This window comes from Cervus canadensis, chromosome 2 (genome assembly GCF_019320065.1).
Source record: "Cervus canadensis isolate Bull #8, Minnesota chromosome 2, ASM1932006v1, whole genome shotgun sequence".
NCBI lineage: Eukaryota > Metazoa > Chordata > Mammalia > Artiodactyla > Cervidae > Cervus > Cervus canadensis.
Window position 1 is genome coordinate 81,165,052 of NC_057387.1, and position 288,358 is coordinate 81,453,409.

Genomic DNA, 288,358 nt, shown 5'->3' on the forward strand with positions numbered 1-288,358 from the left:
TCTAAAAGTTTAGGCAATGAGGACAAATAATTGTTCCTCCCTGGAGAAAGTACTTGGGAAGGATATCTGGGGAACACATTAAAGGGCCATCAGATTCATCCTCAACAGCATTTAACCAGGTGAAAGCATAAGCGAGGATTCTAGATAGAGCAAAGGGCATGTTCGCCTTCACTCTGTGGAGGAAGCCAAGAGATGTTCCCTAAGGCAGAATCCATGGTAAATGATTGGCCAGAGACAAGATCCTTATCTAAAAATATAAAACAAGCAGTCAACATATGATGAAGGTCTACCTTTTCAAGAAATTTTATCTTTTTCTCTACAACGATTGGTGCACACATCTGCAAAAACAGAAAGAAGCTGAGCTGCTTCTTTTGCTTTTTGGTATCCAAAAATTCTTGAATGGGTCTCAACCCATCCAATGCCTTATGGGAAATCTAGCTTCACAGCCTGATTAAATCACTCACCAGTCACATGTCTTTGGGCAAGTCATTTAACACCGAGGCCTCAGTTTCCCCATTACCCAATGTTGACAGTCCTCAATCAATTCACTCTTCTTTTCAAACACTCACATGAAACCAGCACTTTAATGAGAAAGTGTATTTTGATGTCACCCCTGCCCAATGATTTTATGTGTTTATCATAAAGCCTGATTTTATCATCAGCTGGTTACTGCTTACTTTTTAAAAAATGGAAACATCCCTATATAATAAGACTCTTGTGGAAATGGCAAGGGAATTGGAACTCACTTATAAAAATCACGTAGCAAAATGTTTTAGCTGTTGGTTCATTCCAGCCTAGTCTGTGCTTTGCATGAAAAATGAGCTCATCTTTGAATGTAGCAAATTCTGCTTGTTTGGGTAGTGCTTCTGATCGAGACATATATATTTTCCCTCAATCACAGGAAAACAAATTGTCAGTGGCATATTGCTTTGCTATTTCAACCATTTGCTGGATTTCCAACCTCCAAAATGTCTTAAACAGAAGCATGAAGCATGAACAGGCCAAACTAGAGAACCCAGTATTTATGAGCCTATTCGAACCTTGTAAAGATCTGATCAGCAAATATGCCAATTGATACACCATAATGTTTTACAACTGCAGTTGTCTTGGTCTATAAAACTTATAATTCTGAAGGGATTTCTGCTTTCTTTGCAGACATTTCTGTTTTACTGCCACCTAGTGGTGTGTATTAGATCCAGCAGTATTCCTGCTAGAATTTTAGAAGGCAGGCCATTAAAAAAAAAAAAAGACACAAATGATCCTAGCACGCATCTTTCTCTCCTGTCTCACTCATCCCACCTTCTCCATCCAATAATCCCCTCCACTTACACATATAACCACAATATTCCAGGCAATATCTGTTAGGCTGTAGTATGGATTATGACCTAGGAGGTAGAAACAGCCCCAAATCTATCTTTTCCAAAGAGCCCTGACCTTTCTGATCTTTAATATCTACCAGACCATAAACAAAGCTGACATTTTCACCCCCACTTGGCTCCTCTTTCAAATATGCCTGCCGACTTCTGACAACAGACACCAAGAAGGTGGTGGTGTTGAAGGGCCAGAATTGGTTTCTCAGGGGCATACCAGGCTGGCCTTGGCAGACTCATTGCTCAGGACCAGAACATCCCCATGAGAATGTCAAGCAGAGTTCTTTTCTAAGAAATTCCTAGGGCACCAGCCAAACGAAGCAAAAGAACCCCAATCACAATGTATACTAAGCATACAGAGAAAAGAAAGGCCCCACGTTACAGAAGCTGTCAGGCTTCCCACAGAAATATTGGTTCTATGCCTGCATAGCAACGGTGAGCCCCATCAGACCAATGATTTTCAACGTGAGGAAGTAGAACCCCCACAGTAAGCATCTGAAGTAGGGGTGGCCTATATTTTGATTGCCACGATGAATGGAACACGTCCCTGGGAACTAGTGCTCCTGAGTTGCACAAATGCAGGCTGTTTCTTCAGTCGTGTCTGACTCTGTGACCCCATGGACTGTGGCCTGCCAGTCTTCTCTGTCCATGGGATTCTCCAGGCGAGAATATGGGAGTAGGTTGCCATGCCTTCATCCAGGGGATCTTCTCAATCCAGGGATGGAACTTTTGTCTCCTGCGGTTCCCGCGTTATCAGGCAGATTCTTTACCACTGAGCCACTGGGGGGATGTGGGGGGAGGTTTCTAAATGTCCTTCAATGGTCTAGACAGTCCTGCACAATGAAGAATGTTCTGTCCAGAATGCCAATACTATCTCCCACAGAGAAACAGCATTCACTCAAGGATGGGGTTGATTCCTCACTTGTTTTATTCTTTAATAAAGACTTTTCTGAGCTCCTTCATGTCAGGCCTTGGGTTAGAATCTGTGGATCTGGTACTAAAGACACAAGCTTCCATAAATTTCGAAGGACCCCAGTGAGTATTCCATTCATTCTCACCCACACTGTTCTTTTGTTGATTTTCATTTTCTCCCTTGGGGATATGGTAACTAGCCAGGAAGCTGCGTGAAGACAGTGCACCCTTGTCACTGTCACAGATGAGAAGGCTTACCAGGAAGATGCTGATTATGTTTCAAGCATGCTATGGTCCAGCACACTCTAAATATCACAACCCTTAAGAGACTCTAGCAGTGCTGCATTCTGATTCTCATTGAGTTCATACTAAAGTGGAAGGAAATACTCTTCTTTTCTCTCTTGTATTACTCTTTGTCACTTGCTTGCCAAACAAGTGCTGCTTCTGTCTCTGTGTCTCAGAGTCTCCCCACGTCATCTCCTTACCATCTACTTCTAGCTATGTATAGACTTGAGTACATGGATGGGACACCTACTTTTCAAACAGCATTATGTCCATCCTATTTCAGGCTAATTCCTAGGTATCCACTTGGAAACACTTTATTATTTTCCTTCAGCAACCTCTGGAAAAAATCCCTCATGCAAACCCACCTGAGGCCGTATTCACCAGGTTAGTTCATCAGATACATTAAATCCCAGTTTAGACTCAATCTGGAATACCCCTTCCCCTCGCATAAGAGCTAATCAGTGTCCTTGTGTTGATGAGAAAGAGAGAGATGGATAGAGGATAGATACGATGTGATAAAATACCACATGTAAAATGCTTGACACAGACTAGGCGCTTAATTAAATGTAGCTGTCATCCTTAAAACATTTTTGCTCAATCCTGCTATTATCAATGCCATTTTAAAGATGAGAAACTGAAGCTCATAGTCAAAGAGCAATTAGTTCGTAAAGTCAGGATTCTGGCTTATTACTCTCTGACTCAGGCACTTTTGACAAAACCATATTAGGTCTACATTCTGTTCTACATAAGAGAAAGATATTTTAAGAGCATGTAACATGTTAATATCACATTCAGGCAACTGAATATATACACATTATGTTAGTGTTCTTCTTCCCTTAAATGTGGCTTTCTTTCTCATCACATTCTGATGAGGAGACATCCTTTGGAAGCTGTGGTCTATACTGGTTACATTGAAACTTGCAGCCGAAGCCAACTTATGTCCCACACAATGTACACCAATTTATGTTGCTCTAGAGATAATAAAGGTTATGGAAATAAGTAGGTATCTGTCTTTCATTATGTGTGGTGGGTGGATAAACCATAAACAATATTTCCTTCATTTGAAAGTGATAAATGCAACAGATGGGGAAATTTCTGTTAATAGTATATTAGAAACTTTCATATCTCTATTTTGTTTGTAAATACAATCTTGCTCTGAATCACAGTGATTTTCTGCAAGTGTGGGTGTGGTAGACATTACTTGGGCTCCTCGGTATCCATGTCCTCCTCATTTCCTGACGCACAGAGACCATACTTTCCAGGCCCTGTTTGCATTAGGGAGAGCCATGGTACTCATCTGGCCAATAGGCTGTAAGCAGAAGCAGTGTACACACGGTTTCCAAAGCAGAGTACCTTAGCTCCAGATGGGTAACCTTTCAGAACTTTCTTCTTGCAACAGCCATCACAGAAACATGTGTTGAAATGGAGGTGCCATAGGGTTCACAGAGATCAGATTACTGAGCCAACAAACACACAGGATAATTGTCCTAGAGAATTGCCCAAGTCCACAGCAGAATTTAGATAAATAAAAATAAACTTTTGACTTTTGTTTTCTTAAACCTCTGAGACTTAAGTGTTGTCCCTTAACAACATAAGAGACATGACTTAGACTTGCCTGACTAACCCTGTGGGTGAGGTCAATTTCATACCATAAAATAGCATACACATCCTTCTGTCCTAAACCAGAAAAATAGATGTATTTTAATCTCATACTCAAGGTCTTCTACAAACTGGCCCAAACCTACCTTCCAAAATTAACTTCTATCACCTCCAAATGAAACTAGACACCATTTTTTTTTTTTTTTTTTTTACCACATCTCACAATTTCTTACGGCTTCCCAGGTGATGCTAGTGATAAAGAACCTGCCTGCCAATGCAGGAGACATAAGAGATGCAGGTTCAGTTCCTGGGTTGGAAAGATCCCCTTGAGGAGGGCATGGCAACCCATTCCAGTATTCTTGCCTGGACAACCCCATGGACAGAGGAGCCTGGCTGGCTATATAGTCCATAGGGTCACACAGTCAAACACCACTGAAGCGACTTGGCACACAAACGCACACAATTTCTTCCTCTTTTAAAAAATCTGTTATTCCCTTGCATAGCATATTCTCTTTCTTTCACGCATACCAAATTAATTCCTATCTTTAAAAAGGCGCAACTCATATGCCAACTCTTTCCATGAAATCTCCCCTAATCCCACTATTCTGAAGTAATATCTCTTTTCTTTAGATTTTCATACTTCTGTTGCTCCTTCTAACTGCATATATTGTGTTATGATTATTTTACATATAACTATGTTAGTCTCAGGTGTGCGGCATAAAGATTTGAAATATGTATTTATAGTGAAATGATTACCCCAGTTTACTCAATATCCATCACCACACACGGTGAAATTTTTTTCTTGTGATGAGAACTTTTAAGATCTACTCTCTTAGCAACTTTCAAATATACAACACAGTATTATTAACTACAGTCACCATTTCGTACTTCGTATCCCCATGACTTAATTTGTAACTGGAAGTTTGTATCTTTTGACCCTCCACACCAACTTTACCACCCCCTACCTCCCAACCTCTGGCAACCACCAACCTGTTTTCCATATCTATGAGTTAAGGGTTTGGGTTTTTTTTTAATTTTTGTTTGTATTTTTAGATTCCACAAATAAGTGAGATCATACAATACTTGTCTTTCTTTGCACTTAACATCCTCAAGGTCCAACCATGCTATAGTGAATGATAAGATTTTCTTCCTTTTTATGGCTGAGTAATATTCTTATATATGTCAAAACCTTTGCCTATTTTTTAATTGAATTAATTATAATTTTATTGTTGAGTTATATACCATAAAGTTTTAATTTGTCTTGCTAGAACTTTTTTCTATTACTATAGTATATTTTTACTGTGTTTTTAAGTGAGATCTATGACATACAATTTTGTAACTTGCTTTTCAAATTTAATATATTGTGATTATCTTTCCATGTGTATATCTAATTACACCACTTCTAATGGTGTAGAAGTGGTTTGTGGTTCATTAGATGAATCTTCTATAATCTGAAATCTAATACTTTTAATACAGGATTTATTTAAAAGAAAAAAAAATGGTCATACTGCATCTACATCTTTGAACACTTGTACAATCATTTTTAATTGGGGTATAATTGACACATAACATTAGTTTCAAGTGTACAATATAATGATTTGATGTTTGCATGCATTGATAAATGGTCAACGCAAGTCTAGTTAACATCTATCACCACACATAGTACAGTTTTTTTTTCCCTTGGTATGAGAACTTTTAAGATCTACTTTCTGAGTAACTTTCAAATGTGCAAAATGGTGTTATAAACTATAGTCACCATACCATATATCCCCATGACTTGTTTATATCTGTAAGTTTGTAACTTTTGACTCCCTTAACTCATTTTACCCACTGTCCACCCCCTACCCCCTGGCAGCCACTAATCTGTTCTCTCTACTTATGAGTTTGGTTTGCCTTTGCTTTTTGTTTGTTTGCTTATTTCTTGTTTAGATTTCACATATGATATAATACACTATTTTTCTCTGACTTTCTCCACTTAGCATAATGCCTCATCCATTTTGTCACAAATGACCAGATATCCTTTTATATGATTGAATAATATTCCTGTATCTATAAAGAGATACATTAGTTACACTTTCTTTATCCATCCATTAATAGACACTTAGTTTGTTTCCATGTCTTAGCTATTGCAAATAATGCTGCAATGAACATAGGGTTCAGGTATCCTTTTCAAGTTAAGGGTTTTCATTTTTTTTCAGATAAATATCCAGAAGTGGAATTGCTGGGAACACACGTGAGTTCTGTTTTTAAGTTTTTGAAGAATTTCCATGCTATTTTCCCTAGTGACTGCACCAACCCCTTACCAAATATGATTTTCAAGTATTTCCTCTCACTTAATAGGTGTTCTTTTCATTTTTGTTGGTTTTCTTTGCTCTTCAGAGATTTTTTGTTCAATGTAGTTTTAATTGTTTATCTTTGCTTTTGTTGCCTTTACTTTCAGTGTCAAGTTCAAAAAAATTATCACAACACCATTTACTGAAGAATCTGTTTTTCCTCATTGTATATTTTGGCTCCTTTGTTATAAATTAGTTGACCATCTATGCATGATTTTGTATCTGGGTTCTGTATACTATTCCACTGATCTAGACATTGACGTATCTGTTCAAAACAGCTGAGACCATGCTGGTTTGATTACTACAGCTTTGTAACACAGTTTTAAATCAGGAAACACGAAGCTTTTAGCTTTGTTCTTAAGACTGCTTTGGTTGCTCAGATTTTTGATGTGGTTCCATACAAATTTTAGAATCATTTGTTCTATTTTTGTGAAAGATGCCATTGGATTTTGATCAGGATTTCATTGGATCTGTATATTGCTTTATGCTGTATGGACCTCTTAACAATATTAATCTTTCTAGTCTTGTATTATCATTATTTATGCCCAATATTTAAAAGATACAGATATCAGTGATACTAATACAGTAAGTTTTATCATAAATTCAACTTGCTCTATCAAGAAGTGTTCTTTCTCTCAACCACTTTCTTACTTCCCACCAAAAAGAGGGAGTCTTATCCCAATCAGGCCACTTTAGTAGTTGGGGGGGTGTGGTGGTGTGGGTGGGATGTTGGGCATTGAGGAGTCCTGCCTGTATACAAGGTCCCTCTTCTAGACCATGAAGCAGTATTAGGAAATGGAGCAGGCTTCCCTCTTTTCTCACAGCATTCATAAATTGAGGAGTTTATGGCTCTTGGGCTTCATGGTTACTAGGAAGAAGACTGGAAGTGGGAGGAGAGTCAGGGCAGCAGCACTGATATTTACTAAGATTTAGGGTGTGCCAGGACCTGTGATAACTGCTTTACATATACTTTATCATTTGCTCTTCCCAAGACAGCTGGTAAAGAATCTGCCTGCAATGGGGGAGACCTGGGTTCGATCCCTGGGTTGGGAAGATCCCCTGGAGAAGGGAAAGGCTACCCACTCTAGTATTCTGGCCTGGAGAATTCCATGGACACTCCATAGGATTGCAAAGAGTTAGACAAGACTGAGCAACTTTCACACACACACAAGAGCAGCAAGGAGGTGTAGAACATGGTAGATAATGTATAAACTCTAAAGTCAGAGTGCACGTGTTTGAATCCCAGCCCTATCACTATGTAATTATATAATCTAGGACAAGATATTGAACTTTCCTCTGCCTCAGTTTCTGTAATTGAAAACAATAAAACAATACTCCCTACCTCATAGAAATATTAATAGAATAAATGTGCTGGTAAATAGAAAAAAACTTAGAAGAGGGCCTGCACATAAGTGCAAAACAAATACTGCTTTGAAAAAAAATAATGTTATTACAATCCTTTTACAGATTAGGAAACCAAGGCATAAATGCTAAACCCATTGTCCAAGAACATGCAACAGTAGTGTTGGAGTTGATATTTGAACTCAATCTTCTGGATTCAGATACAATGTTCTCAATTCCACCACATAGCCTCTTTGAGGCCTTCAGAATAATTGGACAAGAATGTTACAAAGAATATCCTTGCATGGGTGGAGGGATAATTACATGAGACAACCCATCTGAGACCACCTTTCAAGCCTGAGATTCTGTGATTTATAGATGTGAAAACTTGAAAATCAGGTAAGGCTCCTAACAATACAGGGCACAGGTGACCAGAATGGTCCTTCTGTGATTTAGAATTCCTAGTCAGAAGTAATTCTACAGAGAGATGTGAATAATTTTAATCATTGTTCCTCCACTAATTTGTTGCAAGACCTTGGGGAAATTATTCAACCTCCTATCAGACCAGGTTCCTGAACCTTATAACTTTCTGGATACTGTTTCTTCCTCACAGCTAAGGACTCCTCCAGCAATTTCATTCATGGTTCTGCTGTTGTTTTACCCCTAGTGAAATAATTCATTGGTTCAGATGAATTGACATAATCCACACTAGTAAATCGAAGTAGGAAATTCTAGGTATACCTATCTCTTAAATGGAAATAATATAAACTCATGAATTTTGTGGTGGGTGACTTTTTTCCAGAAGGCATGACTTTTCCCAGAAGGCAAAGGGTTTGGGATATTTATGGGACACGAATCATGAAGTGGCAGGTCTGAGGCATGGGGAGCAGAGAAAGGTTATTGGAATAAGGTGCAGTACTGGTCATTCTGCCAGTTCAAAAGGTCACTGAGTGGACGCCCACGCATGCCCAGTTGAAAGGCCAGTGGTCCTATCCAGTCTTGACCGGCTTGGCTCAAACTAGACACAGCTGACTCCAAGTTTCTAGAAAATAACTCAGGCAAACATCTTATTTAGCTGCCTGAAGGACAAGCAAGTCTTAAAATGACCTTGATTAATGAAGTCAGGTGAATGGGATTTAACCCCCATGGGTTCATTAATACTATTAGTTTACTGAAGACAGCAGACCTAGCTGCCTAAAGACATTGAGAATAGATAGCTTCACAGAACTGGTAACATTTGATCTTGCCTTGAAAGTTAGAAACAGGGTCATGAGGAAAACACCTCAAGCAAAAACAACTTCTGCAAAGGCATGAGGGATAAAACTCCATGGGAGGTTTTTTAAGGAACTGCAGGCAATCTGGTGCAGCTTCAGTTAGGTGGGGTGAAGAAGAGGGAGATGAGATTGGAGGAGTGAGTGACAGCCAAATCTGAGAATGCATAACAAAGAATGTGCATATCATCCTGAGAAGGAAGGTCAATGACAAACCCTCACCATACACCAAACACCATCCTAAGCGTTTGTTAATTCCTTTCAGCTTTACGTGATTGTAGGCATTGGTACTATCCACAAGGAAATTAAGTTTAAAAATAAAGCACAAAGTAACTTGTCTAAAGTAACACTATACTGAATACAGAGTCAAAGTTTGGATCCAAGCAGTTAGGACTTCTTATGGATTTAATTATGGCTAAGTTAGGTGACGTTACAATAACAAAAACACCATAGATTGAGTAGTTTAAACAATAACCATTTATTTCTCAAAGTTCTGAAGGCAGAAAATTCAAAATCAAGGTGCCAGCCAACTCAGTTTCCAGAAAGAACCCTCGTCCTGGTTTGCAGAAGTACACTCTCTTGCTGTACCCTCGCAGAATGGAGAGAAAGAATGGGAGAAGAACACAGACATTTAGCTAACAGAAAATTTTAAGTCCCACAAATTCACATGCCGAAATCCTAACCCCCAGTATCTCAGAATATGACCTTATATGGAAATAGAATGACTGCAGAGGTAATTAGTTAAGATGAGGTTATACTGGAGCAGACTGGGCAAAAATGTGCACACAGTGAAATATCATGTGAACGTGAAGTCAGAAATTACAAGCCAAGGGAACACCAAATATTGTCAATAAACCAGTAGAAGTAAGGATGCAGGCATGGAAGAGATTTTGCCTCATTACCCTCAGAAGCCACCAACCCTGCTGACACACCTTCTTGGACTTTTGGCCTCTAGAATTGCGAAACAATAAATTTCTGTTTCTAATTCACCCACTGTGTAGTACTTGTTATGGCAACCTAAGTAAACTAATATATGGCCCAAAGTCAACCCATCTAAGCAGTACGATACTTGACCTTATTTTTCCAGAGCATGAGAGCATTTTAAGGAGAAAAGAAACTTGGCCATATTTGCATTGTGTTCTAAAACCAGCCTGCCCTCACTCATCTTTTTACCTGACATCCCCCATTAGTCATAAAGATCATTGGCTTGGGTCCTGTATGTTTCTCTGGACAAAAATAAGTATTATATAATGCCCATATTCTTTGCAACACAGCTCGGCTTACATCAGTATTCGTCCCTTCTCTTTTTGGACAGGGACTTCGATGCAAAATGCCTCAGTTTTATAAATCTTTGATTAAATTGTTCAAAAGAACAGTGCTTTTTTGCTTCCTATTTATAAACTCATTCTATTCTGACTTCTATGGGCAAAAACAAAACATTGGAGACAATTTTTCCTCATCCTTATTCTGTGTGATGGTAAACATAAAATCATGAAGTTGTAGGAGGGGGCATTTTTTGGTCCACTTATTAGAGCTATTCTTCTTTTTTGGTTGGAGTGGGGAGCTGACTCTCTTGGATGGAGACGTTTCTCTGGAATCTTTCTCTGGTGACTCATAATCTAAAGCTGTTGAACTCAAGGAAGGCAGTTTCAACTGAAGTATTTAATCTTATTGAGACATTTATTGCACAGTTTTTTGTTTTGTCTTGTTTAATATAAACCACTGGAGAGATGTTTCCTGGTTATGTCATTTCATAAAGTAGGGTGTGAAGTAAAAACTTCCCAGATAAGAAAAGGCCATTGCTTATTAAGAATTCTGTCATAGAATCTGCTTCTCTAGGGACTTAGAGCCTTACAGCAATGCCAATAAGAATATTAGCATTAATGCTAACAATAACATGGCTAACTAACATCCACAGAGGAGATACAGACTTGTGGTTATAAAGGCTACTTCTAGAGTCAGACACACCTAGATTTTCACTGCAGCTCTGACTCTCCCTAGCTATGTTCCCTAAGTTTTTTAATCTTCTTTTTTCTTCTTCAGGTTCCTCTTCTCTAAAATGGGGATAATAATGCCCTTATTTCATAAAGTTTGGGGGAAGATTAAATGGATATTGAATGAAAAGCTCTAACCACAATGACTGGCATATAATAAATATTCATTAAATGTGAGCTGCTATTGTTATAAACAAGAATACAATATATTGGAAGCCTATTGCATATTAAAGGATAGGGATGCCTGGCAAGCTGCAGTCCATGGGGTTGCAAAGAGCTGTACATGACTGAGCAACCAAACTACAGCAACCAATTGCATATTAAATCTCCTAAGATGTTACCTCTAATCCTGATAGCAATCTTCAGGTTAAATACTATTTGTCTCTACTTTAAAGATAAAAGACTTAAATTGCTTGTTCCAGGTCACTTGGCTAGGAAATAGCAAATCAAAGGCTTCCTGGGATCTGAAAAAATATATCAAATTTCATCGTAATACCTTCAAAATGATAAAAGAGCTGCATTATGGAAAGCCTCTCTCCAGTGTTATGTTTCTAGTTAGCATATATAAAACCTCTAAGCCAAGATAAGGTCAAAGGATACTCTTTAGTAGAATATTGGATTTGATCAAGATCAATTTATTCCATCAAGCTTTATCACAGAATTTATAGTAAAACTTTAAATGCCACTCAATTTTTTAACTGCACCCCACATATAAATCTTAGCAACATAAAGTTTAAGCCTTTACATTAGTCAGAACTCTCTGGGTGAAGATTAATGAGGTCCATCTCAAAAAGTCCTAAGTGAAAGGGAAATTTATCACTCCTCTGTTTAGGAAGTCGAGACTCTAACTTCAGGTATGGCTGGATCTAGGCTCGTTGTCTTGTCATGATTCAGACACTGACTCTATTTTCAGTTCTGATCTGGTTTCCTCTTCTTCTACTGAAAAAACATAGTATGTATTGATATAGATCTCTGCCAGCAGCCTCAACACCTTATCCTCAGTTAAGTTCAGTTCAGTTGCTCAGTCATGTCCGACCCTTTGCGACCCCATGGACTGCAGCACACTAGGCTTCCCTATCTATCACCAACTCCTGGAGTCTACCCAAATTCATGTCCATTGAGTCAGTGATGCCATCCAACCATCTCATCCTGTCATCCCCTTTGCCTCCTGCCTTCAATCTTTCCCAGCATCAGGGTCTTTTCAAATGAGTCAGCTCTTTGCATCAGGTGGCCAAAGTATTAGAGTTTCAGCTTCAACATCAGTCCTTCCAATGAACATTCAGGACTAATCTCCTTTAAGATGGACTGGTTGGATCTCCTTGCAGTCCAAGGGACTCTCAAGAGTCTTCTCCAACACCACAGTTCAAAAGCATTAATTCTTCAGCACTCAGCTTTCTTTATAGTCCAACTATCACATCCATACATGACCACTGGAAAAACCAAAGCCTTGACTAGATGGACCTTTGTTGGTAAAGTAATGTCTCTGCTTTTTAATATGCTATCTAGGTTGGTCACAACTTTTCTTCCAAGGAGTAAGTGTCTTTTAATTTCATGGCTGAAGTCACCATCTGCAGTGATTTTGGAGACCCCAAAAATAATGTCTGCCACTATTTCCACTGTTTCTCCATCTATTTGCCATGAATTGATGGGACCAGATGCAGATATCTTTGTTTTCTGAATGTTGAGCTTTAAGCCAACTTTTTCACTCTCCTCTTTCACTTTCATCAAGAGGCTCTTTAGTTCTTCTTCCTTCTTCTTCCTTCCTTCTTCCTTCTTCTTCTTTCTGCCATAAGGGTGGTATCATCTGCATATCTGAGGTTATTGAGATTTCTCCCAGCAGTCTTGATTCCAGCTTGTGCTTCCTCCAGCCCAGCATTTTTCATGATGCACTCTGCATATAAGTTAAATAAGCAGGGTGACAATATACAGCCTTGATGTACTCCTTTCCCGATTTGTAACCACTCTGTTCTTCCATGTCCAGTTCGAGCTGTTGCTTCCTGACCTGCATACAGGTTTCTCAAGAGGCAGGTCAGGTGGTCTGGTATTCCCATCTCTTTCAGAATTTTCCACAGTTTATTGTGATCCACACAGTCAAAGGCTTTGGCATAGTCAACAAAGCAGAAATAGATGTTTTTCTGGAACTCTCTTGCTTTTTCCATGATCCAGCAGATGTTGGCAATTTGATCTCTGGTTCCTCTGCCTTTTCTAAAACCACCTTGAACATCTGGAAGTTCACACTTCACATATTGTTGAAGCCTGGCTTGAAGAATTTTGAGCATTACTTTGCTAGTGTGTGAAATGAGTACAATTGTGAGGTAGTTTGGGCATTCTTTGGTATTGCCTTTCTTAGGGATTGCAATGAAAACTGACCTTTTCCAGTCCTGTGGCCACTGCAGAATTTTCCAAATTTGCTGGCATATGGAGTGCAGCACTTTCACAGCATAATCTTTTAGGATTTGAAATAGCTCAACTGGAATTCCATCACCTCCAATAGCTTTGTTCGTAGTGATGCTTCCTAAGGCCCTCAGATCATGAACTCCTTATTGCCAAATTCAGACTTAAATCGAAGAAAGTATGGAAAACCACTAAACCATTCAGGTATGACCTAAAATCAAATCCCTAGTGATTATACAGTGGAAGTGACAAATGGGTTTAAGGGACTAGATCTGATAGACAGAGTGCCTGATGATCTATGGATGGAGGTTCGTGACATTGTACAGGAGACAGGGATCAAGACCATCCCCAAGAAAAAGAAATGCATGAAAGCAAAATGACAGTCTGAGGAAGCCTTACAAATATCCATGAAAAGAAGACAAGCCAAAAGCAAAGGAGAAAAGGAAAGATATACCCATTTGAATGCAGAGTTCCAAAGAATAGCAAGGAGAGATAAGAAAGCCTTCCTCAGTGATCAGTGCAAAGAAATAGAGGAAAACAATAGAATGGGAAAGATAAGAGTTCCATTAGAGATTTAGAGATACCAAGGGAACATTTCATGCACAGATGGGCTTAATAAGGGGCAGAAATGGTATGGACCTAACAGAAGCAGAAGATATTAAGAAGAGGTGGCAAGAATACACAGAAGAACTGTACAAAAAAGATCATAACCCAGATAATCACAATGGTGCGATCACTCACCTAGAGCCAGACATCCTAGAATATGAAGTCAAGTGGGCCTTAGGAAGCATCACTACAAACCTTATCTTCACAGGTTACTAAACTGTGAGCAGATAGAAGACTCGTTTATCCTCTGATACCTGTGTACTGGTCCTTGATAAGAACTGTTCAGCCTACTTAAGCCTCAGAGTGTGATCAGATCTATAAAGGCACAGGGTTTTGCCTTGGGAGGACTGACCTGGCATTGCATTAATTTCTTATGACTGTTATAACACATTATCACAAACTTGATGGTTTATAGCAGCACAAATTGGAGCCCAGATACCCAAAAGCATTTTTACTGGTCTAACGTCAAAGGATCAGCAGGGTATGATTCCTTCTGGAGTCCCTAAGTGAGTGAAGTCACTCAGTCGTGTCCGGCTCTTTGAGACCCCAAGGACTATAGCCTACCAGGCTCCTCCATCCATGGGATTTTACAGGCAAGAGTACTGGAGTTGGTTGCCATTTCCTTCTCCAGGGGACCTTCCTGACCCAGGGAGATTGAACCTGGGTCTCCCGGATTGTAGGCAGACGCTTTACCGACTGAGCCACCAAGGAAGTCCTCTTTTAGGAGTCCCTAAAGGAGAATCCAATTCCATGCCTTTCCTAGCTTCTGGAGGCCACCTGCATTCTTTGGCTCAGGACATCTTCTTCAAATGATTCTAATCTCTTGCTTTCATGGTCATATCTCACACTTCCTCTTCTACAGTAAAAATCTCCCACTGCCTCCCTCTTTTAAGGACATTTGTGATTATATTTGAACCCACTTGGCTAATCCAGGATAATCTCTCCATCTCAAGATCCTTAACTTAATCACATCTGCAAAGTCAGAGAAGGCAACACTAATAGGTTCCAGAGATTAGAATGTGAACATGTGGGGGGCCATTATTCAGCCTACCAGAAGCATTGACCAAGAAGGTATGATAACTATGCAAACAGGCAAAGAAAGACACATTTTATAAAAGACAAATCAAATTATTCAGAGAATGGAGAAATCCTTTTCAGCTTCTGGGATTTGGTTTGGCTTCTTGACAGATAATTATAATAATGATGCAAGCCAACATTTATATTGCTCCTTATGTGTCAGGCATTGTTCTAAATGCCTTATTTATACTACTCAATTAATCTTTATAAAACACTGTACTCATTTTATAGAAGATGAAACCAAAGTACAAAGACATTAAGTGACTCACCCCAGATCACACTGAACTATCAGAGCCAGAATTTGAACGCAAGGAATCTGATTCCCAGCTAGATACTTTTGACAATTTGAGATGGAACTTAAAGAATGGAGAGCAGGCTGACACAATGAGAAAACATGAGTACTGTAGACAGCTCAGATCATGAACTCATTATTGCAAAATTCAGATTTAAATTCAAGAAAGTAGGAAAAACCACTAGACCATTCAGGTATGACCTATCAAATCCCTTATACAATAGAAGTGACAAACAGATTCAAGGGATTAGATGTGACAGACAAGTGCCTGAAGAACTATGGTCGGAGGTTCATGACATTGTACAAGAGGCAGTGATCAAGACCAGCCCCACGGGGGGAAAAAATGCAAAAGGCAAAATGGTTGTCTGAGGAGGCCTTACAAATAGCTGAGAAAAGAAAAGAAGCTAAAGGCAAAGGAGAAAAGGAAAGATATACCCATTTGAATGGAGAGTTCCAAAGAAGAGCAAGGAGAGATAAGAAAGCCTTCCTCAGTGACCAGAGCAAAGAAATAGAGGAAAACAATAGAATGGGAAAAACTAGAGATCTCTTCAAGAAAATTAGAGATACCAAGGGAACATTTCATGCAAAGATGGGCTCAATAAAGGACAGAAATGGTAGGGACCTGACAGAAGCAGAAGATATTAAGAAGAGGGGACAAGAATACACAGAAGAACTATACAAAAAAGATCTTCATGACCCAGATAACCACAATGGTGCGATCACTCAGCTAGAACCTGACACCCTGGAATGCAAAGTCAAATGGGCCTTAGGAAGCATCACTATGAACTAAGCAAGTGGAGGTGATGAAATTCCAATTGAGCTATTTCAAATCCTCAAAGATGATGCTGTGAAAGTGCTGCACTCACTATGCCAGCAAATTTGGAAAACTCAGCAGTGGCCACAGGACTGGGAAAAGTCAGTTTTCATTCCAATCCCAAAGAAAGGCAATGCCAAAGAATATTCAAACTACAGCACAATGCACTCATCTCATACGCCAGCAAAGTAATGCTCAAAATTCTTCAAGCCAGGCTTCCACAGTATGTGGACTGAGAACTTCCAGATGTTCAAGCTGGATTTAGAAAAAGCAGAGGAACCAGAGATCAAATCGCCAACATCCATTGGATCATAGAAAAAGCAAGAGAGTTCCAGAAAAACATCTATTTCTGCTTTACTGATTACGCCAAAGCCTTTGACTATGTGGGTCATAGCAAACTGTGGAAAATTCTGAAAGAGATGGGAATACCAGACCACCTTACCTGCCTCCTGAGAAATCTGTATGCAGGTCAATTAGTAACAGTTAGAACTGGACATGGAAAAATGGACTGGTTCCAAATCGGGAAAGGACTATGTGAAGGTTGTATATTGTCACTCTGCTTATATAACTTATATGCAGAGTACATCATGCAAAATGCCAGGTTGGCTGAAGCACAATCTGGAATCAAGATTGCTGGGAGAAATATCAATAACCTCAGATATGCAGATGACACCACCCTTATGGCAGAAATGGAAAAGGAACTAAGGAGAGTCTTGATGAAAGTGAAAGAGGAGAGTAAAAAAGGTGGCTTAAAATTCAACATTCAAAAAATGAAGATCATAGCATCTGTTCTCATTACTTCATGGCAAATAGATGGGAAAACAATGGAAACAGTGACAGACATTATTTTCTTGGGCTCCAAAATCACTCAGATGGTGACTTAAAGCCAAGAAATTAAAAGACACTCCTTGGAAGAAAAGCTATGACCAAACTAGACAGCATATGAAAAATCAGAGACATTACTTTGCTGACAAAGGTCTGTCTAGTCAAAGCTATGGTTTCTCCATTAGTCATGTATGGATGTGAGAGTTAGACCATAGAAAAAGCTGAGCGCCAAAGAACTGATGGTTTTGAACTGTGGTGTTGGAGAAGACTCTTGAGAGTCCCTTGGACTGCAAGGAGATCCAACCAGTCAATCCTAAAGGAAATCAGTCCTGAATATTCATTGGAAGGACTGATGCTGAAGCTGAAGCTCCAATACTTTCACCACCACGTGATGCAAAGAACTGACTCATTGAAAAAGACCCTGATGCTGGGAAAGACTGAAGGCAGGAGGAGAAGGGGATGACAGAGGATGAGATGGTTGGATGGCATCACCGATTCAATGGACATGAATTTGAGCAAGCTCCAGGAGTTGGTGATAGACAGGGAGGCCTGGTGTGCTGCAGTCCATGAGGTCACAAAGAGTTGGACACAACTGAGGAACTGAACTGAACTGAACTGACCTAAGACAGAGGGAACAGAATGAACAAAGGCACAGAGGCAGAGAAATGAAAGGCAGATTCAGGCCAGTGAGTACACAAGGTCAGATGGAGGTTAGAGAATCTGAGAAAAGTAGTGGGAGAGCAAGCTCCAGCTAGACTTCCAGGGCTTAGAAGACTTTGAAACCGTGGGTCATCTCCATGGCTGATGTGTGCCCTTTGAGACACTGGACTAGAGTTGTGCCTCGGGAAGACTGATCTGGTGACCATGTGAAGGCTGGATTGGAGAAGTGGGAAGGGAGCTTCCCCTTCTCCTCTACTCCCCTGGCACTGTGTACATCATGGAACATGCCTATATGTCTTGCCCACTAGAGAGTGAGCCCTAAAAGGGAGAGCAGTGTATCATCCATCTCTGGCAGCATGTGCCAATAGCTAATACAGTAAAGCACAAAACACAATTCAGCTAGAGGGGAGGGGGCAGGGGGTGTGGATGCTGGGGCTGCTGCTGCTTCTAATGAAAATAACATCGTTTTGTAGTCAATTTGAAGAGCCGTTATCCACATTTGTTGAAGGCTTTTAATGTAATTAAAAATGCCTAGAAATCTTGGAATATGTAGGTTTATATTCAAATCTTGCCTCCATCAATTGCCTCTGTGGGGTCTTGGGTAATTTCTAGATATCCTAAGCCTTGTAGTCTTAATCTTTAAAACAGAAAAAAAATACTTTATTGGTAATTGCTAATTTATAATGTTACTAAAAGGAACTAAAGAATCTCTTGATGAGGGTGAAGGAGGAGAGTGAAAAAGCTGGCTTGAAACTAATATAAAAAAAAAAAAAAACTAATATCATGGTATCTGGTCCCATCACTTCATGGCATGTAGAAGGGGAAAAGGTAGAAACGGTGATCAATTTCCTCTTCTTGGGCTTTAAAATCACTGCGGATGGTAACTGCAGCCATGAAATTAGAAGATGACTGTTTCTTGGCAGGAAAGCTATGACAAACCAAGACAGTGTGTTAAAAAACAAAGACATCACTTTGCCATCAGAGATCCATATAGTCAAGGCTATTGGGCTTCCCAGGTGGCTCAGACGGTAAGGAATCCACCTGCAATGCAGCAGACCTGAGTTCTATCCTTGGGTTGGGAAGATCCCCTGGAGGAGGGCGTGGCAACCCACTCCAGTATTCTTGCCTGGAGAATCCCCATAGACAGAGGAGCCTGGTGGGCTGCAGTCCATGGGTCGCAAAGAGTCAGACACAACTGAGCGACTAAGCACAGCACTTGGTCTTTCCAGCGGTCATGTACTGTTGTGAGAGCTGGACCATAAAGAAGGTAGAGCACCAGAAGAATTGACACTTTTAAACTGTGGTGCTGGGGAAGATTCTTGAGAGTCCCTTGCACAGCAAGGAGATCAAACCAGTCAGTCTTAAAGGAAATCAACCCTGACTACTCATTAAAAGTACTGATGATGAAGCTGAAGCTCCAAGAATTTGATCACTTGATGTGAACAGCTGACTCACTGGGAAAGACCCTGACTCAAGGCAGATTCAAGGCAGAAGGAAAAAAGGGCAACAGAGGATGAGAGGCGGGACAGCATCACCAATGCAGTGAACATGAACTTGGGCAAATTCCGGGACCTGGTGAGGGACACGGAGGCCTAGTGTTCTGCAGTCCGTGGGGTCTCGAAGAGTCGGACACGACTAGGCGGCTGAACAAAAATCATATAAGGTAATAGTCATCTGTCTCAAACAAGGAATGTGGCAAATTATGACTACAAATTATTTTTTTTAATATTCTTATTTAATTGAATCACCAACTTAGCTTTATGTCCCTTTTAGTACTTTCCCCCCATTTTGCAGTTGTTTGACACTGAACCTCAGGGAAAAGAAGGGATTTAGCCAGACAATGAAAGAGCTTGAATTTAAAGAGACAAGAGGAAGATTTTCGACTGTAGGCACACTTCATAAAGGGAAATGAAGCTTAAGGGAAAGAGCAGGGTAGACGTGACCGCACAGGTGAAAGAGATGGACTTCAAGAAGGAAGCGCAGGTTTGAAAAGAATATCCAGACTATTCACCAGACAACAGCCACACCCTGGGCACACACAGCCTCGGGCAGGTAGGCGATCTGGTCCCCGCCCAGCAACAGCCCTCTGCGTCCTTAACTACCTGGGGTGGGAGCCGCCTCCGCCCAGGAGCCGGGCCCTGTGATTGGCCCGACTCCTGAGCTGGCTCCCCCGCCCCACCTTGGTCCCCGCAGGCCTCCGCAGATCTTAATCCTGAGAAGCACTGAACGCGCACCCCTGAGCCTCCGGAGCGGTAAGGCAGCCGGCTCTGAGCTCCCCGGGGGAAGGACCCAGGAGTGACACGCAGCTCCTGGGTAGAGGGGACTCCACAATCACAAATTCTGGTCCTTGAAGCTTCGAGATAGATTCAAAGAATCTATCTGGGGGGCTAACTGCTCTCGCAGAGCAGATCCAATTGCTGACCACACACTAGGTGAACCTGGGGTCTTGGGAAGAACCCTGCTCTAGTTATCAGACCGAAGTACTGGAACCAGGCCTGCTGTCAATCACTTTGTGACCTTGGTCACTTAACACCGTCTCTGGGCCTTGGTTTCCCAGTCTGTAAAGAGAGCCTTTGTAGACTATTCAGTGTTATGTGGCAGCCTAGATGGGAGGGGAATTTGGCTCCGGGAGAATGGATACATGTGTATGTAAGGTTGTTCACCTGAAACTATCACATAGTTAATTATCTATACCCCCAATACAAAATTAAATATTTAAAAACCTTCATTAAAAAAAAAAGAAATTATTTCTAACGGCCTTTCAATTTCTGAGAGGCTCTAACAGGGAGTGGTTAGTCTGGGACCAGGTTTATAGAACTTCTCAGTTTCCCCTAGCAGCAGACCTGATTAAACACCCAGTGAATATTAGCAGAGGGTCTCAATTTTAGATTCACTGCATTGTAGAAAAATCAGATCATCAATAACAAGAAAAATCCCTCGTTTCTATGCACATTGCTCCTTCAGATGCATGATGTCATTGGATTGTCGCTAAATCCAGAGGGCAGCACTGGAATTATTCTGGTTTTGGAGGTACTGAGCATCAGAACTGAATTTGAGTTCCTCACATGTCCTTCTAAAGCCCTACTTTCCTCTCTGACCTCATGAGAATCCCATCTGGTGACTTGTAGAATAGGAAGACAATCACCGAATGGCTCAGTCAACCAGTTTTGCAAACCTCTTAGATGGGATTTCCAATTCTGCTAATTACTGTTATGTGATATTGGAAAAGTTACTTAGCTACATTATGCCTGGTTCCTCAACTGTGAGACAAGAATGATAATAGTAATTAAGAATATCTTTCTCATGCTTTTTTTGGAACTATTAAGTGAGATTATAATATAGGTAATACACTTGGCCTCGCTATTATTATTGTTGTTATTATTGACAAGGATGTTACAGTTGCCTAGTGGAAAACCCAGAGGAATAGTTTTATTTATTTTCCACCCCCAAGGACTTGAAGAGGTTTGGAGAATTATGTCTTCAGTTTGGAAGACTCCCCGTGGATCAAATGCGATGCCTGAGATGAAGGTGAAAATCATTGGAAGTAAACACGTTCGATACCTTGTGGAGAAGCCAAAAATGTAAGTTTACTCTTTGAAAAATACGTTTTGCTTGGGTGATAATGAAGTTTAGGCTTTCTTTAATCTAGAAATTTACATTTTTAAAATGCTCTCCATGGAAAATTAAGTCATTACAATGCAACCGTAAAAGTAAAATAGTGTTGACAACTTCTATGCACAGTGTTTTCCTGAATTTTTCATCTTACAAAGATGCTCTTTCCCCCTGCTCTTTAATTACTTGAGCTGATTTTCCAGATAGATGGGAAATATAAGCACTGAGTCATTTATAAATATTAATGGAGCATTGCTGCTTCTCCTTATCAGGTTTGTAATCTACCACATGTAGTAATTTTTTTTGGGGGGGGTAGGGAGGAAGGTTGTTAGTCAATTTGTTATGAATTAAAGGAGTAGGATTAGTAATGAATCATAAATTTTAAGAGTTTCACTTACTTTTGCTTGTATTCCAGACTCCTCTAAACAGGGGCTTCTAAGAAGATAACTAAGAGGGCTTTCTTCTTCCAAACTCATCACAGTCACATTTGAAGGGGGATACTCACATATCTCTAAAATTCACTCATTTTTTGACCAGTTCTTCCTTGTAGAGTTTTGATAGTTCACATAAGAAAAAGAAGATATTAGACCTGCCTTTCTTCTAGTAGACATTCCATAAATAGTAGTCAGTCAGTAAATGCCTTTCCCTCCTAAAATCATTTCCTTAGCTCTTTCTTCTCTTTCAGAAACCCACAGACCAAACAAATAGACAAACTAAAAGATCTAGCCTCACTGAACATAGGTTCAGAAAGTAGTGGACACCAAACCTGGCTATCATCAGAGTCACCTGGAGAATCCTTAAAAATAAAGATGTGGGGTTCAAGACCTATTAAGTCAGAATCCCTGAAGATGAGACCATTAGGACTTCTGTTATGGAGTATGGGCTTTAGAGGGGAAATGGGCTTTACCTCCCTACCCTCAGTACTAAAGAGATTGTAAAGTGAGTGCCCCAAGAGATTCCAAAGTCAGTACTGTAGTCAGCTAGTAATGTCTGCCATGGCACTTGAAGTGAGCTTTGCAGCTCATGTATTTGGAGTCATGTATTTGGAATCCTCACAGACTTGAGAGATGTGAATTTGAATCCTGGTTCAGCGCCTTCCTAGCCTTTTGACATTGAAAAAGTGATTAACATCTCTAGCCTCAGATTCTACAGCTATCAAGTGAAGATAAAGCCCATCTACCTAGTAGGGTTGTTATGAGGAAAAAAAAAAAATGAGAAAAGTATGCAAAACATCTTTCCAGTGCCTAGAAGTATATACAGTGTTTGTGTTAGTTGCTCAGTCATATCCAACTATTTGTGACCCCATGGACTGTAGCCCATCAGGCGTCTCTGTCCATGGAATTCTCCAGGCAAGAATACCAGAGTGGATCACCATTCCCTTCTCCAGAGGAGCTTTCCAACCCAGGGATAGAACCCAGGTCTCCTGAATCACAGGCAGATCCTTTACTGTTTGAGCTACAGGGAAGCATATTAATAAGCATATTCCATATGCTTAATAAATGGATCTGCTATTATTATTGAAGCAAATCTTTCCATAGATATGACATTAAGTAAAAAGTCAAATATCTTTATATGAAACACTTGCCATGCCTTTTATATTCTATGCCAGGTTATCTCTGTTTTGTAGATAAAGAAACTGAGACACTGTAATGAGTAAGTGATTATTTCGAGATCTTGACAAATTCCACTCATTATCCAGAAAAGCAAATAAGATCCTTAAGAATGCTGTGCTCAATTCTCCTCCTACCTGGAAGACATTGCTAGTCTACTAATTCCATTCCTCTTTGAGGTTGTTTGTTTAACCCCATCATCCCCACAACTCCTTCCTTTTTCCAATGGATTCAGAGTCTAATATGTTCCTAACAGGGAGGGGGAGGGTGGCGGGGATAGAGGAAGGGTCTTTTCCTTTTAAATTAGAGAAAAATTCCACCTACTTATAAGAAGGTGCCTTTATTTCTCTTTATTCTTTAAATTTTAGATTCTGGAAATAAGAGTACACCACATCAGTTACATTAATTGGGAAATAAAAGACAATTCTGTTTCTTCTGTGACAGACAATAAGCTAATTGTTATTTTTTAATATTAAGATAAGTTTGAAAAAAAAAGTGATAAGTTTGGTTGTTTCTATGGACTTGATGTTACTGTTGCTGGAATGACATAGGACAGTTAACAAGCTTTCCTAAAATATTCTTGTATGGTTCAAAAGTAAATAACTCTCAAGAGGCTTCTCGTTGCTGAGGTAAGGACAGACCCACCACAAGCATGCTTTGCATGTTCCAGAGTCTGTCTCTAAAACACATTTAACTCATGCTACATCTACACCCTTCAGCCAGGATCTCAAGGTGGTGTTTTTTTTGCATTAAATCAACTGACCCTATTAGTTAAAAAAAAAATCCACGTAGAAAAATAAATAAAAGCCAAAAGAGAAAGAAGTCTCTAAAAGAAAAGTCTGGATTAAAAAGAAAAATTACAAATTAATATTGAATGGAAAAACAGAAATCTTCTTGTGTAACAACATTTATTTATTTACTTGAATCAATTTTATTGAAGTATAGTTGCTTACAAGTGTGTAACCACATTTAGCTGAGATGTCTTACAGGTTGTGTAGAAAGATGGACAGCGTGTCAGACATAACTGTGATCTTCAAAGTACAAATCAAAATCAGTGTGTTAGTTTTCTAGGACTGTTGTATGACCATACCAAAACTGGGTGGCTTAGACCAACAGAAATGTATTGCCTCTCAGTTCTGGAGACTAGACAGCTGAAGCCAAGGTGTCTGCAGAGCCTTGCTCATTCTGAGGTGCCCAGGAAGAATCCTTCTGTTCCAAGTCTCTCTCCTTATTGGAGAAATAATATGTGTCTGTGTATAGGTTTCCTCCTTTCATAAGGACACCAGTCAATTGGCTGACAACTCTACTATTCTAGTATGGTCTCATCTAAACTAATTACTTCTGCAGTTACCCTATTTCCAAATAAGATCACATTCTTTGGGAGAAAATAATAGCAAACAAAGCAACAGACAAAGGATTAATCTCAAAAATATACAAGCAACTCCTGCAGCTCAATTCCAGAAAAATAAATGACCCAATCAAAAAATGGGCCAAAGAACTAAACAGACATTTCTCCAAAGAAGACATACAGATGGCTAACAAACACATGAAAAGATGCTCAACATCACTCATTATCAGAGAAATGCAAATCAAAACCACAATGAGGTACCATTACACACCAGTCAGGATGGCTGCTATCCAAAAGTCTACAAGCAATAAATGCTGGAGAGGGTGTGGAGAAAAGGGAACCCTCTTACACTGTTGGTGGGAATGCAAACTAGTACAGCCGCTATGGAGAACAGTGTGGAGATTTCTTAAAAAACTGGAAATAGAACTGCCATATGACCCAGCAATCCCACTTCTGGGGATACACACTGAGGAAACCAGATCTGAAAGAGACACGTGCACCCCAATGTTCATCGCAGCACTGTTTATAATAGCCAGGACATGGAAGCAACCTAGATGCCCGTCAGCAGACGAATGGATAAGGAAGCTGTGGTACATACACACAATGGAATATTACTCGGCCATTAAAAAGAATTCATTTGAATCAGTTCTAATGAGATGGATGAAACTGGAGCCCCTTATACAGAGTGAAGTAAGCCAGAAAGATAAAGACCAATACAGTATACTATTGCATATATATGGAATTTAGAAAGATGGTAACGATAACCCTATATGCAAAACAGAAAAAGAGACACAGATGTACAGAACAGACTTTTGGAATCTGTGGGAGAAGGCGAGGGTGGGATGTTCTGAGAGAATAGCATTGAAACAAGTATACTATCAAGGGGGAAACAGATCACCAGCCCAGGTTGCATGCATGAGACAAGTGCTCAGGGCTGGTGCACTGGGAAGACCTAGAGGGATCGGGTAGAGAGGGAGGTGGGAGGGGGGATCGGGATGGGGAACACATGTAAATCCATGGCTGATTCATGTCAATGTATGGCAAAAACCTCTACAATATTGTAAAGTAATTAGCCTCCAACTAATAAAAATAAATGAAAAACAAAACAAAAAAAAGACAAATAAGATCACATTCTGAGATACAGGGCAATAGGACTTAAAAATATGAATTGGGGTAAGGGGATAAAACTTAAACCATAATAAACAGTCTCCCATTTTACAGATGAGGTGAGACAACTGAGGTCTCAGTGAACTTAAAAGTGAGGCCACTTATTAAGAACCAAGTCTGGAATTTACTTCTCTCATTTTTCAGTTTAGCCTATACAGTGATTAACAGGAGATGAATAGAAAATGATCAATGCCTACTTAGAATACATATTTTTCATCAAGGTTTAAGTGTCCCTCAGTTTGTGGCATCATTATTTTCCTCATAGACCCCTACACCAGCCTTCCAGTCCTGATCCCTGCCTCTCATCTCATTCTCTGATTCATTCTCTGGATCCATGCTCTTCAAAGTGTAGTCTATGGACTATCAGCATCAACCCCACCTGAGAGCTTGCTAGAAATGCAGATGCTCAGGCCCCTTTCCAGACATATTGACTCAGAATCTGCATTGTTGTAAATTCCCAGGTGAGGCCTATGCAACATTACAGATTGAGAAGACCAGTTCTCAAGTATGGCTAGCAACCACATAGAGTCCCTTGGATTGAAAGGAGATCAAACCAACCAATCCTAAAGGAAATCAATCCTGAATATTCAGCAGAAGGACTGATGCTGAAGCTGAAGCATCAAAACTTTAGCCACCTGATGCGAAAGCCAACTCATTGGAAAAGATCCTGATGCTACAAAAGACTAGGGCAGGAGGAGAAGGGCGTGACAGAGGATGAGATCGTTGGATAACATCACCGACTCAATGGACATGAGTTTGAGCAAATTCCGGGAGATCGTGAAGAACAGGGAAGTCTGGCATGCTGTAGTTCATGGAGTTGCAAAGAGTTGGACATGATTTAGCAACTGAACAGCAATCTTTTTAAAATGCAAATCTAATCAGGTGCCACCACTACCAGCCCTGGATTTGCCTGCCTCCCTCTCCCGTTGACCCCCATAGCATCCTTAGAGATTGTCGTGCTCAATGACAATTTTCTATGCATTTCTGTGTCCCCCATTTAACTGTAAATTCTGTGTGCACAACCTTACCCTCAGTACTGAGTGAGGGTCTTGTTTTGTACTTATTGAAGGACTAATAAATGAGTTAGAATACAATGGTGGTTTAGTCGCTAAGTCATGTCTGACTCTTGCGACCCCATGTACTGTAGCCTGCCAGGCTCCTCTGTCCATGGGATTCTCCAGGCAAGAATACTGGAGTGGGTTGCCATTTCCTACTACAGGGTATCTTCCCAACCCAGGGATCTAACCCCAGTCTCTTGTAGCTCCTGCAATGCAGGAGGATTCTTTACCACTAGCACCAACTGGGGAGCTCAGAAAGACAATACTAAGTGCTTTAAATCCATGTCTAAAGGCTCATATTGCTAAAATAGCATGAAGTTATTACCATGGAACCCTGATGATTAATGGCATAGCTGATCCAGGAGAAAATATGCCAGATAATAGGAGACAAATATTCTCATTTTCTTAAAAGAGATAAACGTCGGTAGTGAAATCATGCAACTTGAAGCTTATAGACAATCCCTGGCAAAATCACAGGCCAAAGAATTAAATATATTAGATGTGAGTACAAAATACAAAGGCCTTCACCACTGAGGGTTAGTCCATTTTGACCAAGAACAGAGCATGCCAAACTGGCCCCATTCTCTTTATTGATGAAGTTACTGTGGTGCAAATGAAGGGAGTCATAAAGCATGGTCTTTGTTGACTTCAGTGAGTTATTAGGAACATTTTTCTTACAAAGTTTTGAAATAGGTAGAGACTTCTAGACTGAATAGTATTAAGATAGATGACTGACCAACCTGGTAGTGATTGAACAATGGATTTAAACACAGCATGCTGGAGGTGGAGAGGTTGGGAGGATTTGTGTGTGACTCAGTTCTTAGTCAACATTTTTTAATCCTCACCTAAAGGAAGACAGACAAATCACTTCAGTAAACAGGTGAATAGTAGAATGCTTGGAAAATATGGCAGGAAAATGAGCTAAAGCCAACAAGATGAAATCTACAGAAATATATGCAAAGTCTCTTTAGATAAGGGCACATGTAAGTGATTATATAGAATAAATGCTTGGTATTTACTTGCTATGACGTAATAGAATATATACTGGTCTCTGGGACTTCCCTGGTGGTCCAGTGATCAGGACTCCATGCCTTCAATGCCAAGGGCCTGGGTCAATCTGTGGTTGGGGAACTAAGATGCTGCAAGCCTTGGGGCATGACCAAAAATAATAATGATAATTTTCTTAGAGAATACATACAGGTCTCTGATCCCACCCAATTTCTGGCATGGAAGCTCCTAAAACTCTCTCAATTTTCTAAGAGATAAGAGCACTAGGAGTATCACTTGTTTTACTATGTGGTCTTTGATTCTGGTTCCTGACACAAAACTTTTAAAGTCCTCAGAATTTCCTGAGTGATGAGGTGTCTTTTGTTCTAATGAGGATATGCTTGGTGGGCTCCTGGATGGCTTCAGGATGGAGGTTGTGACGAGAAAGACCACACATTGACTAAAAGCTTGGAAACTTTCAGCCCAAACTTGCTCCCTATCCTCCCAGAGGGAAGAGCAGCTGGATGCTGAGTGAAAGATTTATCCTAACTACATGTTGAAACTTCCTAAAAATCCCAAAAGAATGGGGTTCAGAGAGCTTTTGGGCTGCTAAACACACCTATGTGCTGGGAGGGTGTTACGTCTGCAGAAGCCATGGTCATTCCATTCTCTTCCCCACATACTTTGCTCTCTGCATCTCTTCCATCTGGCTATCACTTAGTTGTATTCTTTAACAGTAAACTAGTAACTCCAGCCACATAATTAAAAGATGCTTACTCCTTGCAAGAAAAGCTGTAACAAACCTAGACAGTGTATTAAAAAGCAGAGACATCACTTTGCCAACAGAGGTCCATATAGTCATACCTGTGGTTTATCCAGTAGTCATATGTGAATGTGAGAATTGGATCATAAAGAAGACTGAGAGCTGAAGAATTGATAGTTTCAAATTGTGGTACTGGAGAAGACTCTTGAGAATCCCTTAGATAGCTAGGAGATCAAACCAATCAGTCCTAAAGGAAATCAATCCCAAATATTCATTGGAGGAACTGATGCTGAAGCTGAAGCTCCAGTACTTTGGCCACCTGATGCGAAGAGCAAACTCACTGAAAAAAACAAACAAACAAACAAACAAAAAAAAACCCGATGCTGGGAAAGATTGAGAACAGGAAGAGAAGGGGGCAACAGAGGATGGCATCACTGACTCAATGGACATGAGTTTGAGCAAACTATCCGGGAAATAGTGAAAGACAGGGAAGCCTGGCTGTTGCAGTCCATGAAATCACAAAGAGTTGGACACAACTTAGAAGCTAAACAACAACAGCATCATCTAATGAGTAAATGGTTTGCCTAAGTTCTGTGAGACTCTCTTGTAAGTTAATCAAGCCTGAGGAGGAAATTGTGGGAACTCTGATTTATAGCTAGCCTGTCAGAGATCCAGGAAACAGCCTGGACTTGTGCCTGACACCTGAAGGAAGTAGATCAGTCTTGTGGGACTGAGACCTTAACCTGTGGGGTCTTTGCCAACTCCAGGTAGATAGTGTCAGAGTGGAATTGGAATGTAGGACACTCAACTGATGTCAAAGAATTGCTTGGTTTGGGGAAAACCCACATATATTTGATGACCAGAAGTAGAGTGGAAGATAAAATGGAAGGTTCCCCCAGTACACTTGTGTTTAATAAGCTCAGCATGAACCAAAGGTGTCCAGATAGAGGAATGTGGGGGGGGGGGGGGGTTGGGCATCATACTCAGAATTAGGCCTGTCACCAGGGAGTACTGTGCTTCATCCTGGCATACTAAAGGTGCAGGCACTAAAAGGGTGGCATTGTGGAGGCTCCAGGGTGTGAGGTTTGGCCTAGGGAAACATTTATAGAACCTGGGAATTGAGTTGTTAAATGAAAGAGGAATTGGGTTCCTTTCAAGAAACTCCTGTGAGTAGAGATGCTTTCAATGAATACAGTTGGCGTCTATAGTTCCTTCCAGTGCCAAGAATCAGTGACCCAGAGTATTTTATTCCACAGTTACTGCTGTTGCTGTAAAATTAGAATTGTTGGTATAGAATCGTTAAGCACAGGGGAAGCTGACTCCTTTATGGGTGGTTTAGTCACGAAGTCATATTTGACTCTTGCGACCCCATGGACTGTAGCCTGCCAGGCTCCTCTGTCCATGGGGTTCTCCAGGCAAGAATACTAGAGTGGGTTGCCATTTCCTTCTCCATGGGATCTTCCTGACCCAGGAATTGAACCTGGGTCTCCTGCATTGCAAGCAGATTCTTTACTGACTGAGCTCTGAGGGAAGCAACAAATACTTGTAACTGTGTATCATGTATATTGATATTTAGAGTCAATAAATACAAAATTCTGATGTCTTTCCACATGACTCTCCTGGAGCCCATATTCTGTCATTTTTTAATCCCTCAAAGTCCTTCATATTAATAGAATATTTTGAGTTTCTTTTTTTTTTTAATTAGTTATTTATTTTTGGCTGCTCTTTGCTGCTGTGCATGGGCTTTCTAGTGGATGTGAGCAGGAGCTATTCCCTAGCTGTGGTGCATGGCTTTCTCATTGTGGCGACTTCTTTTATTGAAGAGCACATGCTCTAGGGTGTGCGGGCTTCAGTAGTTGTGGCACATGGGTTTAGTTGCCCCAGGGCATATGGAGTCTTCCAGGACCAGGGATCTAACCTGTGACCCCTAAATTGGCAGAAAGATTCCTAACCACTGGATCACCAGGGAAGGCCAATATTTTTGAGTTTCTCGAAATTTTTTCAAGTGTTAATAGTTTTAGAAATTAATGCATGTATGGAATCAGCATCTTTTCAGTTAACAAATATTAATTGAGTACCTGCTGAGTGCCAAGCCTTGGGGACCCAGCAGAGTACCTAAAGAAGAAGAAGACCAAAAAAAAAAAAAAAAGAAGAAGAAGAAGACACACAACAAATATATAACAGTAAGTGTTCAAGTGAAGATAGTGCAATGAGGAAAAATACAGTAGGCCCAGAGGGCATATGAAGTCACACGGGGTGCTCTCAGAAGGCCTCTCTAAGCAAGTGACACTTAACTGAGACTATCTTAAGATGAGTCGGAATTATCCAATGAGATTTATCCATGGTTAGCTAGCAGTGAGCTGGCTAAGACTAGCACAGCTTTGTCCCAGGCTTTCCATATTTCAATCTTCCATAAAACTCACAGTTTCTTCCTCCTTCTCCTGCCATAGAAGAAGAGGTTGCAGCTTCCCATGGGCCCCAGGTTCTCCAAATATTTCGCTTTCCCAAGAACTGCTACAAATAGCATGTAAGATGAGCACCTGGAGCCCAAGTATATCTTTTGTGGTACACAGCTGCCTTTTGCCTGCCTCATAAAAAAGTACCACATCACTTTCTAGGAACACAGCTCTCAGAGATCAGGGCAATCATATAGCTGCTGATTTTTCACCCATGAGATCCAGTCTGTACCCAGCAACACCACAGGTGTTCATCATGATATGCTAGCCTCCACAGTTCTACACAGAGAGTGAACTATGCAAATAGCTGAATAAATCATTCTGGGCAGCAGCGACAGGCAATAGAAAGCCTTTTGGCATGCGTAAGGAGGAGCAAGGAAGTCAGTGTGGGTGGAGTTAGTGAACAAGGGGAGGCAATGAGATCAGGAAGGCCTGCAGGACTCAGATCATGGGCCATGTGGTCCGTGTTAGAAACTTTGGATTTGTTCTATGTACAATGGGAAGGCATGGAAAATTGAGAGCAGTGGAGGACACAATCAAATTTACACTTTCTAAATAATGATTCTGGCTGCTATGTGGAGGATAAACTAGAAGAGACAGGAATATTAGAATGAGAGAGACCACTTAGGGAGTCATTATGGTAATCCAGGCAGAAAATGGTAGCATCAGGCGAGTGTATTCTTGTCACAACAAAGATTTGAAGTGACGGACATTAAGGCCCTCGGCATATCACAGCTCTTGGGTCTTGGACAGACTGTGTTATGGCTCTCGTGTATCGAACAGACCGTGTTATAGCTCTTAGATCAGTGTTACAGCTCCGTGCTACAGTTCTATTTTATTTAGAAAATAGCAGGAAAATCCATCCTCAAGGCGTGAGGGCATGCTGACCCAAAGACGCAAAGAGAATAGCTTGGGGGAGCCCACAAGTCCAGGAGAGAGAGAGACCTGGCCCTTTGGCTCCTCTTTTTGCTTTTTCCTGCCCCCTGGGCCTGCTCTATGTAAATTGGGCTCAGCCAGGAGTACTGTTTGTTCCACCTGAGGTCCTCACTCTGGTCCTCAGACCTTCCTTTGTTCTATTTTCGCGGGCTCTTCCCTTCCTTGTCTTTTAGCCAGCGCCATTTTGGACTCCTGTTTCCTATTCTAACTACCTAACAGTAGCAATAATCAATTATATTCCCTATATAAAACCTGGGTAAAATTTGTGATTTAAAAATTCACATACTTACTCATCCTTTTTTAAAAAAGTAATAACTAATTGTAATATCTTATCTTTGTTTAGTGCATTTCATTCTATATAATCTACATATTACCTTACTCTCCATGAACTCAGTTTCTCCCTAAAACAGAACAATATCAGACAACAAACTATTGTCTTTATTTTCACAAGTTCAAAGAAATAAAATAATATGCTAAAATCATACTTCTCCTATGACCTTTCCAGTGTTTTTTAAATTAATCTCCTACAATAGGTTTTAAGTTATTATCATTATTCTAGCACTGTGAGAAGTATAAAGAAGCATGAGATATTGTTTTGGACATATGCCTCCAGCCCAAAACATAGGCATAAATCTTTAAATAAGAGTATATGGCTTTGTGTGAGTGAATGTCATATCAATGTTATAAAAAATAGGTGGCCATTGATCTTAAATCTTGAGACTGTGCAGTAAAGGTTGTTACTTTACCATTTGAAATTCTTCATTTCCAAAAATATGATAAGTAGTAAAAGGCAAAAACAAAATACTATTTAAAATGTATATGACAGGAAAAAATTATTCGTCTTATGTGTAAAGAGCTCTTACAAATCAATAGGAAAAATATGAGCTGCCCAGCTTAAAAAATTGGCAAAAGGTCTAGACAGGCAAGTCACGAAAGAAGAAAAAAAAAGAACATTAGATATGGTTGAGGGACTGGAGTGGGGAATTAATCTGAGTGGTAATAAAAGAAATTTAAACAGCAATGAAATATTTTCTACCAAACAAACTGAGAATATTTTTATAACAGAAATATCCAGGGTTGACAAGGGTTTAGGAAAAAGAGTACTCATATGCTATTGGTTTTCAAGTATACTTATCAAAAACTTTAAAAGTGTATTATTTTGGCATAAAAATCTTCTAAGAATCAATTCTGTGGAAACAATTATTGGTGGATGTAATGGTTTCATTTCAAAAGTTTACACAAGAATATACTAGTTTGGGTCCAGTAGGAAACAGATTATATAAACTCAGATAATTCAAGGAGGATTTGGTTGTAAGAGTAAGAGAGTTGCAAGACACAGTACAGGAATCATGGGCTAGCAGCTGCAGGGTTGTTACCACCCTGGGTCTGCAGAGATGGGAAGCAAGTGTGCTCAGTTATGTCAGACTTTTTCAGCCCCATGGACTGTAGCCCACCAGGCTCCTCTGTCCATGGTATTTTCCAGGCAAGAATACTGGGGTAGGCTGCCATTTCCTCCTCAGGGGATCTTCCTGACCCAAGGATGGAACCTCCGTCTCCTGCATTGGCAGGCAGATTCTTTGCCACTGAGCCACCAGGAAGCCAAGATGGAAAGAGGGGAACGTTGATGAGGAGGGAACAACATTCTTGAGCTAGAGAAACATAGTGACCTTCAGGCGAGAGACACAAGTAGTTTGAAGCACTCTTTACAGGGAGAACCATCCCTTCCAGGAGAGCCAGGGCCAGACCGGCCAGAATCAGAGGACAGAGAGCTGACCAGCTAGTCAGTCCATAGCGGTCGGCTTCCCGGAGTGCCAGAGGAGGCAAGGAAGCAGGAGCAGGGGAAAACACCCAGCAGAGAAGCAATATTTAAACTGGTAAAAACCTGGGAACAGTAAACATTCTCAAATAATATAGGACGAGTTAAATAAACTCGTGTATATCCATACAATGAAAAACTAGATACTTTAAATGTTCTTGTGGAGATATAAACATTGATGGATAAGGTATCCATATGATATTATCAACTGGAGCAGATTTTAAAAGATCACAAAATTGTATAACCACAGTTTGGTTTACGAGTAAAACAAAACTTAAGCTCTGTGTGTGTGTGTGTGTGTGTGTATATATGTATGTATATACATATATATATATATATATATACATATATATATATATATCTTACCACATATAGTGTAACCACTTATAATTTTGAGAAAGCACAGATTTATGTTAATGTAGTAGTTCTTTTTGAACTTTATTTTCCAGAGCAGTTTAAAGTTCATGGCAAAATTGAAGGGAAGATGCAGAGATATCCCATATACCTTCTGCCCTCACACACATGTAGTTTTCCCCTTACCAGAATGACGCATTTGTTATAATTCATGAACCTACACTACCACATCTTAATCACAAAAATTCCATGGCTTACCTTAAAGTTCATTTTTGTTGTGTATTCTATGGGTTTGCACAAATGTAATATGACATGTGTTCATCGTTATAGTATCATACAGAGTACTATTGCCCTAAAAATCTGGTGTTCTGCCTGTTCATCTTCCCCTCCTTTCCTAAAGTGCAGTTTTCAAATACATGATCTTTTTACATACCTCTGATTTAGTTCAACATAATTAAACAAAATCACATATTAATCATTATTGCTCCTCGTTCCCATAGACCCTGTGGACGTCTCCAGAAGGTATTTGCAGAGAGAGGAGAATGGTTTGTGCTACATCCTCTAAGTGTGGATAGAAGCCCTGCCTCAGAACTGTGCCTTAAAGCACGGAGATAACTGATATAGAGGCCAGGTGGTTTCACAGTCATCTTGTTTAGAAATGTAAGAATACAAGTGCAAAGGACTTTAAATTTCAAGCCTATAGACAGCATGTTAAAAAGCAAAGACATCACTTTGCCAACAAAGATCTGTATAATCAAAGCTATGGTTTTTCCAGTAGTTATGGATGGATAAAAGAACAGGACCATAGAGAAGACTGAGCACTGAAGAACTGATGCCTTCAAATTGTGGTGAAGACGCTTGAGAGTCCCTTGGATAGCAAGGCGATCAAACCAGTCAATCCTAAAGGAAATCAACCCTGAATGTTCATTGGAAGGACTAATACTGAAGCTCCAACACTTTGGCCACCTGTTGCAAAGAACCAACTCATTGGAAAAGACCCTGATTCTGGAAAAGATTGAAGACAAAAGGAGAAGAGGGTGGCAGAGGATGAGATGGTTAGATAGCATCTCCAACTCAGTGGACATGAATCTGAGAAACTCTGGGAGATAGTGAAGGACAGGGAAGCCTGGCATGCTGCAGTCCACTGGGTCACAGTCAGGTATGACTTAGCAACTGAACAACAACAAACAGTTGAAAATGTCAACACAAAGATTTAAAAACAACACAGTTTGCACAGCTCCTAGGGATAAGTCACCTGAGGACATTTTGATACAACAATGTTGTAGGTGTTAGGTTGTTATTTTTTGTTTGTTTGTTTTGTTTTGTTTTTGTAAAATAAGGAAAATGATTCCAAAGAATTGTGCTTTATCAGAGATTTTAAATACAAATTAATCTGCTTTTTTTTTTAAGGTAGGTGACTTCTATAACTTGTATTTACAATTATTAGTAAATAAACAAGGCAGCTGGAGAGATTACATTAACTCTCTCTTTTTATCCATTTAAGTAGTATTCCTTGGTTCCTGTGAACTATGAAATGTTGATTCTTTGAACTTTAGTTTTACCTATCAACAAAGAAAGTTTGGGGATCCAAAGGAAGTTCATCCCTTCTGTACCTGGAATGAGAAAGGTGTTGATAAAGGAGACAGCACTTTGATTTAGGACTAAAACTTATCATTTGTCTTGGGCTGACTAGGAACTAGGCTCAGTGCTAAATATTCAATACATCTTATCTTAATAAGTATTATTTTCTTAGTCTCACAGATGAGAAACTGAAAATCAGAGATGTGAAGTAACTTACCAGAAGTCACACAAGTTATGTTTGGGGCTAGGTCTCAAAACCAGGTCTCTTGGATATATAGCTCACATCCTTAACCATTGCCTGAAATTATGTGTATATTTTGCACAACTATGAAAAAGACTTTCCTTTTTCATTTTCTATGCCATCGTTTATCAAACGTTAGTGTACATAAGAACCATCAGTGATGTTTGATAAGAATATACATTTTCTTGTCCAGCTTTCAGAAATTATGATTTAATAAGTTCAGAGTGACCCAAGTTTCTGTCTTATTATCCAGCATGCTGCAGGTGGTCTGAAGTTCAATCACTGTCTTTTTCTCTAAGAAAAAGCCCTTCTTTCAGCTTCTCTCATAGAAATAACTTCCTTTGTGGATTCATTTCCACTCCTCTTAAGCAGATTTGGTTTGACAGCCCTCTGTGATTATCTCTTTTACATACTCTATATTTTCAATTATCATTTTATATCATAATTTTCTGTTTAAATGTCTGCTTTCTCTACCTAACTATGAGATCTTTGAAGACAACACAGTCTAAAGACAGTGAGTGGCGTAGATTCTCACTGCAACCCAAAGAATGTAGTAATGTAGAGCTAAAAAACAAGTAAAATAGAAGAAAACCTCCATGGAATAAATATGTCTAATGCTGTAGAATTGTATTACGTGTAAAAAGAAGGTTTCAGAAGAGTAGATATATTGGGATATCATCTCTATGAGTTAATTTATCCAAAGAAAATGAAAACACTATTTGAAAAGATATATGTATTCCAGTGTTCATAGGAGCATTGTTTACATTAACTGAGAAATGAAAGCAACTGAAGTGTCCATCAACAGATGAATGGATAAAGAAGATCTGGTATATAGGCAATGGAATATTACTTCACTGTAGAAAAGAATGAAATTTTACCATTTGTGACAGCATGGATAGAACTGGGGGATATTACGCTTAGTGAAATAAGTTAGACAGAGAAAAACAAATACTGTATGTTTTCACTTATATGTGGAACCTAAAGAATAAAACAAATGAACAAATATAGCAAGACAGAAGGGACTCACAGGTACAGAGAAGAGACTAGTGGTTGCCAGAGGGCAGAAGGGTTGGAGGAGGAGCAAATAGGTAAAGGACACTAAGAGGTACAAATTGATAGGTATAAAATATGTATAAAATGTACAGCACAGGAAATATAGCCAACATTTTATAATAGTTTTAAATGGAGTAAATTTTATAATGATAATAAATTACTACAGTGGTAAACAGTCCGTCTGCCAATGCAGAAGATGCAAGAGACACTGGTTTGATCCCTGGGTCAGGAAGATGCCCTGGAGGAGGAAATGGCAACCACTCCAGTATTCTTGCCTGGAAAATTCCATGGACAGAAGAGCCTGGTGGCTACAGTCCATGGGGTGGCAAAGAGTCAGACACAACTGATCAACTGAGCATGCACAATGTCAGAAACTAATATCACATTGTAAGTCAATTATACTTCAATTTAAAAAAGAAAATAAAAAGAGGTAAAAAAGTAAATCATACCAAAGAATAATTGGTGATTGAACTGGTTACTAGTTTTGCAGCCAAAATGACCCCAATATGGGACACTATTTTTATTCCGTAAAGCAGTATAGAGTAAATGCCATGAAAAATACAGTTCAATTATTTTCACTGATGTCAGAATGTGGCTCAGTGCTATGATGAGAGAAATGGGATACTTTAGAAATAACTTTGGGAGTGATGAACCCCTTGTCCCTGGAAAGGTACAAATCAAAGCTGAAGGATGGCCACTTAGGTGTTCTGAAAGGGACTCGATGCTTAGGTTGGAAGATGGACTAGGTGTTTTTATATGTGTTGTTTTTTATTAAAATTTTAAAAGAGAATCAACATCTTGTTGTTTAGCAGTAGCCAGTTTATCTATTATGGGTGTGAAATTAAGGAGAGATGTGAAGGAAGGAGTACATGCTTTGGGGGCATGCAGACCTGTGTCTGAGCTCTAGATCTCTACCTATTATCAGTTTATCAATGAGCAGTTTACTTAACTTCTCTGGTGATTTGTTTTCACATCTGTACAATGATGATCATAACACCTACCTTTCAGGATTATTAGTAAAACATGAAAAATGTATGTGAACTTATACACAATTGCTGACACATAGAAATAAGAATTTAGGGCATGTTAGCTAGCATAATTACATGATGAAGAAAGGATTTGGGCATAGGTCGGGAATTAATGTATTTTAAAAATCTTTCTGAAGACTAAACATCAATGATGATAATATATGGATGGCTCCATGGCGTTAAAGAGTAAAAACACCCTCACACTCCATTACAACAACATCTTCTAAGTTAGCACTAGCTTTACATTTCAATTTCCCATGGAGTTTAGTGAGATTTTCAGCTGCACTCCCCTCCCCAGTCGCATTTTATTTTTTATTTTGTTGTTGTCTTTTTAAAAGAGAAAAGTCTGGTTGTGATGATTATCTGTTATTACTTCCAAATAAGAACATGCTTTCATTTACTGAAATTAGGTCCCCATTCACTATGTTGGCACTCTCTGGACTGTCTCCTCCAGAGGGCTGGAGGCCTGTTAGATGGTACTCAGTTGGAAACTGGCAGCACTGAGTCTCTGCCAAGGCTGGCAGACCTTTAACATGGCATCTGGTGACCTTTTTGCTGAGCCCCCTGGGTCCTCCATTTGCGATTTGATGTTCTCAGCAGGGGTGTAATCCAAATCAAATGTGAGATCTGGTGAGATGGAGTCGCAGGGGAGGTGGGGCCGGTGTAGGATCTGCACATTGCTTTGGGCAGAGGATGCTACTAGATGCCCTTCATGTTTCTTTCTAATCCTGAGAGTCTGAGCTCTAATAGAGGGTCGCACTAAACTCTAATCCTGAGACTCTGAGCTCTAATAAAAGACTGGTTTGCAGGAAGAGCCCAATGTGAAAGGGAACAATTGGACAATTTTCTCCTCATTTATTTATCATTCAGCCATAACTGTCATTCTCCCTAATTGCTGTAGTTCCCAGATGACACTAAACTCTTCACAGCGCCCCTGAGAGCAGCAGCTGAGGTTAGAAGTACATATGAGGAAGCTAGCTGTCTTGTTTCCAAGATAGTATTGATGGCTTTTTTTTTTTTTTCCTTTTTCTGAAATGGCAAATTTCTATTTTCAATAGTGCAGGTAGATAGCACACAAGCCTAGAAGAAAGAACCGTGGGTTTGCGAACAACATAACAACCAACGCGTGTTGACAAATTGTGCTAACAGCAGACACATGCCATTTCTCAGCTGGGGAGTCTTTTTCATGATAAATTTAAAGTGTTATACATGTTGTTGTTTTTTTTTAAAGCAGCTTTTGCTTTAAACAGATTTAACAGATTATTTTTAATTTTATATACACTATGGCTGTTTTAACAGACAGGCAGTTACATTTCATATTTCTCAGGCAATTTTATCCTAAGACTGCCCACAAAAGGATTTTAAAGGTCATAAAAGCAAAAATGATTCAACCCTCCTTGCCTTCATCCAAGAGTTAACTGTTTGCCCCATTACCATTTTTACTTTTAAATCCTGCACTTCCTGCTTGGTGCCTCCTCTAATTTCTGTTTCTCATATATTCCCTAACTTCCACAGACTTTTTTTCCTGACTTTACTGGCACCTGGAACAATCAAGGTGCAACCAGGAAGATTTAGATTTACATCTTGGCTGTACCTTTGCAAAGCCAGGTAGAATTAGACAATTATATAAACCCTCTGAACCTAAATTTTTCATCCTAAAATGAGAATAATATGAGCACCCACCTATAGGGCTGATCTGAAGATTAAATAATTGAATGTTTGTAAATGGCTATAATGTGGCTGCCATATACTTACTCAGTAATACTATTATTTTTGAAACCCCTGCAAAGTATAATTACTTATTTTTCTTAAGAACTTCAAATAGCACTGATTCTTTGTAACATTCTATTGACGTTTATTTATATACCAATTAGGTATATTTCTTGTGGTCTTCCCTTGTGGCTCAGCAGGTAAAGAATCCGTCTGCAATGCGGCAGACCTGGATTTGATCCCTGGGTTGGGAAGATCCCCTGGAGAAGAGAAAGGCTACCCACTCCAGGATTCTAGCCTAGGAATTCCATGGGGTCGCAAAGAGTCGGGCACAACTGAGCGACTTTCACTTCACTTCACTTAGATATATTTCACATTATTTATGTAAATCTTATGCCAATTTCCTTGAACACTTTGTAGAAATATACCTGTCTAATACATAAAGTACACATCATAAGTATACCACTCACCCACTGAATTTTCACAAACATGATATACCCTTGCAACAGACATCCAGATCAAGAAACAAATTGGGGGAGGGGGGTTCAGGATGGGGAACACATTTAAATCCATGGCTGATTCATGTCAATGGATGGCAAAAACCACTACAATATTGTAAAGTGATTAGCCTCCAACCAATAAAAATAAATGAAAAAAAAAAAAAAAGAAACAAATTGGTACCACATTCCTAGAAACACCCCTGATGTTCCCTTCTGGACTTTATACCTCCCTGCAAAGGTAACCATTATCCTGACTTCTAGAAACACATTTATATCAGTTGTTAACTTTATTATTCCTGTATTTTTGGATAGCCAAATGAAATTAAATTTCTTAAGATCAGGGACTGTATATTATATGTCTTCTCTCATTGAAGAACTATATATTAAATGTACACTCCCCCAACATTCCCATTTTACTCTATTGTCATCCAGCTACACCTGTCTGACAGATCTCCAGCCCTGGAGGAAGAAGCTCACTGTCTGCCTCCCTTGCATCTCCACAAGGACTGCAGAGCATGCATCCTCTCCACTGGCGCTACAAAATCCGTGGTCTCCAGCCTTCAAGTGACCACTCAGCTGTGTCTAGCTGACCTTCCTTCTTTGTCTGATCAGCTATCTTTATAGCAGCCATTTCAAGCCATATGCCCTTAAATTCAGACCTCCTACCCCAACATTTCCTTTCTTGAGACCCAACCGGTAGTCATACCTTGTATGTCAAAGAGAAAATTTAAGCTGTCAGCAATTTGGTCAGTCTCCTGTCACCAAATGTTAAAATTTGCCAAAAAAAAAAAAAAAAAATTTGCCTACATCCTCACCCATCTTCCTGCTACCTGACCCTGAGATTTCATTTCTATCTCTGTCTTCTCAGTGACATTCCTTGTCATTTTGTCGGGGTTCATCTTAAATCATCAGTGATATCCTCTCCTTTTCTTTGGTCAGTTGGCTCTTCGTTTAAATGTGTTTAAGTCCCTACTCTTTTTAGTTTCTTTTATTTAATTTTATTTATTATTGAAGTATAGTTGGTTTATAATGTTGTGCCAATCTCTGCTGTCTAGAGAAATGATTCAGCTATATAATATAGACATGTTTTTTTCCATTCTTTTCTGTTCTTTTCCATAATGGTTTATCACAGGATGTTAAATACAGTTCTCTGTGCTATATTGTAGGATCTTGTTGCTTATTCTTTCTATATATAATAGTTTACACCTGCTAATCCCAAACTCCAAGTCCTTCCCTCCTTTACCCCCTCCCCACTAGTAGTCATGAGCCTGACCTCTATGTCTATTTCTGTTTTGTAGATAAGCTTATTTGTGCCATATTTTAGATTCCACATATAAGAGATATCATATGGTATTTGTTTTTCTCTGCCTGACTTACTTCACTTATGATCATTTCTACTTGCATCCATGTGTTGCAAATGGCATTACTTTACTCTTCCTTAAGTCTGAGTAGTATTCCATAATATATGTATGTATACAACATCTTTATCCATTCCTCTGTCAATGGACATCGAGTTTGTTTCCACGTTTTGGCTATTATGAATAGTGCTGCTATAAACATAGGGGTGCATGTATATTTTTAAATTACAGTTCTCTCCAGGTACCTGCCTGGGAGTAGAATTGCTCGGTCATATGGTAACTCTACTTTTAGTTTTTTAAGAAGCCTCCACAATGCTTTCCATAGTGACTGTACAAGTTTGCATCCCCACAAGCAATCTAAGAGGTTTCCCTTTTCTACACACCTTCTCTAGCATTTTTTATTTGAGATTTTTTTAATGATGACCATTCTCATGGGTGTGAGGTGGTATCTCATTGTAGTTTTGATTTGCATTTCTCTAATAAATAGCAATGTTGAGCATCTTTTCACGTGCCTATTGACTATCATGTCTTCTTTGGAGGAATGTCTATTAAGGTCCTCTACCCATTTTTTGATTGGCTTATTTATTTTTTGTTGTTGTTGTCGAGTTGTATGAGCTATTTGTATATTTTGGAGATAAACATGACAATAACAAAGCCCTATCTGAAACCAACATTGTACTCCAATCACCCCATTTCTCTCCTCTCCTGAAGCCAAAATTCTTCACAGAGGTCTTTATACTTCCTACCCTTAGTTTCTGATCCCTCCTCTTTTGTCAACCCACTTCAGTCTAGCATCTACCTCCATTACCTCAGGCAATTCCTCATGTCAGGTTTCCTGATGATGTCCTTATGGCTTAATTCAATGAACCCTCTTTAGAACTCACCTTTCTCAACAGCATGTGAGATGCTGACTATGCCATCTCCCTGAAAACATTCTCTTCATTTTGTTGCTAAGACCACACTCTTCTAGCTTTTCTTCTACCTTACTTAGAATTTCTTCTAAGTCTCCTTTTAGGGCTCTTCCCTCTGTAAATGTAGGTGTTCCTCTCAGGTCTTTCCTAAGCCTTCTTTGCTTCTCATGCTGCCATGACTAAGAGAATTGATGTAAAAAATATACATATGTCAACCTTGGCCTTATTCAAATCAACAAGTGTTGCAGCAATTGTTTTATGCTCAGATTACATGACATGCTTTAAAATGGGTCCTTTCCACTGCATCAATAACAACAGCTAAAATTTATACAACCTTCTAGGCATAATGCATAGCTGTTTTAAATGTATTTTTCTTGATAATAAAATAATATTTCCTCATGTCAGAAATTTAGAATAATAGTTTTATTATATAGTATAATGTGGTATATAGTATAGTACATAATATAGTAATAATGTGGGCTTCCCAAATAGCTCAGTGGTAAAGAATCCACCTGCCAATACAGAAGATGCTGGTTTGATCCCTGGGTCAAGAAAATCCCCTGGAGAAGGGAATGGCTACCTATTCCAGTATTCTTGCCTAGAGAACTCCATGGATAGAGGAGCCTGGTGGGCTACAGTCTGGGGTCACATAGAGTTGAAGATGACTGAATGACTAACAACAGTACACTACATGTAGTATAATCTAATATCCTGACTTCCGTTAGGAGGTACTTACTGTTTACTTCTGACATATTTCCTTCTATGTGTATTTATACATGACACATGTATAAATACAAAGACGCATGTATTTATACATGAATTTATATAGTTGAGATAATTATATTTTTCATTTATTTGTATAACAAGACATTTTTTCATTAAAATTATTTGTGACTATTTTAATAGCACCATACATCATCTCATAGGAACATAGAATGAAACACTCAACACATCCATCTACTAATAAATAGTTAGAGTTTAAAATTTTTCTTTTTCCACATTTTTTACTTAATATAAATTTTTAAAAAATTGATTTACTAGGTCAAAAATTTTAGCTTCCTGACTCTTTAATATGTTTAGTCTAGTCACCCACTATAAGAATTTTATTTATTTATGTGACCATGAGCATTTGTATTCTTTATTCCCAAAGAAGTTTTCTACATTTAAAACAATACCATGTAATTGTTTTGACTTATGTCTTTTAGTTATTAAACAAAGTTTAATAATTAGTATATTTTTGTTTTTATATAAATTTCTTTGAGTCATTCCTACAATTTTCCCCCCTCTATTTAATATTAAAATTAAATGGAGGACTACTGAGAGAAAAAGAAGTCTTACGGCGAGACAATTAAGGAGAGACACAGAGCAGAACTGGAGCTGGCAAAATGCCTTGACTTTCTTCTTTTTCTAGTTGTAAACACTGAAAATACCTGTTAGACTTTTAAGGAAGAAAGATAAGTAATAACCTTTAGGGTTCATCTTTGAAGCTGCCATTTCTTATAGTAAGGATAGAGCAGATGGATAGATTATAAGGAAGGTAAAGCCTGAGAAAATAACATGGTTTCTCTATGGTAAATGATCCCTAGACAAATAACAAATAACTCATTCAGTCATGCTGTTACCAATATTCCCACCACCAGACTAACGCCTGCCTTTTCTTATGCCAGCTTAGTGCAGGTGGAGTGTGCCCCGAGTAACAAAGTACAAAACTTGTTTCTTTGCAGCAAGGAGAACCAGAAATTGAAGGCAGAAGCTCAAACAGTGCTCCAGAAATCAGTGCCTGGTGATGCAAAGCAGATCTGTGGAGACCCACCAGCTCCGATTGATCCCACAGATCATCAAATCAGTCATGACCCAGATGATGGGAAAGAGAGCAAGCACCAAGAGAACAACCAGAAACCAGAGGACAGCGGGAAACTCCTAACAGGACCACTCAGTTGTAGATTTCTGGATGGCAAAGTGAGTAACAACTTCCTAAACTTTTCTTGGTAATTGGCTAGGAAATTCAGTTGGGTTGGAAACATAGACTCACATCAGTACATGCTTGTCCTAATGGTAATTAATACATTTTGCATCAGATAGAATCAAAATCATTTTTTAAATCTGAAAATGAATTTTGAGGTCATTCTGTATATTGCCTCTTCACTGACAGCTAAATGAATTGGTCAACCTACTCTGTGACTAAATAATGGCTATACAGTGAAGTGTCATCACTTGTGCACATTTGGGGTGTGTTAGAGGAGGAGGGTTTGTCTGCTTTAACATTATAGGAAAAGATAATTTATTTTCAAAATCCAATGAAATCATGTCTAGATATCAAGAAATTATCAGCACTAAACTATCTTGATAGAAATGGTAATACATTATCATTGCCCTCTGTTAAGAATCAACCAAACAATCCACAACAGATTAGCTTGATAATGATGAATCTAAATGATTATTAATTTGTAATTAAAAAGTAAGAGTAGCAGCAATAGAAAACTGGACCCAAATTAAGACCAACTGATGATTCATTGATAACAAAGTACCATTTCCAAAAATTGCTGAAATTGCAATTAAACAAATATATAGAGGAGGAATTTTGCAGCACTGCCAAGAATGAAGTGACAGTAAGATATTTTAGTAGAACACTGAATTAGAGTCTGCAGTAAACTCTAACATAACTATCTTTAGTTTATAATTTTAATAACCCTTTCTAAATCACTCAGATGCTCACTAGCTTTCAGTCATGAGAATATAAAAGCCTGTGGATTTGTGATCTTTTATTCATTAGAACTCTGCAAAAATTACAATATGGAGTGGCTACCAATTCACCAATGGACCTCAGACCATGTTCTGCAAGGGGGACTTCTCATTTTTCTCCTAAAATTTTTATTGATCCTTCTAACTGTAACATATTATATACTCATGTGAAATTTTGGAAAATGGAGGGAGAATATAAATAAGAAAAAATAAAACACAAAGAAAAATAGTAGTTTATTTCTTTTTCTTCTTTTTTTCATGCATAGATACCAAATACGAGTCATCACATATATGTTCTTTGTCATCCTGGTCTATTCACTTCATATCAAGAATTCTCCCCCAGCTTCAAAAAATTCATCCTAAGCATTATGTTCAATGTCCCTGTGAGAGTCATACTCAGAAGTAACACTTAGAATTTGCTACGTGCCAGGCACTATTCTAGTTTCCCTGGTGGCTCAGATAGTAAGGAGTCTGCCCTCAATGCAGAAGATCCAGGTTCAATTCCTGGGTCGGGAAGATCCCCTGGAGAAGGGAATGGCAACCCACTCCAGTATTCTTGCCATGGACAGAGGGGCCTGGTGGGCTACGGTCCATGGGGTCCTAAGAGTTGACTGAGTGACTAACACACACACAGAGGCACTATTCTAAGCTCTTTCCATATATTAACTAACTTTCTACTCCCAAGCACTCAGTGAGGTAGGAACTTTTGTTATCTTCAGGTCATAGATGAAGGAACTGAAAACCAAAGAAATCAAGTGCTTTGCCCAGGTCATAAGGCTGAGAAGTGGCAGAGCCACAGTGCAGGTCCAGATTCTAGGGCCTTAATCCCCAAACTATATTCATTCATTTATATGGATATAACATGTCTCATTTAATCCCTATTGATGGGCATTTAAGTCATTTCTAGTTTTTCTGTTATAAATGAAAATTTGTTTGACCCTCTCTCTACCCATTTGGGATACAGTGTCTGCATTAGCCACTGTAACAGGCAGAGTGTTCACTGGGTAAGTTGTTCTTGGACCTCCACGTTCTGGATACTTTACTAGCTCTGCAGTGCCAGAGGGAGACAATTTGTCCCTCCCCTCCCAGGATTCAAGAGGTTTCTTATGGGAGGCTCAGCAGGGCTAACACCCACCCATCAAACACAGCAAGGCCTCGTGGGAAGTGCAGGCCCTGACTAATTGGTTCTGTCTGCCGAGTGTAGGATCCTGGCTGGCCAGATGGCAGCCGTGGCTGCCTGGTACAGAGACACTCATTACCACCTTGACTAAGTGGTAAGTGGAATCCTGCCACAGTGAAAGAAGTAAACCAATCAGAGCTCCTTCTAGATTCTTATGCTTCACATATAGATGAAAATAAGCTTTCCTGTCTGGGATGTAGCAGGCAATCTGGACCAGCTGAATTTGCTCTAAACAAAAGTAAACGTGGGTTAAGGACAGGCAAGTGTGAAACTCTGTTCTAAATTACAGGTAAACTCAAAGATAACATTAGGAGGAGGTAAGTAAAGCTGAAAATGTTAAGAGAAGCAATAGTTTCATGAATGCGAGAACAGTAAGATATCTTAGAAATCAGCAAATACAAACTCTCATTTCACCAATGAATAATAAGAGGCCCAGAGAGCTTAAATGATGTTTCAAGATCTCACAGACAGAGCCTGGCTCTTCTCACTGCCAGCCCTAGGATCTTTTGTCTCTTAAATTCTCTCCTGATACATTTTTAAAAATACATATATGCTGTTTAAACTGTTTCTCAGAAGTATCAGCTCTGCTTTCTCTCAGAAAATAAAAAAGAATCTGTGACTAGCAGCAAACTCAGTAGCACAGTTTCAAAAATAAAATTAAAGTGTGCTTTTTGCATCTGGCAGCATGAGAATGAAAGTGTTAGTGCTTTAATTTTAATAATTATCACAGTTGATTGGTAGTATGTTCTTTTCAAAGCCATTTTGCTTGTTTTATCTTGCTTTTCCTCCACAACTGCCTATTCTAGAACTCGGCCACTCCTGCTCACTCAGCCCACTCTAGAGAGCTTTTTTATTTTTCTTTAAAATGTTTAATGACTATAAACCCTTCAGGTTCTATTTATACTGATAGGTTATTCAATATAAACTATTAAATGAGTATGGACAGTCAGTTTTCAGTGAATCCCTCTCATAATGTCTCCTTTCAATGACCTGATATTAAATATGGCCATGTGGTTCAATTTGTACCCTGGATTTCCTTTTAATCAGGTGTGGTGAGGTAACAGATAAAGAGACAACCGACTTTGAAAGAATTTATTACTTACATTTCCCAGGGAAAGGGGGTATGCCACACTGTGCAAGGCCACATGTGGAAGCACCAAGGTTAATCAGGAGGCAGAAGAGTGAGGGAAAAGCACAAGCCACAGCCTTTATTGGGGTTTCCATGGGAAAGGTAATGAGGGCAGGGTAAACAGATTAGAACTGGCTGGTCTGAACAACTCCAGTGAGTGGGCTTTGGGTAGAGGGGCTATCCCCAGCCTGATATGTGGACCTAGGTTCATTTGGGACAGGGAAGATATTGAGTTGGTATGTGAGTTAGATAAGGGAGGTGGTTAGAGATATGGATTTAGGGTTGATTGGTTTGCATATGAAAGATGTGTTTGAAGGCTTACTTTTTCTTTGTCACAGACATCTTTTAACGTACACAAATGCAAACACGTCTAACTGCGCATTTATTTATCAAACTTGTGTTAACTGCATTATGCTGAAATTAATGTTGAGGTAAGCTTTCTTCTTTGGGGATTAAATGACTCAATGACCACGGGGGTTGAAGTCTTTTGGAATGGGAACATGTTTTAAGAATTAGTTGGTTCACTCATATTTTCCTTTTTTTTTTTTCTCTTTCTCTTCCCCCATCCCTTCTGATCCTTATTACCATTTATCTTTGCTTCCTTAAGGTTTCCAACCAGGCAAATGTCTACTGCATCTCTCAACCAACTGGAGACCAGTCCCTGTCCTATATCCATGGCCTCCCCAGGAGAAACTTTAGAGACTGGTCCTTAGAACAGATGGCAAGGAGCAGCTCTGACCAACCCAAGGTGTGTATCATAGGAGCTGTTGAGCTGGTTTCTATTGCAGATAGGGATATTATTTGTCAACTGTATATTTTGATGTGGAACAGATAATAAGATGGTCTAAGATAGACTGGTGGATACCACACCTGATATGTCTCATCAGCTTTCTAGGAAACTTCCCTGGGAGCCCACAGGCAAACCTCAAATGTCCCGCCTGACCATCACATCTTCCTTCCCTCTTCCTCCTCCCAGATCCCAGTCTTTAAGATTTATCATTCTAAATTCTAATATAATAAAAAAAATGTATTTTGTAAAAGACAAATGATATAACTTAAGGAGGCTTCTATCAGAGTATGTGCTCTGAAATGATTTGCTTCTTTTCTTTGCCTAAAGGAAAAGATTTTGAGATATTATAAACTAATGAATACATCCAGATTGAATACTTATTTTCAAGTATAAGTATTCTTCCTATTTGGGACAAGACCTGAATGTGGAGGCTCTGATACCAACTCAAGTACTCTTCTGCTTCCTTGCATTGGTCTTCCTTGTTAATTTGTTGTTGTTGTTATTGTTGTCATTGTTTGTTGTTGTTTCAGGATATTGGCCAGAGACCAAGTGGAACAACAAAAGAAGACACTTTTCTTCTTGCCCTGATCAGAAGAGAACTCAAGTCTCTTCCTTTGAGTTCTGGCTTATTAGACAAACTTCAGAAAGAGCTGAAGATACTGGATCCTGTCTCTTCAGGATTTCTTCTTCAATCTCAGCTGAGCCACCTCTTCTTAAGGCTTGAAGTCCCTCTGCAGTTGCCAACAGTCAAGATCCTTTACCAGAGATTTTCTAGGGGGAGCTCTCCTGAAATGGTAGGACCATCTTGCTATTTTAAGTATGAGTTCCCTTTTGTTTATTTGACTTGTACCCACCAGAGTAATAGAATCAAAAGATAAGTTTCTTTCTTGAAAATAACCTTTACCATTGACCCCTAAGATACAAAGCCTATTTATAGTCATATGTGGAAATCTCTAGTCAGATAAGACCCAAATAGAAGATAGATTTAGGTCTTCTGTTGTTGTTGCTCAGTTGCCCAGTCATGTCCGACTCTTTATGACCCCATGGACTGTAGCACGCCAGGCCTCCCTGTCCCCAACTATCTCCCGGAGTTGGCCCAAGTTCATGCTCTTTGCATCAGTAATGCCGTCCAGCCATCTCATCCTCTGATGCCCTCTTCTCCTTCGCCCTCAATCTTGCACAGTATCAGGGACTTTTCCAGTGAGTCATCTGTTCACATCAGATGACCAAGATACTGGAGCTTTAGCTTCAATATCAGTCCTTCCAGTGAAAATTCAGGGTTGAACTCCCTTAAGATTGACTTGTTTGATCTCCTTGCTGTCCAAGGGACTTTCAGGAGTCTTCAACACCACAGTTCGAAGGCATCAATTCTTTGGCATTCTGTCTTCTTTATGGTCCAGCTGTCACAACCATACATGACCACTGGGAAGACCATAGCCTTGAGTATATGGACCTTTGTCGGCAAATAGTGTCTCTGCTTTTCAACACACTGTCTAGGTTTGTCATTGCTTTCCTGCCAGAAGGCAATCATCTTCTGATTTCATGGCTTCAGTCACTGTCCGCAGTGATTTGGGAGCCCAAGAAGAGAAAATCTGTCATGACTTCCACTTTTTCCCCTTCTATTTGCCATGCAGTAATGGGGCCGGATGCCATGATCTTAGTTTTGTTTTTTTTTTTTCCTAATATTTATTCTTAAGCCAGCTCTTTCACTCTTCTCCTTCACCCTCATCAAGAGGCTCTTTAGTTCCTCTTCGCTTTCTGCCATAAGAGTGGTATCATCTGCATATCTGAGATTGTTGATGTTTCTCCTGCCTATCTTGATTCCATCTTGTAACTCATCCAGTCCGATATTTCTCATGATGTGCTCAGCATATAGGTTAAACAAACAGGGTGACAGCAGACAGCCCTGTCATACTCCTTTCTTGATCTTGAACCAGTCAGTTGTTCCATACAGAGTTCTAATTTCTTGACCCACATACAGGTTTCTCAGGAGACAGGTAAGATGGTCTGGTATTCCCATCTCTCAAGGAGCTTTCCACAGTTTGTCATGATCCAAAGAGTCAAAGGCTTTAGCATAGTCAATGAAACAGAGAAAGATGGTTTTTCTGAAATTCCCTTGCTTTCTTTTATAATCCAGTGAATTTTGGCAATTTGATCTCTAGTTCCTCTTCCTTTTCTAAACCCAGCTTGGATATCTGGAAGTTCTTGGTTCACATAATGCTGAAGTCTAGCATGCAAGATCATACCACCATGTACCACCATGGGGTTTAGCCCTGCTTAATTTCTCTTTAAAAGGTTTCCTGTCCCAACTTTCTTTGTCTGCTCTTAACACCATTGGAATAGTTATAGATTCAAGATAACAGGTATGTTTACAAGGGGATCAGTCTATAGGCTCTGAGGTTAGAATGGAGAACTTGATAAAGATGTATCATGACAGTTCCTAGAGATTTAGAGATGGGAGGCATCTTTGACATATAGTTCGTCACCATCATTTTACTAATTAGGAAACTGAAACCCAGAGGATCAAGGAACTTGCTCAGGAAACAGAGAGAATTAATGGCAGACCCAGGACAGAGATAAAGGTTCCCCAAAGATAAGGCCAGGGTTCTTTTTCTGAGCATTGCACTTCCCAAGTTCATACTCTAAGGGAATACATAGCATAGTCCAAGTGTAACAGAATTCTGGGAGTGAGAAAACAATATCCTAAAATAGGAAGAAACAATAGCAATGGAAAAATCATAAATGAGCATGGGTTGATGAAAAATTAGGCCAAAACTAACCTCATAGGGCTAATGTGAAGATTTAGTAATATAATAAATGCAAGTTACCTGGCCTCATGTTTAACATTTAGTAGGTTCTATCTCCTGCCCACTCCTAACCTGCAAAAATAGAATTGGTTGTATATTTATGAAAAGTATTTAGCAATACAATGTCAACCTATTAGTGTAACCTTTATGAATCTTCAGTTCAAGTCAATTTTCCAGCCTGAGTCCTAGTTTTTATCAGGACCTTATCTGGCTTCCTTTCCCCACTGCTACCCACCTCCACAACCCTGGAGTTGTCTGCCCATCAGAGTCCCTAGAATAATCATCCAGTCAAGCAATGGAAATGGATGACATTCTTTTAGTCTTTTCCTATGTAAAACAAAAAAGAAATAGGTAAATAAAGCCTTGCCCCCAAGTAATCTGACTTTATCTTTTGAATATATCTAAATATAAGTATATAATACGAACAAAGCTAGTGGATGTGATAGAACTCCAGTTGAGCTATTTCAAATCCTAAAAGATGATGCTTTGAAAGTGCTGCAGTCAATATGCCAACAAATTTGGAAAACTCAGCAGTGGCCACAGGACTGGAAAAGGTCAGTTTTCATTCCAATCCCAAAGAAGAGCAATCCCAAAGAATGCTCAAATTACCACACAACTGCACTCATCTCACATGCTAGCAAAGTAATGCTCAAAATTCTCCAAGCCAGGCTTCAGCAATATGTGAACCATGAACTTCCAGATGTTCAAGCTGGTTTTAGAAAAGGCAGAGGAACCAGAGATCAAATTGCCAGCATCCTCTGGATCATCGAAAAAGCAAGAGTTCCAGAAAAATATCTATTTCTGCTTTATTGACTATGCCAAAGCCTTTGACTGTGTGGGTCACAATAAACTGTGGAAAATTCTGAAGGAGATGGAAATACCAGACCACCTGACCTGCCCCTTGAGAAACCTGTATGCAGGTCAGGAAGCAACAGTTAGAACTGGACATGGGACAACAGACTGGTTCCAAATAGGAAAAGGAGTACATCAAGGGTGTATATTGTCACCCTGCTTATTTAACTTCTCTGCAGAGTACATCATGAAAAATGCTGGGCTGGAGGAAGTGCAATCTGGAATTAAGATTGCTGTGAGAAATAACAATAACCTCAGATATGCAGATGACACCACCGTTATGGCAGAAAGTGAAAGAACTAAAGAGCCTTTCAATGAAAGTGAAAGAAGAGAGTGAAAAAGTTGGCCTAAAACTCAACATTCAGAAAACTAAGATCATGGCATCTGGTCCCATCACTTCATGGCAAATAGATGGGGAAACAGTGGTAACAGTGGCTGACTTTATTTTTCTGGGCTCCAAAATTACTGCAGATGGTGATTGCAGCCATGAAATTAAAAGACGCTCACTCCTTGGAAGGAATGTTATGACCAACCTAGACAGCATATTAAAAAGCAGAGACATTACTTTGCCAACAAAGGTCCATCTAGTCAAGGCCATGGTTTTTCCAGTAGTCATGTACGGATGTGAGAGTTGGACTATAAAGAAAGCTGGACGCCAAAGAATTGATACTTTTAAACTGTGGTGTTGGAGAAGACTCTTGAGAGTCCCTTGGACTGCAAGGAGATCCAACCAGTCCATCCTAAAGGAGATCAGTCCTGGGTGTTCATTGGAAGGACTGATGTTGAAACTGAAGCTCCAGTACTTTGGCCACCTGATGCGAAGAGCTGACTCATTTGAAAAGGCCCTGATGCTGAGAAAGATTGAGGGCAGGAGGAGAAGGGGATGACAGAGGATGAGATGGTTGGATGGCATCACCGACTCAATGGACATGGGTTTGGGTAGACTCTGGCAGTTGGTGATGGATAGGGAGGCCTGGCATGCTGCAGTTCATAGGGTCGCAAAGAGTTGGACACGACTGAGCGACTGAACTGAACTGAATATATATAATCAATATATGAGACTTGTGAGAGAAAGAGAGAGAAGGTAGAGGCTAGGTCATGCTGTTGTAATAAAGAGCCCCAAAGTCTCAGTGACTTAAAAGAATGAAAGCTTATTTTTCATAATGAGTCCTGCCTAGGCTCTTCTCAGTACCATCATCATCTTAGCTCCAAATCCAGGCTGGTGAAGCATACACTCTGGAGTATTAGTGGATGTGATGGCAGAGGGGATGAAAAGATATCTGGGCGGGTTTCATGTCAGCAGTTTAATCCTCAGCCCAGAAGTAGTGCATGTCACTTCTGCTCTCAACCCACTGGCCCAACTGATCATCACCCTACTCAACCATAAAACAACCAGGAAGTATCATTTTACCATAAGGGAAAATAAAAAGAATTGTTGGTCAAAAAAAAAAAAAAAAGGCACTAGTAATCACTACAATATATTTTAAAATCTGTTTTAAAATTTTCAATGCTAAAAATTTTCCAAATACATTTTATCTCAGCAGGTATCTTCTTTCCCCTAAGTGTAAATTAAATGAGGATGTTCTCTTTGATATTTAATTTTCAGGTGAATTATGAAAAGCTACTCTGGTTTTTAAAAGTTGCAGCTTCAGAAGATACAGAGCAAAACAAAGGAGTTGAGGACAGCAATGTAAAAGAAACTCAGAGTAGTAGCCATCAAAGGTACTTTTCTCCCTATCTATGGGCATGGTGTGTACAGACTTCCAGAGCTGGCAGGGATCTTGGAAGTAATACACTTGAAGACTTCACCCCGTGCAGAATCACTCCGCTCTTTACCAATTTTGCCTTTTGTTTATAGTTTTCTTTTTTCCTTCCTGTGCAGGCATGCATACAAAGTTATTTGCAACAATGCATCTTTTTTTATGAGATTGCCATGTGAAAATGAAAAACCTCGTTATGAAATAATAAATGAGTGTGTACCAGGCAGAGTTCATGTCCACATGGTGTGATTCCAGAAATATGTTCAGACAGTGAACTCCTGGGTTATAGGCACTAGCAGAAAAAGGCTTGAGGTACAGAAATCAGTAATTCCTTCATGTAATCTCAAAGGAAAGAAATAACCCAACATAAATATAGGATGTGAGGAATAGCATTAGAGATGAGACACAGTAAAGCACGATAGTCTGTGCTCTCCACCAAAAATGGCAAAATGCAGTGGTTAGGAGCGTAACTTCTACTGACAGAGACCTAGACTCCGTTCCTGTTTCTGCCCATTTTGTGACTCTGTAAACTTAAGCTGGTCACTTACATTCTCGTGCTTCTATTCTCCAGCTGTTAAATGGAAACAGTGATAGATTTCCTTTCACTTTATAGATTTGTAAGAGGAACTGAGTTAGTCAATGCATAGTTCTTAAAAGTGGTACCTGATAGGGTTTGTTACTATTTTGAAACTATCCCTGGAGGTTCAGATAGTAAAGAACCTGCTTACAATGCTGGAGACCTAGGTTAGATCCCTGGGTCAGGAAGATCCCCTGGAGAAGGGAATGGCTACCCACTCCAGTATTCTTGCCGGGAGAATTCCATGGGCAGAGGAGCCTGGCAGGCTACAGCCCATGGGGTTGCAAAGAGTCAAATACAACTGAGCAACTAATACTACTATTACTACTACCAGAAGACATCCTTTCCAGTTCCAAATAATGTGACATAGTTGTTAAAAGCCACGGCATTGAAGTGTATCACTTCACTCTAGGAAAAAGGCCGGGTTTCCTATAAAAATGTCCCCGGACTAAGTGATAGACTTGATTCCTTTCTACAATGTGCACTGTGCCCTTTTTGATTGCATTACTTCATTCTACACGCATCCATTGAATGCCAGCTGCTTGCCAGGCACACTTTGCTGAGCACAGTGAATTCAAAGATTGGCAAGGCCCAGTCTCTCCCTCAAGGGCTCACAGTCCAAAGAAAGTGATGCTGCCATATGGGTACACCATCAACTATCACTTGGAGCAACTTCCCTGCTGAGAGCCATAAATCCCTAGCAATATTTAATAATCAGCAGCCATACTTCATATAGTACAGATAGTGAGATTTGCAACCAGAGAAGTAGGAGATGATGCATCAGAACAAATGGCCACTTACTGGCAGATATGGATCTCATGAATCCTAGACAGGAAGCCTTTCCTGAGCCCTAGAGTAGGTTATATCTCTTTGCTGTATAACCTCATAGCCCTTTCTTTTTATAGTAGTCATTGTGCTTATAATTACTTCTTTGACATTTGAGGTAAGGAATAGTGTCTTTCCTGGCCAACTCAGTGTCCAGCATAGTTCTAGCATAGTTCCTGGCACATGGGAGATGCTCAATAAATATCTGTGGAGTGTCATCGGCACCTCCAATTATCCAAAGAGCTTGCATTATTTCACTTGCAGGAACATTTGGATATCTACTATATAAAAAAGGTCCATAAAGATATCATTTTGAATTCATCAGAGAAGGTGCTGCTCTATATAAACCAGACAGTGTGTTTGCAGAAGTGCAGGACTGATGGCCTGTAATGAATCCAGGCTCTTTATTAATTAATGTACAGCTCAGAAAAAGTCCCTCCCATGTTCTGTCAGGTAGAGCTTTATGTGGGACAGCTCTATGATATTTAAAATGTCTCCAGCATCACCAGTGGCAACAGCTTTCATCACCTAAGTTGGACCAGATGAAGTAAACTCCTGCAGCAGGTTTTTCTATAAAATCCACCAGCTGCAGTAAATGGGCTCCATATAAAACCTCCCATTCAGTACTCCGTGTACTGAGCCGAGGGCCAAAGTCTTTCTTATTAATTCCTTCCTACAGAAACTGGTGTTACAAGAAAAGCAAAGACGAAGGAAACCTTCTGATTCAAATCTGGAACAGATATATCAGATTGGCAAAGCCAATCAGCCCACATCTTACGGAACAGTTTGCAAGGGAGGTCAGACAGAAAACAACAGCTAAACAAATCAGGAAGCAATCGCAACCTGAGGGAAACTTACTACAGGAAAAGAACAAGGAAATTTGAAAGAGTTTCTCAAGCAGGGGGTTCAGGAGCACTAGGGGGGCTGACTGTGAACCTCAGTTCCCAGTGCCTCACTCAGAGACATCATACTGGCAACTGGAAACTGACCATGGTGGGAGTTTTTGCACCATGAAAATTAGTAAGGCTGCAGATTACGGCTTTATCTTGGAGAGCTGGTCATTAATGATTTACCAGCATGCCACTGAAAGGAAACTGATTTACATGAATGGAGTTTGGGGGATGTCATAGAATGTCTGTCTAGAGAAGTGGAGCCTAAGTTGAAACAGAGGAAACAGGAAAAGCTTCACTCTGAAGGAGATAGCACAGCTTGGATCTGGAAGGACACATACACTGAATGCTAAATGAGTTAACACCTCAAAGTAGTTTCATAAAATAAATGACTATAATACTTTATCACCTTGTTGTTTCTCACCAATCATTTAAAGAAACAACAAACAGATACACCATCTTAGTAACTATATATATATGCATGCCAGATGGTAAGTAAATAATTGTTCCCACACATTTTCTGGGTTTTCCAGATTCAAAGAGCAGAGTCATGGATAATGAAGGAAGTTTACCTGGTTCAAGATTTCCTTCCAGATAGCTTCCCTGGCTACAGGGATCTGGTAGGATCTGCTTTGCTTGTGGCAATGGACAGTTTGGGAATTTGCTATCAAACTGCTATTGATATTTGCTATCAATAGTTATCAGGACTTACAAAAAGTATTAATAAAATAAATAGGTAAGTAAATTGCTATGGTCAATTCTAAGTTTTCCTCACCTGGAAAAAAAATTAGTGGATTACAAGTTTTCGTCTATGATCTAGTTGAATGGATTGGTACCTCTGAGAGAAGAGACTGTGGAACTCATTAGACTAGAATAAACTTTAGTTGACCTGTGCAATCTCCACATGCAGTCCCGTGACGAGGTTACCCAGATTTAGGAGTCCTTGCTGGGTGGGTTCTCTGGTTCCACGGTGTATAGCAGGGGTAAGAGATGTGGTATGAAAATATACAGCAGCTTTGAATAACTCATCTTTTCACAGCCTTTCTCCTGCTTCTCCAAGCAGTATCGCCCCTCAAGACTACAACTCACAGTCAGAAGTGAACGAGAGCCTGTTGGAAGTCCTGAAGATGGCGCTGAGGGCAACCAAGGCCAAACTCAACATAGAGAAACTCAATCTGAGTTTTCGAAAAGAAGATCGCTCATTCTCTGGCTGCCTGCCCCCACCCAAGGTAACCTAAATTAGATTTCAGATTCATTCATCTCCAGAAGGCTATCTTGGGGCACTGGGTCTATAGTAAGAAGGTGCAGTTCACTAAGAATAAACATGCTGAGATCCATAACTGGCTAGCTTTGAAAGTAGGAGTGCATATATACTAATTATGTAGGTTCTAGGAAAATTTTAACTATGTAAGTTCAGTATTTATTATGTAAGTCTAATAGTCCCTTCCCAAATTTTAATCAACTAAGAGAAAAATAATGAGGTAAAGAAAACAGAATGTTTACAGTAAAGATTTCCTTTTCCTGTTTTTACCTCTAATTTCTCATGTAATAAATTGGCCATCTGTTTGGAAATCAAGCCATTTCTTGTTTAATAGAAACTTTAAAATGAGGGCTTCCCTGGTGGCTCAGTGGCAAAGAGTCCACCTTCCGCCAATGCAGAAGACATGAGTTTGATCCCTGGTCCAGGAGGATCCCACATCCCTAAGCCCATGTACCACAACTGCTGAGCCTGTGCTTTAGAGCCCAAGAACCTAAACTACTGAGCCCATGTCCAGCAGCTACCGAAGCCCCACGCCCCAGAGCCCGTGCCCTGCAACGAGAGAAGCCACCGCACTAAGACGGCTACACAGCACAGTGAAGAGTGGCCCGCTCTCACCACAGCTAGAGAGAGCCCACACAAAAGCCATGAAGACCAAGCACAGCCAAAAATAAATAAATACAATTATATTTAAAAATCAATTTTAAAGGGATCAAAAGACACTGAAATGAAAATTCAAATTTAAAAAAGGCCCAGTTTTGATCTGTGTTCTGCCTGTGGATTACATTTCACAATTAACTTATTTTCTGCATCCAAGAAGGGAAAACCAAGAGTGAAGAATTGTGAAATATGCCAAATTGGTCCAGGAATTACCTACACTGGGCTGTTTTATGCTAACAATAGACAGTATGACAATATCCAAATAATATTTCACAGTGGAAAACAAATATTTTTTCCAAGGATAAGTGTTCATTTATCACACCCTCTACCAGCTTCCTGTGAGGTCAGCAGGTGGTACTCTGTTCTTTAGGGACACCAAAATTGTAGGGACTGATGTGGTTTATTGCTGACAGAGATTAGCAATGCTGTTTGGGAGCATTAATTAACTGGGTAGATATGTTTCATAAAAGAGGATCCAGAACCATATTAACTCATGTGTGGTATTTAGCCAAACAAACTCCAGCATGAGGTTACCTTGGATACAGGTAAAATAATAGTGACCACATTGACTGCAATTCCATTCACAACAACTTGCACCACCAAGCTTTGCTGAGTTCTTCCTAAACTGCCAAATACTACATTAAATGTTTTACTTATATTTACTCATTTAACATTTACAGGTAAATGTAAGATCTAGGTAGATGTTATAATAGCCATTTAATAAATGAAATAAACCACTGATTCTCAGAGAAGACAACCGAATCTCTCAAGGACCACAGCTAGCAAGAGGCAGAGCCAGGATTCAAATACAGAATACTGGACACTGAGAGACAGAATTGGAACTCCAATAGGCAGATGATAGCTGGAAGATTTCACTGAGTCCAGGATACAGGAATTAAAAATCCAGAGGAGGAGAAAGGATTGTAACTTATAGGGGAAAAAAAGGTCCTGAAGCAAAGATTGGAAAATGCCTTTCATCCAGGTAAACAGGGGTTAAGAATTGAGAGTCAGAGAATTCAAAAAAGCAAGTGATGTTTTCTAAGAAACCAAGGACACAATATGCTGAAAGTGGATTCTTATTCTATGACAGAAGTAACTTTTTATGAACTTTTTCATTTATACAGTCAACTAATTATGCAAAGGCAAAGTCACATGATAGTGTGTATGTGTGTGTGTGCGTGTGTGTTTATACATGAATATTAAACACGCAAGCATGTTTCACTAGAAGAGAGAACATTACAGGAGATTCCACACATCATAAATGGCCTTTATTATGTTTTTGAGAGGATTAGCAGAAATTGACTAAGCAGTAATCACTTTTTGTCAGATTAGAAAATACATAATAGTATCAGTAAAGCTTGAATGTTCTCAGATGACACTCATAGAATGGAATATGAACGACTTGAAAATCAAAATAAATTTGCTTAAGCTCTTTGAGTCTCTGATTTTCCATCTAGAAAAAAGTGGGCTCCAAATAACTATCTCCTGCGTCTATTGTGAGGATTAAGTAAGATAAGTATGTGAAAGCACTTAGTATACTGTCTGATATGTGAGGCACTCAGGAAATAGGTTTCCCTTCCATATATATATATATACTTTAAAATTTAAAATCAGTGTTTGGTGAAATTACTGCTGCAAAATAGTCTAAGGAAGGAGGCTCTTTCCCAGGGTCAAGTGATGGCCACATGGAGTGCTGGCTGTCAGAGAAGGCTCTGAATGTCTTCCCCCCACAGCTGGCCCTGAAAGCTTAAATTTGTGGATCATATTGAAGAAAATGGGGCACATTTTCCTTGAAGCTGGTCTGCCTCTCATGAGCCATCTGGCATCTCTTAAGACATCTGGAACTCACTCAGAGTATATTACAGTTCTGGGAGGCATGGCAAATAGAACTGTGTTTCCCCAGAATGTGAGATAAATTGAGGCCCAACGGACACTGGATATGACATGCAGCAGCAGTTGCACCCCAACATCCTTGTTGCTGGACACAGGACTTCAGAGGTGACTGGGAAAGGCCATCTGAACTGTTCCTCTTTTTGATCAATAGTTCTAAACGGCAGAAGGGAGACGATCTCAGACCTCCTGAAGTTTCCCATGAGACCTATGCACCCTGTATTCAGAGGGACAGAAGAGCACATGCCCACAGCCAGTATTGCAGAGGGTTCGCGGATCACCTGTACCTCCTCAGATAACTTACAGCTGTTCTGAGGGATGATCTATGGGTCTTATCATTCAAATCAATGGCACTGTCCCCATTCTCAAAGGACAGCATAAAAACCTATCTCATATCTGTCATCCTTGTTCTGTGGACTCACTCATTCTGTCCCTCTGTCACATCCTTCATTCAATGATGGCTCAGGAAGGACTCCTGAGGGCAATGTGGATCCACATACATTTATTTATTAACTTCCCTGGCCATTATTCATATCAGGTATGATGGTAAAGAATCCACCTGCAATGCAGGAGACCCGGGTTTGACCCTTGGGTCAGGAAGATTCCCTGGAACAGGGAATGGCTACCCGCCTCCAGTATTTTTGGAGAATTCCATGGACAGAGGAGCCTGGCGCATAACAGTCCATGGGGTCACGAAAGAGTTGGATGATCAACACTTGCACTTTCTCGTCCATGGATTGAATAGGCTGTGGAACCTAAGAAGTTTCCAAGCATAAAGGTTCAGTTTAACACTTTTATACATAATCCGTATTCTTTACGTTCTGAACTCCTTTCTGCTCTATAACGCAAAGCCCTTCCAAACTACTCCCAGACCTTCCTGCCAGGAGGAACTGCTAGAACACAGGTTACTCTACCTCTAATTACTCTTTGCCTGATGTTCATGCAACCTCCTCACTATCATCAGGAGGGAATCCCATTACTGAGTGAACAGGGGCTTAGGAATGTGAAATTTGTTCCCTTGGCAAGACTACAGCTATGATACTAGTTTACCAAGTGAACAAAACTGTAAGACATTCTTTTGCAGTTGGCCAGGCTCCTTTTTTGTGTTTTGTTGTTTCTCCATCAGTACCTTCTGCCCTAAAATATAAATGATTTATACTAGTTTCAAATTGTTCCCTACTTCCAAACCAATCGCCATCTTTCTGATCAATATGGCATGTTTATTCTTGCATTCAACATACTAACCACACAGTGTGTTCTGGGCAGTGTGATAAGGCTCTGAGGACAACACACAATTATGATTTCAGTCCCAGAGTTCTCCAGGAGCTCAGGGAAAAGGTAGTATTTAAAACATGTTACAATTTTGTATGACAAATACGTTGGTGGCAGTAACTTTAAACACAGAGAAGGAATAACAACCTAGCCTCACCCAAAAATTCCAGAGGAGATAAAGCAAATCCTGAATCTTAGAGGACATGATAATTTGGCAAAGTGTTTTGGTAGGGCAGAAGAAGGGACAGGAAAGGTTTTCTAGGTAAAAGGTGCAATGTGAAATGTTACTGAGATGAAAGAGAACATGGCTAGTTCAGGGAATGTAAACTACTCATATAAGCAAATGAATATATGAGTGTACGGTGACTGGGGACGGCGGGAGATGCTGCTCAAGTTGATGTCAGAATGGTTGGAGGAACCAGTTTCTGAAGGGTCTTTCTAAGGAGTATGACTTTATCCTGAAGCTCCAGTGGAATCATTGAAGAATATTAAACAAGTGAACGATATGATCAAACTTGAAATTTGAAAAGAGCACTCTAATAGATAACAGAGAATTAGAGACAGAGAGAAACTTTAAAAGGCTGTTCCAGTAATTCAAGGAAGAAATTATGAGAATTTAAACTGGAAAGTAGCAGGAGGGATGGAGATATTAATGAGGTAGAAAAGCAGGTCTTGGTGACTTAACTGGACATAGACCCTGAATTAGGAGGAATGAAAAATGACTCCCAAGGTTCTAACTTTTACTAGATGGTGGTACCATTCTCTAAGACAGCAAACAGAAAAGGAGTTTGGGGAGGCAAAGGAAAGGATGATGAGTTCACTTCTGAGCATGTTGATGTAGCTTGAGAGTAAAGCTAAATAATGACGTAAGGGTCTTCAATATGGAGTTGAAGCTTTGGGAGTAATTAGGATTACTCAAGGACGTAATAGAAGGTAAGAAGGGAAGGTTGAGGAGGACACCTGTAGTTAAGGAGCAGATAGATGAAGACAAGCCAAGAAAAGAGACCGAAAATAATCAAAAGAGACATGGGAGTCATCAAGAAAGCCAAGAGAAGAGACTTATGGAAGGATGGCAAGATCAGCCATGTCACAGGCTGCAAAGAGATCATTTGTAATTGGGATTGAAAAGTATTCATTAAATGTAAAACTTCCGGAGTTACTAATGACTTGGTAAACACAATTTAAGTAGAGTGATGGGGTAAAATGCAAATGAAGCCATAAACGGGAAGGAAGTAGGGAGAGCATCTGTGCATCAGTCTCTCCAGGAGCATTTTGAGGAAATGAATATTTATTTTACTTGTCATTTTCTAAATAACATAGGTATTTTATTTACATTAGATTTTTAAATGCCCTTACAGAACCAAAGAAACTATATACAACCAAACATTTTCTTATTGAATAAGGACATCATAATGAATAGTCATGGATTTTAAAAATAATCCTAGATAACACTAAATTGCCAGGATTTTCTGGTTGATGTTTCTATTGCTCTTCCACAACTGTCAGCAGTCAGTTCGTAGCAGCTATCAATCAATCTACTTCTAGGAACCCTGATGTACTATTTCTAATCTGCTGTTCATTTAGCCTAGAGCAAAACTCAATGTTGCCAGAAGTAAATAAACTGTTTTTAGAATAACCTGTTAATACTGATGTTTAAAAATACAATAATGTGCTCTAATCATGAGGATAAGTTGATTTTTATTTATTGAGTAAAATGGCATAACATAACTAATTTCTACCACTCTATTTTTGCCAACCTATGCCTTTACCTTCAGTACTTTTAAATAATTCATTCATTCCTAATCCATCTATATATTCATTTATTCAATAAGTAATTTTCCTGGAGAAGGAAATGGCAACCCACTCCAGTATTTTTGCCTGGAAAAGTCCATGGACAGAGGAGCCTGGCGGGCTGCATCCATGGGGTTACATGACTGAGCATGTGTGCATGAGGGTGGAGGGAGATAGGTTGGTAGCAATAAAGTGGTAGAACTAAAAAAAAAATTAAAAGTAATTTTCAACACTGTGCTTGGCAATGGTGATAAGAAAATGAAGGAAACACAATCCAACCCTCAATAAACCAGTCTTTTAGAGATGTTCTAATGAATAGATATTTACTGCTCAGTGAAAAGGGGTATAAAACTATAGTCGAGTGTAGTTTCTAAAAAGCACAATGCTCTTTCTCACCCATTATTTACACATCCATTTCTTCTGCCTGGGATTATCCTCAACTCCTTACTTTTCTGGCAAACTATTATTCCTTCTTTTCATGCTTTATATCTGTCTTTTTCCTTCCCTGAAGTACTCCCCTACAGCTAGTAAGTAACAGGTTTCTAACCCAGATTGGTTGTTTCCTTCCAAAAAGACAAATGAAGATTAGGCTTTTGTCACTCTATCAAAATGTAGGTTATGTTATTCAAGTATGGTCAGACCAACAGATCAGGAGGTGATTGCCGCTGAAAAGATAGCTTGTTCCTCACGGTTCCCCGGAGGAGGGGCACAGACACCACGTGGGCCACAGGGTGAAGCCCCAGAGCCGGTCTGGAGGCAGAGGGGATGAGGGGAAGTGTGTGCAAGAGCATTTACTGTGGGGAGATGAAGCAGGATAAGAAGGCTTAGGATTGGCTAGTTTGAATGATTTCAGTGGGCTCTGGGGCACAGGCGCCATTCCTAGTTGCCTAGTACTTGGCCCTGGAGTAATCAGGACCTGGAAATAGTGTGCCAAGTGTGAAAACCTCAATAAAAGAGGTAATTGGCTTGCAGATGAAAGACAGACTTTCAGATAAGTCCTTTACTATCTCTAGTAATTGGCTAGCCCTGGAAGAGGCAGTTTCTCCAGGGTCAGCAGGGCCCCATGATGGCCAAGCAGCAGATTAAAAAGACACGCATAATACAGTCACTATGTGGAACTTCCTCTCAAAATAACAACAGTAGCTACAATTAGTGTAAACACTAAATAAAACATTTCCTTTCTTTTCTTCTTTCTTTGCTTCTTCCTTCCTTCTCTCGTTTCTCTCTCTCTCTCCCACTCTGTCTCTTTCTTGTACTCTTGAGCCCCCTTCTCTTTTCTTCCCTCTCCCCTCTTCTCTCTCTCCTCTATCTCCCTTTTTCTTCCTTTTCCCTCCTTTCCTTCTTTTCTTCATTTCAACATATATTAGTCAAATGCCTCCTAAAATCCAGGCATTATTCTAACTGCTTACTTTCTTCTGAGAAGTGGAAAATACTAATCTTATTTAGTAGGTGAAGTAATTGGACATAAAAAGATTTAGGAACTTCCTGAGGTCACACAAATCATACACAACATTTCCAGTGTTCAAAATAAATCATGCCTTATTCTTAAGACTCTGTGTTTAAACAGTATGCTAAACACACTACAAAGACTATCACAACCTAAAAGTTTGGTGTGTTTGAATCTAAGTATCGCACACCCACCAACTTGAAAACTGAACTGGTTTGTTGGCTAGACTCAGAAACCATTAAGTACTCAGGAAGTTGCAGTGACCCTTCATTCATCCATCGAACAAATATTAATTGAATATCTGGTTTCTAGACTAAGTTCCATCATTTATTAACCATGTGACATAGAGAAAGCCAATCTAAGTCTTGGTTTCCTCATATATAAAATAAAACAAGATTCTTTTGTAAATCAAAGTCAGTATTAAAAAATACTTTTTGATTCACCTATATAATAAGTGTGTATAATTTCTGGGCCTTGACCACTCATTCCATAGCTGTCAAAAATGTAAGATCAGCATTTCAAAGTACAGTGGCTTCTGAGTAATGAACCATGCCTCTGTGTCAAGCATAAAAAATTTGCTGTTGATGAGCAGTCCATTGAACATTCTTGTCCTAAATATTATTCTAGTGGTATACTCGACTCCTGGTTATTCATTCTTTGTCCAAATTATGTAAGTTCTAATAATGGGAATGAAATTCAAATCAATTTAATTATATTGAAATTTCAAATCTTTTTCTTATTTGCAGGTCAGGGCTATATGTGGGAAACACGGATTATATCTGACTTTGAGTCTTTTGGAAACATTGCTTAACCATCAAGATTTGGGTTACCAAAATGAAATAAAGTAAGTTGATTTTTTTATTTACACAGTCCTTTATTAGAATACCAAATACATAAGTCTGTCTCTAGGCTAAAGTTTTGTATGTGAAACAATCAATTTATTACCTAAAGACAGAGTTAATAGATGTTTGTTTATATTAAGATCACGGGATCCTTTTGGCCATAGAAAAATGAAAGCAGTAAACTTCCACTTCCAGTTTGCTGGTAAATGGCAAGTCGGATTTACCATTTCATTTTAAACAACTAAAATATAGGACAAAACATATGACATGATACTTTCTGGATGACTTTGGACATCAGGAAGCACAGAACAGTGATTCCTGAGAGAAGGGAATGAGGTAAGCTCAGTTTACTGAACAAGAAAGGGGACTCCAAATTTAGCCCAGCATTCTCCTTGAGCTAAAGGAATAGAGTATGAAGTTGAGGAAGGCCAAGAAGTCTAGAAGACTTGGTACAAAGTAGCAATGAGGCGAGATACCCCAAGAGTCCCAAGATATCCCAAGAGTCCTTTTTGGAGACTTCCAAAGAGTTATCCTGAAGTCTTCACGTGAAAACTTGGCTAATGTATGCATTCGAGGAAACTACCCAAGGCCAGCAAAAGAGACATCAAGAGAAAAAAGTAGAGAAATTTTTAGATCTCACACAGAGTTGGGAATAGTTCCAATTTCCACTAGTCAGAGAGGAACACATGTGGGATGGATTAGAGTCCTCAAAATGGTATTATGCTATAGTCAAGCCTAATGCATGAGAAACTGGAGTCTCAGAAGGAGATAAGACAAATAGAGGGAAAGAAAAGAACGTTGAAAAAATAATAGCTGTAATTTTCCAAAATTGAAAAAAACTATAAAGACATGGACCTAAGAAGTTTAATGAACTTCAAATATAAGGAATTTGAGGTAAACCATACGAAGGTTCCTTATAATCAGATTGCATAAACCAGCAGTAAATTAAAAACCTTAAATGCATAAGGGAAAATGACAAATTACATAAAGAGCAACAAAGATAAGAATTATGACAGATTTATCAAAGATAAGAATTATAACAGATTTATCATTAGAAACACAAACAATAAGACAGTAGAATAACATCCTTAAAGTATTGAAGGAAAATGATCATCCTGAAATCCTACATCCACCAAAACTCTCTTTCAAAAACTAGTGGGAATTAAGATGTTTTTTACACACACAAGGACTTCCCAGGTGGTGCTAATGGTAAAGAGTTCACCTGCAATGCAGGAGACTACACATACAAAAGATGAGAAAATTCATAACCATCGGAGCAGTACTGCAAGAAATAGTAAAAAAAAAAAAAAAGGCCTTGGGCAGACGGAAAATCATTTTTAATCTGCAGAAAGAGATGAAAAGTATTGGACATAATATGTCAATGAATAAAAATACAATTCCCTTATTTAAAAAAAATCTCTTTAATAATCAATTGTTTAAGATAATAATAACAATGTACTGTGGAGTTTGTAACATAATAGAGGGCAGCATTTGACAACAGCATAAAATACTGGGAGGGGAAATAAAAGTGTACTGTAAAAATACCTGTATACTGTCAGCTAAGTGGTATAATTTTGGTTGAAGGAAGACTGTATTCAGTTAAAAATATGAATTGTTGTTGTTTAGTCACTAAGTCATGTTCAACTCTTGTGTGACACTGTGGATTGTAGCCCACCAAGCTCCTCTGTCCAAGGGATTTTCCAGGCAAGAATACTGCAATGGGTTGCCATTTCCTTCTGCAGGGGATCTTCCAGGGACTGAACCCAGGTCTCCTGCATTGCAGGCAGTCTCCTGCATTGGGAAGTGGGTTCTTTACCACTTAGCCACCTGGCAGGTCTGAAAATACTAATAGAGAAGTTTAAATCGAATAATCACACATAAGTACTAAGAATAGACCAAAAAAAAATAAGGAAAAGAAAACAAGAAACAAATAGGACAAGTAGAAAATAAATGCAAACATAATAGATTTAAATCCAATCATATCAATAATTGCAGTAAGTATTAATGGTTCAAATGCATCAATTAACAGGCAGCAATTTTCAGATTTCATTTAAAAAGCAAAACCCAACTAAATGCTGTCTGAAATGAACCCTTTTATAATATAAAGGCAGACCCAGTTAAAGTAAAAGGATGGAACGTGATATACCATACTAATTGGTATGAATGAAAAATAAACTGGGATGGTTACACTAAAGTCAGATAAAGTAGATTCTAAATCAAGGGGTATTACCAGAAATTCAGTTCATCAAAAGGACATACAGACCTAAATGCTCATGCCCTCAAATAACATAGTTTCAAGTTAATAAATTAAAAACATAAAACTGGAAGGCGGAATAGATAAATTCACAATTTTATTTACAGAATTGAACATATTTCTGTCAGTAACTGACAAAAACAAGTAGACAGAAAATCAGTAAGGCTATAGAAAACTTGGTTTTTCCAGTGGTCATGTATGGATGTGAGAGTTGGACTGTAAAGAGGGCTGAGCACAGAAGAATTGATGCTTTTGAACTGTGGTGTTGGAGAAGACTCTTGAGAGTCCATTGGACTGCAGGGAGATCCAACCAGTCCATCCTAAGGGAAATCGGCCCTGGGTGTTCATTGGAAGGACTGATGGTAAAACTGAAACTCCAGTATTTTGGCCACCTGATGTGAAGAGCTAACTCATTTTATAAGACCCTGATGCTGGGAAAGATTGAAGGCAGGAGGAGAAGGGGACGACAGAGGATGAGATGGTTAGATAGCATCACCAACTCAATGGACATGAGTTTGGGTAAACTCCGGGAGTTGGTGATGGACAGGAGGCCTGGCATGCTGCAGTTCATAGGGTCACAGAGTTGGACACGACTGAGCGACTGAACTGAACTGATAGAAAACCTGGACTATATTATCAACTAACTTGATGTAAGTGGCAATTACACCCCACACAACAGCAGAATACAGATTCTTTTTAAGTGTTCATGAAATATTTAAAAGATAAACCCTATCCTGAGCCACAAAACAAGTCTTAGTAAATTTAAAAGGAATAAATCATATAAAATACGTTTTCTGACCACAAAATAAATAAATTAGAAATCAAAAAGCAAAAATAAAACAAACCAAAAATAAAGCAAAATCCCAAACATTATGAAACTAAACAATACATTTTATAAATAACCAAAGGCCAAAGAAGAAATCACAAGGGAAATTAACAATATTTTAAACTGAATTCAAATGAAAACACAACCTGCCAGTAACCTTTATCTTTTTTTTCTTTTCCTTGCATTTTATATCCAATCCATAAGTCATTCATGAATAAATCAACCCTATCTTGAGACTATGTCAAGATCCTGCTCCTTTCTCACCACCTCTATTATTACTTAACTACACCCCATCCAAGCTACCATTATGTTTCTCCTGGATTATTATAATGGCCTCCTAACTGAATTCTCCTTTTCCCTTGTCCCTAGTTTATCCTCAGTACAGAAGCTACAGTGGTCTATTAAAGCCTGAAACAGTTACTGTCACTGCTCTGCTTATCACACTGAAAGAGCACCTTATTTCACACAAAGGAAAAAGAAAATTGAAATCCTCACAAAGGGTTCTACACGATCTGCCCTCTTCAACTTCTCTGGCTCCATCTACAATTTCGTTTGCTCATTCTGTTCCAGTCACACTGTTCTCCTCTTCTTCCTCAAACACACCAGGCACACATCCACCTTAGTACCTATCTTCTGAATGATTCCTTAACCTAGAATATTCTTTCCCCAAATATCTTCTTGCTAACTCCTTCACCTTCTATAAGTGTTTGCCCAGTGTTACCTTGTTTATAGGCTTACATTAAACACTATTTAAAGTTGTGGTCCCCCCATCCTTTCTTCCCCTTAACCTGCATCCCTTTTGCTTCCTTCTATACACTTACAAACGATTAATGTACTAGGTAATTTACTGGTGTATGATGTTTATTGTTGTTATAAATTAATCTGTGATAGACTATAGACTGTAGTGCCATAGGATAGGCAGAAACTTTATTTATTGATGTATCCCAAGTATATAGAGCAGTGCCTGACACCTAGTAGGTATTTGACAAATATTTATGGAACTGAACTGAACTAGGGGAAGAATAAAGTTTCAAAATATTGAGGAATGCAGATACATAAATTTTCCCTAATCCTTACCTCATGGTCAAATTGAAGAAGGCCTTCCCTAACCATCTCATCAAAATAATGTTCTTTGTGCTATATTCTCTCTTAGCATTCAGTAATGTTCTTTCCTATCACTTATTACTATTTGTAATTATGTATTTATTTGTGTGACTTGTTAATTTAATGACTAGATAGTGATCTCCATGCTGGCAAGGATCATGACACATTATATTCCACCATCTTGTAGGCCAGTATTTGGTACATGATAGACACAGGGTAAATATTTGATTAATCCATTTATTCATTCATTTAACAAATATTTATGGAGTGCCTACTGTGTACCAATTACTATTCTAATCATTGGGAATATAGATATGAATAAAACAAAGTCCCTTCCCTTATGAATCTTCTATTCTAAAGGGGAAGAGAAACTATAAATAAAGTAGACTATGTGACATATCACATGGTGATAAAGGTTATGAGAACATCAAGTGGTAAATAGCAGGTTGAGCCTAGCCAATGAATTTCCACTAGATCAGTTTTGGACATGGGAGTTTTACTTCTGTAAAATGTTGGAGGTAGTTGGGTGAAGGTGAGGGAGGTGGTTAAGCAGGAAAAGCAAAAAAGTGGACTAAGATCTGAGTAGAAAATCAGTAAGCTAAAACTGAGACTCCCACAAGGCCCTGGTATAAAAGGCGAAAATGCAAGTGTCAAAGTTCATGTTATACTCAGTATACTTGATAGAAGTTCGGGTCCAGAACGAAGATTCCAGGAATCAGAAGTATGAGAATAAGAGTGAAAGAGAACAAATGAGGTTAGGCTACTTATTATATCAAAATTCTCAACTTCCTACCATTGTATGTGTATTATCAGAGAAGCACACTGATTTTTTATTCACCTATCTTTGACCTTTGAATGTTCAAGGACATCAAAACCATGAGGCCAATGAAGAATTGCATTTATAAGTGATAAACCTGTTTCATCCTTAAACAGTCATTGGCTAAAGCTCTTCTGTTGAATTAAATTCATTCCGTTAAGGGCTTTGTATGCAAACCTATATCCTTAAGAGATTATAGATGCAATTTAGACATACATTTTAGAAGCTGAATGCATGAATCATTATTTTAGTACATATTGTCCATTAATCTGCTGTTCTGTTGGGAACCCATTTGGAATGTGGCTGCTTACTAATTAGCAGGATTCTAGTGCTGAGCTGCTTCCTGATTAAATGTCCTTTAAAATCAATAAAACATCAGGAGGGATTATGGTGATGTGGGATTAGCCCCATCTAACCAAATAAAATGAGTTGTGTTCTTTTCTAACTGTCAGATTGCAAGAGCTGATGAGAGGAACAATTTTGAGCATGCTGCAGCAACGCTGTTGTTTTGTATGTCTGTTTGAGTGGTGTGTGTGTGTGTATGTGTGTTGTGTTTTAACACTGAGATTTTGTTTTTTGCCATTTGCCTACCAATTAGCAAAGACATTACTGAATGACTGCCAGAGTAAGGCGATTTTGAGAAAGACTTGATTACGATTTCAAATCTCTACTCTGAATCACCCTTATGTAAAATGAATTCAGGTTGTGTTGGATGAAAATTATTATCCCAGTTCTTGGCCAGGAACGTGTAAGTCAGAATTAGCATTTAATGTTTCTGTGTGACTTTGCAATAAATGGTAATTAAGGAGAGCAGAGAGAGAACAGGAGGCAAACTAATACTCTAAAATTGTATTGGCAAAATTAAATGCTTCAAACCCAGTTTAAAACATAGGCACTCAAGCCAAATTGTGTCGGGGGAGGGGATAAATAATGAAGCTTCTATGGGTGGCTTCATAAATAGAGTGGCACAATTGACACAGCCCCAAGCAGACCTTATCGAACACATCTGGCCCGTTATTGGGAGTGCAATTAGGTTGAGAAGGACTGGTCCGATAATCCCAGGAACAACCAGAGGATTTTAAGAACTAAAGGAAGCATGAGGTGTCCAATTCAGCAATTACTTTTTAATGGGAATAGGAAGATTGTAAGGGAATAGGAAAATTGTGACCTATTAGAGGTATGGTATGAATCCACCCATTGGTTGGGTCTTGGAAACCAGATCTGGCTTTTAAGAGTTCATTAATTCCAATCTTCTCTTCCAGAACCTGTAATTCCTATGGGGTAAGAATTCTAATGGTAATATTGCTAATAAAGTTAGTAGTGGTAGTAGTAGCCAACATTTATATAGTGCTTACTATATTCTTAGGCGATGTTCTAAGTGCTTTATAAATATTAACTCTTTTAATCCTTGTACCTACCTCATGAGATAGGTACTATTACTTTTCAAATGAAGAAGCTGGGGCACTGAGAAGCTAAAACTAGGATGTAACTGAAAAATGAATTCATCAATAAGACTAAGTCAAAACAGACTCTCTAGCTTCAGATTCTTGGCTTTTAATACACTAACAACTCTCCTACAAGTCCTATGAAATTTAAAGGCCTATAGGATAGTGCCCAGGCACAGGGGCTTTAGGCAATCTGCCTGCATTTCATAGCCAGCTCTAACCTTGGGCTTGGTGCTGAACACGGGTTTGGATTTTGAGGAACTCAGTATCTTCCTGCCCTAGGACCCAGGAGAGGTGTAGGTTATGAATACAAAAGTGAAGAGGCTTTAGTTCCAGGATCAGGTATGATCCAAGGAACCCCAGGGCTTGCAGGTAGCATCTCCTCACTGGTAGAGCACCTCCACTGCCCCTTCAGCCCCCATCTATGCAGAAAGGCAATGTAAGCTCTGTAATCACACAGGCCTAGATGGAAATCCCAACAGTCATATGCACTGGTTTTGAGAACATGGACAAGTCACTCATTTCTCTGAACATTACACTTCCACCTGTTAAATGAAAAAAGACTAATCCTTTTGTCTAGATTTGAGTTTATTGCCTGTCTACCAAGTAAAGACTGCACTTCTCACAGGTAAATGGAAGGTGAGAAGAATACAATTTAGGATACATGATTAGGAAGATGAAAGCAGAGAAAGATGCTGCAGGTGGATGAGCTTTTCTGGCAGCTTAGTTAAGTAAGAACCAAGATAACCCCCTGACTCAGAAGGATTGATGCATCTCCACCTACTATGTTTACAAATAGGGCTTCATGCTCTACATAGCTTATCTCATTTTATATTTCCAACAGTCCTATGAATTAATGTTTTTATACCCACCTCACAGATGAATAAAATGAGGTTCAGAGTCTAGGGATAGGCTACCTACTCCAGTGTTCTGGCCTGGAGAATTCCATGGGCTGTATAGTCTATGGGGTCACAAAGAGTCAAACACAACTGAGCAACTTTCACTTTTAGAGTCCTTAAGTAAATTGTCCCCAAAGTTGGGACTTTTTAAATCTTTCTTCCTATTATGGGTTGAATTTATATCCCCTTAAATTCATGTGTTGAATCCCTAACTCCCAGCCTTTAGACTATGTATTTGAAGATAAGATCTTTAAAGAGATGACTAAGATAAGGTCATTAGAGTAAGCCTCCAACCAATCTGACTGGTGTCTTTATAAGGAGGAAATTTAGACACGTAGAGAGACTCCAAGGATGGGCTCATACAGAGAAAAGACTCTGTGTCCAGTTCAGTTCAGTTCGGCTGTTCAGTCGTGTCTGACTCTTTGCGACTCCATGGACTGCAACCCACCAAGCTCCTCTGTCTGTGGGCATTCTCCAGACAAGAATATACTGGAGTGGGTTGCCATACCCTCCTCCAGGGGATCTTCCCAACCCAGGGATCGAACCCAGGTCTCCCACATTGCAGGCGGATTCTTTACCAACTGAGCCACCATGGAAGACCCGCCCCCCCCCCTTTTTTTAAATAGAAACCCTAGCAGACTATACAGCCCCCTGCAGGCTAACAGTCTCCTCCACAGTCTTCTTTCCACCCACCTCCTAGAATATTTTGTGCCCCTCAGTTGGAATAGTAGACTGCAGGATTCTCAAGGGAATGGCTTCAGTGATTTAACTTTTCAAATCATGGGACTTAACCTATAATTCTAGCACTCTGAACAGAGCTGGCTCTTCGGTACTACTAAACACTCAGCTGAGCTTGGTGGGACTTGTAGGAGCCAATCAGATGAGCAATGGAAAGGAGAATCTCAGAGATAGAAGGAGCAGTGTTTGCCAATATACAAATGCAAACAAGAACATTACAAGCTTGGAGAACCACAGACTGTCCATTTTGGCCAGAGTATACATTTCACAAAGTAAAGAAAGGGGATGAGTTTCAGAAGGAAGTACCACACACGTTTGAGTGAATCCTGTATGAAACTCACAGAGAAACATGTCACCTGTAAGTAACATCATCAACATTACGAGGGTGTTTCTATAAAATATCCCCCATTTTGAGTTTTTGCTATGGTTAGACTTTTGGTTTTTGTGTTAATATATAGGACTTTTGTATAAAATGTCATCTCTGAAGGAGATTTACTAAATTTAATAAATTTAGTTTTATTAAAATTCCAATGAACAAATGAAGTGGCAAGGAAAAAAAAAACACCAGAAGCAAAAACTAACAGGCACTCTAATGTCAGAATCTAGAAAGAATCTCCACTGGCTATGAACAATGGAATCTGGGAAAATCTTGGTGCCCCAGGCTTTGTCCTGACTACTTATGGAAAGTGCCAAAAACAGAAGATATGTTTGTCCCTTCACCACAGTCTTCTCCTTGATTTGAAGGCCCCAAGTCTTATACAACCAGAAATTACATAGGTACTACTTTCTGTATCTGCTTGAGTACAGTTCCTTCCTCTCCTTCTCTCATCCAAGTTTACAAACCAGTACACTTACCCTCATATTGCTTTTCTGTGTCTGTGCAGAGATCACAACTCCTAGGAATGACAGAGCATAAAGTTGGTGTGAGGAAGGCAGGAATGGCTAAACTCGGCTGTGGTATTTGCATCTGTTGAAATGTAATCCTGGAAATGTAACGTCATGTAGGTTGGATCAGAAAGAGGTGCTCCCTGGTAGTTGTGTGTGTTGGGAAGTGTGTAAAAAATGAATATACAGCAATGTCAGAGTTGAGAGACCAGAAGGGGTGCTCTCATGCCCCACGATACTAGAACTCAACAGCAAGGAAAATTCCTCTTTCTAAGAACTCAGCCAATGAGAAGCCATGGACACTTTGTTTTCTATAGCCCTCCCAACCCCCTTTTCCTTTCCATAAAAAGTGTGTTCTCTTTCCCGTGCTGCCTGGGGGACTTGAGCATGGCTCACCATGATTGGAGACCACAAATTACAAATCTCTGTTGATCCTGAAAAAACCTGTCTTTGCTGGAGAAATATCTGGCAGTCTGTTTCGGGTCAGCAAGTGTACCCATTATGACACACTACACCAATATAGTGTCTGATATCCAACAGGTGTGATGGGACAATCCCACCTCTGCAGTGGTCCCAACTGAGAGGCACCAGGAAAATGTCTAAGGAGCACCAGTTGGTAGGAGTTGTCACTCGCCCCTTCACTGAGGGGCTGAAAAAGCAGTGAGTAGGGCCAAAGAAGCCTATTAAATTCATCTACTGTGTTGTATTGAATGTGAACAGTTTCTCATTTGACACTGCTGCGGCTGCTGCTAAGTCGCTGCAGTCGTGTCCGACTCTGTGCGACCCCATGGACGGCAGCCCACCAGGCACCCCCGTCCCTGGGATTCTCCAGGCAAGAACACTGGAGTGGGTTGCCATTGTCTTCAAAGAGAAAACCCCAACGTATGAGGCCTACTTTTTGAAAATACTGTAGAACGAGGAAAGTAACCATGATCCTGCAGACTCCAAATAACAGCAAACTTCTGAAAATGATTTACTTTAGAAACTAGAAAATATTTAGAAAGCCATTGGTATTCTCCATAGGATATAAAGAGCCATGTCTCTCTTGAAATGAATTGGAAAGTAATAAGCATAATGAGATTAAAAGACTATTAAAATGAAATGCAAAAAGCACTAAAGTGAAAAGAAGAAATTAAAATGAACTTGGTGAAATGTGGATAGTTTCAAGGAAACTGAAACTTCTACAGCATAATGAAGAGGTAACTGGGATTATAACTATGTTTGGTGATGGATGTTAACTAGACTTATTGAGATCATTTTGCAATCCATACATATATCGAATCATGTTGTACACTCGAAGCTAATATTTTATATGTCAATTATATCTCAGTTTAAAAAGTATAACACAATCAAGGAAAACTGAATATTGCTAGATATTCAGTGATATTAAGACACTTATTTAAATGTTTAGGTCAACAAACCTTTTTTATAAAGGGTCACATAGTAAATTTTTTAGGTTTTGTGGGTGTATAATCTGTTGTAATTATTCAACTATGTCGTTATAATCTGAAAGCAGCCAAAAACAATACATAACAAATAGCCAGGACTGTGTTTTAATAAAATATTACTTACAAAAGAAAATATGATAACCAGAAATTAATGATTAGCAAAATTAACACTAGAGTAAATCTAATTCAGAACATCAGAATTCGGAAGTTTACACAAAATCTAGAGGAAAAAATGAAAAAGAATAGTAGAGATAAAGGAATAAGAATAGAGACTGAACCTAAGATGCTTTGCTATTGTGGAATAAGAAACTATAAGAACTGGACAAGACATGAAACAAAAGGTCACAGCTGAAGAAACTTTGCAGAAATAAGAAAAAAGAAAAACCCGGTGTACAGACAATGAATTCATTAAGATCTAAACTAAATTAAGAAAAAAAAAAAGCATCCATGTTTCTCCTGACAAAACTTTTGTGCTTCTGAGACAACAGGAATTATTTAAGGATGCAACCAAAACAAAATTAAACTAAATCAAAGCAAATAAATAAAAAATAATTATAAATATATCCAAATAAGACTGACCTCATACTTCTGCAAAGTGGACCAGTGGAATGGAGGAACCTCTAATATGGAGGACCAACTATAAATTATACATGAATTTTTGACTCAGCAGAGAGTTAGCAACCCTAACACACCCCACCCCTCATCTCACTGTTCAAGGGTCAACTGTAGTTTGCTTCTTTCAATCTGGCATTTAAATACCATAATAAAGTTTAAAGTTAAAAAAAAAACTATAATAATAAACATTAGAAGACACTAGAACCATGTTCATGGAATTCTAAAGGGGGGGCGGAGTATAACTGAAACCAAGTTATATTACATTTCATGTGTAAGGCCATAGAGTACAATGGTTAAGGGTGCAGGATCTGGAGTCAGAATTTAAATCCTGGCTGCCCCATTAATCAGCATGTCCACGGGCAAGTCATTTACGTGTTTCATGAGATGATTGTCTCAATTAAATGAGAGAATGCACACAAGAGACTCAGAATGCTCATGAAAGGTCATTTTAAAAGTTTGGATGACATTAGAATTTGAACTCGGATCTGCCTGAATCTAGAATCAGGTTCACAGACCTTGTCCTTCAATCTTGACCTCTCTGACTCAACATGGGGAATCCGGCACCTACTACTGTGATTAGAATTATATTGCCTTTTGTGGCAACAAAAACCTATTGCTATGTTTAACATGTCAAGGGCTCTTTGGAGGTTCTAGAGTAATGTAAAGAGTATGGAATAAAGAAGATATTTTATTAGAGGACCTTAAGGATTTCATTTGTCACATCCCACTTAAATCAGGCAATGTCCAAGTTCAGTACTTAGAAAAATGTCCTGCAATTTCCTTCCCCTTCTATCAGCAAATACTCAAGAAGGGGCAAGAGAGTATCTGGTGCCATTTTGTCCAGAAACCTTGCCAAATATTTGCTAACTTCCAACAGCTCTAAAAAATAAATGTTAAGCAATGTGGAAATATCAGTGGATCTGGGTTTTTGTTGTGTTGTTGTTCAGCAGGTCAGAATATGTAGCCTTAAGCCTGACCCTCCTAAGAGGAAGGAATTTCAAGAAGTGTAGCAGACAGGAGACGCTTTTCCTTAAGTTTATTTCCAGATCTGTGCTAATGTCAGATCTTTGTATGTTAATTAAAATTCCTAGAGAGTGCTACTTTTCCAACCTTCTTTTCCACGCCTAGCCTTTGTAGCAGCTGAAATAATCATTAGCTTGTCTGGCTGGTGGTTCTGCTTACCTATGCCTTGTCTATTCTTGTGCCCAAAGTGACATGAAGCTCTGGAGGTTATGTTTTCTACACTGACAAAGAACTTTTCTGATTTGTGATGCCAGGTATAGAAAAGTTTTATTAAGTATAAGCAAAACAAACTAGTTACATATCAAATGAATTTATGGAGGTTCCTTAAAAAATATTAAAAAGCTACCATACAACCCAGCAATCCTACTCCTGAGCATGTATCTGGAGAAAATCAGAGTTTGAAAAGATCCATGCACCCCAATGTTCATTGCAGCACTGTTTACAATAGCCACAAAATGGAAGCAACCTAAATGTCTATCAATAGATGAATGGATAAAGAAGATATTACAAAGTAATATTACTCAGCTATAAAAAGAATGAAATAATGCCATTTGCAACAACATGGATGAACCCAGAGATCATCATACTAAGTGAACCATGCCAAAAAGAAAAAAAGAAATAGCATGTGATATTGCTTATGTGTGGAATCTGAGGGGGAAAAAAAGATACAAGTGAACTTATACAAAACAGAAATAGATCCACAGACACAGAAAACAAATTTATGATTACCAAAGGGGAAAGGAGTGGAGGAATAAATTAGGAATTTGGGATTAATGTATACACACTGCTATATATGAAGCAAAGAAGAACTAAAGAGCCCCTGGATGAAGGTAAAAAAGAAGACTGAAAAGGCTGGCTTACAACTCAACATTCAAAAAACTAAGATCATGGCATCTGGTCCCATCACTTCATGGCAAATAGATGGGGAAACAATGGAAACAGTAACAGACTTTAAATTCTTGGGCTCCGAAATCACTGCGATGGTGACTGCAGCCATGAAATTAAAAGACACTTGCTCCTTGGAAGAAAAGCTATGACCAACCTAGACAGCATATTAAAAAGCAGAGACATTACTTTGCCAACAAAGGTCCATATAGTCAAAGCTATGGTTTTTCCAGTAGTCATGTGTGGATGTGAGAATTGGACCATAAGGAAAGCTGAACACTGAAGAATGGATGCTTTTGAACTGTGATGTTGGAGAAGACTCCTGAGATTCCCTTGGACTGCAAGGAGATCAAACCAGTCAATCCTAAAGGAAATCAGTCCTGAATATTCATTGGAAGGATTGATGCTGAAGCCAAAGCGCCAATATTTTGGCCACCTGATGTGAAGAGCCGACTCATTAGAAAAGACCCTGATGCTGGGAAAGATTGAAAGCAGGAGGAGAAGGGGACAACAGAGGATGAGATGGTTGAATGGCATCACTGACTAGATGAACATGAGCTTGAGCAAGTTCCAGGAGATGGTGATGGACAGGGAAACCTGGCATGCTGATATCCATGGGGTCACAAAGAGTCAGACATGACTGAGCAACTGAACAACAACAGTATATGACATAGATAACCAACAAGGACTACTATATAGCACAGGGAACTATACTATACTATATAGGAATTATATAGTAATAACCTATAAGGGAAAAAAATCTGAAAAAGTGTGTTTGTACATGTACATCCATGCATGCATGCTAAGTTGCTTCAGTTGAGTCCAGCTCTGTGTGATGCTGTGGACTGCCCACCAGGGTCCTCTGCCCATGGGGATTCCCCAAACAAGAATACTAGAGTGGGTTGCCATGTCCTCCTCCAGGGGATCTTCTCGACTGAGGAATCAAACCCACGTCTCTTCTGTCTCCTGCACTGGTATGTGAGTTCCTTACCACTACCACCACCTGGGAAGCCTAAATATATATACATATATATGTGTGTGTGTGTGTGTGTGTGTATTTATAAATCAACTATACTTCAATTAAAAATAAAGAGAACAGACTTTTGGACTCTGTGGGAGAAGGCGAGGGTGGGATGTTTCAAGAGAACAGCATGTATATTATCTATAGGGAAACAGATCACCAGCCCAGGTGGGATGCATGAGACAAGTGCTCGGGCCTGGTGCACTGGGAAGACCCAGAGGAATCGGGTGGAGAGGGAGGTGGGAGGGGGGATCGGAATGGGGAACAAATGTAACTCCATGGCTGATTCATGTCAATGTATGACAAAACCCACTGCAGTGTTGTGAAGTAATTGGCCTCCAACTAATAAAAATAAATGAAAAAAATAAAAAAAATAAAGAGAATAAAATCACGTGACTTTAAAACTCTTCTAGATAATCTAGGACATATTCTCACAACTGACTGTTTATATTTGCTTGGCTTCTGATGGGCAAAGAGGTGCTAAAAATTCTTTCCACTTTAAGTTTGGTTGCTAGAAACAGAACTGTCTTGCTAGCATAAGCAAAAAGAAATATTTCAAAAAGATACAAAGTTACATGCAAAATTAGGGAAGAATGAAACTTTGGGAAGCGTTGAAACCAAAAAATAATGAGAAATACAGACAGAGTGGGAGAGAGGAAAGAAGCGAGAGAAGGATGGGAAAAGTGATAGATTGAGATTAGTTAGACAGGATGGATCACAACATTGGCTAGAGAAGGGTATAGGACATTGATTATAGCCCAATATCCTAGAGAAGCATATTTTTATATAAATGGAGAACGGATGCTGGGCAAGCAAATGTAAGTTATTTTTCCTACCTAAGTGTTCCTAAACTACTTATAAGTTTTAAATGACTCCATGATTATCACATGCCCACACATTGCCCAATGCAATTTCTGCTTGGGGATTTCACTAAATATTGTCTATTTGCACTTAGCACCCATTTCTATCCCCTTCTATGTTCTTTCCCGTGTTGTAATACTTCCCATAGTTGAGAAGGCTATAAAGAATATTTCCAAAGCTCCCTTGACATTGAGGTTCTGGAATTGATTTAAGTTCCATCACTGGGATGCCAGTGCATGAGATTTGAAAGGCAGAAAGAGTGGTGAGAGGGGCAGGGACATTTTAAGTATGTATTACTTTCCTGCAGTAGTAGCAACTCCAGACCCTCAGTTTTTGCAGTGGCCAGAATGCCATCTATACTGTCTAGTCACCAAACTAGTCACCATGGTCAAGGGCAACTGAGACATCAGCTAGAATTTCCTGCAGTTCCCTGGACTCTGGACTACATCTACTGAGACCCAACCCTTAGCCCATCGGCAGACACCAACCTCCATTCTACTAGCCCCTGCAATAATTTTGTGGGCACTTAATTTCCATTTCTAGAAGAAACACCTAAGAAGAAAAGAAAGAAAATGAAGTCTCTCAGTTGTCCAACTCTTTTTTGACCCCATGGATTTCAGCCCCCCAGGCTCCTCTGTCCATAGGATTTTCCAGGCAAGAATACTAGCGTGGGTTGCCATCACTTTCTCCAGGGGATCTTCCCAAACCAGGAAGATCCTGCAACTCAGGTCTCCTGCATTGCAGGCAGACTCTTTACCATCTGAGTCACCAGGGAATCCCTGAGACACATAAAGTAGCTTCCATTTCCTTCACTGAACCCCTAATGATAGAGGCATCAAAAAATTCCTATGATATCACAGTCTATATTACTTTTAAGCTTTTTTGTACATTCTTTCAGAGCTTCCTACTTTGATCACAGATACTGTGTTTCCTTTTCTTGCATAGATGGGAGAATTTTGTTGAGTGGTTGGGCAGAGCTTCCTCTGATTTGTCATCTGATTTTCCTCCAGGTGAGTCTGGTTATTTTGTTCCCTAAGAGACCTCCCATTCCCAGAGCTCTTGTTGATGCTGTGACTTAGCGCCAATGGTCTGTTTGTTGGCTTTCACATCATTTCCCCCAGAAATGTAAATAGCTTACCAGTGAAGAAAAATTAAGAGTGAAGTTTGCATTAATGGCTATTTTTTTTAGGTCAGTTAGATCATAAAAGGCATAATTCCCAGGTTTTTCTTTTTATTTAAAGAGTTTATTTATTTATTTTTAATTGAAGGTTAATTGCTTTACAATATTGTGTTGGTTTCTACCAAACATCAACATGAATCAGCCATAGGTTTACCCATGTCCCCTCCCACTTGAACCTCCCTCCCACCTCCCTCCCCATCCCACCTCTCTAGGCAGTTACTGGGCCCTGGTTTAGTTCCCTGAGTCATACAACAAATTCCCATTGGCTATCTATTTTACACATGGTAAAATAGATGTTGTTATGTTTCCACGTTACTGTCTCCATACACCCCAATCTCTCCTTCCTCCCCCACCCCAGCTGTATCCATATGTCTGTTCTCAATGTCTGTGTCTCCACTGCTGCTCTGCAAATAGGTTCCCCAGTACCATCTTTCTAAATTCCATATATATGCGTTAGTATATGATATTTGTTTTTCTCTTTCGGACTTACTTAACTCTGTATAATAGGGTCTAGGTTCATCCACCTCATTAGGACTGACTCAAATGTGTTCCTTTTTATGGCTGAGTAATATTCCATCACATACATGTACCACAGCTTCTTTATCCATTCATTCATGTAGTATATCATGAAGCATTATCTAGAAATAGCCCTTTAATATGGATGTAGTGCATTTATAAAAGAAGTTGATATTACTTATTAGAATTTCAGTTGCATAGTCCCTTAGATCTGGGAATCATATAGCTAAGTACTTTCCCTACTAATACCTCACCAAAAAGCTCTCCAAGATTTATATACAGTGGTATAATTTTTGTGTGTGCTGTGTGCTTAGTCACTCAGTCACGTCCGACTCTTTGCAACTCCATGGACTGTAACCTGCCAGGCTCCTCTGTCCATGGGGATTCTCCAGGCAAGAATACTGGAGCAGGGACCCACTCCCTTCTTCAGGGAATCTTCCCGATCCAGGGATCAAACCCAGGTCTCCCACATTGCAGGAAAATTCTTTACCATCTGAGGCACCAGGGAAGCCAAGATCCTTCAAGCACCATTTTATTAAATTACAGTATATGCAATTAATATAGCTATGCAGCTGTAAAATCACATGGCTGATCTAATACAGGAAGATTTCCAAGATATATTATTAAGTGAAATGATGAAGATGAATTGGGCAAAATATTTAGCAATTAACAAGTGTTAAATATGACAGGTGAAAAAATATGCATTGATACTAATCTGTTGTTGCAATTCTCTATTTAGTACATCCATCAACCATTTACTGGTTACCCTTTGGATCAAAATACAAGGTACTGAGAGTTTGGTGGGAAGTTTAGTATATCAGTTTGCATTCCAGTGAAAAACAGAAACCTCACTAGGCATTTCAAACAAAGGGAATTTATAGCAGGGGGTTGAGGGATTGGTTATTATCCATAATTAGAAGACTGAAAGCGCAAAATGAGAATAATGAGTGTGTTCATTTCCCTCGGGCATTTGTCACAACAAAGTCAGAAACTGAGTGGCCTAAAATAACAGAAATTTCTTCTCTCATGGTTCTGGACACTATAAGTCACAAATCAAGGTGTCAGGAGGGCCATGCTTCCTCTCAAGGCTCTAGGAAAGAGTGTTTCCTTGCCTCTTCCAGCTTCTGGTGGCCGCAGGCTGTTCTTGGCTTATGGTTACATAACTACAATCTCTGCCTCTGTCTTCCTATGGGCTTCTTCCTTCTCTGCCTCTTTTTTGTACCTGTGTCTAAATCCTTCTTCTCTTTGTACAAAGACACTACTGTTCATTCAAGTTCGGGCCCAACCAAATCCATAATGATGTCATCTTAACTTGATTACATCTTAAGTTGTTTTCAAACAGGGCCTTATTAACAGGTTTCAGTGATACCTGTTTAAAGCATATATTTCAACCCGTGACCATGAGATAACCCAGATACTAGTAACTATAGAAAGCAGCTATCATCCTTAGGGCTGAAGGAACATAGAGCAAGGTGTACTCTTAGCAGAACCTAGAATCTCATAGGGTGACTGTAAGTCTAACAAACAAAAATGTTAGGCAGTATTACACTCTACAGAGCAACAGGAGTGTGGTGCTGTTGTTGCATTGTTGTGACAGCCTGTGTCTTACTGAGAAACTTAAAGTCTTGATCTCTTCCCATTCCTATATTGCTGGAGCTATGATTATTAAAATGCTCCTAGGCACCGAGTAGGCCATTTTGTTTGCTGGTTCTTTAGCCCAACAGGTAAGTGTCATAAAAGGAAAGAAGGGATATTATAAGAAACAAAAGATAGCTATGCCTTTGGAGTGTGTAGAACTGTGAATTTTCTCATTCTGATTTTCATTAGAAGATTCTAAAGATTAAAATGATTCATTTTTATATATACTGCCTCATATTATAAACTTGATCACTTTTGGAATCACAAAAATTCTATGAACTTGCTTTTAATGTGCATATGATATTTGCATATCACATAAATACTTAATGTCTGTAACTTAGACTAAGGACTAGAATCTTGGCAAGATCAACCAGAAGACAAGATAAAATACAAAATAATATTTCTTTGAAGGCTATTATTTGGAATTCAAATTGAACAACCAGATAGAAAAGAGGAAAATCCCCTCTGTGTAAGAAGTTAACATCTCATAAAATCTCTAGAATTATCCATACAAAATGTTTCCAGCATTCAATTAGAAATAATCAGCAATGGTATAAGAGAGGATGTGGATTTTCAAATAACTGTAATTAGTATGTTTGAGAAAATTATTAAGATGGAGAATTTTCAGCAAATAATTTGAATCTATAAAAAGAATCAAATGGAATATGTAGAACACAAAAAAATTTAAAAATAACTAAATTTTAAAACTCAATAGATGGGTTTAACAAAAGACTGGGCATATCTGAAGGGAGAATTAGTGAACTAGAATATGATTCAGTAGGAAATATTCACATTGAAGTATGAATGAGAAAAGATGACAAAATATGCAAAAAGAGTATATAAAAGATATATAGGAAATGGTGACAACATCCAACATACATGTAATGAAGTCACAGAATGATAGGAGGAAGAGAGTAGAGCTGAAGCAATATTGAAGAAAATTATGACTGAAAATTGCCAACAGTGATAAAATATCTCAAGCCATAGATCCAAGAAATGCTGCAAACTCCTATAAAGACAAATACAAAAGAGCTTAGACCCCTCCAGATACATATGTTCTAAGATCTAAAGTAGTATTTTACAAAAATGAAGTACGACCCAACTTTGAATCTCTTCACAGTGGAGCCGGTGAAGTGAGGGAGAAGAGGGGAAGCAGGAAGCAAGGAACAGACCTATCGCATGACTGCAGATGGGGGGAAATTAGAAGGCAATGGTGGTCGCCTCAGAGGCTCATTGATCCCCCCAAACATTTATCGATGGCCCATCACTCAAGATAACATAGAAAAATGGCTGAGTTTAATCTCCCTTTTATTAAGGGTAAAAAAATCCATAGTAATTCCTAGTTAGAACTACTTATATTGAAGGAACAGAAAAGCTTTGGTTTATGTAACTGAAAACTCGGGCAGCAGCAAGAGCTATAATGGTTTTATCTAGCCACTGGGCTTCCCTTGTGGCTCAGCTGGTAAAGAATCTGCCTGCAATGTGGGAGACCTTGGTTCGATCCCTGGCTTGGGAAGATCTCCTGGAAAAGGGAAAAGCTACCCACTCCAGTATTCTGGCCTGGAGAATTCCATGGACTAAGTCCATGGTGTTGCAAAGAGTCGGACATGACTGAGCGACTTTCACTTCAAGTGTCAGGTCAAGAATCTGTTCTCTGGCTTTCTGCTTCCTTTATCTGGTGTTGGCATCATCTTCAGGTTCTAAATGTTGGTGTCCAACTGCACTGGGCACTCCTGTAATAGCAAAATAGTTCTGGGAGCTAGGCTCATCATCCCTCCACAGCACTGTCTTTTGGGAGATCCTGCCAAGAAGGAGAGAACTTTACTACCTACTACCAGATTGTTGTTCAGTTGCTTAGTTGGGGCTGACTTTTTGCAACCCCGTGGACTGCAGAACACAAGGCTTCTCCGTCCTTCACTATCTCCCTGAGTTTGTTCAAATTCATGTCCACTGAGTTGGTGATGCTATCCAACCATCTCATCTTCTGCCGCCCTCTTCTCCTTTTACCTTCAGTCTTTCCCAGCATCCAGTGAGTTAGCTCTTCACATCAGATGGCCAAAGTATTGGAGCTTCAGCTTCAGCATCAGTCCTTCTAATGAATATTCAGGGTTGATTTCCTTTAGGATTGACTAGTTTGATCTTCTTGCAGTCCAAGGGACTCTCAAGAGTCTTCCTCAACACCACAATTTAAAAGCATCAATTCTTCAACATTCAACCTTCTTTATGGCCAACTCTCATATCCATACATGACTACTGGAAAAACCATAGCTTTGACTAGACGGACCTTTGTCAGCAAAGTGATGTCTTTGCTTTTGAATACACTGTCTAGGTTTGCCATAGCTTTCCTTACAAGGAGCAAGCATCTTTTAATTTCACACACACGCGCACACACATACACACACTCACACACACATGGGGCTTCCATAGTAGCCCAGTGGTAAAGAATCCACCTGCAATGCAGGACACATGGGTTTGATCCCTGGGTTGGAAAGATCCCCTCAAGAAAGAAATGGCAACCCACTCCAGTATTCTTGCCTGGGAAATCCCATGGAGAGAGGAGCCTGGCAGGCTACAGTCCATGGAGTCACAAAGAGTCAGACACATCTTAGCAACTAAACCACCACTACAGCTTTTCAGGTGCCTTTACTCTCTAAGTTGTTACAAGATATTCAATATAGTTCCCTGTGCTACACAGCAGGTCCTTACTGTTTATCTACCAATCTCAAATAACCAATTTATTCCTCCCCACCCCTTTGATAACCTTAAATTTACTTTCTATGTCTGAGTTTTTATAAGTTTCATAAGTTCATTTGTATCACTTTCTATTTTATAAGTTCATTTGTATCACTTTTTTAGATTGCACATATATTTGTCTCTCGTTTTTACTTACTTCGCTTAGTATGATAATCTCTGGGTCTGTTCATGTTGCTGCAAATGGTATTATTTAATTTTTTTAATTTTTTAATCAGTTTTTATCTATGACTTTATTTTAGGTTTACCTGGGAATTTTTTAGAAGTCCCAAACTGGGTTCTCACCCCCTAGAGATTCTGATATAATTGGTCTGGTGTGACACCTAGGCACTGGTAATTTTTAAAGCTCTCCAGGTGGGAGCATTTTAGCACCAGTGCTGAAGACCACTGATTTCAAGTTATTAGTGAGGGGTGTGGGGAGAGATGGTAGGGCTGGCTGTGTAACTCTCAGAATCCACTGGAAGCCTTGTAAAACCTGGCCTGTACAATATCTGGAGATCTCTAGAAGCTAGCTTGGCCTGTTTCCTCCAATGCAAATCTTCAATGCAGACTAGACAGATGGTTATTATTTGTCCTTCCTTCTGTGTTAGAAAGGAAAAAAAAATCATCCCTACCTTGGATTTCTCAATTTCCACATGTGAAAACCATTACCTTTTAAAATATGCTTATAAGCATTAGAAAGGAAAGCTTAAAAAAAGCCAAGGAGATGAGCCTGCATTTTCTCCTTATGGGACTTTTAGAAATGCCAACAATAGAGAAACTGAACTGGGACAAACTCTAGGTACTAGATCTTATATTAAAAAGAATAATGCATGTGAAAAATTCCTGGCACATAATGTAAAGTTCTCTTTTCTGGAGAAACTAGATTGCTTAAAATCACGTAATAGTAACACAATGGCAAACAATACTACATTGCATTAGGCATCTTCCCTGTGTTAAGCATTTTTATGTAGGTAGTTTTTAATTACCTATATAAATTATAATTTCAAAATGCAATTATCATTCCCTTTTCACAACTGACAAGATTAGGATCTGAAAGCTTGCAGCTGGTAAAGGGAAACATCTGGATTATATTAATAGCATTCATACCTGACACCAAAGTTCATCTGTAGCATCTGGGTTAGATATGGAAGAATAGAAAAAAATCCTTCCTCCTATAGGGCCTGAAAAGGAACGGGAAACACAGAAATATACAATCAGTGGCTTTATTTTCCGAACTTCAAATTAAGGGCACATGATCATCCATTTTACATGCATTTAGTACTTATAATGCTCGGTTCTGGGCCTTCAGAGATTATGAAATCACATTGCCTTCTCCATCAAGAAACTGGGAGAAGATTCATAATTATTTGTAAGTGCAATGTTAAGAGTCTAACAAAAAGCTCTTTAATCCAATGTGTTTATTTTATAAGCATCCTTACATAGATAACTACTAGTTAACATTTATTGAGTACCTGCTATGCTCCATGTATTTGCTTTACATTTTCTAGTCCATTTAATCTTCACAGTAACCTATAGATGGCATTATCCCCATTTTACAGAAGTGGAAACAGACACAGAGAGGACAAGTTCCTTGCCCTAAATCATGCAGCTAATAGAGAAAAGAGTCAAGCCAGGACTCAAACCCAAGGGATCTGGCTTCAGAGCCTCTATTCCCCCACCATTATGTTATACTGTCGACTTCTACCCTTTTTAAAAATTCATTGATTGAATCATTTTATTGAAAATAGCAACAGCCAACTCAGAAACAATATGTATTTGTTAATGGCACACTTGGGGCTTCCCTGGTGGCTCAGCAGTAAAGATTCTACCTGCAATGCAGGAGCCACAGGAGACGTGGGTTTGATCCCTTTGGGATTGGGAAGATTGAGGCAACCAACTCCAGCATTCACGCCTGGAGAACCCCATGGAGAGAGAAGCCTGGTGAGCTATATAGTCCATAGAGTTGCAAAGAGTCAGGTACAGCTGAAGTGACTAAGCACGCACACAATGGCATATTTGAATTATGCATTAAATATTGAAGCTGAAGCTCCCAGAAATCTGTGCTATGTAGCTGTCAGTAATAAGTTGCCAACTCTGATGACAGGTGTTGAGTGATGAATGAATGATACCCACAATAAGCCTCAGTGGACTTAAACTGAAGGTCTTTATGTCTTTTTCCTGCTTCCTAAGGAAATTTCTTCTATTCATGAAGGCAGCAGCCAGAGCAAGTAGTACATGGGCCGTAAAATCCCCTGGGGTAGGGATGCCATAATCTTTCCATATAGGACCTCTGACCATAGGAAGGAACAAGAAAGGGGAAGACAAAGGTTTTACATGATCTTTCAAGTGCAAACTCGAATGGAAAGGAAGGTGGGAGTGCTTCATTCTCTAAGAGGAAAGACCACAGGAAAAGGCCCCTTGCCACTCCCCAAACTGGAAAAGCCCTCTTCATTCAGGGAAGTTCAACAGGCTGATATCTCTGTTTATCTGGAACTCTCTGCTCTATGGACATGCCCACCATGTGTTTGTTTGTTTTTATTTTTAAAAATTAATATATTTTATTTGGAGGCTAACTGCTTTACAATATTGTGGTGGTTTTTGCCATACACTGACATAAATCAGCCATGGGTGTACATGTGTCCCCCATCCCAAACCCCCCTCCCTCCTCCCTCCCCATCCCATCCCTCTGGGTTGTCCCAGTGCACCAGCTTTGAGTGCCCTGTTTCATGCATTGAACTTGGACTGGTCATCTATTTCACATATGGTAATATACATGTTTCAATGCTATTCTCTCAAATCATCCCACCCTCGCCTTTTTCCCGAAGAGTCCAAAAGTCTGTTCTTTATATCTGTGTCTCTTTTGATGTCTTGCACGTAGGGTCATTGTTACCATCTTTCTAAATTCCATATATATGTGTCAATATACTGTATTGGTGTTTTTCTTTCTGACTTACTTCACTCTGTATAATAGGCTCCAGTTTCATCTACCTCATTAGAACTGACGCAAATGTGTTCTTTTTAATATTCCATTGTGTATATGTACCATGGCTTTTTTATCCATTTGTGTGCCGATAGACATCTAGGTTGCTTCCATGTCCTAGCTATTGTAAACAGTGCTGAAATGAACATTGAGGTACACGTGTCTCTTTCAATTCTGGTTTCCTCAGTGTGTATGCCCAGCAGTGGGTTTGCTGGGTCGTATGGCAGTTCTATTTCCAGCTTTTTAAGGAATCTCCACACTGTTCTCCATAGTGGCTGTACTAGTTTGCAATTCCCACCAACAGTGTAAGAGGGTTCCCTTTTCTCCACATCCTCTCTAGCATTTATTGTTTGTAGACATTTTGATGGCAGCCATTCTGACCAGCGTGAGATGGTACCTCATTGTGGTTTTGATTTGCATTTCTCAAATAATGCATTTGCAAATGCATTTGCATTTCTCTGATAATGAGTGATGTTGAGCATCTTTTCATGTGTTTGTTAGCCATCTGTATGTCTTCTTTGGAGAAATGTCTGTTTAGTTCTTTGGCCCATTTTTTGATTGGGTCATTTATTCTTCTGGTATTGAGCTGCATGAGCTGCTTGTAAATTTTGGAGATTAATTCTTCATCAGTTGTTTTGTTTGCTATTATTTTCTCCCATTCTGGAGGCTGTCTTTTCACCTTGCTTATAGTTTCCTTCATTGTGCAAAAGGTTTTAAGTTTAATTAGGTCCCATTTGTTTATTTTTACTTTTATTTCCATTATTCTGGGAGGTGGGGTGGTTCATAGAGGATCTTGCTGTGATTTATATCAGAGAGTGTTCTGCCTATGTTTTCCTCTAGGAGTTTTATAGTTTCTGGTCTTACATTTAGATCTTTAATCCATTTTTAGTTTATTTTTGTGTATGGTGTTAGAAAGTATTCTAGTTTCATTCTTTTACAGGTGGTTGACCAGTTTTCCCAGCATCACTTGATAAAGAGATTGTCTTTTCTCCATTGTATATTTTTGCCTCCTTTGTCAAAGGTGTCCATAGGCCCATGAATTCATCTCTGGGCTTTCTATTTTGTCCCACTGATCTGCATTTCTGTCTTTGTGCCAGTACCATACTGTCTGGATGACTGTAGCTTTGTAGTATAGTCTGAAATCAGGCAAGTTGATTCCTCCATTTCCATTCTTCTTTCCCAAGATTGCTTTGGCTATTTGAGGATTTTTGTGTCTCCATAAAAATTGTGAAATTAGTAATTCTAGTTCTGTGAAAAATACCGTTGATAGCTTGATAGGGATTGCATTGAATCATTGATTGTTTTGGGTAATATACTCATTTTCATTACATTGATTCTTCCAATCCATGAACACGCTAATATTTCTCCATCTTTTTGTATCCTCTTTGATTTCTTTCATCAGTGTTTTATAGTTTTCTATGTATAGGTCTTTTGTTTCTTTAGGTAAATTTATTCCTAAGCATTTTATTCTTTTTGTTGCAATGCCACCATCACCTTTTCCTGGAAACTCCTATTCACCCTCAGGTCCCCAGTTTAAGTGTCACTTCTTCCAAGAAGCCTTCTCTGATCCTCCACCACTCCTACCCCTAGCCTGAAAGAAATTTATTTTCACATTTTCCTTTGTTGTGTTTATGGTAGTTTGTAATTAAATAATAATCTTGAGTGATTATTTAGCACTTATCTCCCCTTTGTGAGCTTCATCAGGGCAGGAATTAGATCCTTCTTATCCACCAGTGTATCCCCATCACCCCCATACAATGCCAACCACATAGCAGAGTCTCAACATTTTCTTTGCCTGGGTGTATATGTGTATATGTTAAAACAAAGAGACCAAGTTAAAACCATTTTTTCTTTCTTGTCCAGGAAAGAAAGGAAAGGAAATTTCTGCTACTCCAGGGAATCCTGAAGTTCCTGAGATATCTCAAGGAAAAACTGAACAAATGGTATGCAGCCTAGTATAGAACTTGGGGATGGGCTTCACCAATCCTTTGCCTTCTATGCTCTGATGCTGGGTTAGGCTGTCCCTTCTGAATTTTTGATTTCCACCCAGTACTTCAATAGCAGACTAGCTGTGACTTCAAGACTCTACTCAAGCAGAGAAGGGAAATAGAACTCCAAGAGTGTGGTTGATTTCTGTCTGAGCTTGTATGCTTGCAGAAACTTCTCATCACCACTCAGTGACCGACTTGCCATTGGCCCCCAAACATTGAACCTGTAGCATGTGAACGGGTGTCCTTCCAAAGCCTGTGACCAGTCACCAACTGCCATCAAAATAAAGGGTGGTTGTTAGGCCTATTTTAACATCTTAAATCCAGCTTCCAGAAGCAGGGTGACCTTTTCCCCAGACATCACATTTTAAAATGTAATGGGCTCTTTGATTTAAAAAAAGAAAATCTGGCAAGCAGTTAAAATTCTTTTTAATATTCCCAGCACTTAGCCAGAAGATGCAGACAAAATTGAAAAACAGCCTGAGTTTCTCTGTTGTTGTTGTTTTTTTAAATGCCTGGATTAGAACATAATTCATCTTCAAATGATGGGAGGCCTCGTCATACACTTCACACTTTGAAATATTTTAGAAAATAGTATCCATTTTGGCATGCCTCTGCCATGCAAGAAACAACAGCAAATGCTTTTCTCCTCGAGTGTTAAGTCTGTTGTGTGTAAGATTATAAAAAATATATAGTTTGCTCTTTTTCTTGCCTCGTTTGAAGATTTTACTGCATCTTGGCAATAATCGATTCTTCTCACATTCCTATATAAGCAGCATTCATTGTCTCACTTTTTATAAAGGGAAACTGAGGCAGAGGTTTGGTAAAGCAGCTTTCTGATTGTCCCAGAGAAAATTGTTCGTTGATGCATTCACTTATTCATTCAGTAAACATATCCTGAGCACCTACTATGTGACAGTCACTAACCAAAACTTGTAGATACATAAATGACTATCTCACAGGCCCAGCCTCCTGATCTCTGGGGGAGGGAAGAGATACTCTAACAGACACTATCCATTAATAAGTGCTATGATGGATAAAAGGGCTACAAAGAATTTCCCCTCTCCTATACTGAGGCTGTCAAGGAAGGCCTCCCATAAGGAGTGAAGTATGAGTTGGGCCTTGAAGGATGAGTAGGAGCCCAATGCACTGAGGCATAGATGACAAGAAGGACTTTTACAGCAGAAGAAACAGCATGTAAAAGGCATAAGAGCATCAGGCAGCTTTATTTTCTTCCCAGTTTTATGTGGCTGGAGAAAAAGTTGCATACATCGAAAGAGAAGCAAGAATAAGAACTTAAATGATTTCAAGGGCCAAGAAAGGAATTTGGACGACATCCTGACACAGTGGGACCAAAATAGTATAGGGTGTGTTAGTCAGTTACTTACTTACCTACCAGGTTGAGCCTGTAATTTCAGGCTCATACAAATTCCCCCACTCCCTGTCTTTAGAGGTCAAAGAAAGTGTGGAAATATCTGAAGAAATATGTAAGTATTTAAAGTCAGTTCCTCAACTCCAAGGACCTCTTTGAACTTTCTAAAATCATACAAATCCTATGCAAATGTGCATTTATCTGGGTAGATTATCTGAAGTGTTCATTGGATTTCTAAAGTAGTCCAAAGCTCTAAAAAGTATAAGAATCCCTATGGTATTTACTTTATAAAAACTTTCAGCTTCTCTCAAAATTGATTTTATAAAAGTAGAACTCTTATATATTAATCTCTTAAAATGCACTGGTCACTGGTCATCTGTATGGATACAATTTTGTATGAAAGTGAAAGTGAAATCACTCAGTCGTGTCTCTCTGCGACCCCATGAACTATAGCCTATGAGGCTCCTCCATCCATGGAATTTTTTTTTTTTTTATTTCAACTACAGAGGGCAGGTCTTTATTCCCAATCCCGATCCCCCCTCCCACCTCCTCTCCACCCGATTCCTCTGGTCTCCCAGTGCACCAGGCCCGAGCACTTGTCTCATGCATCCCACCTGGGCTGGTGATCTGTTTCACCATAGATAGTATACATGCTGTTCTTTTGAAATATCCCACCCTCACATTCTCCCACAAAGTTCAAAAGTCTGTTCTGTATTTCTGTGTCTCTTTTTCTGTTTTGCATATAGGGTTATCGTTACCACTTTCTAAATTCCATATATATGTGTTAGTATGCTATAATGTTCTTTATCTTTCTGGCTTCACTCTGTATAATGGGCTCCAGCTTCATCCATCTCATTAGAACTGGTTCAAATGAATTCTTTTTAATGGCTGAGTAATATTCCACATCCATGGAATTTTCCAGGCAAGAGAACTGGAGTGGGTTGCCATTTCCTTCTTCAGAGGATCTTCCCTACCCAGGGATCCAACCCAGGTCTCCTGCATTGCAAGCAGATTCTTTTACCATCTGAGCCATGAGGGAAGCTCATACAATTTTGTATAGCATTATATTATTTCAAACAAGATGATTGTTCACATTCCCCAGCATAGGTCTACATGGATTACTGAATTCATGTTTGTTGTTAACTTAGCCTCTTATTGAAATTACTATTCTTTAGAGCAGTGGGATCTCCACAGCTTATATGTGAGAAGTTTGAGACAAGGATGGAGAAATTCAGGTATTTGAAAGTTGGGAGAAGCAAAGATGGTGTACAAAGTGGGAGGCCTAATTCTGTGACAAATTAGTTAAGAATATTTGGATTGCAACTAATATAACCAACTCAACCAACTTAATTTATTAGATGGATAGAGGAGCATATTTTGCATATATAATTATTTATAAAACAAATTGTGCATATAAAATAATGTATAATTATTTAATATATAAATAATCATATATATAATAATATATCTATAATTATACCCAACAATAGAAACATAACAAATTAAAATCAGAGACTTGAGCTTTGAACATCATCACAATTTCTTATATCTTCTCTCTTCTCTGATGTCAGTTTTGTATCCCTTTTCTCTCTCTTTCTTCTCACCTCTCACCCAGAATAATCTCTGTTTTTCTATCTCTGCCTTTAGCTCTCACAAGTGGTTCCAAAATCACTGGATATTGTATTTATTGGCCATTTTGCATTAGATGTCCAGTCCTGCACTATGTGCTTAGACGCATGATGTTTCTCTCTACAACCATATGTATCAACAGGAAGGGTAATTCCTAGAAAAGTGGGGTTGGGCAGGTCAAACAATAAATGCCCACTCTCTTTACATGGCAGGTGACAGAATGTCTTTCATGGATCTACTGAAACTCATTTGTCTATTTATTCTAAAAACATTTCTATTCTGTACTTGACATGAGTTTAGGATACAAAGATGAGCCTGACATAATCTCTATACCCTTGATCTAGTTTTCTGCCTACCATCAACCGTACAATGAATATGTCTATTCCCCACACTGGGCCTCAGCTTCCTTTGTTAAATGAATAGGACAGGCAAAACTAGAGGCACCTTGATTCATTACAGTGAGCCCACACATCCAAGGTAACATCACATTATTGTTTAAATCACTTTTTGTCAAGAATCTCACACTCAAGGATTCAAAAGTTTTCCCACCAAGAAATTATAAGCATTGCCTATGCATCCCAGTAGTATAAAATAGAGTAGAACATCATGAAAAATCTTAGCTAGTTATGAAACCTCTGTGTAAACTAGAAATGCAAGCTGAATAAAAGTCACAATTTCACCCTTCCTTTAAAGAAAAAAGAAAATACTCAACATAGTAGTCTGTGTCCAGTAAGACTTGGCATATATGGCCCTATTGCACTGAGGACTTGAAATCCATCCTCCAGATTTACAAGACAGACCTACAATAAATATTGCTAGTTGTGTAGCCTTGTCATTGGTCAAGAAACTGGGGGAGCTCTGGGTGGTGAATGCATTACCAGTGAGATGTTTGTGCTGTTTTGGTAGAAAACTCCAGAAAAAGATTTGAAACCAGAAAACCCACCTGCTGAGACTTCAGCCCCCAAAGATATCCTGAATGCCTTGAAGATCAGGCCAGTCTCACAGCCTTCCGTCAGTCCTGTGATGAAAAACACATCTGAAGAATGTGAGACATGGATCGACAGGTTCAGGAAGCTAGAAAATGCCCTCTATCTGTGTGATCTGAGTAATACAGGTGAAGTGTGCAACTTACAGCTCATACATCTTTCTTTTTTTTTTTTTCTTTTTCTTTTTCATTTTATACTGGGATCCACAAGTTTTATTTTTTATTAATTTCTGTTGGAGTATAGTTGCTTTACAACATTGTGTTATTTTTTGCTGTACGGCAAAGTGAATCAGTTATACATATACATATATCCGTTCTTTTTTAGATTCCTTTCCCATTTAGGTCACCACAGAACACTGAATACAGTTTCCTGTGCTATACAGCAGATTTTCATTAGTTACCTATTTTATATATACTTGTATATTTATGTTAAGGGCTTCCCTGGTGACTCAGACTGTAAAGATTCTGCCTGCAATGTAGAAAACCTGGGTTCAATACCTGGGTCAGGAAGATACCCTGGAGAAGGGAATGACTACCCACTCCAGTATTCTTGCCTGGAGAATTCCACTGAAAGAGCCTGATGGGCTACAGTTCATGGGGTCACAAAGAGTTGGATACAACTGAGAAACTAACACTTTCACACTTTCATATATGGTAATCCCAATGTTCCAATTTATCCCACCCCCTTTTCTCCCCTTGGTAGTCATAAATTTGTTTTCTATATCTGCGACTCTACTTTTGCTTTGTAAATAAGTTCATCTATATTATTTTTCTAGATTCTATATTCATATAGAATTTAGAATATAGAATTTTCTGTATTCTAGATTCATATAAGCAATATTATACAGTATTTGTCTTTCACTTTCTGACTTACTTCTGGCTGTATAGCAATCTCTAGGTTGATCCATATCACTGCAAATGACATTATTTCATTTCTTTTTATGGTTTAATAATATTCCATTGTATATATGTGCCACATCTTCTTTATCCATTCAAGACAACCCTCAGAATGGGAGAAAATATTTGCAAACAAAGCAACTAACAAGGGATTAATCTCCAGAATATACAAATAGCACATGCAACTCAATATGAAATAAAACAACCCAATCAAAAACTGAGTGGAAGATCTAAATAGACATTTCTCCAAAGAAGACATATATGTTGACAAAAAAACATATGGAAAGATCCTCAACATCACTAATTATCAGAGATATGTAAGCCAAAACTTGAGAAACCTATATGCAGGTCAGGAAACAAGAGTTAGAACTGGACATGGAACAACAGACTGGTTCCAAATAGGAAAAGCAGTATGTCAAGGCTGTATATTGTCACCCTGCTTATTTAACTTATATGCAGAGTACATCATGAGAAGCGTTCAGCTGGAAGAAGCACAAGCTGGAATCAAGATTGCCGGGAGAAATATCAATAACCTCAGATATGCAGATGACACCACCGTTATGGCAGAAAGTGAAGAGGAACTAAAAAGCCTCTTGATGAAAGTGAAAGAGGAGAGTGAAAAAGCTGGCTTAAAGCTCAACATTCAGAAAACTAAGATCATGACATCTGGTCCCATTACTTCCTGGCAAATAGATGGGGAAACAGTAGAAACTGTGTCAGACTTTATTTTTGGGGGCTCCAAAATCACTGCAGATGGTGACTGCAGCCATGAAATTAAAGATGCTTGCTCCTTGGAAAGAAAGTTATGACCAACCTAGATAGCATATTAAAAAGCAGAGACATTACTTTGCCAACAAAGGTCCGTCTGGTCGAGGCTATGGTTTTTCCAGTGGTCATGTATGGATGTGAGTTGGACTGTGAAGAAAGCTGAGTGCTGAAGAATTGATGCTTTTGAACTGTGGTGTTGGAGAAGACCCTTGAGAGTCCCTTGGACTGCAAGGACATCCAACCAGTCCATCCTAAAGGAGATCAGTCCTGGGTGTTCGTTGGAAGGACTGATGCTGAAGCTGAAACTCCAATACTTTGGCCACCTCATGCAAAGAGTTGACTCATTGGAAAAGACCCTGATGCTGGGAGGGATTGGGGGCAGGAGGAGAAGAGGACGACACAGGATGAGATGGCTGGATGGCATCACCGACTCGATGCATGTGAGTTTGAGTAAACTCCGGGAGTTGGTGATGGACAGGGAGGCCTGGCATGCTGCGATTCATGGGGTCACAAAGAGTCAAACATGACTGAGCGACTGAACTGAACTGAAGCCAAAACTACAATGGATGGCCATCACTGTCAAAAAATCTACAAATATTAAATACTGGAGAGGGTATGGATAAAAGGGACCCTCCAACGCAGCTGATGTGAATGTAAACTGGCCACTATGGAAAACAGTATGGAGGTTCCTTAGAAAACTAAAAATAGAGCTACCATATGTTCCTACAATCCCACTCGTAGTCATATACCAAATAAAACCATAATTTGAAAGGATGCATGCACCCCACTATTCATTGCAGCACTATTTACAATAGCCAGGACATAGAAGCAATCATATACCTTTCCATTTGTGTTGCAGTCTGTAAGTGGACACCTCCCTTTCTTTCAGTTCTTAATAAATATAATTTGTACATAAACCATGTGCCTGGCACTGTGCTGAGCACAATCAGGAAAAAAAGATAAATCAGACATGAATCCCCTACCAGGTTGCTGACAGTTTCTCTGAGTCTAATCCACAATCCAATCATGTAACTCCCCTGATTGAAATCTTCAGCATGCCTGCTAACAGGCTGACCTCTAAACTCTTTAACAGGAGTTTATATTCCCCATCATAATGATTAATTTGCCTTCCTCAAACGTGCCTTGATTTCTCCTGTGACTATGCCTTTTCTAAACCTACGCCCTCCACCTGAGCTATCTGCCTCTCTAACTACCCCACCCCCTGCCAGCTCCTCACCTTGTCCACCTGGCTAATTTGTGCCTAAACATCTTTTAGGTTGGAACTCAAGCTCTACTCCTCTGAGACTTTCATGATTTCCCCAGACATATCTAGGCCAACCTTTATCAGCCTCTCAGAGTTCTTTAACATCCATTATCATATTTCTATATTATATCTTTCTATTTGGGACTTCCTACTATCCACCCAGTAGACTACATTCCTTTTTTATCCCGGCACATTGCACAGTTCTGTTTGACCTTTTTTTTTTTTTTTTTTTGAGGGAACAAATAAATGAGTGAATGTTCATAAATAACTAAACCCAAAATAGAAGGTAATAAATGCCATTAGAGGGTAGTGCTATGCCGGCGTTTGGAGAGAGGAGAATTCCTTCATAGTGAGGTGATCAGGAAAGGTTATATTAGTTTGAAATTGCTCATTAAAGATAAAGTACCATTTATATACAAAGGAATGAAATAGAGGGCCCTTTCTGGCAAAGGTGCAAGTTAGCCAAGCAAAGCATTATGTATGAAGCTCAATACAAGGAATTTGGTTTAAATAGAATATAAGGGCCATTAAGAAGACTATTAAATGAAAAAGGTGAAACTATAGGATGGGATCAGATCTAGGAAGGTGATAGATAACAGACCAAGGAATTTGGATTTAATTCAAAGATAGTAGCGTGTTGAGTTTCTAAGCAGGGATTGATACGGTGAAGTTGTATTTCATAAAGGTCCTCGATGGCTATGTGCAGAATGAAGGAGAAATTTAAAGCATAAAAAGAGTAAAGGACGTTATTGCAATGTCTAAGTGAGAAAGAATGAAACTCAGAACTAGGTCTGAGACCCATGGAATGGAAAAGAGAGAGCAGATACAAAAACATATGCACTGAAGTTGTTGTACTTAATTCCATACTGTGTTCATGAAGAGTTAGCATTATACATGGAGTCTAAAAATATGGAACATGTAGTTCTGGTTGCCAGGAAAAACAGAGAAATATTGGTTAAAGGGTACAAACTTTCAGTCAGAAGATAAATTTCAAGGATTTAACATACATCATGATGACTCTCATTAACAATATTGTGTTGTATAGTTGAAAACTACTATTAGAGTAGAGCTTTAATGGACTCACCATAACAACGACAACAGAATGGTTATGGAAGGGAAAGGATTTGTTAATTAATCTTATTTTAATAAACATTTTGTAATATACATGTGTATCAGTCATCACGTTGTACACCTTAAACTTATACAATGTGATATACTAATATCAATTACATCTCAAAAAAGAGTTAATGTGCACATTAGTACTTTCTCAGTTCAGTTCAGTCACTCAGTCGTGTCCGACTCATTGAGACCCCATGAACTGCAGCATGCCAGGCCTCCCTGTCCATCACCAACTCCTGGAGTCCACCCAAACCCATGTCCATTGAGTCAGTGATGCCATCCAGTCATCTCATCCTCTGTCATCCCCTCCTTCTCCTGCCTTCAATCTTTCCCAGCAGCAGGGTCTTTTCAAATGAGTCAACTCTTCGCATGAGGTAGCCAAAGTAATAGAGTCTCAGCTTCAGCATCAGTCCTTCCAGTGAATATTCAGGACTGATCTCCTTTAGGATGGACTGGTTGGATGTCCTTGCAGTCCAAGGGACTCTCAAGAGTCTTCCCCAGCACCACAGTTCAAAAGCATCAATTCTTTGACACTCAGCTTTCTTTACAGTCCAACTCTCACATCCACACAGGACCACTGGAAAAACCAAAGCCTTGACTAGATGGATCTTTGATGACAAAGTAATGTCTCTGCTTTTTAATATGCTATCTAGGTTGGTCATAACTTTCCTTCCAAGGAGTAAGCGTCTTTTAATTTCATGGCTGCAATCACCATCTGCAGTGATTTTGGAGCCCAGAAAAATAAAGTCAGCCACTGTTTCCACTGTTTCCCCAACTATTTGCCATTAGTACTTTCTAGAAGTGATCATATAACAATTCTAATACCTTTTCATTCTCTGTAATGTTTTTGTTTCACCTTGCTTTGAATTCTAGACCACATAAAATATAAATATCATACAATACCCAAGGACTTCTAATAACTATAGCAAAGAGAGGGGAAAATGAAAATTGTAGATGAAAAATTCATCTAGCTGAATTAGAAACTCATTTATTAAACTTCTGTTATGAGCCTGGCACTGTACTAGAGGCTAGACCAAGAGGAAACCCAGAAAGGATGAGCCATGGTCTCATCAAGGAAATTTTAGGTAAGGCACAAAGACTGGCAATAATTCAATGTCAGTAAAACAAAAATTTTAAAGACAGATTATAGTAAAGTATTATGATTGAAGACACAAGCTAGAGTTAAAGAATTCAAAGAAAAGACAGAAGAGATTTTTTTTTTTAAGCACACTGTGTAATGTAGGCAGGTACTCAGAGAGGGCTCACTAGAAGAACTTGAGCTGAACTTGGAAGGAGAGATACAGAAGACTTTGAAACCATCTTCTGCAAAGGTTAGAAGGGGAGAATGAGTATGATGGGGAAGAGAGTAAGAAAGATAGGACTGAAGGTCATGTTGAACCAGATGGTGAAGCTGATACCCTGTTGTGAATCCTGTGGGCTGGGATGAGCTTAATTCTCTACCCAGTGTTCACCAAGTTTCAACCAGAGGAGAACACCGTAAAAGCAGAAATGGATCTTTTAGGGAAGATACTGGAAAAAAGGAGGTCAAAAGGTTACTGAAATATTCATGAGTCTAGGTACATGTATCAAAACTGCAGGAGTGGTAATGGGGTTACAAACAAAACCAAAACTCAAGCAGAGGGAAAAGATGTTTCTAAAGAAACAAATGCTGAGTTTTGATGATGGATGACAGATCATAAACTTAGTTGCTAAGAGACTCCCTAGAGACTGGGACCTTTCTCATACTTCTAAACTGTTCTGGGGAAAAACGCAGTTTTGTTGACTTTGGGGCAGATTCTGGCAGATTTAAAATGACTTTCTCATGGCCTTTTCACTATTTATGCCTGTTTTCTCTGTTTCTATGAAATTCATTAGTTCTTCAATAGCCAAGGAATGTGTCAGCCAGATCTGGAAACATCTATAACTATCTTTAATGAGGAAAGAGGATTAACTGAGGTCATCTTCTTGGTTTATTAGCCACAGTATTCAGCAGACCACCACAGCCTTCCTCTAGACACTGAGTAGATGATCCCTACTCGGCCCAATGATGAATCAGTGATCTTTATTATGTGCAAGGAAATATGTAGGGCAGGATGTTCTTTATCCAGGGTGAAGGCAGAACATCCATCATTAAATTAGCATTTCTGGGAACCTACTCTGTGCTTATTCTTTAATGGGGGTTGTCAAGAAAATATCCTTGAGGAGAAAGAATAAGGAATGACTATGAATAGCTGGTCGTACTTTCTAAAGAAAGATGGGTGGTTGGGATAAATGTCTGAGTGACTGGTGGATTTGGAATTTTCCCAGTGAACTAAAAGCTAAATAGAAAATATTTTAGAGTTCAAAGAGGCAGAGTGCAAAGAGAGCCCTCAAGGATATTCTCTGCATGGGTCTGGACATGGCATCACTAATTCCTCACATCAACCACTTGCTGAAAGGATTAATGTTCTTATTTAGAGAGGAGAAAGCCAAACTCAAAGTGATAAAATATCAGCCAGTGAGAAGTTGAGGCGTAATTCTAACCCCAGGTCTACTGACTTCCCACTGCACCAGACTCCCATGACATACTGGAAAGAGCATGAGATTTTGCTTGTTGCTTTGTTAGTTTGTTTCTTTGTGTGTTTTTAACCAGATTCAAGTTCAGACTTCACAAACTGCTGTCACTTTTATTCACCAAGTCTGTTTCCTCATCTGTAAAATAGTAAAACTGATAATAATAAAACATACCTCCCATGTTTGAGAAAGGGAGATTTAAAAGTTCTTTACAAACTGTAAAATGAAGTGGATAGTAAAGAGGTTCTTACTGCTTTCATTTTGGTTCTGGTGGGATAGGGACAGGTTTTAACAACACTGATGGATTGTAAAGGTTATTTTATGCAGTTGTTTTGGGCATTCCCTATTGACAACAAATCAAACAGAAATAAATTTCAGCTAATGAACTTTTGTCTAATACTACAAATCCTCTACTAATAGTAAAGCTTAGAAGATAGAAGAAAAGGCCCCCCAACAACACCAGTGGTGATTCTTATATGTATTTCTTAGCATTAATTCTAATTTTTAATTAAAATATAAATTATACACAAATAATTTATTCTAGTTAAAATATATTCTCATGTGTTTTAAATAATGTTGATGATATAACTATTATAACCATCCTATCATAGTATCTACACTAATGAGTGCTTTATAGTCCTAACACTGTGGTAAGCACTTACTATTTTATTCATTTTCATCAAATTTAATTATTCCTATTTTAGAGTCAAGGAAACTGAGGCTCAAAATGTTAAAGTATCTTTCTTAGTCAGACATACTCCAAAGCTCAGGACTTATATTTCCAGAGATAGAGTATGAGGAAATGTCTTGAGGGGTCCAACCTAGACCAGGTCAAGAGCAGCCGCCTCATCCAGGAAAATTGCAAAGATGCAACTGACTAACTCAAACAAAGATATTTCTTCAGAGGAAAGGACCAACATTCTAATAGGAGAAAGAGACCACAAATAAACCTGAAAAGAAACAGCAAACTGGACAGGATGGGATGGGGTGAGATGGGATAGGATGATATGGAACAGGATGGGATGGGATGGGGTGGGAAGGGACAGGACAGGACCGAATAAAACTGGATGGAATAAATCTCATTAGGACCCCAGCTGTCTGTAGTCCAGTTAGAAACACTCATTAGAGAGTAGTTCAGAAGAGAACATCACACTCAACTATCGTTGCACGTTTGAACAAAAACAGAGCTTAAACAGAGATGACAGGTGTCCACTAGAGCCCAACACTGATTGACTGGCCATGGCTTTCTACAAAATGAACAGGGGACCACTCCCTCTGGATTCTATGAGAAAAAATTTCACAATCATTATGACAACCTATGCAAACACAGGAGACTAGAAGAACAATATTCAAGGGATATATCCTTTACCTCTATAAAAGGTATTTAACAAGCTTGACACCTGTAGCGTAGATGTTCACAATTCATGGAAAATATTTAGAAAACGATCTGAGCCCTGCTTGAAACAATCTCTTTCCCTTCATTCTATAATACAGTATGATGATTAAATGCAAGGACTAAGCACAACCTTGGGTAAGAGAATTCTCATCTCCATGCCTCAGTTTCTCTCTCTTTGCAAATGAATTGTTGTGAGGATTAAGTGAGTCAATACTGGTTAAGTTGTTTGGAGGGATGACTGAAACATGGTGAATGCTGTATATAAGTATCAATCAGTATTGTTGTTGCACTCTAAATTTTCTGCTTCTCTTACCATCCTGACTGGTTGGGGATCTTCCTAAGGTAACAAACCCTTTCTCAATATCCTCTCTATTCCCAGGCACAGTATCTGACATTTATAAGCTCACAAATCGAGGCTTATCAATGAGTTATTGATTTTTGCTGTTATCATGTTCTACACTTTCACTCCTCTCTGCAACTATCAAAATCTGCTTCCCCTTAGCATGAAGAGCACATCAGCATTGGTACATATAACATATGGGTACTAGAGTGTATCCTGTGATGATAAGTACCACCATCTCTATTCCACAGATTTAGACTCTAAGTCACAAGAAGTTAGATGATTTACCTGTAATCACACAGCAAGCTGGAGGGAGTCACAGTAAATACATTTCCAGAAATGCATAAAAGTGAGCTATTTAAATCCTGCGTGTTTAGGAATGTGTTTGGATATTTCAATAAGAAAAACATAAAACCAGAGCAATTAGGAATTGTTTTTAGCAGGCACCCCACCATTTTCAAAAATTGGTCTCTTAAAGTTTTATGGCTACAAAGAACAAGCTAAAATTGTTTTAGAGTCTACCTATGGATTTTATTGGACCCCATCCCATCTCCCCCAGATCACTGTCAAATTCCTCTCAGCATCTATGACACATGGTCAGGACAGTAAATATCTTTTTAGGATGTCATATGTTTTTTTTTAAAGCTTAAAGTTTCAAAATATTAGCATTTAATTTTTGCTTAGAAGTCATTCAAACTAATGCATTTTCCTCTTTTGTGTTTTCTCCATTCTCTTTTAAAAACCTCTCACTCACCCGACCTAATGATAGGAGTCCTAGAGAAGGAACGAGCCAGACGCCTCATTCACAACTACAATCTCATTTACAACCTGTCCCTGAGCCCTCGGAAAATTGACCAAGCCTTGCGGAGTTTCCGTGCTGGAGAAAATATGCTTTTGGAGCCAGCGCTTCGGTACTTAAAGGAGCTATGATAACAAGCCCATATTGTGAGAACAGATGTTCCCTTTATCTCCCTTTTTACCCAGACACGTGTTTCTCCCCAGCCCGAGTGCAGTGGTGGAGGCACTGTCAGAATTGAGGCCGGCGCAGCTATTGTAGACACTTTGAACTTGGACTTGATTTCTGGCTAGGATGCTTGCTCATAAGCAGCTCCAAGTGATCTGAGAAAACCAGGTTTTTCTCTTCTGAGGTGGCAAAAGCCCAATTTCTTAAAATCCTCTTCTAATCTTATAAAGCTGATGATGAATATTCAAAGATTTTTTTTCTATATTGCTGATCAAATAGTGTTTTTGCTAACTCTGCAATTCCATATAGTAAAAAACATGCTAGATGTTGTCAACTTCCAAAAATGCCTGTCACATAAGAGACCTGAATATGTCTTTTTTGGATGAATAAGTCAATCTTCCCTCTAGTCACTATTCTAGGATTTCCACATTATAAGAAAAACAAAAGTATTAACAATGAATTGTCTTAATACTAAGCAACAGAAGCAGAATTTCAAGTGAGGTTTTCTGAACAAGTCTAATATTTTCTCTAGTACAAAACTAGACAGCGTTACACTGTCTCCAGGGGTATTTCCGCAGAGTAGTGGATACAAGTTTTTAGGAGGGGCTTCTGGGACAAAGGATTCTGGAAATAGGTAACTTCTTCTTTGTTTCCTCTGGTAGCAAAATCAAGCAAAACTTTCCACTCGTTCCCATAGTTCTCCCCCTCCCCCAGTTTGCACCCCCTGCATAATACACATTTACATTCACATCGCACACACAGGCGCCATGAGTTCATTGAAGGAAATCTAGGACTTCAGAGAAAGAAGTATTCCTAGTACTATTATTAATGCTGAGGGACCTGGATCCTGATTTTCAAATCTCTGTGTGTGGGAGACAGGATGAAGGAGTTAGGTCAAGGAAAAAAATAAATCAAAGACCTCTGTTGTTGTTTCATCACTAAGTCCTGTCTGACTCTGTGACCCAATGGACTGTAGCCCATCAGGCCTCTCTGTCCATGGTATTTCCCAGGAAAGAAGACTGGAGTGGGTTGCCACTTCCTTCTCCAAGGGATCTTCCCAACCAAGGGATCAAACCCACGTCTCATTAATTTGTAGGCAGATTCTTTACCACCTAGTCACCAGGGAAGCCCCTGAAAGTCTCTGAGTATCCCCTTTAAGACATTGTATATTATGGGGTATCTCGTAAAGTCTTATGAATTAAACCTTAAGAACCAAATAATTTGGATCCGCTAACATAAATGATCTCTGAGGGCCTTCTATTCTGACATGCTCTAGTTTTTATAATCCTTGAGTTGCCCAGAAAAATGCCTCTTGAGGCAGACCAACTACACCTCTAACATTCTAGAACCCTAAGACTTGCAGGCTGCCTTTTAGGGCAAGTTCAGTTAAGTTCAGTCGCTCAGTCACATCCAACTCTTTCTGACCCCATGGACTGCAGCACGCCAGGCTTCCCTGTCCATCACCAACTCCTGGAGCTTACTCAAACTAATGTCCATCGCGTCGGTGATGCCACCCAACCATCTCATTCTCTCTCCTCCCTTTCTCCTCCTGCCTTCAATCTTTCCCAGCTTCAGGGTCATTTCCAATGAGTCAGTTCTTCGCATCAGTTGGCCAAAGTATTGGAGTTTCAGCTTCAGTATCAGTCCTTCCAATGAATATTCAGAACTGATTTCCTGTAGGATGGATTGGTTGGATCTCCTTGCAGTCCAAGGGACTCTCAAGAGTCTTCTCTAACACCACAGTTCAAAAGCATCGATTCTTAGGTGCTCAGCTTTCTTTATAGTCCAACTCTCATATCAATACATGACTACTGGAAAAACCATAGCTTTGACTAGACAGACCTCTGTTGGTAAAGTAATGTCTCTGCTTTTTAACATGCTGTCTAGGTTGGTCATAGATTTTCTCCCAAGGAGCAAGTGTCTTTTAATTTCACGGCTGTAGTCACCATTTGCAGTGATTTTGGAGCCCCCCAAAATAAAGTCAGCCACTGTTTCCCCATCTATTTGCCATGAAGTGGTGGGACCAGATGCCATGGTCTTAGTTTTCTAAATGTTGAGTTTTAAGCCAACTTTTTCACTCTCCTCTTTCACTTTCAGCAAGAGGCTCTTTAGTTCTTCTTCGCTTTCTGCCACAAGGTTGGTGTCATCTGCATATCTGAGGTTATTGATATTTCTTCTGGCAATCTTGATTCTAGCTTGTGCTTCCTCCAGCCCAGCACATCTCATGATGTACCCTGCATATAAGTTAGATAAGTAGGGTGACAATATACAGCCTTGACATATTCCTTTCCCAATTTGGAACCAGTCTGTTGTTCCATGTCCAGTTCTAACTGTTACTTCCTGACCTGCATACAGATTCTCAGGAGGCAGGTCAGGTGACCTGATATTCCCATCTCTTTAAGAATTTTCCACAATTTGTTGTGATCCACACAGTCAAAGGCTTTGGCATAGTCAATAACGCAGGAGTAGATGTTTCTCTGGAACTCTCATTTTTTCGATTATCCAATGGATGTCAGCAATTTGATCTCTGGTTCCTCTGCCTTTTCTAAATCCAGCTTTACCATCTGGAAGTTCATGGTTCATGAATTGCTGAAACCTGGTTTGGAGAATTTTGAGCATTACTTTGCTAGCGTGTGAGATGAGTGCAATTGTGCAGTAGTTTGAACATTCTTTGGGATTGCCTTTCTTAGGGATTGGAATGAAAACTGACCTTTTCCAGTCCTGTGGCCACTGCTGAGTTTTCCAGATTTCCTGGCATATTGAGTGCAGCACTTTCACAGCATCATCTTTTAGGATTTGAAATAGAGCAACTGGAATTCCATCACCTCCACTAGTTTTATTCGTAGTGATGCTTCCTAGGGGCCACTTGACTTCACATTCCAGGATGTCTGGCTCTAAGTGAGTGATCACACCATCATGGTTATCTGGGTCATGAAGGTCTTTTTTATATAGTTCTCTGTGTATTCTTGCCACCTCTTCTTAATATCTTCTGCTTCTGTTAAGTCCATAGCATTTCTGTCCTTTATTTTGCTCATCTTTGCATGAAATGTTCCCTTGGTATCTCTAATTTTCTTGAAGAGATCTCTAGTCTTTCCCATTCTATTGTTTTCCTCTATTTCTTTGCACTGATTACTGAGGAAGGCTTTTTTATCTCTCCTTGCTATCCTCTGGAACTCTGCATTCAAATGGATGCCTTTCCTTTTCTCCTTTGAGGGCAAAGAAGAAAGCAAACAAACATGGCTTTCACATGCTACCGAAGTGCCAAATGAGGAAAATTAGAATATTAGATCAGACATTCATTATGTATTAGGCAACTATTGTTTGCCAAGGACTTGACATATTTTGTTCCATCCAACTGTGACAACTAGATGTGGAAAGTTTCATGGCTCCATTTTATAGATTAGGAAACAGAGGCTCAGAGAAGTGAAGCAGAAGAAAGCTATTGAGTTGTACCCATGGATAACTGGCTGGAGGGATAGGATCTTCTGGAAAGCACCAGGCACATGATACTTAAGAATGCCCTGGTAATGCTTATAAGTAAAATATATGTAAAGATAAAAGGAAGGTGGGAGTGAAGTTCAGGAGGGAGGGGGACATATGTATACCTATGGCTGATTCATGTTGATGTATGGCAGAAACCAACACAATATTGTAAATCAATTATTCTCCAATTAAAAATAAATAATTTTAAAAGTTAAAGATAAAAGGAATTTCTGCCTATACCAGATATACCATTAGGCCTTGCCACTTGCTTTACTGTAGACTCAAAAGTCCAGAATGAACTGAATTGAATAGATTTTTGCTGAAAATTGCTGTGCTTATAAGGATGCCCTGGTATATCCTACATCTCTGTGGGACAGGGGACTGGAGAGATCTTTAGGGTGAAAGGAGACCCTATATGTGAAGCTGGAGTTGTTAGACTTAGTCATAAGATTCTGAAGGGCAGTGATTTCACCTTGCCCAATTCTCTGTGTCCAACATATTGTCCAACACCTGACAAACAGCCTCAGCACCCAACTTACACAGCTGGAGGGGACTCTACTGACACAGAATGAAGCATGAAAGTGCCCCACAGCCATGTGACATGGGCCATGCATACCCTGCAGCAGTGGCCGGCTGAGTGCTTCTAGAAGTGGGGTAGCCATGGCCAGATCTAGAGCCACAGTCACCTCCTAACCACCACCACCCACCCTTCAGGAGAGCAAAAAAAAAAAAAAAAAGAATAAACTTTAAAACCAGCCAAGAGGATTTCCCTAATGGTCCAGTGGCTAAGATTCCGCACTCTTAACGCAGTGGGGCCAGGTTCAATCCCCGGTCAGGGAACTAGATCTCACACGTTAGTTTCGACTAAGAGTTCTCATGCCACAACTAAAGATCCTGCATGCCACAGCAAAGATGGAAGATGCTACGTGCTACAGCTAAGACCCAGTGCAGCCAGATAAATAAAGTAAAAGGCTATCTTAAAAAAAAAAAAAAAAAAACAGCTAAATCCCGCTCTGGCACTTAGTAGGTGGCAGTCTTGGCAAATGCTAAAATCTCCCTGAGCTTCAGTTCCTTCATGTGTAAAATGGCAATAATTGTATTTTGGGGGGAAGTTTTTTAAATGCTGAAAGCCATGCCATTTGGACATGTAGTAGAGATGGAACTTTCTTAAGTCTCTCCCCTTAGCTGCTGACCCTCAGGAAGTTTGAAGAATAGTCTGTGTGTAATGACACAGAGCAGGAAAGCTACTGCAACATCACAAACAAATTTTAAGATGCATCTGCCCTCTAGAGCCCAGTGCCAGCTGCTCTTGGGTCATTTCCTGACTGGAATTCTCCACTGCTCTGCCCCTGGGTATGTGTGATAGGTGTGTGTCGGGGGTGATATTTACAAGACTGGCACTTGCAAAAGTGAATACTCATTAGATTTTCTCTGAGTAAGCATCAGAAAACAGAAATTCAACCTAAGTCACAGAAACAGCTTAGATATCCAGGTGACAAAGTGATGGCAGAGGTTAAATGAGGCCAGGCTGTGGAGCAAACCACACTGGACACAAACAGCAAAATGCCATAGGTCATTATGCTTCAGAATACTTTTAATGACCTCTATGCTAGGACTTCTCCATGGTTTGCTTACGGAAAATCTGTTACCCTTCTCTCTCCTCTTCTTTCTCAGATCAGAGGTATTTCATATACACCCTGTGACTGTGTCATAGTGAACTTCTAATAAACTTATAAAAAAAAGTTTATAAAAAATAAACTTCTAATAAACTTGGGAATCTGGGCTTCCCAAGTGGCACTAGTGGTAAAGAACCCACCTGCCAATACAGGAGAAATAAGAGACACCAGTTTGATCCCTGGAGGAGAGCATCGCAACCCGCTCCAGTATTCTTGCCTGGGAAATCCCATGGACAGAGGAGCCTGGCAGACTAGAGTCCATGGGGTCGCAAAGAGTCGGACACAGCTGAAGAATCAGCACACATACAGAGGGAGTCTGGAGTCTGTGATCTTGACCACTTTCTCTAGCAGGATCTTTCTGGGTGTCTGTGTGCGGTGGATAGGTTAACCTCCAGGATACCCCAGAGAGACTTGGTGTCAACTGCACCTGCCCTGACTGTCCAAAAGCCTCAGCCTCTACACATGGAAGGAGCACTGAAGACATAACAGAGGCTGGATCTCACTGTCTGCGCAGACTTTCCCAGATGTGTGACCTTCAGCAATCTACTAGGGCCCCATTCATATTGAATCGGATAGTGTGTGCACATTGCCTGACAATACATTTGGCACACAGATGTGCTCGATAATGGGGAACCAGCTTTCTATTTTATTCTTAAACAGTGTTCCCTTTTACCCTATTCAGTGGGCCATGCCATGATGTGCCCTTTCCAAATACCAACACCTGATAAGTCAACATTTGGCTCACTGATTGTGTGGTCCCAGAGAAGAGACACCATATCCTCCAACTTTCTATTCTTTCTCTCGTCTGTCCTTAGTCCTCACTGTAACCCAACCAGGTTGACATTCCTATGCCTATTGTACAGATGAGACACTGAGGACCTACCTAAAGACTAAAAGCTAGTGAGTGACTGAGTCAGGGCCAGAACGCAAAACATAACTTCAAGGCCAACAGTGCCCCACAGGTCACAGAGCAAACCCACAGAATTCCCTTTAGTGTGAGTGGCCTGGCTCCCCAGAAAGTCTAGCAGACATGCCAAGCCAGAGCCAAGGTCTTCCTGGCCTTTGTCTCCAGCACAGAGCAGGCACCTGGAACACATCTGGAGAATGGCATGCATGCATGCTCAGTCATTCATTCATGTTCAACTTTTTACAACCTCATGGACTGTAGCCTACCAGGCTCCTCTATCCATGGGATTCCCCAAGCAAGATTACTGGAGTGGGTTGCCATATACTTCTCCAGGTGATCTTCCTGACCCAGGGATCAAACCCACATCTCCCACAATGGCAGGCAGATTCTTTACCACGGAGCCACTTGGGATGGAATGGCACCTCCACATGAGCATCTGGAAAATCCAGCAGCCTTTTGCCCTCTTCTAGTTCCCCCAGCTCATCACCACCTTCTGGGACAGGAATAAAGGGTGTTTCCAGGACTCTGGGCATTACAGGTTCACACAAGCAGAAGCACAGCTGGGCATATCATGCCATCCAAAGAGTCTGTTAAGTGTCCACTGACTCTTCAGAGGAATTTCCCAAGATCACTATGAGAAACAATAACAGAGTTTGATATTCTAATTGAGGCCAGAAACTGGACAGCTTTGGAACTGACTGGAGAACTGTGTGACTCGGGGAAAAAAAAAAAAAACGCTTGCCTTTCTGCTCCCCGTTTCCTCCCCATCCCCCTCCCATAAGAGCCTTTCAACTCCATTTCCAAGGCTCCTTGGCAACAGAGGTTGGGGAGGGTGGTGTTCCCAAGCCGGTGCCTCTGGCATGCCAGCCGTTCCCCTCATTAGCATTCAGGGCCCCTCATCTGCCTGCACAGTTGGCCAGGGGGCTGTGTAAAAGGCAGAGCAGCTTGGGGGAGGCCCAGCATTTAGCATGGCTCATTGGGACATGGGAAGCCTCTACAAAGAGTTTCCAAACAAAAGGCATCAATATTATTTGTGGAGCCATCAGCCCGCCTGGGGCACAATATGGCTCTGGCTCAGCCACACGCTCTCCCCCAAGTTCTGTGTGCAGACGTGGTGGGCGCTCCCAGGCACATCCTGGCCCTGAGCACCAGCGCGTTGGAAGGTCTCCTCCCCTCCCGCTCTGTGCTGCCCGGTCTCTCCTCAGACTCAGTCTATCCAGGTTGAACAATGGGTGGGCTCTAACTGGCGGTGGGAGTGCCCAGGGGAGGGGTCTTGACAGAGGGTAAATGGTCAGATGGTAGGACAATCACGAACAGATGGTGCTGCTGGGAATGGATTCCAGACAAATTCACAAGCAGATTGAGCTCTGACAAAGACTTATCTGGTGGAGTGCAATTGGCACCTTATACCAATCCCGCTCTCCCACACAATCTTTGACAGTTCCGTGAGGTTCTGTCTCACAAGAATTCCAAAATATTGATCAATAGACCAATCCCTGGGAGATTCCAAGCAACAGAGCTATTTCTCAGCATGCTCACAAAGCCAGACGAATTTCCTTCAGCCTCCCTGTGTTTGAATACCTTCGGAGATGTGGATCTCACTACTTGTCATCTTTTTCTCTCCAGACAACTCCAATTTGTTCTTCTAAAATTGGTTACCCTTGCAATCCCTTTTCTACCCTCCCTTGGGGCCAAAGGAAGAGGAGGAGGGAAAGGAGGGGAAAGAGGAAGGAAAAGAAGAGGTAGAAGAGGGAGGGGGGTAGGAGGGCAAAGGAGGCAGGGAGGAGAAGAGGGGAAGAAGAGAGGAAGAGGAAAAGGAATTAAGCCACTACAAATTTGGGATTGTTTGTTATTAAGGCAAAACTTGGGTAAGCTTGCTGATACGCCTTTATTTGAGCAAACTCTGGGAGATAGTGAAGGACAAGCAGCTTATTTTCTTTTTGCTTAATCAAATAAACAAGAGGACTTTTTTGTGGGGAAAAAAAGATGGACTACTACTCAGTCATAAAAAAGAATGAAATATTTCCATTTGCAGCAACAAGGGTGGACCTAAAGATATCATACTAAATGAAGTAAGGCAGACAGAAAAAAGACAATGTTATATGATATCATTTATATGTGAAATCTAAAAAATAATACAAAAGAATCTATGTCCAAAACAGAAATGGACTTACATAGAAAACAAACTTATGGTTACCAAAAGGGAAAGGATTGGGGGGAGAAATAAATTAGGAGTCCAGGATTAAACAGATACAAACTACTATCCATATAATATATAAGCAACAAGGATTTACTAGATTGCACAGGGAACTATATTCAATATTTCATAAACACCTATAATGGGAAATAATCTGAAATATGTGTGTGTGTGTGTGTGTGAATCCCTTGGCTGTACACCTGAATCTAACAAGATAATGTAATCCACTACCCTTCAATAATAAAAAAAAAAAATTAACATTCTTCTTCTTTACTTGCTTTCTGATACCTATCGGTCTGTGTTTAGTTTATTGGGCTATGTCTCCTGGAGCATTAAGACCCAGTAGTACTCCTCTAACAGGTATTTTGTGTTCAAGTAAGTTCAGAAAGTACCCTAGGCTATCTCTCTTCCCCCTTGATGAATCTAAATGCCTACTGCACAGGCAACTGAAACAAAACAAGACAAGACAAATTATCTCATCCTTATTTAATCTAAACTCATTTGACCAAAGAACTTTTTATTTTCAATTATATTTTAAGATTCCTTAGAACTAGTGTTCTATGCAAGATATCAAGAAATTCTAAGTAAACTTCTAGCTGCTGCATTTATTCAGAAAATACATATAAACTACATATTATATCTGAGACCTTGCACTGCCAATGTTTCAGGGCCCTGAATAGGGTCTGGCCTATAAAGGCTATCAAATAAATACTAATAAACAAAAATTGTGACAAAACCGCATATTAACTACACAGCTGTTGATTACCTACCAAATAAGACCAGCTATAGCTTGGCTAAAATATTGTTAGAAATAAACATTTCACTGCATTCCTGTCTCACCACTGCCTATCTCTCCTGTCTCATTTACCACTCATTCCCCATTTTTATTTCAGCAACATGAACCATTCGCTGCTTCCTAAAAACATTATGCATGTTAGTGATTTCCTGCCTCTGCATATACAATTTTCTACTCCCGCAATATCCTTTTCAAACTTACTTTTAATTCCTTCTCAGGTCTTCATTGAATTTGTTACAAAATTGTCTCTGTTTTATGTTTTGGTTTTCTTTGGCTGCCAGACATGTGGGATCTTAGTTCCCTGTCCAGGGATTGAACCCTCACCTGCATTGGAAGGCAGTGTCTTAGCTACTAGACCACCAGGGAAGTCCCTACTTTAAATTGCTGAATGCCTTTTTATCTTGTAAGATCGAAATCGTATGTCCCTCACTGTGTAATTCCAAAACTCAAACCCTGACTTACATCCTCCACTTTTAACCTCCATATGTATACACCTCTGAGTATACAGCCCATCCCAAATAAGCCATCTCAAGCTGAGACTACATCCACCAGGACTGACCTTGGTTAATGGCCTTGGTTAAGGATACTTCCTACTCCCTACTCAGCCATGGCACCACCTACCCACACAGTCAGCTTGTGGGAGAGAGAGCAAAGAAGCAGAAAGACAGGCAGGAGAAGTGTTGCTTCCTTTCAGTTCCAAGAGTGGGATGAGAGATTAAGAAAGTTATTAAGGAGATTTTGGTTTGCCCTGAGAGAAGAGACACACAACAGTCAGAACCGGCGGACACTGAAGCAGACTGCTCTGTAAGGTAGGTATTTTTCTGTCCTCCAGAAGCTTTCAAGAAGGATGGAAACCTGTCAGTAAAGGGAAAGATGAATGGTTCCTCCCTGTTCTATGAATAGTTGAGTCATGAAACATCTGAGAGATGCCCAGATACCACTTACTAACTTGGGTTTCCTTCCTTCCAATACTGACTCTTGTCTGATACTGGTCTGTTGGGAGCTTCTCTTCCTGGTGCTTAGCAGATCAGGAAATGCATGTCCACCCTCATCTACCTGTCTCCCAGCTCAATCCTTCCCACTCAGAGAACAGCACTTAGGTGATACTATGATTTTCTTCAGCCCCCTCTGAAGGAAAATGAGGCATTGGTGACTTACTCCTTAATGGACAACTTAGTTATTTGTTGATCCAAGGCCATTATGAATACCACAGACATACTACATGGATGAATTAGCAGGGATATTTTTTTCCCTCATATCTCAGTTGGTAAAGAATCCGCCTGCAATGCAGGAGACCCTGGTTCAACTCTTGGGTTGGGAAGATCCACTGGAGAAGGGATAGGCTACCCACTCCACTATTCTTGGGCTTCCCTTGTGGCTCAACTGGTAAAGAATCTGTCTGCAATACGGGAGACCTGGGTTCAATCCCTGGGTTGGTAAGATCCCCTGGAGAAGGGAAAGGTTACCCACTCCAGTATTCTGGCCTGGAGAATTCTGTGGACTGGATAGTCCATGGGGTCACAAAGAGTCAGACACGACTGAGTGACTTTCACTCTCACTTTTCTCATTCTTATCCATCCATCCATTCATTTACTCATCAGTTCAACAAACACCCCACCGTACTTGAGCTGTGTTGGGTACCAGGCATACAGTGGTGAGTAAGGCAGGATTCATCATCTGTCAGTGAAGACAGACATTAGAACTGTAAGTACAGTGGAGTGTAAGTGCTGGGTGAAAGGAAAGCCAGGAGTCCCCCACCACAAAAGAGGGCCATTCAGCTCAGCCCAGTGATAGAAGTGTCACCATCATCAGGAAAGGCCTCTGAGAAAATTTGTAAGTGAGCCAAATTCTGGCAGAGGAGAAGCAATTGCCAAAATATGGACAGAAGTGGGGCACTTGGGTGGCAAGAATGAGTTTTCCCAGGTAGGCCAAACAAAACGAGCAAAGCCCCTGAAATGGTGACCCACTCCAGTATTATTGCCGAGATAATCCCATGGACAGAGAGGCTGGGCAAGCTATAGTCCATAATGTTGCAAAAGAGTCAGACACGACTGAGCAAATGAGCATGCATGCGCCCGAGCGCGCGTGCGCACACACACACACACACACACTCTTGAGACATGAACCCTCTGTTCTTGGAACCGGAAACTGTGGTTACATACACTTGAAGCATCATGCCCCAGTGAAAGTGAAGGAGGCAAAGCTGGAGAAGGTAGGATCAGATCCTGAAGACCCTTGGTGCCCAGCTAAGACTCCAGATGGAGGGTACAGGGTATGATGGATGAGATCAGGTGAGTGTTTTGCTTCCTCAGGGGGTCATTTAGAGGAAAGCTCTGACACATAAGAACAGAAGCAGGAAAAACCTCTTCCATATTATTGAGTGAATTGGGTCATGTCATGTCACCTAACATCATTAAATTTCAGTTTCTTCATCTGTAAAGTAGGTTTTTAAGCACCTACCTTGCAGGACCATCAAAAGGGCTAGATATCTGGTATGAAAAGCACATGACATACAGTGCCTAACACTACACAGGTCTCATCAAATGGCAGCTGTGTATTTATAATGTTCACGTTCTGTAATGACCTGATCGCAAAAACAAGGGACCTTGCAATGAGAACAGCCTTTCTTGGGAAGGGCATGAGGGATAATGCTAACAGCAGAACAGCTTCAGGGAGTCATTGACACTGAAGCACACACAAGTAAATAATTTATGTGTTTGGACCATTTTTTAAAAGCCCCATTATTATTCCTACTCCCTGCCTCACAGTGATGCTGTGAGTCGCAGTGCATTAGTTAATTTCATGGCCCTGTTTTGAATCTTACAATATTTCATCATCCTGATTCAAAATATTCATTCCAAGTGGTTCCAACTTCACAAATAAATAATTCCTGTTGGAAAATGGAGTTTTCCCATCTGCACAGCCCATTTTCCATCTGTTCCTACAAGCTCGTAGTAGGATGGATCTGGGTCTTCAGGCCCTGTTGATTAGTCCTGATTTAAGAAGAAATGTCTTTCTCCCAGATGGATTGTGCATTACTGATAAAGATTAGTTTCCACTGTTATTAGTTACTATGTTAGAAGACAGCGTTAGAGATCTGGAAGTGGATCAAAAGGTACATGCTAGATAGGAGGAAGGAGAGAAAAGTCACGTTGACTTAGCTCCCATCATGTACTTGACATTCTTCTAGGTACTACACACACCATATACAGGTAATTTGACCATTATAACAACCCAACAGGTAGATGTGATTATGTCCATCTGATAGATGAAGGAATGGAGGATCATTTTGACCTTAAATCATTTTGCAAATTTTTTGAAAGCAGGTCTTTCTTTGTTAACCGATTTAACAAACTATCTTTTGGTATGAGGCCACATGATACATTGGATTAGAAAGCCAAGGCCCCACCTCAGGAAGTTTCCATCTAGAGGAGGAGACAGGGAAGAAATAAGACCAATACAACTGTGAAAAGAATGTTCTGATAAAAAGAGGTACATAACCCAAAATAGGTTAAGCTCAGAGAGCTTTTGCTTCCTGGGGAAAGCAAAATTTGAATTCAGGTGTAAATAATAAACGATAAAGTACTCAGCCAAGCAAAAAGCATGGCAAAGTGTGTTATGGGTAGAACAATTCTTTCCTTCTTAAATTCTAACCTCCTTGGAAAGCCTTTCCCCAGATATCTATCTACCCTAAAATGACTATCAGCCTCCTCTCAATACACATAGCATATCCCCAGTCTCTTTCAAAATATCCAAAGCAATCAAATTCCTATGTTTAATTATCCATCATTTATTTATCTCTCTCTCCAATCAGAAAGGAATAGGAATTATAACTGTCTGTCCACTGCTTTATACCCACCACTTAGCACAGTGCCTGGCATATAGTACCTGCTCAGTAAATATTTGTTGGATGAATTGAAGCAGTTGGAGCAAACATGAAAATTTAGACATGCTGGATAGCATGATGAGTTCAAGGACCACCCAGAGAATACAGTATGGATGCAGCACAAGAATAATGGGGGAGTGGCAAGTACAGTTGAGGCTGAGAGTTTGCCAGGGCTGCATCAATAATGACTTTTATGTTTTCTTAAGCAGTTTGGATTTCATTCGGCCATTGCAGTAATGCAGCTGAGAAACAATCCGTGCCTGCCTGTGGCTGGCAGTGAGGATGGGATGCAGGAACACTTTGATAGGTTTGAGTTGTTTAGGCTTTGAGAACACTGGTTCTGCCAGGCGGTGCTTGCCATCCTCCATAGGAGGTTATTAAATAAGGGTTGTATTGAAAGGAGTTTCAAGCCTATAGATTCAAAGGTAAGAAGCAAAGCTCCAGTGAGTTTTGAAACACCTACCACCATTAGGTCATCGGTATTATTCATTGTTCCCCCTTCCTAGGGGAAGCAATATATTACAACTTGACTTTTCACCCAGTAACCAAGGATCTAAAGAGATGGCCCTCTGACCATAGTTAACAAAACATCAGGAAATGGGTTAAACACCAGCAGAGATGACCAATGCAGTAAATTGACTTACTCTGGCTGTTTTCCATTTATGGCCACATCATCGTAGATAATAACTTCCTGAGACCTAAGGTCTAGGGTCAAGATAGGATAAAAATAGTCTTGTTATTTGATACAGTTTATACAGTCTCTGACTTTCCAAATTATACACAATTACTTAATTATCCACATGTATCTCTGAGCCTGTTTTATCAAAATCTGATCATAGACTATAGATAGGCTGAAAGGATCAAGAAACAAAAAAAGAATCCATTTGGGAAAAATTCAACTGAGGATTAAAAAAGAGATGTCCTGGTATCTCACATGCATAAATATTTATATCAATTTCATTTCATGCAGATTTATAAAAAATATGAGTTGCTGAAGGGATCATTTTACACTGGGTTCCCATCAACCTGGAACTGGACAAAGACATTAAACTGCTAGAACAAAGGGCTGAATTTCAGGGGAAAAGACCAACTTAATAGACAGTAATGTTGATTTTTCTTCCATGGTTTTTATTTCAAACCATTGACAACTGCTTCTTTATAATAATCTTGTGTAAAATTGAATCTAACTTAGTACATAATCATAATTAGACATTTTCAGTTTAGGATATTCACATTCCTTGGTGCTCTCTACATAGAACTCCATAACATTCAAGTGACTCACCACTTGAACTAGTTAGAAAACTTTTGGCATAATTATTCACAATTCATGTTCAATTATTCATAAATTTGGATGGAGGTAAAATGCATGTCTGTTCTAAGTAGACTTAAAAAAAAAAATAGACCAAGGATTATTTTGGGAGATGTAATTATACCAGGTTTATATAATTAGTCGTTATTTAGTGCAGCAAGCTCATATTTGTGGAATATAAAATACACTCTAATTGCCAAGTCAGAGTAAAATCAAAGTAGCCACTATCACTGGAGCCCATAAACTAAACCTAACAAACAACGAAACACATTACCCTCTCTCATTGACACATTCAACTTACAGACTGTGACTGAGAGTGAGCACATTATATGTCAGGCACTGTGCTAATTTGTGCACTATTGCTTTTATAGCAAAGCAAACAATATTCTAGTGACTCACCCTTGATTCAATTAGTATGTATACTGGAAAGTGTTCATGTTCAAATTACTGTGTCTTAATTCGGGTGAGCTGACTGTGGTAAAATGTAAAATGCACACACTTTGTGTATTCGGAGACTTGAGTACAAATCCCAGGTCACTAAAATATGGATGTTAGTCGAGAGTCTTCCTACAAAGGGATAATGCATCTATTTCTTAGGTGTTAATGGGCGCCTGGTCTTTAGGAGGCACTTGAGAAATGTCACCCATCTTCCCCAAAGTAATACTATGATGTAAAATAGCTTCCTTGATTTTAATGTATCAGTTTTTCATTACATGTGGAATTCAGGGAGGATTACTACTTCTTTCTCAGACTGAAAATGTCAGTGCTGAGTAATTTTGTTCCAGCAATAAGCGAATGTCACTTACCTAAATCAGGCAGCGAAAGGGAAAATGCCCTGTTAATTGACAAAAGACACAAAGGGTTAAGGGAAAAGCCATATTCCGAAATGTTCATTGATACATCTCAAACAACACAGTGATGACTAGGTTTCTTGATTTGGATGCTTTTGGGGGGAAAATGTCAATATGAAGCAAACCTTCCCTGCAGCTTTATTCTGAGCGCCTCTCCCTCTCCTGTAAATGGGCTCATTTACCCCAGTGACTGTCCTTACCCACTTTCCTAACGGGGCAGCCTCAGGCTCTCCCATAGCCCTTCTCTGTCCATAGGGTCCTGTTTCTCCCTTCTAACCCGCCAGGGTGCCAATCAGATACATCCACTGTGTGGGACACAAGGTAAGAGAGATGACCCTCTGGAGACGCTGGACAGGTTTAACCAGGGGGGTGACTTAAGGGGAGAATTCCAGGCCAGGTGGAAAAGGAAGATGGTAAATGTGCCAAGTAGGGGAGGACACTTGGCTAAGTAGATTGTCCAGTTTTCCTCAAATCTCATAGTTAAGGAGATCACATGGAAGGAAGTACGACGTGGTAGAAAAAAAATTCATGTGTTTTAAGCAGTTCATGTAAGCTCAGTCCTATAGGCCTGGGGACAAAAGGTAAACAAAGTTCTGTGATATCTTAGTATGTCTCCATGGCAATAATTGAAAATTTAAGGCAAAGAGGCAAATTTTGGCAAAATTTAAGGGGAAAAAAATCTCTTCAGACCTTACTAAAAATGGCAGATTTTCCCCTGAATGTAGTGAATTTATCTCTATAGAGGTGTGCAGACACAGAGATTTGGCCTCTTAGGAAGAGCTGCAGAGAAGCTTGTGTAGTAGGTTGGACTAGGTAATATGGACCCTTCTTACCCTGAGATTCTCTGACTGCAAGGAAAAGGATTTCTTGTCATAGATCTTACCAGATTTGCACAGGATGTTTGGAAACACAGAAGAGAAACCGGTCATACAGGTTTGGGATTCACGGAATGCATCCCAGAAGGGATAATATCTGACCAAATTTTAAGAGAAAGCTAGAACTCTGACGAAGACAGAGAAGCGCAGATGCATTTCAGACCTATGGATGTCATGGTTAAAGGCAAGCAGGCATGAAACACCAGGGTTTACACATCGGCTGTGTGTCATGGGGGAGAGCTGAGAGTAAATCTGAGTAAGATGGAGCTGGACAAGTAGCAAGGGGACTGCCATAATAGTATTTACTTGCAATGAAAAAGGATTGGATATTTGTTCTAAAAGTCATAAACAGTCACTGAATAGTTCTAAGGAAAAGGAAATCGCATTTACATGTAAAAAACATCAGCATTCTCACCTGGATTTAATTTTTAAGGGGCTGCAGGCACCATGCTAATAATTTTTGTCAGAGACATCTAACCTGCTAAGTAAGTTATGCCTTTAAGGGTCTCACCAGCCACTAGAACTAGATTCTGTCTTCCATGTTTAGGACTGTTTAGAATTTGTAAACCTCATATACTATAAAAATCTCTTGGTAGATCTAGATCCAACATACAATTAGACTTAAATTCATGTTACTTCAAGGTTTTATAATTGAAAAGAACTTCAAGGTAAAATAACAAATTCCATGTCAATATATGCAGTGACCTGGGGCAAATTATTTTACCATCCCCTGCCCTCATAAAATACAGATCTATGTCTATGTTTCTCTCCCTCCCTCTCTGAAGTGCCTTCAGAGACCACACAATCTCCTATTATATGCTAAAAGAAACTTGGTCCCTATGGATGCAAAGTGGAAGTGACTTGCCCATGGTGGTACACTGAATAAAGGGAAGAGCTGGAACTAGAATCCGGAATCGAGACGTCGAGTCTCATTCTCCTACCCGTGAATTGTAACCTTCCCAATTCCCATCGGTAATTAGCTAGGGAGAACTTGGAGGGTCCCTTCCAGAGCTAAGATTGAGACACATGGACCATTCAGCTGAAAAGTTCATCTCCCTTCTCCACACACTACCTCTCTCAAGAGAGGCACATTAGAATATGGAAGTATAGACAAAAACCACTGGAACCTGTAGGACTGAGAAAGCATAAAAGAATGTAATTAATAACGTAATGCTCAGTAGTAACAACAGGAATATATGCCAAGGATGATGAGGAAGTTCCTTTCCTGGACTTTTTAAGACTTTCCCTCTACCTTTGTTCACAATCTTCCCTTGTCAATTTTTTCAAAAAGGGCATTGTCACTTTCTCACTAGCAAGTGTGTGTGTGTGAGTCACTCAAATACTGGCAAGGAGGAGGTAGGTGATACCCAGGGCTGTGGTTTTCGCTTCTGGTACCCCTTTCACTAGAATGACAGGAAGGAGACCATCAGCTGTGTAACTACCAGGCTGGCACTGCTAATCCTCTCCTAGAAAAAGAAATAAAAAGGGACTTTTTACCTTATATTTTCTCTTGAATTGATTTTCTTCACCTTAAGTCTATGTTTTTCTTTCTTGAAGAATCTCTGCAGTCTTTTAAGTGATGCTTTTCCATCTGAACTAAGAGGAATCAAAATATAAATAACACATAAACATAAACAAACACATAACCACATAAACATATTTACAAACATAAATACTGTCTGAGAGAGTACTGGGGATGGGAAGCTGCTGTAGTGAAAACGATCAGAGACTTCAGCCTCCGTACTATTAATAAAGCACACCCACTCAAGGAAGAGCAGGAAAATGCCTTGTCAACCCCTATGTTCTTTTTTTAGATGCTGATAGGAATTAGCACATACAAGCTATGAAGGAAATTATTATATTTCAATAAAAACTTTCACCTACTCCAAATGGTCTTTATAGAGTTTATGGAGCAAAGTCTTCCTTTTAGAAGTCATGGCTCAGGAACCCATACATTAGTGAAATTCTTGGCTCCTGAAATTCATATCACTGATCTTTAACTTATGGGATGATAATATAACAGTGATGCCACATTGACTGCCTGCTTGATGATTAAAATTTTTCCAAATACATCCTGATTTTCAGGGGTGGGGGAAAGGTTAGAGAAAGTGGATGATACACCCACATCACCCCACCCAGCATAAATGCCCTATTTTCCTTTCAGCCTTCAAACTTCTTGCTTTTGACTGCTGCTATTTTCCTTCCTACAATGTGCCCCTAATAACTGAATTTGATTAATAATCCCCATTTGAGCAAATATTGATAACACTGAATTATTACATATTAAATTAAGCCCCAATCCCAGAGATAGCCTCATTAGCTTGAAAAGACACAGGTAAATCATAACCATTGATTTCTTCCTGGAAAAAAACTGAAGCATTTTATTGCTATTTATTTATTCTTTCTCACTTACTCCCTAATGCAATATCAAAGTCTTCTACTTGGGGAGATGTACATTTTTTCAAAAGAAAAAGCAACATGCTTAAAAGTTATAAGATATGATTATATACAATTACAAATACCCTACTGGTAACAGTATTTTATTACAACAGCTTATCTCCACTGTCTATGAAAATTTTCCCTAAAGATGGGGTAGGTCGTGATAGAGGTCACTTCTTAAACTTCGGTTTTCCTAGACTAGCAGGAAATACCCTTAGGTATGAAGCCAACAAAAAGAGAAACTTGCTCTATCTTTGGGTAGTTGCTCTTTGTTTTGTAGACATCTTCACACATTTCTTCACTATTTTCTTTTGAAATTAAAAAATATTTATAATGGCAGTGATACAGATTCATACTTCACACAAAATTATGGATACCTACCAGCTGCTGGGTACTCTGATCTTTTGTTTGTGAAATAGTTTTTATGGCAACATAGGCACATGTCTTTACAAGCAGGTGGTAAAATTAAATAAACTCTATAAAGTGTGTAAAAACAAAAATTAATATTTGTTTCTACCCTGTTTCCAAGTTCTCATTTAGTGAGAGAAAGTTAATTTATTAACAGATTCCTTCCTTGGCCCTCCCCCTTTGCATATTTTACATATAACAATCAGTCTACTAAGCACCAGACATTGTGCTGAATGCTGGAGAAGTAATGGAGACAACCAGACATATCTTGAACAATCTTCCTCCTCATAGCATGGCTTTCACCTAATCCAACACATAGGCTTAAAATACACAGATATACTTTGAATCTACCCTGGCAATGGAGGATTTTCAAGTTCAGAGCTTGATTCACATTGAGTTTAGGAGAGTCACTTAACTTCTCTATGCCTCAATTTCCTTTTTTAAAAATGAGAGTACTGTGTTTAATGATCTCTAGACTGCTTCTCCATCTCTGACATTCTAAGAAGGACAAAACAAAAAAACAGTAGCATTTGATTATCCCTCCTCCATTACCTTTTCATTCATTTAAAAAATATTTTTTTAATATCTTAACATGTGCCTGGCATTATGACATGGGTCAGGAAAAATGGTAAGTGCAAAGAAGAAAATCATCTAAGAGGGAAGACAGCTAATAAAGAATCACATAAATATAGAATTATTAATAACTGTGACAAGTGCTATTAAAGAAAGGGTAATGGTAATACTATAAGACTACATACCTAGGAGAATATTCCCTAGGGAATAATGACTGAGCTGAGATCAGAAGAAATATTAAGAGTCACTTAAAGGGGGCACAGAAGAGGAAAGAACATTCCAGGAAGAGGGAGTAGCATATGCAAACACTCCGCAGTGGGAGCTTAGCAAGTCAGAGAAGTTAAAAGGTCACCATGACTGCATCTCAAAGATGAAGACTGAGTATGTGTGAGAAGAGGCTGGAGGGGTAGATAGGGACACTTAAGTCCTCCATACCATGTTAAGGTCAATTGTAAAAGTATTGGGAATATACTACAAAGCTACATTAATCAAAAGAGTATGGTACTGGCACAAAAACAGACACACAGATCAATGGAACAGAATAGAAAGCTGAAAAACAAACCCACACACTTATGGTCCATTAATTGATGATGAAGAAGGCAAGAATATACAATGGAGAAAAGACAGTCTTTTCAATAAGTGGTGCTGAGAAAACTAGAAGAAAACATAGGCTCTTTGACATAAGTCTTAGCAATGTATTTTTGGATCTGTCTCCTCAGGCAAGGGAAACAAAAGCAAAAACAAATAAATGGGAGCTAATCAAACTTAAAAGCTTTTGCATGGCAAAGAGAAACATTAACAAGACAAAAAGACCACCTACTAAATGGGAGAAGATATTTGCAAATGATATGTCTGATAAGGGATTAATATCCAAAATATATAACAAGCACTTACAACTCAATATCAAAAAAAAACAAGCAACCCAATTAAAAATGAACAGAAGGCCTAAATAGACATCTTTGCAAAGAAGACAAACAGATAGCCAATAGGCACAAGAAAAGATGCTCAGTATCACTGATCATCAAGGAAATGCAAATCAAAAGCACAGTGAGATATCACCTCACATCAGTCAGAATGGCTATTGTTAAAAAGATGGCAAAAGATGTTGGTGAGGATGTGGAGGGAAGGGAACCCTCACACTGTTGGTGGGAATGTAAATTGCTACCACTACTATGAAAAACAGTATGGAGTTTCCTCAAAAAATTAAAATTAAAACTGTTGTAGAGTTCAGCAATTCCACTCAGGTATACATCTGAAGAAGATGAAGACACCTAATTCAAAAAGATATATGGACCCTAATGTTCATAGCAACATTATTTACAATGGCCAAGATATGGAAGCAACCTCAGAATCCATAAACAGATGAATGGATAAAGAAGATGTAGGGTACACACTTACACATAAGAATACTAAGCCATTAAAAAGAATGAAATTTTGCCATTTTCAGCAACATGGATGAACTTGGAGAATATTATGCTTAAACATAACAGAGAAAGACAAATACTGTATGTTTTCACTTACATGTGGAGTCTCTGAAATAAAAAGCAAAAGAATGAAACAGACTTGCAGATACAGAGAGCCAATGGTTACCGACCTGCCTGTAAGTGTTGGAGGGCCTCCAGTAGAGGTGTGAGTCAGCAGGGAGCTGCCACAGGGACAGGGGCGCTGGCAGCAGCAGGGTCCTGGGAGGCATGCTGTGTGGCATAAATTCTCTTGGAGGAGGTCACCATTAGCCCTACCATAGAGCTGCTGGGTGGGTGACCCACACACTGGAGAACAAGTATAACAAAGTGCTCTTACTGTTGAAGGTTCTAGGCACCACATCAGACTCCCTGACCTGGGGATCTGGCAAAGGGACTGGAAATCCCCAGGGAATCTGAAGGTCAGCAGGATTTGATTACAGAACTTCCACAGGATTGGGGGAAACAGGGGCTCTTGGAGGGCATAAACAAAACCTTGTGTGCGCCAGGACCCAAGGGAAAGGAGCAGTGCCCCATAAGAGACTAAGCCAGACCTGCCTGTGAGTGTTTGGGGGTCTCCTGCAGAGGCATGACCTGCGATGGGGTCAGCGGCAGCAGCCGTACTGGGAGGCGTGGCGTGTTGCCATAAGTCCTCTTGGAGGATGTCGCCATTAGCCCCACCATAGAGCCTCTAGCTCTAACATAGAGATTGCAGTCTCCCAGGACTGGGTCACCTCAGGCCAAACAACTAACAGGGAAGGAGCACAGCCCCACCCCTCAGCAGAAAACTGGATTAAAGATTTACTGAACATGGCCCTGCCCACCCGAGCAAGACCCAGTTTCCCCAACAGCCTGTCCCTCCCATCAGGAAGCTTGCACAAGCCTCTTATCCATCAGAGGGCAGACAGAAGAACTATAATCCCGTGGCCTCCAGAACAAAAACCACAATCACAGAAAACTAACCAAAACAATCACATGGATCACAGACTTGTGTAACTCAATGAAACTATGAGATATGCCATTCAGGGCCACCCAAGACAGGTCATGGTGGAGAGTTCTGACAAAATGTGGTCAACTGGAGAAGGGAATGGCAAGCCAGTATTCTTGCCTTGAGAACCCTCATGAACAGTATGAAAAGGCAAAAAGATATGACAGCAGAAGATGAGTCCCCCAGGTCGGTAGGTGTCCAATATGCTACTGGGGAATAGTGGAGAAATAGCTCCAGAAAGAATAAAGAAGCTGAGCCAAAGTGGAAATGATCCCCAGTTGTGGATGCGTCTGGTGGTGAAAGTAAAGTCAAATGCTGTGAAGAACAATTTGCATAGGAACCTGGAATGTTAGGTCCATGAATCAAGGTAAATTGGATGTGGTCAAATAGGATATGGCAAGAGTGAACATTGATGTTTTAGGAATCAGTGAACTAAAATGGATGGGAATGGGTGAATTTAATTCAGATGACCATTATATCTACTACTGTGGGCAAGAATTCTTGAGAAGAAATGAAGTACCCCTCATAGTCAAGAAAAATAGTCCAAAATGCATTACTTGCATGCAGTCTCAAAAATGACAGAATGATCTCAGTTTGTTTCCAAGGCAAACCATTCAACATCACAGTAATCCAAGTCTATGCCCCAACCACTGATGCTGAAAAGCTGAAGTTGCATGGTTCTATGAAGACCTACAAGACTTCTGGAATTAATAACCAAAAAAGATGTTCTTTTCATCGTAGAGGATTGGAATGCAAAAGTAGAAAGTCAAGAGGTACCTGGAGTAACATTCAACTTTGATCTTGGAGTACAAACTGAAGCAGGGCAAAGACTAAAGGAGTTTTGCCAAGAGAATGCACTGGTCATAGCAAACACCCTCTTCCAATAACACACGTGATGGCTCTACACATGGATATCACCGGATGGTGAATACCGAAATCAGATTGATTATATTCTTTGCAGCCAAAGATGGAGACGTTCTATACAGTCAGCAAAAACAAGACCTAGAGCTGATTGTGACTCAGATCATGAACTCCTTATTGCAAAATTCAGGCTTAAATTGAAGAAAAGTAGGGAAAACCACTCGACCATTCAGGTATGATCTAAATCAAATCCCTTATGATTATACAGTGAAAGTGATAAATAGATTCAAGGGATTAGATTTGATAGAGTACCTGAAGAAATATGGATGGAGGTTCATAATTTTGTACAGGAAGTAGTGACCAAAACCACCCCAAGGAAAAAGAACTGAAACAAGGCAAAATGGTTTCCTGAGGAGGCCTTACAAATAGCTGAGAAGAGAAGAGAAGTGGAAGGCAAAGAAGAAAGGGAAGGATACACCCAACTGAACTCAGAGTTCCAGAGAACAGCAGGAAGAGATAAGAAAGCCTTCTTAAGTGAATAATGCAAAGATATAGAGGAAAACAGTAGAATGGGAAAGACTAGAAATCTCTTCAGTAAAATTATATACCAAGGGAACATTTTATGCAAAGATGGGACACAATAAAGGACAGAAATATCAAGGACCTAATAGAAGCAGAAGAGATTAAGAAGTGCAAGAATACACAGAAGAACTGTACAAAAAAGTTCTTAATGACCTAGATAACCATGATGGTGTGGTCACTCACCTAGAGCCAAACATCCAGGAATGTGAAGTCAAGTGGACCTTAGGAAGCATTACTACGAACAAAGCTAGACATGATAGAATTCCAGTTGAGGTATTGCAAATCCTAAAAGATGAGTTGTGAAAGTGCACTCAATATGCCAGCAAATTTGGAACTCAGAAGTGGCTACAAGATTGGAAAAGGTCAGTTTTCATTCCAATCCCAAAGAAGGGCAATGCCAAAGAATGTTCAAACTACCACACAATTATGCTTATTTCACATGTTAGCAAGGTCATGCTCAATATCTTTCTAGCTAGGTTTAAACAGTAAGTGAACTGAGAACTTCCAGATGTTCAAACTGGATTTAGAAAAGGCAGGGGAAACAGAGTTCAAACTGCCAACATTGTTGGATTATAGAAAAAGCAAGAGAACTTCAGAAAAATATCTACTTTTGCTTCGTTAACTATGTTAAAGCCTTTGATTGTGTGGATCACAACAAACTGTGGGAAAATCTTAAAGAGATGGAAATACCAGACCACCTTACATGCTTCCTGAGAAACTTGCATGCAGGTCAAGAAGCAACAGTTAGAACTGGACATGGAACAATGGACTGGTTCAAAAATGGGACAGGAGTACATCAAGGCTGTATATTGTCACCCAGCTTATTTAACTTCTGTGCTGAGTACATCATGTGAAATGCTGGGCTGGATGAATCACAAGCTGGAATCAAGATTGCTTGGAGAAATACCAACAACCTCAGGTATGCAGATGATACTACCCTAAAGGCAGAAAAGTGAAGAGAAACTAAAGAGCCTCTTGGTGAAGGTTGAAAGAGGAGAGTGAAAAAGGTGACTTAAACTCAGCATTCAAAAAACTATAATTATGGACTCCAGTGCCATCATTTCATGGCAAACAGATGGGGAAAAGTGGAAACAGTGGCAGATTTTCTTTTCTTGGGCTGCAAAATCACTAAGGATGGTGACTGCAGCCATGAAATTATAAAAAGACACTTGCTCCTTGGAAGAAAAGCTGTGACAAACCTAGACATCATATTAAAAAGCAGAGACATCACTTTGCTGACAAAGGTCAGTACAGTCAAAGCTATGATTTTCCAGTAGTTATGTATGGATGTGAGAAAAGTGAAGTTGCTCAGTCATGTCCGACTCTTTGCGACCCCATGGACACCAGGCTCCTCTGTCCATGGGATCTTCTAGGCAAGAGTACTGGAGTGGGTTGCTATTTCCTTCTCCAGGGAATCTTCCCAACCCAGGGATCGAACCCAGGTCTCCTGCATTGTAGGCAGACGCTTTACCGTCTGAGCCACCAGGGATGTGAGAGTTGGACCATAAAGAAGGCTGAATGCCGAGGAATTGATGGTTTCAAATTGTGGTGTTGGAGAAGACTCTTGAGAGTTCCTTGGACAACAAGGAGATCAAACCAGTCAATCCTAAATGAAATCAACCTTGAATATTCATTGGAAGGACTGATGCTGAAGCTCCAATACTTTGGCCACCTGATGCAAAGAGTTGACTCATTGGGAAAGACCCTGATGCTGGGAAAGATTGAGGGCAGGAGGAGAAGGGGGTGACAGAGGATGAGATGGTTAGATGGCATCACTGACTCAGTGGACATGAGTTGGGGCAAACTCTGGGATATAGTGAAGGACAGGGAAGCCTGATGTGCTGCAGTCCACAGTGTTGCAAAGAGTTGGACACAACATAGTGACTGAAGAGCAATAACAGTGATTACCAGAGGGAAGAAGAGGGGAGGAAGGGGCAGGCTGGGGAGGATTGGAAGAGCATTAAGGTATACAAACTGCTAGCTACAAAATAAATAAGATATAAGATAAAGGATATAATATATAGCACAGGGACTATGACCAATATTTTATAATAACTTTAAGTGGAGTATAATCTATAAAAATATTGAATCTACTGTGTTGTACACTTGAAACTAATGTTGTGAATCAACTATACTTCAATTAAAAACATTGAGAATCCATAGAAGTGTTTTAAGTAAAACACATTCTATCATCAGTCTTGGATTGTGAGGAGATCAGAAAATTTCATACCAAAGTTGCTTCCTTGTCACAAAAGACCCATTACCAGAATCTTCCTGATTCTAAATGCACCTATTCACACATACCTTGAACCACTTCTATTAGTTTATCATCACTTCGCCCAAATGGCATTAATACAAATATATAAATATTAGATACCTTATTACTAACGTGCCACAGAAACTCAGCAATTCCTACTGACAGTCTCAAATATCTTCTTATACTTACCATTATGTGAGATAAATGAGTCAGAGAAATCCGACTTTGCTCTATGGGGAGAAAAGATACAAAGACCACTGACCTATTGTGTTGTAATTTTTTTTTTGGCCGTGCCAGCATTTGTGATCTTAGTTCCCTGACAAGGAATCAAACCCATGCCCCTTGCATTGGAAGCATGGAGTCTTATCCACTTGGCCACCAGAGAAGTCCATGTATTTTAAAGTCTCAGCACATTCATCTCGCTGCAGGGCTGAAATGCTTACCTCTTACTCCCAGAGCACTCAACATCATCATAGTTCTCTGAAGTGGAATTTGGCTTAATGGCTCCTTGGCCTTGGGTTTCTTTATTCATCTCCAAGGTCTTCACATAACCACCTGCAAGGAAAACAGAGAACCCCCTGAGAATATTTTATCAACCGCTCTCCCAAATGCATTCACATACATCAAGAATAGAAAAAGGCATATTAAATATGCTAACACTGGATTATAACTTTGGTTTGGATGATCCTGTGGCAAACCACTTCACCTTACTAAGCCTCAGTTATGGTTCTCTCAAGCTGGGATAATGATGGTAACCCCTACTCTTAGATGACTGTGGCAAGGATTAATACATTTTTATGAACGGTGCTAATTACCCAGTAAGCCAATGACCCCTCCTTCTTCTTGGAGGGTTCTTCTTCTAATCCCCAACCTCAAATGTTGAAGTCTGCCAAGGTACAGCCCCTGGGGTTTCTCTTCCTACATTTAGATGCCTTTATCCAGTTTTGTATCCAGTTTTTTTTCCTTAAAGTAAAATTTCTTAGGTTGATTGAGTACATGCCAACATTTATTATTCATTAATGATAGCATCAGCGAGATAGTATGCCAGGTTGAAAAATGTCTAGGGATTGTTTGCACAAGTAGCTAGCCTGTTAACTGCAGAAGTTGGTTTATTTCACAGGGCTGTAAACTTGTCATAGCCATAAAACTGCCACCTTTTTATCAGTTGGCATAGGTTAATATTTAGAGCATTGGTGATTCAGAACCATTTTCAGATGTGAACTATTAATCAGAAATAAGTAGTAATATATCTGATAAACAGCAACAGGCACATTGAATTTTGTCTGTTAATTAAAAGCATCAGACAACAAGATTTTATCTTCTGATAAGAAGTCAATTAGCACATCAGCCCCAAACCATCTCAATGAATGTCAGCTCCTGGAGGCACAAAGGCCCTGCTTTTCCTTACAGAGTTATCAGTAAGTCTCTCTAGCACAAATATTTTTTAAAAATGAAGAATCCACTTATTTTTTTAACTTTTAATTTTATAAACAAAGATGCTCGTATTTCAGGATTTTTTTTCTTTCTTAATCTTTCCTTTTGGCTGAAGCAAAATTTTATGGCTTCATTTTAAAAACATAAAGAAAGAAGAAAGTGAAGTCGCTCAGTCGTGTCCAACTCTTTGCAACCCCATCGACTGTAGCCTACCAGACTCCTCTATCCACGGCATTTTCCAGGCAAGAGTACTGGAGTGGGTTGCCATTTCCTTCTCCAGGGGATCTTCCCAACCCAGGGATCGAACCCTGGTCTCCCTCATTGCAGGCAGATGCTTTATTGTCTGAGCCACCAGGGAAGCCTTAAAAAGACACAGACAACTTAAAAAACATAGACAACTCCCAAATTTACATCTCTAATCTAGACATCTCTTTCATGAGTTCTAGATACCTCATCACCCTTCACACTGCTTCCATTTGGTTGTCTCAACATATTACGTTCCAAACCAAACTCTTTACTTTCTGCAAATGTGCTCATCCTGAAGTAGGGCTCATCTCAATGATGAGTGGCAACCCACCTTTCTAGCTGCTCAGGTCCAAAACCTTGAAGACATCCTTGACTCCTGTCTTATATCCCACCTCCAATCACAGCTATCCATCAGCTTGACTTTCACATTTTTATCCTGAATCCAGAAATACACATCTCAATGCAACCATGGTACCCTCCTCCAAGTTACCATTGTCTTTCACTTAAATTATTGCAACAAACTCATAACAGGTCCCAGGTTCTTCCTCTACATTCTTCTTTCAAGACAGCAGCCAAGATGATTCTTTAAAATACAAGTCAGATCATTTCTGTTCTTGTGCTCAAAACCTTTCACTGTTTTTTGTTTTTTTTTTAATATTACTTAGAATAAATGCCAATGTTCTTCCAATGGTCTACAAAAGCCCCTTGTCCTTGATTATATCTCTGACCTCATCTCCTACCACAGTCTCCTTCATCACTGCTCCAGCCACACCAGCCTCCTTGCTATTCTACCAGCAAATCAAATAGGCTCTTGCCCAGGATAGCTGCATTCCTTTCCCCCTCTCCTAGAGCTTACTGGATAGATATGTCTCTGTTCTTCACCTACTTTGTGTCTTTGAGGTCATCTGCCAGCCCTTTAAAACTACAACATCCACTTCCTCTACCTACTTCCCCAATTCTTTTTTGCTTTATTATTTTTTTCTATATTTATTAAAATTCCACATAGTGAATATTTTATTATTTATATATTTATCATCTGTCTCCTCTGATCAAAACACAACCTCCATAATTTTTGTCTGGTTTGTTTACTGGTATACCCCCAACACCTAGAACAATTCTGTGGACATAAAAGGCCCTTAAATATTTTTAATATTGAATGATTTGAATGTGAAGAATTGATGCTTTTGAACTATGGTGTTGGAGAAGACTCTTGAGAGTCCCTTGGACTGCAAGGAGATCCAACCAGTCCATCCTAAGGGAGATCAGTCCTGGGTGTTCATTGGAAGGACTGATGTTGAAGCTGAAACTCCAATACTTTGGCCACCTGATGCAAAGAGTTGACTCATTGGAAAAGACCCTGATGCTGGGAAAGATTGAGGGCAGGAGGAGAAGGGGATGACAGAGGATGAGATGGTTGGATGGCATCACCGACTCGATGGACATGGGTTTGGGTGGACTCTGGGAGTTGGTGATAGACAGGGAGGCCTGGTGTGTTGTGGTTCATGGGGTTGCAAAGAGTCAGACATGACTGAGCAACTGAACTGAATTGAATGCATATGTCCTGTAATTAGAGAGTTTTATGCTTATACTGTTTACTGATATTTTGAAATATATATTTAGTGTTTTATTACATACATTTTATTTGTTCTGTTTTTCCCTCATTTTCCTTGTGTTTGACTGACTGAGGTTTCTTCTGTTTTTCTTCATCCTGTTTTTCTTGCTTGTTTGGAAAGTACACATTCTGTGTCTGTCTTTTGACAATTACTTTAGTAAAATTACAGCATGATAGAGAGGAAAGGACACAAGTCATGAGCAGAGCTCAGTAAATTTCCCACAGTGAGTATGAGAGTCAGCTCTGCTAACAGATTTTTCCCTTTGCCCAGCACCAGGAGCAAATGAGCAAACTTGCTTCTGCTCTCTGGGGTTTGTCTTTAATGTTCTTTGTCTTTTTTTTTTTAATGGAAGGAAAAAAAAATATTTTGTTCATTTTTTTCGAAAGAGACCTATCTGTATAGAAGGAATTAGAAAAACAACTGTATTTTTTTTCCTCAAAACTTTCCTCTCTGTTTTCATGCCCACTCTCCTTGACTAAGCATTTTGTGCTCCTCATCACAAATATTGCAGAGAACTATTCAGGGTGGTTAGCACAAGTTTATTACAGACTCCCTTTGTGCTTTAGCTGGTAAAGAATTCGCCTGCAATGTGGGAGACCTGGGTTCGATCCCTGGGTGGGGAAGATCCCCTGGAGAAGAGAATGGCAACCCACTCCAGTATTCTGGCCTGGAGAATTCCATGAACTGTATGGTCCATGGGGTCAGAAAGAGTCGGACACGACTGAGCGACCTTCACTTCACTTCACTTCACAGATTACTCAGAACAATTTTCTTCAGACTGTTTTCAACTTAATGTAATTCCGAAATCTGTAGTGACTCTTCAAGGACAATACATAATTGCTTGAAAATGGCTTTCAGCCCCACGTTTAGGCCTCTCCTTTAACTCGTATTTACTTCAGCTTGTTTTCCTCCCTTTCCGCCCTTCCATTTTTTTTCTATAGTCCAAATTAGTCTATCCATTTTTCATCTAAAGACGTGATTTTTGATTCAGTACTGCCTCTGTGCTTTCTCATGTGTCATTTATCTCATCAGAAATGTCTTTATTTGTCCTATTTCTTAATTTTTAAAAATTTTTTTATGGTTTAAGAGAATTTGAGGTCTATTCTTGTAAATTTATAACTACTGAATATAGTATTGTTAACAATAGGCATAGTGCTATCCGTTCTGTGTGGACATAATTCTTTGAGGTCCCAACTTTATACAGGAGTCCCCTACTGTATGGGCTTCCCTGGTGGCTCAGTGTTAAAGAATCCACCGGCCAATGCAGGAGACACAGGTTTGATCCCTGGGTCAGGAAGATCCCCTGAAGGAGGAAAAGGCAACCCACTCCAGTATTCTTACCTGGAGAATCCCATGGACAGAGAAGCCTGGTGAGGTGCAGTCCATGGGGTCACAAAAGAGTCGGATATGACTGGGTATGCACACATGCACGCTCCTACTATACACTCACTTTGGGCAGACCCTGGGATATAGCTCCTGTCCTCTGCACACCATGCAGTCAAAACAGGAGAGCAAGGATTCAGAGCTCAGTGAAAGGCCTCAGGGCAAGAGCAGCTTTGGTGCTCACTCATTTCTCAGGGTTCCTGGTTCCTGCAGGCATGTGGATACTTCTTTTTAAGTCAATTCTGTGATGCTTTAATGAATTGCACCCCCCCCCCCAATTTTCTTCTTCACTTTAGATGTTTTATTCAGAAGAATCATTAAGATTGTCAGATCTACCATACTCCCTCACTGAAGTCTGACTTATTATTTCATTCTTTCCTTTAACAAAGTTTTGTTGGTTGCAGGTTGCAGAGATACAGAGAAAAATGTCAAATGGTCTCTGACCCCAAGGTGTTCACAGTGAACCATGGGAAACAAGCGTGTACACCATGAGTTATAAAGTAAAGCATGATGTAATTGTTTTAGAAAAGCAAATGAGCAAAGAGAACTGACAGTTATTTAGCAATGAACCAGATACTTGATATGCACAGACAAAGAGCCCTGGGAAATAAATAGTACTGTCCCCATGTGTATGTAAAAGTGAACTTCCCAGGGTTGTAGGATTAATACATAGTGGTTTTGGGTCCCAGAAATGCTTGAATCTAAAAAAAGCAAATACAATCACTTTTCTGACAAAGGTCGGTATAGACAAAGCTATAGTTTTTCCAGTAGTCATGTACAGATGTGAGAGTTGGATCTCATAAAGAAGGCTGAATACAGAAGAATTTAAGCTTTTGAATGATGCTGGAGAAGACTCTTGAGAGTCCCTTGGAAAGCAAGATCAAACCAGTCAATCCTAAAGGAAATCAATATTAAATATTCATTGGAAGGACTGATGCTGAAGCCCCAATACTTTGGCCACCTTGCAAAGAGACGATTCACTGGAAACGACCCTAATGCTGGGAAAGATTGAGGGCAGGAGGAGAAGGGGGTGACAGAGGATGAGATAGTTGCATGACATCACTGACTCAATGGATGCGAGTTTGAGCAAACTCTGGGAGATAGTGAAGGACAGGGAAGGATCGCATGCTGCGCTCCATGGGGTCACAAAGAGTCGGACATGACTTAGTGACTGAAGAACGAAAACCTAATATGGAAAACTGGTCATTCCATTGCTGTTTTGGTGTCCTGGAAACAGAGGAGTGAGCAATGATGGTCCCTGGAGAGTGGGAAAGTGGAGTATAGATGTAAGGAAGGTAAGGAGGGCCTCAGAAGAACTGATTTTGGAGATAGATCCTGAAAGATGGCTAAGACATCAGCAGGTAGAGGGTGGGCAGAAAGGCATTTCAGACACAGGAAAGAGTTCAGGCAAAGTGATGGGGCACTTAAGCACATGACAGCCAGTTAACTTAGAACAAACAGTGTGCAGGGAAGGAGGCGCATGGCAGGGACACAGTGAGTCAATCTTACGATTGTAATACAGTCTCATAACTTTGGTTGTAACACGTTATGACATGTCAGTGGTTTGCCGTGGCTTAATGGACTGGAGTAGACATCTGTTCTGCTATCCAGTGTCTACTTTTTTCCCCATGATAACTGCTCTTAACTTGTGAAATCCTTCAATCTGAAATGATACTGTTTTGGTAGAACTAATTCTGCCTCCAGCTCCGGGTGTGAATTTATGACATAGGCCTGGGTCAGTCAGAGCATCCTATCCCACATTCATGATGATTGGATCGAGATTGGCTGGTGACACAATCAAGCCAGTAAGACTCAAATCTGGGCCTTTTCTCGAAACTGTTGAGAGGATAACCACTTCCAGCTTTCTGTTGGGGTTCCTAAGAGGATAGATAGCATGTAAATCTGTCACTTCCAGGTGCCAACTTGTCTCCACAAGGGGAGAGTTGCTTGAAGATGAAGCCAAGAGGGAGGGGGCACAAAGCCAGGAGCAAAAAAAGAACACTGATGCTGTTTGTGTCCCTGAGTCCAGCCTTGTCCAGACCTTCTGCTAGGTGAGCCTCCTTCTCCTCTTCTGCTTAACACAGTATGATTTTACTACAGTTACTTGCAATCACAAGTTTTGACTCACATGAAGATAAAATTCAACCTGAATAAAGTCAAATAATAGTGTCATACTATGTCATCAGTGTGTCAATGTCTTGTGTCTACAAAAAAGAACAGGTTCTGGGAGATTAAGAAGAAATGAGTAAACATTCAACTGTGTACCTATTACGCAAAATACTGTCAGATTTGTTCCGTGCCAAACCCCAGTGAGATCTATATTATAATCCCTTTTTATAAATGAAGAAATTGAGGAATATGAAGGACTGTGTTACACAGCTAATAAGTATAAGAGCCTTTATTTGAACTCAGGCCTTCCACCTCTAAATCTAGTACAGCTGCCTCACTCAGGCAAGTGACTTGATGTATAATAGATGCTAGGTGAATATTTATAAAATCAATTAAAATCTTGGTCACACACAGCTTTAAAATAATTCAGTAAGGGTAAAAAGAACCAGGAAAAAATGAAACTCACAGTAGTCTATGGAGTGCCTGGCCAGCTGGAAGTCCTCAGGGCAAGCCTCCACCCGGATGATGTCCATCGCAGCATCCTGCTTTCTGGCTGGCAAGGTTCTCCCACCTCTGGGGTCTTCTGCCATCTGGGTTTTCCCAGGCATCTCTTCATAGATATCCACCTAAACACAAGCAACAAGGACAGTCCTGCACTGTTTTGACTTAGCTATTGGCTTTTCGCTTACTAATGCTGTTCTGTATTCATTCATTCCTCCCAGCTAGCCATTGTTTGTTGTTTTATTTAACACAATCTCATTTCTCTAAGTTTCACAAGGGCACATACAATATCTTTTGTTCCCCTCTGATTAGCCATAGATGTCTGGCTCGGAGGCAGGCCCACAGGATGCAATCAGGCTATAATGACAGGCTGACCATGGAATAGGCTCTTAATATATCTTATCTTACTTGATCTTCATGACATCTCATTCAAAAAATACCATGATTTCTCTTGATAAAGAATTTAGAAAGGTTAAATAACTGGCCTCTGGTCTCACAGCTAGTCATCTGCCCAGGCAGGACTGGATCCCAGAGCCCGGTGCTCTTGGCTACCAGGGATTCACTGAAAAAGGGCGCATCCATGCTTTTGCTCTTTCATGGTCAGTATCCTCAAGCATATCAGATTTCTCTGGTGGCTCAATGGTCAAGAATATACCTGCAATGCAGAAGCTGCAGGAGATGTGGATTCAATCCCTGAGTCAGAAAGATTCCCTAGAGGAGGACATGGCAACCCACTATAGTATTCTTGCCTGGAGGATCCCATGGACAGAAGAGCCTGACGGGCTACAGTCCATAGGGTTGCACAGAGTCGGATACAACTGACTGACTGAGCATGCACACATCCTTAATCATGCTCCCCTGCTGCCTTTCTCATCATGAAACGTTTCCGATAAACCCCTTCCTGATCTCTGGTCTCATCACCCATCTTAACACGTCATGCCACTCCCGTCTCTGGTCCCTATCTTTCATTATTAATGACATCTCTGAATTATGCTGCTTTTTTATATTCTGTAAACACTCAACCTATTCCAGCGGGACCCTGGGCCTACACCTCAGTTCAGGCCCGTGCCACCACCAAGATGTCTGATTTACCCAAGCCCTGCACATGACACTGGAACAATTTGATGTGATGTGATAGGCACATCTCAAACAGGCATCCCAGGTGTCTGGAACCCTGGTAATAGCCCCGGTGGTATCTACTGTTTAAGCCACTGACCGTTTTGAAGGAGATAGCGTCCATTGGATGTGGATATACACATATATAGTGTTTCATATCAACAAACAGTGTTAACTGATCAGTTAAGTAACAACAATATACTTCATTTTCATGGTAGCTTACAGCTTACAAAGCAGCTTCGTCTACATTATTTCATTATCAAAAATTAGACAATTAGGATGGGAATGGGGATGGTAATCGGATAGGGGTTATTTATTCTCATTTTACACATGAGATGCCTAAGCTCAGAGATTAAGTCCCTCTTAAGCAGAGTCTCAGAGCACAGAACTTCAGGAGGCCCTCCCATCAGGTTCTACAAGAGCAGGGTGGGCACCTGAGTTATCTCTTTGAATTTGCCCTCCGGGTGTCTCGCTGAACTCATACTAATCTCAGCCTGGTTTATGAGACCTGCTTCACAGCTAATAAGTGAGAAATCAGAGGCTAAAGTTCAGTGTTCTTGTCCCGTCAATTTCTTTTGTAAGACACCCACCACCCACTTCATTTTCTGTCTTTCTGGAGGGTTGTATGGCTCAGCCTCTAAAAAGTCACTCCATGAACTGAACCTATTATATGGATGACCTGGACTGTTTGATCTGGAACCCTGGAATACAGATACCTTGAAAAGATGGTCTAAGTGTAGATCTTCTGTGTTTTGAAGTTTCAGTTGGTATGGTTCTTTTTCCTTCATTTGTTTATCTTCATCTTCAGGTCTGAAATGTGAAGCAATACCAGGGAAAAAGTGAAGATGAGAGAGTTTTGATGATAGTGTACCCCTCAATCCTAAATGAAATGAATGAGGGAAATGAATTTAAACAGAGCTGAACCCTCCTCTTCATTTTCCCTCCCTTTCTCCCTCCCTTTTCCCTCCCTTTCTCCTCCTTTTCTTCTTCTTTAAAGATGAGAGGACCAAGATCAAGTCAACCATAGAAAATTTCCCTGAGTTTCTGGCAGTTCCAACCAATGCCAGAGTGAATTCCTGCTTGAAGTCTAACTTCCCATTGGCTGATGGATAAAATATCAGCCCCACTGTGATTTGGCCCCGCCTTTCTTTCCAACTCCATCCTTTCTGCTTCTTCTCTCCATGTTTATGCTAATCTACACTCTAATTCCCCAAACTTTCCATCTTATTTTGAGCAACTCTTCCTTCATATTTGCTAGTTCTTTTTTCAGTCATGCCTTCCACATCTTACACTGCAGAGAAACAGAGCACCCTTTCCAGTCTCTCTAAATCAGCTCCTCTCTGAGAAGTGCTGCCTGATTCTCACAAGCAAGTGTTGCCTGACTCTCTTTTATCCCTCTATTTTATATTAAACTGTACAGATCTGCTTCTGGCTCTTCCATTTTTCCTTGACACTACCTAAAAATCAGAGCTCTGTTAATTCATGTGTGTACCCCCAGCACTAATGCTTTGTAACCCACAGTAGCAAAGTCTTCCAGTTAGTATTCCCTCATGAAAGGCATGACTACCACACACCTATATGTTGACAATAGCTGCAGTGGAGGAGTAGAGAAGGGAGTCAAGGTGAAGAGTATAGTCAACAAGCTGAGGACCGGGAACAGAACACTGAGGAGCACCAGCATCCAGATGTGAATGTCTGTTTCTGGCAACACAGTGAAGCAGATAGTTCTACAACCACTTTTACATGGAAGGCAGAGACAGAGAGCCCTCAAAGAAAAGCAGAAGAGGTGGTCATACAGGAAGGAGAAATACCAGGAGAGGGAAATATTCTGTGACAATGGGAAGAATTTTAAAGAGTTTAATTCTTCCAATGACTGGTGACTCTTTACCACCATTAAGGCCACTAGTTCTAGAACAGGGGCTGTGTAGGGAGGGCTGGGATCCAGCCCCTATTCTGCCTCCAAGAACCTAAGATGAACCTTTCTAAAAGTCAAATGTTTCCATCTATAACTAAAAAGTCACAATACTAATCTCCACAGTTTCCATGAAAGTGAAATGTGATAAAAACGTTGAAAGCCTAACACTGCTTACAACATGTAATTGGCTCCATAACTGTCAGTGTCCTTTTCTTCATCACAGCATCTGCTGAGTTAGAATTACCCAAGGCTTCTCTTCCCATTGCTGACATTTTTCCTAAGGCATTTACCTGCCTTGCTGATGGACATGTCCTTTGTAATCCATCTTTCTATCCCTCGGGTTTTGTCTGGTAGTTTCTACGTGGCTGGATCTCCATAAACAACTGTCAAATTACATTGAATGTTGTGACTCCTAGGAATGCTAGGGGTATATTATTTCCGCTTTAAAACTCTTTTGTGGCTTCCACTGACTTATAGAATAAGGTTTAAAAATGTTTCATCCAAGAGGTCACTGTTCACATGTGACTTTTGAACATCTGAAATGTGTATGGTCCAAACTGAAGCTGTTCATGTAAAACACATCTGGATCTTTAAGCCTTGGTGTGAATAAAAGGATCTAAAATATTTCAGTGGAAACTTTAATACTGATTACATGGTAAAATGATAATGTTTGGGCTATATTAGAATATTTTCTTTTCTTTTTTTTTTGCTTTTTAGACGATAGCTACTAGAGACATTTTAAGTGACATGTGTGGTTTGCCTTGTATTTCCACTGGACAGGATTGCTCTGAATGATTAATTGGGGAATGCAGGTCCTCCTGGATCTTGCTCTGCATGTGACCCCCGGCCTCGTGCCTGCTGCTCCACACTGCACTTTATGCCCAGGCATCACCCAGCTCTTCGTGGACACCTGTACTGGCCTCACTGTGCAACACTATGTCTTTGCCCCTCATCTTGTCCTCTGCCTGGAACACGCATCCTGCCATTTTCACCTGGCCAGTTCCTACATGTTTTCATGATTCAGCTCAGCTGTCACTCTTGGAGAAAGCATGCCTACTACATCACCTCTGTGTTTTCATAACTTTGAACAGTGATTATCTGATAATTGTAAAGTCCTACTTCCATGGTCATTTTCCCCTCCAAGTGACCCCCTCACCCCTACCACTCTGGTCTTCACTCTTAAGCTGAACTAAGTATAGGGAATACATTCTATTCATTTCTGTACCTGAGAATCTAAAAGTGTCTGAACAGAGAAAAAGCTCAGTAAATGTTGAACTAAGTCGCTAATCATCTGACATGTGCTTACTCTGCCCAGTACTGTGTTAGGTGCCAAAGGGTAATAACAGGACTCATGAATTCAAGGTCAAGCAGGAGCTCAAGGACAGAGATGAAGCAGGGTTTTCCTCCATGATCCAGCTTGTGTGTTTTTAGCCTCAGCCAGGAAATGGTGATACATGTTCCTCCAGAGCTCACAGGCCATGTTTATTTTAATGCATTATAAATAACTTCCACGGGCAGGTGGTGAGAAAGATAGGCAGACTCTGAAGGATCAGGCAAAAACAGTGTTTTATGCCAAGCCCATGTCTGGATCAAGGCGAGAAAAACGGGCCCTGCCCACAAGGAGCTCAGAGAAGGGGAGAGTGAGGATGAACTGGCATCTTGCAAACAAAGGATGGACATGATGTTAATGCAAATGTGTGCGTGTCTTACAGCGGCACCACAGGGAAGGGACTAGAGGAGAATGAGGAAGGCTTCTTATAGGAGGGGTCATTTGATGGTTAGTAGAAGTCTGCCAGATCATTAAGTTGGGCTGAATGAAGTAAATGAGCAAAGGCAAAGAGACCTGAAACGGCACAGTGTGTTTTGGAAATTGTCAATTCTTTGGGACCCATGTGATTGTCATATGCCCGTTTGACTGTATTTCTCTCACTGGGGAACCCCCAAGGGTAGTGGCTAGCTCTCTGTCACTGCCCCAGCCCTTGAAAGTGAAAGTTGCTCAGTCATGTCCAACTCATTGTGACCCCATGGACTATACAGTCCATGGAATTCTCCAGACCAGAATACTGGAGTGGGTAGCTGTTCCCTTCTCCAGGGGATCTTCCCAACCCAGGGATCAAACCCAGGTCTCCCACATTGCAGGTGGATTCTTTACCAGCTGAGCCATGAGTAAAGCCCAAGAATACTGGAGTGGGTAGCCTATCCCTTCTCCAGTGGATCTTCCTGACCCAGGAATTGAACCGGGATCTCCTGCATTGCAGGCAGATTCTTTACCAGCTGAGTTACCAGGGAACCCCCAGCCCTTGTGGTTAGCAAATGGCCAGCATGTTGGGGACTCAGCAAGCCTTTGCTGAGTGAGTGTAGAATGAGCTAGAACAAGGTGAACCCAAAAGGCCAGGCAGGACCCTTGAGCACCTTCTCTGTACCAAACACCTTGCAAGGTACTAGGGATGATGAACCAGGTCGGGCACTAGAGACAACTGGCCCATTAAGGAAAAGCAGTTCTGTCATCAGAGGGTCAGTGGCTAATTAATGCTTTTCCTTTTGAAGATAAAACTCACCTAGGTTCTTGATGGCAAAAACTCTTCCAAGCCTGAAAGTAAAGAGAAAAATGGTCATTTTCATCAATCTACCCAAGTCAAACCCCAACCAGGCCTCTGTTGTTTGGTTACAGATCATTAGAGACATGACCAAAGGGTGAGGCAAGTGAGGTCTCAGTACAGAGCAAAGTAGATGCTGAAAACAAAATGCTTCATGAACTGTTGCCAGTGGAGTTGAAGATCAATCAAAAAACAAAACAAAACAAAAAAACAGGCATTTCTAAAGTCATGGTACATGCCAGAGGTAATGTATAATTTGACTTAGAAAATTTAATTGTCCTCTGCACACTCATCCAGGAATGCATCTGTAGAATAAAGAACTTTTAAACCCCATGAGCAAATAGGAATTGTGATACTTGAGCAATGTTCCAGTGAGCAAAATTGGTACAGGCAAGTATGCAAGCCATGCTGGGCATTCTTCCTTTCCTGATCACATACCACCTGATCGAAAATCAGCTCGTGTGTGATCTAGACTTGGCACCATTAAACTTAGGCCCCAGTGACCACAACCTAGCCCCTCATTTAGTCATTTGTCACATATCATTCACAATCTGGAATCTAGCCAAGAACCCGAAGAAAACAGAAAATAAGCATCCAAAACGCTGCCACAGAGTCCACGCCCAAGAGCTCATATCCCTTCCTTTGGGGAGAGCCTCACGGTTTGCATTCAGGGACGACTGGCTCTCATCTTCCATACAATTCTAACAGATTGGATGGCAACACTTGTAGAAAGACAAGTTAGATGGACCTTGCTTTAGATTTCTGCTATATTACTTACAGTTATTTAACTTCTCTGAGCCTTGAGTTATCATCTGTAAAAAGCAATGATGCCAGCTCACAGGGTGACTGTGAGGATTACATGATGCCAGGTATACACAGGTGAAAAAATGAAAAAGTGAAAGTGTTAGTCGCTCAGTCATGTCCGACTCTTCGTGACCTCATGGACTGTAGCTCACCAGGCCCCTCTATCCATGGGATTCTCCAAAAAACAATACTGGAGTGGGTAGCCATTCCCTTCTCCAGGAGGTCTTCCCCACCCAGGGATCAAACATGGGTCTCACACACTGCAGGTGTATTCTTTGCATCTGGGCCACCAGATACACAGGTACCTGCCCCCAGACAGGGACCTGGTGTGTGCTGGACCACAGGGAAACTCACTGCTGGACACAAAGAGGTTGACAGGAGAAGGAAATAACAATTGATAGAAATAAATTGATAGAAATAAAACAACTACAGCATATAGACAATGGCAGTTCGGTGTGAAGGCAACTCATTCTGAACACCTACAAGGGCCTAAGAGCATCTCAAGAAAAACATGAACAGTGCCTATTCAGCCCCTTATGTTTCAGAGAACTCCAAGTCATCAAGAAATGGAGAAATCAGATTCCAGCCACCAAGCTCAAAAACATGAGATGAACATAATATATGTCTGAAGGTTGAAAGAAAAATACTTTCATGTTTTTTAAATTTTGAATGGGATAAAATTGTGGTCATTTGGAAAGTTCCATTATGCAGAAAAGTTTGTCATTTGCTGATACTGCCAGGTAAGTGAAGCATCTTTCTGCTTTCATTAATGGGAATAATAATCATTTCTAGTTTTCTATCTCTAAAGTGCATCACAAATGAACAATCCTTTTCAGTAATCATAAGAAATACAAAGTGGAAAGATGAAGGACCTCGAGTAAAGGCACCCAGTGAGGAAGGAGTAGTACCTTAACTGACCCAGTTAAACAATAAGTACCTACTGTGTGCTGAGTGCTGGACTAGGTGCTCACCTGCTTCATCCAGCTTAGTTCACTCAGCAATTCAGTGTAACAACTGTTGGTCTCATTACTTATTGAGCATCTACTACTGCACAAGGCTTATGCTTCCTGCCATTGCAGAGAACACACCATTTTACAGAAGACACAGCTGAAGCTCAAAAAGGTAAAGTGCTTGGGATAGATTCCAGCACTTACTATTAAACTGTTTACCTGAATTTACCTTTCATTCTCACAGTGACTTCTGATGGGGGTGTTCCTATGACCACATGTGAGGAAATGGAGGCTCCAGTTCACATAGCCAGAAGCCAGAATCAAAGCCCGTGATTCTGCTTGGGCCCTAATCAAGTTGCTAGCACTATGCCTGCCAGAAGTCCAAAAAATATGCCTTCAAGGGTCTGGTCATTCCCATGGAAGCACATGATATACAAATTTGGCATGTGATGAGGAATTCTTCTCTCCTGAAGGGACAGTTATTAAAGACCAGTTGGTACTGACCACCTTACTTCAGGTGCCAGGAATGCATTACGACCACCTTCTCCATCCTAACACGTTTTCTATCACTGATCATACAGGGCTCAGACTTCAGAATCTTAGCAGGTAAAGTCTAAAAATGCCTCTGAAATTGCAGGGAAACACAAAACAAAGAGCTTTCCTCCCTCATGAAAGAAACTACTTCAGAATCAACTCTGCACACTTGCTTTCGCTATGAAGCTGATAAGAAGAAAAGAAATTATACCTTTTGGAGTTCTTCAATTCTGACTTCATAAGTTGCTAAAATAAACATAAGACAATTATTTCAAGGCAATTTCTCATAGCATTCATTTCTTATACAGTACCCCAGATTAAAGCAATTATGGACGGTGGCAGAGTTCAATCTTCTCAACCCTCAGAACAATCAATGTATGGGAAACTTGTCCACAAGGTTTAGGAAATTCTCAGGTCATTGATCATGGTATCTTTCCTTTGGGGATTTTTAGGATGGAAAGTACAGTCAGTGAAAACATTTGAAAGAACTGTCAGTTTCCCTTTTGTTAAACAGATTCATACTTCATTACGAAGCGAAAGTACTGCAGTTGAGTGGTAGCAATCAGAAGGCAGACTTGAAAGGAAAGGGAAAGGAAATAAGGCCACAAAAGCCCAGGTCCCACTTCATCAAACCCAACTCCACAGTATGCCTAAAAGTGGCTCCATAAGCATTTTGTTTCTATAGTACAGCCGGCTGTCAACTAAGGCTCAAATACCTTTCAATTTTTCCAAAAGTTTTGTGGATTTTATTTAATGACATGATGCCAAATTTAACCATTAATTGATACAAGTAGTAGCAAGAATTGGGGTTCAGAGCTCAGTCCTGCCACTTCCTACCTGTGGCATTACAGACAAATTACTTCCTTTTACTTCCTTTTTTTGAACCTCAGATTGCTTATCGGTGAAATGGAGCCAACTGGTATCTGCCTTCCACAGTTCATGGGAAGATTAAAGCAGATGATGTAAGAAATGTAAACCTAGCAGAGCACCAGACATTGTATAGAAAATGATATTTTTTAAATAAAATTGCTAATTTAATTTTTCTTTGCTTAAAAGTTTTCTATAAACATTTCACCTACTGATAGTGAATACCCATACATGATAAATAAGATTTACCCTGTTCCTTTTCTCTTTCTTGCTGCTGGAGTCCTAAAGGTTTAGTTTGTAGAACTGACCAAACAACACCACACATTGCTAAGCCACTTTTACTCTACACATACAATTCATTCATAAATTATTTAAATGAAATCAGTTTCTCTTTAGGGACTATCTGCATGTGATTATTGACACAAGGACCTAAAATTCTGTGTGGCAGATTAATAACCTGTACTTCAACTTTGGTAATTATACACTTATTTTTGCCAATTTCTGAATCAACACATTTTATTCTATTACTTGCTTTAAAAACATTTAAGAATATCTGCTTATGACGCAGTTGGCCTCATCCTTTTCAAGTATGGATTTATTTTCCAATTTTAAAAAATGATAATCTCCTTTTCTCTCCCTCCTTCAACTTATTCACCTTTCTGTGTTTTTAAAAGAATTAATAAATCACGATATCTTTGCTTCTACCTATCACCTGATGGGGAGGGAGATTTTATTCTTCTTAGAAATGAGAAAACCAAGGCCCAGAGAGAACTTACTTGCTAAGGCTAATAAACAAAGATAATACACTCACAATTAATGATGCATTCATAACTTGATACTGTTTTTTTTTTTTTTTATTTAAAAAAGTGGAGGTTCTCTCAACAGTAAGTGTTGCTATCAAAACTTGCTCCCAAGGTAGGAATATAAAGTACAGACGATCATACCTCAGGGGGTCAGGAAAGGACTAGGAATTATAATAGGAGGATATAACCCAAAGTATCAGAGCCCTCACTTAGTTTCCACAGGGAATTATGTAATTCTTTCCACTGAATAGCTTTGTCCCATCTGGGAGAAAAATGACAAATGTCAGAAGATGGTCTTCAGCAACCCTCCACCTGTACTCCAATATGGTATACTAGTACACATGACCACACCTGGTCATGTCTTCCAGACCCTCAGCTCTTTGTCCAGACTAACTAACCAGGAAATTCCCTGCGTGAGTTTCTAACTCCCTGCGTCACTTTGGAAAAGTCCCTTTCCCATGTTTTACACCAGGAGGTGAGACAATTATTACTAATATTAGAACAATAATTTAAAAAAATAGCTGACAGTTGTTGTTGTTTTCACGATAATCACTACTATATCTGATTTACTGATGAGGAACAGACACTCAGAAAAGTGAAGTAACTTGCTCAGGGTTTCTCAGTTAGGAAACAGCTTTCAACCTGTCTCCTAGCCATGGAATCATTCATTCATTTAAACAGAATATTACAGGAGCATAAACGAAACTTCTCTGGTTGAAGTTATTCCCAGGGGTTTCCAGGACCCCTTAGGACAGCCCTCGGCCCTAGGAAGCACAGTCAGAAAGGCACTGGTCTGATGAGCTCTGAGGACAATTCCACAGAGATTGCAGAACAGCCTAAATCCTGCTTACCATCACCCAGTCGGTATGAAAGGGTGAAGTTTCAGAAAGTCACCTGTGCTGAGAAGGGCCGTTTTTATTGGCCCTTCTGTTTTTATTGGCGTTGTTCAAGAGACTCATCCAAAGGTGATGGCAAAAGACTCCTCCTCCTTCCCTTTCTTTCCTTCTCCCTCTTCTTCCTAGAAAGGCAGTATTTACAGATTCCTCACCCTTGGTGAGCACAGGAAGGAAGAAATCCATTCTGAGCTAAATTTTTTCCCCCAAGTTTACTGATTCTTCTGTTCCCTCCATTCTGCTATTGAGCTTTTTTTCTTTACTGTATTTTTTTAGTTCTAAAATTTCCATTTATGTTTTCTTTACATCTCCCATTTTTCTGCAGAGACATCCCCTATTTTGGAATAAGACTTTTTTTCTCAATGTTTTAATCATATTTATAATTCTCACTGAAGCATGTTTATAATAGCTGCTTTAAAGCCTTTGTCAGACAATTCTAACACTTCCGTCACCCCAATGTTGGCATCTGTCAGTCATCTCTCTTTAAGTTGAGACTTTCCTGGCTGTTGACATGATGAGTGATTTTCAATTGAACCGTGACCTTTTAGAGTATTATGTTGTGAGACTCTGGATACTATTTAAACCTTCTGTTTTAGCTAGCATGGTAGCAGGAGTGGGGAGGACTGCCTTTTTTCTGCCAGGGGTGGGTAGAAGTGTAGGTGCCCCACTTCTTGGTCTTGCTGATACCCAAGTAAGGAAGGGACTCCTCATCACTTCTGAGCAGGAGTGGGTGCTCTGGCTCCCTGCTAAGCTTCTGCTGGGAACACTCTGGCTGGGAGGGGTGGGAGTGCTTGTTATCACTCCCAACGTAGCCTCTACTGATCCCACAGGGAGAGGGCACCTTCTTGCTGAGAGAGCGTGAAAGTCTTGACTCTCCACAAGGTCTGCTCTGGTCCTATCCCAACAGGGAGAGGAAGGGACACCTTGTTATTGCTGGGTGGAGGGCTGGAGTCCATGCCCACATGTGGTCTTCACTGACCTTCACTGTAGGTGGAGTTTGTTACCCTGGCAGGGATGAAAGTCCCAGCTCCCTACTTAACCTTCTTGACCAGCAGAAGGGTTGGGGTGCATCATCACAGCCTGATGAGGGTGGATGTCCAGGCTCCCCACTCAGCCTTGGCTGGTGGCGATGGGGCCAGTTTATTATTTTCTGTAACATTTAGTTGGGATAAAGTAGTTGTTGTCTAGAGGCCTTCTGTTTTTCTAGGCTTCCCTTTTACTGGTCCTGTGGCTAGAAAGAGCAGGCCTCTGTTGGGGCTGCTTTGTCGGTGCCCAGGCATGTTTCTGGGTTGCCAGCTTCTTCAGCTCCAAGGCTGGGATATATGAAGCAAGAAGAAAACCCAGTGAACTCACCACGTATCCTTCCTTGGGTCCAGAGGTGCCTAGCTGCTCTATCTTCTTCTTTCTACCTTTTCACAATGTTCTAGTTTTCTTATGTTTGTATATAAAAATATACAATATAAATATACATATATATGTTCATTTTAAATACATAATATCCAGGGGTTTTAGTTGTACTTAGCAGGAGGACTAGGGAAAAGTATATGTGCTCTATTCTCTCGGAGCAGAGTTCTCTTGACTTTACATGTATTACCTTCTCAAACACATGGATCAGTTACACAGAGAAGATACTATCCATTTAGTAGATGAAGAAACTGAGATTTGTACAGCTTTCAAACAGTAAGCGTAAAGAGGATGAAACACATGGGGAAAAGTCAAATAACATGGACAAGTGGGGGTAAAATAGCCTATTTCCTTCCCTTTTTTTGCCTATAGGGTAACTATCTCTTGCCTCCTTAGAGAGGAGCAGCGAAAGGAGTGTGGGCTAAAACAGCATCCTTTCCATCCCAGCCTAGGGCTCTCTGGCTTCCTCGGAGAACCTCCTGGCAGGCTTCTAGCCTATCCCCCACAGGATGCCATCCTGGCTGGGGAAGCCCTCACCATCCGTGCCCGTCTCCCTCTCTCCCCGCTTCCTATCATCCTTTGCACAGTTACCTCTCAATTGCTTCAGTGGCTTATTTTCTGAGCTCTTTCTCTTTTCAGTCACAAACACTTGTCTCCTCAGCAGCACTGAGGGATGTAAAGGATTCCTTAGTGAAAGACTAAGGAGAGGCCTGGGTTAGCGGTTCCTTCATTGGGTACCCCAAATGATATCCCCAACAGACCCACCTTGAACATCTGTGGCCTGGAGAGAACACATGCAAGCCTCTGGTCCAGCTTCCTTCCTTCCAATCCTCAGCTTCACCCTACACATGAAGGACCTTGCCTATGTCATCCTCATCCTCTCCTGCCCCATCACAAACAGATCTCTCTGCAGCTTCATCTGTCCTGAGATGGAAGGACCCAGGGAAGAGACCCAAGCAGCATCTTAGAGACCCACCTGCAGGAGGGCATTCTGGGGGTCTCATGAAGTCCAGAGGGAAGCTGCAGGGGAGCATCCCCTTGGCCCTGTGAGCACTTAGCTTTGTAGGAAAACATGCAGCTGGAATGCAGTCCAAATGGGGCTCACAACCTTTCTATTCAAAGTGTAGTCTGGACCAGTGGCATCAGGGCACCTTTAGAAATGCAGACTCTCTGGCCCAACCCAGAGCAATTGACCCAGAATCTATGTTACAACAAGATGCCCAGAAAATTCATGTGAACATTAGAGTTTAAGAAGCCTTGCTTTTAAGGCAGGGGCCCAGGCACCCCAACTACGAGGCAGTACTGCCTTCTGGGTTGATGCTGACAGGAGTTCCACTTTTTACGTTAGTATTTCACAAGCCAGTTTAGAGAATCTAGAGCTTACCCAATCTAGGAGAAAGTTTTTCCAGTAATTCTTTGACCCCGTATTTCCTGGGGGGAGAATGGAAATTTCAATGGGTTCTAACTCTTACCCATGAACTTCCTAAGCATGTGTTCCCAGGCAAATTACTTCCTCTCCCAGACCCCTGGGCTTCTTGTCTGTACAATAAAGAGATTGAAGCAGGAGATCTCTAACTCTCCTTTCAGGGAAGTCAAACAGTCTTGAATGAGAAGCAGCATAAAACTGTGGGAAAAGCATGGATCTTAGAGGCAGTCTGAGCTGTTACACAGTATAGCCCTTCCACATATTACTTGTGTGACCTTATGCAACTCAGTCTCTCTAACTTTCAGTTTTCTGTCTATAAAAGTGGGTGAACACAATGGCTATATCAAAGGGCATGTGCGCAGAGGACCTTTAACAGGACTGTGGCCCACGGCACAGCTCAGTAAGTACTGGTGTTTATTCTAGCACTCATATTTATGCCTATTGTAGAGAACTGGTTGATTCTATTGATACAGGCAGAACAAAGACACAGACACCTGAAGAAATGCTATGAGTTTCTGATTCTTCACCATCTTGCCTGAGATAGTCTCTTTTTTCACGGAAAGGTCTGAGCTTTGTCAGTAATACCAGAGGCAGGAAGACCCAGCTCCGAACCAGTGGTCAGATCCATTGAATGAATCCTCAGCTCCTATTCAGGTTAAACACAAGGACCTCATTCCTCTAGTCAGCTATCTCCCTTCTCCACACACAGAGGTACCAGGGGACTTCCACACAGACACCAAGAGAAGAGAGATGAAGTTTCCATGGGAGGAGAAGGAAGAAAAGTGAATCACCATAATTTGATTTCCCCTCCCATGTATCTACAAAAGGCAAAGCGTCTAAGCAGATTGGTGAAGGAAAGAAGAAAGTAATGAGAAGGCAGCACCAGGAGCTGGGAGATACCACGGACGCACAGCTGGGTTTATTTCTATATTTAAGGGGCTAGAAGAGGGGGAGAGAAGAGAAATGTGACAGTAAAGCAGCATGGCTGTTAACTTTTAAACTCAGAGTTAGCCGGGGGAAATGCCATTTTGGACATATTTTCATACCGTACAGGGTTGCAATATTAATTGGCTTAGCACACTTACAATCGGCAATTTTTTTTGCGGTGCACAGGTTAATGGAGCTGCCGGAGTGTCTCAGATAGGAAATTGTTGCCTCATAATCATGTGGTTCTTCAAATTCAGCACTGAGAAGTGTGGAGAAAAAAAGGTTACTTAAAGCAAAACATTTTTAAAACACATTTTCAAACTCTGGGTATTTTTTTTCTTCATTAGAGAAGTAATATAAGTAAGTCTGGCCAATGTGGTGAGCTATGGCCAATACGGAAGGCACACTATCCCCACTTTCAATACAGAAAATTTCTGGATGAAATATAACAATGTAAAGAATTATATAAAGAACCCATAATTTACCTAGAAATCAGTAAGGTAAAACCCCCCAAGTGCCAGACATAGAGAGGAAATTTGCCATTAACGTGTCAGTGAGAATTGCAGCCAAGGGACTCCATGGGAAATTGGGATCAAATAAAAAAAGATCCCAGTGACTGGATGGCTGGGGATTTAAATTCAGTCTGAGCCACAGGCCTCAACTGAATGGGAAGCTGGAACTGAGCTAAAAGAATAAGGTCCAAGATCACAAAACACCATCCCATCTGGAAAACTAATTGTAATAACCATGCACTCTCCCAAGGAGCAAGCAGGAAAGCCTCCCATCTGAGGAGGGCAGTTGTAGCTCCAAGAGTCACCCAGGAGAAGGCAAAAAATCTACAGCCCAGCACCGAGGGGACGGGGTTCTAAATGCATACTACCTGTGTGTTCCTGAAACCCAAAGCCAACCTGCTGTTAGAAGCCAAATCCCCACCACCACCGCCACCACCAGCTCCCCTGTGAAGGAAACCTGAAGTCATTCTGTAAAAATGCTCCCACTCCCAATAGTGCCTATGGTTCCCCAAAGGAAGAATTCCTACTCAAAACAGGCTTATAATGGAAAATGCTAATCACACAAGAAGATGAGCCACTATAGGTAGTCAAAAGATCGAATGAAGAGCCCGTTGTTCAGAGTGAAGTAAGCCAGAAAGAGAAAAACAAATATATATTGACGCACTTATATGGAAACTAGAAAAATAGTACTGATGAAAATATTTGCAGGGAAGGAACGGAGATGCAGACATAAAGAACAGATTTGTGGACACAGCAGCGGGAGACGGTAGAATGAATTGAGAAAGTAGCATTGACATATATACATTACCACGTGTAAAACAGATAGCTAGTGAGAAAGTGAAAGTCGCTCACTCATGTCCGACCCTTTGCGACCCCAGGGACTATACAGTCCATGGAATTCTCCAGGCCAGAATACCGGAGTGGGTGGCCTTTCCCTTCTCCAGGGGGTTTTCCCAACCCAGGGACCAAACCCAGGTCCCCCACATTGCAGGCAGATTCTTTACCAGCTGAACCACAAGAGAAGCCCAAGTATACCGGAGTGGGTAGCCTACCCCTCCTCCAGCAGATCTTTTCCGATTAATTTGCCAAATTCTGACCCAGGAATCGAACCAGGGTCTCCTGCATTGCAGGTGGATTCTTTACCAACTGGGCTATCAGGCAGTAGCTACTGGAAAGCTGCTATATGATACAGGGAGCCCAGCCAGGCCCTCTGTGGTGATCAAGAGGGGTGGAAGGGAGAAGGGAGGAGGATTCACAAGGGAGGGGATATGTATAAAGAGTTATGGCTGGTTCACATTGTTTTACAGCAAGAACCAACACAACATTGTAAAGCAATTACCTCCCAATTAAAAAATAAATTAAAAAAAGCATAAAGTAGAATTAAAATGCTAAATAATAATTATTGAAGATTGTGAAACAGGGCTATGGGAATTATTCTCAGGTACCATTCAGGAGCAGGATAGAAATTTTGATTATCTTTAGACTTAGTTAACCGTGGATGTCAAAATTTGTCACCACAAAAAGAATAGAAATAGAATATTTAACTCCTTAAGTGGTAGAAGTTCAGTTCAGTTGCTCAGTCGTGTCCGACTCTTTGCAACCCCATGGACTGCAGCATGCCAGGCCTCCCTGTCCATCACCAACTCCCAGAGTTTACTCAAACTCATATCCATTGAGTTGGTGATGCCATCTAACTGTCTCATCCTCTGTCGTCCCCTTCTTATCCTGCCTTTAATCTTTCCCAGCATCAGGGTCTTTTCAAATGAGTCAGCTCTTCGCATCAGGTGGCCAAAGTATTGAAGTTTCAGCTTCAACATCAGTCCTTCCAATGAATATTCAGGGCTGATTTCATTTAGGATGGACTGGCTGGATCTCCTTGCAGTCTAGGGGACTCTCAAGAGTCTTCTCCAACACCACAGTTCAAAAGCATCAATTCTTCAGTGCTCAGCTTTCTTTATAGTCCAACTCTCACATCCATACATGACTACTGGAAAAACCATAGCCTTCACTAGACGGACCTTTGTTGGCAAAGTACTCTCTCTGCTTTTTAATATGCTGTCTAGGTTAGTCATAACTTTCCTTCCAAGGAGTAAGCGTCTTTTAATTTCATGGCTGCAATCACCATCTGCAGTGATTTTGGGGCACCCAAAAATAAAGTCTGCCACTGTTTCCATCTATTTCCACTGTTTCTCCATCTATTCGCCATGAAGTGATGGGACTGGATGCCATGATCTTAGTTTTCTGAATGTTGAGCTTTAAGCCAACTTTTTCACTCCTCTCTTTCACTTTCATCAAGAGGCTCTTTAGTTCTTCTTTACTTTCTGCCATAAGGGTGGTGTCATCTGAGGTTATTGATATTTCTCCCGGCAATCTTGATTCCAGTTTGTGCTTCATCTAGCCCAGCGTTTCTCATGATGTACTCTGCATATAAGTTAAATAAGCAGGGTGACAATACACAGCCTTGACATACTCCTTTTCCTATTTGGAACTAGTCTGTTGTTCCATGTCCAGTTCTAACTGTTGCTTCCTGACCTGCATACAGAGGCAGGTCAGGTGGTCTGGTATTCCCATCTCTTTTAGAATTTTCCAATTTGTGGTGATCCACAGAGTCAAAGGCTGTGGCATGGTCAATAAAGCAGAAATAGATGTTTTTCTGGAACTCTCTTGCTTTTTTGATGATCCAGCGGGTGTTGGCAATTTGATCTCTGGTTCCTCTGCCTTTTCTAAATCCAGCTTGAACATCTGGAAGTTCACGGTTCACGTATTGCTGAAGCCTGGCTTGGAGAAATTTGAGCATTACTTTACTCGTGTGTAAGATAAGTGCAATTATGTGGTAGTGTGAGCATTCTTTGGCATTGCCTTTCTTTGGGATTGGAATGAAAATGGACCTTTTCCAGTCCTGTGGCCACTGCTGAGTTTTCCAAATTTGCTGGCATATTGAGTGCAGCACTTTCACAGCATCATCTTTTAGGATTTTAAACAGCTCAACTGGAATTCCATTACCTCCACTAGCTTTGTTCATAGTGATGCTTCCTAAGGCCCACTTGACTTCACATCCCTGGATGTCTGGCTCTAGGTGAGTGATCACACCATCGTGATTATCTGGGTCATGAAGATCATTTTTGTACAGTTCTTCTGTGTATTCTTGCCACTTCTTCTTATTATCTTCTGCTTCTGTTAGGCCCATACCATTTCTGTCCTTTATTGTGCCCATCTTTGCATGAAATGTTCCCTTGGTATCTCTAATTTTCTTGAAGAGATCTCTAGTCTTTCCAATTCTGTTGTTTTCCTCTATTTCTAACTGGTAGAAGCAAAATACTAAATGAGAGAGCTTAAATATTAAGAAGGCAGGAAAGGAAAAAATGCACATAAGGGAGTTGCATGGTAAGTCTAAAACATAAAATAGGAAAAAGTCCAGACTGATCAAGAATCACAAAAAATGCACATAGATTAGTCTACTGTAAAGAAAATGGAGAGTATCTGACTGGATGTTGCAAAAATCTTGCTAATGCTGCTAAAAACTACCAGATAAACCAAAGCTCCCATATCAATGGAGAAAGAGTGTAAAGCAAACTTTCCAAAAGAAAGCTTAGGTAGGTCTATTAATATCAGACCACACATTAGCATGACTGATCAAGACAATGAGGGAAGGCACACGTATATACACACACACACACAAATTACAGATATAAAAGGGGACAAAACTACAGTTTGTTTCAGATTTTTAGAAATCTAAGAAAATATTAAGATCAGCTCTCTGCCAATAAATTTGAAATTTTAGGGAAATTTGGCAAATTAGTAGGGAAATATAAAATTATCACAGTGACTGAAGAACTAGAAAGACTAGTAGGCCAACAAACCATTAAAGGGCTCAAATCAATAGTACTCACACCCACCTCCACACTCAATGCATCTCTCTCCTTTTCGTCCACTATGTTTTATGAGAAAATTTTAGCGAAGTTTCAGAGGATAGAAAAAGTGAAAAACTACTTTACTCATTTTCAGAGGACAGTGTAATTTTGATATGAAAACCACAAAAAGATCAAACATTGAAATAAAAATAAAGCCTGGTTTCATGTAAGAAACTTTAACCCACACTCACTAAGTACTAAATAAATTAGTATTAAAATCAACTTAAGAATAACTAAAATTTATTCCAAGACTTCAAGGATGGCTCAACATCAGACAATCTATCACTGCAATGAATCACATTGAAACAATGAGAGGGAAAAACTCATAATTATTTTAATAGATATAAACAAAATTTCCATGTAGATAAACTCTCTCAACTAGATTAAATGCCAACAAATACCACACTTAAAAATGAAGTCTATTAAACTTTAGTTGATATCTAAACTCTATTGGGAATGCCTGAAATAGGAAAAAGTCAAATCCATAGACAATTGAACAAAAGGACATGATAGACATCACAGAAGAAAAAAATTGAATCGTTTACAAAAGTAAATTTGAAGTCTTATGGTCAACAGGGAGATGGAGTCAAGACAATGAGAATTTCATTTACATCCATCAGTTTAGCAAGAATCCCCCAACTGGAAAAGGACACCACATTTGGCAAGAACACGGAGAAACTCTTTATACTGGTTTGAGAGGACAACCATTTTGGGAGATCATTTTTCAATACTTATTATAGTAAAACTGAAGTTTCTTATTTACTATTATTTAGCAATTTCTACTTTAAGTAAATAACCTAGAGAAACTTGCTTATATTCACCTGGAAATACATGAGGATGATCACTGCAATATCATTGGAAAATGTGAAGATAAAAAACAATTTCCATGTCCCTCAGTCAGAAAATATATGAATTATGATACATTCACATGATGAAATATATATAGCATGCAATTATAAAGAATAAACTAGCTGTACATGCGTCAGCATAGATAGAATATGAAAACAGCTTTGAAAAAATTCAAGTTTCAGAAGGATAAACAAGATGCTGTTTATACAAAAATGTAAAATTCTGTACCTTTAACAGATATCTGAGTTTGTAGCTGAAGAATAAGAAATACAATGGATACACTCTAATATTCATAGTTGAAGTTGCTCTGGGAAGAAAGAAACAGGACTAGGGAGTGAAAGGAAGAGGGTTTCCTTTGATTGTGTCTACAGCAAAAAGAAAATCATTTCTTCATCCAGACTGTGGATAGGAGAGAGACAAACAAATCATCCATAATCCTTCCACTGTCACACAAGTGAGCTCTTCACATTTTGGTATCCTTCCAGTTTCCGCCCCATTCCTATAGTTACAGACAATGGAAAGGGTGGACTTCTTCCTCTGTTTCCCTACATTTATTTTATATTATAAGCATATTCCACTCAATTCGCCATCTGTGTTTGACCACTTTGGTTATTTCAGGTTTTTCTTTCATAATCTCTATAATATTTTAAAATATGTATGAACAGTTCATTTTGCTGAAGAGGAAAAAATATGAACTCTAATGCATCAATAATTTCTCCCCTCACTATTTTGTTCCCCTCTCCCTGCATAAAGTAATCGAGAGAAATGTTCTTAAATTATAGACTATGCCATGCATCTTATGCTCCAGTGACCTAACAATCTCCATGGGTCTATGGTAAATTAACTTTATTAATTAGAAACAATTTGTGGAAATGTTGAAAGAAGATATCTAATCAATTTCTTGGACTACTTTTGTCAGAAATGAATAAATATCTGACTTCAGATAATCAGAAAGAATTTCAACAGAGCATAAAAAAAAGTCATCTTCAGATGTTATCATTATAGAGAGGCAGTCCTAGGATTTATGGTAAAAGGGGAAAATGACACTGTACATGTATTTAAACTTCCCTTTCTGTCATCTGAGAATGTCTTTTATCTTTTTCCTGGTCCATTAAAACAAGATCTGAGATACACCTTGATTTAATATGACATGGGTCAATATAATGAACCTGGATTTCTGGGAAGAAATAATTCTATAATTTAAATATATCTATGTTTCAATTTCTTTGTTTCCACATTTATTAAAATATTTGTGTACAGTCTGTATCTAGGACTTTAGACATCATTGGGTGGCAACACTGAATTACTGACAGACTCGGAGCTCATGGTCAGACAGATTTGAATTTGAATCCTCTCTCTTCCAGTTTCTAGTTTTAAAAGTATTGAATAAATACCTTAAATCTTCAGCTTCCTACTCCACAAAATAGTAATAATAAAATCTACTTGAAAGGTATACTATAGATATTGAATGAAATATCTGCCCTCTGCATATAGGCATTCCACCAAAATTGTGCTACAAATTTATTATACTATTAAAATTACAGTATTTTAAAAAAGAAGTGTTGAGGTTTGCATTTTGGACCTTTTATTACTAGCATTTAGCATCAGGTTTTTATCTTTTCTGCCTTTCTTATAGAAAACCTGTAGTAATTTAAATATTACATAATAAAACATGAATGTTTCTTAATGATACCTTCAACACTATGTTCCTGGAGAAACAAGAACCCTGTAAATGCAGTGTAAATGTTAAAGATGACTTATAAAAGCAAGTATTTTCTAACTGTATTTGGACCCTTAGAAACCTATCTTCTAAACAGATTTTTGGACTCTCTGGATGAAACACAGACTTGTGACTTCCTCTCATGGTTGTTTCCACTTGCCATGTCCACCCCTGGGCCACCACTCTCCTCTGAAGAAAATAATTAAGCAACCTCTGTATCAGACTGTACATGCTAGGGAAGAAGCTCACACAGCATATTCAAACACCTATTCACTTGGTCAAACAGTGAAGTTTCCCACCACAGGATCAGCTGCTAATTGTTGAGGGTACTACATGCTGGACACTGTACCTAGATTCATCCCATCCACCTCTCACTGGTCATGTGATCTCGAGCAGTTATCTTCTCAGAGCCTTCGCTTCTTCACCGGGTCAGCAGCGGTTCAGTGGTGGAATAACTGAGTTAACATGTGGGAAGTGCCTGACAGGTACACTTCCATGCCCATCTTCTCCTATGCTACACTGCATGAGGATGAGTCAAAAAACTTTCACTGCAAGACAGTTCTGGAAAATCTAAAGAACCTGCATTAAAATAGAAAGACTGAGACTTACACAACAAAACCAGTGTGCTCTATTTTTCATCTGTTTATTAGGGATGTGGATCTAAGCTGAAAATCCAACTTATTCCATTTTTTCGATGATCCACCAGTTCTGGAAATAGGAAGAGGAGTTGTAGCTTAGCCAGCTGTTCCCCGTGACACTCTACAGGTTCCTGGTGACAAGGACAAGACCATCTGATCTCTCAATTACCTAAAGTCCCAAAGTGGAAAAGTTTCTATCTCCAATAAATACTTCTTGTAAGACTAACCTCCCCATAGGGTTTTACCCTAAGAAATTCCTGAATGAAAGAATTAATTCTTGGATCAAATGACTGGTAATTAGACTACAAACAATGGCATCCATTCTATCTAACCTGGATCTCAAAATGCATTTGTGCCAGGTTTACAAAATTGCATGGAAAAATTTTAAATATATGTTTCCTCATAAGCTACTCCAAGCTCTGTCTTCTAAATATTAGATTATAGTTAAAGATGAAGTAGTTGACCAGAATGGCTATAAGGAGAGACACACTTCTGGAAATAGAGGCTTTTAGGGTGGAATCTTCACACCTCTAGCCAGCTTTACCTGGCTGTGACCCTGCATACATAGTTGGATCCAAGTCTCTTCTTCCTTTAAGCCTCTTTCTGATGAGGATGAGATGATTGTCATTATGCTGCATTTAGCACGGTGCTTGGTACAAAGAGTTCACGACTTCCATTTACAGTAATACTTACTACCATTTCCCCCTCTACGCACATCAACCACCTGGACTTCAGCTTCTACTGCCTCCACCACCAGTTCTTACACTTCTACCATTTTTACAGAACACACACACACACCCCGCTACATATACATCTTTGTATTTGATTTTACTATCATTTTATACATGATTTTATGTATCCTATATATGTTTATGTACATATACATGTATACACATGTGTGTGTGCATGCCCAATTCCTACTCCTGCATGTTTCATAACTTTGCAGATTCTACTATGACTCTACAATAGCATCAACCACAAACAATGTCATTCAGCCCTGGACATTAGGTATTTATTTCTAATTCATGAATGGGTAACTCAACTCTCTTTACGTAAGGGCCACAAAAGTACAGTGACTAAAGGGATGGTTAATTTTATGTGTCAACTTGATTGGTCACAGAGTGTCCTGATAAATATTATTTCTAGAACTGTTTAGAGGGTGTTTCTGGATGAAGTTAGCATTTGGGTCAGTGGGTTCAGTAGAGCAGACTGCCCTCCCTAATACAAGTAGGCATCATGCAATCCATTCAGGGTCTGAACAGAAACAAAGGAGGAGGAAAGAGGAATTCACTCAATTTGTCCTGGCTCATCTGTTGATCTGGGTCATGTCAACTCATCTTCTCCTGCCCTTGGATTGGGATTTATACCATTGGCTACCCTGTTCTCAGGCTGTTGGACTTGGAATTATACCACTGGCTTTTCTGCTTATAGATGGCAGATCATGGGACTTCTTGGCCTCTCTAACTGTGTGAGCCAATTCCTCATTCTTAATAAATAATGAAATATTATATATGTAATATATGCAATCTAATATGTAATGCATAAATACATAAAATACATATCTTACTGGTTCTGTTCCTCTGAAGAACCCTGACTAATACAATGACCATGTAAATGTTATTACAGTAATCTCAGTTTTAGGAGTAATATTATTAACTTTGAAACTACTTTGTGAAACCACTGATCTCATTCATGAGGAGGGCATGTCAACAATAATAATAGCTAATAACTTTTATTCCTTTACTTTGTGCTAGGCACTGTTCCAAGTATATTTCTCAATTTATTTGATTCTCAATTGACCCTATGAAGATACTATCACTTTTTCCATGTTCAAATGAGAAAACTGAGGCACCACCTAGGTCACAGTAGTAAGCAGCAGAGCAGAGCTTAGAAGCCAGATATTTGAGTGCAGAATCTTGGGTTCCAATCACTCTGTTGTAGAATTTCTTGGAAAAATGGAAGTGCCAGCTGAGGTCAAACAGACAAGAACAGCTCCAACAGCAGTGGAAGTCATTACGGGAGGAGGTCATTGGCACACACCACAGAGAGGACCCAAGAGGACCAAACCAACTGTGAAGCAAAGCCATGATGAGAGACCATCGTGTGTGCTGAAGATGGGGAGGCACAGAAGCTCTGAGACTTCTCACTCACTAACTCACATGCCCTCATTCCCTCTTTGACCAAACTCTATTCATGCTAATGTTATATATGTTCTCCCCTTGAATCCTCTCAGTAGCATGACAAGGCATTTTGCACATGTAGAAACTGAGGCCTGCAGAGCTTCAGTAACTCACTCAAGACAGTACCACTGTGGGTCAGGAAAACAGGCCTTCTAATTCCTAGTCCATTGCTTTTTTCCTTGGAACTACAGGAACAAGGAAAACTGAGAAATGAAAATGTTGAAGCCCAGAGTGATAGTGAAGGTCATGGAGCTTAAAAGTGGGTTTTAGATGATATTTTTCATAATTTGGTTAGGTTGATCCAATGGTTTTACAGATCAATTTTTCTATATAGCAGTCATTATATGGGGAACATGTGACAAGGCAGTTACTATATTTCTCTATGCCTGATATTATCACTTATAAGAATAGTATTACTTAACCTTAATAGTATTACTTAAAAGAATCAATGAAATCACTGATGAACTTAGGAATGACTCTTTAAACGCACCCTGACTTCTACTAATGCAACCACTAAGCAATTTCTCAATAATCCAGTGGCAACTTTCGCCACATGAATAAAAGATAACCCCAAGTCCTCATTTTTATTATTAAGGTCAAGCTTTAAAATACCTGCATTTCAATTTTCAGGGTGTCTGCTTTGAGGTGGGATATCATATCTGAGAGCATTTGTTTTAAGAAGTGAAAGGCAGGGTCATCCTCTGAGCTACTGGCAGGCTTTCCTAGGAAACAGACCTCCTGAAGCCAGCCACTGCCTGCAGCCCTAGACCTTGTTACAGACAAACCCTGCTACTCCAAACACATGACAAATCGCTGCCATTTATCAAGTGTTTACAACATTGCTGGGAACTTTGTGGAATTATAGATACATATCTTGATCCTCACAGCAACCCAAAAAGGTAGGATTTATTGATTTCTCCATTTTCCCATGTGAGGAAATTGGAGGCCCAGAGATATTAAATAACTCTTCTAAGATCACACAGCTAGTGTGGAGCTCAAAATATAAACCTAAGGCTATCTGACCGCAAAGTCTATGCTCTTAACTCCTTAGAACACATTCCGTCGATCTTCTTATTTTCAAGTATTGCTGTGTTGTTCAATGTAAACAAACCTCAAAGTTATGCAGCTGGTAAGAAAGAAGTATTTGATTCTCTCCCCGCTTTCAAAGAATTTATAATTCAGACAGGGAGCTGAACTACACCCAAGAATCTAGAAAATAACAAAAACACACTGTAAATAATTGAGTCTCAAGCTAAGAACCATCTAAGTCCATTATATTATTCAGCCAGTACTGGCTGAACTATTATTGCATGCTACACAGACTGCCATTGTACATTCTAATTATGACAAGTTACTGTGGCTCCTCGGCACACCAGGATGCTTCTTGCCTCTGTGCTTTTGTATGTGTGGTTCCTCTGCTCGTAATAACCTTACCTCCAATGTCCTTTCCACAAACTTTCACTTATTCTTTTTTTTTTTTCCAGCTTGGTAATTTTCTTTTATTATGACGACTAACAAGTGGGTAGGTCTTTTTTTACATTACTTTTTTTATTGGAGTGTAGTTGCTTTACAATGCTGTGTTAGTTTCTACTGTATAGCAAAATGAATCAGCTACACATGCACATGTACCCTCTCTTTTTTGGGTTTCTTTCCCATTTAGGTTACCACAGAGTATCAAGTAGCATTCTCTCTACTAAACAGTAGCTCTTACTTATTCTTTAAGACACTAATTAAGTATCATTTTTCTCTGGTCCTTCAACCGTCTATTCTCCACACAGCAGCCAGGACGATCTTTTAAAAAGATAGCTTAGACCTTGTCACAATCTGGCTTATGCTACTTAATTTAAAAACAACAAAACAATGTTAATTCACGTTGATGAATGGCAAAAATCATCACAATATCATAAAGTAACTATCTTCTAATTAAACAAAAAATAACAACAAAACCATTGAATGCCTCACCTGTATGATCTCAGCCCTAGCAACCTCTCCAAACTCCTTCCTACGACCCTCTTCCTCCCTCATTACACTCTAACCACACTGGCCTCCTCTCTGTTTTACAAGGATGCTATCCACTCTCCTACATCAAGGACTTTGCACATGCTGTTCCTGCTTCCTGGAATGTTTCTGTATGGCCATCTGCCTCTCAACCACTAGGCCTCACCTTAGAAGTGTGGCCATGTCAAGTTATTTAGCCTGAGACTCTAGTTTTCTCATTTATAAAATCTATAATAGTTGTATCTACCTCTTAAAGATTGTCACAAATGAAATCATTCACACACTTAGAACGGACACTATGTCAGCATTGACTGCTATTTCTAATACTGTCATTGTTTCATTGTTGTCACAATGGCTCCCTAGGCTATCTGCCTGTTTCTACCTGCTTCTCCACTATATGTTATTTATACAGCATCCAGACTGATCTTCCCCAGGTAACTGTCAGCTCACTACCTGGCTTCCCAATGCATTTAGAGCAAAACCCAGACTCAGTCCATGGCTTCTAAGAATCACCTCCGCCACTGTCCTAGCACACTGTTTTAGCTCTACTCCTTGCCTTTTTGGTTCTTGAAACTCATCAGGGTGGTTCTTCCTTGAGAATGCACCCCAGTTGTCTCTCCCTTGGAACATCTTCTAGACCCTCCATGACAGGGTCCTCATCATTGAGGTCTCAGCCCAAATGTCACCGCCTCAGGAAGGCTTTTCCTGATGGTCCTCCACCTCCTTGGTTTCATTTCCAATCCCATTTTATTATCCTAATATGCTTTAATTTTTTTCTTTATAAAAGTAGACTCACAGATACAGAAAACAAACTAGTGGTTACCAGTTGTAGGGGAAGGGTCGATATATAGGTGGGGAAGAAGGAGGTACAAACTATTGGATGTAAGGTAGGCTACAATGATATACTATACAACAGAGGGAATATAGCCAATATTTGTAGTAGCTGTAAGTGGAGTGTAACCTTTAAAACTTACATATATATATTCTTCCTCATAGCATTTACCACTGTTCAAAAACTACAGTCGTATCTTATTTAACCACCGTGTCATTTCTCTGTTATCATTATTTTACTTGAGTGCCTTAGGAAAGGCATTCATTCCCTGGGATCTATTCTTCCTAGTCATAACATAGGCCCTAGACACGATCACATAATCTGCTCAACCCTAGAAGACACCTGTATTCCCCACTCTGTGAAGGGTAGAAATACCAAAACACAAACACAAAAGTATGTTCCAAAGTACTAGGTTGAAGGAGGCCATCCAGACATTGAAAACAGGCTTATATTATCTTTTAAAGACTATTGTCAAAATGCAAATCAAAATTAAATGTTTGGGAGAGAATATGGTGGACTCCTAAGATCTACCCACAGACCCTCACATGAGAGAAACATTGTACTGTCTGAATCTATTCTCCTGAAATAAAGAGCTTCTCTCTGCGTTAGTGTCTAAATCAGAGATTTCCTGACTCAGGACTATCCTCTGACTCTTCTTAATAGGAAAAAACCCATAGTTATAGCTAATGAATAAGATATTAGCCAACAGTCAACTCTGCTAAGTACTGACATAGACCCAGGGCTGATTGCTGCCCTGGGACTAACCTGCTTTGCTCACACACACAAATAGAAGCTGCTTATTCAAGAGGCATGCCAGCTAGCTTGGTTTGTGTGAAAGAGTGATGACAAAGGATAAACTCCAAAGAGTCATTTCATTAATGTGATATTAATATTCTAGAGAGAAGAAGAAAGGGAGAGGCCAAGGGCTGAAGAAACTAAGACTCATTGATCATCTTCTGTGTACTCCCGAGCTTTATATAATCTATATCATTTAGTCTTTGTGACAATCAATGAAGTAAATATTACTATGTTCACTTTAGAGATGTGCATATCAAAGCTCTGAGCTGTTCAATGACTTGTATTAGAGGCGGGGTTGAACCCGTGCTAATTCGACCCTGGGCCTGTGCTTGCTCCATTACACAATGCCGCTTATATGTAATACACAGTATAAAGGGGCTTAGAAGTAAAAATGGCTATTGTAAATGCACTGAGTTCCTAAAAAGAGGATTACAAAATATATCCACAGAGATACAGCAAAAACACAGACCCCTGTTTTGTGAATAGTGGTTAAAAACAATGAGAGTTTGAGATTAGGGAAGAACGTAGTCCTTAGATATTTTTAAAAACATCATGTAAAGAAAAAAATAAAGGGACTTCCCTGCTGATTCAGTGGTTAAGAATAACTATAGTTATAGTTAGCTATAACTAATCCTCATTAGCTATAATTATGGGTTTTTTCTTATTAAGAACAGTCAGAGGATAGTCCTGAGTCAGGGGATCTCTGATTCAGGCACTAAAACCGAGAGAAGCTCTTTATTTCAGGGGATGCAGGTTCAATACCTGGTCAGGGAACAAAGGTCCCACATGCCTCTGAGCAACTAAGCCCTCGCACCAAAACTAGAAGGTCATCCACTGAAACGAAAGATCTGCATGATGCAATGAAGATCCCATCTGCCGCAACTTAAGACCCAATGTGGCCAAATAGATAAATATTTTTTTTAAAAGAAAGGAGTAGAGACGACATCCATTGTATCAATCATAGATCTGGGATGGATGGTTGAGTGTGTAGAATAAGGAAGTCATTTCTTTTCCAGCCCAACTTCAAGGACTTTCGAATAAACAAACAAATGTGTGTGTGGGCACATTAAGACATTTTTTATACACTGCTGTATTCTCAATGTATTCTCAATATAAGAGGACTTGGCATATGGTAGATGCTCAACAAATATGTGTTAAATGAAGAAAATCTGCCCCCCAAAAGAAAAACACTGAAATTTCCATGCAATAAGCTCCCCATCAAAGGATTTTTGAAGAGAATAAGGTTCTGAACATGAATCCCTGCCCTTGGTGAGAGGTTATATAACAGCTAAGCAAACTTCACTGAACACTCTCTAGACACTTGGTAAGGCACTAAACACTTTACAACTATTATTTCATTTAACCCATGCCACAACTGCATGTGTTAGGAACTATTGATATCCCATTTTACATAAGTAAAACAGAGTTTTTCAGAAGTTGAAACATTTGTCCAAGACTACATAAATGTTAAGTGGCAAGACTGAGATTAAAAGCTCAGATTTTTGTTGATATTATGCTATATGGCCTGTTGCATCAATAATTGCCAGGTCCCCTTCCAGTAATGAGATCTGACATACTCTATTTCTAATCTAATATCTTTATTGATAATTAATACCATGAACATGGAAGATGTTTTTCCCAAACAAGCAGCAGTTTCCACGGAAGTTGTATCTAAGAATGCTCAGCATCATGGCATTTACTTGTTCAAAGTAATTTCTTAGCATTACAAGATAAAATTCAAAACCCTTAGCATGGCACTTAATGTATTTCAGAATTCAATGTCATGTCTTACTTTTCCACATCAGCAACCTTCTTCTCTACCACCTTGCTTTCAATCATGTTCTAGCTCTATAGTGAATATCCATTGGTCTGTCCTTCAGTCTGTCCAGCCATCCATTCTTCCATCTACCTACTATAAGTCAAGAATGTTATTATTTCTGGGAATAATACTCTACCCTCACCTACCTTAGAAAGTGAAAGTGCTAGCAGCTCAGTCATGTCTGACTCTTTGCCACCCCATGGACTATATATAGCCTGCCGGGCTTCTCTGTCCATGGAATTCTTCAGGCAAGAACACTGGAGTGGGTAGCCATTCCCTTTTCCAGGGGATCTTCCTGACCCAGGAGTCAAACCCAGGTCTCCTGCATTGCAGGCAGGTTCTTTACAGTCTGAGTTACAGAGTCTCACAAAAGGGAACAAATAAGTAAGCCTATGTGATCCTGACCTATCATCACAGGATACGTTTCAAGTTCTTTTTACTTCCATGAAGCCACACCTAAGTATTCTGGTCCTTCTTCATCTCTTGCCTTTCACTCTCACGACACGATGGCCCATATCATCACTGAGGTATAGCGAGTCTCATTTTAGATGAGATTAAGTTTTAAAGTCAAAGGAAACTGTTTAAAGTCAAACTGAAACTGTGCTTGTAAATCCCTTAGCAAGAAGGTGTCACTCCAGAGACTGACTACAGTTTCCCAATACTTGCCTATCACAGTAAGTTTGCCCCACCGCCCCGCATGTTGGAAGAGGATGGTTAAAATGCCAGAGAAGAAGTCAGCTTAGTTCAGAGCCAAGCTGTAGAGAAAATGCATATCAAGCTGAACACTACTATACAGCACACTCATGATCACACTGAGATGCTCACAGCATTCAAGGCAGGAGGGAAGCAAGACTGACTGAGAGCCCAGCAGAAGTCCACTGTCCCCTCAAACTGCGACAATGGGGCCCGTGTTCATAGAGTACATAGTACAGATCATCTCCTGGGCTGTCTAATCCTTTCTCTCTTTCACACAAATGCACATACAAGGCAGCTGACTTACCCTGTGTCATCACTGAACTCTTTCAAATAGGCAATTGAACTAGGGGTTCCTAAAGCACATGAATTTTACCTAGCTCCATGCAGTTTGTTCCTTGTTGAACCAGACCATCTCATCCAATCCTTGGTGTACAGAATCCTCCATTACTTGGTTCCTATCTCCCTCTAACAACACATTTCTTCCCATTCCTTACTATACTTTCTATACTCTAACTCAACTAGTTCAGTTTCCAAAAGAAGACATGATATGCCACACTTTCTGGTTCTGCTTATGATGTCTTTTCCTGTGTTTTCTGACAGATGTTTATCCTTAATACTTATTTCAAATGCTGCATCTTCACTGTTCGGTTGATTGAATTAGTGCCTCTATTCCTCATCCCTTCCTGGATCCCTGCCCAATACCATGTAAACTGTCACTGTTCTACTCTAACTCGGTATTTGCAAAATCGCCTGGATAGTCTGCAACGTATGAGCCAGTCAGTTGAGTCTAGCCCACATCAACTGAACCCGTACTCACTGTGCATACTATTGATGTTATATTGTTATTATGTAGTATTACTGTAGTAATAGCTAACTGATATGTTTTCTACAAAAACTTCCCAAAGAAAAGTGCTCTCCACATTTTTGCAACCTCTGAAACTTATAACTTTCTCTATTATAAAATGTAATACATTCTACTATTATAAACATTTAATGAGTGAATAGGTAGTATGATAATTTTTAGGTTTAGTTTTCCTTCTAAGACTGACCTTCTTGAGAACAGGAGCATCTTTGTGAAGGAATTAAGGTGATACACTTAAAACAGTTTGGGCATATCTATTAGTACAGTTATTATGGAATACTGCATGGTGGTTCCTCAAAAAATTAAAAATTGAAGTGCCATATGACCCAGAAATCCTATTCCTCAGTATACACCCAAAGGAAACGAAAACAGGATCTCAGACACCTGCACTCCTATGTAGACTGCAGTATTACTCACAATGGCCAAGATATGGAAACAACCTAAACGGCTATCAACAGATGAATGGGTAAAGAAGGTGTGAGATATATAATATATATATAATGTATATGTGTATATAGTAGATATATATGTATGTAAATGTGATAGATAACAAATGTTAAAGATATATGAATATAATATAAATGTGACAATGTATATATACAAAGATATATATATATATATACACATATATGTGGACTATTATTCAGCCTTGAAAAAGAAGGTCATCTTGCCATTTGCAACATGGATGAACCTCAAGGGCATTATGCTAAATAAGTCAGAGAAAAGACAACTACTATGTAATATCACTTATATGTGGAATCTTAAAAGAATAAAATAACTGAACTTGTAAAAGCAGAAAGTAGAATGGCGGTTACCAGAGACTGAGGCGTGGGAAAACTAGAGATGTTAAGAGTACAAACTTGCAACATAAATTCTGGAGACTCAATGCACAACATAGGGACTATAGTAAAAGAAAAAATGCTGTATTATAAACTTGAACTTGCTGAGAGACTAGAATTTTAACTGTTTTCAAAAGAAATGATAATTATGTAAGGTAATAAAGGTCTTAGCAAGTGTAAGTTAATGCTACCACAGTAACAATATTGTGAAATATGTGTACTGAACCAACATATTGTGCATTTCGAACTTACACAGTTGTACATATACATTATATCTCAGCTTAAAAAAAATAGTTTGGGAACACGTGGGTTAGAATTGTGGTTCTGCAAGTGGCAAATTTTCTGAGCCCAAGTATCTCTAGCTATAAAATGAAAACAGAGCCAGCAACTTTGCAGCCTTCTTGAGAAGAGGACATGAGAACCCCGGTATAAAGTGGTCAGCTCAACGCATGACACATCAGAGGGCACGATACATAGACTGACACTTCCATGGCAAAAGTATTACAATGAGTGCACCAAAGCCAGAAAGTCCTTTGTCCCATTACTGATTCCTAATATCATACTAGCTGCCCACAGCACTCTGTAGCCTCTAATCCGATTTGTTACTAGGAGGCTGATGTTTCAATTTACTGAACCCAACTGTACCGTAAATAAAAGGACCTCAGAGACCCATCTTTGCAACTTAACATCAGCATGATTGTTAAATGCAGTTTATTTAATCTCTCATTTAATTGAAAGCTGCAATCGCTTGCAGTTTGTTATCTCCTCTTCCCCCAACTCTTCTAAGAAATACAGACACCTGGCCTGTGCTTATTGCCTGCTTTGGGGCAGGCTAAGCAACCCCACTGATGGGCTGCACTGCTGCACAATTAAGAAATGGGCACTCACCTCGCTGGAGGCAGGTAGCCGCCTTCTGCAGCTTCTGCAAGAGCAAGAGGCAGGGCGAAAAAAAGACATGTTAGTAGCAGTCTGTTTAAGTGAACTATTTGCACAATGACCTGACCCCTTCCCACCACCAGAGAAAATATAGAGAGGCAGTGTACCTGTGCCCCAACCCGCCCTACCCCAGCACCCAGGGACTGTCAGGGACTGCATGCAGCATTCACACACACTTTATGGTGCTTATTTATGACTGCAGTCTCTTTACATTAGACTTTGACTTCCTTGGGCCCTGAAACTCCTGTGGGATTTATCTCTTAATTTCTTGTTTCTTTAATTTTTTTTTTAAATTAAACTTTCCACTTTGAGACAATTGTAGGTTTACATGCAGTAGTAAGAAATAACACAGAGGGACCCCATATACTCTTTACCCAGTTTGCTCAATGGTATGAGACCTAGGTTGATGTTCTTGTTTCCCCTTTGCCCTGCGGATGTCCACTATCTCTAACAGCACTTCTAACTAATCTCGTTTCTATCACAGAGTCTAGCAAAGAAGAGTGCAGCTGCTCGACGCATGCTTGAGGTAATGGTAAGAGTGCCTTTACTGAGCGCTTACTGTTGTGCTGGCCACTGTTCAGTCTTCCCAGGCCTCTTCTCATTTCTCCTTACAACCATCCTACGAGAGGAGTCTTACTATCATCCCCATTTTACAGATAAGGACAATGAAGCTCAGTGGGTCCCATGACCAAACCTAAATAGCCAGTGATGGGGGAGCTGGGATTTAATAAAATTTAATAAAATGGGGAGCCCATTTTATTCCCCAAAACTTAGTCCTCTGTTCTCTGACTTTTTTCTCTTTCAGAGAGATGGTTTGAGGCCTGAATTATTTAATGTTTATAAAAATCAAACTTCACCCTCTTTGATATGGAGATAGCCATATTATCAAAGTATACTTAGAAGAGCTCGATTTCTCATTACAGAATTTCCTTTTAGGATATGACTTAATGTAACTTTTAACAGTGGTTCTCAAAGCATGGCCCCCAGACCAGCAACATCAGTGTCTCCCAGTGAATTTGTTAAAAGCGTAAATTCTCAAATGCTCCAAACCCAGACCAGACTTCCCCAATGGCTTAGTGGGTAAAGAAGCCACCTGGAATGCAGGAGACAAAGGAGATGCAGGTTTGATCCCTGGGTCGGGAAGATCCCCTGGAAGAGGAAATGGCAGCCCACTCCAATATTCTTGCCAGAGAAATCCCATGGACAGAGTCTGACAGGCTACAGTCCACAGAGTTGCAGAGCCGAACATGACTGAGCGACTAAGCAGAAATCCAGACCAACTGACTCAGAACTCTGGGTTCGGACCCAGAAAGCTATATTCTAACAAGTCCTCCAGTTGATTCTGATGCATGCCAATGTTTGAGAACCACTGAGTTAAAGAAATTTCACCCTGAGGTAGCCCACAGCAGTCAAATGAGCAATCAGCAAGCTAAGAAGAAACGAATGAAGAATTAGCTCTTTTACTGGTTAGCACGTTCACTGGTGCACGTGGCCACAGTAAGAAAAATGCTAGCACAGCACCACACATCACCCCAAAGTGTATGTTCGCCTCGTGTTTCGTTAGAGCAGATGTAAGCTAAGGTGTTTACAGTGTCAGTGGGATCAGGCTACGGTGGGGGATGGGGGTGAGAAGGTTCCCTTACATAGCAGAGGAAAACACAGAAGAGCACAGAAAGAAGGCTGCCCACCAAGGATGCTGCAGTTTATGGAACGGAGGATAGTGGGGGCAGGGGTGGGGGCCCTTCAATTCATTCCTGAACACCAATCACAGTGGCCCAGGAGACTCCCATCATGATCCCAGGTCAAGTTCACACTGAGTTTCCTCTCTCCACTCCCTCCCCCTCTCCTACTCCTCTTGGTTGTGTTGACAACACAGGCTTTGTAGGAAAACAAAGACTCCCTGCCTCCCTCTTCAGCTACTTTTCTTTTTCTTCCTCTTGGACAGATTCCCAGTGATCAAACGCAAAGCTCTCAGGGGAAGCAGGCTGGCCCAGGAGCGATAAGGGGCCAATTCCCACAGATTTGTCATTTCACGGGCAAGCTGCCACAGCCTCTATTTGAGAATAAGCAGTGATGGATGTCCAGCCCCACAGAAAAGCAGTTTGGCACCATCCCCTGGGAGTTGATGCAGCGGGGGGAGGTGACGGGGAGATGGGGGCACGGGAGCCATGACTCCCCTTGGGGGGCTGTGCACAGGCCCTGTGTGTTTTCTTACCTTCCCCATCGGGCTTGGAAAGAGCAGCTGCCTGCCTCTGGAAGGCCTGGAGGGTCACAACTGGGGGCCTTGGCGGCTTTGGGGGAGGAGGACCCAGGGACTCGATGGAAGGCAGTGGCTTGATATTGGGAAGTTGTGGATGCCTGACATCTGACTGTTCCTCTGGGGACAAAGAGTCCAAAATATAGGTTATTGTTTCCATCTCATGGTTGGCCTCAGTCTCACTCCCCTCCCACCTATTCTCCACCCAGTAGCCAGAGTGTCCTGATCAACATGTGAACCCAAGCTTGCCACCATCCCAGCTGCCCAGAGGATGAAGCTCGATCTCCTCAGCTGTTGTCCACTCGCTCCATCCTCTGGTGTTAAAACACCACACAGCCTCAGTCTACACTTTTTTTTCTTACCACATTTTACCATCCTGCTTCCCCAATCTTCAGTCCCAACATCTTTCGCTCACACCACCGGCTTCTCAGTTTTCCAGATTTCATAAATGTTTTTTGCAGTTTTTTTTTCTCCTTTTTAATTTTATTTTTATTCTATTTTTAATTCACTTTTTTATTTGAAGTATAGTTATTTTACAAAGTTTTATGGCATAGTGAGTCATACATTTGTGTGTGCGTGTATATGTATATAAAGTTGTGTTCATTTCAGGTACACAGCAAAATGATTCAGTTTTTATATGTATATAAGATCCTTTTCTGATTCCTTTTTAGGTTATTACAAGTCCAGATTTGATTTCAAAAGCTTTAAATAGCTCTCAAATATCCAAGATTTTGTTCATGCCACCTGATGCGAAGAGCTGACCCATTTGAAAAGACCCTGATGCTGGGAAAGATTGAGGGCAGGAGGAGAAGGGGATGACAGAGGATGAGATGGTTGGATGGCATCACCGATTCAATGGACATGGGTTTGGGTGGACTTCGGGAGTTGTCACGTGATGGACAGGGAAGCCTGGCATGCTGTGATTCATGGGGTCGCAAAGAGTTGGACACGACTGAGCGACTTCAACTGAACTGTTCATGCCATTCTTGTTCTGGTATGCTGTTCCCTTACTCCTTCCTTGGTGAACTTTGACTCATTCTTTAAGACCCTTCTCCAATGATACCTGTCCAGATTTCTATCAGAAAACCAGCTCATAATCAACCACTCTTTGTTCAGTATCACCTAGCACACTGTTACCACCTCTCCATCAGTGTTGTGACATATGAGCAGGGCTGGTCTATCTTCCCACTGAATGTAGGTTCCTAGAGGGAAGGGACTAGGCCCTAGTGATCTCCTGTCAGTGCCAAGCACAGGACCAGCATCAGCAGAAATGCACAGTGACAGTGGACAGATGGACAATGACAATGACTGTTTCCTGAAAGCATTCTTCAAGCGCTCATGATGGGCAAATAATATGGGGGACATGAAGAGGAGTAACAACTGGTCTCTTGATTTCCAGGACTCCAACATCTAGAACAGGTTTCAAGGCTGGCTTTGTGGTACCTGGGCACCTGTGGATTCTATATCCTGTAATTTTCCAGGATAGTCCCAATTTTATGTATTTTATTCTTCTGCACTGATGAGCCAACCAACAGAAATTCCAACATTATATATAAATATTGCATATGTTTTTTACACTGAAAACAGCACAAAATCTTATATTATTCAAGTGCCTTGACTTTTGGTTGACATAATACAGTGGCTGGCCACATGGTAAAACTAGAGAAAGTTGGCTAGTGTTTTACAAAAACATGAGTGCAACCTCCTCAAAGCCCTGCTATCCTCTGCAGTCGAAGAGGGCGGGGGTGTGTCTTTCTAGCCCTACTAGCAAGGGTTACATAGTTAGGGCCAAAGTTCCTTTCTTTTAAGACTTGAATTATAAGCTTCGAAGTCAGAGATTTTAGTCTTTATCAAATAATAGAGAAGACAGTAAAAGTGAAAGATCAGTTACTTACTAACTGGGCTCCTAATTTTTATCAGGCACTGTGCCAAGCAATTTACACGGGTTATCCCATTTGATCCTCCCAACAGCTCTGTCAGGTAGGTTATCTAGACCTTTCTTTCCTCCCATCTCTCCTTGCTCCCCTTCATCCTTTCTTCCTCCCTATCCCTTCATCAACAATTATTTACTATATTCCAAGCATTGTTCCAGGGGCTGGAACTAGAGTTAAGGATAAGACAAGATAGAGTTCTGCCCTCAAGAATTTTCATTCCAATAGGAGGAGGCTGATGATAAACATTCAAACAAATAAACAGATAAGAAAACCATAATAGGGCAGTGATGGGGAACAAATAAGGATTTGGGGATTAACATGTACGCATTACTATACATAAAATAGATAACCAACAAGGACCTACTGAAAAGCACAGGGAATTAAACTCAGTATCTTGTATTAACCTATATAGGAAAAGAACCTAAAAGAGAATAGAAGCATATATATACATATATATGTATAACTGAATCATTTGCTGTACATCTGAAACTAACACAACATTGTAAATCAACTATGCTTCAATTTTTAAAAAGTAGAAAAAGAAAATCACAGCAATCTATTAATTCTATAAAGGAAATAAAACAGGATGATATGAAAGAATGTGAATTCTTGGTGGTGAGGTAATGGACTTTAGATAGAGATCTTTGGCTAGGGAAGGCTTATCTGGGAAAGTGTCATTTGAACTTAGACCTGAAGGTAACAAAGGAAAGATCGAAGCTAAGTATTGTATAGGAAGAGGGAACAGAAATCCTAAGGTCCTGAGTCGTAGTGAAGTCTGTTCACAAAACAGCAAGGAAATCCAGGATGTTGTCTATAGGCTAGTGAGCCTGGGAAAGACAGCAGGAAGTAAGTCAGAGACATAAGCAGGGACCAAAAGAAGCAGAGCCATGAAGTCAGTAGTAAGTAGTTTAAATGCTATTCTGAGTGAAAGAGAAACCAAATAGGATTGTAAGCAAGAGAGCCAGCCAGCCAGCCAGCCATTTATTTAAAAAAAATACTTTCCTGAGAACTCATTGAAACTGGCCTTGTTCTTTTAGGTTCTGGGGATACAATGGTAAAGAAGACAGTTTTTATTCTCACTTCACTTATACTTTACTGAGATAAACAAATACATAACAAACTAGATAGGGGTAAGTGAGAGAACACGAAAGCAATGTAAGAAAAAGACTGCTGGAGGTGGGTGGCTATTTCAGATAGAGTGATCCACAAGGTCCACACACAGCAGGAGGTACTGAGCAGAGACCTTGATAAAATGAAGGAGTGAGATGTCAAAGTCCTACAGGAAAAGTGTTCCAGACAGAGAGAGCAGCAAGCACTAAGGCTCTGGGGTGGAACTAGCTTGGTATATCCAAGAAATAGAAAGAAGGTCAATGTGGTGAGAGAGGAGAGAGTAGGAGATGTCGGCAAGGAGCAAACTGTATGAGCCACAGTAAGACAGCTAAAGCTGAAATGAGCAGGGGAGTGATATGACTGGGTTAATGCTTTAGAGCATCACTGTACCTGCGAGGAGGAGCATAGAATACAAGAGGGCAAGGCTGTGAAAGCAGGGGGACCAGCTGGACCTTGCAGTGGTCCAAGCAAAGGATGGTCCATAGTGGTGTAGACTTGAGCAGAAGGCGGAAATGGAAGCAAGTCAGGAGATTCCGAATGTATTTTGGTGACGGAGCCAAGAACTTGCTGCAAACAATGATTAATTATAAACAAAGAGGCAGGGAGGTGGGGTGGGTGAGGGGAATAGAATATGATTCCTAGATTTTTGGCCTGAGCAAATAGGAGGGTGGTTGTGCTACGTACTAAGACAAGGAATACTGGCAATGGATCGATTGATAGGAAAGGAAACCAGGCTTTGTGAAGTTAAGCAGACTGCCCCAGTTCAGGCATCTTGTAAGAAGTAGAGCTGAAGGATTCAAATCCGGGTTTGTCCCACCTGTCTCTCCGTATAATTCCAGGAGATTAATCACTTAATCCAGGCCTGAAATTATAATCTAGCAGATGGGCTTAGAATATCTGCGCTAGAGTATGGGACAAACACTGCCCAGGCCACATATGAGACCACCCATGCCAGTAAGCTCTAAATTAGAAATGTACAGTGATCCCTCCCCCAGGCCTGTGGGGGTTTGATTTCTCACCTGGGGTCTGGCTGGTGAGCTCATTGTCATAGACAGGGTGAAAGATACTCCCTGTCAGGCTCCTCTCAGGACTGGAGTTTGTTCCGCTCTCCCTGCTACACTGAGAAAGTCGAAAGGTCGGATCTTCAGAGATGGCACACAATCTTCTTTGGGCCATCAGGTGCCTGTGGGAAGGTAGGGACTGGGCTTCTTTTATTTCCATCTTTTCCCTGGGCTCCTCTGGAGTCAGCTTGATACTTTTCTGCTCTTTTAGATGGAAGGCCCTGCTTCCACAACTGGCAGGGAGAAAGACGGATGGTGTCTCACTTTTCTGAGATAAAACCTCCCAGCTCCAGAGCTTGTTTCTGAAGCTATCATTCACCATTACTTTCTTCTTACTGCCTATCTCGCCATTTGACTGATACACATCTAACTGCGGAGAAGCCTTCTGTGAACTTACTGCAGAACCAGAAATACTTGGAGGTTCCAGGTAATTAGAACATTTCTGAGTCTCACTCTTCTGAGTCACCTTCACTTCCTGGGGTTTAAGAGGCTGGGGATCACCATCGGCACAGTTGGGTGAGTGCTGATTGTGGCTGGATGAGGGGGGTTTCCCACTGGCCAAAGTCTTTGTGGACTGTCTACTTCCAAAGTCTCCCTTTTGAGAAACATCTGCTGGGAATTTAATAGGTCCTGAAAGACATGATGCATCAAGATTTTGAAATTTGGCTCGAAGTTCCTTGAAGTTTCTTAATCCTTCCTAGAGCATAAAAGAAAAGAAAAAAGCAGCACCATTAGTTGACTTCATGTGCTTGCTAAGAGGCTCTAGGTGCTAATATAATGCCATTGCTTATCTATTGAGTAGTATCAGTAATGTGAGGCAGAGTGAAAACAACTATGTGCTCTTTGAAACACTGCAGCTACGCTTAATCTCATCACAACGTACAAAGAATGCTTATAAAATAGATAGCACTAACAATTACTGATAAATCCCTTGATATAAACTTTTGGTGGCTCTCTGCTGCCTATCCAAATAAACCCCTTCATGCGGCATTTAAGAACAAAAGTTGTGGGATTATGATCTCAGCCATAGATCAACATGCGTGTGTGTGCTTAGTCACTCAGTTGTGTCTGATTCTATGACCTCATGGACTATAGCCCTCCAGGCTCTTCTGCCCATGGGATTTTCCTGGCAAAAATACTGGAGTAGATGGACATTTTCTCCTCCAGGGGATCTTCTCAACCCAGGGATTGAACGCACATCTCTGGCATTTCCTGCATTGGCAGGTGGATTCTCAACCACCACTTAACCCAGATCCTGGGAGAGATTGAAGGTAGGAGAAGGGGATGACAGAGGATGAGATGGTAGGATGGCATCACCAACTCAATGGACATGGGTTTGGGTGGACTCTGGGAGTTGGTGATGGACAGAGAGGCCTGGCATGCTGCAGTCCATGGGGTCTCAAAGAGTCAGACACGACTGAGCAACTGAACTGAATTGAACTGAAACCAAAAGGATAATTGACAAGTTTCTAGAAACTTTATACTCTCTACCACCCTGACTCTGCTTATGTGTTCCTGCTCCCCCAATGCATCTCCCTACCTACTTGTCAACTGCTTTCTTGCAACAATAATGCCCACCTTCTCCACAAGATTTGCCCTGTGGCTGACAGGTAGGCTAACTCCTTCCCTGGCTCCATGTTGCCTGGCTATTGAACTTAATATCACAGGGTGGCAACAAGAGCAATCTTTGGAACCTGACAGGTATGTTTTCCATTTCTGACTCCGCTCTTTATCATCTAGGCAAATATTTTGGGAAACTTGGTATCATCAATGCAGTCTCATCATAAAAATAACTTGCAAGCAGTAGAAGGATGAGGGCTGCCATAGGTAAAGAGTCTATCACAGTGCCTGGCACATAGTAAATAAAAGCTACTTAAAGGGACGAGATGATGCTATTGTATTTTTGACTCTCCTTGGGAGATTGTGTTCTACTTTAAATTCTGCTCAAATCCAGTGAATGAGAATGGTGGTAGTAACAGCAGGCCAACCCTTGGAGCAGAGGAAGGGACACGCACAGGATCATAACGTAAGTGGGTGGTCTATGTAGGTGGGATTGGGCTCGATGCCTGTGTAGTGCTCTTCCCAGTCCCACCCCTCCTTTCCCTCACTAAAATTACTTTTGTACATCCATTCTGTCATTTTCTGTCTTCAGAGGAGGTGGTGGGTAGATAGAGCATAGAAGGACATCTAATGGATCCATTTCCAAAGTAACAGCTGCCAACTTCTCCCGATCATCTTAAGGGTCTTAATTTTAGGTATACAGACAATCTCCATGCAGGTAACTTTGGATTTTGCCTGCTGAAGGAATAACTGTTGGATCACCTTTTCTCACTGTATTTACAGTTGACTCACACCTGCCCTCTGAAGATTTAGGAAGGGAGGAATATTGAACAAGGACTATGAAGCAGGTGTCTGGAAGCATGCTTGCATGCTCTTCCCTCTTTCTTCAACCCTCCCTCCATCCCCTTCCTTCTCTTCCTCCTCTCTCTCTCTTTCACTCATGCACACATACATACCCCTACACACACATTTATAGCTTTCTTCACAAACTGCCAAGGGTTAATCTCTTATATTTCAACCAGCAGTCGAGTTGATTCCATTGACCTTCCTCTCCCCTGATGTGGTAGCAGCCAGCATTGGGCATGGAACCAGGAGATCCTAGGATGAGGCTCAGCTTTGCCATTCTCCAGTCATGTGCCTTGGACAACTTCCTTCACTTTTCTGAGCCTTAAGCTCCTCACTATAAAATAGGGATATACTACTAACAGTTCAGGGTTATTGCAAGGCTCACATGAGATGACAGATGCATATACCTCAGTGGTTAATATTTTTTAAATTGTGGTAAAATACACTTAACTTTAAATTTACCACCATAGCTCATTTTTAAGTGTACAGTATAGTACAGTAATGTTCAGTACACTCACACTGCAGTGAATGTCCGGGACTCTTCCTATCTTGAAAACTGGAGCACTGTATTCATTAAACAACAGTTTGCCATTCCCTCTCCCCCGGGGAGAGCTGGGACAGAGAGGAAATACAGAAACTGGTCTGTGGCAGGCAGGACAGTGTAAGACCTACATGAATGGTCTGTGCTGCGGCTCTGCATGCCCCAGCCTGAGTCACGTTCACTGGTGTGGAAGTGGTTGGATGCTGGAATGTGGGGTTTGGAGAGTGGGCTCAGGAAGAGAACAGCTGCTGGCTATGAAGAGACAGATCTGAAGGGGCAGGAATAAGGAGTTCCACAGTCAGGAATGTTTGTGGAAGAAACCTGGGCCACCAGAGAAGCAAAATGCCATTGTGGAGTGGTGCACAAGAGGCAGGGCCACCACTGTGCCCCCTTCCCTGCCCCCTGCCTTGGTGGGCACTAGCAGGCTCCCACTTCCCTCCTGCCAATACCTCCTCTGGCCCTGCTGGCCCCAGTGAGCTTGCACACCCTGCCCATTGCTGCCTCCACCCCCACTGGCCCTAGAGGGGTCTCAGGTACAGGTGCTGGTGGGAGGACCACAAGCAGAGGTGGGACTGAAACCACAGTTAAGCTCCTGGGGCCATGCAGCGAAGGAAGAAGAGCTGGATTCTCTTGTCATGGCTGCAAGAACCATAGATTTACACCACTGCTGCTGGCTTTGAAAACTTAGCACCTGCAGAATATCTGAACGGATGAATGCTCCCGCACCTGAGATGGGCCTGGCTTTAGCAGCTGTGGGCTTTGTGGGCCTGGAGCAGGTCAGAATCTGAGCTGTCTCCATTAACTCCCACAGTGGATCCAGGCACATGACTACTGCAGTCCTAGGATGACTTTGGTGGATCTGCACTGGTGACTTGGTGAAAACAATGCCTGAGAAACACCAGGAACAATTGCCACTATAACCATGGTTAAGGTGGGGCTGAGAGCAGTTCCAACAATAGTGTAATTTGTGAGTCAGCACAAGAGGTGAAAAATGACACAACAGAATACGCACACAGGTAAATAGCTCCAGAGGAGGAAAACACAGTGACTTTTCTCCCAGTGGGAGTGCTCCAACTCTGCCTATCTCACACTGCAGATCAGAAACACAGCTCAGAGACAGATCTGGGGACCTCTACTCCAAAAGCTAGGGAGCAGACTTGCCCCTGACAGGGCAGTCACAACACAGAGAAAGTGGGGGTGGGGGGGGGGCTTTGCTCAATATCCATCACAGGCTCAGGTCACCACAACATCAGTCACATCTCCTATCAAGGGGATAATGGCTAGCATACACTGAGGAAAGGGGTAGTAGACATCCGTACTAAAAACAGTCCTCACATCAAAAAATATAAAACACATAGAGACTACACAGGGACATTCCCATATAAAAAACAGCCTTCCAAGGCAGTGTGAGGGTCAGAATTGGAAAGAAAAATCCTCAGAGTATTTGACTTTGAAGGCCATCAGGGCCTGCATGCAGGAGCTCCACAGGGCTGGGAGAAGCAGACTTCTCTCTTGGAGGTTGCACACAAGGTCTCACATACACTGGGAACCAGCACAAAGCAGTACCTCCACATGAACTGGGGCTAGACCTAACTAGGGGTCTGGGAGGCGGCGTTTGGTTGTAGCTCACTGTGAGGGCAAGGACACTGGTGGAAGAGGCCCCAGAGAATATTGATTGGCATGAGCTCCCTCAGAGGTCCCCATTTTGGCACCAAGGCCTGCCCCCCCCACCCCCAACAACCTAGAGGTTCTAAGCTGTAATGCCTCAGGCCAAAGAACCAGCAAGACAGGAACACAGTCCCACCCATCAGCAGACAGGCTGCCTAAAGCCATACTGAGCCAACAGCTACATCAAAACACACCGCTTGACACAGCCCTGTCCATTAGATGGACAAGATCCAGCTCCATCTACCAGAGGGCAGGCATCAGCCCCTCCCACCGGGAAGCCTGCATAAGCCCCTGGACCAATCTCACCACTAGGGGGCAGACACCAGAAGCAAGAGGTACTGTGATCCTGCAACATGTAGAAAGGAGACCACAAACAGAAAGGTTGACGTAAGACATGTTGCAAATGAAGGAACATGACAACCCCATAAGAACAACTAAATGAAATGGAGATAGGCAACCTCGCTGAAGAAATGTAGAGTAATGATAGTAAAGATGATCCAAAATCTTGGGGAAAAGCACAGAGACACAGATTGAGAAGTTGAGAGAAATGTTTAACATGAAGCTAAAAGGTTTAAAGAACAAAGAAACAAGTGAACAATACAATAATTGGAATGAAGAATACATGAGAAAGAATCAATAGCAGAATAACTGCAGCAACAGAATGAATAAGCTGGAAGTCAGAGTGATGGAAATCATTGCCATAGAACAAAATAAAGAATAAACAAAGAAAATAAATGAGGACAGTCTCAGAGACCGCTGGAACAACATTAAATGCACCAGCATTTGCATTATAGGGATCCCCAAAAAAGAATAAAAAGAGAAAGGACCTGAGAAAGTATTTGAAGAGATTAGTCAAAAACTTCCTTAATACGGGGGAAGAAATAGTCACTCAAGTCCCAGGAGGCTCAGAGAATTCCATACATGATGAACCCAAGGAGGAACATACCAAGACACATGTTAATCAAACTGACAAAAATAAAAGACAAAGAAAAAGTATTAAGAGCAACAAGAGAAAAGCAACAAATAATATACAAGGGAATCCCCATAAGGTTATCAGCTAATTTTTTCAGTAGAAATTCTGCAGGCCAGAAGGGAGTGGCACAATATATTTCAAGTGATGAAAGGGAAATATCTACAACCAAGAATACTCTAACTAGTAAGGGTCTCATTCAGATTTGATGGAGACATCAAAAGATTTACAGATAAGCAAAGCTAAGAGAATTCAGCACCACCAAAACATCTTCACAACAAATGCTAAAGGAACTTCTCTAAGTGGAAAGAGACCAGCAACTTAAAACAATGTTTGTACATATACTGTTATATCAAAACCTCATGGGAATATCAAACCAAAAAAAATCTAGTAGATACATACACACACAAAAGAAAAACCCAAACACAACACCAAAGACAGTCATCAAATCACAAGAGAGCAAAAGGAAGGTAAGAAAAAAGACCTAGAAAAACAAATCCAAAACAATTAAAAGAATGTCAACAGGAACATATATATTAATAATTACTTTAAGTATAAATGGATTAAATGTGCCAACCAAAATACATAGTCTAACTGAATGCATATATAAACAAGACCTGCCTATACTGTCTACAAGAGACCCACTTCAGATCTAGAGACACCTACAGATTGAAAGTAAGAGGATAGAAAAAGGTATCCCATACAAATTAAAATCAAAAGAAAGCTGAAGCAGCAATACTTATATCAAACAAAATAGACTGTTGTAAGAGATAAGGAAGGACACTACATAATGATCAGGGGATCAATCCAAGAAGAAAATGTAACAGTTGTAAATATATAGGCACCCAACCTAAGAGCATCACAAATATGAGCCAAATACTAACAGCCATAAAAGGGGAAATTGACAGAACACAACTATAGTGGGGGATATTAAAACTCCATTTACATCAATGGACAGATCACCCAGACAGAAAATCAATAAGGAAACACAGGTCTTAAACAACACATTAGGCCATGTGAACTTAATTGATATTTATAGAACTTTCCATCCAAAAGCAGCAGAATACACTTCCTTTTCAAAAGCACATGGAACCTTCTCCAGGATGGATGACATACTGGACCACAAATCAAACCTCATTAAAAGTTAAGAAAACTGAAATCATATCAAACCTCTTTTCTGACCACAATGATGTGATATTAGAAATAAATTACAGGAAAAAATGTATAAAGTGAAAAACAACAGATACACATGGAGACTAAACAATATGCTGCTAAACAATCAATGGATTACTGAAGAAATCAAAGAGGAAATAAACAATAATAATCTTACCTCAGGAAACAAGAAAAACTGCCAAATAAACAACCAACCTTATACCTAAAGCAACTAAAGAAAAAGAACAAACAAAACCCAAGATTAGTAGAAGGAAATAAATAATAAAGATCAGAGTAGAAATAAATGAAATAGATACAAAGAAAACAACAAAGATCAATGAAATTAATTAAATTAATAAAATTAGTTAAAGCTGGTTACTTGAGAAGATAAACAAAATAGATAAAACTTTAGCAAGACTCATGAAGAAAAAAGAGAGGACTCAAATCAGTGAAATTAAAAATTAAAACAGTTACAACTGAAACAAGAAGTACAAAAAATTGTAAGAGACAACTACAAGCAATTATATGCCAATTAAATGGAAAACCTAGAAGAAATGGACAAATTCTTAGAAAGATACAACTTCACAAGAATGAACCAGGAACAAATGGAAAATATGAACAGACCAATCACAAGTACTGAAATTGAAACTCTGGTTAAATACTTCCAACAAACAAAAGTCCAGGACCAGGTGGCTTCACAGGTGATTCTATCGAACATTTAGAATCTTTTTCAAAACATTACAGAGAACACTCCCAGGCTCATTCTATGAGGCCACCATTACCTTGATCCCAAAGTCACAAAAGAAGACAATTATAGATCAATATCACTCATAAACACAGACACAAGAATCCTCAAAAAAAATACTAGCAAATAGAATCCAACAGAACATTAAAAGGATCATACACCATGATCAAGTGGGATTTATCCCAAGAATGTAAGGATTCTTCAATATATGAAAATTAATCAGCATGATATATCATACTAACAAATTGAAGAATAAAAACCATATAAATCTCAAGAGATTCAGAAAATGCTTTTGACAAAAATTCAGCATCCATCTATGATAAAAAAAAAAAAACTTCTCCAAAAGTGGGCATAATAAGGGCTATATACAACAAACCCACAGCAAATATCATTCTCAACAGTGAAAAAGTTTTTCCTCTACGATTAGGAATAAGAGAAGGGTGTCCACTCTTTCCACTTCTATTCAACTTGTGGAAGTCCTAGCCACAACAATCAGAGAAGTAAAATAAATATAATGACTCCAAAATGGAAAAGAAGTAAAACTGTCACTGCAGATGACCTGATACTATACATAGAAAATCCTGAAGATGCCACCAGAAAACTACTAGAGCTCAGTGAATTTGGTATAGTTTTCCATAGTATAGTAATGAGGATGAAAATTCATTGAATAAGCTCTATATATTGGTTACCTATGTGCCTGTCACCACTTTTAAAAAATCTATAGATAATTAATGTGAATAAGAACTAACTACTGATTGTCAAACAAAGTTACAGGACCACTGGATTAAAAGATATTCTGATGAAATAAATCAAAGATGATACAAAAAAATGGAGCAATATACCATGTTCTTTGATTGGAAGATTCAATTTTACCAAAATAAGTACACTGTACAAAGCAATCTATAGATTTAATGTAATCCCTATCAGATTATCAATGGGATTACCAAATTACCAAATTTCTTATAGAATTTCTTACAAATGTCTTACAGAAAATAATTGCATGGTTTGTAGGGAAACACAAGACTCCAAAGAGCCAAAGCAGTCTTGAGAGAGAAAAACAAAGCTATAGAAATCAGGCTCCTGACTTCAGACTATAACACAAAGTTAAAGTAATCAAAGCAATAGGACACTGACACAAAAACAGAAATATAGATCAATGTAACAAGATAGAAAGTCCAAAGATAAAACCATGCTCCTACGGTCAACTAATCTATAACAAAAGAGGCAAGAATACATAACAGAGGAAAGACAGTCTCTCCAATACGTGGTGCTGGGAAAACTGGACAGCTACATGTAAAAGAACTAATTTGGAATACTCCCTAACACCATTTACACAAATAAACTCAAAATGGATTAAAGACCAACATGCAAGTCTAGACACCATAAAACTCTTAGAGGAAAACAGAGGCAGAACACTCTTTGACATAAATTACAGCAGGATCTTTTATGATCCACCTCCTAGAGTAATAAAAATAGAAACAAAAAGAAACAAATGGGACCTAATTAAACTTAAAAGTTTTTTCACAGCAAAGGAAACCACAAACAAATGCCTTCAGAAGGCAAGAAAATATTTGCAAAAAAGTGACCAACAGGGGATTAATCTCCAAAATATACAAACAGCTCATGAAGCTAAATAACAAAAACCAAACAACCCAGCCAAAAATTTGGTGTAAGATATAAGTAGACAGTTCTCCAAAGGAGACATACAGATGATCAAAAAGCCCATGAAAAAGTGCTCAACATCACTAATTATCAGAGAAATGTAAATCAAAACTAAAATGGGTATGACCTCACACCAGTCAGAATGGCCATCATTAAAAAACTTTTCAGACAATAGAAGCTGTAGAAGGTGTGGAGAAAAAGAAACCTTTCTACACTACTGGTGGGGATGTAAATTGGTAGACCCCTATGGAGAACAGTATGGAGGTTCTTTAAACAACTAATGATAGAACTACCATATTGCCCAGCAATCCCACTCCTGGGCATACATCCGGAGAAAACCACAATTCAAAAAGATACATGCACCCCAATGTTCACTGAAGCACCATTTACAATAGATAAGATATGGAAGCAACCTTAATGTCCAATGACAGAGGACTGGATAAAGAAAATGTGGTACATACATATAATGGAATATTACTCAGCTATAAAAAAGAAAAAATAATGCAATTTTCAGAGACATGGATGGACCTAGAACTTGTCATACGGAGCAAAGTCAGACAGAGAAGAACAAATATTGTATGATACCACTTACACATGGAATCTAAAAAAATGGTAAAATGAACTTATTTACAAATACTGTCATAGATGTAAAAAACAATCTTATGTTTACTAGGGGGAAAACAGAGGGGTGGATAAATTAGGAGACTGGGGGCTTCCTGGTGCTCATGGAAAGGAATCTGCCTGCTGATGCAAGAGACACAGGTTTGATCCCTGGTTTGGGAATACCCACATGTCACGGAGCAACTAAGTCTGTGGACTACAACTACTGAGCCTGTGCTCTAGAGCCCAGGAGCCACAGCTACTGAGCCCTGTGTCCCAGCTACTGAAGTCCACATGCCCTAGACTTCACGCTCCACAACAAGAGAAGCCACTGCAATGAGAAGCCTGTATACAACTAGAGAGTAGCCCCTGCTCTCCACAACTAGAGAAAAGCCTGTGTAGCAACAAAGACCCAGCACAGCCAAAGCTAAATAAATTAAAAAAAATTTTTTTTTAATTTGGAGATTGGAACTGACATATACACACTACTATATATAAAATAAACAACTTATAGGGAACTACTGTATGGCATGGGGAATTGTACTCAATACTCAGTAATGGCCTATATGGGGAAAGACTCTAAAAAACAATAGATATGTGTATAACTGATCGACTTTACTGATTCACTTTTTTGTGTTAGCAGAAACTAAACATAACACTGTAAATCAACTATACTCCAATAAAATTTTTTGAAAAGAATTAAGGTTTAAAAAAGACATTAATAATGAAAGAAATTGAAGAAGACACAAACAAATGGAAAGAATTTCAAAGAAATCTACAGATTCAATGCAATCCCTATAAAAATTTCAACACACTCTGAAGACTGTACAGAACCATAGAAGACCCGAAATAGCTAAAGTAAACGAGAAATAACAACAAAGTTGGAGTATCGTACTTCCTAATTTTAAACAACATTACAAAGCTATAGTAGTCGGAGCAGCATGGTACTGGCATAAGAGCATAGATTTCAATCAGCAGGACAGAACAGAGAGCCCAGAAATAAACTCACACATACAGGCAATTAATTTACAACAAAGATACACAGAATATACAACAGGGAAAGAACAGTCTCTTCAATAAACAGTATTGGGAAAACTGGACAACCACATGCAAAAAATGAAATCAAACTACTGTCTTACACCATACACAAAAATCAACTCAAAATGGATTAAAGACTTCAATATAAGACCCGAAATCGTAAAACTCACAGAAGAAAACATAGGTGGTAGGCTCCTTGATATCAGTCTTGGTGGCAGCCTTTTTGGATCTGACTCCAAAAGCAAAGGCAAATGGTACTACATCAAACTAAAAAACTTCTGCACAGCCAAAGAAATAACAACAAAATGAAAAGACAATGAACAGAATGGAAACACTTGCAAATCATACACTTGAGGGGTTAATATCCAAAATATATAAAAACTCATACAATTCAACTGCAATATAACAGAGGAACCAATTTTTAAATGGGTAAAAGATCTGAATAGCTCTTTTTCCAAAAAAGACATACAGATGGCCAACAGGTACATGAAAAGGTGCTCAACATTATTAATAAACAGGAAAATGCAAATCAAAACCACAATGATACATTATCTCACAGCTGTTAGAATGGCTATTATCTGAAAGATAGGAAATAACAAGTGGTGGAATAGATGTGGAGAAAAGGGAACCCTGTGTACTATTGATGGGAGTGTTAGTTGGTACAGCCACTGTGGAAAACAGTATGGAGATACCTCAAAAAATTAAAAATAGAACTACCATATGATCTCTAGCAATTTCACTTCTGACTACTTCTCTAAAGAAAAGAAAAACAGTACCTCAAAAAGACATGCACCTCCATGCTCACTATGGGATTATTTACAATAGCCAACATATGGAAACAACTTAAATGCCTGTTGATAGATGAATGGATAAACAAAATGTTATATACACATATACAATGGAGTATTATTCAGCCATAGAAGAAGAAAATATTAACACTTTTGACAATGTGGATAGTCCTTAAGGATATTATACTAAGTGAAATAAGTCAGAGAAAGAAAAATACTGTATGATCTCACTTAATGTGGACTATGAAAACAAAATGAAACAAAAACTCCATCAAGTTTGTAGATACAGAGAACAGATTGGTGGTTGCTAGAGGTGGGGGCTGGGAGGTAGGAGAAATTGGTGAAGAGAGTCAAAAGGTACAAACATCCAGTTATAGAGTAAATAAGCCATGGGTATGTAACATACCACATAATGACTAAGTTAATAACACTGTATTGCATATTTAAAAGTTGCCAGGGGAGTAAACCTTAAAAGTTCTTATTACAAGGAAAGTATTTTGTATCTATGCATGGTGGTGGATGTTTCCAAACTTACTGAAGTGATCATTTTCCAGTGTATAAACTGTATACAGTGTATATAATTATCAAATCATTATGTTACACACCTGAAACTAATATAATGTTTTGTGTCAATTGTACTACAATTTAAAAAAGAACAAAAACAGTCCCTGACCCTTCAGAGCTTGCTGAATGAGGGAAGCTGGCACAAATTGATCATTCTAGCATAAAGCAAAGTTATTAGATACAAGGTATAAAGTCTGCTCTTAGAACACAGAGAAGATATCATGAGGCCAGCTGGGTGGGTGAGGGTACAAAGAAGGCTTCCTGGAGTTGACTCCTCAGATAAAACAGGCAGTCAAGCAAAGAACAGTGGGAATGGCAGTTAAGATGAGAGAGGGACATCAGCAAAGGAGGCAGAGCATGTGAAATAAGAGGACATATATGAAAAGAATTTCTTATCATTGGAATCCCAATGTTCAGTATGTAAGGCTGGAGAAGGAAGTAGAGGTCAAGTCTCTAAGTAGTTGGGCTTAATTTTCAGAGTGGATGAAGAGTTTTACACAGTAACTGGAGCTACTGATGAGTTTTACACAGGGCAATGACATGGTTAGGCTTATATTTCATGGTGATTATAGAGCAGAAACCAATTAAGAGGCCACTATAATGGTCAAGTAAAAATGATGAGAGGTTGGACTTGGGCAGTGTTGGTGAGAAGGGGAGAAGGGGATAGATAAGAAAAATATGCAGAGAGTGGTATGACCTGGGCCTGGAGACCCACTGGGTCTAAAGGAATGGGAGGAAGGACTCCAGGATGATGCCCAGGTTCTAAACTGGGTGAGAGATGAACCAAGTATCTGACACTAAGACTGAGGACTGGAGATACAGATACGGGAGGAGAGGGCGAGCCCAGTTTGGGATGTGATGGTTTGCATTTTTAGGGAAGCCATCTAACAGGAATTGATATATGTGAAATATGAGGGAGATAGAAACTTAGATTTGGAGTTATTGGCTTATTGGTTCACATGGAGCTTAAGAGCATGGACCCTGAAGTCCAAATAAGCTTACATGCCAGCTCTGCCAATTATTAGCTTTATGACAGAGCAAATTACTTAACTACACTGTATTTTTTTGCCTTATCTGAAATAATAATTGCATTCCTCAAGGGGTAGATGTCATAGGTAAGATAAACTGAAAGAAAATGTGAAAGTGTTAGTGACTCAGTCATATCCAACTCTTTGCAACCCCATGGACTGTAACCCACCAGGCTCCTCTGTCCATGGAATTCTCCAGGCAAGAATATCGGAGTGGGTTGCCATTCCCTTTTCCAGGGGATCTTTCTAATCCAGGGATCAAACCTGAGTTTCCTGCATTGCAGGTGGACTCCTTACCACCTGAGACACCAGGGAAGCCAATGGCACCTCAAAAATGTCCACATCCCAGTTCCTGAAACCTGTGACTATGTTACCTTGTGACTTTACAGATGTGATTAAGGTAAGGACCTTCAGATGGGAAGATTATCCTGGATTATCCAGATAGGTCTAATGTAATAACAAGGGTCCTTATAAGAAGGAAGCAGGAGAGTCATAAAAGAAGAAGTAGACATAAGGAGGTAGGGGTTGAAGACGCTACGTATGGCCATAAAGATGGAGGAAAGGCCCGTGAGTCAAGGAAAGCAGGTCGTCTCCAGAAGTGGAAAAGGTAAGGAAACAGTCTTCTCTAGAGCCTCCAGAAAGAATGCCATTGGCAAACACTGATTTTAGGCATCTCATGTCCAGAACTGTAAGATAATCACTCTGTGTTACTGCAAACTACTAAACTCATGGTAATCTGTTAAAGCAGCCTAGGAAATTAACACACCTGTTATGTGGATTAAATCATTAAATACATAAAAAGCATTTAGAAGGCATAATAAATGCTCATTGAGTGTTAAGTTAACTCTTGCTGTTACTATTAGAAGTGGTTGTTGAGGCCATGAAACTGGAGGGGATTAGGGAGGAGAATGTGCAGTGAAATCAGAGTCAAGGGACAATGGCAGAGGCCAAGAAGAAGCAGAGAGGTGGGAGGTTAGGAGAGAAGGAGAAGGGCTGGGAGGTATTCCTGAGGAACGAGTGCCTGCAATGGCAAGTGCAGCAGATAAATTCTGTACGATAAAGATGAAAAGGTCTGGTGGAATCTGTCAAGGTGGAAACCACTGCATGGACACTGCAAAAGAATATCATGGCAGAAGCAAAGCTGCTGTGGTTTCCAGAATGAATGGGAGGGGAGGGAGTAAAATAAATGCCTGTAACTTTTCTTTTAGGAAGCGGGCATGGCAAAGAGAGGAGAGGGAAATACTTAGAAAGGGATTCAATATCCACCAAAGGTTTTAAATTAATTTTTCTTCCTACTGAGCCTTACCAGTACAGATCCTGGAAAGCAAAGAGCTCTCTTTTTTTGAATTATGCCAAGCGCAGACACCCACAGGGCAAGGGAAACAAGTACATGAGAGTACATCCACTTTGGGTGACAGTGGATCCCCCGTGGAGGAGCTGTGACAGACATCCCCATGTTGTGCCCTGGGCAGCAGTTACTGATGGGTTCCCATTGGAACGGTCTCATGTTGGACATTTCACTTAGATATAGCATACAAGCCCATCCTCAGCCCTTCTGGAGATTCCTAACATAACCCATTATAAAACTTTTCTGCTCAGATTGACAACAGAGATTTGGTTGTCTACGATGAAAACCACTAACCAGTACGTGTTAGTTTTTTGCTTCTTCATAGTGCCAATCAATGCCCAATATACCACCTGTCTCCCTCTGTGCATGCGTGAGTGCTAAGTTGCTTCAGTTGTGCCTGATTCTTTGTGGCCATGTGGACTGCAGCGCGCCAAGCTCCTCTGTCCATGGGATTCTGCAGGTAAGTATACTGGAGTGGACTGTCATGCCCTCCTCCAGGGGATCTCCCCAACCCAGGAATCAAACCCTCATCTCATATTTCCTGCATTGGCAGGCAGGTTCTTTACCACTAATGCCATCTGGGAAGCCCCATAACTCCCTCTATCAGAATGTAAACTCTCTAAGAACAGGCATTATAGTATGTGTGCATGCGCGCACATGTGCACACGCACACACACACACACTTTGTCAGCGTTCACTGCGATAACACCAATGGCCAAAAGCATATTTGACCCATAAGGTGCTCAATAAAAATGAGGTGAATGAATGAATTCTTGATTTACAAGTCTTTCAGAATCCTTTCAAGAGAAGGTGTCTCATTTATTTTGGTACCCCCAGTACCAGCCCCAGGGAGCACCAAACACTTGTTGAATGAATACAAGTGAAAGTTGCTCAGTCATGTCTGACCCTTTGCAAGTCCATGGAATCCTCTAGGCCAGAGTACTAGAGTGGGTAGCCTTTCCCTTCTCCAGGGGATCTTCCCTATCTGGGAATCAAACCAGGGTCTCCCGCATTGCAGGCAGATTCTTTACCAGCTGAGCTACCAGGGAAGCCCTGTTGAATGAATAAATTAGTTAAAAAAAAAAGAACATTTAGAAAAATTAGTGGGTTCACATAATTCATGCACTATAACTTTACAGCATTTTATTTTTTTCCCCACAGACAGCTCAGAATGCACACAGAAATAAATTATCTATATGCTATAATGTTAGAAGAAAACCCTGAAAATATCCATGGAAGACAGCCTTGGCACTTCTGATCTAATAGAACGACTCAAATACCTCACTGGGGAAGCAAAGCCAAAACAATTCCAGATATTGTAGGAACAACCTAAGATAAAAGACAGTGGTGTCCTCTAAACACAAGGGATTTATTCCTTTGATATGGAAATTAACCAAGGAATCAAGGACATAGCCACCAGCCAAGAAAAACAAAGACTTTGATATTCTAGAAGAATAGGGAGAACAGAGTGAGATGGTTATAAGTCTGAGCCCTAGTTCTCTATATGTGGTATTATTATATCTACAAGAATATGTATAGCCAAACTAGGGGGGAAAACTCCAAACAGACCTCTCTCACAATTTATTTTACAGGAATCTAAGGAATAATAATAATAATAATAACCAAGATAGCCATTAAATGCCTGTTTGATGTATACATGCTACACGACATCACTATAGGCCAGGCACTGTTTAGACACTTAACTAAACAACAACAATACACCAAACAGCCCAACTGAAAAGTGAGCAGGAGACCTAAATAGGTGTTTCTCCAAAACAACATATAGAAGACCAACAGGCACATGAAAAGATCCTCAACATCACAAATTATTCAAGACATGCAAATCAACACTACAATGAGGTACCTCCTCACACGAGTCAGAATGGCCATCATTAAAAGTCTGCAAACAACAATGCGGGAGAGGGTGTGAAGAAAAGGGAACCCTCCCCTACACTTTTGGTGGAAATATAAACTAGTGCAGCCATGATAGAAAATAGTACGGAGGGTCCTCAAAAAACTAAAAATAGAGTTGCTGCATGATCCAGAAATCCCACTCCTGGGCACATACCCAGACAAAGCTGTACTCCAAAAAGACACACGCATCCCTGCCAAGACATGGAAACTACATAAATGTCCATTGACAGATGAATGGATAGAAAAGAAGTGACATATATATATCCCAACATGGATGGATCTAGAGATTACTATACTAAGTATTGATAAGCCAGAAAGAGAAAGACAAATATCATATGATACTATTTAAATGCGGAATCTAAAATATAATACAAATCAACAATGTAGTTAAAGCGAACAGACTTCTTGTTGCCAATGGGAGAGGTGGGGAGGGGAGGGAAGAAATGGGAGTTTGGGATTAGCAGAGGTCAACCATTACATACAGAATGGTTAAACAAGGTCCTACTGTATAGTACAGGGAACTATACTCAGTATCCTGTGGCAAACCATGAGGGAAAAGAATATGAAGAAGACTATATATACAAATTTTACATATATATATATATGAATCACTTTGCTGTACAGAAGTAAAACAACATTATAAATCAACTATACTCCAATGAAATAAAAAACCACTTAACTATATTACACCATGTCCATGTATCTTGCATTTTCAAGGCAGTCCTGACTTAACATAGTTTAAAAGGTGATAAGAAAATGCAGAACCAGATAACAAAATACAATTTAAATACCCTTTCAAAAGAGATCTGCAAATGAGAATAATTTCTGTGTCAAGTCACATGTCCCGACTTCTGATTTATAAAACATGGTGTAGAGAGCTGCTCCACCCTGTCTGGAGTTTGCCCTGCTATGGCAGGCTGCTTGGTAACCCACTCCTGCATCACAGCTCCCTGAGTTTAATCTACAATGACATACATTCCAACACACGGCAAACTGCAGTAAACAGGGACTACAGGTGCTCAGTGAATTCACAGTCACTCAGAAAGTGGAAGTCACCATCAGAATATACGTAAAACAAGTTCCCAAAGGAGAACATAGATTTAAAAAAATTTTTTTTTTATTTTGTATTGGGGTGTAGCTGATTAACAATGTTGTGACAGTTTCAGGCGGACAGCAAAGGGCCTGAACCATACATATATCAGCTCTCCCCCAAAGCCCTCTCTCATCCAGGCTGCTACATAGCACTCAGCAGAGCTCCATGTGCTATGCAGTCCTTGCTGGTTATCCAACTTAAATACAGCAGTGTTTACAAGATGATCCCAGACTCCCTAACTATCCTTCCCCCCTTCCTTCCATAGGGCAACCAAAAGCTCCTTCTGGAAGTCCCTGAGTCTGTTTCTCTTTTGTAACTAAGTTCATTTGTATCACTTCTTTTTAGATTCCACACATAAGGGATGTCATAGGATATTAGGAGAAGGCAGTTTTGATGCTGGTTTAAAAACAAAAGTGAACTCATTCCTCAATTTCTACAAATCTGCTGAATAGTGCCTTCCTCAGGGAGAAACAGTGACCAACATCAATGGCAACAGTTTTTAGTGAACATTCTTCTGGTAAGCACATGCAAGATCCTTAAGGAGAACACAAACTCAAAATTTGAAGCACAGGGAAGGCAGTAGAAGCCAAGAAATTATAAGCCCAAGAAAAGAGCTGTCAAATCATCCCTAACAAGTAAAGAAGCAAAAGTTGATTAATATTAGCACCTGAATCATCCTTCACAAATAGAAGGGCTTCAATTAAATATTCAATACTACAAGAGCTGTTAACAATGGGAAAAAGTGGCCTGTGTTCTTGATATCAATGACTGATTCCAAAACCCCCAAGGAAGGGGTAGGGATAACAGAGCATAAAAGTGCTGTTTAAAGTCCTCCCAAGGGAACCCTCTTACACTGCTGGTGGGAATGCAAACTAGTACAGCCACTATGGAGAACAGTGTAGAGATTTCTTAAAAAACTGGAACTAGAACTGCCATATGACCCAGCAATCCCACTTCTGGGCATACACACCGAGGAAACCAGATCTGAAAGAGACACGTGCACCCCAATGTTCATTGCAGCACTGTTTATAATAGCCACGACATGGAAGCAACCTAGATGCCCATCAGCAGACGAATGGATAAAGAAGCTGTGGTACATATACACAATGGAATATTACTCAGCCATTAAAAAGAATTCATTTGAATCAGTTCTAATGAGATGGATGAAACTGGAGCCCATTATACAGAGTGAAGTAAGCCAGAAAGATAAAGAACATTACAGCATACTAACACATATATATGGAATTTAGAAAGATGGTAATGATAACCCTATATGCAAAACAGAAAAAGAGACACAGATGTACAGAACAGACTTTTGGACTCTGGGGGAGAAGGCGAGGGTGGGATGTTTCGAGAGAACAGCATCAAAACATGTACATTATCTCTGGTGAAACAGATCACCAGCCCAGGTTGGATGCATGAGACAAGTGCTTGGGCCTGGTGCACTGGGAAGACCCAGAGGGATCGGGTAGAGAGGGAGGTGGGAGGGGGGATCGGGATGGGGAATACATGTAACTCCATGACTGATTCATGTCAATGTATGACAAAACCCACTACAATATTGTAAAGGAATTAGCCTCCAACTAATGAAAATAAATGAAAAAATAAAAAAAAAATAAAAAATAAAGTCCTCCCAACTGCCCTCTGAACAGACCCAGAATAGAAAGGTTAAAAACTTCCATCATAGTCAATGCACATCTAGGTTGCTTCCATGTCCAAGTTATTGTAAATAGCGCTGCTACGGACACTGGGGTACATGTGTCTTTTTTCAATTACAGTTTTCTCAGGGTATATGCCCACTACCAGGTGTCAAATAGACAGCTAGTGAGAAGTTGCTAAATAGCACAGGGAGCCCAATTCGATGCTCTGTGATGACCTAAAGGGATGGGATGTAGGGAGGGTGGGGAGGTTCAAGAGGAAGGATATATGTATACTTAGAGATGATTCATGTTGTTGTACAACAGAAGCCAACACAACATTGTAAAGCAATTTTCCTTCAATTAAAAAATAAAAATTTTTTAAAACTTCCATCATAAAGGTACAAGAACCAATACCTGCACAAACCCTCTCATTATCCAATAGGTAATGTCAGTACTTTTCATCCTTCAGGTTAAATATGGGCAAGAAGCCCAGCTCTGCTAATGTGTAATCTTGAGTAAGCTACTAAATCTCTCAGCATCTGTAAAATGGGGCTAATAATGCCTGTGACATGGGGCTATTGTAAGCTTTCAGTCAAGTGGGAACAAAGCCTGTTAAATGTCTACCCCAGGCCGGTGCTCTTGGTAAGACTGCCCCTCCTCTGGTTGCAACCCCATATGCTGCATGCTAAAAAGGAGGCATCTAGAGCTCCCCCAGGCTACCTGTAAAACCTCTCCTCCTTCAGCCATGACACTGCCCACTGCTGCCTTTAAAAGCAGTCCACAGAGTCCCATGGGGTCCTAATAAGGCTGCTTTGCTTCCTTCACCACTATACCCAAGCATCATCCTTAAAGCTGTTGTGGGTGATAGTTAGCCAATGACTCAGCTTCTCCTAAAACAACAGGCCATCATGGCTTATATCTCTGTTTACCTTGGTCATTATTGGAAAGCCAAGCTAGTCCATTAACACAGGGACTTATCTCCCACAGACCTTTATATTAATAATGTCCCCAGTTGAATCCCATTTCTCACCCTTCCCTCACCTCCCCAATCCTTTCATTAAGCAATCTGGGGACATCACAGTCAGTGGTTAGGAAAATTCCTCAGGTTCTCAGTCTCATTTATGAACCTGCTCTCTACCTCTTCGCTCTAACTCAAACCCCTGTTTCCCTTGACGCCCTCCCAAGTGTGGCTGTTTTTTGCCACCCTCTTCTTCTCCTGGGCCAGGAGGTGGGCAAATGTTCTCTTAGCTCCTCACTGCTGCTTCCAGATCATTCTTCTTCATTAGAGATACCAACTCCACCTAACAGGATACCAAACTAAACCCACTGCTTCTTATGGAAGTCATTTACAATGCTCCTGGCCATTCCTCTTCTTTACTGAAGATTTTAGCAGCTGGCTTACTCCTTTCTCTTCCCTACGACAGCTATGACAACAAGCAAATTTAGAATCCGTATGATAATCCTTTCAATACCCTGGATTCATTGCTGATGACCTTGTCCTCCACCCAACCTCAGCCACTGGTTTCCATGGATACACCCTAGGCTTCAATTGTCTTTACCAATAACTGGGCCATCTCTAACATGTCAATTTCAAGTATCCTATTCTTGCATCACCATCTCCTATTTCAGCCACTTGCCTATTCTGGTACCTCAACTCCAGCAATTTTTTGGCCCCAGCACATTAATCCTCATACCCCAATATTTCTTCCCTGTCTAGTCATTCCTGCTGTCTTCATTTCCCCCATATACTCAAATTAGATCCCATGCATGGGCACTGTAATCACTCTGGAGTATATTATATTATCTCTCTTACTTCCCTCCCGTTTCACATTATTTGTGCCTAGAATTCCAGAGTTAAACTCTCTTTCTACTCTTTATCTTTACCTAGAGTTACCCACGGTCGCTCCTACCTTGCAGTGTATAAAAACTGGAATTCTCTATTAGAGTGGGTGCATGCAGAAACTTGGAGTTAAGGATTTAGGATTTTATTCAGTAGGAACTAGAAAGCCTCTAAAGACTGCAAGCAGGAAAGAGACACAGTAGGTAACCCCTACGCACTCAAGTCTCATTCGTGGCACTGTTTTCCCAAACTTCCTGTCCTCTCCCAGTTCCAAGCCAAATGCTTCCCTCTGCTGACGTCCGTCTCAGTGCTTATCACACTCCAGCTTATCATAATTGCTTACTGGCCTGTCTCTCCCACTAAATTCGATCTTTTCCCAGGGCAAAGACCATGTCATCCCATCACTGTATCTTCTGTTGATAGCTAGGCTACCTAAACAGACCAATTCAAAACATTCGATCATTGGATAATGAAGGCACTTACTAAACAATAACCTAACAAAGTCTATGTATGGGATTCATGAAAATACAGTGACATGAAAAATTAGTTTGGACTTGTCTGTTCAAGGAGTCCTTCCCAAGGAGGTAAGATTGAAGGGGATAAATGGGTGTTCATTGGAGAGAGGTGGGGCTCTGGAGACACTCAAGGCTAAAGGAACAGCATAGGCCGAGGCGGGAGGCATGTGGGCCACAGAATTTTCAGGCCAGTAGACAGAGCAGGTGAAGTGGAAGGAGAAAGTCATTATTTGTCCCTGAAGCCCTTCTCACTTAGTACTGCAAAGTTTTCACTCAAAGATGTAAGCAATTTAAGTTGCATTTGATGGACAATAAGAGAGATATGATATGTTAGTGCAGAGAGCCTTTTGGTGGATTTAATATCCAATCCCCTTGCTACTTTCCTGTCTTTGTCTGCCTATGTCCTTTTCTTCATGAGAGCTTTTCTGCTCAATCATCACTAATTACAGAGCCATCTGACCTTTCATTCCAGAATCTCAATTGTACTTTGGAATCAACACAAATAATGATCTCCCTTGTGTTCAACATGAAATCTTGTAGGTTAGCTCACCTCTGCAAAGGTCCTTTCATCTGTGCCTTCCCCTTTATACGAGCTCAGGCCCCTTTCTTTCTCTTTCCTTGGAAAGTTACTTGGGTTCTTTCAGATTTAGTTTCCACCTTTATAAGACAATACTAATTTGGTCTACAATCCCTCTACAACAAAATCCTTGGTCCAGGTGTACTTTGGAATCCAGAAAATTTGCAATTTTAGAAAGGTTTTATGTTACAAATTCTATACATGTGGTCTGAGGCAGCAGGCTGTGATCAAACATGGTACTATCTCTCTGTTAAGACATATTAATGTTCATCTAATATAGCAAAAATAAAGACTTTAAAATGGCTTGTGTTGATTCAAGTAGGTTTCTGACACCAAAAGAGTTTAAAAAAAAAAAAAACACTGGTTTTTAGTGTTTATTGGATTTTGGAATTATGGTTAAGAAATCATAGACGTGTTCCTATTCATTTCTGAGAGTTTTTCAAGGCTTATAGAAGAAGAAAAACACACAACAATTATCCTAACTCCAAGCATAGTGAATAGCAGCTGTTACTATAATTATCCCTTGTCTAGCTGGTCATCTAGTTGCTCAGCCATGTCCAGCTCTTTTCAACCCCATAGACTGTTGACTGCCAGACTCCTCTGTCCACAGGGATTCTCCAGGCAAAAATACTGAGCCACCAATTATCCCTTGTCTAGCTGGTTATCTTTATCTACTTAGATTTTTGCAATTACTTCCTAACAGGTGATCTGGCCACTTTAGATACTTTTTCAGTGACCTGATAGATCTCAAATATAGTTCTGGTTATGCCTTTCCATTTTTTAAAAATTAGTAATATTTTATAATTATCTAGCAATTAAAGTATTAACTCCTTTGCCTCCTTAATCTGGCCCCAAACAACCATCATACCCCTTGATGTTACAGTTGTGCAGAACTCCTGGGGCTCTCCCAACAGGTGCTTTCTTTTCCTGAATCCCACCATAACCTATGCTTCATTTGCCACTTGGCAAGGCCTTGCCAGACATCTACTGTCCAAATTCTACTCATCTGTCTAGGAAAGGATAAGCTCGCTCAGTCGTGCCCAACTCTTTGAGACCTATGAACCATAGCCCGCCAGGCTCCTCTGTCCATGGGATTCTCCAGATAAGAATGCTGGAGTGGGTTGCCATTTCCTCCTCCAGGGGATCTTCCCAACCCAGGGATCGAACCCACATCTCCTTGTTCTCTGACACAGCTCAAATGCTTCCTATGCCATGAAACCCTCATCACTGGCCCCCCTTAAAATGTAACCACTCCTTCATCAGATCCCTTCTGGCAATGGTTCTCAAATCTTGCAGTGCACTGGAATGTCCTGGGGAATCCTAAACCTACCCCACTAAAACAATTTCTGGAGAGTCCATATATTATGAATTATCTCAAAGGGCTTATTATGAAGCCTACATCTGGTCCAAGGAATAAACTGGGAAACATATCTATACAATTTTACCTGCATATCTCTTTTGGTCTTATGCTTCTTACTATATTCCATGTCCTACTACACAATTACTCAAGTAGATGCTTCATCTTCCCCAAAAGTCTGTGAACTTCACAACAGGTAGAAAACCATATGTACCTCTATAGAGCCCACAGGAATAAAGCATGATACTTTAGTCCCAGTAAGTATTCAATAAGTACTTACCAATGACTACTGAATGTTAAAAAAAAAAAAAATAGGTTTTCAGGGGTAATGATCTAGAGGGGATGCTCTTTAAAAAGTCTTTCTTAGAGACTTATAAATCAAGTTCACGCTAATGATGCATCTAAAATACAATTCCGATTATATCTCTCCCTGCTAAAATCCTTCAGTGGTTCCCCACTGTCCTCATGATAAATCAGACCTTCCTGAGCCAGCCACATACTACCCTCTGTTCTTTTCCTGCCTCCATCGCCAGCTTCATTTCCTACTCTCTGTCTCTATCTAAGCCCTCCAGCAAATCATAACTTGCCCCGTGCACTTGTTCATGCTGTTCCCTCTGCTTGGAATGCCTTCTAAATACTTCTTCAACTGCCTAAATTTATTCATCTTTTGAGATTTAGCCAAGTTATCAATCTATCCCCAAAGCTCCTTCCAGTTCTTAGTTTAGGCTAGAAGTTGTTGTTGTTGTTCAGTTGCTAAGTCATGTTTGATTCTTTGAGACCCAAGGACTGCAGCCTACCAGACTTCTCTGTCCATGGAGTTTTCCAGGCAAGAATCCTGGAGTGGGTTGTCATTTCCTTCTCCAGGGGATGTTCCCAACCCAGGGATCGAACCCATATCTCCTGTTTTAGCAGATGGGTTCTTTACCACTGAGCCACCAGGGAAGCCCTAGCAGTACCTGATCCACATTCTGTGGCACATTGGGCTTACTGCTATTTTCCCATTTAATTTTATTAAGAGCTCCTAAAAGGTTCTAAAAAAGGAGTAATAAAATCACAGATGTTTTACTTGTGAATCAGAAGGTTATTTACTAAAACAATTTCAAGAAGGAATAAACAATTCTGGAGTTATTTAAAAAAAAAAAAAACAGAAAATTTCCATATTTATGTCTGCTTTACTTACATCCCATTCACACTGTGAGGCCCTCAAGGTCACAGACCTGACTGCATGTATTCTTTTCTACTCATTCTTGCCTCACTACGCTTGGGCACACTGAGGTTAGATGGACAACACATGTTATTTTGAATTGAACTGAGCTGATTAGAAAGCATTTAGATGTATTTAAGGATGGAGGAAACTGAGGGAAAGTTAGTAATTCCAGATAAAAGGATATGAAAGATGTGCTGAATCCTTATTATGTTATCATGCTTTCAGGCACGGTGCATACAACATGTATTCCTCTCAATCATTTTAATCCTCATCATGGGCTTCTGAGCTGTGCTCCTGAAGATGAGGAAAAACTCAAGGATCACAGTCTTCTGTAGCCGGCTCGGGTCACATAGCTAATGAGTACCTTAGCCAATGGTAGAACCCAGTCCAGACATTAAAGCCTATGATATTTCATTATTATTATTTTTAATTGTATTGAACTGTAGTTGATTTACAATGTTGTGTTAATTTCTGCAGTACATGGTGAACCAATTTTCAGGACAGGAATAGAGGTGTGGATGTAGAGAACAGACAAGTGGACACAGGAGGGGAAGGAAAGGGTGGGGCAGACTGAGACACTGGCATTGACACATATATGTGCAAAACAGCTCACTAACAGGAAACAGCTGCAGGGCCAAGGGAACTCAGCCTGGTGCTCTGTGGTTACCTGTAGAGCTGGGATGGGGTAGGGGGTGGGAAGAAGGCCCCAGAGGGATCGGATATATGTATACTTAGAGCTGACTCATGCTGTTGTACGGCAGAGACAACACAACATTGTAAAGAAACTATCCTTCAGTTTCTTAAAAAACTCAATACCCTGTTAAAAAGTTTTCTGTGTACAGCAAAGTGATTCAGTTTATACATATACATGAAAGTGAAAGTGTGAAAGTGTTAGTCACTCAGTCATGTCCAACTCTTTGTGCCCTCATGGACTGTAGCCCGCCAGGCTCCTCTATCCATGGAATTCTCCTAGCAAGAATACTAGAATCGGTAGCCATTCTCTTCTCCAGGGGATCTTCCTGACTCAGGGATCAAAGCCGGGTCTCCTGTACTACAGGCAGATTCTTTTCTATTTGAGCCACCAGGGAAGCCTATATGTATGTATGTATGTATGTGTGTGTGTGTGTGTGTGTGTATTCAGTCTTTTCCATTAAAGTTTACCATAGGATATTGAATATAGTTCCCTGGGTTATACAGTAGGACCTTGTTGTTTATCCATCCAATATATAATAGCTTGCATCTGCTAATCCCAAACTCCCAATTCTTCCCTCTCCACTCTCTGCTCTGGGCAACCAAAATCTGTTCACTATATCTGTGAATCTGTTTCTGTTTTGTGGATATGTTCATCTGTGTCATAGTTTAGATTCCCACATATAAGTGATAACCTATAATACTTGTCTTTGTGTGGCTTACCTTACTTAGTATGATAACCTCTAGATCCATCCATGTTGTTGCAAATAGAATTCTTTCACTCTTTTTTATGACTAATATTCCTGTGTGTGTGTGTACACATATTCTTTATTCATTCATCTGTTGATAGACATTTGATAGACACTGTCTTATCTACTGGAAAGAGCTAAACCTTGTGACGTTTTCAAATGAACTCAATGCTATAGCATGCCTTTTCTCTGTGACAGGCTTTCATTTGTCTTTCCCCAAATTCATTCGGCAATTACTTGCTGCACTTCTACAATGGTTAACATAAATGAGTAAGACAGACACAGGACTTGCCTTCATGATGTTCACAGTCTTCTAGAAAGGACAGACAAGTAAACAATGATGATAACAGCACTCAGGGTCACTGTGACCAGGCCGTACCAGGGCAGACAGAGGGACAACCACACCAGGTTTGATGAGTACGAAGTCTTTGCTGGAGAAACCCAGGTGCGAAGAACAAACAGGAGCGTGACTGTCAGAAGGGTGGGGGGCATTCTAGGTAGAGGACACATTTATAAGACCTGAGGCATGAGAAGGGCTTTTTCCCGGTGGCCTAGCAGTAAAGAATCTGCCTGCAATGTAGGAGACACAAGTTAGACATCTGGGTTGGGAAGAAACCCTAGAGGAGGGCATGGCAACCCACTCCAGTATTCTTGCCTGGGAAATTCCATGGACAGAGAAGCCTGGAGGGCTACAGTCCTTAGGGTTGCAAAGAGTCGGACACAACTGCAGTAACCGAGCAGGTACGCATGCATGCTGCCTGGGAGTCTGGCATGTGTGGGTTTCCAAAGGGGGAGCGTGGCGGAAATGTGAGGCAAAGAGGGGTAAGAAATGGGGCTGAGGCTGCATCCTGAAAGGCCCCGAAAGCCATTAAAAACAAACATCAACATACGTTTGCATTGTTATGGTTCTAAATACCTTCACAGGCTATACAGGCAAATAGTGAGTTAGAGATCAATTTTGCAAGTCACATACCTTCATTCAAGGTACGGCAGAACAGAAACCTTAAGGATGAAGAAAACGGAGAGAGCTATTCATTTCAAGCCAATAAGGTTATGATGCCTTTTAGGAAATCAGGAAAAGAAGAAAAAAAAAAACAAAACAAAACTAATAACCTAAACCAAAACAGAAAAATGGCAATGGGCTAGAGATTGCTTTAAGATACCAAAATGTTGTTAATGGCATTTTGTGGTGGGGATGAGGGTCTCAGAGGACAACTTGGGTCATACGTCCTCAGATGCCAGCAGAAGGGCTAATGTATGACTGAGTTAATAGTCTGGGGATAAGGGCCTGAAGTCAAAATGTATAACCCTGCCAGCAGACCAGTCCTTGAACGACCCCATTACGGCCTCCTCATTACACTCTCTGTGCTCGTTTGGCACTCAAACTTGGGGCAAGAACAGGGAAAGTTCCCTAGAAACTGACTGCCGGCAAGTTGGAAAAATCGACCACAGAGGGTCCTTATTTGAGAGCACCGCCTGCTCTCTGGGCTGCCCTCTCGTGCCCCAGGCAGAACAGTCATTCAGTGTCCTTTGGATTGTGATGGTTTTACTCAAGGAGCAATTTACTGAACACTGAAAAGAGAAGGGCTGAATAACTTCTTTGAGTCACTTTATAAGCGTTCACCCTACAGCATGTGATGTAAACTCCTTCGCCAATGCAGCCATTTTTAGTTCCTAGGTTTGCTTTTCATATTAGAGTCCCAGCTGAACAAAGAAACAGTAAAAGAAATAAAAAACAGCATTCTCTATGCAATGGAGGGGTGGGGGGCGGGGAGCAATTTTACAGGTTCATTGATTTTGTTTTGTTTTTTAAAGAAGAGATAGCAGCTCCTATCTGGTTTTCTGTCTATCCAGGATCTTCTCTCTCCAATAACAGCCATAGAAGTCACCTTGAAGATCTGCAGCACCAATAATCCTCACAAGTATCACCATCCCCTCTACCATGGCCCCATCACCATACCACATGTTAAGCTATTTGGAACCCTGCAACAGGTGCTTTCCAGGTATCACCTTCTACTAACCAGGCTGGGCAGGTGTTACTATCCCCATTTTATGGAAAAGAAAGCTGAGGTTTGGAGAGAGAGAGAACAGTTTGGAGATTAAAAAACATGCTGTGATCACCAATTATTAGAGAGATGCAAATCAAAACCGCAGTGAAGTATCACTTCATATCAGGTAAAATGGCTATCATCAAAAAGTCTACAAATAATAAACACTAGAGAAGGTGTGAAGAAAAGGGAACCCTCTTACACTGCTGGTGGGAATGTAAATTCATGCAGCCACTATGGAGACTAGTATGGAGGTTCCTTGAGAAATGAGAGTTTCCATATGACCCTGTAATCCCACTCCTGGGCATATATCCAGAACAGATGAAAACTCAGATTTGAAAATGTACATGCACCACAATTTTTATAGCAACACTGTTTATAGTAGTCAAGACATGGAAACAATCTAAGTGTCCATCAACATATGATTAGTTTAAGAAGATGTGATATGTATGTACAATAGAGTATTACTCAGCCATAAAAAGAATGAGATATTGTCATTTGCAGTAACATGAATGGACCTAGAGATGATTATTCTAAGTAAAGTAAGTCAGACAGAGGATGACAAATAGTATACAGTATCACTTATAGGTCAGTTTTCAATTCAGTCCCAAAGAAGGGCAATGCCAAAAAATGTTCAAACTACCACACAATTGTACTCATCTCACATACTAGCGAAGTAATACTCAAAATTCTCCAAGACAAGCTTCAACAGTATGTGACTGAGAACTTCCAGGTGTTCAAGCTGGATTTAGAAAAGGCAGAGGAAGCAGTGATGAAGTTGCCAACATCTGTTGGGTCATAGAAAAAGCAAGAGAATTCCAGAAAAACATCTACTTCTGCTTTCTTGACTATGCTAAAGCCTTTGACTGTGTGGATCACAACAAACTGGAAAATTCTTAAAGAGATGGGAATACCAGACCACCTTACCTGCCTCCTGTTAAACCTCTATTCAGGTCAAGAAGTAACAGTTAGAACCAGGCTGGTTCAAAATTGGGAAAGGAGAATGTCAGGGTTGTATATTGTCACCTTGCTTATTTAATTTATATTCAGAGTACATCATGCAAAATGGCAGGCTGGATGAAGCACAAGCTGGAATCAAGACTGTGGGGAGAAATATCAATAACCTCAGATATGCAAAACTAAAGAGCCTCTTGATGAAGGTGAAAGAGGAGAGTAAAAAAGTTGGCTGCAAACTCAACATTCAAAAGACTAAGATCATGGCATCTGGTCCCATCACTTCACGGCGAATAGATGGGAAACAATGGAAACAGTTGGCAAATAGATGGGAAACAATGGACAGACTTTATTTTAGGGGATCCAAAATCACTGCAGATGGTGACTGCAGCCATGAAATTAAAAGACACTTGCTCCTTGGATGAAAAGTTATGACCAACCTTGACAGCATGTTAAAAAGCAGAGACATTACCTTGCTGACAAAGCTCCATATAGTCAAAGCAATGGTTTTTCCAGTAGTCATGTATGGATGTGAGAGTTGGACCATAAAGAAGGCAGAGTACCGAAGAATAGATGCTTTTGAACTGTAGCATTGGAAAAGACTCTTTGAGAGTCCTTTGGACAGCAAGGAGAGCAAACCAGTGAATCCTAAAGGAAATCAATCCTGAATATTCATTGGTAGGACTGATACTGAAGCTGAAGCTCCAATACTTTGGCTACCTGATGCAAAGAACTAACGCATTGGAAAAAGACCCTGATGATGGGAAAGATTGAAGGGAGGAGGAGAAGGGGATGACAGTGGATGAGATGGTTGGATGGTATCACTGACATGATGGACATGAATTTGAGCAGGCTCTGGAAGTTGGTGATGGACAGGGAAGCCTGGTGTGCTGCAGTCCACGGGAACACAAAGAGTCGGACATGACTGATAGACTGAACTGAACTTACTTACATGCAGAGTCTAAAAAATAATACAAATGAATTCACAGACAAAACATAAACTCACAGACATAGAAAATATGGTTACCAAAGGGGAGAGGGAGGGCTAACAGATAAATTAGGTGTATTTATCTGCACTCCTATAAACTACTACACATAAAATATATAAGGAACAAGGATTTACTGTATAACATAGATAATTATACCCAATATCTTGTAATAACCTATAATGGAATAAATTTGCAAAAGACTCACTATGCTGTACACCTGAAGCTAATATAATATTTATTGTAAATCAACTATACGTCAATAAAAAGCCACATTGTGGGCTTTAGCATCAGGTAATCTGTGAATATACAGAAGAACTGTACAAAAAAGATCGTCACGACCCAGATAATCACAATGATGTGATCACTCACCTATAGCCAGACATCCTGGAATGTGAAGTCAAGTGGGCCTTGGAAAGCATCACTACAAACAAAGCTAGTGGAGGTGATGCAATTCCAGTTGAGCTATTTCAAATCCTAAAAGATGATGCTGTGAAAGTGCTGCACTCAATATGCCAGCAAATTTGGAAAACTCAGCAGTGGCCACAGAACTGGAAAAGGTCAGTTTTCATTCCAATCCCTAAGAAAGGCAATGCCAAAGAATGCTCAAACTACCACACAATTGCACTCATCTCAGACACTAGTAAAGTAATGCTCAAAATTCTCCAAGCCAGGCTTCAGCAATACATGAACCGTGAACTTCCAGATGTTCAAGCTGGTTTTAGAAAAGGCAGAGAAGCCAGAGATCAAATTGCCACCATCCACTGGATCATGGAAAAGCAAAAGAGTTCCAGAAAAACATCTATTTCTGCTTTATTGACTAAGCCAAAGCCTTTGACTGTGTGGATCACAATAAGCTGTGGAAAATTATGAAAGAGATGGGAATACCAGACCACCTGACCTGCCTCTTGAGAAACCTGTATGCAGGCCAGGAAGCAACAGTTAGAACTGGACATGGAACAACAGACTGGTTCCAAATAGGAAAAGGAGTATGTCAAGGCTGCATATTGTCACCCTGCTTATTTAACTTATATGCAGAGTACATCATGAGAAACGCTGGGCTGGAAGGAGCACAAGCTGGAATCAAGATTGCTGGGAGAAATATCAATAACCTCAGATATGCAGATGACACCACCCTTATGGCAGAAAGTGAAGAGGAACTAAAAAGCCTCTTGATGAAAGTGAAAAAGGAGAGTGAAAAAGCTGGCTTAAAGCTCAACATTCAGAAAACAAAGATCATGGCATCCTCTCCCATCACTTCATGGGAAATAGACGGGGAAACAGTGGAAACAATGGCTGACTTTATTTTTGGGGGGCTCCAAAATTACTGCAGATGGTGATTGCAGCCATGAAATTAAAAGATGCTTACTCCTTGGAAGGAAAGTTATGACCAACCTATATAGCATATTAAAAAGCAGAGACATTACTTTGCTAACAAAGGTTTGTCTAGTCAAGGCTATGTTTTTTCCAGTGGTCATGTATGGATGTGAGAGTTGGACTGTGAAGAAAGCTGAGCGCCGAAGAATTGATGTTTTTGAACTGTGGTATTGGAGAAGACTCTTGAGAGTCCCTAGGACTGCAAGGAGATCCAACCAGTCCATCCTAAAGGAGATCAGTCCTGGGTGTTCATTGGAAGGACTGATGTTGAAGCTGAAACTCCAATACTTTGGCCACCTCATGTGAAGAGTTGACTCATTGGAAAAGACCCTGATGCTGGGAGCGATTGGGGGCAGGAGAAGGGGATGACAGAGGATGAGATGGCTGGATGGCATCACTGACTCGATGGACATGAGTTTGAGTAAACTCCGGGAGTTGGTGATGGACAGGGAGGCCTGGCATGCTGCAATCCATGGGGTCGCAAAGAGTCGGACATGACTGAGCAACTGAACTGAACTGAATCTGTTTTGGATTGTGCCCTTTTACTCTCAGTGAGGCCATGTCCAACTTTATCAGCTGAGTTCTCATCAATAAAATGGAGACAATAGTAGAGCTTACCTTATTGTTGCCTATTAATTTAGACCATCCTTGTTAAGAGGTTATCACAGTGCCTGATGCCTAGCATGTTTCCTATAAATGCTAGCTATTATCATGATTGCTATTACTGTTACTAATGTTGTTGAAGTTTGCATCATTATTAAAGAGGTAAATTTGGATTTAAACATCAAGTCTGATTCCAAAATTCAAGTTCTTCTCACTCCACTACATTGGGTTAGACCCTCTTCATACATTCTTTTGTTTAGTTTCCCACGATGCTGCAGTGGAGAAAGGGTTAACTTCATTTTACAGATGAAGAAACTAAACTGGAGGGGCCAAGAAGATCAAAGATCTAATAAAAGACTGATTTAGACCTTTAGACCTCAACCCCCAGTTCTTTCTAGCATACTACTGCAGCCTCAATTTTTGTCTGAAAACAGTTAAGATAAATGTAACCGAAGAGTGTTTGCAAGGCCCTTCATCTGGGGCAGAATTTCTTCATTCAAACTGATGCTCAGGAGTCTTTATGCTTTCTAAATATGCATTCTACTAATCTGCTCACTAAACCTCAGGATCGTCTTTACTCAAAGAGCTAGTGAAGTCAGAGCCTCTTGTGAGAGGTTTACAGCAGCAATTAGTTACACACTGATCCCTGACACAGCTCCCAATTTCCTTTCCATTGGGAGGGGGCCAAGGATGCTCTCTGTAACCCAGCTGCTTCCCAGGAAAGAAGCATCCTTGGAGGAAACCATGAACTGACAGATTTACTGAGAAACTGCACGCTGTAGTAGAAAAAACACTGACTAAGGGAAGCCTGGGTTCCTCTTTCGGCTCTTACAGTCCCTAAATGTGTGTTTAGAGACAGGCTTTCTATATCTCTTCCCCACCTGTGAAATAAGACATGCTGATTTACAGCATGAGAGGTAACTAATGCCTTCTACATAACTAAGAGGCTGAAGAACACTAATCTCTGTTGAGCCTGCCTTTTTCATTTGTTAGCTAATTCAATCAATAATTATGAATTCCCCAGAGCAGAAGTGAACCCAGGCTGCCAAGCTGCACACTCCCAGAGGCCTTTGTAACATTATGATCACACAGACCATTCACAAAGGTTACCCTGTGGACAGAGTCCCCAGGAGATGTGCAACTCGGTGGCTCCACTGCAGATCCAAGTGGTGATTGTGGTGAACAAATGTTCTCTGTCCTCATGGGACTTATTATAAGCAACTGAATTGTGGTAAAGATCAACAGAGATCATTCGGTCATTCACTAGTCAAGTGCCTATTATGTACTAGGTAGTGTTGTAGGCATCATAATATAGGATATTATCAACAGCTTGTTTTCTTCTCATTTTCTGCTATAAATTCTTACTGTCCTTGAAGCTTCCAGGCTTATCTTCTCCAGTGCATCCATTGCACTGGATACATTTCTCTCTTTTTTAATTCACCCTTGGGTTTCCTAACAGTACCTGAAGCAGAGAAGGCAGTAAATATTTGTTGAAAGAATGAAGGCATCCATGCTTTTGCACACATTTCATCCTCAGCCTGGAATTCTCTTCTCCCCTTTCCTTGTCTGGAACATATATATTGCTTGACTCAGATCACTTGCAACTCCGTGAGGAAGCCTTCCAACAAGTATGCAGTGAGGGTGCTGACTCCTCTCTGCTCCAAGAAACCCTGTACTTCTCTCAATTGCAGTGTTTATTACAATTACTGTCTTCTACATTTCCCCTTTCCTTCCTAGACTAAGAGCTACCTTAAGTGCAGCAATAGGGATAAACACATGGGTCTTGGGGTGGAGTCTTAACTTAAAACCCTATCTCCATGAATTATGGCTCTGTCACTTTGACAAAGCTATCTCAGTTCTCTGTTCCCTATTTCTGCATGAGTAAGTTGAAGATACAACTATTCACATCATAGAACTGCCATGGACATCAAGACTGGCCCAGGGCCTGACACAAAGGAGGCCTCCAGTAATGACACTATGATGAGAAGGGTTGTGATGTGAATAGAGAGAATGATGATGATGAAGAGAAGGAGGGAGAGGACACTGATGTTGATGACTATGATTATCGTGGTGATTTTTACAATGATGAAATGAATGTCTGTGGCAAAAAGAACATGCTTAAGAAATATGTACAGAATTAATTGTTCTGCTGGTTTCAGATGAAAAATTTCATTATTTCTGATAGGTGGTATTCTAATTTCCAAAAATGCTTCCATTTTGACCTTCCTTTTCTTCTGTGTTCACCGACCTGAAGAATTAAGGCTTTTACCCCTTGGTTCTAGTTCTCCTCATTCTGTGAAATCTCCATGTGTGTGTGTGCTAAGTCACTTCAGCTGTATCCAACTCTTTGTGACCCTATGGACCATAGCCCCCCAGGCTCCTCTGTCCATGGGATTCTCCAATCTCCTTATCCCTCACAATTCTTCACCTGTGCTCCAGTCCAACCAGCACACTAGTTCAGAACAATTGAAAACACAAGACTCCCCCTTCAAACATTCAGTTTGGCTTTACTTATGCTCAATCCACATTTCACTCTGTCCTGAAGGTTTCTCTAGTAAGCGTGTGCTCTGTCCTGTCCGACTCTCTGCAACCCCACGGATTGTAGCCTGCCAGGCTACTCTGTCCATCCATGGGATTTTCTGGGCACTGGAGAATACTGAAGTGTGCTGCCATGCCCTCCTCCAGGGGATCTTCCCGACCCAGGGATGGAACCTGCCTCTCTTAAGTCTCTTGAATTGGCAGGCGGGTTCTTTACCACTAGTGCCACCTAGGTGAGGAAAAAAATGACAAGCCAACTAGATGGAGAGAGCCTTGTACTGATCTCATGATTTCTGGGTCAGACTGTCACTTAGCTCGGGGATACTATCTTGAGAAACAGGTAGAATAACTGCAAGGCAGAATGATGGGAATGTAGCACTTAATGGAATATTAACTGAGATTTTTCTTTGGATTATTGACAAGAGAACATAATAAGGTTTTAATAACAAATGATGCTGGCAAATGAAAAATCATCATCGACAACTGCTTAACTTCAAGAGAAGAAATATGATAACTAGAAGAGAAGCGGTCTAGCTGATTTTTAAGGTGTAACACCGTGGATCTTTATGAAGAATGTATGAGCTTTTGACTTGTTGAAGTCAAACTGAATAGAAAAATAATATCTGAATCAGCCCAGGATTGAATATGTCACTCTGTGATTTTTGAGAACTCCCTCAGTTTCTCAGAGTTTCAATTTGTTCATCTACAGAATGGGACCCTTGATTTTGAAAGTTTGTTGTAAGGGTTAGAAATCCCGAGTCTAACATTTGATGCTGATCACACAGCAAGCAGTTAATAAATTTATATTGACTAAAGGGATATGCATACATGAACTTTGTTAATCATAATCTTATTCAACCATATAGAAACTGTTTCTCACAGTACTTCTCATGGCTTGAGGAAGTTAGATAAAACACTTGTTGACCTATTAAAGACATAAAATAGCATCCTTTTTGGGTGATACTTAAAATATAAATAATTGTATTTATCCTATCTACCCTGTGAAGTTCTTATAAATATCATATAAAATGAATTATAAGGACACTTTGAATAAAGTAAAAAATAAATGGAATGCAACACAGATTTAAGACATTAAATATATATAAATGTCATAGATCTGACACAAAAGGATTTTCCAGATAGAAAGAGCAGTCAACCCTTGGAATGGGCTTACCAAAGAGAAGAAGCAATTAGCATGGATTCGTGTTCAATACAGCACCTGCCACATGGTGGATACTCAAAACTAGATACTAAATTAATGAACAGATGAATAAACCTCTAGGTGGGGGGGATGGGGTAAAAAGAGGGGAATGGCTTAAAGCAGGACACATTATAATGATTCTCTGAAGCTCTATCTGAAACCTTGAAACAAGCAGTTCTCTAGCCACATACCCACTGGATAATAAGCAACTTGAGGAAGGGGAGAAGGACTTAGTTAGTTCAGTATCTGCCCTATTCTTCCTGCTGCCCGCCCACCCCCCACCCTCCCCTTCACCCAGTATTTATCCAGTGCTGTGTGCAGGATGCAGTCTTCAACAGAGGCACACAGGTCCCCACGTTTTCCTTTGCCTCATGTCTCTTTGTTCCTAAATATGCCATTTTTCTGCCTCAGTTCTTTCATATATGCTATTCCCCATGCCTGGAATAGGGCTTCCCAGTGTCAAGAATCCACCTGCCAATGCAGGAGATGTGGGTTCAATTAATTGGTCGGAAGATCCCCTGGAGTAGGAAATGGCAACCCACTCCAGTGCTCTTGCCTGGAAAATTCTATGGCTAGAGGAGCCTGGTGGCCTATAGTCCATGGGGTTGCGCAGTCAGACATGACTGAGCACGCACACACGCCTGGAATGCCTTTCCCTCTCCCATATCCCACTGCCCGCTGAACGCTTTTCATCTTTTAAAACCAAAATCAGAAGTTACCTCCCTTGGGAGAGGCTTTTCTGCCTCATCCAAGTCGAGTTAAAAGATCCTCTCTCTTTTCCCTTAGTTATTTGAACATAATGTCATTGTTCATATTATAACTGTCACACTGTATTAAAAACATGCTATTTTTATAGATCTTCTCTACTAAACTCTGAGCAATTTGCAGAAGGTCTAAATTGTGTTTGAGTTTTTGGTCCCTCGGGCTCCCCTCATAGCTCAGTTGGTAAAGAATCCGCCTGCAGAGCAGCAGACCCCGGTTCGATTCCTGGGTTGGGAAGATCCACTGGAGAAGGGATAGGCTACCCACTACAGTATTTCTGGGCTTCCCTGGTGGCTCAGCTGGTAAAGAATCTGCCTGCAATGTGGGAGACCTAGGTTCGATCCCTGGGTTGGGAAGACCCCCTGGAGAAGGGAAAGGTTACCCACTCCAGTATTCTAACCTGAAAAACCCCACAGACAGAGGAGCCTGGCAGGCTCAGTCCATAGCGCTGCAAAGAGTTGGACATGACTAAAGCAACTTAGCGCAGCACGTTCAAAGGAAGAGCTAGACCCAGCGTGGCTATTAGTCGTGTTCACGCTTATCTCCCACGATCTTATCAACTGGAAACCCACACACATGCTCTGAAATAAGGCTTTGGGGGTGTACAGCACTTAGCATAGACTAGGTTTTATTGTAACCAAGCAACTCCTCAATCTCAGTGGCTTAACATAAAGGTCAGGGTGGGTCTCTCCCTCATACATACACGTATACACACACACTACATGTTCGACAAGAGCTGCTAACGACTCTGCTCCTCATACTCACTGAGGGACCCACCACTCATGTCACCCTCTCAACACATGACTTGAAAGTCAGAGAGCCAGAATTTGAACCGAATGTTTCATTTGAAGCTATTAGATGCTCAGTATTGACTACAATCCTATATTTGGAGTTCATTAGCCAGAGAAGCATAAAGAAATGCATAAAGCATATGCAAAAGCATAAAGAAGCATAAACAACATTAAGTTGCTTCAGATTCTACTTGGGGTAAAACAGTGGGTTTACCAATAATGAAGAAGAAAAACATCACTAATCCTCTTAACCTCCCCCATGAACAAGAAATTCTTCACATGTCTCAAAGTGGTAACTGAAGACTCTGATTCCACCCATCGTTTTACAGATGAAGATACTGAAGACTTGTCCACAGTTACATAGATCTCCTCCCAAGGCCAAGCTGTTTCTCAAAACAACATGTTTCCTAACATTTTGAGTGGGAGAACTGAAGCAGAGAAAGACATTTCATGTACATCTGTGAATCATTTCCATAAGATATAGAAAGAAAAAGAAAGTGACGTCGCTCAGTCATGTCCGACTCTTTGCAGCCCCATGGACTGTAGCTTACCAGGCTCCTACATCCATGGGATTTTCTAGGCAAGAGTACTGGAGTGGGTAGCCATTTCCTTCTCCAGGGGATCTTCCCAACCCAGGGATCAAACCCAAATCTCCCAAATTGCAGGCAGACGCTTTACCATTTGAGCCACCAGGGAAGCCCAAACTGAGTGGAGGATGCGATATATCCAGATATTATTCCAACTTTTCAGATTGAAGAAAAACGGGTCCATCAAGTTACTGTCCCAAGGAGCAGAGCTTAGCCTTGAGCCTCTGGAACCCTGCCCAGGTTCTTAACCTATACTACGCCACCTCCACTGGGAGGATGCAGCCCTCTCTTCATCAGTGCTGGTGGCATGGAAAGGCAATAATGGAATTCCTTATCCTATACAGTCCCCAGTTTCACGCTGCATTCCTGGATTGGAGGAAAACACAGGAAATGTTCCCAACAGTCAAAAAGTTGGATATTCTCTCCTAAATCAGACTTGTGAAGCCAAAAGTCGATGTAAATTTGTCTTTGGCAGTAGTAAAGATATGGGAGATTTATACCTCATGAAGCAAAGATGAACGCCCTCACCAGTTGATATTTTAAGGAGTTAACTGGAAAGCACTCAAAACAACATATTCAGAAACAACTTTTCAGATGAAGTGTGTAGCCAGGTTCTATTTTTCTGCTAGGAGATTTCTTACTGGTTTTCATTGTGAATGCATGCTATGAAGAGATGTCTTGCCTGAAAGAGAGGCGCGAGGAACGGTAAGAATGTTTCGACTATGCCATTCCCCCTAGGGGTGGTATAGTGCCAAACATGCTTTTGTTTTTCTAAGCAGAGAATGTGGCTACTTGTGTCCTTGGGTTTCCCGGCATTGGCATTGGGAGGCCTTCCCGTTTTCAGCTAGCTCTGTCCTTTTCACACCCTGACACCACTATTCTAGAGAGTTTCTGGGAGAGACAAACTCTTATGGAATGTGTTCTTCAAAGCTTCAGCTTCTGGGTTTGAATCCCAGTGCCACCATAACTGGCTGTGTGACTTTCAGCAAGTTGCCCACCCTCTCTGGGTCTCTCGTAATACTGGAGACCTCCAGGGAGTGCCTTCCTGCCTAATGACAGTGCCCACCCTAGAGTGGCCGAGAGGAAGCACATGAGCAGCACTAAGTGTCAGTGTCAGCCGCTACTGTTGATCACGACAAGAGTGAAACCACGTGACCCCAGAGAACTTCTGTTTTCTCATCTGTGAAATGGGGATGATATTTCTCACAGATTATTTGTGAGGTTTGAACAAAACAATGCACCTAGATGCAAGGAGTGGCACAGAGTGAGTGCTCCCCCACTATTATCTTTCTTCCTTCCTGGACTATACGTCAACAAAACAGTCACTAAGCAGGGATGGGGGTCGGCACTAAAAGGGAATTAAGAGCACAGAGCTGGTTAGCACAGAACTGGTAATTCCTTTGTTTCTGAGAACTATAGATCCAGGCATTGGGGTCCTTGTCCGTGACATGTACACCAGAATGAAGCAGAAATATCTTAAGTTCTTCCTAAGGTCTCCACCACCCAGCTTAAAAGTGAATAGCAGATTAGACTAAGAGTACATGGATATTGGGCTTCCCTGGTGACTTAGATAGTAAAGAATCTGCCTGCAATGTGGGAGACCCAGGTTTGTCCCCTGGGATGGGAAGATCCCGTGGAGTAGGAAATGGCAACCCACTCCAGTATTTTTGCCTGGAGAATTCCGTGGACAGAGAAACCTGGTGGGCTACAGGCCATGGGGTCACAAAGAGTCAGACATGACAGAGCAGCTAACACTTTCACTTTTCACATGGATATATTTGATTCTAGTTTTTTTTTTTTCCAATATGTCATCTCATTCATTTAATCCTGGTTAGTAAGTGAGGATGGTGACTGCAGCCATGAAATTAAAAGACGCTTGCTCCTTGGAAGAAAAGTTATGACCAACCTAGACAGCATATTAAAAAGCAGAGACATTACTTTGACAACAAAGGTCCGTCTAGTCAAAGTTATAGTTTTTCCAGTGGTCATGTATGGATGTGAGAGTTGGACTATAAAAAAAGCTGAGTGCCGAAGAATTGATGCTTTTGAACTGTGGTGTTGGAGGAGATTCTTGAGAGTCCTTTGGACTGCAAGGAAATCCAATCAGTCCATCCTAAAGGAAATCAGTCCTGAATATTCATTGGAAGGACTGATGTTGAAGCTGAAACTCCAATACTTTGGCCATCTGATGGGAAGAACTGACTCATCTGAAAAGACCCTGATTCTGGGAAAGATTGAAGGCAGGAGGAGGAGGGGACGACAGAGGATGAGATGGTAGGATGGCATCACCGACTCAAGGGACATGAGTTTGAGTAGACTCCAAGAGTTGATGGACAGGGAGGCCTGGTGTGCTGCAGTCTGTGGGGTCACAAAGAGTCTGACACGACTAAGTAACTGAGCTGAATAAGTGAGGAAACTGAGGACCCCCCACCCCCCTGGCAGACCACACAGCCTCAGTGCACACAGGCATGAGTGACAGAAACTAAATTCAGATCATGATCTTCAGACTCCCAATTCAGTGCCCTTTCCTGGATACCACAGCTTGGGGGAACATCCCTAGGCATGTACTCAGAAACAGCATTGGGTAAAAAATAAAACACAGGAGACTTTGAGGTGATATTTTTAAGGATGTGGAAGATGGCACCTCTGTCCGATCCTTTAAGTGCTTAAGGGAAAATGCTGGTTTGTTCTTGTATATCAACTTCGAATTGTTGAACATTGTTCCCAAGTATGATTTCCTTATTCCTACCGAAGATCACACACTGATCTTTAAGGTGAGCTCTTGACCGGCTCTCACAAAGTAGAGAGTGCTTTGAATTCTATTGTTTCCTCTGCTCAAACTTTGGAATGGGGAATTGTGATAATATCAACAATTCTGAATATTTTTATGGCATTCTATTATTTACAATAGTACTTTACATAATCTTATGTCATGGACAAAAGATGGACAAAATATCAAATAGGTATTAGGCACAGAGATAAGAACACTGGGTCTCAGAGAAGTAGAGTGATTGGGATGATAGACCTAGACTCGAATTCAGGTTTCCTTTTTTTTTTTATTGCTTTACAGAATTTTGTTGGTTTCTGCTAAACATCAACATGAATTGGTCAAGGGTTCTGTTTTAAGAATTTCTAAATATCTCTGTCTAAAAAACCATTCAGTATGATCATACTTGAGCCAAACCAAGGGTCAAGATGGGGAGTCTGAGTCAAATCTTAAGTTTGAATCTTAAGTCTGCCTTATCTGTAAAATGGAGAAGATGAAAACAGTAAGAGTGAACAGTAAGAAATAAAAACTAACTTTTTCCAGTATTATAATCCAAAACTGCTTATTCTGGACTTCCTTGGTGGTGCAATGGATAACAATCTGCCTGCCAATGCAAGGGACATGGGTTCAATTCCTGGTCTGAGAAGATTCCACATGCCTCAGAGAAACTAAGGCTATATACCACAATTACTGAGCCCCTGAGCCACAAATTACTGAAGTCTGGGTACTCTAGAGCCATGCCCCACAGCAAGAGAAGCTACCACAAGGAGAAGCCTATTTACCACCACAAACAGTAGCCCCTGCTCACTGCAACTAGAGAAAGCTTGGGCACAGTAGTGAAGATCTAGCAATTAAAAAAAAAATTAAAAACAAACAAAAACTGCTTATTCTTTCTGAAGCACATCATTTGTAACTTGCCTGTATTTAGTATGTCCTAACAAAACATGAGTATTCATTCTGAAAAATCACCCCAAGACTTGGGTATTTTAGAGTTTTACAGATGAGAAAAGCCAAACCCAGGGCTCAGTGATCAGAAAGGAATACTGACCACGATCCTGAGATCATTTCACTCCATTTCCCAAGCCAGGTGCTAATAAATACTTCTCAGATTTCTTCTTTGAAGAGCTAAGCACAGCTGTCTTTTTTGATCATCAGAACACAACATGGCACAAAATCCTTCCCAGTTTGACGGGAGAAGGGCACTGCACTGAGTATTCAAGTGAGTTCTCTTCATTTCCCAGTCGGGTCCATGTAAGAGCTTGCTAGGCCTGCTCTGAAAAGGTACCCCGGACTGTGTGACTCAAACAACAGAAATGTGTTGCCCCACAGTTCTGCAGGCTGGAAGTCAAAGATCAAGGGTCATCAGTTTGGTGCCTTCTGAGGGATACGAGGGAAGGGTCTGTTCCCTCCTCCTTGGCCTGTGGATGGCCATCTTCATGTTCACAAGATGTTCTCATTTTATCTTCACACTGTCCTCCCTTTGTGTGTATCTCCATGTCCATCCCTCCTTTTTATAAGGACGTCAGTCATACTGGATTAGACCTGCCCTAATGACCTCACTTTATCTTGGTGACTTCTGTAAAGACTGTATCTCCAAATAAGGTCAACTTCCGAGGCAGTGGGGGTTAAGACTTCAACGTATGGGACTGGGGGAGGGGACAGAGTTCAATTCATAATGGTCCATGTATTATTACTGTGAAGTGAAGTGAAAGTCACTAAGTCATGTCCAACTCTTCGCGACCCCATGGACTACACAGTTCATGGAATTCTCCAGGCCAGAAAACTGGAGCGGGTAGCCTTTCCCTTCTCCAGGGGATTTTTCCAACCCAGGGATCGAACCCAGGTCTCCTGCATTGCAGGTGGATTCTTTTACTGTACCATATCACTATTTTAGCTTGTAGAATTACCTGCCCTGTGACCTCACTGAGCTGACCTAAGTAAGCTCTTTATATAAAACTCAGCTGAGTGCCGAGAGGTAGATGCTATTCTCACCTTTACAGATGGGGTAACTGGGCACAGAGAGATAGATAACTTGCTCAAAGACAAACAGCTAGTAAATGGTGGAGCCAGAAACTTAAACCAGTTGGGCTGCCCCAGAGCCCATGCCTTTAAGCCTCAGGCTGTGCTACCGTTGGGATCTCACAGTCCAGACCTGGGGCTAGTCAAAGGGCTGGGAACTTGCAAGCTGGAGAAAAACCAATCATGACCACCCAGGAGTAAGGGAAGGCTTCTCAGGAAGGTGATAGCTGAGCTGACTATTAATGAAGTGACAAGTAAGATTCTAGCAAGAGGAATGAGCATGGTGCAGAACAGGCTGGGGCATAAGGGATGCAGGACCAGGAGGCTGAGTGGGAGCATCTTGACCTTGTCAGCCAGGTGAAGCCCCTGGGCTCTACTGCACAGGCAATGGGGGACAATTTGAGGGCATCTGGCAGGGGTGTGACATGATCAAATTTGCCTGTTAGAACCATGTCTCCAGTGAAGAGATGTGGGTGCCTAGTTTTGTAAGGAGAAAGCTTGATTCAGTGTCAAGATAACAGTGGGTAACTCCAGGGTACAAGCTGCTGGTTAAGACTGAACATCAGCCCTGCAGCGGGGCAGGTCACTTCATGTCTCATGGTCAAGGACTAAGCAACACTGTTCAAGAGGCCTCTGCAGCACAGCTTCTCTGCAAAGATAGAAGGGAGGTGACCAGTCTTGGAACCACCTCTTGGAACTCCCAAGAAGCTTCACCCAACCATCTGATCTGAATCCCTGTGCACTCCACTTGTCCGAGGACAAGCTCATTAACAACAGACCATCTTCATGGCAATATGTTTCTCAGTGGGCCCATCCCTTTCCAGACGGTACCCTGCCTCATGACCTATTTATTAAGAATCAGAATACTCAGGAAAAACCCCTGAAATCATTCTTGAGGGCTTGCTAAGTGGTCTCACTTAGCATTCAGAACCTGGGTTCTAGACAGAACTGTCAAAAATAAGTCACCTGTGACCTTAGGACAATCCTATGACGTCAGAGCATGACAAGACTACAGGGCTGGGTTTAGTCCCATCTGGGAGGTGCTGGCCCTCAGTGGCTCCCTTGGTCTCCAGCATGAAGTACATCTGTGTTTGAGGGCTTCAGTTGTTGTTCAGTCACTAAGTCATGTCCGACTCCCTGCAACCCCATGGACCGCAGCACGCCAAGCTTCCTTGTTCTTCACTATCTCCCAGCGTTTGCTCAAACTCATGTCCACTGAGTTGGTGATGTTACCCAGATATTGATGCTTTCAATATCTGGCTCCGATTTACTTCTTGGGATTTTGGCTCTTCCCTTGTCCCTCATCCCTCCCTTCCTCCTCCCTCCTTCCCTTTCCATCCTTCCTCTGACATGCATCTCAGATACCAGCTCCTCCAACGGACCCTGGATTGTCCCACTTAGAGTTAGGTCCCCATTCTTGGTACTTATGATAAAACCTGAGCCTTTCTTCATTATCCTACTTTTCATTAATACTGCAATTGTCTGTTTTCTTGACACTCTCCCCTGCCAAACTGAGCAACTAGAGGACATGTATGATAGAACCCCCCTCAGAAATTCTAAGCTAGGTCCTGGCTCAGAGAAGATGTTTGGTGATTTTCTGCTGAACAATGCAAGTTCAGTTCAGTTCAGTCACTCAGTCATGTCCAACTCTGTGACCCCATGAATCGCAGCGTACCAGGCCTCCCTGTCCATCACCAACTCCTAGAGTTTACTCAAACTCATGTCCATCGAGTCAGTGATGCCATCCAGCCATCTCATCTTCTGTCATCCCCTTCTCCTCCTGCCCCCAATCCCTCTCAGCAACAGGGTCTTTTCCAATGAGTCAACTCTTTCCATGAGGTGGCCAAAGTACTAGAGTTTCAGCTTCAGCGTCAGTCCTTCCAATGAACACCCAGGACTGGTCTCCTTTAGGATGAGTGGTTGGATCTCCTTGCAGTCCAAGGGACTCTCAAGAGTCTTCTCCAATACCACAGTTCAAAAGCATCAATTTTTTGGCGCTCAGCTTTCTTCAGTGCAAGAGGAGAGCCTAATGATCTGATGCTAGAGTTTACTCTCAGGAAATAACAAGATCATTTAAGAGCATCCACTGTATGAGGCACAGCAGAGAAGTAGTTACAAAGTGTGTGACCTTTCCCTCCTGGGCTCTGAGTTCCCCATCTCTAAAATGGGAGTCATTAGACTGGCTGGTTTTTGAGAAATCTCCCAACTCCTACATTTTATTATTCAACGGTTGGCTCAAATCACTTGGCTAGTAAGAGGCAGAAGCAAACATAAATACAGGTATTTGGACTCCAAATGCCAATGCTCATTCATCAAGAATTCAAGTACCACTTTCTAAGCTCCCCCACTGACAAGCAATCTCAGCTTAAAAATGCTAGGATTCTCTCTTGCCAAGACTGGGGAACTACTCAACTGAGGGAAGGCACCAAGGTAGAACTTCATCAACCTCTGAACTATGTAACAAAGTATATTTTTACAGAACTCCCTAGAGCCTTATATCCATGGGGGAGAATAATACTTTTATAACTAAAAGAATGAAAAAATTACTAGTTCCGGTATCTACTGTTGCAAAACAGACCACCTCACAACTGAGTGGCCTAAAACAATAACCATTTTTCCTTATCTCACAATTTAGCTGGGATAGGAATTTGGGCTAGGTTCAGCAGGGTGACCCTTTTGTTCCACAGGGTGGTGATGAAATTGCCCCAGTGGTATCTCACCAGTAAATGGGCTGGTCTGCGGAGCCCTGGTTCTTTGTCATGCAGGAATGCTAGAAGGCTAGGTTTAGCGGGAACTGTCAACCAGAGCAGCTGGTTGACAGATGTCCCCATAGACCTCTTACATGGGGGTAAACGACTGCAAGACTAAGGGTTCTCACAAACCAGGGAGAAGCTGCATAGTCCTTTATGACACAGCCTCTAAAGTCACATAATGTCGCTTGTGTCACAGTCTATTGGCCAAACCAGTCATGATTCTGCCCAGATTCAAGGCAAGGGAACACAGACTCCACGTCTTCACAGGAGGAATGTCAGAGAATGTGTAGCCAAGTTTGAAAACCACCATAGTAACATATACTAAATGCTGCTATGCACCCAGCATTATGCCAAGCAATGAAAATTTTTTATGTTAATCATATTCCTGCCTGGGCCTCCCCCTCAAACTCTAAACTCAATATCTGTCTACTCAGCCCCTTAACCTACAATTTACTATGTCTAAAAGTGATCCCCTGGTCTCCTTGCAAACCTGTTCCACTTTAAATCATCTCATTCAATGTCAACCACATTCTTCAAGGTGCTTAGGCTTCACACCCTGGAGTCACTTTCTTTCACATTTTTTGTTTCATCCATCAGTTAATCTTGTTAAATCCACCTTTAATACATATCCAGAACCTAACCATTTCTAGCCACCTTTATTGCTAAGACTCTGGCCCGAGCTTCCATAGTCTCTTGCTTGAATTTAGGCAAGAGCCTGCTAACTGGTCAGCCAGCTTCTAATCCTGCTTCTTCTACCATCTGGTTTCTAAACAGCTAGGTGATCCTTTTAAAAAGCAAGTTGGATCATTCTCTTCTGCCATTCATTACACTCAGGAGCTCTCCATCTCACTCGGAGGAGCACCTGGAATTCCTACAATGGCCTCCAGCATCCTAAGTGACCTGACCTCTGCTTCTTACCACGCTCTCCTTTCATCTCTCCATGCTGGGCATCTTACTGACCCTTTGAACACATCAGACAAGCTTCTGCCCCAGGGCCTTTTTGCACTTGTTTTCTTATTCCTCTGCAGAGTGCTTTTCCCTAAAAGATCCACAGCACCAATGTCTTTACCTGCTTCAAGCTTCTGCTCAAATGGCACCTTGTATTGATGCCTTTCTTGAAACTATCCCATTTAAAATATCAGCCTCTCCTGCTCGCTGCCTCAAAGTCCTTAAACTCTGCCTTACTCTGTGGTTCTACATTGAATTCACTGCCATTTGACCTAATGTGTGTGTGTCTTCACCAGTAGAAGTTGTATGAAGGCAGGCATTTCTGGCTGGGTCACTGCTGCATCTGCAGCCCCTGAAACAGGCCTAACAACACAATGCAGGTGCTTAGTTATGCATATGGAGTGGGTATTTTGTTAGCTTTACAAAACACAAATCCTCCTTTTAAAATAAGAAATAACCCATATTTCTCTTTTGATCTTTTTTTCCCCCCTCTTTCTCTGAGCAGAAAACGTTGCATAACCACATCAGCTTATCCCATAATTGTATTATCTTATCCCATAAAAATGCCATGAGCTAACATGCCCTTTGGTACATTTTTCTCTCCAATTTCCTAACATTCCACCCATTTTCCAGTTGTCATCCTTGCCGGCACTGCCTGGTTTATAGTTGGCACTCAATATTTGTTATTGACAAATTGTAGCCCGTGCTTTGGCTCTGCTGCTTACCAGTTGTGTGATATTGAGTAACGAACAACATTCTGTTTCCTCCCTGTAAGAACTGGGGCAGAAAGCACTGACCTCGACCTCAGACCTCACTGTGTTGTTACAGAGATAAACTGAAACAATGGAAGCTAGTGGCATATCAGAGAAGGCAAAATAGAAGTTTCTTTCTTTTTTTCACAGCCACACTGGATCTATTCAGCCTGACATTTTCCCATCAATTAGGAGTTTCTCAGAAATTGCTAAACTGTAGGATAGGGAGAGAATTCAGAGGAGGGGAGACAGAAACCATACCAGGGTGCCTTTGCTCCCTCTTCCAAAACAAAGCTAGCTGGAATGGAGGGTCAACCACAGAGAGACATGTGTCCACTGTCCTGGGACCAAGGGGAGCTTCTTCTGATCGGTGACCTCTAAAATGGGTCCTCTGTCCCCACATAGAACCAATCTCTGGGAAGGAAGCGCCTGACTCACAGAAGAAAATGACTTGACTCCAGATGTATAATAAAGAAGACAATGAAGGTGAAACCATCATTGCTCTGCTCCCTTGTAGAGAAACTGACTTATTTTAGAGGCAGGGAGGCGGTGGAGAATTAGAAAAGAGGAAAATATGGTCAGTCAAGTGAAAAAACTCTCCAACTATGTAAACAGGACATGGCCATCCATTCAAGCAGAAGAGATGTTCACCTGCTCGGTGCAGGGCAAGTCCCCACTTTTTTTTTTTTACAAACACCTCCAATCATCTCACTAGTTATTCTAGTAGTAATCCTATTTTACCAGTGAACAACCAGGAGCTAAGGAAAATGAACTTACTGGCCCCAGGCCACACAGCTTATAAGAAGCAGAGCCCGCAGGAAAACCACAAGCCACAGAAGAGCCCCTGCAGCCTCTGACCAGGAAGCTCTCGAATGTCGAGAGGACGGGCAAAAGGACAAGCAAACAGAGACCGACCGCACTGTCACCCAGGCTGGGGGGCTGGGGGAGCGGAGGTTAGAAGCCTAGCTCACAGCGCTGGAGGTAGAGACCCTCACACCACCCCTCCTGAGACCCCTGCCCTTCAGCCTCCAAGGTGGCACAGGACAGGTAGACAGACCCCTCTTCCGTCCGCCCACCCCACCCGCGCCAGGCCAGGCCAGTGTGAGCTGGACGGCATCAACGTGTATTCCTCTCCAGGAGGCGGGGTGCGCAGGCAGCCTCTCCCCACGCTTTCTCCCGGGAGGACCTGGACGCCCAGAAAGCCCGCGGCCAAACCCAGCACGACTTACCGCTTCCATGACTTTCTTCCGAGGTGGAGTCTGGCAGACAAAACCGGCTTCCCAGAGCTGGATCCTGAGGCCCAGGGTCCGTTTGGCTCTGCCTGCGCGGGCCAGGGAGCAGTCGCCTCCCCTGGCCGCCGCCGCGGAAACGCCTGGGCTCAGGCTGCGCACCTGTCCCACCTGGGCGGCGGCTCCTCCCTCGGCTGGGCTTGGAGCGCTCTCGCCCGCGGCGGGGCGCGCGCCGGCCTCCATCCGCCCAGTTCGCAGGCCCGGCAGCTGCAGGGGGCGAGGGATCTTTCCGTCCAAAGGTCCGCAGACTCTGGCGCTTCTCAGCCAGCCTCTCTGCCCTCTGTTCTCTCCCAGGCTGGTCCGCCCGTCGCCCTGCAGGGAGTTCACGTTGTGCCCTCGTGGGAGTAGTTGGTGAACAAGGGGGCTGGCGGGGCTCGGGTTAGGGCAGAAGGCTCAGGCCATACAATGTAATTTTTCTCGGTCACAGTTTCGGCCCCACTCCGGCCCTGCGGATGGCTGCTTTCCCTCAGGTTAACAACGGGGAAACCAAAGCCCAAAGGCGACAGAGTCCGCCCAAGCTCACGGGGGATTTCAGGGAGCCAGAAAGAGAGCTGTTAGGGTGGGGGACCAGTTTTGGTCAGACCCTATCTGAGCGTGTGGATACATTATTCTACCCAAAACTTCCACCCACCCTCGGAAGGCTTGTAATTCCATTTTGGGTCATTTTATTTTTTTTTTTTTTCATTTATTTTTATTAGTTGGAGGCTAATTACTTCACATTTCAGTGGGTTTTGTCATACATTGACATGCATCAGACATAATTCCATTTAAAACGAGGGAAGGAAACAGGATCCAATAACCTGCTCCATGGTCACATAGGTGGTAAGGAGAAGGCTCAGGGTTTCAACACAGGTCTGGCTAATTCTACAAGGATTTTGTTTTTCTGGCTTCTTGTGTGTGATCCTGCTTTTGTTTGTTTTCTGACAGAGCTGGTGCTGGAAACCCAATCTCTAGTTGTTCAGTGCTCACAGCTGTCCTGGAGTTGGGGGGCCAGCCAGCAGCTTGTTCCCTGTTTCAAGTGCAGTCAGTGTGACTCCTCTGGCTTTGTTAGGCCAAGTTCACAAGAAATGAAAAGCCTGTTCTGGCCTGTCCAGGGGAAGAGGGGGGCGGGGAAGCAGGTGAGAAAACTCACTTAAGTGCCCCTTCTTCTAACAGGTGGCTCCCATACCGAGCTGATCATCACAGCTGCCAGGGAATGTGTTAAATCTACAGGCTTCAAGGCCCCAGGGCAGACAGGAAGACAGGAGCACCGTCTTCTGGTCTAGGGTCTGGAAATCTGAATTTTAATCAAATTTTTAGGTTAAGGTGTTTTAATAATAAATGGCTCACAGATCTGCCTTTTAGCTCATGAGTCAAAACACAGACACATACACACTACAATTAAAAATTTTCAAAACAATAATTGCTCTTGCTGTGTGTTATCACACTGATATTTCCTATTTTCTGGACCTCAATGTGCTATTTAATTAAAAAAAATCAACGGTCAGCTCACCCACTCCATTGATTTCATAACTCACAGTTTGCTCTACCTGTAGTGGTGTGGGCTCTGCCTACCAGCAGATGGGGGTACCACTCCTTCAAGCTAAATGAGGCACAAGCCCAAGGTTCTCTGCCACTGTCCCTCCAAGCCCAGCCTTCACTCAGGTCAAAGGCAAGGCTGTTTCGCACACTTGTTTACACCATATGATGAGAAATCTTGGGCAGAAGCTCTCAGGAAGGGAACCCTCCTCCCAACCCCAGGTGATAAACAGGCTGCCAAATACCTTTTGCTCTTAATGCTAGGGCACCCCCTGGTGGCTTCAGGCCAGCCTACAAAGACAGAGGGATGCAGTAGGTAGGTCAGAAGGGCTTTCATCTCTCTGGACCTGGCAGGACTGACAGCTCTGTACTTCTGGTTTGGTTTAGGACAAGTTACAGTGGTAGGTCAAAGGATGTCATGGGCACTACTCATTGGTAGCTGTTAGGAGTGTTTTGGAAGTGGGCTTAAGAACTGTCTCTTGGAACTCTGTAGGATCCCCTGTTATTACCTTACGATCCTCTAGGTGCTAAACTCAGTTTCACCACTAGATGTTGGCCTTGGGATTCTCAACAAACCCCTGGGATGTATGTTCCTGGTGTGTACAACTAGATAAGAGGGCTGACAATGTTGGCTTGAGGATTACTGTGCCAGGCAAAAATCTCTACAGTGCTTACTGCTAAATAAGCACCAAAAAGTTCCTCTCTTCCTTGTTTCTTTTCTTCTCAATTCATGGTGGCTATGTCACTGTCAAAATGCACATGCTACATTTGGATGTACTGATGAAGGAACACTTTTATTTCCCTATAACCATCCCAGTTTGCTCGGGAGCCCCCATCCCATGAGTAAGCAGGCCCTTGCATTCAGCTTGGTAGGAGAACTTACACATGCTTACGTGGGAGGGGAGAGGCAGAAAAGAAGGTTCATAGTGGAGACACTGTGGGTAGGGGGATTGGGGATGTGAAGTTTGAGGTTTGATCTAAGTTTAGATCTCATCACTTCATGGCAAATAGATGAGAAAACAATGGAAACCATGACAGACTTTATTTTGGGGGGCTCCAAAATCACTGCAGATGGTGACTGCAGCCGTGACATTAAAAGTTGTTTGCTCCTTGGAAGAAAAGCTATGACAAACCTAGACAGCATATTAAAAAGCAGAAACATTATTTTGCCAACAAAGGTCCGTCTAGTCAAGGCTATAGTTTTTCCAGCAGTCATGTATGCATGTGAGAGTTGGACTATAAAGAAAGCTGAGTGCCGAAGAACTGATGCTTTTGAACTATGGTGTTGGAGAAGACTCTTGAGAGTCCCTTGGACTACAAGGAGATCCAACCAGTCCATCCTGAAGGAGATAAGTCCTGGCTGTTCATTGGAAGGACTGATGCTGAAGCTGAAACTCCAATACTTTGTCCACCTGATGAGAAGAACTGACTCATTGGAAAAGACCTTGATGCTGGGAAACATTGAAGGTGTAAGAAGGGGATGACAGAGGATGAAATGGTTGGATGGCATCACCATCTCGATGGACATGAGTTTGAATAAGCTCCAGAAGTTGGTGATGGACAGGGAAACCTGGCATGCTGCAGTCCGTGGGGTCACAAAAAGTTGGACACGACTGAGCGACTGAACTGAACACTTCAGGAAAAATAATTCAACTGAAGAAAGAACTGTGGGGTCCCCCTATACCGACAAGGTGGTGGGTGGCCCACTGTGATCTGCACTTAATCATGGAGCAGGAAATGACTGACCGAGTTCAGACTCTCCTGAAGAACAGTGCCCCAGACTTTACAAGTGTCACCTTATTTAGTTTTTATTGTGATTCTCATCTTCCAGTGGAGGAAAATGAGCCACAGATCGATGGAAGTCACTGATCCAGGCTAAGGCAATTAACAAATGGGAAAGCAGACACTGCAATCCAGGCAGTCTGGCTCCAGAGCCCACACTCACCACCCTCACTCACCCACCTCTCTGGATGTTTCCACTTGCATCCTTGAGAAATAGAGACTCATAAACACAGAATCTGAGAGATTGGAGGGTTATTTGAACCCTCTTATCATTCACTGAGAAAGCTTAGCAGATCCTTGGGCTAAAGTTAGGCTCCATATCTTATAAGTATTGCTGTCTTTCAAGCCCCTATCTTCAGTTCGCTCCTCCCTGTAGTGGGGATAATGGACCATACTCACCAACGAGGTCTTGTCCATTCTTGGGCATACTGAGCAGTAGAAATCAGTATTTCTAGCACGTTCTTCATGATTCCAAACCTTACTTTCAGTCCTGGACACTGCTTGTAGCTTTTTAGTGTTTCCATTCATGTCTTAGTTTTTCATTTCTTGGCAAACATGTTGCTTACACTTTGCACTGTAAGTAATGGTTTGTAGCAGAATACTGTGATATTTAAAAAAAACGGAAGATTTAAGTAATATCCACAAATGGGATATCCACCTCTTCCAAGGGTAAAACTCTGAGCACTTCGTGATGTGAAGACAAAGCTGGAGCGCATAGATTGATTGTCAGAATCAGGATGTGCTGCTGAAGCAACCCATTATTAATATTAAAATTATTATTGGTTACATTAATCATTTCTGAGGATTTCCAGTGCAATGTGTGATTTATTTATGTATAATTTATATCCTGACTACTTTCAAAAGGGAGAGAAGGAAAGATGAAGGGAACTTAAATTTATTGAGAATCCATTGTGTAACAAGCTACATGGTTTGCGTATATTTTCTTCTGTTCCTCCGGACAATGGTGAGATAAGAAAGGTTATCTCTGGTGGACAGGTGAAGCACATGAGACTCAGGAAGGTCAAGGCAAATTCCCCAGCCATGCAAAGTCCAAGTCTGACTCTGTTTTGACTCTACTCTACCTCCACCCATGGCTTCTTCCTCCCCTCCATGATGCATCCAGAAGGACTTGAAGGACTGGGCAATACAGAGCCAAATAAAATAGGAAGATTAAACAGAAAGATAAAAGCCATACAGAGGACAGGGTGGATGGGAAGGCAGAAAGGATTGATGAACAGTGTGGAACTATGAGATGATTACTACAAGGTATGCAATTATCTAAATGGAAATCATTTAAGGATAAAATACCTCAAATTATGTCAGGAGATATGTGGGTTCAAGAAAGGGTCTGCTTCCTTCCTACCAATTTGTGAAAACTGTACAAGCCAGATGGTTTGTCTTTTCTCTGGAAGGAAGCTCACATCTGAATTTTGTGCTTATCTAAGTCATCATCTTAATAGTATATCATAATTTAGTAAGAGCTTTTTTGAAGGATGCTAAATAAACACAACCAAGGCAAGTTGCTTTCCCTTTAACAAACATGACTAAGGCAAGTTGCTTTCCCTTTAACAGCATTTTATCAAGAATCTGAGCATCTAGTTTATGTCAGGTTCTGCTTGGAGCTGGAGATATAGCAACCCTTTAGGCTCTTGTAAAGAAGCCATCTTCCTCTATTAACGCCAGTTACATTATGTATGCATCACTCAGATGAATTATTAATATGTTTTTCTGATCTGCTTATCTTGTAGAGATCAAAGGATACCACTCCTCAGCAGGAAGGAGAAGGGCTTGCCTGGAAGTAGGAAATTGTTCCCAATATCAGTCAGGCCCATATCCCATCATCCAGAAAAGGGTTCTTCAGATGGGCAATTCTATCAGGAAACCCTCTGTCTCTCTTTAGTCATGTTTCCTTGGAAAACATAGGAATACCATGTGGAATACCACATGTGGCAAAGGATTATCACATGATTGCAACTCGGAGGCTCGGAGTACTGAGGTTTAGGAGTGTCACAGGTCAATTGGCATATGACTCATGAATCATAATTTGGGTTAGCTGATTTTACATGTATTTGAAAGTTCTATCAGAGGGTAAGAGATAGATCTGCTTTCCTTGCAAGGAGTTAGGGAGGAATAGCTTCTCTCCTCCACCCATGTACCCATCCCCCTGCCTCTAATCACTCCCCCACAAATGCCAGGCTTATACTTTGTGGACTTGAAACACATGTATGGCATTCCTGGATAGGATGGGTCAGATGGCCCCTGACCTGTGGCTGCAGGACAGGAGTGTGGCAGGCAGGTGGTCCTATGGAAGACTCAGTTGAAGATGCATAAAATCCAGTTATAAAAAAGCAAATTAGCAATTGTAGATTTCTCTGTATTTATTCCTCATATATCATTCCCCAGTCTTTGGTAAAATCTAATATAATTTGATATTTAGCCTCAGCTTTGGAATAGTGAAAAAGGAAGCAGCTTTGGTCTACATCTGGGATGAAATGTTAAATAAAGAGCAGTGTCCACTGAGGTCAGCATGGCTATAGTTCTGATTAACGAGACTCACGCTGCTGATGAGCCTGGAGGAGGAGGGACAGAAGGCTCAAGGTTCTAAGATATAGCTACCTCTTCTGGTAGCTAAATAACATGGAGGTTATTTTACTAAGGGAGCAAGATGAGCCGAGAAAATGCTTGTATTCACCAAATCCCAATTCTTTCTCCCTTTCTTGAGTATCTGAGAAAGCTCTATTTTCCAACCTCCCTTGCAATTAGATTTGGGTGGATGACTACGTTCTCATCGATGGGATGTGGGTAGAGTAGTAGATGTTACTTGTAGGGCTGCCTGCTCAGTGGTCCACTTTCTCTTTTCTCCTTTTGCAGTAATCTCAGAAGAGTGGAATCACAAGACAGAAGGAGCCTGGATCCCAAAGTCTGTTCTTTTAAGAGAGCTTCTAAGGAGACCTGTCCAGTAGTCATCAGATTTTGATATAAATAAACCTTTGCTGTATAAAGCTATTAAAATCGGGGGGTTATTTGTTACTGCTGCATAACCTATCTTATTCTGACTAATGCAGTTATTAGTGAGCTGTAGTAAAACCAGCAGTGAGCTGGCAGGGAAAGAAGAGAACATAGCAAGAGCTGGGTTAGGAAATAAGGAAACGAATCCTTAGGGGGATTTAGCCAACTTCTTGAGGATTGAATTGAAGGCCAGATTTCTATGCTTAAATGATCTGGGTTGTCAGAAATAACAACAGGCACCCTTTATGTATTGAGTGCTTGTTTTGTATCAGGCACAATGGTCATTACATATATCAAATTTCCTTTGTACATTAAATATATATACCATTCAGTCTTTTCAATAATCTTAGGAGTTAGATGTCATTATCCCCTTTATATGGATGAAGAAACTGAGGCACCAAGAGACTGAGAGTTTTTCCTCTATTTTCCACAGCCTATAAGAGGCAGAATTTGGTTCAAATCCATCTGTTCTATTGGAGTCAAGTGCTATTAATCACAATGCTATAGGCAGTGGCCAAGCTAAAGCTCACAAAGGTGGCATCACTGTGATTCTAGGAGAGGGACTGTATCAGTTAGCTAAAGGATTATTGACAGCATCCTGAGATAGACTTCAGCACCTAGGGAAAGAAGGTGCAGCATCTAGAAAATTTATTAGGGCAGTGGACAAGCAGACTAGGGTCTAAGGCTTTACAGAGGGAAAGAAAATGAGCAAAAATCAAGAATAGAGGCAAATGTTTAATCAGTGGAAGAAGGTACACACAGCAAAGGCTGGGAGACCGCTGAGGCACAACAGCACACTGGTGATAGAAAATCTATCCCAGGAGACAGTGGACATGAGACCAGAGTAGCAGGATTAGCCCCAGCCCTCCTTCCCCTGCTGGTGTGGATGCCCCTACCAGCCTCCTACTTAGTTGGGAGATGCTAAGGGTCTGAGCAGACCTGGGCTGGTGGTCAAAGGCCTCTAGACCTGCTCAGCGTATAGCAGGGGCAGGAGGGGAGATGGATGAGAGGGGAGAGGCACTCACTTGTGAACAGATCCACCAGACACAACTAGGGCTTCCCTGGTGGCTCAGAAGGAAGGAATCTACCTGCCAATATAGGAGACATGGGTTCAACCCCTAATCCAGGAAGATCCCACATGCTGCGGAGCAGCTAAGTCTGTGTGCCACAACTATTAAGCTGCAGTTACTGAGGCCTGCTTGCCCTAGAGCCCATGCTCCACAAGAGAAGCCACGGCAATGAGAAGCCCGCGCACTGCACCTAGAGAGTAGCCCCCACTTGCCACAACTAGAGAAAAGCCCACACAGCAACCAAGACCAAGAATAGCCAAAAAATAAAATAAAATATAAATAAATAAATAATTATTTAAAAAACACAATTATATCCCATTAGAAATATGGAGAAAGCAAATATACTGGGTATTTGATTTTTGACCAATCCTGGCTCAGCCAATTACAAGCTTTCCTTCAATCAAGTGACTCATGTCTTTGACTCTCAGTTTTTTGATCTGTAAAATGGGTCTAACAAACTCAATCCCACAGATGGTTCTGGTATGAAATGGTACATGGTAATATAAAGAATAACACACAATAGTTGAGACTTAACAGGCACTCAGTAAAGGCTGGTTCCGTCCCCTCTTCCCTCTCCATAGAGAAGGAGGTATCTATCTCTGCCCAGAGGTTGGAAAGAAGCTTCAGGGTCAAACTAAGTCTTGATCTTAGTCCTAGAGTAGTCAAGGAGGGGATGTCCAGGGGGAGAGAGTGCCTTGTGCAAAGCCCTGGCTTCAATCATCAAGCCTCCCAAGTAGGCCCTTTAGTGGGGAGAAAAGTCTTAAAAAACTTGGTCTCCACTTTCAGGAGTTGCTGTTCCTGACCCTTCATCATCCGGAAAGCAGCCCCATGATGGCACATTCTTTTCTGCTCTAATGCTATTTTCTCACTCACTAACTACATTGTCAGCGTGGCCAGAACCTCAGGCTCCATGCTGCCAAAAGCTGGTGCAGCAGCTTGTAGGGAGGTGGGTTGCAGCGAGGGCCCCCCGCCTGCACAGCCCCGTGTGAAAGACCTCAGTCAAGTCTGAACAAGGGTGTTGGATGGGACAGGCCATTTGGCCCCTGTTCAGGTTGCAAGATGAGTCTTTTGTGGTTGAAATGAAGGGCTTCCTGGGGAGGAGGGTGACATGTGTCAAAGAGAACTTGTTTCCCACTCTTTCCCAGAGCAGAGGAGGCTGCCCCAAGCCAGGTGGAACAGAGCATGAAGGTCAGTGTGCTTATTCAAAGGCACTTCTCACCGTGGCATTTAATCACCTATATAAACATTTGTTGAATTGAATTACCTCATTCAGTGCTCACAGCCAGGGCACATAATAAATCCCCATTATACAGATGAGGGAACAGAAGCTCAGAGAAGGACCTGAAAGGATTTGATCAGGATTAGATTGGGAGGGAGTGGCATGTGGAGAAGAGGAGGGAATTGAGAAGGTTGGAGAAAAAATATTACAAACAAGTAACTTTGAACCTGGAACCTGGAAGCTCCAGCTCACCAAGACCCAGCCTTTCCCTTGGCTTCTGCCTACATCCTGTGTCCACATCCATATCCTCAGCCCTGCATTCAATCAAAAAATACTGACCTCATCTTGACTCTGCGCTAGGTTAGGCCAAGACATTAGTGGAGAAGAAAACACACAGTCCAGTGAGGGGGTCAGGCATTTAACAAACCAGTGAATCGTCATCTGATGCTTCACACTGTAAGTGCTGTGAAGGAAGACAACAGGGGGTGCAATAACAAGGAGCCCCACTTCACAGACGGTAGTCAAAGAGTCTAAGTCATAACTGAATGCCAGACCCATTCACTCACTCATTCACCCCACAAATAGTTATTGAGCACCTCCTCAGTGTGTTGAGCTAGGCACTGTTCTATATACTGAGGACTCAACACTGACCCACTTACCCAACTATCTGCTGGACTGCTCGCCTGGGCATTCCATAGACACCCCATACTCAACACAGTCATAACTAAGCCAGTGACTTGACCCCCTAAACCCCTCAAATGGTATCAAGTTCATCTACTTCCCAAAGCAGAAACCTTACTTTTTACTTTATATTGGAGTATAGCTGATGTACATGCTTTGTTAGCTTCAAGTCTACAGCAAAGTGATTCAATTGTACATATACCTGTTCTTTTTCAAGTTATTTTCCCATTTGGGTTATTACAGATTATTGAGTAGAGTTCCCTGTACTATACAGTCGGTCCTTGTTGATTATTTTATATACAGTAGTGTGTACATGTTAATCCCAACTTCCTAATTTATCCTTCTCCCCCTTTCCCTTTGGTAACAATAGTTTGTTTTCCAAGTCTGTGAGTCTGTTTCTGTTCTGTAAATAAGTTTGTATCAATTTTTAGATGTCCCATATAAGTAATATCATATAATATTTGTCTGTTTGGCTTACTTCACTTAGTATGATAAACTCTAGGCCCATGCATGTTGCTGCAAATGGCATTATTTCATTCTTTTCTATGGCTAAGTAATATTCCATTGTATATATATGTATATATATATATACATGTGTATATATATATACATATATATGTAACATCTTATTTATTCCTTCATCTGTCAGTGGACATTTTGGTTTCATCCATGTCTTTGCTATTGTAAATAGTGCTGAACATTGAGGTACATGTAATTAGAGCTTCCTCAGGATACATGCCCAGGAGTAGGATTCCTGGGTCATATGGTAGCTCTATTTTAGTTTTCAGGGACTCATGCTCAGTCATGTCTGATTCTCTGTGACCAAATGGACTGTGGCCTGCCAGGCTCCTCTGTCCATGGGATTTCCCAGGCAATAATACTGGTGCAGGCTGCCATTTCCTCTTCCAGGGGATCTTCTTGACCCAGGGATGGAACCCACATCTCCTGTGTCTCCTGCATTGGCAGGTGTATTCTTTACCACTGAGTCACCTGGGAAGCCTTAGTCATTTTCAGGAATCTTCATAATGTTATACATAATGATTGTGCCAATTTACATTCCATCTACACCCTCTCCAACACTATTGTTTGTAGACTTTTTGATTAAGGTTATTCTGACCAGTGTGGGTGATACTTCATTGTAGTTGTGATTTGCATTTCTCTAATAACTAGTGATGGTAAGAATCTTTTCATATGCTTCTTGGCCATCTGTATGTCTTCTTTGGTTTAATGTCTATTTAGATCTTTTGCCCATTTTTTGATCGGGTTATTTGACTTTTTTTTTATATTGAGCTACATGGGATAAAATATTTGCAAATGAAGCAACCAATAAGGGATTAATCTCCAAAATGTACAAACAGCTCATGAAACCTTGCCATTCCTGCCTCCCATCAATCCTCACTTTTCAAGTGCAGTTGATTGCGCCTCATTCAGCAACATTCACAGGTATTTACTTGGTGCTCATTTTGGTGTGAGGCAGTTGAAGTTTTCTGGCACAAAAGTGGACAGTCCTTTCCCTCAGGAGGCTTACAGTCTAGTTTCACCTAAGAAAATGACAAGACTACTCAAAAACGTCTCTTCAACTAGTTTTCTTCTCTCCATCTCCTATTATCACCTCCCAGGTGGCTCAGATGGTCAAGAAACTGCCTGTAATGCAGGAAACGTGGGTTCAGTCCCTAGATTGGGAAGATCCCCTGGAGAAAGGAATGGCAATCCACTCCAGTATTCTTGCCTGGAGAATTCCATGGACAGAGGAGCCTGGCAGGCTACAGCCCATGGAGTCACAAAGACCCTTTGACTATATGGGTCACAACAACTATGGAAAATTCTTAAAGAGATGGGAATACCAGACCACCTTACAAGCCTCCTGAGAAATCTGTATGCAGGTCAAGAAGCAACAGTTAGAACCAGACATGCAACAACGGACTGGTTCCAAATTGGGAAAGGAGTACGTAAAGTATGTCTCCCTGCTTATTTAACTTCTATGAAGAGTTCAGTTCAGTTCAGTCACTCAGTCGTGTCAGACTCTTTTCCACCCCATGAACTGCAGCACACCAGGCCTCCCTGTCCATCACCAACTCCCGGAGTTTACTCAAACTCATGTCCATCGAGTCGGTGATGCCATCCAACCATCTCATCCTCTGTCGTCCCCTTCTCCTCCTGCCCTCAATCTTTCCCAGCATCAGGGTCTTTTCCAATGAGTCAGCTCTTCGCATCAGGTGGCCAAAGTACTGGAGTTTCAACTTCAACATCAGTCCTTCCAATGAACACCCAGGACTGATCTCCTTTAGGATTGACTAGTTGGATCTCCTTGCAGTCCAAGGGACTCTCAAGAGTCTTCTCCAACACCACAGTTCAAAAGCATCAATTCTTCAGCACTCAGCCTTCTTCATGGTCCAACTCTCACATCCATACATGACCACTGAAAAAACCATAGCCTTGACTAGATGGTACTTTGTTGACAAAGTAATGTCTCTGCTTTTTAATATGCTATCTAGGTTGGTCATAATTTTCCTTCCAAGGCAATCTTGATTCCAACTTGTGCTTCTTCCAACCCAGCATTTCTCATGATGTACTCTGCACATAAGTTGAATAAGCAGGGTGACAATATACAGCCTTGACGTACTTCTTTTCCGATTTGGAACCAGTCTGTTGTTCCATGTCCAGTTCTAACTGTTGCTTCCTGACCTGCATACAGGTTTCTCAAGAGGCGGGTCAGGTGATCTGGTATTCCCATCTCTTTCAGAATTTTCCACAGTTTATTGTGATCCACACAGTCAAAGGCTTTGGCAGAGTATATCATGCAAAATGCTGGGCTGGATGAAGCACAAGCTGGAATCAAGATTGCCAGGAGAAATATCAATAACCTCAGATATGCAGATGACACCACCCTTAAGGCAGAAAGTGAAGAAGAACTAAAGTGCCTCTTGATGAAAGTGAAAGAGGAGAGTGAAAAAGTTGGCTTAAAACTCAACATTCAGAAAACTAAGATCATGGCATCTGGTCCATCACTTCATGGGAAATGGATGGGGGAAACAATGGAAACAATGTCAGACTTTATTTTCTTGGGCTCTAAAATCACTGCAGATGGTGATGGCAGCAATGAAATTTAACAAAACGTTTGCTCCTTCATAGAAAAAATGTGACCAACCTAGAAAGCATGTTAAAAAGCAGAGACATTACTTTGCTGACAAAGGTCCATCTAGTTAGAGCTATGGTTTTTCCAAGTAGTCATGTATGGATGTGAGTTTAGACCATAAGGAAAGCTAAGTGCCGAAGAATTGATGCTTTTGAATTGTGGTGCTGCAGAAGACTTGACAGTCCCTTGGACTGCAAGGCGATCAAACCAATCAATCCTAAAGAAAATGAGTCCTGAATATTCATTGGAAGGACTGATGCTGAAGCTGAAACTCCAGTACTTTGGCCACCTGATGGGAAGAACTGACTCCTTGGGAAAGACTCTGATGCTGGGAAAGATTGAAGGCAGGAGAAGGGGACGACAGAGGATGAGATGGTTGGATGGCATTACCAACTCAAAGGACGTGAGTTTGAGCAAGCTCCAGGAGTTGGTGATGGACAGGACAACCTGGCATGCTGCAGCCCATGGGGTCACAAAGAGTCAGACACGACTGAGTGACTGAACTGAACTGACTGATTTCCTATTATGGGAGGAGGGAGGCTTAGGCTGGTGGTCCCCCTGCTGTAAGATGCTCTTTACATGAAATCTCTCTCTGTAGAAGCCCTTTTTCCTGTCACTTTAGCAAAGTTATATTGTAAGTAACTTTTAAACCAGGCACTCCCAGGCTCTATTCATCTCCAGCCCAAGCACACCTTTCAAATCTTTTAATCACATAATACCTTGCCTAACAATTTATCAGTTCTTTCCATAGACTGAAAGAAGGAGGAATGAAGAATAAATAGTTAACAAATGACCAGATCGCTTCCCTAGCTTCCCCTTCAGTAATCTCCCTAACAAACTGTGTGAACAGACAGCATCTAAAGAAAGATCACAAGGAGTCAACAAGTCTGCATGGAGACGGGGACGGTGATAAGTCTGACCCCCTATCTCAATGCTTAACGGAGATTACTTCCTCTTTCCCTATAAAAGTTTCATGATCAAGCAGAATCTTTGGAGGTAGTTTTTGGGGGACACTGAGTCCGCCATCTCCCCACATTGCCAGCATTGTGATTAAAGGCACTTTTCCTTTGCTACCAATTTTTGTGAATACAGCAAGTCCCCTACAAACAAAACTTCAAGTTGTGAACTTTAAAAGATGCTGCGAACCTTCAGAGATGTGTTTGCATATCCAATCATGTAAGTTAGTTGGCCTGTAAGTTTGCTGTACTGTATGGAGAAGGAAATGGCAACCCACTCCAGTATTCTTGGCTGGAACATCCCATGGACTGAGGATCCTGGTAGGCTACAGTCTATGGGGTCGCAAAGTGTCGGACACGACTGAGCAACTTCACTTCACTTCAGTATTAAAAATATTTTGTGTGCTTCCTTGTTTTTTATGTGTTATTTGTGTGAAAAGTATTATAAACCTACTTACAGTACAGTATTACATAGCCAATTGTGTTATCTGGGTACCTAGGCTAACTTTGTTGGATTTATAACAAACTGGACTTATGAATGCACTGTTAGAACAGAGCTCATTTGTATGTAGGGGACTTACTCTATTGATTTTGTAAGTAGCAAGCAACAAGCAGGACTCTTAATCTAATGACCCTGCCTCTAACATCCCACCTCCCAGCAGATAAGCTTTCTTAGTGGCACTTGAGTGGTCTTCCCCATCACAAATCTGACCATATAGTGAAAGTGAAAGTGTTATTCACTCAGTTGTGTCTGACTCTTTGTGACCCCATGGACTGTAGCCTGCCAAGCTCCTCTGTCCGTGGAATTCTCCAGGCAAGAAGACTGGAATGGATAACCATTCCCTTCTCCAGGGGATCTTCCCAACATTAAGGACTGAACCGAGGTCTCCTGCATTGCAGACAGATTCTTTACCATCTGAGCCACCAAGGAAGCCCCTCTGACCATGTACTCCACTGTCAAAAACCTCCTCTGACTCTGATGCCTCAGACACTCTCCCAGGACACGCAGGCTTCAGAATTGGCCTCGTGGAGCTTCTGCAGGCCCCGTCACTCAACTCCACACACCGCCATACAGAGTTTATTCCTGGGCCCACAGAGCTATTTCTCACTTCTGGATGCTTGCCTAATCCATTTCCTCTACCTGGAATGCCATCCTTGGCATCCCTGCCATTCACCTGGGCACCCCTCCACTTTAGCCTTCCAGAGTTGGTGCATCTAGCCTTTCCTGATGACTTCAGGCATGGTGACATACTCAACCTCCGTTCCCACAGTTCCCTCATCATTTACTTTACAACCCAGCTGTGACTACAGAACTAGTCCTGTGTAGAAACATGGGATAACATCTCTGAGCCCACTACAAACTCCCTACCCCTCTGGGATGTCTGAGAATCTTCAAAAAGGGCTTCTTAGGTATCTACTAAGTGGGACGGAGTCAGCTGCAGTCACCACATGGCATCCATTGAGGGATCCCTTTCCGGCCCTGGCTCCTCCTTGCAAAGTCCAGGGCCTATAAAATGGGTAGAGGAACCACAACCCAGGGTGACCACCCAGGAGGACACGAGTGTCCTGAGGCTGACCTTGAATCAGACAAGGTGGAAAGAACTTTCCACGTGTAAACTCATTCTTCCAACTTCACTAAATTTATTGTAAAAACAACGAGGAAGCTGGGACTCAGTGAAGTTAGTCACAGATCCAGGTCACCAGGCTGAGGGGTGTGTGAGCTGGGATTAGCCCAGTCTTCTCACCCAGGGCACGTATTCCTCTGTGCTGAGTGTGGAACCGCATAGACTGTCGGGGCTCCAGCTCAGCCCATAAACTGCCTTTGGCCATTTCTCCCCAGGTCTGTCTCCACTGAGTAGACGGGAGCACCTTTGAGGGAAGGGATTGTTTCTGATTCACTTTTATCCTCTGTATCCAACTGAATGCTGGGCCCACAATACGTGTTTCCTCCATAAATGTGTTACCTTTCAGGGGCGATGTCATGAAATTGTATTATTTTCCTTTTCTCCCTTGAGAGCTAAGCTTCTTCCCAACAGCTGGTCAGCCTCATTTACAGCCAAGTCACGTGGGGTCAAAGTGATTTGAGAGATGCTGTGCGGGGCAAGAAGGGGCAAGAAGTTGGGTGGCACCCGCCTCTACCTGGAACAGAAGCATTAACCTGCCCCACTCCCAGATCCCTTCCAAATGCCTGCTTTGTAGTATTCACTTGGCCTCCAGACCATGTCAACAAAATGATGGTCTGGGCAGTGCTGAGGAGACCATCCGGCTGTGTGTTGGTCTCACGCACAGGGGAGCATTTTAGCAGCCAGGCTAATACTTGAATCTTCCACTTTGGCCACAAATGTGCATCTTCCGTTTTATCTGCAAATTGCACTGGGCTCTGGGAATCACTGTAAATTGGCCTGGCTCTGGCTGAAGTCACAGACAGACCTGAAGAGCGGAGAGATTATGAATCCTCCACCGTCGTCCTGTGGGTCCCGGCCAACAGCCTGGGCTTGCTGGATTCTGCAGCTGTTCTCATCCTGATGATCACTCTACACCCGATGTCTTCACCATCTGTCAGCGACACAGAGGCCGTGCAGGACTAGAGTGTGGGTAAACTTGAACAAGGGGTTTAGGGTGGGGGAATCCAGCTAGGGAAAGTGGATAGGGCTCGAAAACAAATATTAGGGGTGGCAGAAGGAAAAAGAGAGTGACAGGAAGCGTCATAAAAGTGGCTCAGAAAGTAGAAACGTAAACATTGTATATGACAGGTAAACATGGTCATCTATTCATCCATTCACTGATGTCATTCATTTCACCAACCATTCTCAGATCAGTCAGGACCCAGTTAGGAAAAATGAAATCACTCTAAATGTTTGAAACAGAAGGGATTTAACACAAAGAACTGGTTACACCAGGGATGGAAGAAATAGGACCAAAATGAGGACCACAAGGAAACCCAGAGATTCTCAAAAGTGGGGAACCGCTAGGCTGTCATAACAAAGAGGAGGTGGTGTTATCAGGGCTCAGGGCTGGATCAGGCAGAGGAGATGAGAGAGAAATGGCCACTGGCACATTTACCTCCTGGGGCTTCTCTACAAAGGAGGCAATTAGCCTGGTTTCTCCCTTCCTCCCATCCTATCTCAGGTCATGCCTCCTACTGGCTAAATTTTTTTTTCAAGATCAAAAAAAGAGAAAGAGTAACAAAGTGCCTTTTTGTGTGTATGGAAGGGGTTAGAAAACTTCTTGGAGGAGATGACAGATGAGCCAGGTCTTGAGTGAGCCTTGAGAGAATGAAGTGAAAGCAGGCAAAGGACATCCAGGAAAGGCGATGGCAGGCACCGGACCTCAGCTTTAGGAGAGGGGCCGGTGTTCCCAGGGAGCAGAGAGAATCTAAGAGGCTGGGCAGAAAAGCAGACCAGAGGGGCCACAGCAGAACACAGCGGCAGCTCGAGGCCTGAAGGGTCTGCTGAGCTCAGAGTAGCCTGGAGGCCTGGGGAATTCAGCTGTAGGGTGACTGAAAGAGGGTGGTAGTCAGATGATCTTCATTGTAGAGGAAGAGTCTAATACCCCAAGATCCTCTCTCCTCCTACTAAGCCCGTGGGGAACTCCAGTGTCCTCCTGGATGTTCATATTTTACATTTATTCAAAATAAGGTTGGAATGCTCTGGCCTGGTGATTGTCTTCAGAGCTCAAGATACTATATTTGAAAAGGCACAGCTCTGCTCTGGAGGATTGTGGTTGTCCAGTCACAACCATGTCCCACCCTTTGTGACCCCATGGACTGCAGCACAGCAGGCTTCCCTGTCCTTCACCATCTCCTGGAGCTTGCTCAAACTCATGTCCATTGAGTCAGTGATGCCATCCAACCCTCTCATCCTCTGTCGTCCCCTTCTCCTCTTGCCCTCAATCTTTCCCAGCATCAGGGCCTTTTCCAATGAGTCAGCTCTTTACATCAGGTGGCCAAAGGATTGGAGTTTCAGCTTCAGCATCAGTCCTTCCAGTGAATATTCAGGGTTGACTTTCTTTAGGATTGAGGGGTTTGATCTCCTTGCTGCCTAAGGGACTCTCAAGAGATTCACCTTTTTGAAAACTCACAGGGGATTGGGAATCCAATCAGAGGAAGAGTATGGTTAGACACATCACTGTGCTTTTGTGGCCAAAACCGAGGTGTAATTAATGCAATCTGAGCTATGGTTACATCACTGGAATGTGAAGATCACTTCTCTAGGTGACTGCTCAGAAGTGCAGTACTCATTCTTACATCTAAGGAGTCTGTTTAAAAGTCAGTCTCATTATTTTATGATTGAGCATCATATGATTTAGTTTAGGCATGAGGAACAGATGAAAAGGACAGTCCCTCCCACTGGTATAGCATCTTAGTCTTTTTAAAACACTTGCACAAAATCAAAGGAAAGTGCAAAGAAATAAAGATAGGAAAAGGAGGCAGAAGGGCGAGAAACTAAATTATTCTTAAGAGACTTTTTTTTTAACACTGCACTGTCAAGAGAGACAGGAAGTCAATATCCAAGTATATTTCAAGAAGTCAATATCTGAGGATATTTTAGGGAACTCATTGTCAGAGGTTTAGAAGTTGAAAACCATAACATCCAGTTAACTTACAGATTTCTGAAAGGTTGGATGATCACTTTGAGTGATCACAAAAGAACATTTACTCCTACAACTTGTCTTTTTTTTTTTTTTGCTTCAAGGAAAATAAATATACCAATTTAAGCACACGCTTTTTTGTAGCTAGCATTCATTTCCCCCTGCTTCCTCTTTTTTTGTGCTTGAAAATATTCCTTCAAGAAATGTATGCACTCATTCTTCCCTCATAAGCCCAAGTGATGTAGGGAAAAGTAGAGGTGATCCCACCTCTAGTTCCAGGTATGGGTCTTGATTGACAGGTCAACAGTACATGCCCTTAACCTCAACAATTGGTTCAGTGGTGGTCATGTGATCTAAACCAGTCCAAACAGAGGAGTCAGATGATTCTCAGAATGCTGGAATGAGACTTCTTCTTGCTCTCAAAGTACACTAGGATTACGTAGTAGTGGGGACTACTGACAGCCATCTTTGACCATCAGGAGAGTCGGGTTTAGAACGCCTGAAACTAATGCAACATTGTAAATCAACTGCAATTCAATAACAAAAAATTAAACTTACCAGGCAGACGAAATACAGGTCCTCGAGTTGTTGGATAGATTAAATCAGCACTAAGGCTTAATCTACACTTGAAATTTCTAGCTCTGGGAGGTGATAAAATCCCCATTTGGCTTGCCAGTTGGAGTCGGGTCGTCTTTTGCCTGTGATAGAAACCTGTGTAATAACAATAAAAATTCTTTTGTAGAATGAAAATATTGCTTATGTGAGAAACAACTGCTTTTTAACCAGCATTTATTGAGCTTCAAGCCTGTGCCAAATGTTTTCACATACATTGTTTCATTGAATATTCACACATTATCTTTATTTTTAGTTGACAAAACTGTGGCTGAAAGAGGTGACTTGCTTTAGAAGGATAATTAACACTGGCTGTTGTCACAGTTCTCAAATTGTGGTTGCTTAGCATATGTAAATGTATTTCTTGCTCACGTCACAGTTTGAAGGCTATCAAGTACTCTTCCTAAGTGAGTGTCCTTAACAGATGCCTCCCGGTTTTGGCTTACTTCCCTAACCCTGACATCCTGGAATGTTCTGTTCCGGTGGTGTGGATACAGAGACAGTGTCAAAAATCACTAGGGAGCTTCAGGAGTAAGGTCTGAATGGGCTTGTCACTCTGCCCGCATCCATTGGCCAGAACTCAGTGGGTAGCTCCCAGTTGTAAGGTGAGGGAGGAAACAGTCTTCCTCCGAGCTGAAGGGATAAGGGAGCCCATCTGTCTGTTACACAGTGGAGGGCCATCTCAGGACCCTGCCTACCACAGTTTGTAAGCAGAGGCGGGATTCTGAGCTTTTGCTCGGTCGTGTCCGCCTCTTTTGTGACCCCATGGACTGTGGCCCATTAGGCTTCTCTGACCATGGGATTGACCATGGGATTTCCCAGGCAAGAATACTGGAGTGGGTTGCCATTTAGCAGAGCCAGGATTCTAAGCTAAGCAATGCATTCCCACGGCCTTCTATTTCTCCAGTTTCTTCTTTTTCCTCCTCTAACACCCCTCCCCCCTCATACACATTTGCGTTTTGTTAATTCCCTCAGTAAGCAGTTACATAAAGGTCAATTTGTATTTCTTTTCAGTATCTTCTTAAGGAAAGAAGAAACTCTCAGCTTCCCTGACATTTGGTAAAACCACAGAAGCTGTTACTACCTCGGAGAAGTGCTCACTGCATGATGATGTATATGAGGGATTGATCATTTACTTATCCTCAAAGCAGATGGACTTTATAAGGAGAAGTGCTCTGTAATGCAGACATGACTGTGAAGAATAAATCAGATTTCTGTGTGTACTTAGGGGAGAAAGAATTATTCATATGCCAGTGTCTGCAGTTTTGGGTCCATTTACTGGGTCCGCAATCCCACACAGTCGCCACAAGGGGGAGCGCTAGACCCATCCCTGCACAGGCAGCTATTTTTGGAGGCTGCTTCTAGCCTCAAGGAAAAAACCAAAGAAATAAAAGACTATGATATTTTTTTTTTCAAATCGGACCAACTTATAAATTATTTGTGAGTCCAATAAAAGGCAATTATCAACATTTCCTACTATTTCAAGAGTAATATATTCTATGCTAGGAAAAGATTCAATTTTTCCATGGCTATGATTCAGACAATAGAAATCGGAAGCAACCATAATCCAAAAAAAAAAAAAAAAAGATTGTAATCCTGTGTAAATCTCTGTCTTCAAAACTCAAATCAGAGGATGTGAATTCTGGCCCTGGTGGACATGAGATATTTGCCCTGAAGGCAGTGGCGTTGGATGGGCTTAAGGGAGGTAGCTGGAAGTGTGTGTGTATGTGTGTGTGTGGTTGTGTGTGTGTGGTTGTGTGTGTGTGGATGTGTGTGTGTGGTTGTGTGGGGGGGGGTTGTGTGTGTGTGTGGTTGTGTGTGTATGGTTGTGGATGTGTGTGTGGATGTGTGGGGGGGTTGTGTGTGTGTGGTTGTGTGTGGGGGGTTGTGTGTGTGTGTGGTTGTGTGTGTGTGGTTGTGTGTGTGTGGTTGTGTGTGTGTGGTTGCGTGTGTGTGGTTGTGTGTGTGTGGTTGCGTGTGTGTGTGGTTGTGTGTGTGTGTGTGTGTGTGGTTGTGTGTGTGTGTGCACACATGTGCCTACAGTGAATTTGACTTACTCTTCCCTAGCACAGGGGAGGTAGGGTAGAATAATCTCGTCCAAACAACTAAATAGTGAACATTATAGACTTATTTTAGGAAGTATGGTTCTATTATTTTCATACCAAGTAACGGAGCTCAGAAGATCCTGCTTTCATAAACCAGGTTGTCGTGGGAAGACAGGCCCTTCTGCTCTCTCCAGTCAATCCCCTGAGCAGCACTTGGCTAAGCAGCAGCTTGGGTTGATGAGACAACCATGGTCCCTGGCTCCAGAGAGACGGAGCCTGAATCTTACATCTGTGGGCCAGCAAAAGTGAGACTTTGGGCAAATTACTTAACCTTTCTGATCTTCAGTTTCTGCAAAGCCCATCTCACAGAATAACCATAAAGATGAAATGAAATAGGATACATAAGTACCTATCACCTCATGAGTGGTCAGTGAATATCAGCTTTCTACTCTGATAAGCCCCCTTATTTTCCTAAGGATGGCAACAAATAAGTCTAAACGGAGCCTGGTTCTACACTTCCACAAATTCTGAGTCTATGGACCTGGATTCTGGAGAACTTACTCAGAAGTTCTCTGAGGGGGAGTTCTCTCCCTGAATTCTGCAGCTCTGGACCACGCAGCCTATTTGTTGGGGAGTGCAGTCTCCAGGCCACCCGGGCACTTGGCTGAGCTGAGAAGGCTTTCTCAAGCACAGGGACCAAAGAAGGAGAGAGTGGCAATGAGGGCAGGTACAGCCCGTGCTCCCCACCAGCTGCTGCGGTTACTTGGACACCTTTCCTCCAGTGTGTGAAAAGCACAACAACGGGACCTGGTGAAACTGAGGGCCTCGGCTAGCATCCAGGGAACTGGACGTGCCGAGAGCAGGCTTGGAAGGAGAGAGCATTGCAGGCGTCCTGCGATCACCAGGACTCTGGGGGGGTTGGGGGTGGGGGTGGAGTCAGGTCAGGACCCCGGCCCTGAGAGAAAACTGGGAGGAAGGTGCCCCATGCCACAGGGACCGCCATCAGGCCGTGTGGAGAGCCCAGAGCCAGCTCCCCACCCGCAGAACCGGTCCTGAGCACTCGGCTGTATTCCCTGCCACTCCTCCTGGTCTCATTCCTGTTTGTGAACTTATGTCCGTCACAGTTGCCCAGACTCAGCCCCCGCTCCCCACTCTCGCATTCCTCAGCATTTTTCTGGGCCCCGGAGGCTGACCCACACAGGCTGAATCGTCAGGTTGAAAAGCGCCAGTGGGAACACCAGAGGTGGGATGAGAAGGAGGTCAGGCGTTTCTCCCCTGACCCACTCCCCGCTTGGAGCAGCGGTGTTCTGCCATCACTGCACTCCACCGCCCTCCTCCTAGCCCCACACCCTCTACGTTCACCCTTCCTCCAGTCATCTGGGAGATGCTGGCTCCCTGCGCTTGCAAATCTCTAGGTGCCTCATCAGTTCCCTCAACTCTGTCCACCCCTGCCTGAGAGGCCCTGTCATTCAGAGCTCTCTTTTTGAATGACCTGAGCTGAATCCTGACTTCCACAAGGGCCCTGATGTATATATATCACCCCTTTCTGAAGATTTATTTGTACATTATCTTGTTTTATAAAGGAGCTTATCAGGATACATACCACATGAAATCACCACTACAGTATTGTAAAGTAATTAGCCTCCAACTAATAAAAATAAATGGAAAAAAAAAAAAGTGGAATTAAAAACCACGGGTACCAGGGCATGTGCTTCCCTGGTGGTTCAGATGGTAAAGAATCCGCCTGCAATGCAGGAGGCCCAGGTTCGATCTCTGGATGGGGAAGATCCCCCTGGAGAAGGGAATGGCTACCCACTCGAGTATTCTTGCCTGGAGAATCCCATGGACACAGATGGGACTGGCGGGCTACAGTCCATGGGGTCACAAAGAGTCGGACACGACTGAGCGACTAAGCACGTAGCAGGGCGTGCATTGGAATTAAAGATAAAACTAAGGCTACCGCATGCATAATAATCTCTCCCCTTGATCACGCAGGGCACACATGCAGCCTCTTGGTTTCCAAATGCCCACAGATTCTCACATCTATTAAGTTCCAAGCCTATAAAACACAAATAAGCCAATTACCCTGCACACACACAAGTGTGTAGAGATAGGGCTTTTAGCAGCACTCTCTCAGCTGTAATGAAAAGAGGATTGTGCAGACAACGTCAAAAAGGGAAGGAAGCGGGCAGGATGTCACGGTAAGGATGGGCTTGGCAGTGAGAGAGAGGCAGATATCCTGGGAATCTAAGAGGAAGAACCAGAGTGTGGCCGGGCCCCCCAGTGGTGGCCAGGATCCAGGGCCCCTGCAGAACCTCCTGGAAGGAATGGTTGGCGTCCATATTATGTTCTGTTGTTAGCACAGCTAAGCTGTGTCCAAGGACTGGATTCTCTCTGCTTCTCTTTCTGCCAACAATTCACTCCCTCACTTGTCTATGGTCTTCCTCACAGCTTCTGCTTACCCAGACTTCCACATCGTCATGACTTTTGTCTGCACGTCATATCAGTTTGTCAGGGTCTCTTGTTCTACGTGACAGCCTTTCTCTTGGCTTCCCGCCTGTCTGAGTTTCTGCTACTCATAATTGGATTTTCCTTACATCTTTTAATTCAGCTTCCCCAGAGTGAAAATCTGATTGGTCAGCTCACTTCTCTCTGGGTGGAGCTTTCCAGGTGTGGCCACATCAGAGCCGGCCTCTGGTTAGGTTTTTGCTCTTAGGGGCAGTCACAGGCTCCCAGGGTGTCTCGTGCTGAACAGGGCAGCTCAGGGGCTGGGTTTGTGTGGGCAGAGCTGTGGACAAGGGCAATGCTGTCATTCATCTGTGCTTGTCATAAAGAGACTACGGATGATTTGCAAGCATCTGTTGATTCTGGTAGCCTCAGGCCCCTGGGAGTCTCTGCTATGGCTCCATCCTCTGTAAGGAATTCTTTTGCTGATCTACTCCAGCCTCAAGGGCAGGATACAGATACATACAGCAGAGGGAACATAGCCTGGACCAAAACAGAAGGCACTGCAGTTTGGTGAGGTCATTGGTTCCCAACAAACCAGACTGTGACCTAGAGACTGCAAGAGAATTCCCAGACACCATCTGCTCACGAGGACAGAGCCAGTTCCAAACTGACTCAGAACGTGGAGAAGGTGAGCTATGGATGGAGATCCCAGAGGGCTCTGGCTGAGCCTGGGGCAGTCAAGCTCTGTCACTTAGCCAGCCTGGATGAGGAGGTCCTCTTTCCTGTGGACAGCTGTCAGAGGAGAACTCGCCCCAGAGGGGTTAGCAGTGTCAACAATGGCAGAATGGAAATCCCAGCTCTGCCACATATGAGCTGTGTGACCTTGAACAAATTACTTGATTATTGAACCTGTTTCTGCATGTATAAAATGCAGGCAATAAGAGCTACCTTTTGGAGCGAAAGCAAGAAGCCCATGATAGAGTGGTTATTAAGTCCTTGGAGACTGAGCTCTCAGAAGTGGATAGTAATTTTTATGATTATGAGTATTAGTGGAACTGCTGACCGATTTTCTAATATTTGCTCCCAAATATTAGATTGGACTTGGGCTCCCAAAGACTTAGGAGGGAAATAATCTTTCCAACTAACGTGAGTAGTCTTGCTATTGATAATGAGGTGGCTACAGCATCTTGAGTTACATAGGGCTGGCTGGGCACTTCATGCAGCTCACTTGGCTGTGAGTTGAATATTGGGGAAAGTGAGCTCTGGAAATAAATTTTTTAAAAAGGCAGCAGTACAAGAAAAGAAAACAGTTCTCCCCAGAGGCACAGTAGGCTAGAAAGCATTTTCTTGCACGGAGCTGCAATGATGGCTGGGTCCACCATAGCATCCCCCTGCCTCTGGAACCCAGGAGGTTATGAGAGAAGGCACAGGCAAGCTTGACCTTGTAGTCCAGACACCTTCTCTCAGGATAGCCCTCCCTACCAGTATCAGAGATCCTTTGTTCAAGTGACAATGCAAGCCGGGAGTCACTGAACTCCCGCTGTGCTGTCTGGGGAGGGCGGCTAGAAGCAGACGGCTTATGGCCTCTCTCCTTCGGCCTCCCGGGAGAAGGTGCTGTTCCCCAGCAGCTCAGGGGGCCATTCCTCTAGTGAGAAGGGAGGGAGCCCCTCAATCTTGCTTCTGGGGTGGGGGGTGGGGGATGGGGGGGAGCGGAGGTCAGGCTGAATTATCTCGCAAGAGCAATTGGCATCTACCTTGGCTGGAGTCAGTGAGCTTGTAAAATCACTTCCCCGAGGCACTCCAGCACCCAATTTGGAGATGAGTGGGGATTTACATGTTTCAACAGAATGTTTCTTTCCGGTATCGGGGCTCAGTCAGTCGTGAAGGAGGAATTTGTGAGCAAAGCTCACTGGCTGTGACTTGTGCTTCCTTCTTGTCTGGAGGGGCTGCAGGAGTGCCGGCATAAAGGGCTCAGTTTTTGAGGTGAAAATAAATGATGCTCGGGGGTGGGATGCGTCTGTCTCCTTGTGACCCTGGGGAGTCTGTCTCTGGGGTCAGGAGGGATGAGGGAAGAAAACTCCTCTGACTTTGAAACGCTCAAGGTCAGGGATACTCAAGGTATTGAACGTTTCTTTGCAGCCGGGTACTGTGTCTGCCTGTAGTGCAGGAGACCCAGGTTCGATCCCTGGGTGGGGAAGATCCCCTGGAGGAGGGCACGGCAACCCACTCCAGTATTCTTGCCTGTGAAATCCCATGGACCGAGGAGCCTGGCGGGTTACAGCCCATGGGATAACACAGAGTCAGACACGACTGAGTGACTAAGACACAAATGCTGTGTGAAGTCATTTACCTAACACGTCCTTGTTAGATCCTGATGACAACTCTGTGAGGTTGACGTGCCTGTCCTTATCTTACGGATGAGGAGAAACTGAGTCTCAGAGAAGGTAAATGTTAAGCCCAAGGTCACATAGCCAGAAGCTGCTCATCTGCCCCCTGCCCCCAGAGGGTGTTCCCTGGAGTTGTACCTGGAATTTACACCAAAGTAAGCATCATACGATATAAAAACGGTTGTCAGATTGGGAATTTGAGATTGACATATACGCACTGCTATATTTAAAATTAAATGACTTTTCATGAAAAGAAGTAGAAAATACAAAGAGGTGTCTAGTATATTTGTTTTGCATTTACAGTCTATGCAGGATCTTGCTAGAAAAAAGTAGGTCATGCATGTGTGCTCAGTTGTGCCCTGTTCTTTGCGACCCCATGGACTGTAGCCCACCAGGCCCCTCTGTCCATGGGATTTCCCAGGCAAGAATACTGGAGTGAGTTACCATTTCCTACTCCAGGGGATCTTCCCAACCCAGGGATCGAATTCACATCTCCTGCGTCTCCTGCATTGCAGATGGACTCTTTACGGACCAGTAGTCAGGGAGCTGGAGAGCAGCTGTCTCTGTTTCACTGCCCTGCGGTTGAGTGAACTGAGGGGATTGGAAGCCTTACCCAGACTGAATCCAAATCCCTGCTGATCCACTTACGAAGTCTGGGACCTCAAGAAAGCCATCTCTCCTTTCTGAGCCTCAGTTTCTCTGTCTGTCTCAGAGAGTTTCTCTAAGAAGTCAAAATGACCATCACTGCAGTGACCTTGTCGTATAGGACAGGCTCCCCAGACATCAGGCCCATTCACCTGTCCTCCAGTTACCTCTTGCTCTGTAACTATGTGTGTGCTGGGTCGCTCACCTGTGTCTGACACTCTGACCCCACGGACTGTGGCCCTCCAGGCTCCTCTGTCCATGGGATTCTCCAGGCAAGAATATTGGAGTGGGCTGCCATTTTCTTCTTCAGGGGATCTTCCCGACCCAGGGATCGAATCCACGTCTCTGGTGTCTCCTGCACTGGCAGGCGGATTCTTTATCACGGTGCCACCCGGGAGGCCTGCTTTGTAACTAACCAGTCCAAACTACAACAGTCCTCTATTTCGCTTGTGAAGGCGCAATGTGGTCAGGGCTCTGTAGAGACACCTCATCCCTGCTCCACGCATCATGACTGGCTCAGCGGGGACCCTCCGCCAGGACGGCTTACCCACGTGGCCGGCAAAGCTGCTTGGGGGTGCCTCTTGCCTGAGTCTCTCCACAGCATGGCGTAGGTCTCCTCACAGGGCAGTGGTGAGGTTTGAAGAGTAGGTGTCCCAAGAGACAGGAAGTGAAAGCTGTCAATTTATTAAGTCTTGGACCTGGCACTATCACAGTGCCACTTCTGTATATTCTGTTAGCCAAGCCCTCCTAGAGTCCAGATTCAAGGGGGAGTAACACAGAATCCAAGCATATGCGAGTCTCGGGATGTTCTAAAAACAACCCCGCCACAGTCTGTCCTCGGGCCACAAATCATGTATATGTATTCCAAGTACAAACTATACCCAGCACCTCCTAATACCCCTGAAAAGTCTCCTCTCATTACGGTGTTGGGTTCAGGCTCCTGTCATTTAATCAGGTCGAGGTGTCAGTGAGACTCCTTGAGTACCGACCTGAGCTACAGCTCCTTCTTGATCAGAAGTGCTGTCAGCTAAAGAGACAAGACATCTACTTCCTCATACAACACTGAGACAGGGCATCAGACCATCAGAGCTCAGCAGAGGCCAGGCTGCTGGGTCAGAATCTAGGGGGGACCTTTCTGTAGCAGCCTGGTGCCGAGCACAGGCGTGATCACAGGCAACCTGGGTTCAAATCCAGACTCTACTTCTGATCTGATGGTCAGTATTGAACGTGTTATCCATTGTTCGGAGGCGTCATTCCCTCTTCCCTCTTCTTCAAGATGGGAAGAATAATCTCTACTTCATAGAGAATTTCTGAGATTTAAATGAGGTCCAGAAACAGTCCAGTGAAGTTCCTAACATATATTAGGCCTTCAGTAAAGGAGAGTTGAATTTGAAACTGGAGATATGCAAATAAACTGGGCATCATGATATTTATTTCACAGAGTGAATGCAGGACTCAAAGTATATAAAAGCGAAGTTGAGAGCTGTAACATTTTATGAAAGGAAAATGTGTGTGGGTTTCCTTTGTTAAACACCCACTGGCTGCTCCCTAGTCAAAACCGCAACATCAGCAGGGTGCGGTCCCCTCTGTCCTGGGGCTGGTGACAGAAGGGAGCTGCTACTTGGATGTTAGCTAAAAGTCATTCAACTTCTTTCTTTTGTGCTTGCCTCTGCCCTGAAGTCACCAGATTTCATCCACATGGGATCACACTTGAATTTTATAATCCAGTACTTTTTTTTTTTGGTGCTAAGGGAGATTTCTGGAGCAAATGAGCCCCAGTCTAGACTGGGGCCACAAGGTCAGAGTAGCAAAATGGGTGCATGGTTTCTGCCTCTGATAAATAATCCTGGAACAGCTGAATATGGATTTAGAAGCCTGATGATCAAGGTTCAAATTCTGGCACTGCCTCTTCTTGACTGTGTGCCGTGGGCAAGTCCCTTTATCCTCAGGATGTCTAGCTTTCTTATCTGACAAATGGGGAAATAATCACTCTAGCTGACAGGGTCGTGTGAGAAGGTGCGTGGGGAGGGGGCAATGCATGTAACGGGCTCACTTCAGTGCCTGGTATGGAGGCAATGCTGACAGATGTTGCTTTATTATTATTAGAAGAACATGGGCTAATAATATCCATCTAATCAACTGGCAGGAGTATTAAATAAATTACATGCAAAACACCTCCACGGAGCCAGGCAAGTAGAAAGTGCCCAGGAAATGGTAGTTGCCATTGCTGCTGCAGTTAATAATTTTAATTTTTAGCAATAACAGTGTTGATCACACTTGACTAAATTCCTAATATTCCTTGAAAGTTTCTATAAGCTTGGAGACAAGGTTTAAATTATGTATACACTGAAATATCTTTTGAAAGATTTCTCCTGCAAAAGCCAGGTATAGAAGGAATATATTGGCACAAAGTGAGAAAATAAAATACAAACAGAAAGGGAACATACTAGGGCAGTGTTGAGAATTTCACTGATGGCCCAGGTGACAGAGGGCACAGTGAGATTTCCTTGTTGAAAGTGACACTATATTTTTGAGGCAGAGTGAAGTACCAGGTAGAGCAGATTTATTGCATAATTACAACGAGGGGTATAAACCGGATACAGTTTCACTTCTTTTGCAGTCATGGCCTCCCGCTAAGCTCTCTTGAAATCGGCTTTCTCATATTTTATTTGTAAATCTAGTTTTTTGGTTGCTGTCTGGAATTAGGGTAGACTGAACCCAGTATTTTAACTTCCTTGTCCCAAGGAAGTTAAGAACAACTTCCTTGTTCTATTCCTTGGTTCCTACTCATGTGTGCTATGTCAGCAAGTCTTGTGTTCATAAAGCTGGAGGAGCCCTTGCATTTTCTTAAATTCCTACACTCCAAGGGCACCTCTCTCAAGAACTTTCTTTACTCCCCTTCATTTCAGGGTGGTTCTGGGTGGAGACATCAAATTCAGAAGCTCAGCTGACAGTAGACTAGGGAACAGCATAGTACATAGGTTAGCTATTGTCACATAGAGCTGCATAACAAGCTATCCCCAAACTCAGTGGCTTAAACCACATTCCTTCCTCACAGATCTCACTATGGCCAGTTAAGCAGCTCTGCTTGAGGTGCGGCAGCTAGATTGAGTCCGGATCTAACTGAGCAACTCTTCTTTCAAGCCGAAGGTCTGCACGCTTTTTGAGTTTTTCTGTTTCGTGTGTCTTTTTCCTCTGGGACTAGAGGGCTACCCAGAGCATATTCTTCTTATGGTGATAGCAGAGGCTTAAAAGGCATCTCTAATTATCACACCAGGATATGTTGTTGTTGTTTAGTTATAACTAACTAAACATGACTTAACAGTCATGTCCAACACTTTTGTGAGCTCATGGATTGTAGCCCGCTTGGCTCCTCCATCCATGGGGTTCTCCAGGCAAGAATACTAGAGTGAGTTGCCATTTCCTACTGCAGGAGATCTTCCTAACCCAGGGATCAAACCCGTGTCTCTTGCACTGCAGATGGATTCTTTACCAGGGAAGCTCATGCCTGCACACAACTATGTCCAAAAGCAGGAAGAGAAACGAGGATTCTCCTTGCATACCTTTTTCTTTTCATCAGGGTGGAATGCCTTCCTCAACAGATTTCTCTGTACAGCTCATCTGCCAGAACTGGGCTCCCTGTCCATCTCCAAATGAATCTCTGGAAAAGGGAAAAGATACCACAATGGCTTTAGACAGACGTTTGTTCAGTGAATGGGTTCTTAGAGAAAGAAGTAATCCTCATTTAGGGTCTGACATCACTTTTAGGAATAAGCAAAATGCTCCCCAAGTTAGGGGACGTATGCAAAAAGACATGAGTAGGGGAAAAGGTGAAATAAGTATTCAATTTCGTGTTTTCTTGCTGATGCAGGTCCTCAAACACAGTCATGTTGTTTCAGTAGCGCAGTGACTACTATGCTCAGGCTAAGAGGGATACACTAGAGGGTCCCTAGCGTGGGAGCTCTTATTTCACTGCCATTGTATAGTTGCTAAGTCGTGTCAGACTCTTTTGCAACCCCAAGGACTGTAGCCCACCAGGCTCCTCTGTCCCTGCAATTTTCCAGGCAAGAATATTGGAGCAGATTGCCATTTTCTACTCCAGGGCATCTTCCCCACACAGGGATTGAACCTGCATCTCTTGCATCTCCTGCATTGGCAGGCAGATTCTTTACCACTGAGCCATCTGGGAAGTCTTCTTATTTCATAGTCAATAAAATAAAGACAACTGCAGTGACTAACTCACTTATAGTAATTAGATATTAATACTAAACAGCTATTACTCATGCTGAAATAGTGTAAACAAAGTGTCAGGCCCATTTCTAACCACTTTACACACATAAATTCAATATTATGTGCTGCTTGTGAAGATTGATGGGACCAATAGGTCTCTATGAACCAAATGTCCTGATATTCACACCCTGTGTGGTCTCCTCCCACAGTGATCCTGGGTTTAGTAATTCAACTTGCTTTGCCAATTGGACATTAGCAAGCATGCTATAAGTAGAGCATTCTCTCTTGGAAGTTAGTTGCTCTGCTGGAAAGAAACCTCGGCTAGACTACTGCATGATGAGAGGACTTGTAGAGAAAAATCCAGAAGGCAGAGAGGCCACTACGGGTATTCCAGCTCTAGGTGAGTTCTCAGCTGAATGCAGTCCCATCAGTGACCTTCCACAGAATCCCATGAAATAATAAGTCAATGTTGTTTCCAGCCATTGAACTGTGGGATAGTTTGTTATACAGCAATAAAAATGGAAAAATTGGAGGAAAAAAAGGTGTATAAATTCCTTAGACAATTTCTGTGAAGCACTTTCTATATGTGATCAGCCAGAAAAACTAAAGGGGTGACTATGAGCCTCATGGGGTTCATTCATTCGTTCAACAAATGTTTACTGAGTGCCTGCTCTATCCCAGGCAGTGTTCTGGGTATGGGGGGCATCGTGATGAACACAGTCACAGCCTGCCTGACGCTTATAGTTTATGACATAGGTTCACCCTCCTGGATTCCCTGGGAAAAAATTAGTAGTTCTCCACCAAACACAACCTTTGTTTTCTTCATAACCTACTATGGATTTCCCAGGTGGCGCTAGTGGTAAAGAACCTGGCTGCCAATGCAGGAGACACAGAGGTGCGTCTGGGTCAGGAAGATCCCTGTAGGAAGGCATGGCAACCCATTCCAGTATTCTTGCCTGGAGAATTCAACGAACAGAAGAGCCTGACGGGCTACAGTCCGTAGGGTCAAAAAGAATTGGACATGACTGAAGTGACTTACCACACACTATATATCTGTCTCACATCTAAATCTGACTTTCATCCACTTGTAATTCCAAAGACAGAGAGTGGAGATAGACTTTAATGTCAGACTGACTAATGTGGCCTCAAATCCTATCTCCCTCTCTGGTCTGTTTCTCCATCTTTGGACTGGGCATAAGAATTCTCATCTAAAGCTGTCATAAAGATCCCAAGAAGAACACAATTATTCAGTAAACACATTATTCAGTAAATGTTACTACTCTTCTTCTTGTAGATTGAAAACCTACATCCACTTGCTGGGGAATTTCGGTCAGAGGGCAGTTCATGGGGCATCAGGTTTGCTCTCCTCCTGTTTCCTAGGACTCTGATGCTGATGAGGATGTTGAATCTCACACTCCCACATGCTCTATGCCTACATTGACTCCCCCATCCTTTGCACAGGAAAGCTGAGCCTGTGATCCTCAATGCTGGCCCCTCGCCCACAAAGCTTTACTAAAGGCTCTCACGTCCATTACCTCAATTACCCTTTTCAGCAGGCCTGCGAGGCAGGTGTTCTCAGACTCATTTTACAGTTGAGATACCCGAGGCTCAGGGAACTGAAGTGACTTTTGCAAGGTTACAAAGAAAATTAGTGGCTGAGCTTGCCTTGAAAGCCAGGTGCCGCAGCTCCTGCCTGAGGCTCTTTCGGATGTCTTTGCACTGTCTCCCTGCCCCCTCACACACCCCTGCCCCACGCTGTGTCACAGAGATCTTTGAGAAGCGAAACCCACAGCATCTCAAGAAGGAGAGGCACACGTGATCATTTTCTTGCAACCGCGTACGTAGGAGGCATTAACATTCACCCAGGAGCTGCTGAAATCTGCTCAACTGGAACGGAGGCTGGCGAGAAGGGGACTGACCAAATTTGTTTACAGTGGGTTAATCCGGCTTCAGCAACCGTGCCGCACGCCTGGCTATACGAGTGGGGAGAGTCTAATTACAGACTGACAGCCCCGAGTGTCTCCCAGGAAGACAGGTCCTGAATAAAAGTATTAAGAGAGACTTGACGGGTTTGGAAATAGATAGAGATTTGTTTCCTAGTCCTGTAGTCTAAGGGGAAGGTCTCAGATCAGCATCACAGAAGCCTAAGATTTCAGACCAGAGGAGGTTGTAGAGAAGAGCCAGCCCTCAGGTGTGGATACTGAGGTGAAGGTCCCAAGGTCATGCAATGTCACTTTACAGAGGTCAGTATGTGCATTCTGAGGCCTGACTCCCAGGCTTCTGAGTTCCAAGTATCCTCTCTTGCCACCCCCAAGCATTTCCTCTTGTGTATCAGGTAAGTGGGGTTCCATCCCCCCACCCCAGGGGTCTGTCTCTAAGCTGGTTCCTCTGCCTCGGTTTCAGCACAAGTCCCCAGAGTGCAAAGGACTGTGATCATGGGGCTCCGCTGCATCCATTTATGCAGTAGCCCCTCCATGCACTGAGGGGTAAAATCTACATCTTAGTCTTGGCAAAACAAAGGAGCCCTTTGATGCGGGCTTTACCTGTGTGTCTGCCTATCCCACCAGGTAGCTGTTGGTCCCCAAACGGGTCATGGCCCTTTGCATCTTCAGGATTTTCTCATCCACCTGGAATGCCATTCATCCCCTCTCTGTCTAAAGAAACTTCTCCCTCCCACCCACCCCCACTGCCTTCTTCAAAGCCCGAACCACATATGAGCAGCTGTTCATGATGCTCCCAGCTTGGCCCCTGCAGGTCCCCACGGCACAGTGAATCTGGGCAGGGCGCTGCGATGGCAGGGACTGTGCTCCCTTCACCCACACCTGAGTATTTAGTGCCCGCCGTAGTTCTGAGTGCCAGCCTCTGACAGAATGAAGCTAATGAGCTGATTGGTGATAACCCGCAACTACTTGGTGGTACAACAAGGAACAAAACATGCCTGAGCAGTCCTCCCAGAGCTTGCGGTCTGACCGATCAATCCCCTGGGTTACTGTTGGCTGGAGTTTTAAAGGTGCTACTGTCTTTAAGAAGCCTCATTTAAGCAGTAAATACCTATGGCCTGATAACAGAGATGCCTAACATAGAGAAAAATGACACCCGCATAGGTCCACTCTATCAGTTTCTCGGCGACCCTCACTACATCACTGAGTCCTCAGATGAAATGTGAACACCTGCTGCTCAGGTGAGGGCAGGCCCCCACCTGAGTGTCACAGGAGGGTGTTTCTGCAGCAGAGGGTCATGACAGAGAAGGCAGGAAGCAAGAGGATTGCAAAGAAAAACAGGCTCCATCTGATTTTGCCTGGAAATACCTGTTAATTTAGGTCAAGTCAACAAATATTTATGAGGTGGTGGTGGTGATGGTTTACTTGCTAAGTCGTGTCTGACTCTTGCAACCCCATGGACTGTAGCCTGTCAGGCTCCTCTGTTCATGGGATTTTCCAGGCAAGAATACTGGAGTGGGCTGCCATTTCCTTCTCCAGGGATTTATGAGGTACTGTGTGCATATATGTGTCACCGATGAACTTATACATATATTGATCAGCTGTCTCCTTTTCTGTGATGCCTTCACTCATAGCAAGATGTTATCAAACCCATCACACAGGAGGGGCAGTTAAGGCACAGGGGCAAAACATCTTGTCCAAATCTGCAGAGTTGGTTCCTGATGGTGCTGGGGCTTCAATCTAGGTGTGTTGGACTTGAAAACTGCAGTCTTCCTACTGGGCTGCACGCTATGGAGCACGTAGTATATGCCAGAGCTGGGGACACAAAGGTGATTGAAACTTGGCCTCTGTCCTCAAGAAGACCCCAGTGTCCTGGGGAGTATGGAAAGGAACCAGCTCTCTCAGGGTGATGCTGGCAGGGAACGGAGGATGGAAGGCTGTGGGGAAGGAAATTTCACCTCAGACATGGTTTAGAATTGCCTATATATGGTGAGCATCCAAAAGCCAGACTGACTTCTGGTGGGCTTTACTATTGTTCTTTATACCTGTGCATACACTGTGGTCCCTTATTGTCTACTATCTACTCATGGGGGACAGGAAATCAGTCTGGCTGTAGAAAGGCTAGCTGCATTCCTGAACTCTCACAAATCTGGTTCATGGAGACTGTGGGTCAGCATGGCCTTGTCTTCCTAGAGTTGCAGAATCATAAGTCCACTGTCTTTCAGAGAAGGGGATGAGGCCAGGGTGTGGTGGGAAGAGGGGAGAAGGATGCCGCACAGCGTGCTGTGAGGGAAGGTATCACACAGGAGACAATTAACTGATGCTGCCTGGAGAACTAGCTCAGGTGCAAAATGTACTCTGCTTCTTATTGCAGCCAAAGTCCAAGAGGAACTTCCCAAAGGACCACCCTGATTTGGCCACAGCTGCTTAAGTGCTCTGTGCCTTCTTTGAGGAAAGGTCTTTAATTTCTATGCCAATGAGCCAGGCACTGACTCCCTCCCATCCTAACCCTTAAATGCAAAGGCAAAGCTTCACCAGGAAGTGAGAGCATGGGAGCAGTAGGCATGCATTAGCCCTCCCACTGTAAAGCCTCTGAGACCAATTACTCAAACCAGCCCCACTTCATTTCCAGCCGAAAACCCTCCACTGAAATCTGTTGGCTGCAACCCCAGGCTGATGAAGTAATCAGAAGGAAAAACAGATAACAGAGACACACAGTCTTACAAAGGATTGAGAAAGGAGGAGGGGAAACGCAATGCAGTGGATGTGGACTGCAGACTACGTGCAGAGCTTGTGCCAGGTTTTGGAATATTTTGGTGGTTTCTGCATGGGGTAGAAGGTCATCACCCAGACCCGACACAGATAAACACACACCCCCTCACCCACACCCCCATAGACACCCAGGAGAGAGATGCCAGACAAACTAATACAATTGTTTTGGCACCTGTGTGGCCTGCCAACCGGTAAGCTGCTTGGAGAAGCTTCATTAGCTTCTAATCATCGTGGGATTGGCCTTATCCCACCTGAAGTTGCTGCTTTGAATTGTTCCCCAAGTTTTCAACATTTGAGATGCTGGAATGGTCCTGGAAACTGGACAGTGATGGGGAACTCTGCCACTTGGTCACCTAGGCCCCAGAGCTGAAATCATTCTATCCGCTTCTGCCGGTAGCAGTCTCCTTCCGGAAGGCGCAAAGTCAGCCTGAGACAGGAGGGAAAGAGGCAGTGCACAACCCATAGAGAATGACAGAGACAGTGGACAAAAACTAGTTAGAATCAACGATGTCAAAGATGGTGGCAGATTTGACTTCCAGTGGACCTGGAGCCTCATTGCATGCTCATTGTAGTATATTAGCATATTCTAGATGACACAGCCACCAGTGCCGTGACAGTTCCGAGACTGACCATTTGTTGTTGTTCAGTCACTCAGTCAGTTCTGACTCTTTGTGACCCCATGACTGCAGCACACATGGCTTCCCTGTCCTTCACTATCTCCCGGAATTTGTTCAAGCTCATGTCCACTGTGTCAGTGATGCCATCCAAACATCTTGGCCTCTGTTGTCCCCTTCTCCTCCTGCCCTCAATCTCTCCCAGCATCAGGGTCTTTTCCAATCAGTCAGTTCTTTGCATCAGGTGGCCAAAGTACTGAAGCTTCAGCTTCAGCATCAGTCCTCCCAATGAATATTCAGGATTGATTTCCATCAGGATTGACTGGTTTTATCTCCTTGCATCCAAGGGACTCTCGAGTCTTCTCCAACACCACAGTTCAGAAACATCAATTCTTTGGCACTCAGCTTTCTTTATGGTCCAACTCTCATATCCATACATGACAACTGGAAAAACCATACCTTTAGCTACAGGGAACTTGTCAGCAATGTCTCTGCTTTTTTATTATGCTGCCTAGGTTCGTCATTGTTTTTCTTCCAAGAAGCAAGCATCTTTTAATTTCATGGATGCAGTCGCCATCTGCAGCGATTTTGAAGCCCAAGAAAATAAAGTCTGTCACGGCTTCCAGTCACTGCATTCCAGTCCATCTATTTGCCATGAAGTGATGGGACTGGATGCCATGATCTTCATTTTTTGAATGTTGAGTTTTAAGCCAGGTTTTTCACTCTCCTCTTTCACTTTCATCAAGAGGCTCTTTAGTTCCTCTTTGCTTTCTGCCCTAAGAGTGTTGTCATCTGCATATCTGAGGTCATTGATATCTTTCCCAGCAATCTTGATTCCAGCTTGTATTTCATCCAGCCCGGCCTTTTGCATGATATACTCTGCATATAAGTTAAATAGGTAGTGTGACAATATACAGCCTTGATGTACTCCTTTCCCAATTTGGAACCAGTTCCTTTTTCCATGTCTGGTTCTAACTGTTGCTTCTTGACCTACATACAGGCTTCTTAGGAGGCAGGTAAGGTGGTCTGGTGTTCCCATCTCTTGAAGAATTTTCCATAGTTTGTTGTGATCCACACAGTCAAATGCTTTAGCATAGTCAATGAAGCAGAAGCAGGAGTTTTTCTGGAATTCTCTCACTTTTCCTATATTCCAACAGATGTTGGCAATTTGATCTCTGTTTCCTCTGCCTTTTCTAAATTCAGCTTGAACATCTGGAATTCAGTTCACATCTCAGTTCACATACTGTTGAAGACTACCTTGGAGGATTTTGAGATTATTTTGTTAGCATGTGAAATGAGTGCAATTGTGCAGTAGTTGGAACATTCTTTGGCATTTCCTTTCTTTGGCATTGAAATAAAAACTGACCTTTTCCAGTCCTGGGGCCACTGCTGAGTTTTCCAAATTTGCTGGCCTATTGAGTGCAGCACTTTCATAGCATCATCTTTTAGGATTTGAAGTATCTTAGCTGGAGGGCTTCCCTGATAGTTCAGTTGGTAAAGAATCCACCAGCAATGCAGGAGACTCCGGTTCAATTCCTGGTTTGGGAAGACCCACTGGAGAAGGGATAGGCTACCCACTCCAGTATTCTTGGGCTTTACTCATGGCTCAGCTGGTAAAGAATCCACCTGCAAGGTGGGAGACCTGGGTTTGATCCCTGGGTTGGGAAGATCCCTTGGAGAAGGGAAAGGCTATGCACTCCAGTATTCTGGCCTAGAGAATTCCATGGACAGTATAGGCCATGGGTTCACAAAGAGTCAGACAAGTCTGAGTCACTTTCACTTTCACTTTCAGCTGGAATTCCATCACCTCCACTAGCTTTGTTTGTAGTGACGCTTCCTAAGGCCCACTTGACTTTGCACTCCAAGATTGGTTCTAGGTGAGAGATCACACCATCGTGGTCATCTGGGTCATTAAGATCTTTTTTGCATAGTTCTTCTGTGTATTCTTGCCACCTCTTCTTAATATCTTCTGCTTCTGTTAGGTCCATACCGTTTCTTTCCTTTATTGTTCCCATCTTTGCATAAAATGTTCCCTTGGTATCTCTAATTGTCTTGAAGAGATCTCTAGTCAGTCCCATTCTATTGTTTTCCTCTATTTCTCTGCACTGTTCACTTAGGAAGGCTTTCGTATCTCTCCTTGCTATTCTTTGGAACTCTGCATTCAGATGGGTATATCTTTCCTTTTATCCTTTGTCTTTTGCTTCTCTTCTTTTCATAGCTATTTGTAAGACCTCCTCAGACACCATTTTGCTGTTTTGCATTTCTTTTTTCTTGGGTATGGTTTTGATCACCACCTCTTGTACAATGTTACGAACTTCTATCCATAGTTCTTCAGGCACTCTGTCTATCAGAGCTAATCTCGAATCTATTTGTCACTTCCACTGTACAACTGTAAGGGATTTGATTTAGCTCATACATGAATGGTCTAGAGGTTTTCCCTACTTTCTTCCATCTAAGTCTGAATTTTGCAATAAGGAGCTTATGATTTGAGCCACAGTCAGCTCCTGGTCTTGTTTTTGCTGACTGTATAGAGCTTCTCCATCTTTAGCTGCAAATAATATAATCAGTCTGATTTCCATACTGACCACCTGTTGATGTCCATATGTAAAGTTGTCTCTTGTGTTGTTGGAAGAGGATGTTTGCTATGACCAGTTTGTTCTCTTGGCAAAACTCTTAGACTTTGTCTTGCTTCAATTTGTACTCCAAAGCCAAACTTGCCTGTTATTCCAGGTATCTCTTGACTTCCTACTTTTGCATTCCAGTCCCCTATAGTGAAAAGGATATCTTTTTTTTGGTGTTAGTTCTAGAAGGTCTGTAGGTCTTCATAGAACTGTTCAACTTCAGTTTCTTCGGCTTTAGGTTTGGGGCATAGACTTGGATTATTGTGATATTAAATTGTTTGCCTTGGAAACGAACAGAGATCATTCTATTGTTTTTGAGATTGCATGCAAGTACTGCATTTCGGACCCTTTTATTGACTATGTGGGCTACTCCATTTCTTCTAATGGATTCTTGCCCACTGTAGTAGATATAATGATCATCTGAATTAAATTCACCCATTGTGGTCCATTTAGTTCACTGATTCCTAAAATGTAGATATTCACTCTTGCCATCTCCTGTTTGACCACTTCCAATTTACCTTGATTCATGGACCTAACATTCCAGGTTCCTATACAATATTGTTCTTTACAGCATCAGGTTTTACTTCCATCATCAGTTGCATCCACAACTGGGTGTTGTTTCCACTTTGGTTCAGACTCTCCATTCCCTCTGGAGCTAACTCTCCACTCTTCTCTAGTAGCATGTTGGGCAACTACCAGCCTGGGGAGTTCATCTTTCCATGTCATATATTTCTGCCTTTTCATACTGTTCATGGGGTTTTCAAGGCAAGAATGCTGAAGTGATTTGCCATTCCCTACTCCAGTGAACCACGTTTTGTCAGAACTCTCCACCATGACCCGTCCATTTTTGGAGGCCCTACATGGCATGGCTCATAGTTTCACCGAGTTAGACAAGCCTGTGATCCATGTGATCAGTGTGGTTAGTTTTCTGTGATTATGGTTTTCTTTCTGTCTGCCTTCTGATGGATGAGGACAAGAGCTTTGTGGAAGCTTCCTGATGGGAGGAACAGGCTGTGGGGAAAACTAGGTCTTGCTCTGGTGGGCAAGGCCGTGTTTAGCAAATCTTTAATCCAATTTTCTGCTGATGAGTGGGGCTGTGTTCCCTCCCTGTAGTTTGGTTTGAGGCCAAACTATGGTAGGGGTAATGGTGGTAATGGCGACTTCCTCCAAAAGGACTTATACCAGAGGCTCACAGGACTGTTGCAGTCAGTGCCTCAACCCCGCACCAGGCCACCGTTGACCCCACCTCCTCAGGAGACTCCTGGACACTCACAGGCAAGTCTGGCTCAGTCTCTTGTGGGGTCACTGCTCCTTTCTCCGGGGTCCTGGTGTGCAAAAGGTTTGTTTGTGCCCTCCAAGAGTCTGTTTCCTCAGTGCAGTAGAACTTCTGTAATCAAATCCCTCTGGCCTTCAATGCCAAATTCCCTGGGGGTTCTCAGTGCCTTGCCAGATCCCCAGGTTGAGAAGTCTGTTGCAGGCCCGAGAACTTCTTTGGTATAACTGTTCTCCAGTTTGTGGATCATCTGCTCGGTGGTTCTGTGATGGGGCTAAGGGTAACCTCCTCCAAGAGCACTTATGTGACATGCCACGCCTCCCAGGTCTGCTGCAGTCAGAGCCCCTGTCCCCATGGCAGGCCACTGCTGACCCGTGCCTCTGCAGGAGACACTCAAAGACTCAAAGGCAGGTCTAGCTCAGTCTCTTGTGGGGGTCTCTGCTCCTTTCCCTTGGTTCTGGTGTGCACAAGGTTTCGTTTGTGCCCTCTGAGCATCTCTGGCAGGTAAGAGATTTGATATTAAACATGATTGTGCCCCTCCTACCGTCTTCTTGGGGCTTCTCCTTTGCCTTAAAAGGTCAAAAAGTGGATGGCCCAACTTTTGGAAATCCCTGCCCCTTCCTGAAAATAGTTTGAAAAATGGCTCCCATTCATTAACCTATAAAATTACCCAGATGATAAAAATTAACTTCCCAATATTTCGGGCCACTATCACTTTCCAAGATGACTCTAAGCACTTGGGTTGCTCTTGCCTTCTGAGACAGACCTCATTCTGCCTATGGAACGTGTATCTCAGTAAACCGGCTTTCAGTTTCCCATGACCCATTCTTGAATTATTTCCTGTGAGAAGTTAAAAACCCTCATTGGCAGCCTGTCCCAGGGACTCACCGAAGACCTGAGACATGACCACTCTCTCATGCTCCACTTTCCTGCAACAAGCCCAGGATACCGGGAGACATGAACCTCCCACATTTAGTTCATCCTCCTTCATCATTCTCTTTGTCAGGCCCCACCTTTCTTCCACGTCCCCCCTTCCTTGGTTCTTAAATGAAAGCTTCCACACTATGAAAGAGACAAACCGGTATTGGGAAGAAGGAGCAAAAAGAAGGGGAAGGATTGTTTTAATAAACAAGTTACTAATGTTCAGAATTCCCAGTTGAGGATATTTTCTAATTACCTCCACAATTCTTCAATCCTATCCTGATAGTTATTATTTTACCCATCTTTCAGACAAAGAAACTGAGGTTATGAAACAATTATGGGTTAATGTTGTCTTCTGACCTACAGCTGCACTCTTTGCATCCTAGCAAATTGCCTCTATCTGCATTCATTTTGCAGGATTTTGATGTGTCTGCATTGAGCACCCTGCAGGCCCAGCACAGGGGAATGGGCCTAGGGCTTCTGCAGCTTTTCAAAGAGCACAGGCCTGGCTGTCACCCTGCAGTGAGAGTCTAGGCTGACATAGGACATCTTCCATTCTGAGGCCATAACTCACAAGCTGATTTAGATAGTGGAGAGTGCTTCCCCGAGACAAGCTATGTGTTTTCAAAATGAACTGCCATCTTGCTGTCTACTCTGCGTGATGCTTTATAACTATCTATCTCTGATAACAGAATGCTACAATTAAGGTGAAATCCGCATATGCAAAGTTAACAATTTTTTGGCATTTCCCATTCATCTTAGAAGATTTTGGCTGAAAACAGATGTGTACCCTGCCCCCATTCCAACACACACGCGCGCACACACACACACACACACACACACACACACATGCACTCATACACTTAGTCACGGAGGCAGGGAATGATCCCATCTGATTTAGCTTCTCTCTTGATACTATTCTGTGAGCCTCTCTCCATTCAGTTTATTTTGCTTTTTTGCCTTTGAAAATGGTATTCATTCTCTGAGCTAAGGCATAATAAACAGAGAACTGGACTTGGAGCTAGAAGACCCAGGTGTTAGCCCTGAGACATTGCTTTAGTCATTATGTGACCAGACCAAAAACTATCTGAGTTTTTAAAGCTGGACAAATAAACCCATGACTCTGAGACTCACCAGCTGTGCAACTGCAGACAAAGTACTTAACTACTCTGAAATTCAATGTCCTCATTTGCAAAACAACACTGTTATTAGTGGTCTTGCAAGATCATGTAAAGATTAAATACATTAAAGGAGATTTATAAAACACACAAAAAGTGGTACTCTGTATCTCTTACTTCTGTTTTCTACCTTAATCACTATATTGTTGACTCTCAGGATTCTCTTCAGAGTAATGACATTTATATACAACATTATATTGAGGATTAAATGAGAAAATACACCTGAAACTACCATGAAATTATAAAGTATTTTTAGTCCTTTGGTCAGTCACTCAATATTTCTCAGGAAAGATTCAGTGGTCAATGATAAGGGTGACAACAAAGGAGAATCAGACAGAATTACTCTCGAGAAACCTTCATTCTCAAGATATACAGCACTCTGTTGGAAGAACATAACATATGGCAAAAATGAAAAGTGCTGGTGATGTATTTGTAAGGTTCAAAGATAACAAGGAGACGCCTTCCAGATGGGGCCATCAGCCAAGGCTCTGTGATGGACCTGTTGTTTGAGAAAACACTTGGCCGAAGAGTAGCAGATAATGGATAAAAGTCATCCAGGTCCAGCATGAGCAAGATCACGGCAGTGAGAAAGTGTGAGAAAGGTGAGGGGAACCTAGACCATACTGTGCAGGATAATTAGAGGGTTGTGGCTGATGAGGTTGCAAAGATGGATTGGGCTTTTATGGAGGAATTTGGACTTCTAAGCTCACGGAAAATGGAGGGTCCACAGAAGGTCTTTGAGCAGGAGAGTGATGTTTTCAGATTGAGCTTTCCTGAATCCAGCTGTAATGCATACGGAGGGTTGAAGCGATGTGAAACAGAGGCGCCTTAGGAGTCTGTTAGACAAGTTTAGGCGAGAGCCGAGGCCCTGAAATGGATCAAAGGGAAAGTGAAGGAGAGAAGCTTGGAGGGAAAATATTATAGGATTTAAGGGAGCAAGTTGGAGGTGTGGAAGGTGAGAGAGGTTACCTGAAGTTAAGGAGGAGTCCTGAGTGCCACTGAAGTCCTGGTTGAGGGGACTTGCACAGGAAAATGCCAAGAAGGAACTGAACTAATAAAAAAGACAACATTACCTGCATGCAAAAAGAAGAAACTTAATTCACCAGGATTCCAGGGGTCAGGGAAGGGCAGACCAGCCTTTTGGTGGTGTTTCCCAACCTTGGCGCTACTGACATCTGGGGCTAGAGAATTCCGTGTTGGGGGACCTGCCCTCTGCCCTGTAGGATGTTTAGCACCCACTCGATGCCAGCAACACAACCTCCAAAGTTGTGACGACCATAAACGTCCCTGGAAATTTCCAAATATCCCCCGAGAGGCAAAGCCGTTCCCACTGAGACCCCTGCTGTAGGGACAGGTCTGCTCCCCATGAGAATCGCTGCAGAACTGCAGAAGGAAAATCTGAGCCGCACGCCCCAGGGGGCCGATGACCTGGTTCGGACCCTGGACTTTGGAGGGGCCTGGAGGGAAGACGGAGGCACCTAGGGAGTTGGTGGAAAGAAGTGGGTTCCAGGTGAGCCTCCCAGAGCTGCCCCTAGGGTGTCCAGATATAACACCTCCCATCACAGCCACATGTTAGTAAAAGCATTATGAGGTATTAGTCATGGCTACATTACTTTAGGAAAAAGTAAAAGAACAGAGTTTTCCAAATAGGTCAGAAGCATTGTAAAATTGCAGCCAAGAGGACCCAGGAGTCAAAACAAAGACAGGGAGGAAGAGAGACACAGAAATCAGAGACGGGGCAGAAGCGGGGCGCAGTTTCCAGGGCCTGGAATAATTGGTATTCACCTCTGTCAAACTGCACTTAATCTCTGAAGAAATAGAGATAATAACAACTGAGGACCTTGTTTAAATCTCCACAATTAAACCAGGTGCAAATTTCTTAGGCAAGCAAGTTATTCAGTACATTTTTAAAAAATAATTTTGAGATGAATAATGTGGCAAATCCTGCTGATGATAGAATCTAATGATTGCTGAGGATATCAAGACAGTTGTCTATTCCTGAGCAGCTTAACTTCTCTGGATCTTCATTTCTTCAACTGCAAAATGAAATGAATCATTTCCATCTCATAAACTTGGTGTGATGATTAAGTAAAATAAGACAAATGAAATGCCTGACACACATTCAATTATTATCTTTGTATCTATCCATCTCTATGCAATTGATTTATGACTATGTCTGGATGAGTAAGAGAAGGTATGTAGACATGGCGTCATCAGTCCAGTGTGTGGTTGTTGTTACAATTCTAGAGGATGCTTCTGGAGATGTCCATTTAAGGCATCTGGTTCCCTGAAGACACAAATATGCTAGAAATATTGTATGACATCTCTTATATGTAGACTCTAAAGAAGGAATGATCCAAATGAACTTATTTACAAAACAGAAACAGACTCACAGACTTAGAGAATAAATTTATGGTTGCCAAGGAGGAAGAATAGGGAGAAGGGAGAATTAGAGAGTTTGAGATGAATATGTACACACTGCTATATGTAAAATGGATAACCAACAAGGACCTACTGTATAGCAAGGGGAACTATGCTCATTGTTATGTGGCAGCCTGTATGGGAGGGGAGTTTGGGGAAGAATGGATACATGTGTATATATGGCTGAATCCCTTCGCTGTCTACCTGAAACTATCACAACATTGTTAACTGGCTATACTCCAATATAAAAAAAAGGGGGGGGCGGGTAAAAAATAAAAACAAGAGTAATGATACCCAATGTCTGGATGAGAGGTGGAAAGCCCATTCAATTATCCACATTTCTCAGACCCCAGATGTTTGGCAATACATTGGAGAACTTCCCCATGTAACCGGTAGCATTTCCTGTATTTTGCTGGCTGTTTACGGCTGAGTTGAAATGCCAGTGTTAGCCTTATTTCAGTCTTACAAAACAAATTGATCTGACCTCAGAAATCCCAGGAGCTACTCGAAAAGATCACGAATTCTGGAGCTATATCTTGGTTTGGTTTTTGCCTTATTCTGAAAATAAGATCCTTCTGCTCAGCTGATACTGGTTATTATAAATATCCTCCTTTCCTCAACCATATGTATATTGTTTTTCCAAAGATCTGAGGGGCAGTGGCCTTTGGTGTCTAGGATTTTAGGGCATTTGGCTAATCATTAGCTAGATCCCAGACTGTAGATGTCTTTTGTTCCAACTCCCTGAGTAGTTCTATTCCTCTCTAGGTAATACAGGTTGGTAGCTCCTGGATAAGATGTTTGCTGCTGCTTTTTTCCTCTTATTTTTGATGACTTATCAGCCAGGGGTAACCATACAGGAGAAGGTGAACTGGTGAGTTGGCCGAGAGTTTCTGCAAAATTTGCAGTTTAAAGGGTCACTTAGCCGGGAAATAAGCTGCTGTCAGCTTTGCAACAGGCTGTTATAGGATGGAACGTGACTTTTTTCCATGCTGTTACTAATTCAGTGAAGGACTCCAGGTCAGTAAAAAGCATTCACTTGGTGTCAGATAGGCCTGTGTGCAAATCCGAGACTTAGGAGCTGGGTCATCTGGACTAAATCGCCTAATCTCTTTGCACTTGTTTCTCGATTGGTCAAATGAACATGATAATACCTCTTCTGTAAGAGCCCTGCCAAGTTGCTTCAGTCGTATCCGAGTCTTTGCGACCCCACCAGACTCTACTGTCCATGGAATTCTCCAGGCAAGAATACTGGTGTGGGTTGCCACTTTCTTCTGCAGGGGGTCTTTCCAACCCAGGGATCGAACCTGAATCTCTTATGTCTCCTGCATTGTCAGGTCGGTTCTACCACTAGCACCACCTGGGTAGCCTTAACGAACATGAAATAAGATCCTGGATATAAAATATATTCAACTTAATAAATGATAATTCTCTTGAATGATATTGGACAATTCAACCTCTGCTTGTCCATTTGTGAATTATAAGAATACACATCTCATAGTGTTTGGGGGAGGATAAAATTAGATAAAGTATATAAAATTATCTTGGGAAACACAAGAGACTATAAAGATACTGAGTCATTTCATTCCAGAAAGTCAACCTTTTGCTATGGAGTAATGAATGGAAGAGATATTTATCTATGTATGCTGCATTTTATGCATTCCTTTTTCTTGAATATCCCAAACTTGCTTCATGTGTTTTTTGTTTTTTTTTTTTAATCTTAACATCAAGTATTTTGTAATGCTTAAATAGCCTCTTATTTTGCCTGTGGGTAGTTTTAAAGGAGTCCCTGTCTCCTAAACATTGAAAATTTCAGGTAGAGCTATTTTATTAAAATTCTTGTTGGATGATTCAATTTTGAATCATTATTGCTTTTAAATGCTAAGCGAGAGATTTCCTTTAACTAAGAACAGTTCAGAAGGGGGAAAGGCATTTTTACAAGCAGTTAATTTGCAACTTGTGTTTCAAGCAAATACCATTTCGAAAAATCAGAAAATTCATCTCTAATAATTAGAAGATAAAGGCCAGAGAACTGTGGTAAAGGAAATCTCTGCTGAGATACCCTTAATTATAAAAGCTTATCATTATAATCCTTTTTGAAAATGAACAAAGAGTCTTGATGTTTGATGAACTTATCAAATAAGACAGACCAGTGAAGAGGCAAATTTGAAGTCAAGGCAAAAGAGAACCAATTAAATATGTTGCAAAGTGCTGAAGTAGGAAATCACAAGTCTTGTGTCAAATGCCAGAGTGTCTGACCCTGGCTTTGCAAAGGCAAAACTGCATGGTGAAATAACTTGACTGGGTTCAAATTCTGGGACCAGCATGTACTATTTGTGTGATCTGAGGCAAGTTATTTAAGTTTTCTGAGCTGTAAAGTGGGAGCAAGTAAGAGGAACAATTAAGTGCATAAAAGTACTTAAATCGACACTTGGTACTTAATAAGCATTCAATGACAGCTGTTACCAGTGGTGCTATGTCACTGTTATTGTCATTTTTCTGGGTATTTTTCTTCTCTCCAATGGTTGATAAAAATGAGAATAAATTTGTAATGTGCCAATTAGTATGCATCTTTTGGATTAGTCTGTGATTTCAAACTTTAAGAAAATTTAACAATGGCAAAATAAATAACTATTTTTCTCAAATAAAATCTTATATAAACACTAACATTGAAAACAGATGGTATATATTTACATTTTTAATGGCATACATCTACTTTTATAAGCTCATATTTACCATTATTATAAACTATACTGCCTGTGTGTTATTACACCATTACTATAAATTCTTAGAAAAATGGAATTGCTTGAGAAAAAATATTTTAAGATAATGTTGATGAAAAGACATTATAATATTCAGCTCAAAAATCATGACTCTCTTTTATGTGTTTTATACAAAAAATACACTTCAGCATGTGTGCTGCTTTAAAAAGTTAAAAGATTTTTTCCATCCTTTTAATTTATTGAGATTTGTTTTACGACAAAGAATATGCTCTTAGTGAATATTTCACGCGTACTTCAAAGTGTGCCCTTATCTATTGTTGGGTGCAGTTTTAAGTCATTAAGTTGGTTGTTAAAGCTGCTCAAGTTTCACCTCCTTGTCTAACAATTGCTGAGGGAAAGATGCTGCAATCCTCAATTATATTTTGCATTTATCTGTTTCTCCTTTTAGTTCTATCAGGGTTTGCTTCATGTATTTTGAAGCTCTCTTATTATCTATCTATAAACAGGTTTATACATGATTTGCCCCTTTATCATTACAAGAGGCTTTCATATCCCTGGGTTGTGCATGGTGACTTTTCCCCCCAATATTTTGTTTTAACTTATCTGACTCTTTATATTTTGCCGTATGACTCTTGCAGATAACATATAGGTGGGTCTTACTTTATTATCTAGTCTAACAATCTCTGTCTTTTAATCATAGTATTTATACCACTTATGTAAGATGTAATTACTGATACTCATGGGTTTGGGTTTACCAACTTTCTATTTGTTTTCTACTTGTACCATCTGCTCTTTGTTTCTGTTTTTCTCCTTTTTTGTCATCTTTTGGGTTTATTTATTTTTTCTAATTCCAAATCACTTATTAGCAATTCTATTTTATTTATTTGTTTTGGCTGCTACTCTAAGCTTTGCAACATTCATCATTAACTTAAAACAGCTTACCTTCAAATAATATCATATCACTTCTGATACCATTATTATTTTTCCTGAATAACTTCTTTTGACCTTTCTTATGGTCAGAATGAATTTTGGTGAGAGAATGATCCATTTTTATTCGTCAGAAGAGCTCTTCATTTTGCCTTTATGTTGAAGGATATCTTTGATGAATATGAAATTCTACATGAAAAGTTTCCTCTTTCTCTTCCACATTACTTTGAAGATACCATTCCATTATCTTTGGCTTGTATAGTCTTTGAGGAAAAGTCTACTTTGTTATTCTTCGTGTGTCAAACTGTTTTAAAAAATGGACTCAAATATTTCATCATTGATTTCCAGCAGTTTATGATGTGCCTTGGTGTGATTCTGTGGATTTATAGTTCTCATCAAATTTGGGGGGAAATTTGCCTTTATTAATTCAAATATGTTTTCTGCCCCATACCCTCTCCTCTCCTTCTGACTGTAGATATAGTCAACTACTTCATATTATCTTACAGGTCCCTGAGGCTCTCTTCTTTTTTTAAAAATTGTTTTTGGCAGTATTTTTTCTCTGTTTCATTTTGGAAATACTATCATATCTTCAAGTTTACTGATCCTTTCTTCTGCAATATTTAATTTTTTTTTTTTTTTAGCCCATCCAATGAATCTTTCATTTTGGTTATTATAATTTTTCAGCTTTAAAAGTTTCATTTGGTACTTTTTTGACATCTTTCACTTCTCATAATGTTTATGATTCCCTTTAATATACTTAAAATAACTCTCTTAAAATCGTTGTTTGCGACTTCCATCACTTTTATTTCATGGGTCTTTAGAATTAGGAAGGACTTTGACATCAAACTGAATCCACTTATGTTACAGATAAGGAAACTGAGTCCCAGAAAGAGAAGTGGAATATTAAATAAGAACCAGACTGTTTTCTCTAGGCATTTTATGAGTATAGGCAAATTCAATCCTTATTATTTTCCTCTGAGATTGTTGTAATTATTATCCCCAGCAGTTGACAGCCAGAGAGGAAACAAAGCAATTTCATATGTAAGTCACACAGCTTCCTAGTGGCACAGTCAGGCCTTCTAATTCCTAGATTGGTATTATTACACCATTATTGTTACCCTTACCCATCAGAAAAAAAAAAAAGTCCTTTCAAAACTGAGCACCCATTTTGACAAGCACTATTTACAACACCTAGGACATGGAAGCAATCTAAATGTCCATCGACAGAGGAATGGCTAAAGAAGATGTAGTACATATATACAATGGAACATTACTCAGACATAAAAAGAATGAAATAATGCCATTTGCAGCAACACGGATGGACCTAGAGATTGTTATAGTGAGTGAAATAAATCAGACAGAGAAATATAAACATCATATTATACCACTTACCTAGATGGGTGAGATGAGGTGTGGGTGGGAGGCGGATCCAAGAGGGAGGGAATATATATATATACATATAGCTGATTCACTTTGTTGTATAGCAGAAACTGATACAATATAGTAAAGCAACAATACCCAAATTTAAAACAAATAGCACAAATGAACTTGTTTACAAAACGGAAATAGAGTCACAGATGTAAGAAAACAAAGAGTTATCAGAGGGGATAAGTGGGGGAGGATAAATTGAAAGATTGGGATTGACATATACTTACTACTATATATACAATAGATAACTAATATGGATCTGTAGTATAGCACAAGGAAACCTACTCAATATTCTATAATAACCTATTAAGAAAAGAATCTAAAAAAGAGTGGATATATGTATGTGTATAACTGACTTAATTTGCCATACACCAGAAACTAACACAATATTATAAACCAAGTATACTCCAATAAATTTTTTAACAAGTAATATAAATATTTAATTTGGAATTAAGATACCCAAAGGCTTTTATACAATTTCCAATCCAACATTTCCACCGATGAAGAATGAACTTAAGTCCCTTGGGGCGGGGGGTTAAAGAAATACAAGTGAAGATCTCAAACATACAGAATAACAACAAGGGTCTGTTTATTTCTCTAAACAGATGAAATAGGCAGTGGAGCCTAATGAAATTTAAATCACTCTCCTCTTTTTTATTTTATTTCATGGGCATCAGAGTGTTTACCAAAGTATCCTGGGCCAAGGCCATGTGAATATTTTCTGTAGTTGTCCAGATGACTGGAAATCAATATGTATTCAGGCTACATGAAATTTCAGCTAATATAAACAACTGCAGTAGTCGATGTGACTCAAAATGAGTCTCATTACTATGGACACTTTTTTTCCTTCGAGGTAACTAATCCCTAGCTGTACTTCAAGCAGCACTGGGTGTGGGCTTTGATGTGCAATCAACCTGGTTTTAAATCCTGGCTTCACCTCTTAGTGGCTATGGAACTTGGGTAAGTTGCTTAAACTCTTCAAGGCTAACTTTCTCATCTATAGAGATAATACATATTTCATGAGTGCTTGTCAAGAGTTAAAAGAGTTCACATAAAGCACTGATCATAGAAGCTGGCACATGGCAAGCTTTTAGAAAATTACTTTTATTACTTTATTTCCCTTTTGTCAGCAATCCTTCACAGTAAAAATTGAAATGTTTTCTAAAAATCTTCCAATACATATTGGAATATATGTTGGAATGTTTTCCAATATGGAATTTTTTCTAGTATATATTGGAATGTTTTCTAAATATGTATAGTTCAGTGTGGAATTCTATGTGTACCTGGAACACAGTAGATAGTTTTTTAAATTCATTCATTCATTTATTCATTCATTTTCATTCAAAGGAGTCAAAAAAAGTCTTGGTTTGAATTCTTGCTTCACCACTTACTATCAATATATTATAACTTTAAGCACATTATTTCATCTTCCTCTGAATCTGTTTTACTTATCTATAAAATAGATATAATATTCCACAGGAGTCTGATAAAATTTAAATTATATAAGATTGAATGAGATGATATATTCATACAAAAGTTTTTATTGAATTCCCACTGTATGCCAGGTACTGTGCTCAGCACGAGGGGACCACAGTGATCAACAGAGTCATGATCTCCTGCCTTGCAGAATTTGCAGTATAGCGGTGGACATAAAGTGTGGGAGGTTCTACATATGTGGGATTATGTTAGCAGAGGGTAGGTGGGCTTTTCTGGTGGCTCAGCAGTAAAGAATCCACCTGCTCTGCAAGAGTGACAGGAGACCAGGTTCGATCCTTGGGTTGGGAAGATCCCCTGGAAGAGGGCATGAAAACGCACTTCAGTATTCTTGCCTGGAGAATCCCCATGGACAGAGAGGGTTGGTGGGCTACAGTCCACAGGGTTGCAAAGAGTCAGACATGACTGATGAGACTTAATATGCATGGTGGGGCACAGAAAACCATCTGGAGGAAATGAGACCTAACTGAACTCAGACAGTCTGGGCAGATGGATGGGGTGTGATTACTCCATGTGGAAGAAAGAGTATTATGCATATATTGCAGGAGAGACTGGAAAAGGGTCAGAACTAGAAGTTCTGTGGAATTCTATGTGTACCTGGGACACAGTAGATACTGCTCATTCATTCATTAATTTCTTTTCATTCATTCATTTAATACATATTCCAGGTATGCTTATGGGCTTTCCAGGTGGCTCAGTGCTAAAGAATCTGCCCACAGTGAGGGAGAGCTGGGTTCCGTCCCTGGACTGGGCAGATCCCCTGGAGAAGGAAATGGCAGCCCTCTCCAGTATTCTTGCCTGAAAAATCCCATGGACAGAGGAGCCTCGTGGGCTACCATCCTTGGGGTCACAAGAGTCCAACATGACTTAGTGACTAAACAAGCAAACAAACAAAGAGGCATGGTACATAGCAAACAAAACAGATAATGTTCTTACTCTCATGGAATTGGCAGTGTAGTGATGGAATCAGTCAATAAACATGTAAACTGAACATTTCAGTAAAAATTGTGGTAAATACTATGAAGGAAACAAAAAGGGTCCTTGAATAGAGGATATCAGAGCAAAAGGTTGTTGCTGAGCTGTGAAAGACGCTGGGATTCTTGACCTCCAGAGGACAGGCATTCAATCCAGGGCCACTGACAAAGCTTGATCGCTCAGAGCTTTTGTGTAATAAATTTTTATTAAAGTATAAAAGAGATAGAGAAAGCTTCTGACATAGACATCAGAAGGGGGCAGAAAGAGTGCCCCCCTGCTAGCCTTTAGCAGTATATTATATACCTATTAGCAAGCTGTGAATTAGAGAAAGGAGATGTCTCAAAATTCGGAGTGGCACCAGACCCCTCACCCACAACATGCATTTTGAGATAACATTGGCACAAGGTGAGTCATCCCAGGCCATAAAATGATTGCCATGAATCTTGAAGAAAGGCAGGTTTCCAAGCAAATGTATGGTTTCATTAACATAGATTAAGAGAACTATTGTATGAGTAAAACATACTGGTTTGTCAAGTGGGTTCTGAGTCTTAGGCGGAACCAACTTAAAGACAAGGGTCTAGCGTAAATACACTCATCTAGAGCCAGACATCCTGGAATGTGAAGTCAAGTGGGCCTTAGAAAGCATCACTACGAACAAAGCTAGTGGAGGTGATGGAATTCTAGTTGAGCTATTTCAAATCCTAAAGGATGATGCTGTGAAAGTAATGCACACAATGTGCCAGCAAATTTGGAAAACTCAGCAGTGGCCACAGGACTGGAAAAGGTCCATTTTCATTCCAATTCCAAAGAAAGGCAATCTCAAAGAATGCTCACACTACCGCACAATTGCACTCATCTCATACGCTAGTAAAGTAATGCTCAAAAGTCTCCAAGCCAGGCTTCAGCAATATGTGAACCATGAACTTCCAGATATTCAAGCTGGTTTTAGAAAAGGCAGAGGAACCAGAGATCAAATTGCCAACATTCGCTGGATCATCAAAAAAGCAAGAGAGTTCCAGAAAAATGTATATTTCTGCTTTATTGACTATGCCAAAGCCTTTGACTGTGTGGATCACAATAAACTGTGGAAAATTCTGAAAGAGATGGGCATACCAGACCACCTGACCTGCCTCTTGAGAAACCTATATGCAGGTCAGGAAGCAACAGTTAGAACAGGACATGGAACAACAGACTGGTTCCAAACAGGAAAAGGAGTACGTCAAGGCTGCATATTGTCACCCTGCTTATTTAACTTATATGCAGAGTACATCATGAGAAATGCTGGGCTAAATGAAGCACAAGCTGGAATCAAGGTTGCTAGGAGAAATATCAATAATCTCAGATATGCAGAAGACACCACCCTTATGGCAGAAAGTGAAGAGGAAATAAAAAACCTCTTGATGAAAGTGAAAGAGGAGAGTGAAAAAATTGGCTTAAAGCTCAACATTCAGAAAACTAAGATCATGGCATCTGGTCCCATCACTTCATGGGAAATAGATGGGGACACAGTGGAAACAGTGTCAGACTTTATTTTTGGGGGCTCCAAAATCACTGCAGATAGTGATTGCAGCCATGAAATTAAAAGACGCTTACTCCTTGGAAGGAAAGTTATGACCAACCTAGATAGCATATTAAAAAGCAGAGACATTACTTTGTCAACAAAGGTCCGTCTAGTCAAGGCTATGGTTTTTCCAGTGGTCATGTATGGATGTGAGAGTTGGACTGTGAAGAAAGCTGAGCGCCGAAGAATTGATGCTTTTGAACTGTGGTGTTGGAGAAGACTCTTGAGAGTCCCTTGGACTGCAAGGAGATCCACCCAGTCAATCCTAAAGGAGATCAGTCCTGGGTGTTCATTAGAAGCACTGATGCTGAAGCTGAAACTCCATTACCTTGGCCACCTCATGCGAAGAGTTGACTCATTGGAAAAGACCCTGATGCTAGGAGGGATTGGGGGCAGGAGGAGAAGGGGACGACAGAGGATGAGATAGCTGGATGGCATCACCGACTCAATGGACATGAGTTTGAGTAAACTCCGGGAGTTTGTGATGGACAGGGAGGCCTGGCGTGCTACAATTCATGGGGTTGCACAAAGTCGGACACGACTGAGCGACTGAACTGAACTGAACTGAACTGAGGGTAAATACATAGCTCATTAACATAGCTTAAGAAAAACATTTCCATAAGAAAAACGCATTGGTTAGCTCAATGTTTGAGAAAAGTTAAGTTCAGGTAGAACCAGGTATGTGTTATGGCAACATAGAATTTTAAAAGAGACCTTTTAAAATTTGTATAGAGAAGGGGGAAAAAAATCTAACACTTGTAGCTTGTTTCCTCCTGCCACTTGAGAGAGAGATAAAACAGTGTCTAACACTTGCAGCCTATTTCCTCTGTTTGGAGACCCCTGGCCTTCCTGCCAGTTACCTTCTATAGAGCAATCTAAAAATAAGCAAGTGGGGGGTTCTCTGTGGAGGTGGTTAAAGTTTAAGCTGAAGGATGAAGGATGGTGAGGAGGGAGAAACCATGTGAAGAGCAAGGAGAGTGGAGAAGTTAGTACGTGCTAGGAACCCTGGGGGAAATGGCTTGTCAGGTTCAAGGACCTGCAGAATGGGAACAGTATGAGATCAGGGGATTGTGTCCTGAGAAGATGTCAGAAAGGTAGTCAAGGGCCAGATCACAGAGATCCTTTGGCACCTTCATGAGGAATTTGGATTTTAGTCTATGTGTAGTGAAAAACAAACAAAAATTACATGGAGTGTATTCTACAGGGTGGGTATTATCTGATTTCTCATTTAAAAATGTGTCTGTGCAGAGCAAAGATTGGAGGAAACTGAGTGGACCATCTCAGACTATAGGAGGCCAAGCAATGATCTGGGTGAGAGATAATGGTGTCTAAAATTAGGACGAGGCAGTCTAGGTAGGCAGAGGGGAAGATATTTGAGATACATCTTGAAAACAAAACCAACAGAAATTTCCAAAGGACTGGATATGGGTGTGAGGGGATGGAAGGAATTAAAGACCAGTGCTCTAGGTACCTGGCTTGAGCAACCGTGTGTTAGGGTGGTTCCAATTACTGATGTGGGTAAAACTGAGAAAGAAACAGGTTAAAAGAAGAAAATTAAGAGTTTAAACTTGGAGCCTTAAGTTCACTATGCCTGAGAGGCACTAGTGGAGATATAAAATGGGACAATTGGGTAAACAAGACAAGATTTCCAAGCTTGAAGATCTCAATCTAGAGGCATTACCACAGATGGTATGAGAAGCCCAGGAAATGGATCCCACTTTCTCAAAAATGAGAAAAGCAAAAAGGCAAGACTGTACCCTGGAGGAGTCTAGTGTTCAGAGACATCAAAGAGAACTGGGAGCAAGGAAGTTTGGTGCTGGAGAAGTCCAAGAGAAGAAATATTTCAAGAAGGAAATGCTGGTTAACACAGGGCAATTAAGACCAAGCCAGAAAGCTTTCCACTGGATTTAGCAACATGGAGGTCACTGGAGACTCAGCACTTTGAAAGTCAAATTTTCAATACTTGTTTCATGAGGTAAATTTCCATGTAACTGAATGGGAGTGTCTCAAGGTTGTATAATTAGTGACAATCAGCCCTGAATATAAGCAGAGCCAATTTATTAGGATGACCCACTGGAACTAATCGGTGTTGGGCTTTCTGATCTTCTCACCTGGGATGGGTAGCTAATTAATTATTCTGTGATCTGAGATGGCCACATTCAATGCCAGGTTTCAGGCCTTTTGCCCAATATGTCACCCTATCTAAAAAGGCAGGCGGGGAGCATATCACTAGTCTCTGGCACTCCACAGAGTGGGCATTCAATATGTTTTTGATGAAGATGAAGAGGTTTGATGAGCATGTTTGGGGTTGAGACGGTTATAGAGAAGAAACTAGCATGTATGTCAGGCTGATGCTTAGGGCTTTGCATATGTAATCTTATTCCCATATGCAAAACAGTCTCACAAGTTTTTACGATCTCTGATTTTCAGCTTTAAATAGCAGAATCTGGATTATATACATCTTTGGTATACTCTAAACCCCTTTCTGTTACATCAGTGTTTCTTCAACTGTGCTGTATGGTCTTATTACATGGAAAAAAAAAAAATTGCCCTATGGTCAAAAATTGGGTAACTGCTGGATTAAGTAAATTAAAATGCAGAACTTCTCAGAGCCTTTAAAGTACTACTGGACATTTAAATCCCCAAGAGCAGTATGTTGTATGCAATTTATCCAAATCTGACCAGGTAACTTTGCTTCTTTTCCTTTTCCACCTCTCGTGCATAATTCAGGAAGCGGTACTCCACAGAGCACCCTGTGCAGAGTGGAAGGAACTCTGCACAGACCACTGTATTTCCTTGTGCTGATTCTACAGGTGAAAAACTTAAAAGCCTGTCTGGGTTCTGCTCAGCATGGCACAGCAAGGTAGATGCCAACTAAAGACTAGAATCAAAGACTCCATTTTCAGTAGCTTGGAGATGCTTTCAAACTATTTGCCAAGATTTACTAGGCCACAGATTTATTAAATGTTCCTTAAGTAATTGAAAAACTGATACAGCTCTTTTGGAAAGCCATTTGGCCATATGTGTCATAAACTTTAAAACCATTTGTATCCTTCAATTTAGCCATCCTATTCTACAGGATGTATCTTCAGTAAATAACTTAGAATACAGAAAAACTGGGTGCTCAATACTCTAATTGTTTAATGTTAGTGGAATGGAACAATGTGCAGTCATCATAAAAATTTATATTTCTCTTATAATATTAAATGGAAAGATCAACATATAAAAATGTAGTAGTATGACCTCAACTATTTTATGGAAATAAAGAAGGAAAGGAAACAGAATTAATGGTGGTGGAAAGTTGGACAATTTCTTTCTTTTATAATCTTTTCTATGTTATCTTAAGGAGAATGCATGACTTTCAAAATCTATAAAAAATAAACTACATTAAAAAATTCATTGGCATGATAAGAGAAAACGCCAGTCATATTGATATTGGCTAAAAGGTTGGAGCCCTGTAACGACTTAATGAATGGTCCTTGTATACCTTTTGTAGCCTTGCTTCAGTGATAGCATGGCTGTGTGTGCCTCTGTCTAGACATCATGTCACAAAGCTTTTAAAACTACAGCAACACAGCATTGCTCTGTCTAAGCTTTTGCTTCCATCCATTAATACTGTTTCCTTCCATTTTGACATCATAATGCAGTCTCTGTGGGCTTACAATGACATTATCTTGACAATTCTACAGTGAGACGCAGAACTAATGCTGTAGTTATTTTGTGCTCCCAAACCTCTGCCCTTGTAACTACTCTCCCATCTTTTGGTGATTAGAACCCTTGCTTTTCTCCATGTTTCTATGCTTCAAACTTTTAATAGTAGGACAATCTATCAGAAAAATAACATATGGACCAAACCTTGAGCCATCTGAATGTCTAGACACCAGGATTATTTAATTAGATTCTAACTGGAAATTAGGTTCAAATAAATTTCTAAAGAATGTCCTTCTATTTTCCATAAACTGGTTTCATTCTTTCCATCCCCTTTAATTCTCCTTCCTTCCCTCCCTCCCTCCGTTCTCCTCTCCCTCCCTCCCCTTCTCTCTTTCTCCCTTTCTTCGTTTCTTTACTTTCCTAAATATTTACTGAGCACCTTCCCTGGGTCTGGCACCATGATAAGTGCTGGGAGTTCAGTAGCAAACACGTGAACAGTACAAGTACCCGCATTCATACAGTTTATGATCTGGTGGAGATGGCAGAAACTATACAAATATTATAAGTGTGCTAAGTTTTGAGACAAAAATGTGCAGAGATTGACCAAATCATGTGAAGAGAGATATCTCATCAGTCAGAGTATTGAGGAATGTTTTCCTAAGGAACTGATGTTTATGATGAGGCTGAAGATACCTAGGAATTAACCAGGAGAAAGATACTTGGATTCTTTCAAGACTGGGTTTCATGGGTAGGTGTGATCAATGGAACAGTGGGGTCCAGGAATTTAGGACATAATTACAATTTTAAAATGATGGATCATGAAATCAAAACTGATTGTGAAGGGAAATAAAAATAGGGGAGGTCTTATTGCTAGAGAGAAAGCTTAGGAGTCAATGGAGGCCCCAATGAGGTCTAAGAAAAGTTCATGGGAATCCTTGAGTATACAGAGATAGAAGGAAAAGAGCCTGTGGAGTGCCAGATAACTTCATAGGTGACCCATGAATTAGTTATTTGGAAGGGAATCTGTCTCAGAGAGCAAAAGTCTAGGATGAAATCATGGAAGATAATGGAACAAAGAGTCACTCAAGAGGAAGAGAAGGAACAACCGAGAGCAGAGAGCATTGAGTGGTTCATTCATAGCGATGCTGAGGTCTCCCAGGGTGATGAGAGGAACCGGAATAGAGAGGAAGATGATAGGCTGAACACTCAAGTTTTCTTTGAAGGGATGATAGAGCTGGTGTTCTATACTAACATCATTTTATAAATCGGAGTTTCTCAAAGTGTGGTCTGTAGACTGTAAGCAGTCCCCAAGATCTTATGAGGGCAGTATCTGGGAATTCAAAACAATTTCACAATAATACCAAGGCATTATTTTCTCTTTTCACTGTGTTCATGTTTGCCCTGATGGTGTAAAATTAATGTTGACTAAAGCTACTGTGGCCTTGACACAAGTCAAGGCGGTGAGGTCAAACTTAAAGGAAAGAAGTTTTTCACTTAGAAAATTCCTTAAACCAGTTAAAATTGTTAATTTTATTAAAACTCAATCTTTGAAAACTTGTTATTTAACTATTATTTTTGGCCAAATGGAAAGGATGCATATAGAACTTCTACTGTACCTGAGTATGACGATTGTCTTGAGAAAAAGAAACTGTTTGAGTTAAGTCAATGTTGATGTCTTTTTCCTGGAACATTGTTTTTACTTGACAAAATCACTGCTAGACAAACTACTGTTATTCAGGCTAAGATAATTGGGAGACATTGTCTCAAAAGTGAGCAGAGGGCCTATTACTTCCAGGAAAACAGATAGCATTATTTGTTACCAATGACAAAATTTGGGCTTTCAAATGAAAATTAAAATTTGGGAAAACATATTCACTACTATGAGCTTGAGATCACTGTTAATATTAATAAATTTGACTTTTAAATATTTTATATTGAACTATGTGAATATTTTTAAGATACATACACTAGGGGAGCCATTGTTTTCTCAATTTCCAAGGTTTACTGTTATAATAATTATGTATGGATGTTGTTGTTGTTTACTTGCTAAGTCATGTCTGACTCTTTTGAGACTCAATGGACTGTAGCCCACCCGGCTCCCCTGTTCATGGGATTTCCCAGGCAAGAATACTGGAGTGGGTTGCCATTTCCTTCTCCAGGGGATCTTCCCTACCCAGGGACTGAACACATATTTCCTGCACTGGCAGGTGAATTCCTTACCACTGAGCCACCAGGGAAGTCCATGCATGGGTACTGGATCCATTTAAAGCATACACAGACCAATGAGTTTTAATGTAACGGAGAATTTAAAAATTCACCGATAGGCTTTCAGATTATAACTACAACTAACATCTAAGAAATTACTGCTTTTAAAGTGTTGGTGTAACATCAAAGAACATCCACAATTATCTGAGAAGACTATTAAAACACTCCTCACCTACATTACTTTTTCAACTATATAACTGTATGATGCTGGAGTTTCTTCATAGATTTCAATTAAAGCAACATATTCAATGAAGAAGCAGAGGTGAGAGCCTAGCTGCTTCCTATAAACCAGACATCAAAGAGATTTGCAAAAACATAAAACATAACTCTTTTCAATAATTATTTTTCTTGGAAATGGATTTTTAAACATACATGGTAACATGTAACAATTTCACAGTGATTTTTAAATGGGAAAATAAACACTTCAAAATGTCTCAGTTTTTATTTTATTTTTCAGTTTTGATTTTTAATTCTGTGACTATCAGTAGATCTAGTCTCCTTAAATAAAAGCTTTTCAGAGTCCTCACAGTATGTTAGTGTATAAAGGGTTCCTAGGATCAAAGTTTGAGAACCAATGATAAATGTGAACACTACTTTCCTGAGGATCCTAGGGCTTCTTGTCTCGGGTTGCAGCCTAGGGGGGCATCATTCATTACAAGGACCAGCTCATGGCATAATCAGACTGAGTTTTGAAGCACTACAGCATCATCCTTGCATACGGTAGAGGCACAATATATTTTTAGTCTTTATTTCTTAAAACTGTGATTGAATGAAGGGAAAACATCCACAGCTATTTTTTTTATTTGCTTAAATTTTACATCTCAAAATTGATGCATGGAAATGAAAAGAGTTCTGGGGATGGAAGTTGGTGATGGTTGTACAACAATATGAATGTACTCAATGCCACTGAACTATACACTTAAAAAATGATTATGGTAAAGTATAAGTTTTATGTTATGTACATTTTACCACAATAAAATATTGGGATAAAAAGAGCAATAGGCCATATATCTTTTGTTTTAAAAACAGCATATGAAATTTTTAAGAAGGATGATAGAATTAATCAAGTATTGGAAATACTCCTGCAGTCCAGGGTTCCAAGTAAGAAAAACTGTGCCTTTATGAATGTTCCTCTCATTTCCTTGCTCTATCCCCACTCTTCCGGATAATTTGAAGGTTAAGGGAATATATATTGTGATATTGTTTCATGTTCTATGGCTACAAGTACCCAGATGCCCAAATCAATGGGCAACCTGTACAAATTAAAATAAAATTAAGCATCTGTTCAGCCATAAAAAAGGGGAAAATCCTGTCATTTGTGACAACATAAATGAACCTGGAGTACATTATGCTAAGTGAAATAAGCCAGGCAGAAAAAAGGCAATACTGCATGATCTCAGGTATATGTGGGAATCTAAAGAAAAGTCTAACTCATTCATTTCTATACATATTTTGATTTCTTTTTTGATTTCTTCTATGATTTGTTGGTTATTCAGAAGCGTGTTATTTAGCCTCCATATGTTTGAATTTTTAACAATTTTTTTCCTGTAATTGAGATCTAATCTTACTGCACTGTGGTCAGAAAAGATGACTGGAATGATTTCAATTTTTTTGAATGAAAGTGAAAACACAACAACCCAAAACCTATGGGACACTGTAAAAGCAGTGCTAAGGGGAAGGTTCATAGCATTACAGGCTTACATCAAGAAACAAGAAAAAAGCCAAATAAATAACCTAACTCTACACCTAAAGCAATTAGAGAAGGAAGAAATGAAGAACCCCAGGGTTAGCAGAAGGAAAGAAATCTTAAAAATCAGGGCAGAAATAAATGCAAAAGAAACTAAAGAGACCATAGCAAAAATCAACAAAGCTAAAAGCTGGTTTTTTGAAAAAATAAACAAAATTGACAAACCATTAGCAAGACTCATTAAGAAACAAAGAGAGAAGAACCAAATTAACAAAATTAGAAATGAAAATGGAGAGATCACAACAGACAACACTGAAATACAAAGGATCATAAGAGACTACTACCAGCAGCTCTATGCCAATAAAATGGACAACTTGGATGAAATGGACAAATTCTTAGAAAAGTATAACTTTCCAAAACTGAACCAGGAAGAAATAGAAGATCTTAACAGACCATCACAAGCAAGGAAATCGAAACTGTAATCAAAAATCTTCCAGCAAACAAAAGCCCAGGACCAGATGGCTTCACAGCTGAATTCTACCAAAAATTTAGAGAAGAGCTAACACCTATCTTACTCAAACTCTTCCAGAAAATTGCAGAAGAAGGTAAACTTCCCAACTCATTCTATGAGGCCACCATCACCCTAATTCCAAAACCAGACAAAGATGCCACAAAAAAAGAAAACTATAGGCCAATATCACTGATGAACATAGATGCAAAATCCTTAACAAAATTCTAGCAAACAGAATCCAACGACATATTAAAAAGATCATATATCATGACCAAGTGGGCTTTATCCCAAGAATGAAATGATTCTTTAATATCTGGAAATCAATCAAAGTAATACACCACATTAACAAATTGAAAACCATATGATTATCTCAATAGATGCAGAGAAAGCCTTTGACAAAATTCAACACTCATTTATGATTAAAACTCTCCAAAAAGCAGGAATAGAAGGAACATACCTCAACATAATAAAAGCTATATATGACAAACCACAGCAAGCATCACCCTCAATGGTGAAAAATTGAAAGCATTTCCCCTGAAATCAGGAACAAGACAAGGGTGCCCACTCTCACCATTACTTATTCAACATAGTGTGTGGAAGTTTTGGCCAGCAGCAATCCAGAGCAGAAAAAGAAGTAAAAAGGAATCCGATAGGAAAGAGAAGTGAAACTTCACTGTTTGCAGATTACATGATCCTCTACATAGAACCCTAAAGACTCTACCAGAAAATTACTAGAGCTAATTCATGAATATAGTAAGTTGCAGGATATAAAATTAACACACAGAAATCCCTTGCATTCCTATATACTAACAATGAAAAAACAGAAAGAGAAATTAAGGAAACAATACCATTCACCATTGCAACAAAAGAATAAAATACTTAGGAGTATATCTACCTAAAGAAACAAAAGACCTATACATAGAAAACTATAAAACACTGATGAAAGAAATCAAGAGGACACAAACAGATGGAGAAACATACCGTGTTCATGGATTGGAAGAATCAATATTGTCAAAATGGCTATTCTACCCAAAGCAATCTATAGATTCAATGCAATCCCTATCAAGCTACCAACGGTATTTTTCACAGAACTAGAACAAATAATTTCTCAATTTGTATGGAAATACAAAAAACTCGAATAGCCAAAGTAATCTTGAGAAAAGAAAGAATGGACTGGAAGGAATCAACCTGCCTGACTTCGACTCTACTACAAAGCCACAGTCATCAAGACGTATGGTACTGGCACAAAGACAGAAATATAGATCAATGGAACAGAATAGAAAAGCCAGAGATAAATCCACGAACCTTGTGCACCTTACTTTGACAAAGGAGGCAAGGATATACAGTGGAAAAAAGACAACCTCTTTAACAAGTGGTGCTGGGAAAACTGGTCAACCACTTGTAAAAGAATGAAACTAGAACACTTTCTAACACCATACACAAAAATAAACTCAAAATGGATTAAAGATCTTAATGTAAGACCAGAAACTATAAAACTCCTAGAGGAGAACATAGGCAAAACACTCTCCGACATAAATCACAGCAAGATCCTCTATGACCCACCTCCCAGAATATTGGAAATAAAAGCAAAACTAAACAAATGGGAACTAATGAAACTTAAAAGCTTTTGCACTACAAAGGAAACTATAAGTAAGGTGAAAAGACAGCCCTCAGACTGGGAGAAAATAATAGCAAATGAAGAAACAGACAAAGGATTAATCTCAAAAATATACAAGCAACTCCTGCAGCTCAATTCCAGAAAAATAAAGGACCCAATCAAAAAATGGGCCAAAGAACTAAACAGACATTTCTTCCAAAGAAGACATACAGAATTGGCTAACAAACACATGAAAAGATGCTCAACACACTCATTTTAGAGAAATGCAAATCAAAAACCACAATGAGGTACCATACACCGCCAGTCAGGAATGGCTGCTATCCAAAAGCTACAACAATAATGCTGGAGAGGGTGTGGAGAAAAGGGAACCCTCTTACACTGTTGGTGAGAATGCAAACTAGTACAGCCCCTATGGAGAACAGTGTGGAGATTTCTTACAAAACTGGAGATAGAACTGCCATATGACCCAGCAATCCCACTTCTGGGCATACACACTGAGGAAACCAGATCTGAAAAAGACACATGCACCCCAATGTTCATCGCAGCACTGTTTATAATAGCCAGGACATGGAAGCAACCTAGATGCCCATCAGCAGATGATGGATAAGGAAGCTGTGGTACATATACACCATGGAATATTACTCAGCCGTTAAAAAGAATTCATTTGAACCAGTTCTAATGAGATGGATGAAACTGGAGCCCATTATACAGAGTGAAGTAAGCCAGAAAGATAAAGAACATTACAGCATACTACACATATATATGGAATTTAGAAAGATGGTAACGATAACCCTATATGCAAAACAGAAAAAAGACACAGAAATACAGAACAGACTTTTGAACTCTG

At 41.0% G+C, this 288,358-nt stretch overlaps 3 protein-coding genes across 3 annotated transcripts in view; 2 read left to right on the top strand and 1 right to left on the bottom strand.

The window, feature by feature from the left end:
* Positions 1 to 21,247: 21,247 nt before the first annotated feature.
* C2H1orf87 (chromosome 2 C1orf87 homolog) lies at positions 21,248 to 104,490 on the top strand. Its single transcript, XM_043447555.1, has 11 exons — positions 21,248 to 21,354; positions 43,987 to 44,221; positions 47,921 to 48,061; positions 48,634 to 48,897; positions 53,369 to 53,484; positions 56,878 to 57,043; positions 64,879 to 64,976; positions 80,741 to 80,805; positions 90,706 to 90,785; positions 94,738 to 94,945; positions 103,923 to 104,490. Exons 1-11 carry the CDS (start codon positions 21,248 to 21,250, stop codon positions 104,081 to 104,083), a joined length of 1,641 nt encoding a protein of 546 aa, XP_043303490.1. The 3' UTR covers positions 104,084 to 104,490.
* A 176-nt stretch (positions 104,491 to 104,666) lies between these two features.
* LOC122429096 (FYN-binding protein 2-like) lies at positions 104,667 to 225,786 on the bottom strand. Its single transcript, XM_043449257.1, has 15 exons — positions 225,775 to 225,786; positions 224,547 to 224,918; positions 176,098 to 176,836; positions 171,993 to 172,154; positions 169,730 to 169,763; positions 151,346 to 151,446; positions 145,079 to 145,113; positions 142,541 to 142,572; positions 138,784 to 138,877; positions 136,917 to 137,076; positions 130,109 to 130,220; positions 121,595 to 121,693; positions 119,178 to 119,206; positions 117,707 to 117,767; positions 104,667 to 104,841 (listed from the first exon to the last, which is right to left on the bottom strand). Exons 1-15 carry the CDS (start codon positions 225,784 to 225,786, stop codon positions 104,667 to 104,669), a joined length of 2,217 nt encoding a protein of 738 aa, XP_043305192.1.
* A 43,586-nt stretch (positions 225,787 to 269,372) lies between these two features.
* C8A (complement C8 alpha chain) overlaps positions 269,373 to 288,358 on the top strand; it is an 85,230-nt gene continuing 66,244 nt past the window's right edge. The window contains exon 1 of the mRNA XM_043461145.1: positions 269,373 to 269,545. Within this exon, the coding sequence (XP_043317080.1) occupies positions 269,469 to 269,545 (77 nt within the window). The 5' untranslated portion in view covers positions 269,373 to 269,468. The remainder of the gene's footprint in view (positions 269,546 to 288,358) is intronic.

What these genes read in the sequence shown, in the direction of transcription:
- C2H1orf87 (XM_043447555.1), top strand. Translation starts at nt 21,248, where the DNA reads ATGTCTTCAGTTTGGAAGACTCCCCGTGGATCAAATGCGATGCCTGAG. An exon ending in GCAGCTCTGACCAACCCAAG is followed by an intron (nt 48,062 to 48,633) that starts GTGTGTATCATA and finishes TTGTTGTTTCAG; the next exon opens with GATATTGGCCAGAGACCAAG. An exon ending in GGTTACCAAAATGAAATAAA is followed by an intron (nt 64,977 to 80,740) that starts GTAAGTTGATTT and finishes TTTCTTGCATAG; the next exon opens with ATGGGAGAATTTTGTTGAGT.
- LOC122429096 (XM_043449257.1), bottom strand. An exon ending in CGCAAAAAAAATTGCCGATT is followed by an intron (nt 145,114 to 151,345) that starts GTAAGTGTGCTA and finishes TGTTTATTTTAG; the next exon opens with CAACTTATGAAGTCAGAATT. An exon ending in ACTTAGACCATCTTTTCAAG is followed by an intron (nt 137,077 to 138,783) that starts GTATCTGTATTC and finishes GCTTGTGTTTAG; the next exon opens with GTGGATATCTATGAAGAGAT.